This window comes from Haliotis asinina, unplaced genomic scaffold, assembly GCF_037392515.1.
Source record: "Haliotis asinina isolate JCU_RB_2024 unplaced genomic scaffold, JCU_Hal_asi_v2 scaffold_17, whole genome shotgun sequence".
Lineage (NCBI taxonomy): Eukaryota > Metazoa > Mollusca > Gastropoda > Lepetellida > Haliotidae > Haliotis > Haliotis asinina.
The window spans coordinates 3,384,769-3,673,126 of record NW_027133889.1 but is presented as its reverse complement, the minus strand read 5'-3'; the positions used below and the strand labels follow the sequence as shown (position 1 = coordinate 3,673,126).

Below are 288,358 nucleotides of genomic sequence, written 5' to 3'. Positions count from 1 at the left end.
CATCCCTTAAGCCGTTGGTCACTGAGGACATATTTAGCCATAAATTAAAAGAAAATAGATACTCCGATTAAATATAATAGCTGTCTTTTACCTTGATGGTTTGGGGACTTACATACCCTCTAAGGAGAACAATAATTTTACAACACTTTAACTCCCTTTGAGGGTACAGTCTCTAACAATCTTAGTTATTAATTTTAACTACCAATCATTAAAGTATTTATCTATTCCAGCTATATGGCGGCGGTCTGTAAATAATCGAGTCTGGACCAGACAATCCAGTGATCAAGAACATGAGCATCGGTCTGCGCAATTGGGAACCGATGACATGTGTCAACCAAGTCAGTGAGTCTGACCACCCGATCCCGTCAGTCGCCTCTTACGAAAAGCACAGTCACCTTTTATTGCAAGCATTGGTTGCTGAAGGTCTGTTCTACCCTGGACCTTCACGGGTCTCTCATTAAGTATAATAAACAAATTGTGTACTGCTTTATCAAACATGAGGTAAATTCAGAGGTTTATCTGTTGTGTATACTTGTAAAAGTTTACTGCATTGTCCTTTCATCTCTCCGCTGCTCCAGTCATAAATTATTTGAAGAAGGTAGGAAAATGGATTTAGCTAGGAAAGACAGGTTATGCCCTTTGTGCGTAGTTAAAACACTGAAACAGAGTATCACTTATTATGATAGACTTAGACGCGCTATTATTCCTGTTTATTATTATACATTTCCCTCAGAAAACAAAGTTCAACAGTTGATAGCATCTAAAAATGCCCATGTAGAAATGCATCATCATCACTTACTAAGTGTGTGTTCTTAGCATTCACATTACAAGCACGTGTTTTCTGTCATCATATGATATGTGTTTCATATGACGCTTAGTGGTATAATGCGCTACATCCTGTCTATGTATAATGGGCAAGTGCCCACCCCCACCCTCACCACCCGAGTGACACTAACCAGCCTAAACCCTAAAATGCATTGCTTCGGCGGTCAGAACTGTCAACGTTTATCACCGAGATAAAGAAATTACAATTCCTTGCTTAAGAGAATACTCCTTCCCTCGGACACTGGTTCGAGCATGGAAGCAAATGGGTGAGTGAGTGAGTTAATATTCAGTCACATCGGCAATATTTCAGCCATATCGTGACGGGAACATAACACTGAAGATGACTTTAAGTATATGCTACAAGACCTGTCGACGAAGGACAGTAAAACAACTAGAAAATCACAAATAGCATCAACACTAGCGTGGGAAGTTAAAACTGATACCAGTATATGGACACTACAACATAAAACAGGCTATAGATCGCCAACAACCGAAGGTAGATCACCAGACTAGGGACCACGGGGATTTACAGTACCTTTATTACCTGCATGGACCGAATGGACTCGGGTGGTGTGATGATCCTCACTTCTGCTTCTGGAAATCTTAATTATTTGATTGACATGACGTTGAGCTATCTATCCCCAAACATTTACGAACTTTATTTATCTGAATCATAAACCCTTAGCGAATGTTTATTCTGACAGTGCTGATTTGTGTTGAAACTTTAGGTGAAAAATTCCCGGCATCCATCAAAGTCTTTAAGAGGTCTTTAAGGGGCAGGGAATCACCGCTGCTTTGATAAAAACTGCTTTCTTTTTATGGGACGACAATGAATGTCTCATCAGATCAGTTGCTCAAAATGTAAGAATCTCTCATTCTTTCATAGAACTCACATCAGAGTATTAATACTTAATTCTCATCATACGTGTAGTTGACACATCTGAGTGAAAACTGAAATGATTTTGAGGTGATATACCTTTCATTTTCCTGCTGATTCCATGGAACCAGACTGTGCCGTTTTTTGTTCATTTTATTGATATTATTAAACAGATTTACAGTCAAACATATATGCCAAGTTCCCTCTATGAGAAACATCGCCTTAGCTTCAGAGTATATGTCACCACGACATATACCAATTCATTTTCCTTCTTTTATTAATTTGTTGAGGAATTTCCTCTTCTACCTATGCAAATCAGCCTCCTCTTCGTGACAGAATCCACGAGCTGCCTTCAACAGATGAATCCACGCGTGTATCACGGTGGAGAATTTATTAGCGAGAATGGCCCCCAAAATCAATACACATTATACGTTAAACATCAAAGAGTGTTCTTTCATGACGCCAAAAGATAATCTTTATATATGCTTTGATTTAGGATGGTCTGTTCGATAATTCCAGCAATGAAATCCTTTCACCGTGTCATTAAGTTGCATCGTGGTGAGACGACCTTCTTCGTTTTATCAACTGGTTCCGTTTACTGACAAATCAAACGCATTTGACGACCGCGGGATTCCTGGGAATAATTTCCCTTCTGCGCGACACTGATTTTCCTGAGATGTAAAAACATCTACTTTTTATAGTAGTGTACACAGTTGAGAAGAGCTATATTTCCAACCTTTGTGTGTTTCATTTTCTAATCAAGTCTGTATTCTGTTGTCTTGGCTTTACTACGATTAAAACAACGATTAAGCAACTATAGTGCCTGTAGGTATGAAACAATTGTAGGGCACTTTGAACATTTTCCAGTTATAATACTTCGACATATCAGATTAATATCTGTTTTACCTCCAAGTGAAGCAAACCGAAGCCCACAAAAGGAGACATGCAAAACAAAGTACCAGCATATCATGGCATGTCAAAGGACCAAGATTTGCGGGCACGCTTCAAACACTCCACATAGCATGTGACTGCATCGGTCAAGGATGTTTACATTCGGCGGATGTATCACTTTTTTTTATCATAATACATATTACATTATCTAAACCTTCAGTAGAAACAATAACGAACCCATCATTACATCAGTCGCTTCATTACTCACCAATACAGCTCACGTGTATCCGAGTTACAGACATTATTCGACACTAAACATTCACGCAATGGTCACGGAAACTTGACCATCTACTTTGTGTTTTGTAAGGACCTAGATGTGATCTTGATGATCGTTGCATTAATTTCCACTGATTGTGTTAAGTTGCTGTTTATCATGATGGTCCTGAGGACTTTGATGTCATTATACTCGTTGATGCTGGTAATGTTGCCAATGATTGTATTTATGAAATTACATCAAGTTGTTTTGATTATAGCGCTTTGATAGTGCGTACCTTGATGCTTTTTGAGCCCATACCGTTGATTTCATTGATATTATTCAACTCGCTGATATTTATTACGTCAACATACAGTACGTTCATGTAATCACGTCACATTATATACCGCCTACGTGGATGACGTTGATGTAAAATACGTTGATGTCCAAGACGTTCATCACGGTCAAGATGGTGATAACTTCAATGTTTAGTTATTAATTCCTGGTTCACAATTTGCTTAGTGTCAATATTATCGTAATGAGGACATGCTGCGTTTACCAATTGCATATATCTCTTTGCAAATCTTGGTCCATTATGGCAAAGCAGTAAACAGAGTTTTTTTTCTATCTAGTTTGTTATCATCCTTCACTATGGTCCCTGGTTTGTGAGGTAACCACATTCGCAAGCCACATTTACCCGCAAGCTTGTTTAATACACGTGTGAGTTTCACGTAACGTGTGCAGAAAGTTAACGATCTCTTTCATATCTCATGTAGCAAAAGGATCGAGTCAGCAATTAACCCAGGTCATGGTCACCGTTACTTCCGGATCAAGGAACTTTGTACGAGGTATGGGGCAATCTGATACCGGGTCAGAAACAAATTTGGTGCAGTGTTCAAGGTCAACTTTGGCATCAAGTCTGGTCTGACAGAAAGAGCGAAATGCTATGGAATTCACTGTCCACAACTATTAAATGTTTATACTGATTGTTGTCGGGGACACTATGGTTAGCAAATGGCCTTTGAAAGTCGTTTAGACAGGTAGATGGATGAGCATTATGACCAAAGTCACATGACGTCTGGTTACGATGGCACATTATCATGCAATTCATATCAAATCTGTTTGACCTTTCAGTCCCCATTTCTGTAATGTTGAGATAAAGTGGAAGTGGGTCGATGGGGTCTCTCCTTACGCTGAAATACCAGACTCGATTGCCCCCATGGGAACAATGCCTGAAGTCTGTTTCTGGTGTTCCCTGTCGTGTTGTTGCTGAAAGATTGCTAAGCGGGGCGAAAATAACTTACTCACTAACACTCACCACAGACACGACGTACTGATCACCAGTCCCACATCTGAGTTATTACAGTACAGTTATTACATTTTTTCCGAAAATACGTTGTGATGTGATTCGGTTTAGCACATTTCCATTAAATATGTCAACCTTGTTTTAAACATCCATTTCAGCTAATCAATAACACCTACTCTTATCAAAGTCAACACTTATTAATCTACTCTTGCTAAAGTCTGTTACAAAACGATCATGTTGACATGTGCTTGACACAATATGCCGTTAGTTCAACCAGAACCCCCCCCACCCCCACCAAAGAAAGAAAAAACAAAAACAAAAAAAACAAAAAAAACCCCAAAAACACAATAACAGTTGTAACATCCCTCCGTGAGCCAAGACACCCCAATCAATAGCACCTCAAGGGAGAAGAGACGTTATGTAATTGAAAAATTGAAAAGAGGATATATAAAAACCTATTTCTAAATGTGCACACTGACTTCAAGGTGCATCATAAGCCAACAAAACGCTCTAACTGACTGTAACTCTCCACAAACATTGAAAACATTCCTTAGTGCACAAAGAGGTCTTTGATTAAAATGGAAACTAACGCGAGCCATCTGTGTCAGTTTAACGAGCAGGCCGTAGCGCCGACAGGTACATAACATTGATGTGTGTCAAAGGGTTACAGGAGTTATTTTCCTTTCTTTCAAACAAAATATACACCACCCTGTAATAACCATAAAACCCAGGGTACTAGCCAAAATAATAGATTGATTTTCACACTGATATTCGGCAATATAACTTGAGAGTGAATTAAACTTATGTCACTCCATCAGAAGAAGTGATTACATCACTAGCGATGTCCACACGTTTATATGACTTTAAACGAGAGATTTTTTATTTCTTCCCTCTATTCCGTTGATGGGTTCGAATCGTTACTCTATATAATGCTCAATTTGAAAATTAATATTCAGCATCTAACATTCATAGGATAGTTATGCAAAAAACGGCATAACTCATTTCATCCATCTGAAATGTGGCAGATGGTCAGGAGATCACCATCAATACAGTCTGCTTCCACACTTGACGTAAATTACTTTAGTAGCCATATTTTCCTTCTTTTGATCTGTTGCAGTTCAGAAAAGACAGTTCTTTATTAACAAAGGGACCAGTATTTAATGAAATGATTATCTTTATTATTAGCCATTGTTTTTCAGTCAGTACTTGGCAAAAATTATATTGCCAAGGGAGGCATGCTTGAAGCAGAAACATGCTTGAAATGAGGCGCATTTACCCATATTAAAGGCTCAAAGTGTTCTTAACATACACCACGTTTCAGCTACTTATGAAACACCAATAATACTATTATCAAAGTCAAAGCTTTTTCTTCTCCAAAATTAGTGTCAGTCGAAATTTCAGAGTTACTGTCCCTAGTTGCTTGAACTCACGTTCAGTACTGTTTACAAATATAAAACATGTTGATCAAAGAAAAATACGAGGAGAATATGATAATGACTTTTCCTGGTCTTTTTCAACTACTCTGGTTAGTTCACAGCAAAAGGTGATATCTGGGCTGTGTCGACGTCTGTCAATTCTCATTCCTTTGTACTAATATTTACATGTTGGCTTGTATTGCATGGTTGCTGAACGTCAGCAGTATGCCTGTAATTAAAAATAGTGAGAAAACGTCCCTTAAAGTCAGGTTATGACACCAGTGAAAGCAAGGTGAACACTGACCCGTCCAGATCCAGATGGGGATTTCAGTGATGTACAGTCCCCAAACTGCTACGCTCAAACACTACACAGTGCACTGTAATTCCCCAACTCACACATTCTGATGAACACTGGAGTAACGATGTGGCTGTTCTGTTACTTATCTCCAGCTAAACTGCCTCCTCGCTAAAATAATACAGTGTTTGCCACCCAGCGTTTTCACCGCCTGTATGTACATAGGTCTCTCTGGAAAAAGTAATGAATTTCCTGTTTCAAAAATTTAAAAAAAAACAACATAAAAAAACAGCACATAAACAGCAAAAAAAACAAAAAAAACAAAAACAAAAAAACCCAACAAAAACATAAAAAAACAGCAAATAAACAACAACAACAAAAAACAAAAAAAAAAAAAAAAAAAAAAAAAACAACAACAAAAAACAAGCAAACAAACCGAATCATTTGCATTATCAGGAGGATCCTTCATGAAGAAACTATGGCTAATTGGGGCCACAGCCATAACGCCCTGGAATTTGTCCAGACCACACGTGTGCATGCTGCTCTCCTCTTAGTGAAGTCAGTGTTGAAAGTAAAGTAACCATAGGTCCGAACAATTCAGTTTGTCAACTGGATATTGGCACCTGTCTTCAGCGATGTATTTGTTGTGACCTTGTAAATAATCATAATTTCCCAGCAAATAATAATTTGTGCAACCCTGTTTCCCACTGCAGACTGTTGCATGATATCACACATAATCACCAAATGAATAACACAAAAATCCAGTATTCATTCTTCATGTCATTCTCATTAATGTTTCTGATGATTTGACATCAGTGTCCGGATGGCATTTGGCTTTGTATAGTAATTCTTGAGCACTAAACTAAAGGGCAGAAGAAAGCAAAAGCCCTTACCATTTATCGATAATCTGATGATATGACATCAGTGTCCGGATGGCATTTGGCTTTGTATAGTAATTCTTGAGCACTAAACTAAAGGGCAGAAGAAAGCAAAAGCCCTTACCATTTATCGATAATCTGATGATTTGACATCAGTGTCCGGATGGCATTTGGCTTTGTATAGTAATTCTTGAGCACTAAACTAAAGGGCAGAAGAAAGCAAAAGCCCTTACCATTTATCGATAATCTGATGATATGACATCAGTGTCCGGATGGCATTTGGCTTTGTATAGTAATTCTTGAGCACTAAACTAAAGGGCAGAAGAAAGCAAAAGCCCTTACCATTTATCGATAAAATGAAAGCAAAACATACAATGTTTTTTCAGTTATAATACATTTAATGAAGCGAGCATTTGGGATAATGCACCAAGACCAGGAGAAACTCATCACAGATGAAGGGCACGTGTCATGTAGTGGACATACAGGTAGGGGTAGCTCAGTTCACACATAAAACAAGAGTCAATCATGGAATGTCACGGTTTCCTCCATAGTGTATCCCAGTTATTCAAGACATCGTATTCGTGCCTGATTATAGTTTACCTGTAAGCTTGGGTAAAACTGACCTGGTAGGTTTCATGCACACAGGTATTGAATTTGGGACATGATTCTGGGACCACGTTGGTACAGGGTTTATGGACATATTTTTCCAGGTCTGGGGTATAAAGTATAAATGAGACTACACATCCTTAGTAACGTGTGTGACCAGTAAGTCAAAGTAAATGATATTTATTGTACTTAAGGCCTCCGGCCCATATACAAGCAATACAAGTATATTATTAGCACATGTTACATTTCGCGAAAGAATTAGAGTCCAGATAGGATATTGCTTCTAAGGATAACAGCATGGTTTATTACGTATGCATGCACGTATTACGTTTTCATTTTGAGGTGCATAGAATGGAAACAAAGGCAGCTGAGGGATATTTTGATAGGTAGTTATTTGGGATATATTTTTGTTCCTCAAATTGACATAATATGGGCATACAAAAGTGAATACGGAGTGAATTTCCTCTTCTATGGCCGAGTTACACAGTGGACATATCCTTAACCGTCTCTCTATTGAAAGTCGTCTGCCCTTGTTTACCGATAAGTCTAAGCCCAATCGAACAAACATGCGTCTGAAATTCTAGATGTCAATACATGTAGATACAGTTCAGGTTGAATCAAGCTCTTATGCGATCTGTACACCTGATATCTTGAACTAGTTTGTAATGCCATTCTTGGTGATACATGCTAACAGATTGTTCTCAAACTTGCTTAAGATATAGATTAATATTACCAGCTGTTTGATTTAACCACACAAATCCAAACACATGAGAAAACAAAGGGTTTCTAATATGGGACGTCCATATTGTCTTACCCCTATCATCTAAAAATACAAGAATGTTTTAAGCTAGATTCGGGATTCTTTGCTCGTGCATTCCAAGGATCTTTAGCCAATATGTTAGACATCTGATTTGTGAATGTATATATATCGAATACCCGCCGCATTCTCCATAGACCATACCACTTGGCATTTACAAATCTTTTACACGCGTAAAGGTGTAATTCCTCTAAACATTCATAGCGTTGGCATCCCCAAATTTCAGAGCCATAGAGCATAATCGATTGGATTTGTGCATCAAACAATTTGAAAAAAAATTTTCGGGGTTAACATTCCAAAGTTCTGAGAAAATGACATAACATTAATAAGAGCCTTCCTAGCACGAGATTTTAGATCTACAAAACTTTTTATAAAGTCTATGGTACAGGATAACACAAGTCCAAGATAGGTATATTGATTAACAATAGACACAGTTTTGCCATTCAAAAGTCATATTCTTTGCAGGCGACAGGCCCACCTCTTTCAAAGATAACTATGTTTGTTTTGCCAAAATTAACAAATAATGTCTATTCATTTGTATAACGTTCAGTTGGTTTAGTAGGCCAGCAAAAGTATCTGACACTAAAATTATATCATCTCATGCAGTAATACACGACCAGACTGGGCGTCTCAACGATGTCGTCATCCGATGAATGACGTCATTCGGAATACTATTCCACTTATTCCTGAGAGCGTCTGCAAGTTTTGGCGGTTTGCTCGGGGTCGTGGTCGTCATCTCACCTGGCGGTTCAGGTGATCCTAAAAGTTATGTATGGGGTTAAGTCCGGTGAGAGTGCTGGCCATGGAAAAACTTCCATATGCTGGGCATTCAAGGCGTTTTGGACAATTCGCACTGTGTAGGTGGGCCTGGCGTTGTTGTGCTTTAAACATGTTGCTGCTGACATAAACGTGGTATTGCCACTGGTTGAACTCTCTGAGCGTTTACGACCATATATGTACGTTGATTCCCACAAATTCCTCCCCATACCATCACACCGCCCAATGCTAAAGGATGCACTTCTTGGACGGAGTTCGGCGCCAGTTTTTCTCCCCTACGACGATATACTCCAAACCGGCCATCATTATGGAACACGGTGAATTGACTTTCGTCTGTAAAAACGCCCGATGCCAATTTCGTACCCCGCAGCGACGTTCCTTCCTTGCCCACTGAAATCTACGACGACGAAGTAGCTGGGTCAGTGCCAATCCTCCATGTCCTAGAGCCTCCGTTTCCCTTGCTGTGATGACCTTGATGCGCATATGAAAAGTATGCAGATGGCGGTCTTCTTGTGGAGTCGTCACTCATGGTCTGCCTGATCGTGGTCTGTCTTTGGTGCTGCCAGTCTGCCAGTGACGCTGGAAAAGTCTGATGATGGTACCACGTGTACCAGTCCTTGCCATATACCTGTTGTTGGCTCCCATCTGCCTCATACCTGTGGCCCTCTCCTTCTCTTGCGCTATTAGTAGTGGCATGATGTCCATGGTTTTCTGTCAGCTGAGATGTATGGCCACCGATTTGCTGACTTTCTGTACCACTTCCTGACAAGCGCTTTGCACAATCTCCGAGATGCCATTGTTTGGCCATTTTTTGCAAATTCACGTGCTTCTATACAGCCACCTTGCCAGTATGGGCGCATGATTAAACACAGTGTGAGCAAACCGTTTCGGCCTCAAAGGATGTTAGTAACATGAACATCTTTGAACAAAAAATAAAAAAAAAAAATAAATAAATAAAAAGTGTTCACTTTCGTCATCCCATGTGTTTACTTATGACATCACTGCTTTAATGTGTCATAACTCTCCTGTGAATATTCAGATACTGTGAAGTTATTGGTCCAGGCTAACACAAATGCGATCTTATCTAACCATCATGTTGAAACCCATTTTACAGGATGCCTCGAGCTGCAGCATCCAACGTGAACTAATACAGTATAAATCAGTTGCAGGATCACCTAAACGGAAGTCATTCATCAGCGTGTCATTTTATCCCTGACAAGAGTGAATAGAATCAGCAGGTGAATATACCACCCACCCACATATGCTTACCCAGACACTCACCTACTCACCCTGCATACATGGAAAACGTATTTGTTGGACACCAGTACCTTATAACAAGTAAGTCGGGCATGCTGGTCTGGTAATGTACTGGTCGATTTTCTGAATAAACTGTGTCAAAATAACGAATCATACATTATGGCTTTCTGCTATCTTACCAATCTTGGAGAAGGCATATGAACACACAAATGAACTGGTTCTCGAACTCAATCTTCCTCACGTAAAGTAATTACGACTCTGGACACTGCAATCAGTGTGGTATCACTAAAGCAACCACAATGTGCTAGACATCCTGAAAATGTGTTTACGATTAATACGTGACTTATAGGCAATGTAACATCCATCTGACATGACCTTCTCCAAGACAACCAATACCAGTTATCATCAAACTGGTTTGCACTTTCAGTGAATTAGTATACAAACCTACATGGACTGGCGGGACAACTTAGGAATGGACAGTGAGTCCTAACTTGACACACAGAAGTGAGCAAGCTACAAAGACATATTTGATATCATTGGAAAGGTCTCGAGGAGATGAACACGAAAAGTTCATGTGTTAATGAACTCACATAAGTGCTCTGAAAATGCATTTCTGCAGAAATTTCCGGCAGAATTATTTTTCCTGCAGATGTTTCCGGCAGAATGTTTTTCCTGCAAACATTTCTGGCAGAATAGTTTATTTCACTTCCAGAAGTATCTTAATTATCTTAATTGAACAGCATTACCCTTAATCACACCATTCACAAAAATATAGATTACATGACAGTGTTATGACAAGTAATACTGCCATGCTCACAAGATCAGTCTTTCAATGGTACATTCATCTGTCATGAAAATACAATTTCGACCTATGTGAAAACATTCAATTTATGTAAGAAACACCAATTATCGTTGGACAAACATGTATACAAGTTTCATTAAAAGCATCATTTAGAAATCCACAACACCATGCAACAGCCAAAATAGCAATCACAAAGCAAACTGTAGGACTTTAAAGGCCTGTTTGGCAAAAAATATATTCATTTCGCTTTAACATCAATGAAACCAGTTAGGACATAAAATGCAACGATTCAAAGTGGGGTTTCTCAAGCAGGCTATTGTCTTTCTACTGAATTTAACGCTATTTGAATTTGTGCGCGAATTAGGACTAATATTGATGCATGATCTCCACAAAGCATCAAAGGCCCTATTTGTATAGAGTTTTGCTGTTCAATTCATTTAGCTCCGAGGCCGAAAAATGTCTGTGAAAATTGATTGGAGGCTTGACTTTTTTCTTTGCCAGATAAAATCTTTTATTCACCTCTAGAGAGCCTCTGAAGCCCAGAGCATATTATAGTTTTCGAGTCGGTGGCGGGAAAGCTAGTATTGGGTTTTTGTTATAGGTAGAATTTATTGCCATTTCCGTTGCAACAGACAATACTAAGATGACGATTTGAGGAACTTCGGGTATATTGGAAGAATGGAATTTTCTGTCATTTTTGCCGATGTTGAATGAAGATATCTATCGATTTCTTAGATTTTTCCATCACATTACCTAACACAATTCTGAATTCTTCGACATTAATCACCTTGACAATGATTCAGGCACCGTGTCAACACGAGACAGGTGAGCTGAATTCACCTAACTCTGACCATTAGAATAACAGAGTATATCGACTTAATATCGACCGGGGTCGATTTTTCGCACATAACTGAACAGATTGTGCGTTTGTGCGTTTGTTTATCAACAGGACAAAGAAATAAAGTACTGCGCAAAGAAAGTTATCACCAACTTCACTTGAGCAAAGGGACACCACAAAGACGTATGTGAGATTTTTAATATATGTTTAGAAACAGAACTGTCTTTTTTCCAGTTATGACACTGAACATTCATTGTGTATTATGATGCCCTTGCATATGTCACATTTCATTCAGAAAAAATAGAGGGGTCAAATAACAAATGAGACAAATCAGAGTTCAGTCAAAAGTCTCATTATGAGATAGTGAGGGAACACGTGATGAATAGTGAGTGTGAACTCCCTCGGCATCCATATCGGATTTCTTCCACTTGTGAAAACTTGCACTGACCTGACATTTAGTTGTTTATCTGTTGAAATACGAAATGTGCAAAAAAGACTTTATACAAGGCATTCAGTAATGAATGTTAATTATTTGTTTCTCATACGATGTCGAATCGATATTACTGCATAAATTGGTTCGTTTAAATATGAAGATTCATCATCCATGGGATCGCCTATGAAAGACGGTGTAAGCTGTTTGGGATCCATCTGAAACGCAGCAGGTTATCGGGAAATCACCTTCAATGCAATCCGCTTCTTCAACCGACGTAAACTACTTTTGAACATGTTCTTTTTCTGTTTGATCCCTCCAGGTTTAGAAAAAAGGTTCTTCGTTAACAAACAGATCAATCATCGCAAACGATTTCCTTTATTATCAGCTAGTGTTCATTATGTGGCAACACTATAATCGCCAAGGATAATTCATACGGAAGACTTTTCTCAGACACATACTTGAAAAGGGGAATATTTACTCATATTAAAAGGCTCCAAGTGTTTTTCACATACATCACGTTTCAGCTAATTCTGAAACACTCAATACCTTTACTCGAAATTTCTCGGTGGACAATTACAAGAGTTATTGTAGGTTTGATATATAATAATTGTTTGCCGGTACCCTAACCGTTCAGCTGATATTGGAGAGTTATTGCCCTTTGTTGCTTGAACGGGGATGTCACGTGAGCAATCATTTAATCAGTCTTGTTAGTCACAGTGTACTGTCCTCTTGTAGTTGGTTAGCATGTGCGTTGGACTCTCTATAATAATTAGCAAACGCCTGACAAAAAAGGCTTTGACACCACTGAAGTCAAGGTGCCCGTTGAGGCGTCAAGACCTTAATGAAGGTTTCAGAGATGCACAGATCCCATTTTGAACCTGAAACATGTAAATGTAGCTCTAAAGCCTTTCTCGATACACTAATTTCAAACAAACATCAACACGAATTGTTCCCACATGAATGTGATCAATACAGACTTAAAGATATATGTACAACCGTTTTGAAAGAACCATTGCTATCTATTATAGATACTCTGCCTTTTGAAAACCAACTCATTTGAATGTAAAACATACGCAGTAATATCATATTTCACTAACTCACAAATTCGGACTGACATGCGGGTAGCAGCGTGTGACTGTCCTAAATCCCTTGCTAATATAATAGTGTATTTTTGTATCCCATTCATTCAACTCCCTGAATATACATTAGGTTGTTCTGGAACAAACAACGGATTTCCTATTCCATACGAAAGGAGATGTTCAGCTTGGAGAATGACAACTACATGAGTGGCGTGTGTGAACAATAATTAATCATATGAGTGATTACGCAGTGCCATTTTTTAAAAAGTGGTCCGATCTAGCATATGCTATATTTGGGATTGCACTTTGTCAGTAAAGTACGTATGTTAGAATGTTTATTGGGTCCACCTGGGATTCGAGCCCACACCCTAAGAGTCAGGCACATAATCGCTAGTATACAAAATAAGCCACCCTACCTGCTCAGTAACAAAATGACAGTCGGACAGCTGTGAATTATGTATATGCCTCTGATGAGTACATGTGCCAATTCACACTCATCAGAGATGTAGAAACTACAACACTCACAGGACCATTCTTCCAATTTGTCATGAAAATACAATATCAACTAATGTGAAACGTTTATGCAAGAAGTACTAATCGTCATTGGACGAGCATGTTTACATAAAATATTAAAAGCATCATTCAGAAATTCACAAAACCATGCAAACCATTAGAGTGAGTGAGTAAAAATATATCACCTCAGATCGGTAATATTTCAGCCATATCGTGACGAGAACGATGAATTACAAAATTACATATTAATTAATGACACATTGTAAAAACCTGCCAACGAAGGACAGTAAAAATAACTAGAACATCACAGCGAAAAATGTAAAATTAGTGATTAGATCTAAAACAGTTTAACTATAGAGGACACCACAATGTAAAAATGGGCTATAGATGACCAACAAGCGACGGTACATCACCATACGTTGCTTTGTAATTAGTGCGGTATCACTAAAGTCACCACAATATCCTACATATCCTGTAAATACACTGTACACAAGCAAAAGCGGAGAAACGCAAAGCCCAAATATCAATGAAAATTTTGTGTTATTCAAGGACGTGTAGATCACTGGAAAACAAAGATACATGAATGGAAGTTTGTGAAGCAATGCATTGCTATCTTGTCCATAGTTCATGAGTGTGATCCAGCAACATGAACACTGCAAAAAGGGCAAGCGAACCCATGATCGGTTTCTGGGACGCTGAAGGCACACAACTCAGCCCGCCATCAGATTTAACCAGGAACCGGTATGATCATTACCAATATCATTGCTATGTGTCCTGACTAATTCTAATGCAGGCATTGTACTACCCGAGTGACACTAGAAAGCCTAAACCCAAAATGCATTACTTTCTCGGATAAGAACTGAAAACGTTTATCCTTGAGAAAGAGAAATGACACTGCATTGCTTGAACGAAGACTCACTCACTCACCCACCAGTTTCAGCATGAAGGACAGCACGATCTCAGTGAATGATTTTGATCCCCACCTTTGCCTCTGGAAATCTGATTTGGTTGACAGAAACTTGAACAATCTGTGTTCCAGCAAACATTTACGAACTTCATGTCTAAATTATAATTCCTTGAAGAATGTTTATTCTGACGGTGCTATTTTATGTCAAAATTTTAGGTGAAATTTTCCGACATCCATCAAAATCAAAGTTCAGGGGTTTTAAAGAGGCAAGGACGCACAACTGCTTTGATAAAATTTCCTCGCTTGTCATAGAGCGGTGTTGAATGTTGCCATTTCGAAAGATCAATAATACAAAATGTAATATTCTCTCATAGCATTTACATCAGAGTGATATTACTGAGTGTTTTCTCATCATACATGTGGTTGATACATCATAACGAAGATTGCCTTTCAAATAATGTAAATCTTCTTTGGCGATTCCATAGAACCAGAACGTGTCAGTCGTTCCTTTATAGTTTCATTGATATGACGAAAATGAATTTACAATAAAAATGTGTACCAACATCCTGCTGTGAGAAAAATCAACTGTATGGCAAAGGCAATGTCACCGCGACACATGGGAATTTATTTTTATTTCTTTTATTAATTTGTTGAGGGATGTCCTCTTCTTCCTATATAAATCAACCTCCTCTACGTGAGAGAATCCACGGGCAGCCTTCGGCAGATGAATCCACTCGTGTGTCACGGTCGAGAATTTATTAACGAGAATGGCGACGAAAATCAATACACATTATACGTTAAAATCAAAGAGTATTCTTTCATGATGCCAAAAGATAATCTTTATATATGCTTTGTATTTACAATTTTCTGTTCGATAATTCCAGCAATGAAATCCTTTCATCATGTCATTAAGTTGCCTCGTGGTGAGACAACCTTCTTTCGTTTTATCAACTAGTTCCTGTTTCTATCAAAATCAAACGCAATTGACGACAGCGGGAGTTTTGAGAACACATTTTTCTGACACATAAAACATCCGTATTTTCTAATACTGTACACAGTTCAATACAGAGATATTCCCTTCAAACTCTGTGTGTTTCATGTTCTAATTAGGTGTCCATTCTGTTGCGACACTTTCATTATGGTGAAAAACGTGTCAGCACATGTAAGGGCAAATTAAAGGACTCTTTGAACATTTTTCAGTTAATATCCTTCAATGTATCAGATTAATATGAGTGCTTACTCCCAAGTGATGTCAAAGAAGACATGAGATGCCTACAAACAGTGGAGTATAAGCATTGCCGATCAATGATTCGAAACAAGTATAAGACGTATACTTTCTAGATTTCTGAACACAAATCATTCACCCACTGACCACGAAACTAAATTCTTGGTGGTAACTTATCTCTTCACTATATGCCTGGAACAAAGCCTATTTGACGTAAATCCAAACTTAACTCCTAACTCTTGAAGTGAGTCTGGGAGTGAGCGAACACATCATCAGTAGTGAGTGTGACCACCCTGGGCATCCATACACGTCAACACACGTGTCCTTTCTGATGTCATCAGTCGGTGGATGACGTCAGGATTTGTCCCACGGCATGGGTCATATTGTTTAGACCTCCATTGATGACAAAACCCATCAACTGCTGCGTTATTCACCAATACTGCTTACGTGTATCCGAGTTAGAATAAAAAAGTTCACTCTAAACAATCATTCATCCACCACGGAACTAACTTCTTGAGAAGCAACATCTGGATAATGTTGACATTTTAAAACCCCTTAATACCGTTAAAGACATTGAGTCCCTTATGTTAAAAACGTTCCTCAGACTGTCATAGTAAATTCTCTTGACTGTGCAGATGACACCTATTCTGTTATTAGTCAGTATTTTGATGTTTATTACGTCACACTAATGGAATTTGTTGATTGTGTCAAATATGTATTACGTTTATGTAAAAACATCACATTATGTTGATTACGTAGATTGTGTTCATCCCGTTGATGTAAATTACGTTCATGGTCAACACGCTGATGACGTTGAGGATGGTTTAATTTTATTCCCGAGTTATTCGTAGTTCATGCCATACGTGGTGTCAGTATTAGAATACCCTGCATTTTGGACTACGTGCATCTGAACGTTGTAATGCCTAGTCAGGAAATGTTGAATTTATCCACTGCATATGTTGCAAATATCGCTCCAGTAATTGTACATGTAAAGTGGTAAACATATTCTATTCAATCCAGTATGTTATTTCCCTCCATTGCGTCACCCGGCCTTTCAAGAGACCATGTTCGTGCCTGATTATACTTAACCTATAAACGTGGGTAATACCGGCCAGGTAGGTTGTACACAGGTTTCAAGGACCACACTGGTACAGGGTTCATGGACATTAATTACCACATCTGGTGCATGAAGTGTATATGAGAGCAGTTGTTACCAAATACTTTCACACAATGCAGTACATTGATGATAACATGAGATGATGATGGATGAGCTTAATATTATGCCTTCTTGTGAACGCTTAAATTTTATGCCATGAATTAAATCAAACGTATTCGAACAACGAAGTCAAAAGGATACAAATACAACAGTCTAACTATAAATTCAAATTTCGGCAACGGCGCGAATGTCATTTGCCGCTGCATACAATAACTGCTTTCTAGCTCTTACTGAGGACAAAGAAAAGAGTGGCGTCTTCAGTATGACCATCTCAAGGTCACTGTCCAGACACTGGTCTCATCATCGCCCTTGTAATTATGCACAGCCCACGGTCACGTATATTCATTACAACTTCGGCAATCAATGGTGTACCAGACCCTAGTTTAACCGGAGATGAAGTCAATCGAGTCTTAAATTAGTCTCAGTCAAATACCCATCTCATATCCTTGCCATCACTTAACTAAATGTGCTTGTAATTATACCTTGTTGCCTTCAGATATATATCGCTGTAAAGACACAATGAATGACTCAACGTTGTTGGAGCGTTCATAGGCTAGCATTCGATTATTAGAGTGTATGTGGATTCTATTCTTGTTGTTCAGCAATCCCGTGTTGTAACAAACGTATGAATATGTACATTGCAGCGGAAGGTTGTACCGAAGTTAAGGGCCTAATTATTTAAATGAAGGTAAATGGTCCTATGTTATGAAACACGCTGGCCACAACCTTCCGAATGCTTGTTCTCCTTGTAATAGTATGTTTAAAAATATATAAAACAATAGCAGAGTGGATTATCAGACAGTTTGATTTATTTTGAGACCGATGAATTGCTCCCTAGTACAAAAACTAATAACTGCAAAAGAACAAATTCATTATAGTCAATAGACCATTTTCCTCATAGTTTATGACACGAGAATAAGCACAATTGTTTGGCAGAAGATCATTAGTTTGTTTTCACTTTTCACTGTTTTTCGGTATGTTTTACAGCGGGGATGAAAACTTGTTAGTAGAACAGCCGCGAAATCAACAAGCACGTACCGTAAAAGTTTAGTCGAACAACCTGCACATCAGCAACATAATCGTATTTTTAATGAGATTGTAGGTCTTAATAGTAGCCCTTATTCCAAAGGTAAACGGTTGCTACACTGTAATCCTTTTTATTGCCAGATTGCCCCGAATATACTGGATTACACACCTGGCTTGGAGCTCGATCATTTGAGCTCTACTCCGGAAAACACCACACGAAAACGCTTTCTCATGCCTCTATACAATTTGTGAACAAAAATGCTCATCACTCCCGAATCTGAGCTAAACTGCCAATGTGTGAAGGTGCAAATTGTGTGGTACTTTACGCAGTCAACATATATATTTGCTCACCCTAACAACCATTGGTTTACCAGGTCCATATACTTAATGACTTAAAGATCTCCATGTTTACAAACCGCAATGGCTACCTGATCGATACATTCATCGATTTCCAAGGAAGCATCCCAAATGCAATAGGTAACGTTCCATCTCAGTCAAACTCTGTCATCTTAAAAAAATATTTACTCACACACTCAATCACGACTCTGTGTGACCTCCCCTATATTAAACGATAATGGTGATATGCCCGGATTATCTGAGATGATCTTCCGTTAATTCACCACAAATAACAACAATAATGATAAGATTAAAAGAAACATCTGTGGCAATGTAGTGCTGCCAGGGTCATAACACTGGAGCGTGTCAATGCATCCCTTTCTCTTGTTACAATCATACACCACCCTAAAAAGCAATAAAACCCATGGCGCAAGCCAGCAGCATAGAATAGCTGGCTATTCACATTCGCATACTTGCTGTCCACTTGGGTTACAAGATCAGAAATATAACCCGAGAGCGATTCCAACTTACACCATTCCATCAGAGGAGTTGATTTGTCCTTTTCTTCTCTTCTCTCAAATCAATTCCTCTCCCGAAGTTATACCATCTTTTCAGCTCATTACCTAATCCATCAGGCGAAATTTCAGAAAAAAACTGTTTTCAGTTTATTTGGAAAGGTAAAAGAGACAAAGATAAAAGAAATGTTAGGGTAGCACAACCCACAATTGGTGGTATAAATGTCCCAGATAACAGCTCCAAACCATAGTTGGAAAAGAAGATTATATACAAGCCGAAAAATTGTTTACATACATATCAGATAACATTTTTATCTTTAGAAATCTGTGGTTAGCTGTCCAGATTATTTTAGAAAAATAGTGTTACTATGTATCTCAAACATTATTTGTCTTGATGTAATTAATATATGGGCAGATTTCTTGTGAAAAAATAAAAGAAAGTTGATAATTTTTTCAGATATGTTGGTACAACAACAACAGATATGTTGATGGAAAACCTATGTATATTCAGATCTGTTTGATAAGGGAATGATCTTTATCAGTGACTTGCAATTGGATGACTGGTAGTATCTTCAGCTTGGACGAATTGCAAATTGAAGTTTTGCTATGTCAAGGGCTAAAATCATCAATTTTAAAATACACAGAAAGACAAGTCAGAAAAACGGATGTGCCCTTCATTCACTTTCCATTTGAAATGGTTGTAAATCCTTTTATGTAACATCGAGTGTCATACAATCTACAAAATCACCAAGTCAAAAAAGATGGGACAATATGTGTAATAAGCCATATAATGAAGATAAACGTATGCCTCGTAGATGTACAAAAGGTGTTAATTTACAATGGTTTCAATTTAAGATATTAAACAATATCCTAGCTACAAATAAATATCTCTGTCAGATATAATATACTGATACTCCATTGGGTACTTTTTGCGCTAAGGAACCTGAAACAATTATTCATTTACTTTGTGAATAAGGACTTGTCAATGGAATATAGAAAAAAAGATGATTGGCTGGATCTATTTTTTTGCAAACGAAAACGTAATATTTTGTATATTGGGGAAAATAATAACCCCTTAAATGCACTATGCTTGATTGTAAAACTCATTTTACGGATGTAGTATACAAATATTGAATTACATTGAATGTTTATGCTGAAAAGTCGAGGTACAGCTGACCCCTCACCAGTCGCTGGAAATGTATTTGCTATACATTCGCAAGCTCGTAGAAGATGGCCAAATATTGGATTTCGTCTACATCTACCCGCTCAACTAATTTCGACCCGTAGTCCGTTCTACGACATTATTCTATGCCTGTTTACCCGCATGTTTCTAATTGGAGTGCACCCTTGTCTTGGGTTTTGGCCCAACAGTATCTGCATCCGAAGAGTGTCTCTAAGATATTCTCAAATGCGAATCCTTCATATTTTGTGATTACTATTTTTGATTACATTACTGAAGCCTTTACTCTGACACATACTAAAACAAAGGCGCATTTATACTGTTATTTCTTTGTATTAATGTCACTCGGAATGTCTCGGTGCGCACTCACATTAGTTAGTTTGGTTTTGATGTATAGATATTTCTTGCCGGTAAGACAAACCACTCAACTGGCAGTGCAGCTACTGTCCTTTCTTGTTTGAACTGGGCTGTCAATGAGCATTCATTTGATCAGTCCTGCTTCCAAATATTAAATATGCTCATCAACGGAGAACTAAGGAAGAATATGCTAACACCTTTTCCTGTTATTTTAATTAACTTGTTTAGTTGACATGGAAAACTGATATGTAATAGGGGATATGTCAGTTTATTACTCACGTAATCAACGTATAAGGAGATGAATTCTAATCTCTACGTCACACGGGCATCGTATTGCATTTACCTGTGTCGTAACATCTTGACTTGGGAATGTAACAATTTGTTGGGATAACGGATGATCTCTCAATTACGTCGCATTGTGACAGAACTCCGTTTCCACTTGTAGTGAGTGAGTGAGTTAATATTTATCGTCACATCGGCAATCTTGCAGCCATACCGTGACGAGAACAAGTAATACTGTTATTGTAGAATGAATGAATATAAGAAAATAAAACCCTGTTGACAACGAACAGTAAACACACTAGTAAATATCACAGATATCCATTTAAGACTAGTTATTAAATCTAAAACAGTTTAACTATAGTGAACAATACAATATAAAAATGAACTATGGATTGCCAACAACTGAAGGTAGATCACCATACTAGGGACCATGGGGACTTACATTACTTTTGCTACCTGCATGGACCCAGCTGGATTTACACCATCCCCTCCGTCGTTAGCAATTGAGGCACATATAGCCATACATTTAAAAGAACACATATACTACGATTAAAATAGCGGAGTGTTTGAATTTACTTTGAACGTTTGTGGACTTACGTACGCTCTCAGGAGGACAATAATTTTACAGTACCTTAACTCCCCTCGAGGATACAGCCACTAACAATCTTAGTTACTAATTCAAAATTCCAATCATAAAATATGTATCTATGTACAACTCATTTAACATATCTAATTCTTTTTAAAATGCAATAATTAAATGACCACTGTTATTGTTAAAAAGATCCTTCATAATTCTTGATTTAAAATAGTTATCCCTTGTGATGGAATATTCAACACAGTCAAGCAAAACATGCTTGACCGTGATTATTTCATCACAAGGGATGCAGAACGGAGGATCCTCACCTTTCAATAAGTATTCATGAGTATATCTCGTATGGCCAATACGACATCGTCGCAAGATGACCTCTAAAAACCTGGACTGACAACCCAAGTAGGTAAAACCAATATAAGGTTTTATTGCATGTAATTTATTAATGCCCACTTGGGTGTCCCACTTCTTCTGCATCAGGTAACGGACATAAGATCTAATTGTAGCTTTATAGTCAGTGTATGGAATAAGAAGTGGTGTCACAGATTTGTTGAGTGCTGCCTTGCAAGATCGGCCAGTGTGTTCCCAGAAATGCCTACGTGGCTGGGTAACCAACAAAAGACGATGTCGTATTGGCCAGTTGCAAGATCATTATACAATTCAATAATTTCAATTAAAAGTGGATGTTTACAAGACAAATTTTTAATAGCCTGAAGGCAAGAAAGAGAGTCGGAATAGATTACATACTGCTTATGTTTAGGGTGTCTTTGAATATATTTAAGAGCAGTTAATATGGCATTAGCTTCAGCTGTAAATATGGAACTGCTATTCGGTAACCTAGAAGATATTGTTCTGGATCCAATGACAGTGGCACAAGCCACTGAGCCACCGTCCTTGGACCCATCTGTAAATAAGGATTTATAATTGCTATATTGAAGTTTTAATTGATTATATTCTTGTTTATATTGTTATTCATTAGTTTCTGATTTTTTAAATGTGGTTAATGTTAGGTCCACTTGTGGCCTAACCAACTGCCAAGGAGGAGAAGAAAGAAGACGGGAGGGAGCTATGTTTTCCAGCTCAATGCCGGCCGAAGAGAGAAATGGTTTAATTCTATGTCCTAGAGGCGGCACAAGAGAAGATTTCTTATTGTATAAATCCTCATACAGGGGATTGAAAACACAGTTATAGGCAGGGTTTGACTCGTTTGAATATAGTTTTGTTATATACTGTAAAGCTAATTTTATACGGCGCTGGTCAAGAGATGGTTCATCAGCCTCGATGCACAGGCTGTCAACAGGTGAAGTTCTAAAGGAGCCAAGACAAAGTCTTAGACCTTGATGATGGACTGAATCTAATAGTTTTAAGTTGCTCGTGCAAGCTCCTCCATATATAATTGAGCCATAATCAAGTTTGGAACGAACAAGTGATCTATATAGGTGTAGGAGGGTAGCTTGATCACCTCCCCATTTTGTATTAGAAACGACTTTCAATAAATCGAGTGCCTTCAGGCATTTAGTCTTTAGGGATTTGATATGCGGAAGAAAGGTTAGATGAGAGTCGAAAATCAGACCTAAAAACTTGGCCTCCTTAACAACTTTGATAGGAACGCCATTTAAAAACAGTTCTGGGTCCTTATGTGGTTTGTATTTTCTACAGAAATGGATGCAATTAGTTTTCGACTTGGAAAATTTAAAGCCGTTTTCAAGACACCACTTATTTATTTTGTTTAAACACAACTGCAGTTGCCGTTCAATGGTATGCATATTTCTACCGCGACAAGAAATGTTAAAATCATCCACGAAAAGTGATCCAGCAATTGAAGCATTTAAAACCTTTGCTAAACTATTGATCTTGATGCTAAATAAAGTAACAGACAAAATGCTGCCCTGTGGCACACCCTGATCTTGAATGTAATAATCCGAAAGGGTAGAACCTACTCGGACTTGAAATTGCCTGTCGTTTAAAAATGCGGATATAAATTGAGGCAAACGGCCTCGTAATCCAAAATCATGTAGATCTCTTAAGATACCGTGTTTCCATGTAGTGTCATATGCTTTTTCCAAATCGAAAAAGATTGACACTGCATGCTGTTTGTTTACTATGGCATTCTTCACGAATGACTCCAGTCGCACTAAATGGTCAATGGTACTGCGATTTTTAAGGAAACCACATTGAATATTGGTGAGTAAATTATTGGATTCCAGGTACCAAGTTAATCTATTATTGACCATGCGTTCCATGGTTTTGCAAACGCAGCTAGTCAGAGAAATAGGTCTATAATTTGAAGGATCAGTATGATCACGTCCCGGCTTAGGTATGGGTACAATTATCGCAACACGCCAGGATGAAGGGAAGTTACCAGAGGTCCAAATGTCATCAAAGATACTTAATAATGTTTCTAAACACGGTTCTGGTAAATGTTTCAGGAGTTGATAATGGATATTGTCACTTCCTGAAGCAGTATCATGAGCTTGTTCAAGTGCAGTGTGGAGCTCAGAAATAGAGAAGATTTCATTGTAATCTTCCCCGTTATCTGAATGAAAATTAATAGTTTTCTTTTCCTTCTGTTTTTGGTATTTTTGAAATTGGGGTGTATAGTTTGATGAGAAAGAATGCTTTGCAAGTGTTTCACCCAATGTATTAGCAATATCCAATTGATCAGTTAACATCTGATCTCCATGTTTTAGATGGCGTATGCTTGATTTAGTACCCTTACCTCTATTTTCTGTATCATGTTCCATACTTTAGACATTGGGGTTCGTGAATTTATCTTGGAGACATAATTTTGCCAAGACTGACGTTTATTTTGTTTAAATGTACGCCGTGCTTTAGCATTTAGAATTTTGAATTTATTCAAATTATGAACCATTGGATGGCGGCGAAAGTATTGTTCTGCCTTTTTACGCGCCTTCCTAGCTTGCTTGCAAGCACCGTTGAACACTGGCTTACAGGTGTGAGGATGTGTAGAGGACTTCGGGATACATTCATCTGCTATTTTGTGAAGTTCTTCTGAGAAAACATTTATGGCATCGGGAACATCTAAAAACTGAACAGGTTGCAGCTTGTTAAGGCAAAGAGTTTCAAACAACGCCCAGTTAGCTTTAGTAAAATTCCATCGTGACAACGGGGGAACGTCAGATGGTGTCACAGATTTTAGAATGGTAGGAAAATGATCACTTCCACAGAGGTCATCGTGGACTGACCATTCGAATTCTGTAAGCAAATTAGAATCAACTAGTGATAAATCAAGGCATGAATACGTGCCAGTGGCAGGATGTAAATACGTGTGAGAACCATCATTAAAAATGCACAAATCATTATTCAAGAAAAACTCTTCAAGTACTTTGCCCTTGGTATTTGTATCATGAGAACCCCAAATTGGGTTATGACCATTTAAATCACCCATGAAAACACATGGCTTAGGGAGCTGGACATATAGAACCTGGAGTTCAGACTGATGAAGTGAACAGGACGGCGGTATATACAAAGAACAAAGAGTAAACACTATGTTTAATGTAACTCGGACTGCAAAAGCTTGAAGGGGCGTAGCTAGAGGAACAGGACTGTGAATCACACCCTGTCGCACTAGTACTGACGATCCACCAGTAGCTTTATCTCCCGTGGGAGAATAGTGATGATATGAATTGTAAAGCCGTAAATCAAATTTATCTGTTGTCTTAAGGACAGTTTCTTGTAAACAAATTACCGATGGTTTGTAGTCTTGAATTAATAACTGCAGATCATTGAAATTATTCTGAAGTCCCCTACAATTCCACTGTATAATGTGACTTACACTCATGGTGGGTTAATGGGTGAACGAGAACGTGAAGGAAGAACATTCCTTTTGGTTTGAAACGGAGCAGTAACCTCCATTTCCAGCGGTTCAAAAGAATTTTGAACCTCTACAGGTGGTTGCGAAGAAAGTGGTGCCTCCAAGTGTTGAAGCACCTTCGTCTTTTTTTTTCTTGTGCTTTTTTTCTTTCCTTGTTTGATGAAGAACATTATTCTCAGTGTCTGAAAGTTCTGGAGATTCTGGTTCTGTGATCTTCAATGGTGGGGTTTCGGTTTGAGAGGCCGAAGTATTTGTCGTTTGACTTGAGAGAATACTTTCACTTACAGATATTTGTTTATCATGAATCCATGAAATGTCAGTCTGGCACGACGTAGCCACTGTAGTAACATTTTTCATAGGGGCAGGAGAAGATGCTACAGCTGAAAAGGATAATGTACTTGGAACTGAAAACGGATCTGGCACCAACTTTTTGGCTTCAGAATAAGAAAGATTATTTGTGCATTTCACTTTCATAATTTTTGAGTGATACACGAAGATGGGACAGGACCTGGACGAGACCAAATGCTCACCATCACAGTTTGCACACTTAATTGCATTGTTGCATCAGAATTGGCATGAGTACCACCGCAGCGAGAACACGTCTGAGTGCGAGTACAAGTTCTGGCACCATGACCAAATCTTTGGCAATGGTAACACCGGAGAGGATTTGGAACATAAACATCAACTCCGATGTTGAAGTATCCGGCTTTTATTGATTTTGGGATAGTTGGCAGGGTAAACGTGAAAAGATAAGTGTTTGTTTTTATCACAGTGTCATTTTGTTTTCTTGTAAATCGCTTAACAGCAATGACTCCTTGGTTTTTGAATTCGACTAGAAGCTCCTCCTCGCTCATGTCAGAAAGACAACGAGCACGATCTCGAATTATTCCACGGCAGGAAGTAAGTGTATTGTGTACTGAGACAACAACAGGGACATTTACAAACTGCTTTAATCCAAGCAGATTGACGGACCGTTGTTTCCGTATACGCTCTGGCTCACAAGAAGTGAGCCAGAGCGAAGTCGAGTGACGTTTTTCAGTTCTCCACAGGTACCTTTGATGCCCAAGGATATGGCAAACGGATTCAACTTGAGCGGGTTACCATCGGAAGATGAAATGACAATAAATCTCGGCCAGTAATCATTAACTTCAGGTGTAAGTTCCTCATCAGATGACACAGAATCAACATGACGGCGTTTGTTCTTCGACGAACCAGAGTGTTGGTTGAGAGACATGGTGAGAGAATTATATTCGGCAAACTTGCTCCCCACCCGCCATCGAGTGTCAACAAAGGACGATGTTGCAGAGGAATCCAGTCTGCATCATCAGGGCTACAAGTCTGCTATACTCCAGCAAATGTAACACGAATAGCTATATTTGTCTACCAAAGTGACTGCCCAGCTGGTTCTGCACATGACAGAAATTTGGAGACCTACAGAATTCGGAGGTTGACATTAACCAGATTGGCCCATGAGCCACCGCCTTCTGACGTAGGACTCTAGGCAAAAACTCTTAATATTTTTAACAAATGTGAAGCCCAAACATAAAGAATAGGATATTAGACTTTAAACATGGTATGTCCAACACAGGGCTTGACATGACCAGCCGATTGATAGAATCGGGCCCATTCTACCTCCCGTCTAGGTGAAGTCAGGGCCAAAGTGGTGTGTTGAGCAGTAGGAACACGGTTCCAAGAACCCACTGCCCTCAACCACCAGGATCCCCTCCTCCACCGACACAGGGCCGCAACCCACGGCTAACGGGTTGGTGGACCAAATATCCCCCCGGGTCCACTACGGGGGTGTCGGCGAGCTCTTGGCGTTATCCAGCACCCACCACGAGGAGGTGGCTCGCCACGGGTGCCTTCCACTTGTAACTAACACGTGAACCCATTCGTCCTACAACTTGTACCCATTGTGGGTAGGTTAACATTTAGAACGTTGCCGTGTCGCTGCTTAATTGTGAGCCAAACGTAGACAGTATATCCGTTGAAAAACATAAATACAATGTTTCCACCATTGATGTTACCTGAGTAAAGCAACTGTGGGAGGATGTTAGAGGAGACGACTACTGACATGCATCGTGTCAAATATAACAAATCAGTTGTATTCTCAGCAAAAGAAGATATATTTTGCTCCTATTGTCCTAGCTCATCTAGGACATGAGAACTGCACGAGTGGTGCGCAGGAGCAATTCATGTCAGTGTAATTACCATTGTAGTGTTAGTATTGCGAAAGCTGGTAAACTCTCTCATTTCGCCAACGTCTAAATTAGTTTTGATTTTAGACAAGCAGTCATTCTCACAATACACCTGAAGTCGATAACTTTCCTTGTCTCTCGTGTTAGGGCCATTGGGATACTGAGATATATATGACCCTGAGATATTGTTTTCAATGTACCAGGGACTCAAGGGGGGTACATCAATCATTTGTCAATACATGAATGAAAATGAAAGTCCTAAATGAAACCCCGTCATTAAAACTACTCATTCCGACATTTTATTGCCTTATATCGACCTTTTGGTCAAAAGTGCACAATTCTCTCCCGCGAATAAAATTTCAACCAGTCAGAGGGGCGCGCTTCCGTGACGTAATGTGATGATAACTTATGTGGGTTGCTGTAGGTCATGATTCAAAACCATATTTAGCTACGAGTAGGACGTCGTTTTGATCTTAAACTTGATGAAAACAAGTCATAATCTAACTGCTTCTCAAACTGACTTTAGTCCATGACGCCACGATTTAAAAAAATGGTGGCGCCCTGCCGCAAACATCCGCCACTTTCAGAATAAATGGATTTAGGATTGTTTTCAGCGGGTTTCAAAGCAACAACGCTTTGCATGATTGCGATTTTAACATAACACTTTCACTCTTGGAAGCAAGGTGGATGTCAGTATGTTACTATTTAAAATACTATTGTCACTTCGACCCCAACCACCCTTCCGAGGAAGAAGTCGTTAGGTTACAAGTGTGTCACGCAAAATCCTGTTGGGCATCAGTCAAGTACTACAACCAGGAAATAGTTTTTTTTAACTCAGTGAAAACAAATCTAAATAGCGTCTTCCATCTTGGAAGTGTAGAACCACCCGACTAACAAGTACAGGCTTTCAAAACGATTGCTTAGCACCCACAAACAACACATTTAGCACGAACTGAGGGGTCCAGAGGAAATATGTTCATAGTGACAACATCACCCGTCACCTGGGAGTATTTGACGGCAACACGATTCGCCATGTCTCTGTAGACGTCAGGAAATCAGTAAAATGACGAGCTTGTTACACATTTTATATAAAACTTACTGAAAATCTTTCCTCACATGACGTCACTGCAGGGCTCTGGCGACATACAGAGTTACATAACCTGTCCGTGGTTTCGTTGGCGGGCGACAATGAAGCATTTGGCAACCTTGAATCGCCCAGTATTAGTAAGCCACACGTGTTTGAAGAATGACTTTGGTGTTCCAGTCGCCAGTAGCAAATCACCTTCCAGAACGGCAACAACTGGGACGGTTTGTCAAAAGTACACATGTAAGGGCACTTTCCCCTTTCTCAAATATACACTGAATGCAGTGCTAAAAGGCAACGTAAACATAGGTCCAAGGAAACTAGTTGAGTCAATGACCCGTGAAGGTCCCGGGGTAGAATAGGCCTTCAGCAACCCATGCTTGCCATAAACGGCGACCCAGCTTGTCGTAAGAGGCGACTAACGGGATCGGGTGGTCAGGCTCGCTGACTTGGTTGACACATGTCATCGGTTCCCAATTGCGCAGATCGATGCTCATGTTGTTGATCACTGGATTGTCTGGTCCAGACTCGATTATTTACAGACCGCCGCCATATAGCTGTAATATTGCTGAGTGCGGTGTAAAACTGCACTCACTCACTAGTTGTGTCAATTGGATATCGACCCATGTCGCCTGCATTTTTTGTTGTTATGTCCTTGTTATATTTTTTTACGAAAGGTGATTATAATTTCCCTGGTAATAATCATTTGTGAAATATTGTGGTTTTATTACAATCGCATAATCAATAACACATAATTCCATCATTGGGATCGGACCATATTCCGTTCTTCATAATATTTAAGAGGATTTGACCGGAGTTTCCATTTGGCTTAGCCCCTGTCTGAGGTTCAAGTCCCGATTGAGAAAAAAATACAAACTAAACCACCAGTCACACCACTGCGTAATGTACACAACACGGAACTATTAGTTCTTGGAAGTTATTTGTTGCCGGTAACGCCAAACAAACTCATATGGCCACCCCTCTGAAACCTATGTTTCATATAACCGGTAGCATCATTTGTAAACTGCACATTATCAGTCATTTGTAGCAGGATCAACAGTGTTCTAGTTAGTTACCAGTATGTGACTTTATTCTTTGAGTATGAGTAGAAGTAATCACCTGCAGATGAACACGTCTGCCACCCATATATACTTATCCAGCCACCCACGTTCCCGCCCATCTACCCACCCTTTAGACATACATGGGATACCAGTCCCTTATGAGAAGCCTATAAGCCATACCCACAAATGTATTGACTGATGTTATGAATGAACTGCGCCTAACCAATGAATTATTCATTGCGGCTTTGTGCTATCTGACCAATCTCTGGCGAAGCATATCCACACAAATGAACTGACCAGCGAACTCAATCTTCTCCACTTTAAGTAATTACGACTCGTGGTCATTGTAATTAGGGTGGTATCAAGAAAACCACCTCAGTGTCCTACAAATGCTGAAAATATGTTTATGATTAATGCATGACTTAAACGTTATGCAACGTTCATCAGTCTTGACCTTCTGCAAGGTTACCAACAATTTATTGATATCACTTTAATATAATTTCATGTAAACAGTTCGTTGTGTTATACTATGGCAAGCTCTAACCAGGTAGAACATAAAATACAACGATTCGAAGTGGGGGTTCCAAAGCAAATATTGTCTTTCTACGGAATTTAACGCCATTTGAATTTGCGTGCGAATTAGGACGAATACTGGTGCATTTTCTCCACAACGCACAAAGGCTGTATTTCTATAGATTTGTGTTATTTAATTCATTTAGTTTCTAAACCGTCAAACTGTCCATGAAAATCGATTGGAGGCTTGAATTTTCTTTTGCCCGATATAATCTTTTATCCAGCTCCAGAGAGACCTTGAAAAATCATGCTGGGGACTTCTCTAAAGCCCAGAGCAAATTATAGTTTTCGGGACGGTGACGAGAAAACAGTATTGGTTTTTGTTAGACGAAGAATTTATTGCCATTTGCGTTGAAATAGTGTCGATTACGATTTGAGGCGCCTTTGGTATATAGGAAGAATGGAATTATCCTGTAAGTCTTGCTATGAGTGGAAACAAGATTTTTGTTGATTTTGTAGGTTAACCCATCATATTATCTTGTAAAATATAAGTGGCATAAGTTCATTTCTATAGTATTAAGCCGCTTGAAAATGGTCCACCACTGAGACAGGTGGGTTACGTTTCCATACAGTGCATTGGTTGGACATGATGTTCAGACCGGGACGACATACTTTTGATACATAATTGACTAGATTGTTTATCAACTTGGCAAACAAATAAACAAAAGAAAGTATCACTAATTTCAAAACGTATTTCACATTTTTGATAAATATTCATAAACGGAATTTTCCATTTTCCAATAATTTGCTGGTCATGCATTTGCTCTAGTTCATCAAGAAGAGGCAGGGGGTCAAATTAAAAAGGAGAAAAGTCTGTGGCTATTCAGCAAAGTCCTTTTACTGGCGCCGCCAGTCGGCCGATTGAAGTTTGTTTATCAGTTTTTAAATGAACTTATTGTGATAAGACTCCCAAATACCTTAAACAGATACTAGCGATATAGTCGAAATTTAAAACGGAGCACAGCCATATATGGTGCTGTAAGAACTTCCAACATGATCACTGAGAAAAGTGGAATTGAACCCATGATGGGTTTCTGAAATGCCAAAGGCACTTGAAACGGAACTACATTCGATCTGCTCGGATTGTGATGTACTTTCGCTGCAATAAAACGGATCACGACATTAAACACACATTACTCACTGATTCATTAATGATATTTTTGCTGACATGAGAACAATATCTGGATCTCGATTCATCAACTCCTCAAACAGCAACCGTTGTGCTTATCATTGCTATGTATGACCTAACGTAACTTAAGAAGGCAATACGCATTTAGGGCAGGCGATTTGTTACCCAAGAGACATTAAAATGCCTAACCCCACAACCCTGCCCTCTCTGGTCAGATCTGTTAACGTTTATCCTCCAGAGAGATATAACAATGCATTACTTAAATGAAGACTCCCTCTCTTACCCATCCAGTATGACGGGCAGTGCGATGTCAACAAATCTTACAGTATGGTTTGATCCCCATTTTTGCTCCTGGAAATCTGATTTGTTTGACATAAACGGGATACATCTGTGTTCCAGTGTACAATTTGCGTAAAACTTTATGTCTCAATTACAAACCTTTGGAGAATGTTTATTCTGAGAGTGCTGTTTTACTTCGAAACTTTAGGTGACAACATCCCGACATACACCAAAATCAACGCCCGGGTTTTTTCCGAGGCAGAAAAACACCGCCGTTTTGAAATAAAATTGCTTGTCCTTCATAGGACGGTGTTGAACGTTGCCGACTCATCATATGAATAGTGCAAACTGTAATATTCTTTCATTCTCTCACAACATTGTTATCAGAGAGATACTACAAAACATCATACGTGTTGTTGATACATGTGAACGAAATTTGATTCTGAAATGATAAAGTTTTCTTTTCTGATTCCATGGAACCAGAGAGTGTCGTTCTTTTTAAATGTTATTGATAGTTGCCAAATGAATTTAGGGGAAATACATGTACAGAGATCCCACTGTGAAATGAACTGTGAGGTAGTTTCCATGCCATCGCGACATATGCCATGTTGTAGAATTAATTGTTCCTTCCTTCACTAATTTGTTGAGGAATTTCCTCTTCTACCTATACTAATCAACCTCCTCTTTGTGAGAGAATCCACGGGCAGTCTTCAGCAGATGAATCCACGCGTGTGTCACGATCGAGAATTTATTTGCAAGATTTGCCTGCAAAATCAATACACATTATACGTGAAACATCAAAGGGTGTTCTTTCATGATGCCAAAAGATAATCTTTATATATGATTTGATTTAGGGTGGTCTGTTCGATAATTCCAGCAATGAAATCCTTTCACCGTGTCATTAAGTTGCATCGCAGTGAGACAAGCTTCTTTCGTGTTATCAACTGGTTCCGTTTACTGACAAATCAAACGCAACTGATGACCGCGTGAGTCTTGGGAATAAATTCCCTTCTGCGCGACACTGATTTTCCTTACGTGTAACAACATCTGTTTTATAACAGGGTACATAGCTGAGTGCGGAGTAATCCTTATCAACGCCTGTGTGTTTCATTTTCAAATAAAGGTTGCATTCTGTTGCTTTCGCTTTGTTACGATGAAGACCGCGTAAGAGACTGCAGGACCGCGTAAGAGACTGTCGACATGAACAAATTAGAAGACGCTTTGAAGTTTTTTTCAGGTATAATATTTCGACGTATCAGATTAATGAGTGAGTGAGTGGGTGAGTTTAGTTTTACGCCGCACTCACCTACATTCCAGCTATATGGCGGCGGTCTGTAATCGAATAATCGAGTCTGGACCAGACAATCCAGTGATCAGCAACATGAGCATCGATCTACGCAATTGGGAACCGATGACATGTGTCAACCAAGTCAGCAAGTCTGCTCACACAATCCCGATAGTCGCCTCTTACGACAAGCTGAGTCGCCTTTTATGGCAAGCATGGCTGAAGGCCGATCCTGCCCCGGGACCTTCACGGGTCTAGCAGACTAATATGAGGGTTTACTCGCAAGTGAAGCAAAACGAAGACTATAGGACGTGAGATGCTTGCAGACTATGGGCCATAACAATCAGGGGGTTGAAAATAGTGAATGGCACCTCGTAGAGTTTTGTCATTTGTTGAGGAGACGAGTAGAGAAACGGCGCAAACAGAAATAAAGATGAGAATCCAGCGAGAGAAAACAAGGACCAGCGCACCCTGGCATGGCAAAACGACCTAAGTTGGTAGAAAGGCCTTTACACTCTTAGTCACCACTCTACATAGTAAAATAATGAATGCTATTGCGATTGTTTATTTTCTTCATCAGTCCAAAATAATTACAATTATATTCGGCAAATGTAGACCATCAGTTGAAATCATAAGACTAATTATAACAAAAAAAACAACATCATTTCATCGCCCGTCTCGTTAACCTCCAACACAGTCCACATATATCTCCTGTACAGTGCACACTAAATAGTCACACAAACGTCATGGGAATAAATTCGTGTAAGGTAACATGATCACCTACCATGTACTTTAAAGTCACTGAGATGCCATATCGATGATGTTTGATCACGTTGATGTTGGTCACCATTGATTACCTTTGACTCACGTTGATGTTGGCACTGAGAATGTTGATTTCGTTAGACTCGTTGATGCTGACAACATTAACAATGACTGTATTCACGAAACCACACTAACAATGATTATATTAATGAAATCACATCAGATTCTTTTCAAAACGTGGACAACATATAGCGTGTTGATAGTGAGTACGTTGATGTGTATTACGTCCTTGCCAGTGGATACTGTTGAACGCACAGAATGCTGCGACGTTCTATAGCCAGGAAATGTTGAGTTTACTCACTGCGTATGTCTCTTTGCAAGCATTCATACATTAATTGCAGAGTTGTCTAGGTAAAGCAGTAAACAGAGTTTATTGATCCATCCCTTATTTATCCCTCATTATGTTACCTGGTCTGTAGGGTAACCTGTAAACGCGTTTAATACTGGTAAGTTAGGTTCTATGTAGCTATTGTACATACGGCTGGAGCATGACAAAAATTCCACTAAAATGATGCATATTCTCCCCTACGGACTCAATCGTAGGCACAATGTTTAGGAAATTTAGAACCAAGTCAAGGCCAACTTTTGTTCCAGATCCAGTGACAAGTTGGTATCAGGTTTGGGGAAACTGATACCGTATCAGGGACAACTTTGGTACATTGTTCAAGGACAACTTTGGCACAGTGTTCAAGGACAACTTTGGTACCAAGGTCTGGTCTGGCCAAAAGAGCGATGTTCCTATTGTGTGCATATAGGTTTGCACGGGATGTCTTTACTTAATCTTAAGTGCACTAGAATAGTAGCAGATCATACACATCCTTATGAACTTTCAAATTCGGCCGTGAATGGAATCACACATTGTATTCACTGGGGAACCACGAATGTGTTTTCGATTATAGCATGCCAATTATCGCTTTTAACGTGTGTTTTCCCACCACCTCGACAGTCAAAGTGATAACGGTTGACGTCACGTGTTACTGCATAACATAATTGTTTTATGGATTGACTGATGACAAGGTTGACTATTCTTTCTTCTTATGACCAGGACCTTTGGTCACTGTCCAGAAAGCAGTCCAACCGCCGTCCTTGTAATTATGCACAGGCCACAGTTACGAATAGTCATTATTAATATAGCTACTGATGACATACCAGATCCTAGTTTAACTACAGATGTTGTCAGTCGGGTCTTAAATTGGATCCAATTACTCATCTCATATCCTTAACTAAATGTGCTTGCGATTATGCTTTGTTGCCTTGAGGCATCTGTTGCTGTAAAGACACATTCAATGACTCAACGTTATCGGAGCATCATAAGCATGATTAGACTGTAAGTGGATACCACTGTCATTGTTCATCAATCTCGTGTTGTAACAAAAACAGGAATATGGGTATTATAGTGGAAGGTTGTACAGAAATTAGAATTCTGTGTTGTGTGTTATGAAAATCACAGGTCATAACTTTACACATATTTCTTCTGATTGTTGTTTATGTAGGAGACTGTAATGTTTACAAATGACCTTTGAAAATTGGATTCTAGCTCGTTTGAATAGACAGGCAAATAGGCGGAAGGGATAACCAAGGTTACACGACATCTAATTACGATGACACAATACCATCCACGTCTTGTCAAATGTGACCTTTTGAGTCCGCATTTCTGGGATATTACCATAAAATAGAGGTTATGTAGATGTTTCCCTCATCATGCCGAAAACCCGGGCTGGACTGCTCCATGGACACAATGTCTCAAGCACATTTCTGGCGTCCTTGTCCGTGCTGTTGGAATATTGCTAAACGCGGCGTAAAACTCGACTCTGTTACTTTCACCACAAAAATGATGTACTCATCACTATTTCCGATCTGAGTTACAACAGTCTTCATAATTTTCCCCAAACACCTTGTGATGTGTTTCTGTTCAGCATATGTCTATAAAGTACATAAACCATGTTTACAACATCCATTTCAGCTGATTAAATAACAGCTACTCTTACTAAAGTAAACACCTGCCTAATTGAAATGATAAACCTCATACGCTGACATTCCAGACATAATGACTCGGTTTGTTTCTTAGGGACAAAAGTAGGCTTTCAGAATGACTTCAAACAAGAAATCGCCACAACTCAGTTTATATATAAAGTGATGATAAACATCTTCCGTTTTCAATACGCCGCTTCACTTGCATGTTTCGTGCTAATTCAATAAGGAGAGATAAAAGCATTCCGTTTCTGGTCGCCGTGACGAAAACCTCATGCACTCTTCCTGTCGGATAATGTTCCTTCCGTTTTTGGGAAAAAGTCCAAACAATTTCCACTGCATTAAGGGGTACCTTAATTAATAAGAACCTTACGATCACTTACGGAGACGTCAGCGGAAATGAGGAAATGGTTTCAAACGAGTCTGTCCAATGCATAATACGTATTTTTAACAAGATCTGAAGGATCATGTGCTTGTGATAAAACGCTGTCTTCCTTTCAAATGTCATTATGTGGACGGATATAGTTTAGTCGTTGTTAAATAACAATGGTTAAAAGTATGAATATGACCAACAACGATGTGTGGAAAAGAATGGGGTTAGCTCGGGTAGGGACATAAAGGTGGAATGGGGCAGGTCTGGACAAGATGCTACTGAAACGCAGTGGCTACAAACAACTGTTTGTTTAGGATAGAAAAAGAACCTGAGAGGACTGGCAGCGTTTAACGTTTGGTACCGTTTGGTAGGATGGAATCAGACGAACGTGTGACACGTCGGAACGGTGCAGGTGAGAGTAGACGTCAATGACGACGTTGGGAAACGGCTGTGTGGGAATCCCTCGCAACGAATTTCTGTCACTACGTGACTCCATTTGACAGTTACGTTATATAAAGAAGGATGACAATATATGGATGAACTTTATTGCTATGAGAGCGACATTAATTTGGTGTTGGTCCTAACACAGTTATTAAGCAGGTGATGATCTGTATAAGGATAGAGGAGAATATATACAAGTTAAAGGACATGCCTGTAGATTATCATTGCTGAGGATCTTTGACGAGTTGATAGTATGCTGGAGGTATGTGACAACATCGGTCACGGTTGACTGAGGACTGGAGTCTTTTGATGTAAATGGCTTCTTCGAGTTTCCTCGAGTTTGAGACTGGTTGCTGGGGTTTGGGTTCTTTCCAAATGCATACTGTAGTTGGGGTTGTCTTTGATGTGGTATGATCGGGCACATTTTGATTCAAGTTTGGATGCCGAGGTCTGATGCTCTTTGATTCGGGTTTGGGAGGTATCGATGTCTTACCTACGTACGTCTGTCCACAATCGAATGGAACGTGGTAAACTGTTCGCAGTGGTTCTTGTTTCTGGGTGGTAGGTTTGCGAGTCGCTTTGGTGGTGTTAAGGATGCGGTTGTTGTTTCATTTGAAAAACACATCTATATTGGCCTGTTTCAGGAGTCGCTGGACATTGTGGCTGTGGAAGGCTGATAACAGACTTATTTACTGTTTAAACAGTGCAGACTGTTTTCCGGTGGATTTATGTGTCTTGTTGATGAGGTTCTGTATGGTTTGTATTCGGATTAGTTGTTGTACTGTGTGAAGACTTGTTTCAGATGGTGGAGGTCAGTGGCGAGGTGTTGCCTGGTGGGGAAGGTGTTGTAGACTCGAGGTACTAGGGTGAAGATGATTCCTTTCTTGACTTTGGGTGGATTCCTAGAAGCGTAGTGAAGGTACTAGTCTGTGTGGGTTGGTTTGTTGGTAAACTTTAGTACCAAGGGTATTGTTGGTGCCCTTCAGAATGAGTACATCAAGGAAAAGCAATTGATAAATGTTGTACTTTCCAGGCTTCGTCTGTTGCTTTTTTTGTTTGGCTTCCCATTCCCTGTTGTTCTGTAGAAACATCTACTCTCTATATAGTCCTCTATCCTTATGCTATTGATAAGCCCCAACCTCTAAATGCCTATCAAAGAAGTCACGATGGACTTTTGTTCTTGTTCCAGGCCCACACCTTCGGAATGATAAATAATGAATTATACTTCTGTTCCACTTCTGTTCATGTTCCGGTGCCTGTTCCCCAGGGAGAGGTGAACATGAGGATTCATACCAGTGTTCCACTTTTGTTCTCGTCTAAACACATGTGTTTCGTACATTCAGTCGCATACCTCGGATCTAGTTTTGTTTTTCCCGCGATGCATATTCTCTAAGAAGTGTTGAAGGAGAGGGTTCACTGCAGTAGTTGGAGAGTTAGACCGAACTCGTCCCCGACTTGGGAGCATCTCACACTTTTCGATCTTTAGGTTCTTCTCTTCAAATATCGAAGCAGTAAACGGCTATGTCTACATTGGCCGGCAGTCGCCTCCTTTCACAGATAAACATCCCCAGCACTTTATGCGTCGTTCTACAACCGTTATCATCCGTATCTGGTACAAGGTTTATGCGATATCTTTGAAGTTAAAAGATGGTAAATACCATCTTGTCAGTCGCCTGTCTGCAAAATGGGGAAACGACGGACGTTCTATCTACTTTCCCGAGGCAACGGAAAAGCTTCTCCTAAGTCTTGAAATGTTGATCAAATGTCGGCATTTGTCTATCATGAATTTCGAGAGTGGTGATCACAGACCTTCATCCTGACATAAAGGGTTGTTACACAATGTTGATATTATTTGTTTTAGATTTATTTTTATCTACATGCCAGGCGGAGTAATGGGTTTCTAATATATATACACATATACATTAACCGTCTATGATGAAGGCGCCTGTTGCCATTCCGATGAGCAGATATTACTGTGCATACATGAGTACTCCACAGCAGTGACTGACTACTATGTTGTGTTCCGAACTTGAGTGACACGGGCTAATGGGGCATCAATGTTGTGGATTTCATCAACATAAAATCACAAGACTGTTGCATATATGTCGGGTCCTGTGGTTTTCAAGTATTTTATTGTATGAAACACCACTGCCAGAAACCTGGTCTCGATACAGTCTAAAGGCTACAGCGAGGTTCTGTACAATTTAAGTAACACAATTAACAGATTACTGATCCACACGCACCTATATACATTGATACACATCATTTCCTTAATGCAAGGTGTTAATACTCCATTCATGTAGACGTAGGGTAGTTGTTCTAGATGTATTAAATGGATATTGTTTTAGAAACCCGGCTCTGCAATCTATTGCCGCTGAGAACTGCCAATATATTACAGCCGTATGTATATTCTTTAGTCTGATTGAAAATTATACACGAGGGATGGCTGAACAAGATTACGTCTAACTCTGATGTGTTGCGGTGAAGGAGTTTTGTATCCTCACTGACATCCACTTTTGTTACAAGTATTGGACTGAGTGGACCCTGATGGTGATGGTTGGCTGTAGCATTTCTCCAGCAGACGTGATGCATGCTTGACAGTTTGGTTATTTTGAACTTAGGAATTGGTGGAAAATGAAACCTTGAAAAATGTGTTGAGTAAGGATGTTCGATCAGTTTTAGGATACTCCTGTGCATTACAGCTTGATTTCCATTGATTGTTGGCATGATTTTGGTGAAGGAAAATACTTATAAATTATCAAGTGGTTTAATGAATGAGGAGATGTTTTGATATCCCAATCAAAGCCATGAACGTGCACACTGATGGAACAAATGTTTCCTTTTGTGGATGACTAGACATGTGTCTTCTGATTTACATGTTGCTCATCGGTGATAGTGGTGACCTCCATTCAACCGCTGAACACAGTCAGATGGGTGTGCCCTCAACACAACGGAAATTCTCACGAGAATTTAGGCATCTACAGTAATTATGGGGTGCTGGAAACTTTGTCACGCCAAGTTCCACGGCAGAATGGTCTTAACTCTCTCAAGAGAGAAACTTACTGCACTGGCTCTGAAACGCGTGTCTAGTCATCGATAATCCATAATCAGATCCCATGTGCCATATAAATCATCCATTGCGGTGGTAACTCTATCTTTTCCTTCCAAAACTCCAGAGTCCAGCTGCATGGACAGTAATGTATGCCACAGTGTACTTTTAGTATCATTTTAATAACTACTTGCTCATTGTACGATTTGGTTTCTTGTAATGATCATTATTATCATGCTCACTGTCATGGAAGCTAAGCCACTAGTATGGTAATCTACCTTCAGTTGTTGTTGACCAATAGCTAATTTGTACATGGCCTTGTCTAACATACCTGAATAAACAAACAAATAATAATAATAGTAATAACAAAGACAAAAACATTAGGCGACCAATGCAAAAGATGTCAACCCTGAAACAATTGAATGTATGAGTCCTACAGTATGATTTACCAGCGTGCTTTTGTCAATCACTATGAAATATCGACAGATGATAATGCAACAGCCGGCTATCTTTCCCCACCTCTGGCATTCATGTAAAAGCAATGGTTTCTTACCATAAGTGGCGAGATAGTTGTCACGATCCCATGTACATCACTGTGGTACAATAATCCACCATACAGTGAGTGAGTGAGTTTTGTCTTACTCTGATATTCCAGCTATATGGCGGGGGTCTGTATGCACAATCAATCTGGAACCAGCTTGACCACCCGATCCCGACAGTTGTCTCTTAGACAGGCATGGGTTACTGAAAAACATTATCCTAACCCGGACTTTCATCGTGATCCAGCTTATGATCCGCTCTTATAAGTCATGATGATCTAGTGTGATTAGTTCATCTTGAACATCAAGAACTACGAACTCATAACGCATTTCGTTTAACTGGAAACAATCACAAAATATAAATTGAGGATTTTTTATTTTTCTCGAAGCTCCTCGTGTAGCTTTAGAAAAAATGATTTGTCACATCACCTATTTCATCCAATGCTTTTGATTTAGCTCAACGTAACATCTTAAAATAAAACTATTTGTTTCATTAATGATACGGAACTTATTGCAACATATATTGTAACAGACATTTGTAATACATATTTGTATCAGATTTTTTTTCAAGGTGATGGTCGTATAAATTTACGAATGTGAAACAGTTATACCTATATAATATCGATCCAGGGTGTTGTGGAATAAGGAAGTGCCCTTGCCCCAGTATTTTTGTACTATATAACCAGTATCGCGTCCACTAGGTTTGCAATTCAGACACCCGTATTGAGATACGTATCGCGATATATTGGGAACTTACGTGTTTGACAGTAAGTGCCACTAATTGTGCATGTCGAGCCTATTTTCTACATTACAAGCCCATAAACGTATGTTTTGGTTCTGATGAAAACATTATCAAAATGAAGTTGCATAGTCAGTGATTCTGATTTTTTCCCATACAATTCATAGTAGAATATGTCACTTTGTCATTGACTAACGGAGGAAAAAATGGAAATGAGATTTTAATTCAATACAAAGATAATCACAATAAATAATAAGTTCTATGACCAAAATATACAATACGTAACGTTTTAAAAGCGTTTTTGCGATATACCGGTATACCGTTAATACCCTAAAGTCCACAGACAAAAGAGTGAATGAGGGAGGGAGTTGTTTTATGCCGCACTCAGCACTATTCTACCTATGTGGTGGCGGTTAGTCGCCTCTTACGCCAAGCATAGCTCCCTTTTGTGGCAAACATGGGTTGCTGAAGGCATGTTCGACCCATTATTTTCACGGACCCTCAGACGAAAGAACCCATTCATAAATAATGTTAAATATCATGTATAAATGCTCAGACAAAAATAATATCACAACCTGCTTTCTTTTGTTCGTGTAAAGAGCGGTTGGTGGGGTAGCTCTGTAGTCGAAGTGTTTCCATATCACGCCGATCACCCTGTTTCGAGTCCCTATGTGGGTATACAATGCATGAAGCCCATTTCTGGTGTCACTTCAGTGACATTACTGGACTGCTGCAAAAAGCGTCAAAGCAATATTCTTAATTATGGAAATTGTTCTGATGTTTCAGAACCGTGTTCACTATTATTAAAACATTGCTGCTGAGTTGGTCTATAGACTCGGCATCCACGGTTTCAGTCATGAACAGGATGATAATTCATATCATGTTAAACTTTTCCGTGAATTGTATTTCAGCTCGAAGATCTGTGTTATGGTGGTGATCGATATTGAAACATGCTGATGGGGATCATGACTTATTTCACCAGCACTCATGCCTTTAAATCAAATAAATGCCAGCAATTACGTGGTAATTTCGAACTCAATTAAATTGGTTTATCATGTCGTTCAAGATTTTATGTGAGGGATTACTTCCGGCTTTTAAAGATTTGAACCATCGACGTTTTTTCCAATCTGTTTGTACAATACACACGTTTTTGAGGTTCGCATAGTATTTTAGAGCATATTTCTGGAATCGTAAAGTGTAAAATATCCTTTTTAACCTCTGTTGGTTGTATCGGGTCACTATTTATGCGTGTCGCTGACATAATGAAGGTGACCAAATACATTGTAGCCGGTGTGGAGTCCAGGGGAGAAACCCCGAAGGAACCGAGTTAGAATTCGTCTTCGGCAACCCTTCCTTGAGGCGACAAATGGGATCAGGTGTACAGGTTCGTTGACTTGACCGACACGCCTCATCGTATAACCAAATGGGTTGACTGATGCTCATTCTATTGATCACTGCTATTATGAATGCTACTGATTGCAACAAAATGTTTTTTTCCAGTCTCAAATATTCCTCGAGAAAGCTGATGTTATGAGAAAATATAATGTCTCCTGTGAAAATTCAAGCTAAACAACAGGTCAGCTTGACCATTTGTCCTTTTAATATTTTCTGTAAATATTTGTTATCTCCTTCCCGCTCTGCAACTGTTTGAGAATGGAGATGAGAAACTAATACCACGGATGGAACTGACCAGCGTCATGTACATGTAGAACTGTCGTAGGTGTGACGTCAAGTTCATGAAACGCTCTTCACTTCTTTGTTGGGTGACGGCTGAAAATATGACGGTTTCCTCTTGTGTGACAATAACCCGTCATATCAATACATACATGCTGATGCCTCATTCACTGTGACCAGGTGCACCCTCTGTATGACGTCTCATTTAACAACACGAGGATTGCTTGCGTTTCAGATGCCATTACATCGTGTTCTTTGTTGAAGCCTTTTCTTACAGTTCAGGGTCTCAACATTCTGAGTCTAAAAATCATTGTTTGGAAATTCAGTTGTGTCGTGATCAGATTAAAGATGTTGAGACAAGTGCGATCAAGGATCGGCGTGCATCAAGGCTCCAATGAAAGAGATGTGCCCGATAATTAACAATTAGATGTTAGAATTCTGTGACTGTTTTCTTAGTTTTTAATGACCAAAATCGATATGATCTCCTATTTTCCTATCCCGTGGGACTGTTATGGGACAGCTTTGGGTATGACTCCGTAAATAGAATTTTCTCTCTTATAAACGTGTGTCCATGTTTCTGATGGTGAGGCTCTACGGTGTTCAAACAAGGAACAGAGGAATGATTTTGTGTCGTTGTTTTGTAAGTGATGATTTGAATGTACCGATTCATCGTTGTATATTCCACCGTTGTATACTCTATCAATTGACAACGGTGTCTTGGATGGATTAAATAGGGCTGCGAATGGTATGCCAGGTCTGTCACTAAGTTTCAGACCAGTGGAGTTGGTAAATACGGTAAGGTTTGTGATATGACCATGGTGTCAAGCATGCTCACTTAAGTCACAAGTTCTGTTGACCGAAATAAAAGGGCATCACCAGGGAATGCATCTTACATTAACCCATGGAACCCGAGGGACCCGTGAACAACGTATTTGTCTTACCGGCCACTTCAACGTTAATTTTGAATTGTTTGAAGCTTGGGTATTGGATCGCACTCTTCAGCCAACCTTTGTGAATCAAACGATTCGGGTTCGTTTAGTTATTTCTTCAGGCATTGTATTGTGTTCTTCAGAAGGGGAATTACACCGCGTTAACATTCACATGGACTACATTTGAACGTTTTGTCATAATTTATTTAGTGAAATGCGAGTTATAAGTTCCGAATACACTTTGCTCAGAGACCTTACTGCTCGCTGATAACACTGTATGGTTGTTTGTTAAGTGTCACTACACTTGCTGTTAGGAAAGCTGCTTTGGGGAAGTCATTACCAGTGTCTTTAAGTAATACTGTCGATGGTTCTCAACCGCATCATCTGCAGATATCTTTGAACATCGTTCCCGAAAACTACGTGGAGTAACTATATATGTACAGACAGTAGATTAAAGACTCTGTCATGGAACGGATGTTCTGCAGTTATGACAAAGTTCAGTGCATTGGATGTGTATGGATTCAGTTATAGTTGAAAATACTGAGTCTGAAGATACCCAATAACCTAATCTTTTAGAACTGGTTTCAAAATAAACGTCAAACCCTGACTCATAAGAGATGTCAAACTAAATGATTATATCAACTTGCCTCAGAAAACGCCACATTTCCTTCCTTTAGGGCAAATAAATGATACAAACTTTAATAAATCAATCATCTTTCAACAAAGACACTTGGTTCTGCATAACAAGAGAACGATGTATCGCCACGAGATGGCTATTTGTTTCTTGACACCACACGGAGCAACACTTAGCTGTGTGCTTCTGGACTAGACACTCTAGTGATTGGCTCAATGAACATCGATCTACACAACCAGTGATCATTGCCTCTGTCATCGTATACTCACAACAAAAAATGTCTTCTTTTTTCGGTCCAAACTGAATGAACTTTGTATCCTAAAAGTCACCTAGTTCCCAGTTTGTTGAACCTTTGTTGTCACGTAATACCGCCATAAAGTATTCAGCTTGGTGTGCATCAGCATGACTGTGACAAAAATCGACAACAAAATCGCAATGGCAACATCGGCATCAAAATTTGTAACATCGATGAAATCATGCTTAACTAACTTACCACGATACTTGCTTTCGATAAATTACCATATTATTAATATCGATGAAGGGGTGAAAACGCAAAACATGATATCTGTTCATGATGATGGTTTGGATCATTATGCTGTGTATCCTGTCATAATGCATATATTATACACGAATATCTGTTTCTGTGCAATCTGTAATTAGTATGGGCCACACATGTCAGTGATTTTAGAGTAACACCGCACTCCACCGCAATATTCCAACATTATGTTTGTTGTCTGAAATATTCGAATCTAGACCTGACAATCTGATGATCAACGGGTACGTTCAGAGTGAGGATATGTCATCATTATGTCATGCTTGTTGTAAGATGCGTCCAAAGGGATCGGGTGGTCTGGATCAGTGGCTTGGTTGACACATGTCATCATCGTATCCCAGTTGCTTAGATCGATGAAACATGCTCTCAGCCATGGGTTTACATGGTTCAGAATGGATTGCTTAAAGGCCATAGCTATATAGACTGAGCATTGCTGAATGTGGCGTTAAATAGCGAACAAACAGAACATTTCTGCTTGTGGTTCATGGTATGCGCAATACACTAAAGGTACAAATATTTCTGTGTTTTTGGATAACTAGTTCTATCAGAACTATCAGAGTTGATGAGCGGATTTAGTCTCACTGTGCCAGAATTACTTGAACCCGTTTACTAGAAGTGATATCTGTTGAAGAATCTTAATACTAAGGAACAGAAATTATATACTTCAATGAAACGACCTGACTGCACGATGCGCGCTACAAATAGAATTCGACGGTGAATGAGTAATTAATATTATGAGATTAAAACGTATTATTCATAATACCACATTCAAGATATATTTTAGGAAAGGAAGCGATTTCAAATTCTCGAGATATATAACGGTGACAGGAGATTTTTTCCCAAGATGTTGTCTGTCTGTGTTCCAGAAGCTCGACTGGAGTTGCTTTCTCCATCCAATCTGAGAAAGATCGCTCATCAGAAGAATCTCCGCGTTGTTGTCACCAAGAGCTGAAAGGTTTCCCCAGTCGGTCTGATTAAGCATGTAGCATTGTTTGTACTGAATACATGGCTCGACTTAGCTCTTCAAGTCGGCACTTTAGATGGAAATAAAATACGAAGATTTATTTATTGAGATACAGGTGGAAATAGCGGACAAAGCCACATGCATTCTACTGCCACACAACCATTTCATTTCGGCTCGACTGCAGTTGCTGGATGGCAGAAAAGTACGATGAGACCAGTAATGAACAGGAGAAAAATATGAATATCTTTAGATGGTGACTTACTTCATGTGACCTGTTGTCTGGGTACTGCTGAACCTGTGACAGTTTATTCTATCAATGTCATACGACGAGAAGTCTGATTTTTTTTATGTATTGGATTCACATACTTTGGGTAGAATGCGTGGTCCCGATAGTGGTTACTTGTTACTTTAACTGGCCTTAGGTAAATACAGGATAGTACGCTATTGATCAGTTTGATGTCACACACACACACACAAACTCTCACGTGTACATTGCACGCGTATATTATGCGTTGCATAAAAGAAGGAGGCAGTGACAGACATTGTTCAATGGTCACTGTAGAAATGAAAACAAAGGCTGGTAAATCACTTTGAGTGTCACCTAGTTAAAGGTGAGTGAGTGAGTTAATATTTAACATCACATCGGCGATCATGGTTAAAAGTAGAAACTGTCAGGGCAGCATAGGGTTTATTTCCCGTCAGATATTTCAACTACTGAGTTGATGTTTGACAATATTTATTATTTTATTATTATTCTTTTGAATTGTTAAAGCACAGAGGACAGATTAATTCATAAACTGATGTATAGAATCTCAAAACCGACGAGCACTCCGAGATACTCTGAGTTTTGGCATGACCTGCCGCAGTAATCATGTTACAATGTATCGCTGGATTCTCAAAAACAAAGACGCTTTAGAATTTCAGGCTATGAAATCTATGGCGTTTTCTTTCAGTTGAAAAGTAGCTTCAACTGAAAAAGTAGGTGTGTCGAAAATTAAAACAGATACTCAGCATGTAATGAAATATGGCGTTAAAACAGTGACACCATGACAAAGATCATTTGTTTATATCGTTTATTCAAACATGCAGAATGTGCTCTTGCGCTGACATGAACTAGTACTAAAGCCAAACCAGTAAACGTGTACACCAAGGATACTAAATAGGTAAGATATTTGGAAATATATTATTCATTTTAAATAATATATGGAAGATTTTTAAGGAGCATTTTGCAGGCTCGACTAGATCAGCTACACAATTAGTGACAAAATTCAGAAGGTTTCTTTAGGTGCAATATCTTGGGTGCCCTTCCACAAGAGTTCCTAGTGCAAAATGTTGAAATACCGCTAATAGTTTTAACTTCCCATGCTAGTTTTAAATTCTAACTGTGATATTCTACTTGTTTTACTGTCCTTTGCTGACTGCTTATTTTCATAATATACATATATTCCGTTTCTTTAACAAGTATGTTGCTATGGTTGCAATATTACCGATGTGACGTTAAATTTTAAGTCAATCACTATCTTAGTGCAAAGATAGTGATTGACTATGGAATCTATTATATGGTAGTGTTAATTTCGTGCAAGGAGGGTCGTATGTCTATGAAGTCTATTAATCTTAGTTATAAATTCGTGCTATGATCGCTTATGGTGCTACCTAGATCATTTGTTTCCAAAACACGAGTTACAGGAAGTTTACTGTTAAGTCCACCAATCTTTTGATACTACACCCCCAAACATCATCGCAGGTGTATCTCATGTGGTACGATTGGTAAACCCTGTCTGCATGTTGGTACTTCCTGATTTCACCTTAGCACTACATAGGACGTTGAGGGTATATACATTATCACTGGGTGTGTACACGTGGGATGGTTCGCATTTTCAGTAAGTCTCTGAAGGAACAGTCAAGTCTCTGGAGAAATTTATCAAGCCGTCACTCTGTTAGTCGACTTCCTGATGAAACTCAGGAAGGTCAGTGAGACTTTAGATCTCCAGGGTCGTTCCTGGCGCGGCGTGCTATTGACTTAGCTGAAAGCTGTCGGAACGAGCTGAATGAAAACACACGTGCATACACTTGGCAGGATGGTCGACAGATTGATATTTGATGGATTAAGGTACATCGGAGGGACTCTGACGTGTGCTCCCTGATTGTAAGTCACTTCACTTCAAAGTAGACCTTCTTTAGTGTTTTCCACACATGCCTGAGCCAAATACAAAACTCATACGTATACATTACATACGCATGACCCACAAGTAGCAAACTTCATTGTTCAGTATACCGGAATAACATACATTAGCAAACAAACGCCAGCTACCAAAGACCATCTATTTTTGACAAGTCACGACGTTTGATGTTCAGTTGTGTTCCACCTCCAACTGATGCTTCTTTTGTTTCCACAGCTTTTTTCATAGCTTTTCAAATTTCGAAGGAAGAATGACAATCATTACGTTTTATAGAATTGTAACGCAATGGTGATTTTATGAAGCAGTTTGCAGCTTATATTAAAGGTATGCCGTTTGATGTGACTCAAAACGGAAGCACACTTGGCATCCCTCCTTCATTCCGTATTAGTAGTTAGTTGCGAGCACATCAAATTCAGTGGCAATCCAATCACTGAAATAGATTCTTGTGATTCTTTTCCTTCACGAAACTGCGATGGGTTCCATTGTAAGATATGACACAGTTACTACAGCAAGATAAGTTACTGGACCAGAATTTGTACTGGAGCTCGAAGTTTCCAATCATAAGGATTTCTTCAGATCTTAAAACACCCGTACCAAGACAGGGATCATGTGATTGAATGTTGTAAGGTCACAAGCTAGACTGGTTTGTCACAACGGTATCTGTACAGACTGACGTTAGTTAGTCTGTCTTACTGCAAGACTTGACAGAGTATGGCCTCATTATTCCATCCTGGATTCATAAGCCTGCTACATTCAGGTGCCGCACTACTCCCCTTTGAAATAAAACTTGTGATATGAGAACCTTTCTTTCCATCAATGTTCATACAATAGCAGCATGATTGAAAACGAAATTCATATTCATATTTTATAGAATGAACTTGTCATTGATGACTTGCGAGTATATTGCTATTTATTAGTTCACTAAAACGCATAAAAAGAGCAATTTTGTTTTCATCATTTTTACTGTGACAATTTACCGAATTTAACAAAAACATGCATTTTGTGCTAAGATGTCCTTTCACTGATATTACATTGTAGTGTGTGTATAGATGTACTACAAGACCTTCGATCGGTACATCAGCGTGACACTGTCATGAATAATCTGTATATATAGCTTTGCCTCAATTGCCCTGTTTCATTGAAACGTGTAAGAAACAGAAACATCGTTAGCAAACATTTGCTCTTACCGTAAATATCATATTTCATTAATATTACTCTTATTTCAATACTAATACGCCATATTTGTGACACACACATATACACACACATACACACACAAAATTCATGCAATAATCTGTTTCAGAGTTAATTCCATTCGACGAAGAGACTTCATTGTTTGCAGAGAGATTCGTCTCCAGAAATATGCTGACACATTAGGAAACCCTCTCCTATCAATGCGAAATCTACACGTAGTTAGTAGTACACTGACAATGAAATCAAAGCAACGATTTATAGAGTTTCTATTTGGAGATATTTTTTCTTAACATCACTAAATGGAATTGCAGTTCTATGTTTATTGCAGTAATCCTGTGACTTGGTTTGGCCAACACTAAAAAGTACAAAAGCTTTTTTTTTTCTTCATGCGACCATGTTGAACGGAGAGAATGCAGTTGCAGAGACGAATGCCATTGTGTTGGTGAGGGGTCATCTCCAAACTCCATTCAGATTGGAGTTTATGTAACTTATATTACCTTCAAACATTGTCTCTCATCATTGAGTGAGCTCCATATCATAATGTTGATTACTGATTGAACCAAGACTGCATATGTGTGTGAGACTATGATTAATAATATGCATGCCTGAACTTTGCTTGAAATGTCTTTTATTATTTGAGGCTTGTAAGAAAGAAGGATTAGTAGCCAAACATGGCTCGTATGGAAAATATCATTAGTGAGTCATGTCTATAACAGCAGGTATTTCCTCATTCTTATTAATTGCTTTAATCACATTAAGTTGCCCCGTAACATTTAAGTTCAAAATTTCTGTCAACAAAATACTGACCTCCTCAGATAAATTCAAAGGCTCAATTAATCTCTACACGTAAAGAAGAAAGTTTGTGTTTGCTCGTAGGTACCTGAAATAGCCATTGTCCGCCTTGATATAGCTGGACTATTGCCTTCGTAGTACAAATGCCGGGTTTGTGGAATATGAGATGTTTATGAACAGTCGTCTGCTCGAAAGGACATTTTCGATTGCCATGGCAATGGACTCTCATTGCTTAAAATAGTACTGCCAGCAGATGCCTATTTCAATTGCACACTTTCAAAGGAAACACGCATCGGACTGGGGAAAGACTATATATCGGCGCCAAAGTGAAAATCTGTTTGTAAACCTATTCGAAATGCATAGGCGCGCTATACAGGCATGATATTATGATGTAACAGATCACTCTTAAGGACAATGACCAGTCATTCACATCGCTCATAGATATACTGTCGTCCGTCTCCCAGAACTCGTCAACCCAAATAAATAAATAAATATATAAATGAATGAATGAATGAATGTGAATGAATTGAATACTTACTATCCAAAGATTAGACTCACTGGAGTAAATAGCCGTTTACAACTTCATTTTGCAAAAATATTAAATGTTACATCGTAGAACAAATTCGTAGTAACTTTGAAAAGATTGTAGTCAGGAGTTCAGTGAGAACAATAAGTGGAAATTGGCGAATTCTTTACAAAGCTTTACAAAGCAGCTGCACACATGCACGATATTTGCACATGCTTTCCAGCAATATGATCAGTAAGTCATCCGCATATGGTATCCAGCTAGTTATAACACGCACGCTCGCACACACGTACATCATCTTCGTAACATATAGAGAGCCTTAATAACACACACGCACGCGCACACATACAACAACAACAACAGAAGCAGCAGCAGAAACAACGGAGGAATAACAAACAAACAACACCGTAATTCGATATGATTTCGTTTGCATTGTTACCAAATTCATTTCGGAATTCAAGGCCAGGTTTGAGCCCCCATAGTCCTACCATATGTGGCGACTGTTTATTATCGTACGTGGCGGATAATTGCCAGCAGAAGCCAAGGTTTTCAGCAACCTCACAGATATCTTTCTTTACTCATTCATATTGCAAAAATAATTGAGTCATAAATCATTTTAACACCTACAAGCAACAAGTCAGTACATCAGCCAATGCCAGCTGAATATTTCGCCAATTCTGACCCCAGTCAAACAACCATGACACCGATTTACCTTTCTTTTCCCCAACCCAGTTCACTGCCATCCGGTCTTAGATGAAGGACTCGATATCTTTGATGTTAGAATGAGTAAATACTGATCTTTTCCAATCTGTCTGATGGGAAGGGAGAGAACATTCGTCTTGATGTATGGCTAGGGACATGCGAAAAAGCCTGACACCGTGGTGCTAGCTCGGATGGGAGATACGCCTCGATTTTCGCCATGTTGATCATCATACGTACGTTTCTTCTCTGGAGTCAAGATTATATCCATAACGATGGTTCGTTGACAATAAAGCGTTTTCTTTTGTTTACATTGTTCTTCTCCATTAAAATTTTTATATTGTTTTCCCTTTTATTCAATTTATTCATTTATTAGAGAGATGCAGGCACCATTTTATACTGACCCTACAAGATATCGTGGCAATTATCCCGTCAATTGCTAACACTTTGGGACTGAGATAGATCTGATGGAGTGAAGCAGGCATTTCCGCAGACTTTGGAGTTGTGCTGAGGAGGCTTATTGTCGGACGAGGGGAAAATGATCCCTGGATTCTGATAACAGATAGAGTGTATTCGTGTACTGTAGCCAAGTATATTTACTCAGGATGTCGTCTCTTTGAAGGAAAGACATCACAACGGGCACCCGTGATGAACTCGTTACTCTGTCCAGGAAAGCAGGATGTCAGAAAAAGAGCTATTATTATAATCGGTATTGTCTGGCGTGTTCAGCCCATCATCGTCATATGTGTCAGTGTGATGAACACCTATCTGGTCTATAGGGTCACTCAGGAAGCAGTGTGGTGTTTCTGAAATGGTGCTGGTGTTCATGTGGAGACTTAGATATATGTCAAACGGAGACAGAATTATATTGTCCGGATATGATGCATGTGTGTGTTTCAAAACTACGTCCGCAATGTGAAACAAATTCATTTTCCAGTCATTACCTCAAAAAAAACCAGCCGTGCAAATATATGTCAAAATGACGACATCAGTACGTTTTGTATGACTAACCCGTCAAGGTTTGTGACCTTGGCTAAGGTCGAGTAGTAGTGGGCAAGGTGGCGCTAATTCGCTCGGTACAGTTCTGAACATTTTATGCATGAGAGGTTGACATACAGTTTCCGAGATCATTTGTTAAAGAGACACATTCGAATGAGTACGTGATCCATGCATGGATATCAAACCGAAAGTTTCAAATTCCGACCTTACATGTTGAACTGTTGTGGCCTTCATCCTGCACTGGGAATACTGTCATCCTATACTTTAAACTCTCCAATATACGCCAAATCTTTGAGGACTGCGAGAAGAATAAAACTGCGTCACTTTGGCAAATATTTAGCGTAACGTAAGAATAAATTCAAAGTTTTGCTGTATGTTGCGCTCAATATCCATATCAATTTCCACTTCGAACAAATGATAACTCGTCACATTCGAGACAAATGGACAAATATATCAGTGTTAAAACTAAATGTCTTCAATGAATTATTACTTAATGTTACAAATACAACTAAACCACAAATTAGAATAAATCTGATTCTAATTTCCATTTGCACTAAAATAATCCATTGTGATAATTTTGGTATACGCCCTAAAAAAGCATTATCCATCACAACCATCATCACAACTGGGAGACTTCGTGACAGACGACACAAATAGTGAGAATATTATGGAGTATGCGCTGAGCTTTTTTCTTGCTGAAAACCTACTTGCACCATCGGCAAGACTGCTGCGAATCCTTTGTCGACATTGATTTATTAAGATTGCATGGGCTTGTCACCTTACCCTGGTTGCAGAACCTCTTCCTTTTAGAAGACAGTTGTCTGCTGATACCAAGTCTGCATTTGTTTAGGAACCACATGACAGGTGGGAACAGTGAATACAGACCTAATCCGTTTTCTAGATGGCTTTGGTTGTTTTTATAGTCTGCACAGGCACAATCTGTCAGCGGTAGATTGAAGTAAAAAATCAATTACGGCCGTGATCTATGATTCACAGAACTGTGCCTCACACATGAAAATTAAAGAATGAAGACGTTGTACTACAATTTCGGATTTAATACAAACAAAGCGTGACTGGGTCTGTGTCACAGGAAATGATTGGATGAGCGGAATTTTATTCAAGCCTTATGAAAAAACATTCAAGGTCAGCAGGCCCTTTGCATTCCCAATATCAAATCTACTTAATCAACATGGGATACATGTGACTTCTTTTCCCAGATGCCAGAAGGTAAACGATTGTACAATCAGTTCCTTTACAAACACTTCAAGAGCCTAGGTCTCTCTTGGGAACAGACACAGTATTGCCATGGGTAAGCCATGTTTGTGACTGTAAATAGAGAGGCAACTGATCATCTTAAACCCCATCGAACAGATTGTCCTCGTGTTCTGTTCTTAGCTTCAAGCAGATATAATTTTCAGGAAGATGAACGGTTTGAAATTGCAGAAGACAGATGCATTGTCATGCAACTACACTGAGCAATTCCTTTACGTTCTCCTTTGTGAGGTTTGAGCATCTGTACGTATATCATTCCTCATGGTAATTTCTCAAGCACGATATAATGTGCCGAAATGCTTAAAATCAAACTTCATTGTCGAAAGAAAACACAGTCGATCCATTTAAGTGCCTATCCCCAGGGCAATATCCAAATGACGTTGGAAAAACACATCAAAAAATGTTCCAGCGCCTAAAACATTTATTTTACGAGCAGCTGCAACGAAAGGGGATTTATCAAAATGTCACGATAGCGGTTGGATGAAGTCAGCATGGACATGAAATGAAGTTGGCGAGAAAACGGTTGCCTTGGTGTGCAGGTTTACACAATATAGACGTAAACATAATGTGAAAAAAAGAGAAGACGTAATATAATATGAAACCGATGCGCTATACCGTGTGGAAGTCTCAGGTAAATATTGCTTGGGAACAAGAACACCGAGACTTACTGAATACCAAACAAGCAGGAAGTATTCATTTTTGAGTCAATTAACCTGGTGCCAAAAAACATGATGGAAACATTTGAAATATTATTTTATCGATGTGTTATTGCGAGTCCTGTCATTAACAGTGAAATTTCCCGTGAAGCTTGAAGCTATTGTAACCGTTTTGTGTGAAACAACATTCTCCCTTATCGTTTGAAGAGAACTAACGTCCTATAGGTTGCAAGACACGTCCACTGTCATGGCTTTTGTAAGAGACCATACCATTTGTGACGTATGATTTCTATGAAAGGAATATATTATCAGCCACTGGAAGAAGTTTTATTTCACAGAAACGTGGGCTGGTTATTCTCAGTGGCTGACTATTTACATCGCGCTATATTTTTCGTTCTAAATGATTGGGAGATACACGATCTTATGTGTTTTATAATGGAATCCAAATGTAGATTAGATACTTCATATTTAAAACAAGTCGGAACCAAGATATTTATCTACATTGTACCTTGACGGTAACAGCTCTTTGAAAACGACGACCTCATGGAACGCCTTATTATACACTACACATTAGCACTTAATAAATCGTACATGATTTCTGGAAAAGTTCACAAGTATTTATCAAAGTGACTATTATTATGTACGTTCAAGGTAACAAAATTCATGATCTTGACATGTTCAAATAACAGTTGAAGAGGCTGGGTGTTTTCAAAGTGAACGTGTGGTATAACATTCCAGAGTTGAATAGTTTCTTTTCCTAACAAACTCCAAAGTTATTCTTGGACATCGACATTCATGTGGAAATCGTCAACAATTTCTTTCCTCGAACAAACCCCATCGTGTAAACGGAGGTATTCGTATTATTTTGATTTGTATTATGAATTAATTTCTCAGCAATGACAAATATCTCAAATGACGAACTCTCCACCTCGAACTTGGACTTGGCAGGACGTTGCTCGTTCCCGTTCTGGTTTTGTAATTACATTTGTAATGACTATACTGGCACACAGAGATTTCTCATTTTTAACACTCCTGTGATTACACGATGCCATTTAGATGGTGCGGGTTCGAATCCCGGATGCGACTCAACCAAAAAGTACTAGAATTTTTACCTTAGTAAGAAAGTCAAATTCCAAATTTGACACATGTTGCATTTAATCCTCCTGGTTAGGCGTCCGTATTGCGGACACGTGTGTGTCCGTATTTACGTATTTGATAGGGTTATGAAAAGGCATGTATCATCATGTTGATTATATGCTATAGAAATAAATCTCTATATGTTTTCAAACACAAGCAATCTTCCTTATGGTGGAGGCACCCGTGAATAGCCACCACCTCGCGGTGGGTCCTGAGTAACGCCTACAGCTCTCCAACATCCCCGTAGTGGACCTGGGGTGATTTTTGGTTCACCAACCCGTTTGCTGTGGGTTGTGGCCCTGTCGGTGGAGGAAGGGATCCTGGTGGTTGGGGGCAATAGGGGTCTGCGACCGTGTTCCTGTTGCTCAAAACACCACTTTGGCCCTGACGTCACCTAGACGGGTGGTTGAATGGGCCCGGTCCAACCAATCGGCTGGTCACGCCAAGCCCTGTGCTACATTCAGGTACAATTGCCTAGAGTCGTATGCCAGAAGGCGGTGGCTCATGGACCCATCTGGTAGAATCATTAACCTTTTAATTTTTCTTTTGGAGTATATGATCCGGGTATCCTTGGTGCTGCAAGTTGGAGGTCCGCTTGCTTTTAGCATTGTCCTTGTGATACTCCGTGGTGGGTGGGGAGGTCGGATGATGAAATCTCAACTCAAAATTTGGCTTATAAATCCCCACAAAAAAACCAAAAAAACCCAAAAAAAACACGAAAAACCAAACGTCCTCTTGAAAATGATGTTGATGACGATGACCTTCGACTGTCCAGATCAAATGGCTTTTGGCCACACTTTATTGTGACTGAAAACACCATTAAAATTGAACCCGTTCGCAGTTGCCAAGGGTGTTCCAAGGTATTGCCAGAGAACATTGGACGGTTACGTTCATGTGCACTTCAGCTTGAGTGCGGGAATCGGCAGCAATCAGTCGATTTGATGAGTACAGAATATGTTGGCATTCCGGTTATTGTTTCTGCTCACAAGACGTTAAACACGTGCAAAGGTATCATCAGAGACCGTGGTCGGTTGTTTTCTGACATGTCAGAACTTGACATCGTGAAATGAACGACCAAGGAGTGCTCTATGTAAAACGCGTTTCATCACGTAAAAACAATGAAACCGTTCTAACAAATACTTACCCGTTTTCATTTTTTGTCACCAACTGCTCCCAAGTTCGGGAAGCCTCTTGAAGACAGGTTACTGTAATATCACTTTTGATACCTACATTCCCAGTCTGCTGAGATGCTTTAAATGTCAGAAGTATGGCCATGGTGTAAATACTTGCACATTGTCTGTGTGTGCTCACTGTGTTGAGAAGACACACACACGAATGAGGATTGTACAAGTATGTTTAAGAAATGTACCAACTGTTCAGGTGATCATTCATCTTTCTCTAAAGAATGTTCATTTGGAAAGAACAAATGCCGATCAACAAGATCAAGTTTACCCAGAACATCAGTTTTTCTGATGCCAAGAACATAGAGAGTTATGCTTCAGTAACCAAAACACCAATCGAGTCAATCCCTAAAGTATCTAAATCAACCACAAGCTGCCAAACAAACTTGACATGGGTAAAAGGCAACTCTCCACAGCATTTATATCCCGCTAGAAAAATAGAATTCAGATATATAACAAATATGGATCACTCGAGGACATGGACATCTCTGAAAACGTCCATTCTAGGGTCCACAGCTTGTCACCCTCAAAACAAGTACGGAGTAGATCCCCAAGAAACGCACTTAAACAGTACAGTGGACTTGTAGAGGATGAAGGACAAATTTTAATGAGTTACAATTATTAGTTCAGGATGGGTGATCGTAATGGCTATAATCCACTCTAGTGTGGTACAAATACCAACACCAAAGGTAAAACACTGCAAGATTTTATCTCCAATAACGATTTGTGTATATGCAACGGTGTTTTGAGTACTTACCTGCATCCGGCACCTACTCTTCTCTGGATTTGTCTCTTGCAGACTCTACTGTACTTAATGAATTTGAATGGTCAGTCCACAATGACCTTTGTGGAAGTGATCACTTTCCAACGATACTATCAGGAACCTCTCCAACTGAATCTTCATCTCACGCACGTTGGAATTTTTCCAAAGCAGATTAGTCCTTATTTCAAACCTTATGCACATCTAGACTAAGACGCGAATGTTTCTTCGATATTGCTGATCCTAGTCAGATGTTTACTGATGCCTTAAGTATAATATAAGCTAAACAAACGGCAATCCTGGAGGAACTATATTTCCAAAATTAATTCACGGACGCCTATGTCCAAAGTGTGGAAAATGATTCAGAGAATAGAAGGCAAATGCTCAAAATCGGCAGTTCACCATCTTAAAGATGGTGATAATTTAATTACGGATAATGTAAAATTGCAAATAGAATTGGCGAAACTCTTGCCAAAAAGTTTTCATCAGCAAATTATCTCCCCGAGTTTCAGAGATATCAGAAACAACAGGAAAAGACAAAGCTTAATTTTGAATCAAATAATGGTGAAGATTATAATGAAGTGTCTTCGTTACATAAGCTACATACTGCTCTTGAGCAAGCTCATGACACTGCAACCGGTGATGACAATATATATTACCAGTTACTGAAACAGTTACCTGAGCCATGCCTGGTCACACTTTTAGACATATTTGATAAAATATGGACGTCTGGAAAATTTACTCCATCATGGCTTAATGCCATTATAGTCCCAATCCCCAAACCTGGCAGGGATCACACACATCCGTCGAATTACAGACCGATATCTCTCACTAGCTGTGTCTGTAAAACCATGGAACGTATTGTGAACAACAGATTAACTTGATATCTTGAAAACAATAACCTGATCACAAATATTAATTGTTGTTTCAGGAAAAATCGTAGTACCATTGATCAATTGGTACGTTTAAAATTCTTCGTTAAAAATGCTATAGTAAATAAACAACATGCTGTATCGATTTTCTCTGATCTCGAGAACGCTTATGGCACGACCTGGAAGCATGGCATTTTGAACGATTTACATGACTTTGGATTGAGAGGCCATATGTATCGTTTTATATCAGAGTTTTTAAAAGTCAGAGTGGGTTCAACCCTGTCCGATCGTTACAATCAGGATCAGGGTGTCCCTCAAGGCTGTATTTTGTCTCTCACTTTATTTAGCATTACTATCATCAGTATATCTGAGGTTTTAAATGATTCAATTGATGGATCACTTTTTGTGGATGATTTGAATATTTCCTGTCGTGGTAAAAATATGCATACTATTGAACGGCAGTTATATTTGTGTTTAAACAAAATAAATAAATAGTGTCTTGACAACGGTTTTAAATTTTCCAAAACTAACTGTATCCGCTTTTTGTAGGAAATATAAGCCGCAAAAGAACCCATGAACTATCTTTAAATGACCACTCCCATCAAAGTTGTAAAGGAGGCCAAGTTCTTGGGGATAATTTTCGATTCCCATTTAAACGTTATACTACACATTAAATCCCTTAAAAGCTAAGTGCCTAAATGCACTAGATTTGTTGAAAGTTGTTTAAAACTCAAGTGGGGAGGGGACCAAATTACTCTCTTACACCTATATCGATCACTATATATTCATTTAAAAAACTAAAATTCAGAAACTAATGAATTACAATATGAACAAGAATATAATCAATTAAAAAGTAAATATAGCAATTACAAACCCTTATTTACAGATGGGTTCAAGGATGGAGGTGCAGTAGTTTGTGCCACTGTCATTGGAGATATACTTGACCGTAAAAACACTTTCGGATCTTTTTAACACAGTTAATACTCATTTAGTTATTGGATTTGTAAAGGAAATTCGTTTCCTTATTGAATTGTAATTGATGTGTTCTGTAGATAGTTGTATTTTAATGATTGGTAATATAAATTAGGAACAATGATTATTAGTGGCTGTATCCTCAAAGGGGGTTTTGTAAAATTATTGTCCTCCTGAGAGGGTACGTAAGTCCCAAAATTGTCAAAGTAAATATATAGTTGCTAGGACTTCTAAGCGTAGTATTTTTGTTATTTTAATTTGGCTAAAATTTCTTACAATCACCAGCGGCTGAGGGGATGGTGTAAATCCAACTAGGGTCCATGCAGGTAGCAAAAGTACTGTAAGTCTCCATGGTCCCTAGTGTGGTGATCTGCCTTCAGTTGTTGGCGATCTGTAGCCTGTTTATATACTGTATTGTCCATATAATGATACCAGTTTGAACTTTCCACACTAGTTTTAATGCTAATTATGATGTTCTAGTTGTTTTATAATGCACACATAGTCATTTTCATTGTTGAATGTTCTCGTCACGATATGGCTGAAATATTGCCGATGTGACGTTAAATATCAACTCCCTCACTCACTCATGGTGGAGGGGTGGTGAATTAGCAAAGTGGTTAGAGCGTTTGCCTGATTTAATGTGTGAAGCCCCTTTTCAGAGTGCTGAACACAGCATAAAAGCCCATTCACTCACTGCCGTGGTAGAAAGTGTGTTAGCTGCATCGACTAACGACACAAATCTACTGCTCCATTTAAGATCTGATTTCCGAGAGCTGCATACTCATTGTTGTCGTCCTCAAGGTAATATGTCAGGTTTAAATCCGAACAGCGTGACAAGATAGAGTAGTCATTAGTCAAAATGACAGATGCCAAGCAGCAATGTCATACACCTCATCACTGTAGTCATTCCTCACATAACAAGATGTGATGCAACTGGATTCCTATCCATGCACTAAAGACGTAATTTTGTGTGCAGTTATAACATAAACTCGTCTGTTTTCCATGTTCGTCTCCCGTGCTAATGTTACTTGCTTCGCTATTTTTAGTATTACGAATAATGTTCCAACACTGGTGATTTTGTTATATTCACTTATCCATTTCATGAATGTATTTAAATAACTATGCATATTTCATCTCTCTAACAATATACTGTTACCAAACTGTCATCCGCGAAACACTCTCCTCTGAATTTGAAACTCTAAAAACAGTCTCATATGCAGCATTTCTTTAACGAAGTCGTACCTGTCAGAATTTTGATCAAGCCATTAGTATGCCCATGCCCTGATGTTCTAGAGACGGTTTTTATTTTTGATTCAGCAATTAGTCATGTCTGGGATGTAGGTAATGACTCCAGCTATCTGCAGCTGCTCCCGTCTCTCCCAGCCAGATTGTCTTTGTTTCCAGTCCATGCCATGTTGCTACAGAAAGCCTGGCTTTCTTTCAAGGGCCGGGTCTATTGTCGTTAAACATTCTCGTCACCAAAAGACACCTAAAACGCGCTAGAGATGCGGTTGTGACTCAGTAACCGCTTTTACAAGACTTTAATTCTTAATCTGGAAAATATATATTTAAACAGACGATTGTCTTTCCCCTGTTCTTTCAGGTCGGCAGCAATATCTTTACGTTTAACTTTATTTTTGCCTATGCTTAACGTTTTTCTTTTAAATAACATCAACGGGCACATGTGTGGTGGAGGTGAAGCTATGATTGCACACAGGTAATATTTATGTTAGCACAGCTTTATCCTTCCATAGCATAGAGAGTATGTCGTTGAGAATGATTACAAAATGCCGTTTAGAAAGTGGTCAAAATAAATATTGTTATATTTGGTATTACAATTTCTTAGTAAAGGCTTGGTTGCCTTTGATTTATTTAACTAAAAGTTACAGAAAATATATATTATCACACATCACCTTGCCAGTGATTCTAGTAAATCGTTATAGTCGAATACTAGAGGAAAACAGAGATATTTCCAATGTAAACGGGCTCGTTGAACACCTTCACGTTGTGAGTATGCGAAATTTAGAATAATGCTTCAACAGCTACATTCATTTGTACCTGTTGTCTCGAACTCTGGTGTGCCTAAACCAATTTTGTGTATCACACATGTAACCAACAAGGTAAATACTGGTTGTTTCGAATTCCAAATCGTAGACAGTATGTCAAAACAGAGGTATTACCTCTACATGAACTTGCAAAAGACACTGGTGGCATTTACTTGAGAATTCGTATCACGCATAAAGGAATATATGAAACGTCAAAGATAAAACATTATTCCTATTGTAGCATGTTTACATTATTCGTCTAATGGTTCCATTGAACGAAAGGGAGGATGTCTCAGATCCCTTTTGAGAAATCTTCAAGTGTGTGTTGTGTGAATATCTGACTGAGAAGCCGTAAGGCCGCATGCCCTGGAGATACGTGTATAAACTAGTTCTTCCCTCATTTGTCCGTAGCGAAAAGTTCAAATCATCTCTCATCAAAATGCCACATATGTATTTATGTCACTTTGCACACTGACCCCCTGACACAGTTTAACTAAGCACTAACATACCTAGCACGCAATGTTTTCAGTCGGTTCAATGATTTACAAAATAGGAAACATAATTGTAATATTGCATAACGCATTCTGATTAGGGAGTTTTTAAATGAATCAAGATGAACTTTGATATAATGTTAATCAGTACGTATTACTGTACGTATGCAGTAACTGCTTGACAATTATACTCTCAGCATCCATTGTATCGCGTTAATATCTATTAAACGCGCAAGAACGTGCAGCTCGTAAATGAAGATGCTGCATGCAGTGTACATGTATATCTGCTGTTTGGTAAGACATTTGACTTAACTGAATTGTAAATAAATAAGATATTTTATTATTGGAAGTTGAAATTCATAACTATGCTTGTTAGTGGTTGTATCCTCAAAGGGGCTTGAAGTACTGTAAAACTATTGTCCTCCTGAGAGGGTACGTAAGTCCACAAACATTCAAAGTAAATTCAAACTTTCCACGTTTTTAATCGTAGAATAAGTGTCTTATCATTGTATGGCTAGATTTCCCAAATTGTTGACGGCTGAGGGGATGATGTAAATCCTGCTAGGGTCCATGCAGGTAGCAAAAGTATTGTAAGTCCCCATGGACCCTAGTATAGTGATCTACCTTCAGTTGCAATCTATAGCCCATTTTCGTTGTGTATTGTCCTCTATAGACAAACTGTTTTAGGTATAATTACTAGTGTTACATTCTTTCCTGTGATATTCTACTTGTTTTACTTTCCTTTCTGGGCAGTTTTTTTATAATACACCTATGTTCCATTTCAGTGTTATGTTCCCGTCACGATATGGCTGAAATATTGCCGATGTCACGTTAAATATTAATTCACTCACTCACTTAAACATTGCTGCGCTGAGTCTAGAGACGCTACATTCACGTTTCAGTCACGAACAAGATAAGAAATGAAAACACATCAAAGTTTTCAATCAGAGGGCTGTGTTATGGTGGTGATCGATTTTGAAACATGCCCGATGGAGATCATCAATTATCTCACCGGTACCCATGCCTTTAAATCAAATAAATTCCAGCATTTGAGTGGTAATTTCAAACTCAATTAGATCGGTTTATTATGTCGTTCAGGAGTTTACGTAAGGGATTACTTTCCGCTTTTAAAGATTTGAACCATCAACGTTTGTTCCAATCTGTTTGTACCAATACACAAGCGTTTGTATCAGGATCACAATTTATACATGTACCTGACATAACGAACGTGACCGAGTACACCGCAGCCGGTTGGGAGTCCAGGGGAGAAACCCTGAAGGAACCGAGTTAGAATTCGTCTTCGGCAACCCTTGCTTGAGGCGAGTAGTGGGATCAGGTGTTCAGGTTCGTTGACTTGACCGACACGCCTCATCGTAAAACCAAATGGGTTGACTGATGCTCATTCTGTTGATCACAGCTGCTACAAATGGTACCGATAGTAACAAAATGTTGGGTTTTTGTTGTACGGTTGTTCCTCGATATAGCTGATGTGGTAAAAAGTATAAAGTCTCCTGTGAACATTCAGGTTAAACAACAGTCAGCTTGACCTTTTTCCATTTTAAAAAAGAATTAACAAAATATTTTTACTGAATCCAAGCGAGTCAAACCACATCAAAATTAACAATTTCTTCCAGATACAATCCACAATAGACAAATACCTTAGTACTAATTCATTTAATATTTTCTGAAAATAATGTTTTCCCGTCCGCACTGTTACTGGTTGGGGATGGAGATGACAAATTAATACCATGGATGGAACTGATCATGATCGGTTTCATATACGTATAGATCTAGTGTAGCTGTGACGTCAAACCCATGAAACGCTACTCACTGCGTTGGCCGACGCCTGGGAATATGACGGTTTCTTCTTTTTTGTCAATATCCCGCCAAGCTCTGTCTCATATCAACACATTTCATCCCTGATTCATGCTAATGCCAGATTCACTGTGACCAGGTGCACCTTCTGCCTGACATTTTGTTTAGCAATAGGAGGATTGCGTGCGTTTCAGATACCATTACATCTTGTTCCTTTGGAGAAGCCTTTTCTCACAATTCAGAATCTCAACATTGTGAGCATAAAAAGAATCATTGTTTGAAAATTCACTTGTGTCGTGATCAGATTAAAGATGTTGAGACAGGTTTGATCAAGGATCGGCGTGTATCAAATGTTACAATGAAAGAGATGTGCCCGATAATTACACTTAGATGTTGGAATTCTGTGACTGTTTTCATAGCTGTTAATGACAAAAATCGATAGGATCTCCTGTTTTCTTATCCCGTGGGATTGTTATGGGACAGCTTTGGTTAGGACACCGTAAAAAGAATTTTTTTTCTTATAATTATGTGTCAATGATTTTTTTATGGTTAGCCTCAACTGTGTCCATACTTTCTGTGCCGGAGCGAAGTTGACAAGGAAACACTTGATTGATCTTATGTCGTTGTTTTGTATGTGATGATTTGACTGTATCGATTCATCTCTACCATGAATATAGTTAATGAAATGTTTCAACTGACAATGGTGTCAAGTGTGGATTAAATGGGACTGTTACAATGTACAGTCTGTCCGGTCTATCACACTGTTTCATTACAATGCAGGAGGTAAGCCCAAAGTGATGCCGATCCCAGAGCACAGGTGTGGAGTTGGCAAATATGGTAAGGTTTCTGCTATCGCCATTGGACACAACTCTGCACTCAGTATGAGATGGCTGGTGTCAAGCATGCTCACACAAGTGACAATAACGTCTGCTGACTTGGCCATCACTGGGGATTGCATTTCACAATGGTTCATGTTTATCATTGCAAGTACGACTTGAGTACTTGTTGCAACTATTATATTCAAATCTTTTTTCAATTTTTTTTCAGTATTCAGGGACCACAGTGAATCATCAAACGACAGTGTGACATCAAATCACTTGCACTACAATGAACTCTAATTTTAAGTTCCGAATGCACTTTGCCCAGAGACCTTACTGTTTGCTGATAACACTGTATGGTTGTTTGTGAAGTGTCACTACACATGCTGTTAGGAACGCTGCGTTGGGGAAGTCTTTACCAGTGTCTTTAGGTAATAGTGTGGATGATCCTCAACTGCAGACTTCTTTTAACATCGTTCCCTTAAACTTTGTGGAATGAACGCATTTTGCTTTCCATCATGAGCGCGGTGGGCGAGCTGTCTCAGGCGCCAGGCTACTAATCCAGAGAGCTTGGAGCTGCCGGGGTCGTACCCACCTGTGACCGAGTGTAAAAAAGTCGTGGAGTCAACTTTGCGTGCAGACTCTTTCAGTGTTTTCATAACCTCTAGCTATAGTGTGCAGTACATAACCCTGTGCACTTAAATGAACCCACGAATACGTTGGTATATGACCAGATGGTGGCCACACGAATACATGCAAACACCTAGTTGCGGGTACAGCAATGTGCTGTAAACAAGTACTGTGACTATCTGTTCTAGTCTACCCAGCTGTGAATAGGTACCGCGGAAGGATGGGAAAGCCATATTACGTCGGTGCGCATGGACTCACTAGACAGGTCAAACTAAATGATTATATCAACATGCCTCCTTCCTTTAGGGCAAATAAATGATCTACGCAGTTGGGGATCATTGTCCAGGTCATCGTAAACATGTATTCTGTTCTTTCCAAACTAAATGAACTTTGTATCCTTAAAGTCACTTAATTCCCATTTGTTGAACCTGACGGTTACGATCATAAATCTGAGAGAAGTTAAAATTCCATGCGCTGTCTAATCAGAAGCGATGCAGCTCATTTTTTGATAAACCGATGTGAGATACACTTAGTCTGACACACAGGCTGTGGCTACTGACATAGTAGGTTCTAATGAACTGCGACATCAGTTTTGTCAGTGTCCCAGATTTTGACTGAATGAGGAAAGCGTCATGATCAGTTCTCCAAATTACGGAAACCTCCACAATGGATTCAGCCACATAATACCGCTGTTACTGCTGAAAAAAAAGTTGCCGTGACAAAAGGTGTAAGAAATCCCCTCAGAACCAGCAAAATATAACACTGGCAAGTTTGATATTTTCAAGAATACTTTATGCTGAGCAATCAAAGGGGAAAATATTCAGATTCACAAGAGATGTTTCATGAGCAATACAACTTACTTCTAAAGTAATCGGTCACAAATATTATGTCGACTCACCGACGTCTTGGTGTAAGAGTGAGAAACAGTTATGCTAAATGTAACACAGAGGCAGGCAGCGGTTGTGTAGGCCAAACGTTGACAGAGATTGGCAGACAGGTATGGTCTCCAGTAAGTCTCCGTGTGTGTCCGAGTTTCAACACGACAACTAACCTTTATATATGTAGCCATTGATTGAAGCACTTGCAACCACTGCCACTAACGTAAAAATCTCTCGGCCAGGCTCGTGTTTACTTCAAAACATCATCAAAGGAAGGCAACTACCTTAAAGGCCTGCCGATAAATTACTTAAAGCACTGAACATTTCTGATACGAAATGCGACCCATAATAATTGTCATTCAAAAAACTACATGTTTTTACCCAATAATAATTACAACTTATTTAATAATACAGTTTACAGAAAATTCACTCTCGTAACACCGCCATTAAGTATTCCACTTAGTGAGCTTTAACGTGACTATGAAAAGCATCTCCAACAAAATCTCATGGGCATCATATTGGTCAAACAATACATTATTTACATCAAGATTAGTAACATCGATACAATTATGCGCAGCGAAATTAACGCATTACTAAATATCGATAAAGGTGTGAAAATGTTACGTCTGAGAGCAATACATTATATTTGTTCATGATGGTGATTTGGAGATTTGGGACATAATGCATATTTCGTACTCGGATATCTCTTCCAATGCGACCTGTAATTAGTATGGACCACATGTCTGAGAGCAATACATTATATTTGTTCATGATGGTGATTTGGAGATTTCGGACATAATGCATATTTCGTACTCGGATATCTCTTCCAATGCGACCTGTAATTAGTATGGACCACATGTCTGAGAGCAATACATTATATTTGTTCATGATGGTGATTTGGAGATTTCGGACATAATGCATATTTCGTACTCGGATATCTCTTCCAATGCGACCTGTAATTAGTATGGACCACATGTCTGAGAGCAATACATTATATTTGTTCATGATGGTGATTTGGAGATTTCGGACATAATGCATATTTCGTACTCGGATATCTCTTCCAATGCGACCTGTAATTAGTATGGACCACATGTCTGAGAGCAATACATTATATTTGTTCATGATGGTGATTTGGAGATTTCGGACATAATGCATATTTCGTACTCGGATATCTCTTCCAATGCGACCTGTAATTAGTATGGACCACATGTCTGAGAGCAATACATTATATTTGTTCATGATGGTGATTTGGAGATTTCGGACATAATGCATATTTCGTACTCGGATATCTCTTCCAATGCGACCTGTAATTAGTATGGACCACATGTCTGAGAGCAATACATTATATTTGTTCATGATGGTGATTTGGAGATTTCGGACATAATGCATATTTCGTACTCAGATATCTCTTCCAATGCGACCTGTAATTAGTATGGACCACATGTCTGAGAGCAATACATTATATTTGTTCATGATGGTGATTTGGAGATTTCGGACATAATGCATATTTCGTACTCAGATATCTCTTCCAATGCGACCTGTAATTAGTATGGACCACATATGTGAGCGAGCTTAATTTTACACGTCGCTCAGCTACATTTCAGCTATATGGCGTCGGTCGACAGTAATCGAGTCTGGACCTGACAACAGATTAGGGCACACGTGGTGGGTGCTGGGTAACGCTAAGAGCTCGCCGACACCCCCGTAGTGGACCCGGGGGGATATTTGGTCCACCAACCCGTTTGCCGTGGGTTGCGGCCCTGTGTCGGCGGAGGAAGGGATCCTGATGGTTGAGGGCAATAGGGGCTTGCAACCGTGTTCCTGTTGGTCAATACACCACTTCGGCCCTAACTTCACCTAGACGGGTGGTTGAATGGGCCCGGTTCAACCAATCGGCTGGTCACGCCCAGCTCTGAGCATTACTATGTAATGTTGCAAATTGTATTTGTGTATTATTAGGTCTTGATCGATTTATGGACCTTCTGAATTTCAATTTTACAAAGTAAGTTACGGTCAGGCGCGCTGGTGGTTGAATGCGCTAAAAGGCAGCAATCAGCCAACCTTATGAGTACTGAATCGTTCCTTCGGCGTTCCAGTTACTGTCTCTGCCCACAAGACCTTAAATACAAGCAAAGACATCGTCAGAGACAGCGATCGAGTATTTGCTGAAATGTCAGAGCTTGATGTTGTGTACAAAATGAAAGATCAAGGTGTGCTCCACATCAAACGTTTATCAACCCGTAAAAACAATGATACCAACACTTATCTGTTCTGGCAACTGTGAACAGCCACTTCTTCGTGGTGGGTGCTTGGTAACGCTAAGAGCTGTTCAACCACGGGTAAACTTGGTCCATAGCACCCTATTGCTGGTTGCAAGGAGCAGCCGAATTGGGCAACCTGTTAGCCGTGGGTTGCGTCCCGTGTCGATGGAGGACGGTAGTCTGGTGGCTGAGGGCACTGGGAGCCTGGGACGTGTTCCGTTTGCTCAACACACCACTTTGGCCCTTACTTCACCTAGTCGGGTGGTAGAATCGGCCCGATTCTATCAATCGGTGGGTCTCGCCGTGCACTGAGCATGGACACAGTCATCTTAAAATTGACTAATGTGAAAATTATTGTGAATGATTTGAATGAATATGATCCATATCCTTTTCTCTTCAATTTTGCCTAGAGTCCTATGCCAGTAGGTTGTGGATCATGGGCCAATCTGGCAATAAAGACCTCTGGTTTCTGTGTTTCTCGAGAAAGGTTTCAAGGGCGAACCAGCCTGGCATTCTTCTGTTCGATTCCATAGCTTTTCAAGTTTGTATTAGCTGGAGTATAACATCCCTGTAGCCCTGGTGGTACATACTGGTTTCCGCTGTTTCACCGTCCTCGTTGACGCTCCATGGTGGGTGGGGAGAAGGGATGTCGAACACTTTTCCTACACCATGGCTCTTTCTGTTCCATCTGGTTCATGCAAACATAATCGTAGATATGCCTACATCGTCTGATGAAGGATCTTCTGATATTGTTGACTCGTGGGCGAGGTTCATAGTTATCTCATCTCCAAACGATATTCCGTTGAAACTTAACCCCTTTGCAATATCTAAAGGCATTCAAGGTGTCTGTGGAGGAGTGAAGGACGTTTCAAGTGTCCGAAATGGTTCGCTCTTGGTGGAATGTGCACGGAGACTAAAATCGGACAATCTGTTGAAACTAAAACAGTTTGTGAATACACCCGTTCTTGTCTCAGTGCACAGAATTCTGAATTCCTGTAGAGATATAGTCAGAGACAGGGTACATTGCCTTTATGACATGAATGAGGATGACATTGCCAATGATCTGAAAAGCCAGGAAGTAACCGGAGTAAAGCGTTTTACTAAAATGAAAGATGATGGCACGATCATGAAGTTGAACACGTACTTGTTTACGTTTTCACTTTCATTTCCAAAATACTTTAAAGCTGGATACTTTAATATCGGAGTTGAAGCGTATGTACCATCTCCACGCCGATGCCTTAAATGCCAAAAGTTTGGTCATGGGGTCAAGTTCTGCCGTAAGAAGACGATATGTTCTCGTTGTAGTGATGCACACGAACTCTCAGTGCACAAATGCCATCAAGTGTGCAACTATTCTCTGAGCTAAACAAAATTGCCGATGAATGTAGTCCTAAGTCCTCTGCCAGTCCACACATATGTAAATCGTGGTTTAATAATGACTGCAAACAACCTCGATAAGCACGGAAAAAAGCTGAACACTATTTCCGTCGCCACCCAATGGTACATAATTTGAATAAATATAAAATTCCAAATGCTAAACCACGGCGTACCTTCAAACACACTAAGCGCCAGTCGTCGCAAAATTACATTTCGAAAATCAATTCATGTACGCCAATGTCTAAAGTATGGAACATGATCCAGAGAATTAAAGGTAAGGGTAACAAATCAAGCATACATCATCTCAAAACTGGAGATCAGTTATTAACAGATAAATCTGCTATCGCAAATAAACTGGGTGAAACACTTGCTAGATATTCTTATTCATCAGACTACGTTCCTCAATTTAAGAAATACCGAAAACTGCAGAAAAAGAAACAAATTACTTTTCATTCTGATAATGGGGAAGACTGTAAGGGAATCTTTTCCATCCATGAGCTTAATACTGCCCTTGAACAAGCTCACGATACAGCAACAGGAGCTCATAACATACAACTCCTGAAACACGTACATAACTCCTGCTTTGAGACACTATTGAATAATTTCGATGAAATTTGGATATCTCGTACATATCCTTCCTCTTGGCGTGATGCTGTAGTTGTACCCATACCTAAACCTGGACGTGATCATACAGATCCATCCAACTATAGACCAATTTCGTTGACTAGCTGCGCTTGTAAAACCGTGGAGTGCATGGTCAACATATGAACTTGGTACCTAGAATCTAACAATTTAATCACAAATATTTAATGTGGTGTTCGTAAAAATCGCAGTACCATTGACCATTTAGTCCGACTGGAGTCATTTGTTTAAAATACCCTTCTTAACAAAGGGGATTCTGTGTCAATATTTTTTTATTTAGAAAAAGTTTATGACACAACATGGAAGTACGGTATTTTAAGAGATTTACATGATTTTGGTTTACTGGGCCGTTTCCCTGAGTTTATATCTGAGTTTTTAACTGATAGGCAATTTCAAGTCCGAGTACTTGAAATTGCCTGTTTATTAAAAGCTCTGATATAGAAAGAGGCAAACGGCCTCTCAAACCAAACCCATGTGAATCCTTTAAAATACTATGCTTCCAGGTTTTATCATAAGCTTTCTCAAGATCAAAGAAAATTGATACAGCATGTTGCTTATTGACTATAGCATTTTTAACGAAGGATTCAAAACGTACCAAATGATCAATGGTATTACGATTTTTTTCTGAAACAACATTGAATATTTGTTATAGGTTATTGGTTTCAAGATACCAAACTAATCTATTATTCACCATACGTTCCATGGTTTTGCAGACACAGCTAGTCAGCGATATCGGTCTGTAATTTGATGGACCTGTATGACCCGTAACAGGTTTTGGTATTGGAACTACAATGGCATTACGCCATGAAGGAGGAAATTCTCCAGACGTCCATATTTGGTCAAATATATCTAAAAGTGTCAATAGACATGGTTCAGGTAAGTGTTTCAGTAGCTGATAATGGATATTTATCATCACCCGCTGCTGTGTCATGGGCTTGCTCAAGAGCTGTATGTAGCTCATGTAAGGAAAACACTTCACTAAAATCTTTACCATTATTTGATTCAAAATTAAGGTTTTTCTTTTCCTGTAACTTCTTGTATCTCTGAAATTTAGGAACATACTTTTCTGAGGAAGAATTTTGGGCAAGCGTTTCACCAAGTTTATTTGCAATTTGAGATGTGTCAGTAATCAAACTATCACCATCTTTAAGATGGTGAACAGCAGATTTCGAACCTTTGCCTTTTATTCTCTGAACCATGTTCCATACCTTGGACACTGGTGTGCGTGAATTAATCCTGGAGACATAGTTCCTCCAGGGCTGCCGTTTGTTTTGTTTGAACGTACGATAAACTTATTTAAGTTACGGACAGTTGGATGATTTCGAAAATAATTCTCTGCTCTTTTCCTTGCTTTTCTAGTCTGATTAGTCTGTATTAAACCATGACTTCCGTACATGTGGATTTGTGGAGGATTGTGGTATATACACTGCAGCTATCTCAATTAAAACGTCAGGAAAACGCTGAATTTTATCACGTATTTGACTGAAGCATGAAGGTTGGAGTTTAGATGAGCACAATCTTTTAAATAAGGACCAATCTGCCTTAGAAAAATTCCAACTTGTGTAAGATGGAGTTTCAGATGGTGAATTTTTTTATAAAATAGTTGGAAAGTGGTCACTTCCACAGAGGTCATTGTGGACTGTCCGATCAAATTAATGAAGTAGATTAGAGTCTGCTTGAGACAAATCCAGAGAAGAGTAGGTTCCGGTGTTATGTAAACATATCCCATCACCTGTGATGTATTACCATTGGCTTCTATCATTGTTATCATAACTGTCGGGTTCCAATCAGCGCTTGTTTATACTGGCTTCCAGCTTTCGTTAATTCATTCCACTTGTTACTTTGTTATTGTTTTACCTGTACATATAAATATAGCTCTGTACCCCATTCTCAATCACCTGATGAAGGAGTAAGCATTAACTCCGGAACGTTGTGTTCTCATTTAAAGAAGCTGATATCCATAAAATCTTCATTCTTATGCATTTCACTTCTAAATGCCCTTCGAAGACTTGATTTGTACAGTCTTCTGTAACATGAGATTGCTCCCCACAATGGGAACAAGTAATACGGTTGGAACAAGTATTTATCCCATGACCAAATTTCTGGCATTTAAAGCACCTCAGTGGATTTGGCATATACACTTCAACTGCCAGATTGTAACACCCAGCATTGATTAACTTTGGTGCCGTTGGAGAGACAAATGACAATAAATATGTGTTTGTGATAACCACTTCAGAATTTTGACGCCTCGTAAAACGCTTCACGTGCGTGACCCCTTGGTCTTTCAGCTCAGCCATGATGTCAAGCTCCGTCATGTCCTCTAAAAGATGGTCTCGATCCCTGACAATGCTTTTACTTGAATCCAGTGTACGAAGGCTTGACACTGAAACAGGGCATCCGGCCAAAGTATCAATTGACAGCAGGTTGGTTGCTTGTTGTCGTTTACTACATTCTATAAGTAACGACCCAGATCTCGGTCTCCTGATATTTTTCTCCTGTCTCCTGCAATACCATACACTGCTTTGGAAACAGCATACAGATTGAGTTTAATTGTTTTTTTTTTATATATCCACAGATTCTATCACTAGAAATATCGGCCAATAGTCTACCTGTTTCAATGGTCGATAACTGTCATTTGTGCTTTGGTCATTATCAAGCTGACGTTTTTGTTTTTGTTTTTCTCAGGGGGGTTTCAGGTTCCATGTTAATGTATGTATATAAGATTCATCATTCCAGCTCCCCACCCACCACCGAGTATCATAAAGACAATGCTATCTACAAGTGGCTCTCCGACCTGCAGCACCAAGGATACTGGGATGATATACTCCAGCAGAAGGATTCAGTCTACCAGATTGGCCCATGAGCCATCGCCTTCTGGCACCAGCATCTAGGCAAATTTCATCAAATTTGAAAATTCATATATACTTAGAACCAATTATGTCAACATTTTGTCCAAGCCAAATAATTATAGAGCAACGAAATTTAGTGCTCAGGGCTCGGCATGACCTACCGATTGGTTGAACGGGGCCAATTCAACCACCCGTCTAGGTGAAGTAAGAGTCGAAGGGGTGTGTTGAGCAAAGGGAACACGATTACAGGCCCCCAGTGCCCTCAACCCCCAGACTCCCGTCCTCCACCGACACAGGGCCGCAATCCACGGCAAACGGGTTGGTGGACCAAATATGCCCCCGGGTCCACTACGGGGATGTCGGCGAGCTCTTAGCGTTACCCAGCACCCACCACGAGGAGGTGGGTTGCCACGGGTGGATGACGGCTCCACTGTCTGTGGTGGAGCCTGTTAAAGCAACCACAAAATACTTGATTCTATCCATCATCAAAGACTAAGACTTTGTCTCGGATCATTCCGAACTTCCCCTGTTGACAGCCTATACGTTGAAGCAGATGAACCTTCCCTTGATCAACGCCGTATTACATTATCGTTGCAGTATCTCACTAAACTGTATTCAAATAAGTCCAACCCTGCATATTATTGTGTCGTCAATCCCCCGTATGGGGATTTATACAATAAATATATTCTGAAAACGTCCATTCAAGGCAGGCTTATCGCCCTCCAAAAGAGTGCGGGATAGATCCCCAATAAATCCCCCCAAAGGATAGTTTATTCCAATAATAGTGTACAGTGGAACTACAGAGGATTGAGGACTAATTTACATGAATTACAGCTATTAGTCCAAGATTTTACACCTTCAGCGATCTGTCTGCAGATACTTTTGACCTTCGTCATTACAAAGCGTATCAATGCTTTCACCTCCAGGTGATAAGGCCATTGGAGGATCATCCATTCTAGTGAAGGAGAACATTATCCATTGCCCTGTTTCACTTACTACTAGTCTTCAGGCCGTTGCAGTGCGACTAACTTTGCACGTTGCATTTACATTATGTTATCTCTATATATCTCCATCTTTGACGTTTCACAAAACTGATCTTCAAGCTCTGTATGACCAACTCCCGAAACCCCGTATTATAATGGGAGATCTGAATGGGCACAACCCACAGTGGGAAAGTGTAACCACAAACGCTAAAGGTAAATTACTAGAGGACTTTTGTTCTGATAATGATTCATGTATATAATGATGGTCCCAACACATACTTACACCCTGGTACAGGGACCTATTCTGCTCTCGACTTGTCACTCACAAAGTCACAACTACTAAATGAATTGGAATGGTCAGTTCGCGATGACCTCTGTGGAAGTGACCATTTTCCTACTATACTAAAATCTATAACTCCATCTAATGTTCTTCCATCATCAACGCGGAATTTTAAAAAAGCTAACTTGTCTTTATATGAAACACTATGTGCTGCAAACGTAAACCTCAACGTTTGACGTTCCTGATGCTATTAAATGCTTTTCTGATGAATTGAATTCCATAGCTGATGAGTGTATACCAAATTCCTCAGCAGTTCCACATATTTGATAACCATGGTTCGACGATGATAAGCTAGGAAGGCAAGGAAAAAAACAGAGCATTATTTCCTTCGCCAACGTATTGTGCATAATTTAAATAAATTTTAAATTTTAAATGCTAAAGCACGGCGTACCTTTAAACATAATAAACGCTAATCTTGGCAAAATTATGTACCCGAAATAAATACTCAGACACCCATGTCCAAGGTATGGAACATGGTCCAGAAAATTAAAGGTAAAGGTACTAAATCTAGTGTCCATCATCTTAAACATGGAGATCAATTGCTTACAGATAAATCATATATTGTGAACAAACTGCTTGAAACTCTCGCTAAACATTCTTCCTCTTATGTACCTAAATTCCAGCAGTATCAAAGACAAGAAAAGAAAACTATTAATTTCAATTCTGATGATGGGGAAGACTATAATGAAGTATTTTCTATTCATGAGCTCTATACCGCTCTTGACAAGCCCATGATACTGCTACAGGAGCTGATAACATACATTATCAACTACTGAAGCACTTACCAGAATCCTGTCTCCAAACTCTGTTGACTATTTTTGATGATATTTGGACATCGGGTATCTTTCCTCCCTCATGGCGTGACGCTATAGTTGTACCATTACCTAAACCTGGAAGTGATCATACATATGGATCCGTCAAATTATCGATCAATTTCACTAACCAGCTGTATTTGCAAAACCATGGAACGCATGATAAATAATTGACTTGTTTGGTACTTGGAAACAAATGACCTTGTAACAGATATACAATGTGGTTTCCGTAAAAATAGAAGTACTGTCGATCACTTGGTGCGTTTAGAATCATTTGTTAAAAACGCTTTAATCAATAAACAACACGCTGTCTCTATCTGTTTTGATCTTGAGAAGGCATATCATACAACCTGGAAAATTTAATATGGCATTTAAAGACATGTACATGACTTCGGCTTGGTCGTTTGCCTGAGTTTATAACTAACTTTTTAAATGACAGACAATTCCAGGTCCGTGTGGGTTCTACCATGTCTGATCATTACAATCAGGATCAGCGTCTTTGAAGGGCATTTACAAGTGAAGTACACAAGAATGAAGGTTTTTATGGATATCAACTTCTTTATAATGAGAACACAACGTTTCGGAGTTAATGCTTACTCCTTCATCAGGTGATTGAGAATGGGGTACAGAGCTATATTTACATGTACCAGGTAAAACAATAACAAAGTAACAAGTGGAAGGAATTAACGAAAGCTGGAGGCCAGTATAAACAAGCACTGATTGGAAGACGACAGTTATGATAACAATGATAGAAGCCAATGGTAATACATTACTGATGATAGACATGCTTACATAAGACAGATAGGGGGTAAAGACGATGTACATGATTGGGGATAAGGATGCAAGCCATTGGTGATACATTATGCATGATCGGATGATGTTTACATAACACATGATTGGGGATTAAGCTGGGGATAAACCTGATGAAGGAGTAAGCACTAACTCCGAAACATTGTGTTCTCATGATAAAGAAGTTGATATCCATAAAAATCTTCATTCTTAGGATCAGGGTGTTCCACAAGGCAGTATTTTGTCTGTCACTCTTTTTAGCATCAAGATCAACACTTTAGCTAAAGTTTTAAACGATTTAATCGATGGATCGTTATTTGTGGATGATTTTAATATTACTTGTCGTGTGAAAACTATGCATACTATTGAAAAGCAAATACAGTTATGTTTAAACAAAATAGATAAATGGTTCTTGCTGCTTCTAGCACTGAGCTGGAAAATATAGCTCCTTCCCGACTTCTTTCTTCTCCACCTTGGCAAGTAGTTAGGCCCCAAGTGGACCTAACATTAACTACATTTAAAAAATCAGAAACCAATGAATTACAATACAAACAAGAAATTAATCAATTTAAACATAAATATAGCAATTATAAATCCTTATTTAAAGATGGATCCAAGGATGGTGGCGCAGTGGCTTGTGCCACTGTCATTGGATCCAGAACAATATCTTCTAGATTACCAGACAACAGTTCTATTCTTACAGCTGAAGCTAACACCACTAACGGCTCTTTAAAAAAAACATTCAAAGACACCCTTTAACATAAACAGTATATAATCTATTCCGACTCCCTTTCTTGCCTTCAGGCTATTAAAAATATTTCCTGTAAACATCCACTTTAAATTGATATTATTGAATTGTATAATAATTTTGCTATTGGCCAATACGACATCGTCTTTTGTTGGTTACCCAGCCACGTAGGCATTTCTGGTAACACAATGGCCGATCTTGCTGCCAAGGCAGCACTCAGCAAATCAGTGACACCACTTCTTATTCCATACTCTGATTACAAAGCTAGCATTAGAACTTACATCCGTGATATGATGCAAAAGAAGTGGGACAAATAAATTACATGAAATAAAACCGTATATTGGTTATACCTGCTTCGCCTGTCAGTCCAGATTTGAAGAGGTTATTTTCCGACGATGTCGTATTGGCCATACTAGATATACACATGCATACCTTTTAAAAGGTGAGGATCCTCCATTTTGTATCCCTTGTGAGTCACGGTCAAACATATCCTGCTTGACTGTGTTGAATTCTCTATCCCAATGGATAAATATTTCGATGTCAAAACTATCAAGGATCTTTTTATCAGCTTTAGTTCTCATTTAATCGTTGTTTTTTTAAAGGAAATTGATTTCATTGCTGAATTTTGAGAAATATGTTTCTGTAGATAGATCTATTTTAATTATTGGTAGTTTAGATTAGTAACTAGCTATAGAATTGCTAGTGGCTGTACCCTCAAAGGGGGTTGAAGTATTGTAAAATTATTGTCCTCCTGAGAGGGTACGTCCCAAAACATTTGATGTAAATTGTAAGATTACCAGGTTTTTAATCGTAGTATTCATGTTATCTCTCCAGCAGGTAAAGGGATGATGTAAATACAACTAGGGTCTATGGAGGTAGAAAGGGTACTGTAAGTCCCAATGGTCCCTAGTATGGTGATCTACCTTCAGTTGTTGGAGATCTATAGCCTGTTTTTATATTGTTTTGTCCAGATAGTGATATTAATTTTAACTTTCCACGCTAGTCTTAATGATAATTGTGATATTCTAGTTTTTTTACTATCCTTCGTTGACAGGTTTTATGATGTACATATGGTCGTTTTAATTGTTGAATGTTCTCGTCCCGATATGGCTGAAATATGGCTGTGACGTTAAATATTAACTCACTCACTAGAATCGGTCTTCAGCAACTCATGCTTGTTCTATGATGAAACAGGATCGGGTTGTCAGGCTGAGTGACGTGGTTGACACATGTCCCAGTTTCTTCGATCAATGATTACGCTCTTAATCATGGGCTTTATTGGTCCAGAGTCGACTGCTTACAGGCCATAGCTATATAGCCTGAACATTGCTGACACACACACACACAGAACATATGTAGACTCTGAGCGCCACAGATGTATTCACATTTCGGCTTGTCGTTTATGGTATAAATACTTCTATGGTTTTGTAAAGACGCGATACCAGGGAAGACTAGTATTATGGTTATTATTGGTTTGTGTTTACTCTGAGTAGATGTCTCGCTGTGCCAAAATTACCTTAACCGATTTACTTGAAGTGAAATCTGTTGAACAATCTTAATACCAAAGAAAAGAAATTATATACTTGAGGACTTAATTAAACCATCCGTGTGTTCGAGGCACATTGCAAATAGAATTTGACCATGAATAAGCAAATAATATAATGATAATCAAATGGATTATACTTAAATACGTAATACCACTAGATGTTGGCGTACGCATGCATTGAAGAAATAACTTAGGAAAGAAAGTGACTTCGAATTCTCGAACCCGTGAAGGTCCCGGGGTAGAATAGACCCCAAGCAACCCATGCTTGACATTAAATGCGAATATGCTTGTCGTAAGAGGCGGCTAACGGGATCGGGTTGTCAGGCTGGCTGACTTGGTTGACACATGTCATCGGTTCCCAATTGCGCAGATCGATGCTCACTGGATTGCCTGTTCCAGACTCGATTAGTTGCTGATCGCCGCTATATAGCTGCAATATTGACGAGTGCTGCGTAAAACTATACTCACTAACTCGAATGCTCGAGATATATGAAGATGTCTGTCTGTGTTCCAGGAGCTCGACTGGAGTTGCTTTCTCCATCCAATCTGAGCAGGATCGGTCACCAAAAGATTCTCCAAGTTGTTGTCATCAGCAGCTGAAAGGTTTCCCCAGTCGGTCTGATTAAGCATGTAGCATTGTTTGCATGGAATCAATGGCTCGGCTTAGCTCTCCAAGTCTGCAGAAATAACATACGAATATTCATTTGTTGAGATATACATGGAAATAGCGGACAAAGTCACATGCATCGTACTATCACACAAGCATTTTAGTTCTGTTCGTCTGCAGCTACTGGATGGGAAAAATGCACGATGGGTCCAGTCAAAAACAGGGAAATGCATGAACATCTTTAGATGGTGACCTGCTGTCTGGCCTGTGGGTACTACTGAACTAGTGACAACCTAATCTATGGATGTCATACGACAAGAAGTCGTGGATTATGTATGTATTGGATTCACATACCTTTGGTAGAATACGCGGTCTCTCAAGAGGTTGCCCCCCAACGTGCACGTGAGCGTATTTGGAATTCCAAATTACCTTTTCACTTATATATCCTTACCATGGTGTCAAACCGGTTGTCGTTGAAACAACGTGCTGATTTTCTGCCTGGCTTTGGCAAATACGGGGTAGCAAACTACTGGTCAGCTCTTTGACACACACGCAAACAGAGAGAGAAAGAGAGAGAGAGAGAGGGGGGGTGGGGGAGAAAGAGAGAGAAACACACACACAAGTGTATATTGCACACATACATATAAAAGAAGTCATACATTTTGTGATGCATAAAGATGTGAAACAGAGGCAGTGACGTACATTGTACACTGGTTAACATTTTCTAGAACCGAACACAAAGGTTGGTTATTGTCACCTAGTTAAAAGCAAAAACTCCCAAGGCAGCATAGTGTTTATTTCCCTTAGTGATTCCTTTTAACTACACAGTTTGGTGTTTGACGAAGGTGTAGGATTGGTTTGTGCTAAATTCTGATGGACGTAAAAAGATAAGAATTATAAAAATTTACATCCGACGAGAGTAAAGCAATCTGGATTTGTAAACCATTTCATAAAATTAAGAAATTTGTGTTAGCATTATCAAAACACCGAGAATTAACTAATGCAAGAAATGATGTATTGAATCCCATGACCAACGAGCAATCCGAGATGCTTCAAGGTCTGGCAGTAATGCGGTAATCATTTCACGATTTATCGCTTAATTCTCTAGAATAAAATATAAAGAAAAGGAAAAAAAAAAAGAAAACTCTTTAGAATTTCATGTCATTAAATCATCTAAAAAGTTGCTTCGACTGAAAATATAGGTTTGTGGACAGTTAGCACAGATAGTCAGCTTATAATGAAATAATGAAATATGAAATTGAAAACACAGTGGCACTAAGGCACAAATCAGTTGTTTACAGTGTTTATTCAAACAAGCATAATGTGTCCGTGCACTGACATTAACTGTGACGAATGCCAAACCAGAAAAAAGTGAAAAAGTGTACAGCAAGAATACTTAACAGATAACATACTAGGAAATGTATTATTAATTTGAAGTAATAGATTAAGGTGCAATTCGAAGGGTCTACTAAACCATCTACACAACTGGGGACAAATTTCAGAAGATTTCTTAAAGTGCATTCTAAAATATATCCGGCCTTGCCACAAAGAGTTCCTAGTGCAAAGACTGTCGTGTGTGTATGAAATCTATTAGATTTTATAGTGTTAAGTTCACTTTATGGTAGGACCTAGATCATTTGTTTCCAAAACACGATTTACACGAAGTTTACTGTTAGGTCCACCAATCTGTTGATACTACACCCCCAAACATCATCGCAGGTGTATCTCATGTGGTACGATTGGTAAACCCTGTCCGCATGTTGGCACTTACAGAATTCACCTTAGCACTACAAAGGAAGTTGAGGGTATATACATTATCACTGGGTGTGTAAACACGGGATGGTTCGCATTTTCAGCAAGTCTCAGAAGGAATAGCTAACTCTCTGGAGAAGTTCATCAAGCCGTCACTCTGCTAGTCGACTTCCTGATGAAACTCGTGAAAGACAGGAAGGTCAGTGAGACTTTAGATCTCTAGGGTCGTTCCTGGCGCGGCGTGCTATTGACTTAGCTGAAAGCTGTCGGCATATACGGCGTTGTTTTGCGGGAGCGACCTGGCGCGAGCTGAATGAAAACATCGCACACGTGGAACTACTTGGCAGATGGTCCGACAGATTGATATTTGATGGATTAAGGTACACCGGAGAGATTGTGACGAGTGCTTCCTGATTGTAGGTCTGACGACTCCCTTGTGCCTTCACTGTTTGTGCCATAAAGCAGAATTATCTGTGTAAGTGTGAAGTTGACAGTGATACGAGAACTGTTGCATTCATCAAATATGTTTTGTCCTTAGCTAACACACTTTCCCAGACGATCCACTGTTATGTGTTCAAGATAAGCGCGATGTGTTCGTACATGTACCAAAACGTCACACGAAATTGCAATATGGAAGTTGATTATCCATAGAACTTGGCGTGCGTCCCGTAATCTACAAGTTTCACATATGTATACTATATCTTAATGCGAATCTAAATGTGCTATTTAATTTCTGGGATTAATTGCTAGGAATAAACTTTTGAAAGCAAATCTCCGCTGGTACCTGAATCTTCTGTTACAGAAGGGTCTCACCACAAAATCCTGAGTAAATAAAAATGTGGTTCCCCTATAATGGATATTGGTTGATTTACACGTCCTAAAACTCCCTTGGCGATTGGATATTTAAGTTCCCTGACACTGACTCCATTGAAGACAAAGTACGTTTTCTGATAAGTCCAGTTTAGTATTTTACCTAATGAAGAATTGATGAAAAGATGTATTTTCCATAACTCTTTTGTTTGAACTCTGTGGGCCATGGCACATTCTTTCTGGCTAATACCAGACTTGCAAAATACTTCGAAGCATTAGTGTTTACAAATATTTAATGTATCTATTATACAGTTAAAATGTGTTTAAAAGAGCTGCACTATGTTATTTGTAATTATTTTTACATTTTACTCTTGAATGGTTTTTATATGTGTTGGACATAATTTTGTCACGGATGGTCAAGTAAACGTATATAGTATGCCCATTGTTGTGTCTTTAGTCTGATGTTCTAGTACACTAGTGCCATGTTATGTCAATTTATAGCATATGTGCCATAATAAGAAATCAGTTTTTTTCTTCACGTTCCAATTCAAAATTTGCTTTGAATACCCCCTTTGTTTCACCCGTAATACTGCAATCCCTAGGATGTGTTGCTCAATGATACTTTAATTCAATTTTGACCTGTCATTACCCAAAACCATTACTTCATCTAGTGTAACTGATGATTTAACATAACGTTTTGAGCATTGTATGCACTTATAGTTAGGCCTTCTGTTGTGTTTTCCATGCATGTCTGCGCTAAGTTAAAAGCGACACGTATACACTGCATACGCATTAATCGCAATTATCCAACTTTATTTTCAGTATACCGAAAAAAACATGCATTAGCTATCAAACGCATGCTATCGAACACTATCAGTTTGAGACAAACCACGACGTTTAATGTTCAGTTTTGTTCCACCTCCAACTGATGCTTCTTTTGTTTCTATAACTTCTTTGACAGCTTTTCAAATTTCGGAAAAAAGAAATACAATCATTACGTTTTAGAGAATTGTAACATTATGGTGATTTTATGTACCAGTTTGTTGCTCATAATGAAGGGATGTCGTTTGATGTGACTCGAGGCGGAAACGCACTTGGCATCCCTCCTTCGTTCCATATTAGTAGTTAGATCGGAGCACATCGAATTCAGTGACAATGTGATCATAAAAATAGATTCTTGTGATGAGAGTTCACGGTCGGTAAGTCCATTGTGAAACTGCGGTGGGTTCCACTGTAATATATGTCACCACTGTTGCAACGAGGTAAGTTTTGGGAGCAGAACATGCACAGGAGTTCGACGTTTCATATCATTAGGTGTCTTCAGATCATGAAACACCTAGACAGGGGTCTTGTGATTGAATGTTGTGAAGTTACAAGCTAAACCGGTGTGTCAAAACAGCTTCTGTACAGACTAGCGCTGGATAGCCCGCGTTATTGCAAGACTTGACACAGTATGGTCTCATTATCCCATCCTGGATTCATAAACCTGATACATTCAGATGCAGCATTACTGCCTTTCGAATTAAAGCCTGGTGATATAATAACCTTTCTTTCCATCAATGTTTACATAACAGTATGATTGAAGACAATATTTTGTAGAATCAACTTGTCAATGATATAGCTTGCGAGTCAGTTTTGCTCCAGTTTTGCTTTCATTGTTTTCACAGTGACAGTTTACCACCATCTAGCGAACATCTGCGTTTATGTTTTATCACTGATGTTATCCTGGAGTGTGTATGTAGGTACACAGGTACTACAATACCTTTGACCTGTACATCGGCAAGACACTCTAATAAATAATCTGTGTCTCTGCCTTTGCCTCAAGTGTCCTCTTTCACTGAAACTTGTAAGGAGGGTATAATATTTCACACGTCATTCATGCTATCATCTATGTTTCAGGCACATTCGTCTCCAGAAATATGCTGATACACCCCTGTCCTATACATGGGGAACATATTTAGTAGGATAATGACAATAAAACCAGTGCAACGATTCATGTAGTTTATGGCAATATGTTTGCAAAAATGTGACACCAAGATTATCTTAACGTGACTATACAGACCGTTCAGTTCTATGTTTATAGCGGTAACCCATTCGATTGTTTTGGACGAAAACAAACAAGTAAAGGAAGGTTTCTTCCATGCGGCCATGTTAAACGGTGCGAACGCAGCTGCAGAGACGAATGTCATTGTCTTGGTGAGGGTTTTTTCCAAACTCAATTCAGATTGAAACGTATATTACCTTCAAACACAATATCTTATAACTAAGCGAGCTGCATACCATGATGATTATTGATTGTACTAAGATTGTGCGTCTGTGTGGGCTATGATAAATAATTTGCATATAGGGATTTTGCCTAAAACGCCTTACATAAATTGAAACTTGTAACATAAAAAAAAGATTAAAAGCCAAACACGATTCGTATGGGAAATATCATGAGTGAATAATTGTAGTTGCAATAGTATGGTGCAATAGTCCCGTCATTTGGCTTTGGTCTGCAATTGATCGAGCCTGGGGCAGACAACCGAGTGGTCAACAGCATGAGCATTGGCCTACTCATTCGGGATACGATGACTAAGAGTGTCAGCTAAGCCAGCGAGCCTGACCATCAAATCCCGGTAGTCACTTCTTACGACACGCATTGGTAACAGGAGATCTGTCCTAACCCGAGCCTGCAAAAATATCATACTTCATGAATTATAGACATATATTGATTCCAACCTGCAATATTACTCATACGAAGTAGAACACATGGCTGTAAGAAAGGTATTACGCTTTCATGTGTTTTTCTAACATGTACTTAAATCTTTGTTGAAGATTTCATTGCATTCTACGAAGAGGCTTTCCTGCTTCGCTGCTTGGACTTCGTCTCCAGAAACAGTGGCAGATTAAAAAGCCCTGCACTCTAATCAAGGATATAGGTGGGTATTTATTGAGAAAATCAGTGCAGTGAATGTTTAGAGCCAGGAAGTAGTTTTTGCTTGAATATATTTTAGCATAATTATCAGATATCATATTGTCGGGCTGTCTATCACGTGATTATACTGAAATATCAGAAACAGGCTCTTGCCCGTGTTTATGAATACGTGGTACACCAGTCAGATATTAGGTTAAGTAGGTCAAACAACAGTCGATGGAAATCGTTGTATCTCGAGTTTGTTTTTGCTGTTAGGTTGACTTAGGAATACCTGAAATAGCCATTGTCCGCCGTGATATAGCTGGACTATTGCCTTCTTGGTAGGGATTACGGTGCCTCACTCCAACCTGATCTTTTCCTGTTGACTGGGTTCCGTCCTATTGTGCAATAACCAGCCCTACTTTGTGCAATAACCAGTCCAGAAGTTTTAGACATTCATTTAACAAAATGCATAAATATCAATCAGTATTATTTGATGCATCGAAGCACTTGTATGCTGCAACACTACACTCCTCCTAATCCTTGCAAAACCGGAGTCAGTGAGTTAATATTTAACGTCACATCGGCAATATTTCAACCATATCGTGACGAGAACGGATTTGAAATTGAAATGGGATATGGGTATATTATACAAAACCTGTCGTCAAATGACAGTAAATAAGTAGAATATCACAGTTACGGTTAAAACTACTGTGTGGAACGTTAAAACTGATAGCACTATTTGGACAAAACAAGATAAAATCCGGGCTATATACATCAAGCTGAAGGTAGATCACCATGCGAGGGTCCATGGGGACTTACATTTCTTTTGCTATCTGCATGGACCCTGTCTGGATTTGCACCATCGGTTCCGACACCAGTGATGATAGGAAGATTTAGCCATAATTTAAAAGAACAAAAATACTACGATTAAAAAGTATGCTTGAGTAAAATTGACTTTGAATGTTGTTGCAACTTACATGCCTCCTCGGGAAGACAGTAACTTTACGCTACTTCATTCCTCTTTGAGGGGTAAAACCGGAGTACAGCATGCTCTGTCGAACAGCGAGGTGTCACAAACAGAAACCAGGAAATCGTAGAAATCTCCAAAGAAAGGCTTGGAAGGATTGGCGCTCTGATACGGAACTGATAGTATATCAATCTCGTCCGTTGCACAACTACACTGAATAAGTGCCCCAAAAAGCTTACAAAAATAAATAATAAGCGCCAAAATACATGTCTAACCAGTGACACAGATGCAATGGTAATCAAACAGGGACTGTCGGAGACGTCTTAGTTAAGGTCATACTGTCGACACCTCAGTAAAATACAGAAATGCGATCTTAAGGAATTGACATTCACACACATCCCCACCCTCAACAAATTAATTAAATCGAACAAGTTGTAGTCATGATTTCAGTAAGTGATGAAAATAAGTGAAAATGTCGAAGCCTTAAGAAAACTTACACCACAACGCAGCTGTTCACATGCACATGCTTTCCAGCAATTTGATCAGCAATTTGATCAGCAATTCATCTGCATAAGGTTTTGCAGCTATTTCCCCAACGTAGTGGTGATATCAATTATTGTAACATATAGTGTGTTTTAGAAACACGCATGCACACGCACACATATAAAAACAACAACAACAACCACAGAGGAACAGTAAACACCGCACTTCCATATGGTTTCCTTTGTTTTGCTACCACATGTATTTCGAAATTCCAGCTTCGACTCCCCATATTTGAATTCCTTACATATATGCCATCGAACATGGTGGATATTTGCCAACAGAATCCTCATTGGATAACAGGATAATAATATATGAAATAGATCACTTCCAAGGTCAGTCGATACCTCACAAATTCCAGGCCAGGTTTGAGCCCCCATAGCCCTAATATATGTGGCGACTGTTTATTATCGTACGTGGCGGATAATTGCCAGCAGAAGCCGCTTTGGCCAACAGCAGGGAATGTAATAATATATGAAATAGATCACTTCCAAGGTTTTCAGCAACCTCACAGATATCTTTCTTTACTCATTCATCTTGCAAAAATAATTGAGTCATAAATCATTTTAACACCCACAAGCAACAAGTTAGTACATCAACCAATGCCAACTGAATATTTCGCCACTTCTGACCCCAGTCAAACAATCACGACACCGATTTACCTTTCTTTTGCCCAACCCAGTTCACTGCCATCCAGTCTTAGATGAAGGACTCGATATCTTTGATGTTAGAATGAGTAAATACCGATCTTTTCCAATCTGTCTGATGGGAAGAGAGAGAACATTCATCTTGATGTATGGCTAGGAACAAGTGAAAAAGTCTGGCACAGTGGTGCAAATACCGATTGGAGATTTTCTCAAGACGCCATTTTGATTATCAAACGTACTTTTCATCTGCAGAGTCAAGATGACATCCATGACGACGGTTCATGAACAATAAAGCATTTTCTTTTGTTTACATTGTTATTCTCCATTAAAATTTGAATATTGTTCGGTTAGTTGTGATTTGTGTTGGTTTTCATTTTTGTTCAATTTATTCGAGAGAGGTGAAGGCACCATAACACACTGACCCCACAAGTTACCGTGGCAATTGTCCCGTCAATTGCTGGCACTTTGGGATCGAAGTAGATCTGATGGAGTGAAGCAGGCATTTCCGTGGACTTTGGAGTTATGCTGAGGAGGCTCATTGTCGGACGAGGGGAAAATGATCCCTGGATTCTGATAACAGATAGAGTGTATTTGTGTACTGTAGACAAGTATATTTTCTCAGGATGTCGTCTCTTGTTAACAGAAAAGACATCACAACGGGCACCTTCGATGAACTCGTTACTCAGTCCAGGAAAGCAAGTCGACAGATAAGGAGCTGTCATTATAATCGGCATTGTCTGAAGTGTTCACCCCATCATCGTCATATGTGTCAGGGTGATGAACACTTATCTGGTCTGCAGGGTCACTCAGGAAGCAGTGTGGTGTTTCTGAAATGGTACTGGTGTTCATGTGAAGACTTAGATATATGTCAAACGGAGACAGAATTATATTGTCCGTACATGATGCATGCGTGTGTTTCAAAACTACGTCGGCCATGTGAAACAAATTCGTTTTCCAGTCATTACCTAAAAAAACAGCCGTGCAAATATATGTCAAAATGGCAACATCAGTACGTTTTGTATTTCTAACCCGTCAAAAGGTTTGTGAACTTGTCTTAGGTCGAGTAGTAGTAGGCAACGTGGCGCTAAGTCGCTCGGTACCGTTGTGCACATTTAATGCATGGGAGGTTGACATACAGCTTCCGAGCACAAAGATCATTTGTTAAAGAGACACATTCGAATGAGTCACTAGCCATGTACCTGATCCATGCATGGATATCCAACCGAACGTTTCAAAGTCTGACCTTACATGTTGAACTGTTGTAGCCATTTATCCTATACTGGGAATACTGTAATCCCATAATGCAAGCGTCTCAGTGTATGATTTGAGGTCTATATGAACGATAAAGCTCTGCTGCCTTGGTGAATACTTAGCGTAACGTAAGAAGAGCCTCGAGGTTTTGTTGTACGTTGTGCTGAACCACAAGATATTGTTTATGTTTCAATTTCAGATTAGTTGTTCATTTTGACATTTAATCACCGCTTCGTACAAATGATAACTCGCCACATTTGATGCAAATGGACACATATATCAATGTTAACACAAAATGTCTTTAGTGAATTATTACTTGTCACAAATAAAACTGAAACACAATAATAGAATAAATCTGATTGTAATTATCATGTGTAACAGAGTAATTTGTTGTGATAATTCTGGTATACCAGAAAAGTACACACACCACCAATACTGTGAGACTTTATGGTAGAAGTCACAAACAGATTATTATCGAGTATGTTTAAGATTGTTTCCTTGCAAAAAAAATCCCGTTTTCGGCCTTTGACTTCAACATTGATTTATTTAGATTACATGGGCCTGTCGCATTCCCCTAGTTGCAGAAACTCGTCCTATTAGAAGACAACTGTCTGCTGATAGCAAGTCTGTGCTTGTTCAGGAACCTCATGACAGGTGGAAACAGTGAATACAGACCTAATCCATTTTCTAACTGACTTTGGTTCTGTTTATAATCCATACAGGCACATTCTGTTGGCTGCAGACTGAAGTACAAAAATCAATTATAGCCTTGTGATCTCTCCGATACACAGAATTGACTCACACGTGTAAAATATAGAATGAAGACCTTGAAAGTACAGTTTCGTCAGCAAGAGAATTAACGCTGATGTTAATGCGTGAAGGTTTAAATTCTAGTTTGTTCTGCAAATAAGTCATCACTGAGTCTACTCCACAGGACATCGTCGACATTTTAGTCAATCTATATGAAAACACGTAGTCAGCATGCCCTCTTATTTCCCAATCTCAAATCTCTGTTATCTACGCATTAAATGGGATACAGGTGACTTGCCGAATCAGTTCGCTAACAAACGTCTCAAAAGCTTTGTTTCCTCTTGGGAACAGACACAATATTGTCACTGGTAAGCCATGTTCTGACCGTAAATACAAAGGCAACTGATCATCGAAAGCCACATAGAACAGAGCTCGTGCTGTGTCCTTAGCTGCCCACAGATACCATTTCCCAGGAGATGAAACGTTTCGAATTTCAGAGGACAGATCCATGGTCACACAACTACATTGAAAAAATCCTTTACGTTCCCCTTTGTCAGGTTTGAGCATCAGTACGTATATCATTCCACAATGTCATTTCTCAAGCACGATATAATATACCGAAATACTTACAATCAAAGTGACTTCACAGCCGAAAGAAATCACCATCGATCACTTTAAGAGCCAATCCCCAGGGCAATATCCAAATGACGTTGGAAAAACACGTTGAAAAAATGTTCCAGCGCCTAAGAAATACATTTTACGTGCAGCTGCGACGAAAAGGGATTTATCAAAATGTCATGATTGCGCTTGGATGAAATCAGCATGGACATCAAATGAATTGGACGAGAAAATGACTGCCTTCATGTGCATGTTTACTCAACACGGACGTAAACACAATGTGAAAAAGAGAAAATGCAATATAATACAAAACAGATGCACTAAAGTATCGGGTAAATATTGCTTGCAAGCACGAATATCGAGACTTACTGAATACCAGAAAGACAGGACCTATTCGTTCTTGGGACAATTAACCAGGCGCAAAAACATGTTGGAAGTAATTGATGCATTATTAGAGCGATGATTTATTGCGAGTCCTGTCATTAACGGTGAAATTTCCTGTGAAGCTTCCTACTGATGTAACCGTTTTGTTCTATCTTTAAAAACAACAGTTTCTCTTGTTGCTTGCAAAGAACTAACTTCACGTAGGCTGCAAGACGTGTCCACGGTGTCATTGCATTTCTTAGAGACCATGCCATTGGCAACATAAACAATATGTTTTCTGAGTGAAATATATTACTAACAAGAAGCTGTATTTCACAGAACGGGTTGTATAATGTGAGCTGGTTATTCTTATGGTTGATGGTCTATATACGTATTTTCCGTTATAAATAATTAGGAGATACATCGAAATTGTGTGTTTTAAAATTTTATGGAATCCCGATGGAGGTTAGATACTTCTTATTTAAAACAAGTCGGAGACAAGAGATTTATCCCCATTGTACCTAGACGGTATGAGCTCTTTGAAAACGGCGTCGTCATGAAAAAGGTCACAGTGACTTTTGTTATTTCAGTTCAAGGTAACATTGCCATGAAAGGCATCTCACGTCCTATAGTCTTCGTTTTGCTTCACTTGCGAGTAAACCCTCATATTAGTCTGCTAGACCCGTGAAGGTCCCGGGGCAGGATAGGCCTTCAGCCATGCTTGCCATAAAAGGCGACTCAGCTTGTCGTAAAAGGCGACTAACGGGATCGGTTGGTCAGGCTCGCTGACTTGGTTGGCACATGTCATCGGTTCCCAATTGCGCAGATCGATGCTCATGTTGCTGATCACTGGATTGTCTGGTCCAGACTCGATTATTTACAGACCGCCACCATATAGCTGGAATATTGCTGAGTGCGGCGTAAAACTAAACTCCCTCCCTCGCTCCCTCAAGGTAACAATGTTCATGGTCTTGTCATGTTTAAGTAACAGCTGAGGAAACAGGAGGGGGGGGGGGGGGGGGGTAAAATGAAATTCGTTTTATTTTGAGCATGTACGTCAGAGCAGTTAACTTCTCACCAGTGACAAATATTTCGAATGACGAACTCTCCACGTTGCACTTCAACCTGGCTGAAGGCTGACCGTTGCCAAAATAGCTGTCCACTGTTTTTGCCAACTGTCATCAACCAAATAAACAATCTGGACTTACAGTTTTCATGAGTATAGTGGCACGCAGAGACTGTATTGTGGTGGAGGGGGCAGTGAGGTAGCATGGTGGTTAAGTGTTCGCTTGTCACGCCAAGGACACGGATTCGACTCTCCACATGGGTAAAATGTGTTGAGGGTGTTTCATGGTGTGCCACGCCATGATATTGCTGGAATATATCTAAACGAGGTGTGAAACTAAACTCACTCACTCACTGCAGTGGTAGAAAGTTTGTTAACTGAATCCCTTAACGATATGAAGAAATCAGAAACTCATATTTTCTTCTCCCCCAGTCAAGTTTTCAATCCTTTCTCCGGGAGCTGCATGCTCATGTGTTGTCGTCCTCAAATTAATATGGCCGCTGGTGTTGCTTGTATGAGGTAGAATTGTGTATGGTCTGTGGACGTTCTGTAAAGCGGATTCAAATCCGTATCCGAATGCAGTCTTGCAGTCAGTAGTTCAAATGGCAGATCGCATCGTTCTGTCAAGGAGACTTGTCACCTTTCCAGTCTTTCCTCACATAACAAGATGTGATACAACTGGAATACTATCCATTCACTAAAGACGTATTTTTTGTTTTGGAATAATGACCCCTACACTCATCAGTTGGAAATGTTCGTCTCTCGTGCTAATGTTACTTCTATCGGTCGTTCTACAATTACAAATAATGTTACAGCTCTGTTTTTACATATTACGTTAACCTATCGATTTCAAAAATGTATTTAATTAAATATGTCTATTTCATCTTTCTGATAATATTCCGTTACCACACTGTAATCAGCGAAACATTACCCTCCGAACTTGAAACTCTGAAAACAGTCTCATATGCAGCATTTCTTTAACGAAGTCGTACCTGTCAGAATTTTGATCTGGCCATTAGTATCCCCATGCCCTGATGTTCTAGAGACGGTTTTTATTTTTGATTCAGCAATTAGTCATGTCTGGGAGGTAGGTAATGACTCCAGCTATCTGCAGCTGCTCCCGTCTCTCCCAGCCAGATTGTCTTTGTATCCAGTCCCTACCATGTTGTTACAGAACACCTTGCTTTCTTTCAAAGCCCGGATCTGTTGTCGTTGAACATTCTCGTCGCTAACACACACTCAAGCGCGCTGGAGATGCGACTTTGCCACGACTTGAAGTCCTAATGTGGAAAACATATATTTCAATAGACAATTGTCTTTAACCATTCTTTCAGGTTGACAGCATTATCTCTACGATTCACCTTAGTGTGTACAGATCGAAGAATTTTTTTCGGGTTTTCTATCCTAAACGTTTTCTTTAACATAAAATGAACGAGCACATATGGGGTGCAGACAAGCCAAAACTCTATGTGGGGAATGGAACCTTTGACAACCTGCAAGTAATAGTTATGCCAGCATAGCTTCGTCCTGCCATAGTGTGGAGAATATAAGCTTGTGTGTTGTTGAGAACGATCACACAATGCCATTTAGAAAGTGGTCAAATGTAACATATGTTATATTTGGTACTACGCTTTCTTAGTAACGAACTGGTTGCCTGGAAGGTATGCCCCTAAAGGTTATAGAAAAGACTCATTTTTCCTTCAAATGTGTTTGTGTGTACAACTGACTAGAAACCATAAGGCCTTAGGGATGCGTGTATAAAATGTTTCATCCCTCATTTTTCCGTAACGAAAAGTTCAAATAATCTCTCATCAGAATTTCACACATGGATTCTATGTGACGATGTACACTGACACCCTGGCACAGTTTAACCAAGCACTAACATACCTGACATACAATGTAACCAGACGATCAAATGATTTTACAAAATAGGAAACTGGTTTGCATAACGCATTCAGACTAAAGATTATTTAAATGAATTAAGATGAACTTTCATATATTCTTAATCAGTTCTTATTACTTTACGTATGCAATAACTGTTTGCCAACGTTGCTTGCAACAGCCATTGTCGGGCTGTATGTCAACACTGTAGAATATATGTCGTTAATTCCCATTAAACGTGGAAGAACATGCGACTCATAGATGAAGATGATGTATGCAGTGTACATGCATATCTGGTGCTTGTTAAGACAACTGACTATCGATTTGTCATTTATAGACCTATATATACTTTATGAGGACGCGTGATGGCAATCGTTTTGGACATGTTTTGTGCTTCACATACTTTGAAGCGTTTAACTGTCTTGCACAATAGTCAATATGACATTCTGCGTATCTATAAGCGGGGTTGTGATTAAACGGATATACACGTTTTAATATGCCTATTGCATGTCTTGATGCAACTAAAGAAATCATTGTGCGTCTTGACGCTGTGAGTGAAAACATAGTATGTTTTGAAACACTTAAATTGAGAAACCATTGTCTGACTCTGACGTGAAAAAAAAAGAATATCTCTTCACGAATGAACAGGAAACGTGCCCTAAATCTGAAGCAAAATGACGACGTATATCATAAAGGAGTGGAAGAAACATTGCATTGCCTTGGAGCAGAATCAGAAAACACAATATGTTCTAAAACAGTGAAAACATTCTGTCTTCATTCAGTTGACCTAAAGATTATATATCCAGCAGATGTTTCTTCTTCTTGTTGTTTCACGCTGCACTGAGTAATACTTACGATATATACAAGCTGCAGCACTTACGGAAAACATTGTCTATGTTGAAACCGTGAAGGAGAACATTGCCACGATGGATTAAGATGTATATCTTGACGCAGTTAAAATGTATTGAGAGAAAGAACATAGTGCATATAACGTCATTGTAACGTTGCCTTGTAGCTGTAAGCAATGAAGAAAACTATCCATGGTCTATCCTTTTCTGGAGTGACCTGCGTGACAAACTTACCTTAATATCATTGACTCGTCGCTTCAGAGAACATTGTGTCTGAGGAATATACATTTCCCCCAAAAGACATTGATCTCAGCCGGGATAATTTACACATCCAATAAGATAGGACAAGATCCATGGAAGATTGATGTTGATTAACATCGGACAAATGAAACGAATTTGAACGCTAACTCGAAATCTATAATTGTCTTTTTATTTCCATTATATTACTTAATGATATTTTACAGTCAATATTTACATCGGTGGTGGATTTCTAATGTCGGACATGCTAAGTACATTTCAAAGTTCTAGTGACGTTCACGCACTATGAAAACAGCGAACAGACACACTCATGGAAATTCAAATCATACAAAATATACATAATATTAGCTTTTTTCTACTGCCAAACCATTTGGCGGAAAGAGACTACTTCATTCACATAGTCACAGAATATTCATTATGCTATATTCCCTGATGGGATGTCAAGGATTTGTAAGAAACGCTTCACTGAATCATAGCTTGAAATCTTGTTAGAAAGTCTACGTCAACTACCCACCCACCCACAACAAATGATCATATGAAAACGGAACATAGATTCCTTACCAATTCAGTGTGCTTGTGTAATTTCAAAATTCGATGGGTCTTCTCAAATATCGCTCGAACGTCTTGAAAACCACATATATACAGACATTGCATGGTCCAGCAGTAATTAGTCAAATATTATTTTTTTTCTATGATTTCATCAGCAAACGGCGAAAGAATGAATTTGGATGTGTTGTTAATACAAATAATAATAGACATAAATTAGAAAACAAAGAAAAGTGGCTAGAAACAGCATTAATATTGAGCACCTGCAACATATTACTTTTAATAACAAGAAAACGACGCCACTCTGTAAACCTTTGCAAAAACCAAAACGACGTTACTCACTAAAACAAAAGGGTTATAATACAAACGACAAAATGAAATCAGAGAATGAGAAATGGAATATGATATGATGAATATAATTCTCACCAAAATTTTGTGCGTTACGCCTGAGAGCCATTAATATTAAGGGGAACCAAGTTCTATGGATGATCGGCTTCTTTATTGCAGTGGGTGCGACGTTTCGATGTAGGTACTAACACCGGTATCAAGCAATTGATACATATAGTTGTAACACGGAGAATATATACATAGCTGCAAGAGTGTACACACAGTTAACAGGACTGATACATATAGGCTGCTGATTAGTGATTTGTGCAGATTAGGTTGATGTACAGAGTAATAGTGATTAAAACAATATGTTGAATGAGCTTATACAATAGATAATTTGTTGTAAGCTGAAATGGTTGAAGAGTGTAGGTCCATGTACATACTGATTGGCTGTGATTACAACACACAAATGGGACCATAGAAGCCAGTGGACGAGGTATGGGTGGGTTACTGGTGATCTTTCATTACGTAGTGATAGGCTGATGCGATTAAAATAACCTTGATCCATGTTTATGGTGGGGTTGAAGTGTTGGTTTTTTATGGTGTCTAGAAGACAACAAGATTAGGAAACGTCTAGAGACCATAAAAGTACATTGGCTTCTGTGGCCCCTTTTGTGTATTGTAGTCAGAACCAGTCAATATATACACCTACCTACTCTCTTCAACCATCCCAGTATACATGAACTTATCTAGTGTATAAACATTTTGTTTTAGCCACTATTACTCTGCACATCAACAGATTGTGCTCAAATCACTTATCAGCAATCGAATGTATATCAACCTTATCAATTGTACATACGCACTTGCCGCTATGTACATATTCTCCATGTTGCAAATGTATGTATCACTTGCTTGATGACGGTGTTAGCACCTAAATCGAAACGTCATACCAACTGCAATAAAGAGGTTGACCAGAACTTGGCTTTCCTTCATCTATACAACTCCTAAAATGCCTTTCAAAGAAACACTCACTATTAAAACAAACAAAAAACAGATATACTCATTAATAACTAGAAATGACTAGCGGCAATTATATATCCAAGACGTCTTAGCAAAACGCTGATCATACGCCACCTTAAACAGTGAGGGTAGAACCAAACAATGGATGAAGATGCAAAATACATGTATCTTCCCTTTTTCGTGCCGACCTTTTTTCTAGACGGAACATAATATGGTGGTGAGGAAAATGGCTTGATAAACATTTGAGCAGGTAAACAAGGGAGAAACGTGAATTCTAACACCACAGGCTATGTACATGTAAACAGTAACAACACGCTTAACAACACATGCAACAACCTCCCTGATTTTGTACATTTCATTTCAGTGTGATCAATATCAAACACAACACAGTTGCCATCCATTTTGAACAGTTTGTAATGAAAGTTTATGACAACGTGAACATGAATTCGAGGTCATCAAAGAAGTGCTTAATAAAGAGGTCGGACATAAAATGAATGAATACATTGGGAAACATTACTGACTATGATGGCGTACGTTAACTGGACAGCTATGGCGGAGTAGTATGTAGAAATGCCTAACAAAACTGGAAAGGGAGTTCTCACCTATGCTGTGGTATGTTAATGTTGAATAGAACATGTGTGACATGTGCAAAAGAATGTTTCATTACGCCCGTACGAGATCCACATTTCATAAACATTCGGAATACTATACATGAATGGTAGGTATTCAGTGCATCTCGCTCAATATAAAACACTTTTTCGACATGTTCGATGTTAGTCGAAATAAATTCTTGATTTCATTTTAAATAGGTGTGGTATCAAACACTTGATGCTATTTTACACGTGAATTAGGATGTGACAAATTCATCCCTTTTCAATTTCATCCGGAACATATCCGAAATATGCGAGGTCGTGCTGTGGCAAGAGAAGTTTGTCATCTCACACTATATAAGTTCTTAAAAGAGTAACGATGAAATTTCTCAATGTATTTTGTACATGAAGGCACAAGTTTGGATCATCCTCTGGTCTCATTCATTGTCAGTATCAACCCTTTTGATAACACTCATCCTGAGCAATGCACACTTAAGCAGCTGTCAGTATCACAAGTTGACATCTTGTCAGGTTATGTTCTTCTCTTCTTTGCTAATATATAACAGTCTCAGCATTCCGACATCATTAAACGATATGTAAGAAATCTTGTCATATTCAAATGTCTGGGGACTGGTTCATTCGCCTTCAAAGCTTAAAGGGTATATAAACATTATAAACATGTCTCTGCACATTGCGCATAAACTGAGCACTGCAAATACATTCACACTGATCAAATGCTCGTGTCCATTACAAATTTACCACACTTATTCGATTAACATTAAAAAAAATCCACAGAAATGGGAAGACATTAATCATAGCTACTGAACGTTAATGATGATGAATATTTCTGAAAACCAGTAAAGATCCATTTGTATGGCTTCTATATGCATTATCAATTCCGCAGACAAGCTAAGGTCCCTGCAAAAATAAATAACTTCAAATATACCGGGCTTTCCTTAGTATTAAAGATGATACATTAGTAGTGTGCATTTACTAATTTGTGCCTTGGCAAATGAACCTGTATGAATGGCTAAAACATAATATGACAGAGAAATGCACAATGGCACTTTTCAAACACAACGTAAGGTCTCTGTGAAAGTAAAAATGAAGGAAACATCAACTTTAATATTGCTTTCCATTGTTGGGTGACGGTACAAATTCCATAAGACATCAAATATCACAATAGCATCATCTGATCTTTGTAAGCAGTGTGGAGGCGCAACCAAGTATCTCGACTGAACAAGACCAGGCTCATCTGAAGTGTATTCTTTTACATTCCAAATGTAATCTAAGCATTATGTACGTGTCTTGAAACATTGAAAGCTGTACAATTGCAACAGAACATAGTTGCACCTGCTTGTTTCCTATCTCGGCGTTGGAGGAACTAACGTTTTTAAAAACTCGTGCTACTTTATCCTGGGGCAATGACGTTTCCTGTTCTTATAGAAATAGGAACAAAAAATACAAGTGACTAAAACAGCGAAACCATTAAACCATGTTACGTGATGGGGTTGGTGCAATTATTGCCACCTTCTTCTGATATTTTAGTGTGCACATACTATATATGATGATATCTTTTGTTCCTTTGGGAATGCAGAGTCAGACGTATCTGAACAGAATGAGATAGCTTTTCCACTGATATTTTTGATGGTTTGGTTTGTAGGTAACAGTGTGGAGTTGGTAATGTTGTGGTAGGGAACATATCTATTTGGGTGCATGGCACATGTTTGCATTTGTGACGTTCCACATAAATACCTCTGAGTCTTGGAAAGGAAATGGTTTGGGCATTTTCGGGTGTAAATGGAATTAATGATGTCCTGTCCTTTGTTTGTGATTGTCACACGAATTTGCATGCTCTCGCCTCATTGTAGAAATTAGCACCTGTTCCAACAAACCATCGGACCAGCCACACCCTTCCCTGGCATTGTCCCCAACAGATAATCTCAAAACAATTCCGCTGGCTGACACATACGACGCCCATTCATCCTTGTCAATCACACTTGAGGCCAGCCACTGGCCTGTGTCTTTTGACACGTGTCCAATCAATTGCTTTACGTTCTTATATCTACACGATCACTAAACTATAGTAATGGCATTGTTCGAATCATTCATATCCCTCGAATTTGGTTTATTTATCTTTTTATAAATGTGACCATCATTTTCAGACCTTTGCAGGTGGTCTGGAGTCTTTCCTTTGCCGAACGTGTTCATCGGTATTGGGTGGCCATGAGGCATGGCATTGCGGTGCATAGGTGATGTCGACTGAGTGGGGATGGCTGTGTACGTGTAGCCCGACCCTGGGGGCGGTGGTGGTTTGGATGCTATTGCTGTTTTCTGGTTATTCTGTGGGCTTGGTGGAGGATGAGCATTCTTGGCAGGAGATTGATGATTAGAAGGATTTGACATGAGACTTACAGTCTCAGGACCCGTGGCATTTCGCACAGTCTTTTCTAATTTCCGGGCCAGTTTAACTTCCTCCTGTTCTTCCTCTTCCTCCTCTTGCCTCCTTTTTAACTTTTTTATTCGTTCCCTCTGATAAAACACTCCAGCGAATATTAGAATGTTAAGAAACAAAAGTGAGCATCCAACCGCAACGGTAATGCTTAAAGGGACGGAGCTGTGAGAAGGATCTGGCTGTCCAGCTGTAGCAGGAACAGCAGTAACACCATCTGGAGTGCTGTGGAGCACTGTGGCGGATTCAGTGGAACCATGACGCACTCTTGTGTGAAGGTTATCTGGATCCTCATCTGTATAACTGTTGTAGTAACTTGTAGTTGACCAGGTGCCATCATTGTGAGGTCCCCAGGTTGGCGAGATTGGTGGCATCGGTGGAGGAGATGGGAAAACCTTATTGAATGGTGGGACCAGCCGTGGGAATTCGTCAAAAGTAGACATGTTGTTGGAATCCTTCAGAAGGTGTTGAGTTGGATCTGTGCCGCTTTTTGTTGGTTTGTTGATCTTTGGTATGAGATCAAGCCAAAGGGCCAACTTCTGAGCTCGATAGTGATGCCGAACTGTTGGGCGACGCGCTGGAACAAATGCCATACAGTCAAGGGGGATACAATACAAGCATGGTTCTAGTATTATGCATGTTAGGGAACTAGTGGACTAATTTCTACATCACGCCAGATGGTGCAAACCAACGCTTTTCACTCAACACCTTTCGGAAGTGGGGAAGAGTCAATTTGGGAACACTATCCTCAAGGACAACTAGGAAGAGAAACACGGCAAACAGACCAACCCTAAAACAAATTTCTAAGTTAGCCAGGCAGGAATACCAGGAAAAACTTACTTTTTAATTAATGGAAAATACCATCTTAGAAAACGGATACGGGAAGGTATGCTTAGAGATTTCCTTTGCTGTTTTGTTTTATTACTTCAACATTTTGTCCAGTAAAACGCTGGTTGACAGTACGTTGATGCGCGCCGTTCTTTTGCTGGTTATATCTATCCCTGTTAGGATGTTAATGTTCGTAATGGGTGGTAATGTTCAGGTATGAAAATGTTGCTAAAGCAGATTCACGTATTCAGTACATTTCGGTTCTATCCAGTACACTAGTTATCCCTGTCAAACTTAGCAATAAACCGAGTAGGTGAGGGAGTGAGTTTAGTTTTACGCTGCATTCAGCAATATTTCAGCTAACTGGCGGCGTCCTGTAAATAATCGAGTGTGGACCAGACAATCCAGTGATCAACATCATGAGCATCGATCTGCATTATTGGGAAGGGAAGACCACGTCAGCGAGCCTAACCACCCGATCCCGATCCCGATCCCGATTACGACAAGCACAGTCACCCTTTGTGGCAAGCATGGGTTACTAAAGACCTATTCTACCATGGGATATCCTTTTAAAAAAATATCGGAACATCTGTAGGTCAAGCTGATCACTCGACGGTAGTTTTTGTGGGTGTAAATTCCATATCCTGAAATATAACTTGCATATTAAAAAGGTTTCTACTTAACATTTTGCGACAGAACGGCTTGACACCGATTTGACAATCTGTCAATGACATAAACATATCAGAGAGATGCAGGAATCAATTACGAATCAAATATGTCTAATGAGATGCTACTCTGACTGGTCCTTGAAGTACTGAAAGCGGTAAGTCTTCATTCTCAACCCAACTAGCAGAAGGTATACGTATATACTGACCACAATCATTGAAATAATAGTATCGCCAGAATATGTGTCACTCATCTTGAGATTTCTGAACTGATTATTTAACCTGCATGTACAAAGAGAGCACAACGTGTATAATAATCGGTGATAATGACTGAAAGCATTTTGACCTTATTTCGACAAGTTTGAACTAAGAAAATATACTATTTATATGTTGTATGTCGAGTTGGATTAACATCACACCTCACTTTCACAAAACCCGTTAAGGTCTCGGGGGTAGAGTAGGTCTTCAGCAACCCATACTTGCCATAAAAGGCGACAATGCTTGTCGTAAGAGGCGACTAACGGGATCGGGTGGTCAGGCTTGCTGACTTGGTTGACAATTGTCATCGGTTCCCGATTGTGCAGATCGATGCTCATGCTGTTGACTGTTCACTGGATTGTCTGGTCCAGACTCAATTATTTACAGACAGCCGCCATATAGCTGGAATATTGCTGAGTGTGACGTAAAACTAAACTCACTCACTCACTTTCACAAATGGCCAAATTCTGTTATTTTTTGTCAGTTGTTTCAAAAATGAAAAACTTGGTTAACTACAAAAAACTATATTTTCATAACACTGTCATGTGTCATGCACAGGTTACAAGGAATGTGATTTATCATCGCTGTTTACGGAAACGTTTATATAATCATCGTAATCTCCACATGCCGTTATCTTAAAAAATATAGTTCTATTCCACGTTTACCGTTTGGTGAAGCTCATGAACACTGACATGTGTTGAAAGATCTGGACATATAACTGACTCGAACTTTTTTCGATCCAACGATCATAGTCTAGAGTCGTGCCAAAGAAACGCAACCTTCAAAACGAATTGTCGCGGCACCAAACCCTCCTGTATCACATGAATCTCTTTAGCAGGCCCCAGGGCATATATGTTTGAAACATTCAACCCCAGTCAACTCCCGTCACAGCTCCTTTCACGCTTTTAACTTTGGGAACGAGTATGTTTGTAGCCAAATGGTTCAATGTGAATGATTTGTATTGACCTTATACATCATTTGACTTCAAGGAAACTGATTTCGTATTTACCTTCACCAACATTAGGCTGACAAATGGTAAGAGATTAATGTTATTGTTGTTACTGCAACATTCTCAAACTCAGAGGTGCCAAACAAGGTCGAAACAATCAATGGATGAAAATGTACCTCGGGAAAATCGGAATAATTATCAACATTACGTTCATAATTCTGAACAAAACGATCACAATATTTACCCGAGAAACATTTCTCAAGAGTTATAGTTACAGGGCGGATCGATTGTTTGTTAACATCTTCTCATCACAGTTATTAATGGGTTTAATAACAGTTGTTATGGCAGTGATGGCAATAACTGACGTGAATGTAAAACGTTGTTACCAACATTACCAGGATGGTAGTAGAGATAAACTTCCAAACGTTCACTGCCATACTTCAACACGAATATATATATATATATATATATATATATATATATATATATATATATATATATATATATATATATATATATATATATATATATATATATATACACGTCTGGTACAATAATTTCATACTACATATCAAAAATAGATTTAATTAGAGACAAGGAAATAATTAATCAGTCTGTCTGTCAGCTGAACTAGATAAATATGTAAGGAACATTTAATTGACATGATAGGTGATACTAAGACCTGATATTTACGTTCTGTTACATTACCTCACGTTCAGTTAGTTATCCATTTGGATGACGTTTTCATTATTATACAGAGATAACACATTTTCTTTGTCCTTTGAGAAAACTAAAGCAGAAATGGGTTGTTAGCACACAGGAGTACGACCTTATGCGTGTGCAGATTTTACATTTCTAATGAAATGTAGACGAATGTGTTTCCTGAGGAAACGTACAAAATATTAGCATTGCAAATCAGTCAATGTGACGGTGTTTTCATAATAAACTTGTTTAGTTTCGGTGCAGGAGCTTTATCCTTATATATACATGACATAAACCTGCAGCGATTTCATCTTATGTTCACAAAAGTAAAATCCTTAAATAATCACAAGTTTAAGTTCAAGAGCTTTAAAAATACTTACAATTTCATGACACCTTTTTAAGAGGGACACCCTCTTGCTTGTGAAGGTGCTACAGTCATAGAATCATTTCACCCAAAGGAAGATGGAAATACCTTAATGACAGATACATTGATCTTAAAGAACTGTGCAAACAATTCAAATGCTCCCCATGCAAACAAGGGCCTATGTGAAACCCATGCGTAATCGATTAGTACAACTGGGTCCAATACTATGTTAAGATCAATCAAAATAGACTTTAATTATGCTAACCCTGGTCGCTTCCTTCGTTAATGTCGAACCCACCTATTTGGAGGTAATTTTGATCGCCAAGCTCAAATTTTGGCCAATCGATGTTTACGAAGCGGTTACGTACACGACCGCCGTGAACGGATGTCTGGTTGCGAGGTTCATTCGGGTTGCTGAAACATACAATAAATAGAATTACAAATGAGTTACACACCATGACTAGAAATATATACGTTACACAAAATGTGTGAAACCAATGATTTCATGTATGCCATACAAGAGTCCATGAATAAATCATTGTGGATTTCATGTATTAACTAAAATGTCAAGGTATGTCATGAAATTACTGAAGTATTAACTCGGGGATTTCACGAAATCCCTGTAAGCCCTTTATCGAACAACAGAAAAGCAAACATATAATACGAGTACAGAGTATAGTCGGAAAAAGAAATCAGACTCAACAGTAAATTAAAGTTTTAAGCTAAACAGATTAATTGCAGACATTCACTGATATCCTAACAGGGAAGGATGTGATGGAACACTATGAAAATCAGTAATTTCATGAAATCCCTTGAACGTTTTGGGAAATATGAAATATGAATGGTTTTACACATTCTCCGTGACACATGCATGTACTGCACAAGACGGTGAAACACTTATTTCAAAATCGAGAGAAGTCATAATGGCAAATGTACGGTGACTCAAGCACATCTCCATGATATTTGCCATCTTCTTGGCAGTCGTGAAGGAACACAATGCTATATTTGCACAGAGATATGTCTACATTACTGCGAAAAGTACCCAGTATCTGGTGAGATGTCTGTCACATGGATACATGTACAGTGCTGGAGATATGTATTTCAGGTGTTTGGCAATTTACAAGAAGTGGCAATCCTGGGTTACATTGTATGCTGCACGAGTCGTTGATTGATTTATTTCATTACATGACAAGATAACGTGTACCCCACCCTGATGAAGAAATTTATAAATGAATTGAATAGAAAAAATGAAAAATAAAGAAAAGACACTGGCAAATTATTCATACATTACTGAACTGAATTTCGACATAGATTCAAATGTTGTTGTCAAGCATGTGATGCAAGTCTGTTATTGTCAAGCATGTGATGCGAGTCTGTTTTTGTCAAGCATCTGATGTGAGTCTGTTGTCAAGCATGTGATGCGAGTCTGTTGTCAAGCATGTGATGGGAGTCTGTTTTTGTCAAGCATGTGATGCGATTCTGTTGTCAAGCATGCGATACATTTCTATGTATGATGTAAATCATACATAATTAACTTTAAAGGATACCTACCATGGACTAGAAAACCAAAGACGAAAGTGAAGTCCCTGGACATTATCAATGAAAAGGAAATGACACTGGAATACAAGGGAACAAGAAGGAAAAACAACTCACTTGCATATTCAAGCTTACAAAAATATGCGAGCAATGTTTTCCACAGTTCAAACTGAAATTTAAAGATCATGTGTCATCCTATCCCATATGTCACTCTTTTGTAAAAAAAACTTGTAATCTGAAGTATTTCAAGGGATTCATCAATTTACTTCGGACTCAGAGAATTATTTGTTGTATCCCCGCCTGTCCGAGGGAAAGTCTTCAACAACAATTACACAACTGGGCCATAAAAGGAAGAACTCTTGAAAGGTTTCAATCCCCACAGACCATATCCAAAACACAAATCTACTCTGAGAACCGGCGAGCGATAATTACGCAGTCTCGTTTCCTGATCAGAGAGGAACATCGAACACATAATAATGATTCTCAATAAAGGGGAAAATGATATAAATCAAACTGTTTGTGTGCATTAGCCGTTATCCCCATCCTAAATGTCAGACTGAAGGACACGATACAGACACTGTCATGTCAAGCCAGGAGGTAGCGCATTTGTCAATGACATTATGTTTGCGGCATTATCAAGACACACAAGCAGCTTCAGGAATCTTTGGCATGACTAGATTAATCATATCGGCGCAAGATTTACGGCAAGCAATCAGTCAGGTGCAAAGAGGGTTACCATAATGCGTGTGTGGTTACAAGTGTTCAAGGACAAAACATGGTCGATAATACATCGATGAGACTATCCAAATTAGTCTGTTTCTAACAACCTTGCATGCACATGTACTATCCAGTAGCAACCAATGAATAGCCGCGGTTTATTATGGCTGTTGCTCATTCTTTTACAGTCTGTGACCTTTACGACACAAGACATTTCAATTGTGCGTGGTCGTGAACTGGTTTCGAGCACTACACTTTATAAGGCCAAATAATCTGGACACATATGTCAACTGCGCATCCTCCATCAGAAAACTGGGCTGAAAAGAGTCCTCAAGAGATCACAAATGTTCACAAATGTTTGTGTTCACGCATATATGACAATTGTTTAATGACCCATCACATAGTATCTTCTCTTCACCTGAAACATTGAAACTTATATATGCCGGTGGTATGAAAATAAATACTGACATAAAGTATTTCCTTTCTGTTCCTTGGGATACCTTTACTGGTGACTAACCATCCAGACATACAAGACTCTAGGATGACAGTTCGGAGTGTGTAGATTCACAGGTAGTTCTGTGAGACAATGGCAGTGATAATTTGAAGAATTCATTGCAGTTTTGGATATTAAGACAACACATCTCTGAGTCAATGGCAAGAGGAAATTTCTTTTTCTAAAAACATCCCCGAAAAGAAATCACACTAACATGATCAATCTGTGTGCAAAGTATGTGATTATGTGCTTAGCGGTTTTATGTGATCTGATCGAGAAAACTACTATTAGAAGAGTCGACGTCAAACATGGGGTAAATCTAGAAATCCCTAAACAGCACCATGCTAACAGCCTGTGCCCTCTGTGTGCAATTTTCGAGGATGTGTTCATGTATGTTTCAGAGAAATGTGCCGGACAGGAAATTATTACAGAGGAATGGACAAGGTGATTGCTATATCTACCCGTCTTGTCAAGAGGCGGGTCGGAGATAAAAAAAACCCAGGTATATGACATATTGGCTTGTGAACAAATAAAGTCTAGCATGTTACAAACTGGACATTAGTTGGGATTTATACACTGTCTTGTTTTTTTCTAGTTAAAATGTGTCAGATTTAATTGCTACTTTTAAATGGATACCTGTGGTATGCTAGTAGTTTCACTGTTCTTCATCAACGGGCGTTTTTATTTACAATATATTGATCCATAATGTAATTATTAATTGTTGTCACGATATGGTTGGAATATTACTAGTGTGACGATAAGTATTAACTCACTCACTCACTCAGTCTCTCAAACTAAATGTTCACCTAACATGAATTCAGGTCAAAGTACCTTTACGTCAGAAGCTAAAGGTGGCGGCGTATGTATAGAGAGTCATCCATTCCAGTAGATGCAGCTCACCACAATCACGGACTGGGAGATAAAATAGATCTCTTAAATCCTGAAAGACAGCTAACCTAGTTCCATTCGGGAGTGAAATCGTCGGATAACTACCTTCTACAAGAAAAGGACGATTATAGTCTGGGCAGTTTGTAGTCACTTAACGCTGCAGCTATGTATCTATTAGGATAAATCAGAACTGGGCCAGTTAACTTACATCACAAAGTCCCTTCTGTAATCGATCCCCGTAGTCTACAGTTAGATGCCATTCTAATGTATATTGATTGTTGCTGATGATGGCAAGGAATGAGTCTTTAGAAATGGGATACTAAAGGGTGCTTTTATCTGACGTCCCACATACATTCTATTAAACATAATTGTAAATAGATGATCAACAGATGAATGTTTACTGTAATAAATATGATCTATTTAGGAAGTTTGCATTTTTACAAATACATGTTACCAATTATATCCTTGTTAGAGGCAAATGGACATTATTGGCATTGCAGGATGAATTCACTTTCACTTACACTTTTCCATGTAAACAAGGAAGATAAGACCTTTTTCATTTACGCAAACATGGCATGAAAGAACTGACGTATCCTGTTATGTTGATAAATGTGATTATACGACTTCATTTTTTTCAGATTCTGGCATACAGTCCCCCAGAGATGACAGGAATACTCATTACCAATATGTCATTAGCTGAGATAACTTCACCTACCGTGTCCGGTAGGACACATCCGCAATTAAGGACCGTTATGTTGGGCAAACGAAGATGTGGAAAACGTTCTGTTTTAAGACACCACATTGCCATGACCGAATTTTGGGATTGTAAGACGTGTCATTTTCTCCCTAGTAGTTGCCGTGCATGGTCCGATTGAACATTGAAGGTTTTTAACTTCATTCTGTCCAATCGGCTGACAGTCGATGGATGACAACCAAAATACAAGGCAGTTGCCCTTCATGAAATGCCAATATTCCGTACACCAAGAAGTTGTCATCTCATCACCTGTCCATAATCTCCGAACGCGTGAGAGGCTTTGAATATGTCAAACTCTTAAAGCTCCTTAAATTGCCACACAACTGGTCTGCCATACAGAACTCGAAAACAATAATCTAATACAAGTTGATGTTTGTCAGATTTTCAATACTTGTGTTTAATGTGTTTGTTGCGTAACGCTGACTTGAATAATCGAGTCTGCACCACACAAACCAGTGATTTACATCATGAGAAATTTAGACACAGTGACATGCATCCACTAAGACAGCGAAACCGGGTTAGAATAAGTTCAGAATATGTCCTCTGCAATCCATGCTTGCCACAGAAGGCGACTATGGTTGTCGTAAGAGGCGATCGATGGGATAGGGTGGTCCGATTGACTGACTTGGTTGACACATGTCATCGGTTTCCAATTGCCCAGGTCGATGTTCATGTTGTCGATCATTGGACTGTCTGCTTTAGACTAGATTGTTTACAGAACGCCGCCATATAGTTGGACTATTGCTGAGCGTGGCGTAAGCCTAGACTCCCTCATCGACTAGGTCGGAGAACCCGACAAACCCTACAACTCGATGGACTGCTGAAGTCCAGGTATAACCAGGATCATATGGATATGTTCATTTTTGAGACAAGAAGCTAGTCATCTACGAGACTGAACGGAGCCTAGAATGTGCTTCATACGTCATCTCTCGGATGTCTGAGTTCCTAGCAATATGTGCTGTAACATTTGATCTCTCACTACACGCGTCCATTACACCAGTCGACTAAGCAAACAATGCAATCGATCCGAGTGAAATAAAACACGGTTACGCCAAACATCCTGGTTCGGTTCCGGAATGGACATTAACACAAAGAATACACATTCTCTACCTGATGTACGGGAATGGAGTGTTCTTCCACTAACTGTCATCAATAGGCCTGGAATTTGAATGATACGGCCTCGATCGTCGCAGCCAACTTGAGGCTAGTAGCAGTGTATACTATTGGCGTCACACAATCGCCTTCCCTATTTCTGTTACACAGTATTAATCGGCATATACCACAATTACAAAATATTTACAATTACAATTACAAATATTGTCATCATTGGGTACCTACCGGGTGAAAGAAGCGACGTTAAAACGTAGTCAAGCGTTGAAACTATTCATTCACAATTGTAAAACATACAATGCCACTGTTAAATACACGAAAGATGTGATAAAATCTAGAAGTGCATGTAGCTCATGAGAAAAGGAAATCTTACGATATATTCTAATACAGTGAAGGTGTATTTCGTGTACAATCCTCCAAAGTGTCTAAATTTATTGCCCTGCTGTATCAACTAGAACGCGTTATTCGTTTTTTCCACGTCACTTACAGACATCCAAAACATTAGGCGTCATTGGATGTTATTTGCTGTTGTTGCAAAAATGCAAATAAACATGTCAGTCTTGCTAAGGTGGCAACAGAGGGGTAAAAAGTATGATTCCGTAAACAAGATAAACAATGTTCCTGTCTGTTTCCATGACAACGTTGTATCAATACGTAGATAGCGGAAGAACAAAAACCGATCAAAAGTGCCATCAGCAAGACACTATTTTATTACATCGTGATGGTGGCTGGTATTTCTTTTTACGCGTGGCAATTCGCCATGTCCTCGGGCAGAAGGTGTTGACCCGGAAGGAAATTAATTGCGGGGTCACCGGTAGAGGTCGTTTGGTCGATGCCCGCTGTAGAATACTGATGAAATTTGTGGTGCCATCGAACTCGAGTCACAATGTGGACTGATTAACATTAAACCTCTACACGGTCTTCTATTTGGCTTCTTCTCCAATAAGCAGTTTATTTCTTTAACTTTCGCGTTGCTTTGTGGTTCGTTTCACAGCAGTAAATGTTGGTAGTAAGTGCATACATTTTCCCATTCTGTCAGGCATTCATTCGTATACACCTATCTGTTTTGCACAAAGCATGCCCTTTCAGGTTTCTCAAGTAATTGCATATATATTTCCATCTATGATATTGCTAAAAATACTGACTTCTCACAAGGGTGTTATAAGTATATCATATCCAACCTTCAGGGAAAAATAATTTAAGAAAAATGCAGGTTCCTTGCAGCAAAAATCAATGTAACGTATCACTCTAAAATCGTCTAACCCTTTACATTTTATATCTGGTATCTAAAACTGTATACAATAGTGCAGACGAAACCCCTAGTGGATATTAAACTTGCAAAATGCTGATCAGAAACATTACTGAAGACGTTTATCATATAAAGCCTCTCTTTTCAAGTCTTTAATTATTATTCATCCACGCCGTCCTCATTTTATCGCTATCCTGTTCAGAGAAAACCGGAAAATGCGAGAAAAGAACATAGAGTGCGCCTCGTAAACATCTTTTATGGATTATGATACACAATGGAGAAAGAATCATACCGATGGTGCCAAGTATGTTTCAACGCATCTCACGTCTATGGTAACATTTTTACATCCAAGCCCAATCAAAGCGATTATCACGCTGGGACAAAGACCATTAACTGGGAATGAAGAAATGCGCATGGGAGAGAAGAAGAAATAAAAACACTCAGAAGATGGCATTTAAGACTCTTTTGAGAAAGTGTGGAATAGCGGAGCTATTAAAATTGATCACGTTTTTCGAGCTCTTTCTTTGAAGGCATTTGAAGTGGGCCAACAAAAACAACAATTTCCTTTTAATTCTTTTCCATTTCTATCCGATGGATATTTAGGAACAGTAATCTCCAGCGCCGAAATCTATGAACTGAAATTGAACTGAAATTAACATGGACAGCGGAACGAAGATCAATTCTTTCCAGAAGTCGGCTTCAAATTCTGCTCTTTTCACAATATTTTGAAATTATTATTCAATGTGATGTTTTGGTAGCAGGGAAGCGATCGTGAAGAAATTGATAACAAGGATGTTGTACTTTTTGCATTGGTTTCAACCGGTTTGATCTTTTCCAATCGCGATGAATGTAAACAAGGTGCACGATTTACATGCTACATCCAAATTCTGGTAACATTCTAATAACATTAATTCTAAAGCTTTTTTCGCATTCTCTTCAGGTTTGTAATTGTGTTGGACACGCTTTCAGAATGGTTGCTATTGAATGTTTATAGTCGGAAAGGTTGGTGAAGGAGAGGAGGCAAAGTTTTCAATAACCATTTCCACTGTGGCCTCTGTTGAACGCTGGGAATGAAAATCTATCGATTGTCGCCATGTAGGGACATTTATAGAAAATAGCATGATGCCCTCTGCTAATAGACACATGAGCATTGAGTGAGGCCGGTATCATGTCACCCGACCCGTGTTTCAAATACTTCACACAGTGATAAAATCATACAAGAAATGGTTTCATCAAAAGCAAATGTTGACTGTACTACACATACTATTTTATTGTTCTGATTATGAAAGGATATTATGTTCACTTTGTCTAAATCTGAATTGGGATAATAAAGCGAAGTTCAGTGAGGTACGTTTTACATATATGTTATTTGCATTATCCTGTTCATCCGCATTTGGAATGACATGTAACAGAACTGTACGCCCGTCATGTTCTACGGGACCTTGACGATGAAGGTTGGAATTTGTCTTCAGCGTCCTCTGCTTGTGAGGACATGCATGCGACTGAAGAGATCGGACAGCCAAACTCGCTTACGCCTGCAATTGCATTTGACGTAGTCGATGCCTGCCACTGCGTTTCAAACTGCATAAGTGTTCATTATGTCAGTCGCAGGATTGTCTGTTACAGAACCTATAGCTTACAATTGTCGTCATATAACTAGGACATTACTGAGTGCGGTATTCAAAATGAAAAACATAAATAAATAAGAACATACAAACAAAACTGCAGCAACTCCTTCTGGGCCTTTGTACTCTGCTATTGTCAACACGTATAAAACAGAAACCCATGCTTGACGTATGAGGCGACTAACGGGATCGGGTGGTCAGGCTAGCTGACTTGGTTGACACATGTCATCGGTTCCCAATTGTGCAGATCGATGCTCATGTTGTTGATCACTGGATTGTCTGGTCCAGACTCGATTATTTACAGACCGCCGCCATATAGCTGGAATATTGCTGAGTGTGGCGTAAAACTAAAGTCACTCACTCACTCACTTACTTGTATATGTATATACAGCTGCGTATTGTCTAATTTCATAAATAACAAAGAAATGATTACAACAGATAAAATAAAACCAAGAAAGAAAACAAAACGAACACTAACCAGTCGCAATAAGATGTACATTATTATATATATACATCTACCATGCTTTTCTGTGACACGCCTTCTTCCACTTAACTTGCCACTTTTCTTATGCATGAGTTTCTTTGAAGCAAAGATGTGTTTATAAATGTCAGATCGTTCCGTTCGATCAATGTTCAGAACAGGCTCAAAGTCATCACAAGCTATTAATCATATGTCTGTACATCCAACTTGTCGCCTTCAATGCCATTACAATCGCTTCTTCTGTTTACACATGAGAAAAAAATTAATGCTTGGCTCCTCTTTTTGGACATATCGCACGATAAAATCAATAACAGTGTAATGACAAAACACCAGTGATTTCAGCTTTGAACTTGTAAGTAGTTTGTCAAGTTAGCATATTACAATATCCTCAAAAATGTAAATGTACTTAGTCTAGTATAGTCTTATATATTATTGACAAACGTTTTTGTCCTTTCTGTTCGCAAAGAAATCCGAAAAGGTCGATTAGACCCACTTTGCCGCTGAACACAATACTATAATCATGGCACATATATTAATATATTGTCGGTTTCAAAGGCCTTTAAATCTTTTTATGATGTGGACATGCTGTAACCGGGACTGTGGTAATCTTTAGCATCGCGAAACAGATGAAAACATTAATCTACCGTTGCAATACTTGTCTTTTCATGTGTACATTCTCTTTTATCAAAAACCAAAAGGTCCTGGGAAGGGAAGGCTAGAATAACCATGAATGCGTTTTTTATCGAAGGTTTTCCGTGTGTAATCTAATACAAATAATAACTTACTTCCATAAGAAAGACGCTCTTTTACCAACGCGAATGAATATCGATCCATGCTGGCGCCAAGTTTGGGCCTTTTTTGAATCAGAAAAAAATCACCGTAAATACGATTGCAGTACTCGGTTCAGCATGGTGAAGCTAGCATTATATTCTCAGCGAACAGCTGATAAGGAGTTGAGTTATTGCTGTGCTCCGATAAGGGAAATGTCAAATATGGTCTGTTAGTACTCAATGCCCAGCACAATTGGTACTATAGTAAGTAAATTCAAGCGTCATTTGTGATGTATTACAAAGTTATGGTTTACACAATGTCAAAATTGAGGAAGTGGAAATGTCCCTTCTATAGGATCTGTATGTTAGAGAAGTAATGAGTTTCAACGGGTTGCAGCGAAGCGCCGTTATCAGAGGATAACTTTATGGTTCTCAAATACGCCCGACGTGCCTGTTTCAGATCTGAATCTCTGTTCATTATTTCAGTATCTTCAATCTGCATGTTTAATTTTTCATGATGGGATTTTCTAAATTGAGTTGATAAAATATATCACGTCACTCAGTAATACCTCGTTCGAACATTGCTTATTTATTGGAATGTTGTTTTTTTCTGGAGGTAACTCTAACTCCTGAAGATATACTTTAAATGTCACCAGACTAGGGTTAGCCATATTCGCATAGCTTTTTATAAGCTTTATAGCCGGCCACGATGGTTACACCAGGTTTCCCCCACTGAGACCGGCGTCATTTCGGGTTTCTACCCAAACCTGACTGATACACTGGGATGTGTTTGAAATACTGTTCACCTCACTCTTCCACTCAAACAGTTTAGAAATTCTTTCCACATATAAACCAAGACTAGCGTATGCTCTCAAGTCTTGACGTCAGTTGGTATGATTTTGTTGTGCTCAGTGGTAATTTATTTAGATAAAATATATCTTATCCTTTTTCTCACCAGGCGCAAACGTCTTCCCCTTTAGATTTATGAATACCTATTTAGACTTAACACTTATATCGACGAAAAGGAAACAAAGGCAATAGGGTTAGGTATATACAGTAAAATCACTCACCCATACCGTTTTTTTTTCGAACCATCTACAGGTGTTTCCTTTCATAAGACTAAGTAAAACTGCACTGTACGCAAGAGTCAAGTTGACATTATACCATCACATTATCTCTCTCGATTAACAATAGAAAGAACATCAATTCGTTCCTAGATGATTCTAAATAAATGAACAGGAGTGAATGAGTGTGGTTTTACGCCGTTTCGAGCTAGATGACTTTAAATAAATGAACAAAGAGTAGTTGAGTATAGTTTTGCTCCGTTTCGAGCTAGATGACTTTAAATAAATGAACAAAGAGTAGTTGAGTATAGTTTTGCTCCGTTTCGAGGTAGATGACTTTAAATAAATGAACAAAGAGTGAGTGTAGTTTTACGCCGTTTGAGCTAGATGATTTTAAATAAATAAACAAAGAGTAAATGAGTATAGTTTACGCCGTTTAGTGCCATATTGCTGCAACATTAAGATGAGGGACACCAGAAACAGGCTTCACACATTGTGTGATTGAGGAATCGAACCTGGGCGTTCGTCGTGACGAGGGAATGGTTTAACCACTAGGCTATACCGCTGCCCAAATAGACAAAGAACACTGAATGATGGGTTGCCACACCGACGCTATATATGCTCGTGTACGTCTTTATCAACTACATCATGTTTCTATTCACTGAAACCATCTATTAATCCTGTATTTATTATCTTCATTTTTTCATAGTGGAAATACAAACCACGTTGGGACTGTACATATCCCAGCTGTTAGACTGTCCTTAAATCTATTGAGATTTCAATAGACCAGTGTTGAATGGATTATGTTCATTTACGTGGACAATGGCCGTGTTTCTTTCAGCTTCAGTATCACGCATAATCCATAGAGTGACCGAATGTAGTTTTACGTCGCTTTTAGCAAAATTCCAGCAATATCACTGTGTGTAGGGGTGGGGGACACTGGAAATGGGTTTCTCACACAGTACCCATGTGAGGGATCAACGGAGTCCTCGGCATGATGAGCGAACACCTTAACCACTACGCTACACAATCGCCCATGAATGCATAGACTACACACAAACAAAACAATACCGTCAAACATTAAACAAACACATCATGACACTGAAGGTACAGCTCTGTGCTCGGGTGTTGGATGATCTAATGACTGAGGACGGGCATCGTTACCCATAATCCATAAACATTTGATCCTGGAAACGGTTTGAAATAACGCAGTCAATAACAGGACTCGCACGACACACTAGTAAATCAATAAGGTCAATTTAGCAACACAGTGTAGACAGGAGTCTCGTAAAGGCAATCTCCATAAGTGAAAGTATGTAGAAAAGTCAATGGAATTACCTATCTCTTACATAAAGACAGGATGAACAGTGGATCAGAAGCGTATGAATACTTATAGCCTCCTTGTATTCTCCATCGTCTAATAACTACATCATGATGGAAGACTTCACGCGAGTCAATAAACAGAGCGTCTACATAGAGACGAATATCAAATAAGAATAACTAAGAATGTGTTAAACCCGTTAGGTGATGTCTTCACCAGGCTGCAAATATACGACCAGTATCACGGGTTTATTCCTGACTGAGATATGAATATGCATATACGCCCATGAAAGTGTGAGCATAGTATGAGTTCCACACATGACGGGTACCTATTCGTAACTTTAATTGCAATACTACATAGACAGTAGGGGCTCTAGACGCCCCCTTGTATACATGCTTGTGCATGACGTCACTACTCTCTATGTGGTCAATAATTCGGTTACTATTACGACGGGTGTTTGCGGTGCAAATGACTGTGCAGAACAAAACCTACGTGTATATTTCTAAACATTTTAACATGAAATATTCGTTTTTAAACAAACAACAGCCATTAAGTCATCCTTTGCAAGCGTTGCTTTTTTACATACAAATGGGTTGAGCTGATTTCGTAACACTGTGCTAAATGAACTTTGTTCAATGGCAAATATAGGAAGCGATTAAATGGGATGGTGGGTTAGCTTAATGGTACAAGCGTCCGCTTGTCACCGGGTTCAATCCCTCTTATGCTTTCAAAGTGTGAAGCCCATTTCTGGTGTCCCCCACATATTACTGGACTATTGCTAACAGCGGCGTAAAACCATATTTATAAGCGATTAAAACTAAAGAACGCCTAGTTCACATAAACTCAGCACTTACTGTAGAAACATTTGTTCCTTTACTTCAAAAGCACATCCACATATGGCTTTTACGGAGCTTGACAACACAAGTGGATGATTGTGGAAAGACAGATCATTAGACCAAAGGCGTCCTGAACGTTGTTGGAGTTAATTTTAGTAGTGTCAGTTCAATGAAATCACTTCATGAACAAATGACCCATAGCTTCTACAGACAGACACATACATCAAACTGACCAAGACTTGAAAGACAATTGACTTTGGTGCGGCCAGAGTCAATGGTCACTGCGACATGTTGACCATGGGGTTCCTAGCTAATAAGACTCTAAAGGGAAGTGGCAGCTAATATTACACGGGTTGTGATGTGGAAAGAGCAACTTGCAGTGGCATTATGGTGTATAGTCACATATAAATGGATGGCGTCTCCTGCAATTAATATAGATATGCGAGTTGATGGCATTGCATATACGGTGTTAATTTCCCATTTGTAAGGATTCGTGAAAGCGATATGACCGTTGGTTCCATGATGATTCTTCTTGACTGTTTCTCCGTTTATCAGCACGGTCGGTGTTCACTGGTGTCATTAACGCGGTAAAAAGACGTACATAAATGCGTTTTTATCAGGCCCACACGTATGTCTTTATCTGAAACACAGTTTTTATAATTTAACTTCATTATTGTAGGATATCCTCACAGTACACACGCCTCTAGGATATGCTCAAAACGCTGGTATATGTTTTCATTGGATGTCAATGTCAGCGGCACATCGTATTATCAATCGCAACTCCCCGGGGATGATACAACATTTCGAGCCACTAAACGCACCGAGTTCTTACGGCATTTTGATCTTCAGGAGGAATCCATTCACAGCTGAGTGGACTGGGAAACATACTCACAGTTTGGCCAAGTTTACGGCACGTTGTTGTACCATCAACTAGGTGTTTGTAAGTACTCAAGTCGCTACCATCTGGTCATATAACAACGGATTCGTGGGCCCTTATACATGCATAGGATAGCGTACTGTACACAATGGGGTGTGACAACACTGAAAGAGTGTGCACACAAAGGGTTTTTTAAACACCCGGTCACTGGTGGGCTCGATCCCGACACCTGAAGCTCGCTGGATCACCTAGCCCGGCGCCTTAACCAGGTCCCCCACCATGGGAACTACCATACACTATTAGATACTAAGCGTTCAATTATACTCAACAGACACCCTCCGCAGCTATAGAAAATATCTGTGCTGATTTACAATCGACACGATTCATCTTTCATTCACGCGTAATGTAAGGTGAGCTAAGAAATGGCAAGCAACTCAAACACCTTGACGAAAGGGCAACTTATTCCTGTACCATCAACTTTATTTCATCGATTTCCAGACAGAACCATCAAACACTGTAACATGAACTTTGAATGTGATCCCATATTTCTTGGTTTTGTGTTGGAGATGAGTTTTCACAAGCACTGTTGAAATGTGTAGAGGACCCAGCATGCGCAGACAGTGTCTGAAACTTGGAGTTACACGTTGGGCAAGTCATCCATTTTGTATTTCTTTGTCTATAATCATCTAAAGTCCAGAGAAAGTCGGTAACAGGCTGGTTTAATGCACTTATCGTGGTCAATAAGAGACTTTCGGGTGTTTTTTGGTAATAAGTCACTTTTTACCCCATGCCTGTCTCCTACAAAGAATTATTTAGAAAGGTTTAATTCTTAAAGAACATCAAGCTAACGACCCCCAGGGTCAGACGCTTTGAGGATAAAACAGTCCTTAACCTTCTCGAGGTTAATGGGTGTTTTCGAGTGGAGTCTGACAAATTTTCTTTCACGTTTCCATTAGATGCAGAAACCTACAGAGAATTTGATATCTAAGGAGACGTAAATTTTTTTCGTTACATCAGACCTATGTAGACCCAAATCAAAGTTAACTCTTTTATTTCAGCGTTATGCGCGGGTTCACTGGGAAGGCATACTCAGGTTTTTTTAAACGAGGTAATTAATTCTGCAGGTGTGCCAATTTTGATTGGACAGGCTTCTAAATAACTCACCTGTACAACGTGGCTGAGAACAGTTAGAAACACGCAGACCCGTGACGATTTGGGTTAGAGTTGCTCTTCAGTGACCTATGCTTGTCGAAAGAGGCGACTAATGGGATCGGTGGTCAGACTCACTGGCTTGCTTTACGCATGTCATCGTATCCCAATTGAGTAGAAGGATCCTCATGCTGTTGGTAATTGGAGTGTCTATTCCAGACTCAATTATTTACAGACCGTCGCCATGCAGCTGGAATACTGCCGAGTGCAGCGTAAAATTAAACTCACTTACTACACACAAGGCCCCTTATTCTCGATACGTTCGTAGCCCTAAGAATTTGTAACTTTGATCGTAGATAACGTCTTAAGAACGGGCTTAAGCATTTCGCAGGGCTACAAAAGTTTCGGGAATAGTTAGCCAGCATGCCATCTTCTAAAATTGTAATACTGTACCATGTGACGTTCATCCCGAACTCACGCCGATTTTAATATGCATCTCTGTTAAATAAATGAATGTCTCCGCTGCCTTAGTCAGGGCTAAAGTTATATGCCGGCGTGTTTTTAAAGTGATAGGACACAGGTGTAGTGCTGACAAACAAAAATATATTAAAAGTCAAGGAGATTCAGAACTGGGAAACTCGAGCATGGGTTCCTGTGCAGGGGACGTATGAAACTGCAGTAGAAAATTAAGACATACAATAATCTCAGCTGATTTCTGTATTGATAACTGGGGTCCATGCAGCTAGCAAAGGTACTGTAATTCCCCTGGACCCAATATGGTGGTGATCTTTAACCCGTTTTTATTTTGTAGTGACTTTCGTGATATTTGTCATTTTATTTCATGATGCCGTACTAGTTTAAAAGTCATATACGTGATACTCTCGTATATTTACTGTCCTTCGATACAGGTTTTTACGTTGTAAATGCTGTCATATTCATATTGATATCAATACAATAGACTTCTTCTCGTCATAATATGGCTGAAATATTTCCGATGTGATGCTTAATATTTACTCACTCACTCTGTGTTTTTTTTAAAAATGAGACAAAAACCCTAAAGTAAAACGAAGAAACCAACCGTGAGTACCTCAAAGAAGAATAGAGCATACCATTATGATAATGATCACAGGGTCATCATAGATCTGTTGAGGTATTAGACATATTTGATGAAACAAAGGTGAAAACTTAAAGCAGAATAATGGGACCATATTTTGCAACAAAGACAGCATCGGATAAAACGGCAACGATATCACTGACATACGTGTCTCAATATTGTCTAAACACTTTCCATGTGTAATGAATGTTTGTCTTCAAATTTACTGCAAATTGTTGTGACAGTTCTGCAGACCAATTATAAGATATCCATACTGAAGGATGTGTGACACTCGGGTTTGAATGATGCCCGATTTTAGGAAGGTAGTGTCAAAATGTATGTGTTTGCTCAGCACTCAGAACCAACGTTTCGGGAATCTTATGGTTAATTAGACTGACGCACAGAACATAAAAACAGAGGGTCATAACAGGTGCATCATATAATGTAATTCATGGCGATATATCTGAACGGCTTCAACAAGAAGGTGGTGCTAGTCGCCCTGCCCCGTCTACAGAAGATAACGACCGTAACAGACTCCCGATGGCTCCATGCCGCCATACTCTCTCTAACCGAGTTAGCGTTATTGGCGCCGCATACCACCCCTCACTGTAGTCCTCAAATAAGGGAAAATATCGATCTCATGTTATTTTAAGTCTGATAGCAATACCCCGCTCGGAAAACTAGTTTGATTACCAAAATAATATTAGCATTGCCGTGAAGAGAGTATTAAATCTGTTAGAACAAGCCCTAATAAATGTCTCTTTCTAAACACAGCCAACATCTCATTGACTGAGCATAGCTTTATAGGTAGCCAATAATTGACCATGTCTTCGACAAAGATCCTTCAGAAGATTAGAGTAACTGCTTACAATCAATGCATGGGAACAGCGTTGTTGAGGCGCCTAGTTCCGAGATGGTCAAACGTTTCAACAAACTGCAATCATTTCTTGAGTGCCACCTCGTCAGGCTGAGATTAAATTGGCCTGCGCCGTACGCTATACTGTTGGGAAACAGGTCGCATCTAAGTAGACGTAATGATTTACGACATTGCCTAATGTTCTCGCGCCTTGGCACAGACAGGACCGCCTCCAAGTGTGCCATAAATTAAGATCCTAATAATGGTAATTGAATCGTTAAGTGGCTTTCTAAATCACTGGATAAAATCAAATTGAAACTGATGTGAGCTATTGTTTTTTTTCCCTTTTTGTCAATGAGAACTAATAAGCGACAAGCACCGTCTCAAGTTGCTCACATTAGGAGGAACTTTCAGCTTTCGTGACACCGGTCATTTGCGGATTATTCTTCGATGATTGACTTCATAAAGACTTTCGGCAAACAAAAGCCTGACTCAAATGGCTCAACTCCTCAATGCCTTGTGGACTCGGTGACCGGAGCATGCATGAGGTGAAGACCATACACACAGTGGAAGGAATTCAAAGTCGGATCGGGCATCACAGACCGACGGTACTGGGCAACCCTGGGAACCTTTTAAGTCAGCAACTGCTTTCCGGGCGTCTGCTTTTTCCAACGGGGTTCTAAATGGGTTTCCTCATCTCAATATTCGTTGAAAAGGGGAAGCGCAGTTTGGTTGTTAATCGGAACTGCCTGGGTCTCTGTATTTCAGTCTAAGAGTGCAAGGTTTTAAATGAATGAAGTATGTATAACATGTACCCAAATGGCATGAAGCAAATAGCTTTCACAGTGTTGCCGGTTGGACAACTGCATTAAACGTTGTATCGAATTGAGGCTTGTCGGAATGACATGCATGGTCATGCCTAAAGATTAAAGTAAAGTTTATGAAACATGCGCAGTCCGGAAGGGTGAATCTGGGCGAAATTCAATTATAGTAGAATCAATGTTAAGCAGAATTTAATGGACCCATTTCTCGTCTGAGAAATTGCAGTAAATAGAGAAACAGGTTTATCAGAACGGCCACATCAAAACTAACTCTCTCTCTCTCTCTCTCTCTCTCTCTCTCTCTCTCTCTCTCTCTCATGTGTCATTTTGCATACTGACGGGAATCGAGATGTTATTACTTAAACTAGTAGCGGTTCCACATCATTTTTATTGATGACAACATTTTTACAAATCCTTCAACATTTGCGTCTATTACTTCAATTCTGAAGCTATTACAATTGTTCCCAATGCGATTGCTAATTTTCCTAAAGTAATAATCCTCTTTAGACTCTTTGCGAAAATACTTTTTCTAAAAGGCCCATGATTGGGGCACTAATCAGTTTTTTCGTCACAATCAAATTATCTCGTATGTTTGAAAAGAAGCCCATGACGCCAACCGGGCATCAGTTTCCATGACAACGGAATGCTGCATAGAGTTCATGTGTTGTTAAACATCAGTTTCGAGTCAATTATTGAAAATACGATATTCATTCAGGACATTAAGTTGACAGTTTTATTCGATTCAGAATTAAAGCATCTGGGTAACAGTTACCATTCTTCAGCCAATGAAGAATTTACATGGAATAAAAGATCGCAAGCTTACTTGCTAAGACACATCATGATTGACAGCTATGCAATGTTCCAATTAGGCATATCTAATGCCACGGAATTTCCTTAAGCTGTCATAAGCCTATGAGCTATGACCAGAGATCTGAGCAAAACCAATCATTTCATATTCCTCTGAAGACAAGTATTCCGAACTCTGGGCATCTCTAAATACGCATGGATTCGGTGTTTCAGTGGATTTTCTCCGCGCAACGCTAACGGACATGCTGTCCTGAAAATGAGACGGCAACCGGTGGCCGAAAAAATGAAAACCAACTGCCGCCATCGAGGATCACGCCGGCAATCAGCCAAGCCACTGAACTATTCTAAACATCACCTTTGAGTCGACGTTTACATCAAGAATTAAGTACTGAGGGACTATCCTGAGACAACATTCCCAACACTTGTAACAAAAAGCATGTACCGACCGCCGCAATAATCTCTTTGTGCAACCAATCTAATTTCAGATGGCATTTACATTTAGAGCCAAAATGAGTGTTAGCACCTGCTCTTTATTGAACATCTGTTTTAACACGAAAACAGCTTTCTTCAGCACTGTATCCGATTTAGGAGAGAACAGCTATACGTACGCTGAGTGAGTAAAGATTTGTGGATCTCATCTTTCGTAAGGATGAAAACATTCTATGTCATTTATGTTTCTATACGAGAACACCACCGCCACCAACAACACCCACAACAACAAGACTTGACCCTCGGTTATTATATTATTCCGTACAGAATTCATCTGGACAGTGAATTGGTCAATGTGCAACGGAAGGTTTTCCCAGTGGTCATTTTGACATTTAGCCCGGCCAGACATTTTCAAACCAAGCCTTATTTCACAAATGGATCAGGCTCAATCATGCTTCTACATAATGGTATCATGCACTTTCTTTATCTTTAGCAGTTACGCAAAGAAATTACTTTAATCAAAATATAGCTCGTTGGTGGCAATAAACAGATTTATTAACATCTGCCAAGTCAACAGGCCCGGCGAAAATCTGAGTCCTGGCTTTAGAATGAAGCCGTTTAATGAGGATCAGATGGGAGTGCTGACTGTTATGGATGAACATCATCTGCTGGGACGGAAGACCATCATTCATATGTGGCCTAGTTAAATTTTGCCATTAATTCATCGATGGTCTAGACTGTTGTTTACAGGTTCTGACCACTGATTTGTCTGGCCTCACAGATCGATATCATATTCCAGTGTTGTTGATAGGGTGATGCTCAATGGACCTAAGAGGACTAGCCTCTCCGATGTAAAACTTATGCAGTTGGTCCCAGACATTTAAACGTAAATATTGATGATAGACTTCATATTTACAAATTGCGATGGATTCATAGAAAGGGTAATTGGACTGACAAGCTAAACTGACAGGATATTCCGAGGTATGAAATGGCTTCGAAGTAATCACAAATTTTATCTTACATCTTCTCAGTTATATCTGTAAATAGCTGAGTTGTATATTTGGTCCAAACGCTTTACCAGATGTCCGACTGCAAATTACTTACTGAGAAGAGCTTACGCTAGAATTACAAATGTCTCTTAGCTAAATATAATAGCTTAATTTGAACTTTCTAAATGAATATGAACACAAAGAATACATTATTCCTCTATCTGATTCGCGTCCGTGCGCTGTGAATAGATTTTCGCTTGAGATGACAAAAGAAGATAGATCTAGATATAATTCACTTTCCATTTTCACCAGTATCAGAGTCTTGGTCACATTGCATGCATCATGTGTTAGTTGTTTTGTTTGTTGTTTAATGCCGCACTCAGCAACATACCAGGCATATATTTGCGACCTGTAAATACTCGACTAGACCAGTGATCAATCCAGTGATCAACAGCATGAGCAGTGATCTACGTATTGGGATCCGATGACTTGTGTCAAACAAGTCAGCGAGTCTGACCACCTGATCCCTTTAGTCGCCTGTTACAACAAACAGTGGTTACTGAAGATCAGTTCTAACCCGAATCTTCACTGTCTGCATCATGTGTGTAGTGTGTTGCATTATCTATAAAAAACATGTTGTCGGAACCGTCTGTGTCAAACTGTCACTCTAATGTTAATGTCCAGTTATACCTGACCGTCCCTCACAATGTCGATATTTCACGAATACGGCGAATATTCAATTTATTTTTCCCTTGACTGAAGCTAAAGGTCGAATTATCTTAACGTGGAATTCACATCGAGAAAATCAATTTATTTTGACATTGGAAATTGAATTCATTCCCCAGCAGACAACTGATAATGTGCTCGCGGAACAAGTCTAGCGTTACAGCCTCAAAAGATAAGCTGATTATGGAATTGTAATTTATATTTTTAAAAATTTCAGACAGCCTATCGGTTTATTTTATCACGGTTTGTGTGTTATTGTTTCAGAGGAGGACCTCGAGGAGGTACATGTTCTCAATGGGATTTATTATTAAAGCAAGGGTTACGTTCATATGAAAATCAGACAGTATCTGTTCTGAAAAATGATCAGCGTGTTGCTAATATTTTATCTATCTTTGTGGATGACCAGTTGGTTAATTATTCCGTCAGTCCAACGTTTCGATACAGACACCGAGATGATAATAATAAGAACAATTTTCTTTGTTACACTGAGTATATATTCACCCTCTCAACATCCCTGCTTGACAATGGTACAAGGATCTGTATCGAGTCTCGGACCACGACGTGGATATCCATGATAAAATGTGCACATACTGTACTTCTAAGATGCAGATCTTCAGATAAGGCGCGCAATACAAATCACATTTACTCAATTAATTACAAATATGGGAGTACAAAAATTCACAAGAATCACTAAAAACCCAATAGGCCTATAATACCTTGCGTACATTAATCAATTAACTAAATTGACTTGTGTATGATTCGTCGTGGCGCCCAAACTCTACAACAACATTAGTTAATGTTAGGCGATGCCTATATATAGATATACTATTACAGCCGTAGCTACTGTCCGGGGTTTACACTAAAAGTCACATGACTTCCATGCTGAGTATTTCGAAATGGCTGTCAAATATATACATTTATATTTATATATTTAGCAGAGTTAAGTACCCAGTAAGGATAAGAAACACTGTGTAAAAGTACTCAATTCTTAAAAAGTAGTGGGAGTATACAAGATGCTAGTTACTTCTCAAAACATGGAAATTAATCATACATATTTAGACATGGGAGTAAATACCCAACTGCTTGAAACACTATCTGGAGCACCGAAAATGTCATGTAAACGTTAGTTGGTGAATTCAGAGCGCTACTCTAGCTAAATGCCAATCAGACCCATTTTCACTAATCAATCAAAATCAGATTAGTATCTCCTATGAGAAATGTTGTCTACAAGGGTTAAACAGTTTAACATGGTGAAAGAGCATTTAGACAATGAAAACGCATTCGGAATTTAGGTCAATCGATGATAAATTAAACTGTATATACATTCGCACATTGTTTACCACCAAGGACGAAAAAAGTGACTCCAGTTGCTTGGCAACATAGTGAAGTAATTCTCTTTCAAACCAAACAAACAAACAAATTTTTTTTAAAATGAAGAAAACAAAAAACAAACAAAAAAAACCCAAAAAATCAAAACAATAATACCCCCCCCCCCCTAAAAAAAACCCAAAACAAAAACAAAACAACTAAAATGAAAATAAACAATGAACATGTTAGAACATGTAAACCATATGCTTTCTAGCTCATAAAACAACATATTATAATTTCCTGATTGGTTATATTATTATTTCCATTTGAGAAAAGAATGAATTATAAATATCACATATTAGATCTATTAATAAAGCACGTAAAATAAGAAATGAGAAAATAATGTCGGTAGTCTATTTCGGGAAATGATTGAATATATAAGTTCAATACAATGTACATTAGTTCGATCGAACATCCATATGAGCTGAATATTTTTCCTGAAAAGAAACTGCCAAAACACGTTTACTTGTACAGCAATCCAAAGTCTACTATTGTAACACTCACCCAGTTTTGGCAAAATTCGTCCAGTACGTCATGACAGCCTCGCTAAGCATCTTCTCTGCGCTGGTGTAAGTGGAGGGAAAGGGAGACAATCCATCAACAATAGGAGCACCAAAAACATATGGCAGTTCATCACCATGGATACCATGTACATCCTGTGAATTCTCTGATTGGGTAGAGTACGTAAATGCATATAAATAAGTGTCGGCTGTTTCTGCATGTTTCTGGGCTGTTTCCATCAGAGGTGCAACATACTGCCCGTCACTTAGCAAATCCATGATGTTGTTTCTCTTGGAAATTTTATCTGATATCCGGTTCCAGTCTGTGTAATGGTGATCAAGAATCTCGAATATTTTCTGTCTGTGGTATCGGAAAACATTTTGTACGTACGTTCTGATTATTTGCGTTTTCCGAAATTCAGATATTCCCTTTTTGATCTCCTGTTGTTTTAGGTAGGAGTACGCTTCGTTCTTGGTAATGCCAAACATCACCTTGGCCGAAGCAAACTTCATCTTCTTCTCATTAATCATCTCCATTACCTTCTTTGGAAGCACCGACCATCCATCGACGGATGGCGCAAAACAAGAATAATACTTCGGTGCCTTGGGAACTGCATTTACAAGCTCTTCGTACGTACGTTCCCTGAGACATCTGATGAGCTTTTGGGAATCACTTATGAACCGGCTACAATTGACATTGATGGCAAGTTTTTGAGTACACCAAACAGGGTCGTAGGACACGGCCCAGGTGCTCAGTGCAGAACCACTTTGAATGATGGCTCTTTGGAAGAACGGACCACGACCTTCTGCAAACAGAAATAGTGAAGATAGACTGATAGTTCCATGGGTTGATGTGAAGGTACATATAAATATCCAGTGTTGGAATACGGCTAATCTGAACACGTTAGTGACAGAGTTTTAACATTCGATCTGTGAAAGAAAATGTTTAATGTGGGGACATGTGCATCACTTTAACGTTGTTATTGGACAAACATCGGTCAAAGGATATGTCAATTTGAGATCATAACCCATTACATATTACAACATGGTGTGAGCTGTACCATCATGTACGTCTAAAATCTTGTACTCGTTCTAAAGAGACGTCAGCGTGAAATCGTAACCGAATTCGATGTCCATATTACAAATGTTAGCCGTACCAATATTTACACGCTTACAGATGTGTAAATTAAATAATTTATTATGTTAGTGTTCCTTATATTACACACAGAGTGTGTCTGTATGTTTGCAGAGTGTGTCTGTATATTTGCAAAGCAATAACAAGATGCAGACTCTTCTGCCCTGGATTTAATAATGATCAATGTATTATTGATACAAAGGAAAGGAAAGGAAAACAACCGAACACAATGTGTGTATTGTACATTATTATCAAGACCAGCTCGCTTCAAAACATGGGGTGCTTCAGATACATTTACTTTGCTTCTGGCTGCTTCACAGCTTTTGTATGTCTGTACTACTTTTGGTTTAGAGCTAGTACTTGTTGCTGCTAAAGGATTATATAGCAGAAGCTTTGGCAACACTCCTGTTTTACTTATTAAAAACCCTGGCAAACGGTTTTAGCGAGGAACATATCAAAACGTTACTATTGTCGCACTCCCCCTGTTTTGGTGTCAGTAGTCCATCAGTTTAAGCCTAAGGTCTCATTGCTCGATACAATACGACATCATGAGATTAGATACAAAAATGAATTTGTAGATCACGGTATAACAATGCATATATTGCCATGTGATATCGCCCGTCTGTGCCAAAGCCAACACGGACGTGTCTTGAAGGAAAGGTGCAGCTCAGCACCTGCGAAATACAATAACGAGATTTTTTCGAGAATAATGGCCACGTATTAAACCAGGATTGACGTAAATCCATTGGTATAATGGCGTTATTTTCCTCAATGTGTGAAATGACAAACAGGCCAGACGTTTGAAAGTGACACACAAATAGATGAGATGCTGAAAATGTTCATTTACTTCGAAAGGAAACGGGCTAAGGGTGGTGGTAAACACTGGAGCCATGGCATTGTCCAGGATGTAGGCGAGAGGATGTCAGGAAGTTGGTTCTACCAAATATAAACTGTGTATTTAACTTGGTTTCTGATGGATCATAATGTAATAATACTCACATAACATGACATTACAAAGTGGATGATGTATTCATCAAGACATTAACTGCCAAAATATGCCATGTTATATAAACTGAGATATCAGTTAAAACTCACAAACACGCTGTTGTTTGATCCTTAAGGCGGATAATAATTATCTGCAGAGTATCATGTCTCCGAGTTCCAATTATAACTTCACCCAGATACACACTGATCATACGTAAAGGAAAACAGATCACGACAACCCCCTTTAGCCAAATACCTTTATGTAGACAGGATCAGTGTCCAGACGCACATGTATCAATGTTTTATCCATCCAGATCTGAATACGATGGCGTTCAGCACATATATCCTTCGCTTACAACGTTAATGGTTTGCACGTATATTGTTCGATTCAATTGTGGGGAATGTTTTGTGTCAGTGCAGGGGTTACGCATTGGCATTTTCAGGGAAGTAAGTACAGACATTGCAATTGAGTGTTTGTTAACAGATGTAGGGTTGATTATAGCTTGGCTTGGAATTTGATGGACTGTCGATGTGGAAAAAAGGTATAAATGTTGTCAATCGGACGCTTACAACTAAACAGGATTAACATCTTTTTCAGAATCATTATGCAAGTATCTACCTCATGCTATTGATTGGGAGTTCATATCATGTAATCGAATCTTCATATAGATCAGACCCGTGAAGGTCCCGGGGTAGAATAGGCCTTCAGCAACCCATGCTTGCCATAAAAGGTGACTATGCTTGTCGTAAGAGGTGACTAACGGGATCGGGTGGTCAGACTAGCTGACTTGATTGACACATGTCATCGGTTCCCCATTGCGCAGATCGATGCTCATGTTGTTGATCACTGGATTGTCTGGTCCAGACTCGATTATTTACAGACCGTCGCCATATAGCTGGAATATTGCTAAGTGCGACGTAAAACTAAACTCACTCACTCACTCACATAGATCAAATTGTTACCTAAACCAACTTATGATAATACAATGTGATTAAAAACAGATATTTCTATTTTTTTCGTATGTATGTATACATAGGGTAATTAACACGTGTAAGAACATACACTCTTCCTACTTCAAATACTGGTTCGTACGTGCGTGCGTGTGCGTGTGTGTTCGTGCGCTTGTGTGTGAAGTATCAGGTTAATTAGAGTTCGTTCCTTTTATTCAAAACCTAATTATTGTAACTTGATTCACGAAATCCCGTGATGGTAAGAGATGAATTAGAGAATTATTTCAATTTCCAAGATTCACTGTATTTGATCTCACATTAATTCCAGTTATGAACGTAATGTCCGTGTTTCTCAGTGTTGCTGATGTTCTAGCAGTGACCGGTATGACTCTGGGGGATTCTAGCAACATTAAACCTGACCACTTAGAAATGAAAATTGTTACAAGACTCGCTAGCTCATTGAAAACGGAAGGCAAGCGCGACTCGCCCAGAGTGACGTATTGCTTTGTGAAAGTCTGCTGCATCTCGGATGGACGTGTCACAGAAGTCAGGGATCCGAAACAAATTATGGGAGACTGGAGTCTATGAATACCGACGGCTTGTCATCATCCATTACTCTCATTACTTCTTCAACTGGGAAGGCCACGCACACGGCTAATATAGGAGGACTTCAATAAATGAACTATGTTGTCTCGTTTGGATTGATATAGATTGAACATGGCTGAAACGCATAGCTTTTGTCTCACTGTCCTAGGTCACGGATTGTCAATGGATCGGGTGCTTTTAGCAAATACAAAATGATATCATGCTAATCAAATTTTAAAAATGATTTTTGGGCATCGCGTCGGTATTATATATGAATCTTTATAATGATCTTTGCTTTGATGTGTACATGAAATTATTATATTTTACTATATTTTGTCTTGCGTTTGTTTGAGGCACGCAGCAACATTCCAGGAATATAATTCGCGTCTTCACCACGCAATCCAGTGGTGGACGTCATGAGTATCGATTTACCTAACTGGGTTATGATGACATCCATCAACCAGTCAGCCAGCATGTCCACCCGATTCCGGTAATCGCCTTCAACGGCAAGCACGACTTTATACAGATCAATTCTAATCCGGATCTTCACGGGGAGCGTAATACATAAACCGCTTATGTTAGGAACATTGCGATTTTTAAATGTCATGAGCGTTTCACTTTTCACTGTGTAACATCGATGAATGGTTTCATAGAACGAAACCATAATGATGCTTGATATGTTTACAATTTCGATTGGCAGCTGATAATGGTATTAATGTCACAACCGGAGTCATTATGCTCTCGTATCTAGAGTTATTGCGTATCCGCAGGCAAGTTACTATGATACTGATATGAGGTTACACATTAGCCTTAGGCAGATGAGCGGCGGTGAGGTTGTTAAAAAGCATCGCTCGTCATGCCGGAGACACGGTGTCCCTTGTAAATGATATCACTAAACGCGACATTACTCATTCACACACTCACTCACTTACACCAACCCACGTGCCCATCTATACACACTCACTCTCTCACTCACTCAACAAACAACCCACCTACTCACTCACTCATCCTCCCAATAACTAACTCACTCACTAACGAACTGGCATGGTTAAAGAAACAGTTTTTTTTAGTTTAGATTAACCCTCAGTTTCTGAATGTATAACTATTTTGACAGAAACAAATATTTCCATTTATATTGACAAAAAAACAAAACAAAAAAAAACAAACCAAAAAACAGTTACTTGGGAATTCCTGAACCTGGGGAAATCTCGGCTTGTTTCATCAGGGGAATTGGTATTAGAGAAGGCCTGGGCGGTAAAGGAAAATAATGTGATTTAGAAACTATTTCTATGTGTGAGCACAAATTAAAGAACCATTACATTCAGAACCCGACAAACCAAATCCCACCTGACGCAAATGGCGAGAGCATCAGCAGGTTGACAAGAGCGGCCCCATGGCCGTGACCAAACAGTGTCACCCGTTGCGGATCACCAGTAAAACTGGCGATGTTTTCTCTAAGCCAGTGCAAAGCCTGAGTGATATCCAGGAGAGCGTAGTTCCCCATGGCAGCCTGGTTCCCCGTCGTCAAGAAACCTGAAACATTAAAGGTTGACATTCGTATGACAAATAGTGCTGGTGTCTTGCTTAACGCCGCGCCCATCAACATTGCAGCTACACCAAGTAAACAATCGTCAATCCAGTGATTAACGTCATGAACATCTGTCAACGGTGTTGCGATTACATGTGTCAAACAGGTCAGCGAGGCCGTTGGTCCCATGTACTGAAGTTAGTTCTGTCAGCGTCCAACATGCACACTTTTCTAACTAAATATAATATGCAATCTTGCACCGCTGTTGCGAATGTTAAGAAGTCGAACCTACGGTTGTCTAGAAATGAAAGCTTGGCCCATGTGTATTCCGTATTTTATCCACTTAAGGCCTGGGTTTGAATCCCCACATGGGTACAATGTGTGAGGCCCATTTCTAGTCTACCCCGTCGTGACATTGCCGGAATATTCCTAAAAACGGCGTAAAAAACTTCTCACTACTCCGTGTTTTATAATCATTTTACGGATGTGTCGAATATTTGATAACAGGGCATATTTGCGCAGGTTCTTTCAAATTCGACACAACGGTGTTTCAATGTCATTCTGTGTTCAGCTTGTCACGTACACCAAATGCAGTGAGACATGTCATGAGGGACACATCAGAACTAGATATTTATTAAGAATGAATTTAATAGGACCGTGTCACATTAGTCTGAATATGTGTGAATCTATCGCACTGTGATATCATATAAATCAACAGCTTGAAGATGATCTTCAAGCCTTGGAGCTTTAAACATTCAACGACTCGTGCTCATATATATAATATGAAATATAACTGGGCAAAACTTTCTCAACCCTGAGACCTTTTACTTCCTGGAACGGGTATCCTATTTAAAACATGGCGGATCTACAAAGCATCGTCTTGAAGCGTGGCTAGCAAGCAAATATCAGTAAGAATCGTCGGAATATAAAGAATGCCACTTTGTGTACAGAATCCGAATATTATATTTTAAAGGCGATTGTAATCTGGAATTCCGCGCCGCGGGTTGACATTAAAGCAACATTTGATGTGACCAAAAGACTATGGATACCGCCAATGATTAAAACCTGGAGTAAAAAGACGTACAAACTGATTGGTCTAGTGACATATCGTGGTTACAGTATTAATTAGTCTACTGACATATAAACTGTAGCCTGGCGTCAGAAAGAATGTTCAGCTCATAAACAACACACAATAATATTTACTTCTGTTACGAGATTTCATTGAGCGAACAACTTATGAAAGACTGCACAAGGAGCTCTTAAGAACGCTACTTCATTGTATATTGTCCAGAAGGTGAATACTGTTTCATACTGTTATGAGTTGTTTGTTGGGTTTTTATAATATATTACGTTTATAATTTAATGCCGCGCGAAGCAACTTGACAGCTACAAGACGGTGGTCTCTATACACTCATCTCTGGAACAGACAGTCCGGAAAGCAACCATGCAGACAGTATATGATGACATGCATCTTATTTTCAACCAAATCATCGATTCGGTGGTTCCATCCTACAACAAACAAAGGTTCCTGAAAACCCAGTCTTCATAATACCGATATATAAGACTTGATTACGATAATCTCATACAGTACAAACTAGACAAGGACGCTGAGCGGTAAGGTTGTCTTGTGGTTAAGCGTTCGCAGGTCCCTCTGAAGACTCAAGTTCGATTTCCCAAAAGGGTAATATTTGTGAAGACCATAGTGTACCTCACAGTGATATTGCTGGAATTTGGCTACAAGCGGCGTAAAACTAAACTCACCTACTCATAAAGACGCTGTTTTACACAGGACATACTCCTGTGTAAAGGAAGCACAAAACTGAATGTTATGAACCTACTACCTAAAACCATTAACTCTATATGGACAGTAATGTTTACTGCAAAGCCAAGCAAAACGTTGCAATCAGACGTATACGTTATTTAGCACGTAATTAATGTCAGAGGTTTTACTTCTTACCTAATTAGTGTTTACTTTCACAGTTTGTCACGTTAAGTCTATAAAACCGTTTATGAAAGTTCTTCCTTGGTATTGTGCCAAGACGAGAACATTAACTCGGGCCGGCCTATAGATAATGACGATGTCATATATACTCATCAAGGCTACGCTAACGGAGCTATGCGTTTTCGTGTTATCAATAAGGAGTCGCATATAACATTAAATCGGGCCAGCCTATAGATAATGACGATGGCATATATACTCATCAAGGCTACGCTAACGGAGCTATGTGTTTTCGTGTTATCAATAAGGAGTCGCATATAACATTAAATCGGGCCGACCTATAGATAATGACGATGTCATATATACTCATCAAGGCTACGCTAACGGAGCTATGCGTTTTCGTGTTATCAATAAGGAGTCGCATATAACATTAACTCGGGCCAGCCTATAGATAATGACGATGGCATATATACTCATCAAGGCTACGCTAACGGAGCTATGTGTTTTCGTGTTATCAATAAGGAGTCGCATATAACATTAAATCGGGCCGACCTATAGATAATGACGATGTCATATATACTCATCAAGGCTACGCTAACGGAGCTATGTGTTTTCGTGTTATCAATAAGGAGTCGCATATAACAAACAATCGGCAATACAGAAACACATCTGTGGACTAAAACGTATTCTCTGACATGAACATAGTTGACCAAAACAAAAATGTTCGTAGATAATAACCATTAAATATAAAATAAAAAGTAGCCAGCGACTTTAAAAATCTAGACTTACATTACAACCCAAACGCATAGATACTGACCTTGAAACAAACTTAGCCAAGAAAGTCCATGGAGGTCTAGAATATGGGGCAAAATCTGGACTCATTTCATTTTACATTTTTGTTTTCTCTATTATGTATTCTATTTATTTCAGAACGTTCGTACACACCTCGAAATATGCATACCCAATCCCAGAGACTTTCAGCATGTACACTTATGACATATTCTAGACTCTCACGGTCTGGATATATTTGTTTTGTTCCAAGGTCTGTATGCCATACTATGCAACAGGGAGTTATTTCAGGATTTCTGTAATACAGATAATTGTCTGTAATAACTACATTTTTTGGCTCAGTTGAATGTCAAATATAGGCTTTCTCTAATTACAATTCAACCCCTAAACCCTTATCGGACATATCAAATTACATGCAAGACCGTGGTGATGGTGATAAGATTTAACCGCTTCCCAGGCATTACGCAAGTTCATTGTACACGGTTCAATTACACCCTGTTTGTCTTCACTGTTTCTAGTTTCTGCCCGATGTGAGTAATAAACAAAAAAAAAAAGACTGCGAAATATCTGCTGCTTCATCAAAAGAACTCGTCAAGATGTAGCTGCAACGCTGCCGATGTGACGTTAAATATTAACACACTCACTCATCAAAAGAAACAAATGCTTGCGAAATACTAGTTTCTTCCATTACAGAAAAGAACGTCACCACGAGTAATTCGACTTTTGATATCACTCAGTGCCTCCATACTTCAAATGTGCGAAGTTCCTTTCAAGCCCTGCCAATGCACATACTCCAGGGTCAGACATTCAACACAAAGTATCGGAAACGTACTTTAGAGTCTTCCCTCAGAGGTACTGCTATCACTTCTACCTTTCCCCAATAAAACTCGAACCTACACGAGTTTCGGAATCTATGAATAAAATTGCATCTGCAGGTCTAAGAGCCTTCGGCTGTGGACTTTGGTCCGCACTGCTCGTTTGGCCTTTTCGTTTCTTGACTTGGAACTTGCAAACGGTCCTGGGCACGTGCTCAATTGTTTGGCAACATCTTTCCAACCTATCTTTAATACTATTCTCCTTCTTATAACGACGTCTTCGCCCCGAGGGAAGAGGTTTTATATTCGTCGAGTTCTATCGATAGTTTTCTGGCCTGGACCTTTGTTCCCGAGGCGGAATTATGAAGATATTCTTGGCAATTGTCTCCTGAAGACGCCTGGTCTCAGCTCGGTTGCAAAGAAAGCACATGGATAATTCTGAACGGATATTTTTCTACCGCTCGAATTCACGAATTGCTCACAACGCTAAACTTTATCAATTATGACCGACTGCGCCAAAGGCCTCTCATAGAAATTGGCTAACCCAGCCCATTTGAACTGTAATCGTATTTCCTCTTGGTTCTGACATTGGCTATTATTCCCAGTAAATCATTATAACCATTTACGTAAACATTATTTCGGCATATTGTACAAACACTGTTCCAGCTATGCTGGTGAAATTACCTAAGTGGCATGCCAAGATCAAATCACTCTCGCGCAAGAGCAAAACAGGAAGGGCTTTAGGCACAAAACGCATATGATAAATTCATTCGCATTTCAGGATGAAAAGCAGAGCTTAATTCAACGAGCTGATTAGCGCTTCAGGCAAGGCTCTTTATGTGAATCATTTGTTAAAACATCATTCGTGCTGTGCAGCATGTTTTTGTTGATAAAATGCAGTTGTTATTTATTCTGCAATGGCATTCCGGATATACACCATTGAATGTTCTTGAGTGAATTAAATATCATGTAAATAGCTTCCAAAATATGTTCTTGGACACCAATTAATAATTTGACACTGGAAGCCTGCTTATCATCTCTTCATTAAATTCAGAATGCGTTTTATCATTTTTAAATGAATTTCTAGATCCCGTCCCAACCTTCTAGTACAAGGTTCACCCAAATCTAAGTTGGCAAGCCATGAGATAACTGGATCACTGTAAGAAATGGCGTTAGATGAACCCACAATCCCAGTCTCAACGCAAATTGTTGGTTACAATAGATCCACATAATGACTTTACAGTCATCTAAAGTAACCATTAGGTATTCAAAGGGATACCTCTCACCAGTAAATGGAAGGTCGATTGTTCGACCAAGAAGCAAACCCACATAAGTCATGGACCTTTAAGAAAAAGCATTTTCACTTAAACAAGATTACTACTTCAGGACGACTTGATATCGCAGTGGGAGCATTTGTAATGGTCTCATAATTGAAAATTAATAGATGAATGCTGATGAACTTGTGAAAATGCTGTAAGCGATATAATATATGTAGAACCGCAGCTACTGTGCTGTTTGTGATGTGACAGAGAGAGAGGTCAAAGCTTTTCATTCACATGTTACCGAATTCGTTGTTACTACAGCATTATATGACGTTATAATCTGTTTCCGGGCTACGAACACATACCGGGATCAGAAAAAAGGAACAGACTTTATTGCACACAAATTTATGTTCCTGATCCATAACATGCACAATCCCAAAGCAGAATACTCTATTCCAAATAATCTTTCTCTACTGCTGCAATTACCTAAGGATAATAAATATTATCCGGTGGTTTCAGACAAGACAATAAATATGAAGATAAACATTGTGTAGTGAAAATCACCTAATTCAACAATCGCATTATGTCAAGATAAAAAATCAAAATAACAAAATAATTTACCAAGAACTCCGAGTCTGTAATTGAGGGTGACGACTATGACGTCACCATAACTTGATAAAACACTTCCGTCATACGCATTTCCTGTTCCAGTTTCATATGACTCTCCGTGGACGAACACCATCACTGGCATGGGATCAGTGTCGTTCCATTCTGAAAGATACAGGTGCTCAATAAATACGTACGTTTTGCTTGTACAATTGGATCATATTCAACAAAATATATTGAACAGCAAAAGAAACGCAAGTTTCGAAAAAATAAAATCTCGAAAAACGATAGTGTGCGTTCGTGTTTATGTCTTTCATGTAAAAAAAAGATCATTCCGTTTCTTTTGCTGATCAGAATGATGATCAACTTGAAAAAGGTTGTTCATGTAGAAATAGCAAGGCAAGGGGGTCGTCATGTTGACTTAACCAGTGAAGAACCAATGTTTCAGTGAAGTAATGTGCCCGAAACAAGCATTAATATAGATTGTATTAATACAAATAGACCTCCAAGGGACGACTAGTTGCCAGATGGTACAACCATTCGCCCCTTACACTATCGGGCGATTAGGATACTCGAGCATACTGTTCAGGGCATGTGAAGCCAATTAATGAGGTCCATTACTGTCAAAATACTTAAAGAAAGGAAGATCAAAATGATAACTTGGGGCGATAACGCATACTGCTTGGGGTTAAAGTCTCAAAGTGAATCACTATAACACCTTCCTTATAAGAAAAGTCACTTTCCACACCCTGTTTTCGTGATGAATTTTCACGCAGATCTGAAGCCACGTGGGTTGGCAGTTCCATGCAAATGCTACGTCCTCTGTGTCTGTCAAAATCTCACATTTCTTAATACATTACGATTTAAATGTCAAAAGATGCAATAAATGAAGGTTCGTGTCATGTATCTGAAACTAGCGTGCTTACTACTGTTTGGTATTTCTGTTAAAATGAAACGTATAACATGAAAAGATATGATTAGATTCAATATGCTATGAATAATATCTAGCTATGATGACGCGAAATTGATTCATCACTATAATCAACGTCTGCAAAAGAAACAATCAACACAAAGGTTACCGTGATACATATTGTGTTAACAGAGACATTTGGCCAACACGCTGTTTATTAAAAATGAAACTGAGTAATAACATACGCCTGAGTGAATTTATGATGGAATCAAAGAGGTACTTCTACAGAGGAATCAATTCTCGTAATTCAGTAGAATGACATTGCAACTATTCAACTTTGTCTAAATGAAATCACTATCATAACTCACGGTGAAATCGACAGGGGATATTAGTTTACCCAAATCTTCTTTTCGAAGTGATTGAACAGCTTTTACATTTGAACAATATCTGACCATAAGCTAAGGTGCGTGTTGTGTTCTTTTGTTTAATTTGCGTATTCAGAATTGAAAATGTTATGAATCTGATACATGTATTGTTCATTACACTAAACTTCTAAACTAAACTTTTCGTGTAGTAAAGTTACTGAGTTCAAGTCTTACCTCGCATCGGCATTGTTGTAGCCGTAGCGACGAGGTCTGTGTAGAGAGGCATGCGTTAAAATGCGAGAACATATTACGTTGTTGCAGTTCATGACGGTCTTCAATGACGCGTTTGCAGTTCAGTGTAATCACTCGTGTCAGTGCGCTTGATTAAACATTCAACGGATTCAGCAGTTTATAATATTTTAAACGATGCTTTGAAACTTTCTGTAAGAGGGATTCGGGCATGCTTCATATATTGTCGATTAACTTGTGATTGTTGTTACTAGTGTCTTGCCATTGTAAGCCATTGTTAATTCTGATGACGTTTAAAGATGCTTGGTAATGAAACCATGAAATGTTTGACCATGAAAAATATCTACGAGATCTCGACTCGTTCTATCAAGCACGATATGCCGAAGCCCCTTGCTGTCAAAATTAGACATACCGCTTCAGTAGGGGAATGAGAACAAGTCATATAACAATTGGAAGAATTGAATGCGTTGCAGTCAGGAGCCCTAATGTCATCAGTTCTTTTTCACAGTAACCGCGACACCGTTCCAACAACACAAAAGCGGGGAACTTAGCGCATTCCGGGTCAGGATAAACAACCTGTGTCCATCAGTTGTCACCGCCTCGTGCGTTAGAACGTCACAGTCACGCAACGCAGAGATTTAGGTTTTCTGAATCAGTAAGCCATGTCTCGATATGCTATTTGTTTAAACGCTCTTCTCTGCCTTGAAATCATGAAATCAATACGCATACTTCGCTGAAAGCAGTATCTTTAAAATTAATGTAACATTTATTGAATATTGTATGGGTGTAATCATACTGAAATATGACTTTTTTCCTTTCCTTGACAATGAAACACTGACAATTAATTCATAAACGTCTTGTGAAGATGCAATTGTCGATTTTCTGTCTTTTCAAGCATTGCTCCAATCCACGTCAACGATGATCTTAAACATTTTTCTTGATAAAAGAATGTCCATACACGTCAAGATTCGATTTGTTGCTCGCTTTAAAAAAAACCCCAAATGAACCTTCCTGAAAAACGATCATGGAAATGCGCATCATTTTGTTAAATTATATGTGAATTCTTTTTTTATGAAAAATATTCATATTCGAATACATTTACGTAATCAGCTGTCCAGTGATCAGTGATCATGGATCAATACCCTTACGTCAATACAACACAAGCATCTAACATGAAGCTATGAACGAGTAAGACACTTATCAATGCTAGCATTTCAGTTTTGACAACCTCGTAATAAACCTCTCAGTGATCGGCTACTTTCACTCTAAACATAGCTTTCTATTTTATGCTATGATTGCTTCATATTAATTTCTCAAAAAGAGTGAGAGGCAAGTAATACGACGTATATTATACGCTGATGAAATCTGACACGTATAATAATAAGTCTCCTTGCTCAATTTCACTCAGAGGTTCCGCGTTTGAACTTAATCGAGTAAACTTAGTGATATAAGTGTAGCGCTGTTGCTTACTGACGTGCTGTAATGGTATTTTTTGCGTCGTCTAAAGGTCAAGCTCATATTCATTGTGGCTACAGGAAAGGGCATGGATGCAGTGTTAACTACGTGGAAAAGCTTACATTTTGAAATGTTAATGTCAATAACGTGTTAAGTTATACTTTAAATGTAATAGTATTTAAATGTAATAGTATTTTCAAAGACACTGTCGCTCCAACACAGAAACGAAAACCTCAGAAAACTGAGTCAAAATCAGATATAATGTTTATTGAAGCACGGCGTTTTAGGTTGTCGGTGTGATCACGTCGGTTACATTATAATGTCAGTATCATAATAATCATAATAATCATGTATCTGTTGTGGGAATTTGGCGTTTACCTACAAACATTGCCTTCAATTTTCACGTACGTCAGAACCAATCTTGACATTGTAGAATGAACAAAACAGATAGCACTTTACTTGTTCTGTTGAAATGCCAGGGATATGGAGGGGAATCTATTTAGCCCCTCCTTCATGAGGTACGTTTTTAACCATATATTTAGACACTTCACGACCATTAATCATATACCTTGCCCCAGGTGAGATGTTGCCTACTGGTTAATGCGTTCATTCGTCACCTCAAAAACCCGGGTTTGATTCTCCATACGGCTTCAATGCCTGAAGCAGGTTTCTGGCACCGCCCTGTCGTGTAAGTTAGTAAAACCATACTCACTGAGTTGTCATAATGTCGAAATTGGTATGATGAAAGAACATTATTGCATGAATGTATTTCTGGACGTGTTGTTGAATGTACGACTCTCAAAAATGGTGTTTCTTATTGCCCTGAAGTGACCACGACATGAAAATACTGGACAGCGTGGATTGGGGCTAACAAAATATGAAACATCGAAGACTGGACATAGTATATAAGTTTAGCACCCTCCCTATATATAGGAGACGTGACCCCACTGTATGCTCCTGGCGATGGGCATCTTTGTATAATTACATACTTACTTCATCATACCCTAATGTCATCATATTGGGTAACATCTAGTATTGAACAGAAAAAGGTTCGTGTCGCTCTTGCTAACTTGATGTATGGATCCATCACCAGCATTTGAAAACACTCGGATTCTTTCAATGCATGACCTGTCCACAAATTACATTGTGAGAAAGGTTATATGTAAACACCACTATACTAACTAGTTTAAGGACACATAATAGAGCTAAAGTATAAATATATTCATACAATCAGATTAGCAGACAATAATGGAGTGAACGTGTTGTCTCGATAGGCTAAGTAGTTTTGTTGCAGATGTGAGCACATCTATACACCTAATCAAGATACTTCTTGTTCGCGTAGTCAATATAATAGAGAGTTTTTACACTTCGTCTGAGACCCACTCTCACAAATTATATCATAAGCATCAGAGGGGGTATTGCACTATCGGGCTGATGAATGAGACTGAGCTTGTCAAGAATAGACGGGGTTTCACAACGTCGGTAAAGCATTCTCAACCATCACGGTTTTGACGCATTCACGTCTGAGTTACACCATCCGTCGACGAGATCTCGCACGTTAAGTAGGTCACATGCGAGACCGCAAGTTTCGTCGGTCAGCTGTTTACCAGAAAAGTAAATATTTCCTCTGATCGATGTAAACACTCGAAGACGAACATAACATCATAAATAGCAGCAAGTATGACATTTCAATCTGCAGCAATGATGAAATACAGGGCAATCCCTTGGCCGAAGTTTCGACATTGATTATCTTAAGTCTCGCGGAGTCTCGCACCATCTCACCGAGGGCAAACGTTAAGTAAAGCTCCCTAAAGCAACCAAACATCCCTGCTTAAAGAAGAGCCTGCCTGATCCGATCACAGACAAGATTAAATCGTGAGATGCGCTATTTTTTCTCCTTCACTTCTTGCATCAAAATCTACTTTAAGAATCGATACACCGTGTTAAGGAATCTCCTACGTGAGAAATAAATGTTGAGAAGGTCAAATAAAGAGCAATTAATAAATTAGATACCAGTCATCCGTAAGCCTGAAAGATAAAGATGAAATATGTCTGTTCAATTCCTTTTCTAGGACCAGTTCGAAGCACGTTTATCGTTGTATCAACTACTTTTGGACCACTTAATCATATTATTGATGGTGGACGCCCAAACCTTGAGCAAGTGCTCAAGCAAGAAGCAGTATTCAATGTCCTCTATTGGACGCTGGACAAAATTCTCACATCTCACTCCAAACAGTCGTAAAAGCCCCGTTCAAAGATATTGACTTTTTCAATGTAGCTTCTAGGCACAGAGAACTCCGGGATCGCGTCAAGCGCAAAATCATGGCACTGCCCATTAACCACAGAAAATCAGAACGAGGGGAATCTATGAGTGAAAATCTCAACTCGACGCTTGACTGAGTGACTGTCAGATGTTATCTCAAAAGCCATAGTGTTTTGTATAGCAAAGTGAATATTGATTGAAATATTTTGCAGTTCACAACTGGAAGAGCATATCTCATAAACCTCAATATAGTTAAGTCGCCACAGACAGCCAAACTCCACAGCTCGGACCATACAAGGATTTTTAGATGTGCCCAAATCGATACTATGGAGATGATAAACGGAAAAAATGCGGGACATTTCCTGCAAAGATTACTTTATTTTTGGACGCTTGCCCATACTGTCCCAAGTTCCAAGATTGTTTTCTCCCAGCAGACTAAATAACATGAATCCACACTGAATGATCAGACTATATGCTGTTAAAATAGACTTCTAATTCCCGAGCGACCGACACTATAAGCCTTGATACGTTTGTGGATGGCGTTCGATGCTTCAAGGGATACCCGTTTTGCCAAAAGAAATCTTCGTCCGATCTTTTTGGTAGCCTTCATTTGCAAGGATCCATTTCTTTTCGCAACATAAGAAATATGTGACATACTTGCTCAAAATAACATTATCTTGAACAATGCTTCTATAAAACTTTACCCGAAACTGCCAATGAATGATCAAGCGATAGTGAGAGAGGTGAACACCTATATACCTCGTTGTTGGAAGTAGAGGAGCTCCTTGGAGAGTGTAAGTATGGATACCGGTTTCATGAAACAGTCAAAAAAGTGATCAAGTAGGACATACGCTTCAGCAAATAAAGTACATTACATCACGCGTTGCAAGCAGAGTATGTGTTTTCACAAGCTTTCATTAATTACTGTATTTCTGTTTATAGTGGGTGTACCACGCATGTAGGAATAATACAGCAATATCATGCCTGTTGACATCGGAAACTGGTTTCGGTATCGAACTCGGTTCTTCGGTATGACGAGCGACCGCTTTAACCATTGGGCTACCCAACCACCGTTTCACTATACCGAAGGCGTGTAACAATGCGGTCAGGTGGTTGATTGCCAGTAGAAGTGGTTACAGATCACTGGAATATATATTCCTGAATGAGTTAATTCAATGTCAGAACGTACTGTGAAGGAATGTGCTTGTGCGTGTAGTTTTACGCCGCAGTTAACAATATTCCAGTTATATGGTGGCGGTCTGTAAATACTTGAGTCTGGATCTCACAATCCAGTGAATAACATGATGGGCATCGATTACGCAGAAAGGATACGATGACATGCGTCAGTCAAATCAGTGATCCTGACCATCCGATCCCGTTAGTCGACTCCTACGACAAGCTTGTGCGACTGAAGAACTCGTAGATTCACAGGTAGGTACTAAGTGAACCCATGAGATAATCATATTCTTACAAGAAAACATGATGTGCATCCTCAGCTGACATTTACCTTACGTCTTGAGAATAATAGGTTCTTAACTCAATATGGAGAAGGTTTATAGTTCACACATACATCACACGATAAACAACCACATGAAGACAGAGTGTGCGACTGTTAAAGGACCTATAGGATTCCACAACATTGTCAATTACGGCTAATTGAAGGCAATTGGGGTCTACTCTCCCATAACGATAGTTCCACTAGGTCATATTGCAGCTTCTTTCTGCTTTAACTCTGTCCATTCCCTTCAAATCGATGATAATATTTCACCAGGCGTTCCCTCGACGTCATGGGGATGGACTTCCCAGTTTGTTTGTTGCAGCGTTGATAAACTGATTCAGTAAATGACAAAGACAATCTTTTACCTCCACAGCAGCAAGGGACGGTTCATCATCTTGCTTCGAGGAAGCAAAAAAACCAAATTGATGGGATTAGAGTGGAGGAAGTTTGCTATTGGGCCAGACAACAGCGAGGCACGGACCGTAATATTTAAATGTTTGATTCATTGATTTCAAGGCTTTGTGTTAGAATGGAACAGGGCAGAGGCTCACAAGGAGCATTTACTTAAAAGGTGAAATTACACTAAAACCTTGAGTTGTCACGTGTTAATCCACAGCATTGAAAAATTGTCTTTATAGTATTTTGGATTAAGGAGAAAACTAGTCCTTTAACTTTGGTTCACATTTTAGTGTCTCAGTGTAAAAACATGTTGAAAGGTCTCTGCTGGCATTTCCTATTTGGCTAATGACAAATTAAAGTCTGTGGAAAACTGGATGATTAAGTATCGTCTTAAATACGCCTCAGTGATGATGACATTGTTTGAGCTGGCCTTTTCTTGCTTGCATGTACAATTCTTATTAAACTCAAAAATATAATGAGCTTGATGTCAAACGGTTTCCATTAACCATGATTAACTTGGTGACCTGGAAGAAAATATATCACTTGGAATATAGCTGAGTGTGGAGAACTTTTCAAAGTTGGTTCTGTCCAATCTGCGTATCACTTCCCACTAACTAGTACGATGCCTCTACCAAAACAGCATACCCTGCAGTGCAGTATATCAACTAATACGTCCCCAGAATAACCCCGAGTTCTGCAGCACAATATATCCTGTAATACAAAGACACAAGCAATACAATGCGTTCAGCAGTGCAACATAGCCGGTAATACAACGTTTCTAGCAGTACAATGTGGCCAGCAGTAAAACATCCCCAGTAATGCTTCTCTAGAAATACAATGCGCGCTGAAATACAACGTATACAATAATACGCCCCCAGCAATGCAAAGTGTCCTGCAGTACAACATATCCAGTAATGCGTCTCCAGCAATACAACATTCCCTGCAGTAAAACGTATCAAGAAATACAACATCTCCTGCAATACCACCTGCTCTATAGTACATATCCAATTATGCAACGTTTCCAGCAATAAAACCTGTCCTGCAGTATAACATGTCCAGTCATATAACGTCTGAAGCAATAGAACGTGCCCTCCAGTATAACACAACGTCCCTGTCAATGCTATTTGACCTGAAATACAAGGTATCCAGTAGTACAACATAGTTCCTTCACAACCACGTAGTGTGTAATACAAAATATCCAGTAATATAACCTAGCCACCAGCAATACAGCATGTCCAGTAATACAACGAACTCTCAGATACATAACAACAATGGACACAGCAAAGTCAAGGTCGTGTAACCGATTACTGTTCAATTGACTTCAACCACCATGGCCAAAGCAAACAAATTCTTGCTTCCTCGCCTATCCTCGTAGAACAAGGTTAATTTAAAGCAAAGTGAAAGGAAATTGGTTAAAATCTTATAACTAATTCATTGGCCTCGAACAAAACCCCACGAGAAGGCCTTTTGGACATATTATCTGCCTATCAATGTCTCATACGATAGGGGATCATACGATAACCACAAAATCGATCACCAACACTCCAAATGGATATTGGTCGATATGTCATCCCTTGCTGAAACCGCCTTCAAGCATTTGGCAGCATATTTCACTTAAGGGATTTCAGATTCAACGCAGAAATTTCAATCAAAGATGTATAGAACACAGAAGCAGGACGAGGCATTATAAAAACACCAGTTAGGGGAAATAGATAAACGAGAAACAGAAATGTAATCTCTCCGTGATTAATCGTTTTCTAAGAAATATGAAATAAATTACGTGAGCAATTGCAAAGTATCTGACTGGAAACAACACGCTGCTCTCTCATTGCAAAGTGAAGTGCCAATCCATCTAAGAGTTTTCTAGTACATTATCGGAATACCAATTAGAAGGTTATGCGATAATGTATGTGGAGACATCAATGTTCATTAACGTCTTCACGATAACAACTGCGCTGTCCCCCATACATACTGCTTGCATCCGTTTGTCTAAGATGGCCTTATATCGATCAAGACAGACATCTTGTTGGGTTGACAGAAACAAACGAGTATTACCAAGGTAGCTCTCAACTCTTACTTTCATGCAGTGGTAAATATTGGCCTCGTCTGAAAAAAACACTCAATAAGTGTTGCCCTTCTGAGCAATATTGACACAACACCTGACCTCTTTTGCTCTTCTTTTTTTCAAAATAGAGATTGAACAGTTTCTGTTCTTTTAGTTTTCCTTTTTATGCTGTCTGACGGATGTAATCGGGTTTGTTTCAAAGGAAATACTTTGCAGGACAAGAAGCATTCGAAAAATGTTGAAAAAACATCTATAATTTTGTTGACCCCTGCAATCGTTGTTCCGTCGTGTCAGCTTGGCCTTAAACTTTAATTCCAACACACTTTACTTTCGACCTCCATAACTGAATTTCCAGCGCTTTGTATGGAGTAAGTCAACAATATTACAAGACATAGTTTGAACATGCTTTGTACTTTTATTTATTTATTTATTTATTTATTTATTTATTTATTTATTTATTTATTTATTTATTATTCAATTATTTATTTATTTATTTATTCTTTTTTTTTTTGGGGGGGGGGGACAGCGCTAGAGGGGTCGGAGTTGGGACTTTTGGGAGCTCTCCGGCTTAAATGGGCACTGACACGATTGGTTATCCTTATCCTTATGTTACCCTCTGACTTGTCACCTTTTGTGTAGCACCACAGGCAGCCATATTTCTTCTATATGGCGACATTCTATTGATAATCGACTCTGGACTAGACAAACAGGTGATCAACAGCATGGGCACTGATCTACACACCTCCGTTATGATACAATATTGTCAACATATGTCAACCATGTCGGCCAGTTCGACCACCCGATCCCATTAGTCGCCTCTCAACACAAGCATGGATCCCGTTCCAAACTGGATCTTCACGAGATATTGCATTGAATGTGCACTGGTGTTTAGTGTAAGAGATCTTCAAATCGTCAGTCGTTTAACTTAACAAGGTAGTGCATGTTTCGTTACTGTACATCCAATCCCGACTTCAGGATTTCTGGATGAAGACTCATTTTCCATCTCTTTAATTGAAGATTTGAAGGTTTTTATGATATTTCTCAAACGAAAGAGGTCTTAGTGTGGAGGATTTATTGTTCGATCCACAAAGACCTGCACTTAAATTGGGATGTGGCTGTGAATTGCAGAAAGAAGTGACCTGAACTGGGTTTTAAAGTCTCGTTCACTGTTATCGCTCCATTACAGCGCTGTTGCTGCAAAATATATTAACGTACAAGATGCAGTTATCGCTCATTCCAAACCTAGAAAATAGCATATTAGAATCAGATCACTATATTATACTCGCTACTTTCAACGGCGTTCTGTATATTTAGAACTGTCTTGAATTTAGGTTGGAGAAGTTTGAGGATGTTAAAACCAATGTACCACTTGCTGTAGCACAAGGGACTTAGTGTTGTGTTCAGTGTTGTGCTAGCATAAGACGCGTCACCCCTACCTAACACCCGTCACCAATACCTCACACCCGTCACCACTGTCTGACACCCGTCTCCACTACCTCAACATTCACCACCAACTCAACCGTCACCACTACCTCAACAATCACCACCAACTCAACCGTCACCACTACCTCAACAAACACCGCCAACTCAAACGTCACCACTACCTTAACAGTCACCACCAACTCAACCGTCACCACTACCTCAACAACCACCACCAACTCAACCGTCATCACTACCACAACAGGCACCAACTCAACCGTCACCACTACCTCAACAATCACCACCAACTCTACCGTCACCACTACCACAACAATCACCACCAACTCAAACGTCACCACTACCTCAACAATCACCACCAACTCTACCGTCACCACTACCACAACAATCACCACCAACTCAACCGGTATCATAACTCAACCGTCACCACTACCTTAACAATCACCACTACCTCAAGTGTCGTATGGATGACACTGTTATTGGCTTCATAAACGTATTTTCTGAGTCAAAGCGCTTGTTAAAATTATTTCATACTATCACGAAACTCCGATAGGGCCATGTCTCCCAATGACTCCTCTCCCACAAAAGCCCACGACTTAACAGATTGTGGGAGTTTCGCGTTAAACTCCTGCTGTGAAAGTGCTCTTGTCGGGTTTGAATTATACTAACGCATAACGAAGGTTATCATACGATAACCCTACAGATTGATGATCTGATGTAATTCACTACACATTATAGCTAGTTAGATAGATACCAAGTGTGCATGTATCAGGAAGCATCACTTCACAGACATTATTACAACTGAGATCAATGCGACTATAACATGTAACCAGCGTTTTGGAAACATGATACGGATGGTTATATACATAATTACAAAAAGCTGAGATTATATTCAGATGCTTGAGTCAAAAGGACTTCCTTACCGGAAGATGTATATGGTCTTGAAACCACAAATCAAATCGAATTCTCAAATATAGCCAGTCACAAAGTACATCATTAAGGGCTAAGACGGCTCATTTGATTTTCGCCGACAATTATTGCAATTTGTTGTGGAGCTCATCTCACGCATTTATCAACCCCGTGCTTTAATGGGAAGTCGAAAACATGACATTTCGTGCAATAAATGCCAATTATTAAGAAACAGGGGATGATTTGGAGGTGCAAAAACTTTAAAATAACAATAAAATGTACCGAAGACACTCATTAACGGCCTCCTATTAAAGACAAACATGTCCCTTTAACAAAAGTGAACTACAGGCACTGATAAGAGCTGCAAATCATGCTAGATCCACACTAAAAGGATTGAGCGTATGTTAATGATTAAGATATTTTGTAGTAAAGATGAAAAACACGTGTGGTTCTAAGGAAGGCATTATATTCGACGGTAGTAATTTTAATCGTATTCCATGTGCATATTCCAGAGGCTTGGCATAAAAATTCGAAGATTTTGATGTGGTCAGGTGTTTTCTGTTAGTCATCCAGGAAGTAGGCGTCTGTGAGGGCGTAACAATACCCTTGTTAAATCGTTATTTATGTTGAAAATATCTCCCCTTGCAATTAGTTGTGATATATACATTACACTTCAATGAGTTTGATATGAGTAAGGTTTTAATTGATAGCATGTGCCACCAATGACGGTGATGTATTGCGGAAGCTTAGCGGGACTTCAAGATGCAACAGTTCGAGATTTTGAATATGATAACGCTAAATATGATAACGCCCTTGGCATTATTGCCGTTTTAAGTATGTAAACTTTGATTGTTGTAAGCTATTGACAAATATTACTGTTGAATGTTTATCATATACTCAAGTTATACATTTCAAAATAAAATCTCCCCAGCTGCAGAATCACAAGAGAAACGAAACCAAGAATGTTTCGTGGCACATCTTGATCGAATTCTTGAATTATAAATCCATATGTAAATCAAACTATGCCGCTGTTGAGTAGTGTTTCTAGTTTTAACTAAACGTAATATACAGTACCCGTGCTTGCCATAAAAGGCGACTATGCTTGTCGTAAGGGGCGACTGGTCAGATGGTCACATTGACACATGTCATTGGTTCCCAACTGCGTTGTTCGATGATCATGCTGTTGATCACTGGATTGTCTAGTTCAGACTCGATATTTACAGACCGCAGCCATATAGCTAAAATATTGCGGCGTAAACTAAACTCACCGACTCCCTCATTAGTGTGTTTATCCATGCGGTGCTTGAGATAATATGACAATGAATTACTGGGGTGTTGTAGTTTTAAAGATAAATACTGTTGACGAAATAATAATAACGTATGTTCTACGCCAGTTGACAGGGTTCCAGGACATCCTGCTTCCGCTTTCAGTAATATAAGGCTCTTGGAACGCTTTCTTGATCTATTACGATGACGTGTGTCCACCTAATGGTCAAACCGTTGTCTGGCCGATCTGACTGTTTGAATCAATTATGAATCCATGCAGGTAACTTACAAGCCCATTCTTCACTCAACTCTTCACCACGGGTCAATTCATTCTAAGCAGGTGTTAACTTTTTCATTGGGAGTAAACTGTTGTTTCGTGTTTTTTTCCCTTAATTTTCCAAGGGCATATATCATATTGATATTATTATGTGAGCACGCGATGTTATGGTTACTAATGTTGTTCCTCTAAAATCGCAAGCCATAGGACAGAGCGTCATTACAAACAGTGTAATCATGTTCTCCACGCTCTGCCGGATCACATTTCACACTTTCTTCATCAGTTTGGTAAACGTCGGTAAGGCATTAAGAAATGTCCGAATAATTACTAATTTGCAACTAACGTTGTGAATGAAGTATTCTGTGCTTGTCATTTCCTGAACCGCCACGTCGTGTTATTCAGTCTCCAGTTGTTGCAATGATGGTGTTCCATTCGTCACATCAAAATCACTCTCAAATTAGACATGAAACTGCTTCAGTAGAGTGCTAGGCAATTGCAAGCAGTGCTTTCTTCGACACCTTTCGTTGTATAAAACTCTAAATCTGATGATCACTCATATCATATTCCTCCTCAACCACTCGCAATGTCATGCTCTCAAGTGGTCATTCTGAGTAAAATGGACGAGAGAACCTACCGACGATGCCTGTGTTAGAGGCATCGACATGTTTATCTGTGATCAGACTGCTCATCTGTCAAAGTGTCCATTTATATGGCACATTAATCTAACCATATGACAAGCCACGTAGACCGTCTAGTACTGGAGCCGCAGTCTAACCATATTGAACCAGCGCGGTCTGATGGAAACACCGCTTTAAGGACACGTCTAGATGAGTGTGCACCAATGTCTGATTACAGTCTGCAAGGAAATCAGATAATCAAAATAAACATACCATCATACGTTACAAGCTGCACCCTGGGTCTCGTCATCATCTTATCATTTGCCTGAAGATTCAATAGATTGCTTAATATGGTGTGTGGTGCTGAATACTGACATAGTACTGGCTTCACCTGCTAAACACATGGTAAAGTTCATTAACTCCACAATTAACACTTCGTGTCTTAGTGATCAGTTTACTTATGTCGTAAGAGACGACTAACGGGATCGGGTGGTCAGGCTCTCGTTGACTTGGTTGACACATGTCATCGGTTCCCAAATGTGCAGATTGATGCTCATGTTGTTGTTCACTGGATTGTATGGTCCAGACTGGATTATTTACAGACCGCCACCATATAGCTGGAATATTGGTGAGTGTGGCGTAAAACAAAAATCACTCACTCACTAATTATGTTGATATCTTCACCCTTGTCGGAACCGTGGTGATCTGGGTTAGAATTGAGAGCAATCAAATCGTGTACAGGGAGTAACTTATGGCATCGAAGTGTTGATATGTCTTCTAAATTGTGTAGTTTTGTTGCACACCAGCTCCCTAGACCTGGAATATTGCTGAGTGTGGGGTTATAGAACAACTCAACAAATCTTATAGTCAGTTATAGAGGTACTTCCCAATATGCACCCAAGTGGCCATTCTTACAAACATAACCGGAATGTAATATCTTAAAAATCTGAAATACATCTGTAACTAGTTTCCTATAGATTGTCCCATTGACGTGCAAACTATGATCACACTTGGTACAACACCTTTCAGCGTGTAGAAGTTCCGTGTCTTCTTCACACGAAATAACTACTTCGGAAATAATGTGGGCTAAAAGCTAATTCTTATTCAAATGCATACTCTCTAATAGCATTGCGTTGGAAACTGCCATCAGAAATGAGGGACTGTCGAGTGCTGATGGAGACCATCATGAAGGCCTCAGACGCCTGAATGTGTTGAAGTAATGTTGCAGTCTTGCTGAAAGAATTAATAGATGCAAACGCTGTAACACCATGGCTCCAACAACATCGAACATTTACATAAGTGTGTTTGGAAGGGTAAAACAAGATTTCAGCAGCTTCATGATCAGACTTTATCGAATTTGCATAGCAATGTGGTTCTGGATTTAGGATAAACTTCTACATTTCTGTCCACCTCCTTACTGTTCTGTGTCTTGAGGATACAGAGGCGATCATTCATCGACTCAATGTTTTATATTACCGTCTGAACGTACTTGTAATCTACAGTATGAGTAGCCATGAAATTTACCAGCGAAGTGTATTTGACTTCCTTATTTGACTTCCCTAATAGAAACGACTATAACACCATAACGAAAGTACGTTCCGGCAAGATGTACACGCATTGATACAGATATTGGAACAAAGTACCAACAGGTCAGCCATAATATCTTGCCTTACTTAGATGCATGTCTGGTACTCCATTATGGACTGGTGATGAAACGCTAAGCAATACTCACTCACTCGGTGTACTGCACCGTATTTGTGGACAAGACATTTTGAACAGGGGTTGTGCACGTATGCTTGGTGTTGGTGTCTGGTAGCATCTTTTAACACCATAGAATCACAGACACCAGCAGTGTTTTGTAATGGGAATACATGTCCCCTGGGACATATACCTTGTGTTCATTTCCAAGAACGTCTCAGCTTTGGACGTTGTAAAATGACATCTGTCCTGTTTGTATTGATTTATCAAAACCGACTTACCCTATTTTGTCTTATTGACATTACAAAACGATACTAACAGTTAATCACCCTTTACCTGGATAGCAGTACTGGCAGGAGCAACAAAGCAACGGTACAAGATATGGATGCTTGTGAGTGTTGTCGTATGTCAAACCGTCATGGATGTTTGGGCGTGTTTATCAACATCCTCTGTTACGCTTGAAATCAATTATCGGAACTGAAGAGTCTGCTTAGCATATAAAATGTCTGATGTCTCCAAGATAGTGACCATATGTGTTAGACGGCAGTTAAATGCATTTATCCTGTGCAATGTTTGGAATCGACTGTGCTAAATGCCCCTTCAGAAACTCGTAATATGTATGTGGGAGATTAGACCAACACCAGCTCTACCGCAATCCCTGCCTCTGCTTCAGACGCAAGGAATAAACTCTCTTTCGAGACATCTGTTGTTCAGATAATTGACATTCAAAGTGCATAAATACCCGCTTACATCAGGCCTTAAACTACATCTGAGTTGTACTTAGTGAGTATTACATGGTCAGACAATCACGCATGAAACCAGATGGAGACGCATGCTCCCGGTATAGACCTCGTCTGTCATGGAGTCAAAACGAACATTGCAAAACAATAAACTTTGCCCTCTGATTGGAGGACGCAGGTGGGTTGAGAGGGGAGCCGTCATTATGAACATTTCTACGAACGCACTGACGCTGGGGAATCATAAATGACGGTTCTGCAGGATATAATTTGATCGGGAATTGAGGACACGTCCCTGGCATTGCCTTTACTGCTGGAACCATTGGACAGTCCTTGGGGAAGGGAAACAGTTTTGTAACTGTTAATAAATGGGGCAAGGAAAACCCTAAGCCATAACAGATATGTTGTGCATCTGTCAAGGGAGCGTCAGGGAATAATAAACAGAAATAATACGAGCAATTACAACCTCTGTAAAAAAATAAAGTTTCACTCACATTCACATAATGTTGATTATGGTGAAATGGTCATGCGATATATGTCAGAAAGTTCGTTACACCAACTTGTCAACAGAGTATCTTTTAAAGTACGGGCGTTATGAATCGGGAGCATGTAGATTGGTTTTAATATCAGATCTGTAGCAATTACTCAAGTTGCATGTAGGATTCAGGACGAAATGAGAGAAAGTGATTGAAGACAATTGGATCCTTGGTGGATTACGAATCACTCTGCAGTGCAGGGAAAATAAAAATGTGATGACAGATGAGCCTTTACTGAGTTCCATTCTCAAATTAAATTTGCTCAAAATATTCTCATGTAACGGGCTGGAAGTGGGATAATCCCTGGAAATGAAGCTATCTGAGCTCATGGCACTCACACGGGACATCAATTATACTGCGATTTACAGGACACACTTGTACCCCTAGGTACGAGAGCTCCAAATTGCTGTTGCCATAACCTCTGCGAAATGTTTAACAGTTCAAGCAAGAGTAATCGACCCTGTCCTTGTAGGTGAACAGGACCTGATGAAGATATCAAGGAATTTCATCCAATCAATGCAAAGACAGGATTCAGCACGCAAATGCTTCCGAGCGGTATAATCCATATTGACTGGCTGTGGATTTGCTGACATCACAGAAGTAAACACAGTTTCTTGTGGCGCCAAAGATTGTTAATGAAAAGCCATGACTAGGAGCAAATTTAGTCGCTGATCTTTAATTTCCGTGGCGTAGATAACGACATTCAATTTAGGATTTTTTCTCTTTAAGAGGCCGATGGTCTAAAGACCTCTAGACATCCTTTATTGATTCGACAATTCAGTCTAGCTCTAGGTGTACATGAAGCATGCAACAGGCTCGCTGAGAGAAAGCTGTGGGTGTGCATTTTAAGAGGCTTCGTGGAAAAAAGAACATGTCTGTCTGGTATTCATAAGCAGTTGGGTATGCTTAAATTCATAAAGGCATCAACTGTACTGGTAGCATGATAAGTACAATCAGGGAAACTCATCGTCTAAAATGTTTTAATCTCTGATAATATGTGGGCCCTTAACACAGCTTTGTGGTCTGGTCTTGTTTAGAAATACAACCGACAACTATCTGGATAACCTTGAGCATGAATCATGCAATCACGCTGACATACATAGAACGTGTGGTATGACCAGTTTAAATGTACATGTACACCACTCACATGTAGATACTATTCAACCAAAATGTCCAATATGTGAAATCAGACCTTAGTGTTTACATTTTCACGAGTGCATTATTGGCGAATGCATTGTTTTTCATCTGAATAACGAAGGTCATTGCAAATTATTTGTATTTGAAAACAAGGTCATTCAAAGACACAATCGATCTCAACAACAAAACCCAATGATTTGTATGGAAGGTGACTTCAATCGGTTTTATTGATTCCATGTAAGGCCGGTGTGGGAGTCCAATAATCAGGCTGAATCAAACTATTCATTTCAAGCAAGGTGATGTAAAAGTGTGTTCGGAAAATACATGAGTTTGAGTAATGGTTTAATTTAGGACGCATACAAGATGACGTTTATTGGCAGGGGGACTTTGAAAGGCCATGTGGACTCTAAACTCAACTCAAGTACAAACCAGATGGCTTTCATTAAACCGAAAATAAGACTGGTGTCTCATAAATTTGATAACATAACAGCATCTTGGGAAAGAGTAAGCTTTAAACAGTTATTATCTGAATTCATATCAAGATATGCAGAATAATCAATGATTACATGAGAGAATATAGATTCTGTGGAGTGTGAAACTTGGGTTAACGGCTGGAACAAATTTGACTGCATTCATCTCACACTTGGAAACGCTAGATGCTTGAGATGGCAGCAATATCCTTTTTAGGTATGTTCCATAGCCCCGAATTTCGTTAACCACGTCTGATGTGATAGTTTGGCTCACTGTCCCTTAACCACATTATGTTCCCAGCTGCTTCCACTCCCAAGCAATGGTAAAGTCATAAATGAAGCAAGTCTAGATTTCCTAATGTTCTGAATCTCATTCAGGCTCCATTTAAATGTTTAAAGGTGATTATTTCTAACTTTCAAAATTATATCTACACTGTCGGATTGTTTATAAGATGAGGACCCGATGGAAGATTTTTGTGAAAGTGAAAACAACACTGTGAAATAATACTCTCGAAATGTGTTGAAGAGTTGCCTGCACATGGGTAAATATTTAATTGCGCTTAACGGCAGTGAGGAACTAATCACGAAGATATATGAAGCCATCCCTTCAAAAGATTTTCCCTACATTCCCAAGACGAAATTAAAGGAGAACACACTGGTGTAAGCAATGGTTTTGAGTGAGTTGCCGATCTAAATGAAGGACGATCGAGACGAATCTTTAAACTACATGGTTCTATAGAAGCTCCACATAACCTGGCAGATGATACACAACAGCAAGATCAGTTTCATTGGTGACACATTTATTCCAAACGTATCAACAACAAAACAAACAAGCAAACACAAAAATAAAATAAAACAACAACAAAAAACAAAAACAAAACAAAGAAAAAAAAGAAGAAAAAACAAAACAAAACAAAAACCTTCTATGTGAGAGTTGTCCATAAATTCTGAATGAGGCGTACAGGTTTTCAGGTCTGGCTAGCTATTCTCGAAACGTTCGTAGCCCTACGAAGTTCGTAGGCCCATTCTTAACACATTGACTACGACTATTAAAGTTTCGAGAATAAAGGCCCTGGCTTCTATCAAATAAGTATGGCCAGTAGTATTTACAACGCTACAGAGACAGTAAACGTAAGTTTTCAAACTAATACATTGGAAAGCGGGAAAGAAACATATTTCTCCAAATATTAGCTTCCACTGTGTTGCGACCAAAGTATCGGCTGAAGAAACGAGAGGTGATGATGGTGATTTGAAACGTCTAGTCTAGTCACAAATTGAAAATCTGAAGAGTTCAAGGTAGAATATCCAGCAATCACAAAGTGAAGATCGAGATAATGCGACACCAGCTCATCTGCTGTCCAATGTGTTCAGACAACGTCTAATCAGTTACAATGGATCACTATAAGAGAGATACTTCATAGTTTCAAAATTGTGTTAGATCAAAAGTGAAATCGACATCAACTTAAGAGGTCAATGACACATTTCGTGACAATTTGTCCCTCATGTAGGATGTGTTCTCAAACATAAAATATCAGTCGTGGTGCTTCGACGTTCTGTATTGTGGTTGCCATGGAAGTTGCATCGTTGTTGTCGAAGATGAAGCATATCGTCAAGTCTATGGGAGAACAAAGGTGAAAAACCTCACCCCAGTTGTAAACAGGTCCCTCTCCATAACGCTCCAGACGTCTGTGGAGAATACCACATTTCCAGAAGAGAACGAGTCAATAAAGGCATGTTTCCCTAATGGTCTCAACTTTCTTTACAAGCTAAATGGAATAAATCCTGGAACATTAGCGAGAAATACCACCTCAATCCCCAAACTCTGTCAAGCCCAATCTACGACTGCTAGGTTAGCTCTTGAATCCAATTTGCTGGAGAACCCTCCGCAGTCACCAACTATCAATAGAAAGATAGCCAGCTCCAGAGAAACAAAGCTTGGACAATTGCCCTATGGGACACAGCGATAGCTGAAGCCAAATATTTGCTGTTGAAATAGATTCTCAACAGAAACGTAAATGTTTTGGCTGGAGGAATACATCAAAGCACACGCAGCCGACAAAGTATATTAGCAAAAGCACACTGAACAAACTTATAATAATTAACAGAGGATGGAATGGGAATAGGTAATACTAACCATTTGACCGACACGGTAATCTTATTGACTTCCTGACTTTGTGCGTTGCTAAATGTTAGCATTTCCGATGCAGCTTTGCTGTTGAGGCTCGACGATGAGGCGCATCTGTGTACTAAATCTCTTTTTGTGAGACATACAGATTATAGCTGAACACAGCTGGTTTTATAAATGCCACAGGTATAGAGATAGGATTTCTATGTGATTGATCAAGCTCTTAAGTCAACCGTAATCGATTACTACAGATTGTGGTGATCGGATAAAGGCCAATTCAACGAGAACAAGCATATCACTATATAATATCAGGTATGTTATTGTGGCAGCGAATGCGAGGTTTTGAATAAAGAGATTTCTTAAGTCAGCGTTGTCTATGATTTGCAGGGTGGACGATATAATGGAAAGTGATGGAATCAAGGTAATGTTTAGGCACTGAAACATACTTTACAAAGAAAACATATTAGGTGATATGAGTGAAATACCGCAATAATGAACCAAGATCCAGATCATCCAGATCAAAAGGCATCGTTGAAGGTGTTTAAATGCATGTGTGTGTGTGTGTGTGTCTGTGTGTGTGTCTGTGAGTGCGTGACAATGATATGTTGCCAGACAATAATGTATATTTGCTATGCTCATTGATCTGACCTTACCTCTAAATCGCGTCAAGTGTGTTAAGGGGATCATTGCAACCTATACCGATCAATTACCCCAACCAGCTAAAGACCAATACTAAATAGGCAAAGGACAGTATTTGAGTGGACATGATTCTGGTGAATGTAAGCAAGTAGAGGTAAGTTTCCCACTTAGCTGCTGTCCAGACATACTCCCTTTATTTGCCTAATTTACGTGCTTCACAAGAGCACATCCCAGTAAACATCTCCATCTGTAGAGATGTTGCTGACACTTAAGGTGCAAGAAGCTTCCCAAAGTGTGGCGTCCATGTGTACACAATAATCTTGAAAGAAGAGTCGAACTTGAAGCCTTTCAAAGAGAAGGATCTTCCGCTGACTGATGGCGCCAAATCAGAACTAATAGCTGCTGGGCGCGTGTTGTCTAGCGAGCAGAGCTGTTTCACCACCGTAAGAGCTTAACAGCTCGGGTTAAAATGATTGGGCAACCCTTGACAAATTTGAGGGAAGGTGGCTCCGAGGTTATGTTTTGACTTTGAAAATAGCGGACGTTGATGAATTCTGGATTGTTTTGTTCATGTTTACACGGAACATCGCCGGTTTGCAGATTAAGAATAGACAACCACAGAAAACGTACGATAGTGAAAGAGACATTACGTGCCAATACTCAAGTACTACTTGAATCTAACGTACCGTCAGGCTTATAATTACCAATTCCGCCTTGACTGAAGCTTCATTTCTCTAATCTATAGGACTGGAACTATTTTACTTTCATCTTTAAAATTAATGTAGCCGTACAATGTCACCCATAACCTAGTCCTTTCTTGATATCTCGATGGTTGCAAATATGACTGCTACTCAACCAGAAAGGTTCATCTATCTAAATATTTTAGTCCAATATATATTGATAGCTATCGCCCCCACACCCACTGTCGTTGTCTAATATGCAATGCTAATCTCTGTATGACAAATATATCCAAAGTGTTCTGACATATATAAAATGTTAGGTTCAGTGATAGCTTCAAGATGTATCAGACTGCAAATAGGCACCATACCATTTATGAAGAATATGTGTTCTTTCTCAGGCATGCACTGTGCATACACACCGCTTGAAGTGTTACTTCCATCGTCTCAAACGTGTTAAAGCAATATAAGTATTAACATGTATTGGGATTCAGAAGTAGATGCCAAAACACGCATTTAAAATGATGCTTCCTGCTTTAGTCTTCTCAATATTAGCATTAGGTTTTAGACAACAGTTCTATCAGTGGAATTAAGAGCCCCAGCTTAGTTCCTTGTCGTGTTCTCGGAGCCAGTCATTAACTGTCAGTGTCAATTTGCCTGTTTGTGTCAAGGAAGTAATGCGCTAGTACACATACAGATATTCAAGCTATCTTCTTCTACAATGTACTCGTTGCCAAGGTGCTGATTTCAATTTATGCTCTGCTGCCATGACGAGGATGTTTGTCTGGGAATAAATATATTTCACAGGGGGACTATCCTAAATTAGCTTATCTCCTACAATAATAACATCGCTCCGGGGGGAACGAGAGATATAACCTATGCGGTATTCGATTTCTTGTGGTGCTAATATTCTCCACATCAGGCATGTACGTATCAAAACGGAAATACGTATCACCGGTCTACGTATATATACGTATGTCCACAGTTTACCCGGAGGAATCTGAAGTCACGGAGTGTCCTCTTGCCTTAGGATGAACACCGACTCAAACAAGAAAACAAAGTGATCAATATGCTCCCAATGAATCTGTCAGTTCCAACTATGTCAAATGCTTTGGTGTGTGTACAGCAGGGTTTTAGGTCACACAAAGCAATATTGTAGCTGTCTGTAAATAATAGAATCAGGACCAGATATTCCAGTGATCATCAGCATGAGTATTGCTCTACAGAAATGGCATACAACGAGATTGATGTTACGGGGATAATAATACATGTTTAAAAGCCAATCGTTTGTGATCTTGCCTCTTCATCGTCGAAGGTTTCTCGTTTACCCAAGCAATGGCGTAAAACAGCATTCACTGACAAACTCAACAATTCCAAACATTAGGAACATCAGCTATCCTTCAGAAATACGATGCTTAAATTGCTATCTGAAACTAATACATATTTCATTATGTCTTAACATACACACCAAGAAACATTCACTAACTACCTATGCAATTGTAAATGTTTGAAATGTCACCAACCGTTCAGTAATCCATTTTTAAATCACTACTCGCCCATTGGAATTTGAGGCTTCATTAATTTTGAACATAGAGATGATGCAGAATGTTCAAGGTCTCCAAGTTAAGTAGTTTCAAAACACATCATGAAATGTACACGTAACCATCTGTTCAAGTTCCAAATGATTTCCTGCACTTCATATTATTTATTCTGTCGCCTAAATGTGTCGTTGATGACAGTTTACACATGGCACCCGACACTGATGCAAATGTTGAGCTCGTTAGTGGACGGATGCCAAGTCCTCTTATACATTATTGTCTTCTAAATTGCCACTTTAAAATGTCACAGCAGCCTATGAAACGTATTAAAAATGAAAGAGTTAATTCAAGCATCCAGTGTTGCGGTTTGAAAAAGAGAAAAAAGCTTCACGTGCAGATACTTGTACAGTGTTTTGATAGAGCAATTGGTTGTTTGTTTTTGTTTAACAATATTACAGAAATAAAGCAGCGGTCGGTAAATAATCGAGACTGGTCAATACAATCCAGTGATCGACAACATGAGCATCGATCTACGTAATTGGGTTGCGATCACACGTGTCAACCAAGTCAGACCACCCGATCCCGTTAGACGAGACAAGAATGGGTTGCACAAGGCCAATTCTATCCTGATCTTCACGGACTCGATAGAGCATAGCGTATGACCAAACACGATTCCATCTCGAATGTCTGTGCTTGAAACTAGCATGGATGAGTGAAAGTGTTTAGTTTTACGCCGCTTTTAGCAATACTTCAGCAATATCACGACGGAGAACATCAGATATGGGCTATACACATTGTGCCCATCAGCGGACTTGAACCCGCATGACGAGTGAACGCCAAGGTGTCCTACGATCCCGAAACAAGCCGTACAAAAACTTGTTCAGAATTGAATAAACTATCTCTGTACCAAAGATCTTCGGGCTTTAAACTTGCGTGAGTAAGAGTGTGAATGTGTTATTCTGGGTTTTTTTTCTAGCATATTCCTGACGCCAGACACATATCGCTTGAGTGGAACATTTTATTGTTATACAAACTGATTTTGTCTGTGAGGTTCATACTAGACGCAGGATATTATGTATTCATACACTTATTTAATTCAGTATTAACACAGACAATCATTCACGCGTAGATCTACTACTATAAACCATAAATAAATGTTTGATATGTACCCTTTGAAGCATAGATTTAAGCAATCAAGAATTGTACCTTTTCAATCAAGGTCACAAGCTTTAGAAATCGACATATATACCTTCGCTACTTCACAGCATCAACATGGTATAAAAGTCAGCTTCATATATCATTGAAAGCACGGAGACTTATATACAATGTTTTTCATATATATTTAAAAATATTTACCATTAAAAAGTAGGGCATACTCGATTTACAAAATTGATGAAATTCAAATGATGAAGTCAGGGAGGAAAGAGATGATGAAGAGAAATTGAAGGAATAAGTGACAGTTTATTCTATTCCTTTCGAAATGTTTCCTCTGTATGGGTGCTTATTACTTCTGATCAAATACATTGGCATTGGCTAGTGGTATGTTGGGATATTCCCTACAGTTTGCAATGGTATATATTGTGTATATGAGCAATACGTACAGAAGAGGATGTGACTTGTATACAAAATATGTCTTACGCCAAACTGACTGCATTTTAAGGGAAACGCGAAGAATCGTGTGGGACATGTATACGGGATCTTGAATATAACTGACCCATGCTGTCATCTTCTGGCTATGGTATGAGTGAGTGAGTTTAGTTTTACGCCGCACACACCAATATTCCAGCGATATGGCGGTGGTCGGTAACTAATCTAGACCAGATAATCCAGTGATCAACAGCATCCCCCAGCCCATTTGGAAACCGATGACATGTGTCAACCACTTCAGCGAGTCTGACCACCCGATCCTGTTAGTCGCCTCTTACAACAAGCATAGTTGCCTTTTATGGCAAGTATGGGTTGCTGAAGGCCTGTTCTACCCGGACCTTCACGGGTCGGGTGTCGACATTAACACAGGATCACATATTGTGGCAACCGATTCCATTCATAACCAACACTGTCCAGAAGGAGGGGACATACTTAGGATGCCAATCAGGCAGTGAGTGTGGTTTTACTGTGCCTTTCGGTGTTCGGTGTGACGGCCGAACGGTTTACCAACATGGCTCTACCACAAAATGATATCCCTCACATGCGGTTTCAAGACGTCTCCTGTAATTGTCATGCTCCCATGCATGGACCCTACGGTATATATAAACCGCATCTACAGGCCCTCTCAGAAGCCCCCTTGGGTTGCGTTTAAAACTGTTTATTGTCTTAAGTGAAGTTTGGTGTCTGTATAGAAATGTTATTATCAAGACCCTACCGGCAAAAATCCATTTCATATTCACGTCAACTAGAATTATTAGGAGTATCAGCTTTCGTTGAAGATCGTTTTGGCTCACCTTATGCGATAATGCACTGCAACAGAACTTCTTAAGGGGAGCTAGAATATGAATGTCAATAGCGTCTTCGTGGCATGATATGTCATAAAAGAAAGATTGCTTATCTCGCTTCATGTGGCGGCTGAAGCAGAAAGGGTCACCTTTTGTGATCATCGACGCTCGGATTTGGGCAGCGCCAGTCTAGGAATCTTAGTAATATGGACCAAAATCAATACCTAATTCTGTTCGGGTAGAAATATGCATTAATCACTGTTGTGGGAATATAAGACACTGTAATACACTGTTAGGGACACGAGACATGGTTCACACATTCTGGAAACAATCCACCGCCGATGCTTCCAGCGGCTCGTAATTTCAAGACAATACTACTGTGGAATTGCGCGCTTCCTGCAATTACCGAACACAAGAAGTGAGAAAGGAACAAGCTACGAGTCCAAACAATGAATAAATTTGTCCCAAAATTGATCATAGGTGATGATTTATCAGGCAAGCCCTCTCTAATCGAGAAAGCAGCCAAGGTGACAGGCACCATTAGCTTCGACTGTGTATATGCTAGCTTGAGACTTAGGCCAAAGATTCAATCCTGTATAAATTGTTTTAAATCGAAGCTAGACGTTCTAAATCACCCTAATTGGACATCCAAACATATCTTCTCCATTCCTGCCATGTCCATTATCATTGCTGGACGGACAGCCACCGGCAAAGAGATAGCATCATACCCCAAGGTCATTTACCGTCTTGCGTAGTGTCCTCGTCTTGCTGTCATTACAAACAATGAGCTGACCGGTGGGGCGCTGGAATTAAGTAGCCGACACAATGGTAAAATACTAGCTCTCACACCAATACCTGTAGAGCTGTATGATATTGGTAAACCGACCTATATCTGGACACAATGACATGATTGATGTCTGTGATAATGTATCAAATATGTATGATAGTGTAGCTGGTCGTCCGTCTGTGAATGATAAACCATGGTTGTGTGTACATATTACGAATACAAATCTCCAAAGGCAAACAGTTCATCTTATGGGTTCCAACAATGACTTTCAGGTTGACCTCGTGATCACATCAGTGTTTCTCCTATGCACCATCGAGTATCCATTAACTATTGTTCTGTATCCTGACATGATGAGGTAGAAAGCAGCTCATATTCATGTGCCGATGTATTTGTGACAGAGTGTTTACTAGAAATGACTCCGGGAAGATCTGAGTTAGAATTGATCTGCAGTAGCCATGCTTATAGTAAGAGGCGACTACCGGAATCGGGTTGTCAGTCCCGCTGACTTGGTTGACGTATGTCTAGATCGGTGCTCATTGTGTTTATCACTGGATTATCTGGTCCAGATTAGAATATTTATAGGCCGACGTCATAAAGATAGAATACTGGTCAGTGCGGCGTAAAACTAAATTCACTCCTTTACTGGAATAGAACTAGAACTAGAGTACTGCATTTGGCACCTGGGATTTACAGGTAAGTCCATATAATGATACAGTATGTAGTGGGTAATGTAGCCTTATAGTGTCCCCCTTTATGACACGATATCCTCGTAAATACGGGTTAGGTGTCTACATAGTCATTGAAGGATGTATTTAGTACGATCATTCATCTTAAGAATATGTCGTGTTGATGACGCGTCTTGAAGTATCTTGCTATATGGCATCGTATTAACATAGAGCTGGGACCATTAGGTAGGCTGTTGCGAATACATTATTTAATTAGCAATGATTCTGATTGTAAATATAATGTTTCTGAATATTGAAAATACAGTGCGATATTTAACTTTTGTTACTGTCAGCTGCTGATGCTGTTTTTTGAAGTTGCTGATGTATTCATCTAGCATCGTTGTGTTGAGGAAGGAAGTAAAGAAACATATAGTAACCCTACACCTTAGTTGAGAACTAACAGCTAGGCATACATTATTCATGTTGTCAGTTAAATATAATCGAAATTTCATGGGCATGCAGGTTCAGTCTGAATCACTCTATAACTCAGTTCATTAATTAAGCATGAATGTAAGTTTAAAGGCGTTTCTGTACACATATGCGAATGTGCATGTACGGATGGGAATATGTACATATGATATAAATCAGTGCAATCTATCTATCTACGTATCTACCTGTCTATCTATCACCTCCCTCTTTTTCTCTATGTATGTATGTATGTATGTATGTATGTATGTATGTATGTATACACACACGTATATACAGGGTGTGTGTGTATGTGTATATATATATACACACACAAACACGCACAAACACACACACACTTGTATATCTATATCTGTACGTTTTGTCTGATGTTTTCTCGATTTGCTCATTACCTCTGTGTATATATTTTCAGCTACTGCAAATCCACATGAATATATGAAATTTATATTACTCATTCGAAATCGTATATTCTGAGATACAGCAACGGTCAAAGACTTAGTTTCGTGATGGAATGCTGAGCATGTATCAATCCTAAGCCACGAAAAACCTGCTCTGTTACGCTGCTGAGGAGTGAATTAACACCCTTCCCGTGAGTTGTAGACATGTGTTCAGCTCTCAAGGCACCTGTTGTTCATCGCGCGTGCGTGCTGCACCACTAACGTGCAACCCGAAACCGGTTACATGTCAAGATAATGGAACCGGATCACAGTCTTTCGGTACGTGTGTGTTTCCGTTGGATCGAAAATAACATTCCTTCCACAGAAGTCTGTCTTTGCAGCTCCGAAAATAACATGTTTTCACCTCTGATGGCCTTACAAACACATCATTTGAGATTTCAGGTCAGCCGTCTTGTTAGAGGGTTTTCAGCCGTGAAGCAGACGAGAACTGCCGCCATTTTGTGCATAAACCCTAGTCTCGCTGCGTGGTTTTTCAATGTTTCAAACTCGCTCTCCTGTTCTTTCTTCACCGAGCTCTACCGAGTACTAAGTGAGCATGTTGCGTCGATACGTTGACAATATCCAGTATGAATTACCTCTATGTATAATTCATACAACACTTCGTTCTAAAGTATACTCTTTCTCCGTTTACACAGAACCAAACACGCCCGAAGCGGTACATTTAGCATACATGTAAATATTTTGGGAGATCCATACAAATACTTGATATGGAAATAGTCTTCTGAAGGAACGAGACAAAGAAATCGGTGACTTGTCAGATGTCTTCCTCAAATACTGAAATATTTCAATAAAGGTGTTATTATGTATATTTCATGCTGGAACGAAGGAAAGGGGAATCCCGAGGGTGCATTCTTTCTTACAAGTGGAGGTCATGGTACTGCATTTATGTACACTTCCCTATTGTCATATGAAGCAGACAGGGCACAAATGAATCTATAGTGAGTGAATGAACATTATCGACTTTTAGATGTCTAGTTTAAGTCAATAAGAAACACTGTTTGAACTCAACCTTTTCCCAACATTTCATATTTTGAAAATCAGTTCCCGAACATGCTCTAAAAGATTAGCGTCCTCCAAGATTTAACACACAGACACAAATCGTACCCTGGACAGTTGGAAGATGGGAGAAAGTGTGTGTTATGACGTAGTGACACGTAACATGTAGTCGCATCAAATTGTAGCCCACCCACCTTCTCCATCAAGCCGTATAACATCCGACTTTTCAAACTTTCATACTAGTTTTTAACGCTTTTTATCGAATTGCAGCTTGTAAGCCGCAGGGATAATAACTTTTAAATGATGTTTGACTTTGCGTGACCAAAATATATGACCAATGGAACGAAAACATTTCGCGAAGTGTTATGTCAAAATTTAAGTCCATCGCAGAAATTCCTGCCAGGAAAGCCGAGGGGAAATGAATATTCGATAGCTCATTTTGAAAGAAATGTCTTCAATTGAATTTAATGACTGTATGATAGCCCAAGGTGGTTAGTGTAATATTGTCCAAACACTTATCGTATGTCATTATTTGTGCATAGACAGAGAAATACCAATAAAGCATGTTCCCAAATCAATGCACTAAAGAAACCTCATGTCTCTGAGGATCAGCTGTAAACAGCTGCTGGGAATTACTATTGTACAACTGCCGGGAAGGAATGTTGAAACACCCTGACCACACTGCTTAAATAGTTGGTACTGCGTGGAAATTATTGTGTTTCCACCTAAACAAAGATTTATTGATAATCCCAATGGTCTACGGTGTAGTGTTTCGTTGTAAATTGGTCTGAGGATGTAGTGACACTAGTTTCAATGAGTAATATCGAATATCAATGCCAGGATCGATGGCGGCTTGAACACAGCAGTCAATATGAATGTATGATATTGTAACTTTTGGCAAACATCCGAGGGAATCGACGTGTGACTTGGCAATTGATGCCCTGGAAAATCCATAGCAATAATGAGCCTCGAATTCAGAAAGAAATCCTGTTGAGGCTGGATGCCATCTTGGCTGTCCACTCTCATGTCCAGTGGTCAATGGCTTGCCTGTAGTACTTGTGTGAGTCTAGTACTATTGACAAACTTGTAAATACGCCCGTCACTAACGTTTCAGCGATGTTAAACGTTCAACGCAGACTCTAAAGAATTTACAGCCTTTGAGAGATGATTAAAGATTATTGACCAAGTTGAAAGGTAGGGAGCTTGATTGAGACCCACTGGGTTCAACAAGGTGCTTGATTTTCGAGCATGAATACGGCAAATGACAACTGATGTGATGGAAAATATTTAGATTCAAACGCAAAGGAAATGAAACATTTTGGATCAAATGGTGAAATACTAGATGCGTTTTACAACACGGTGCAAATAAAACATTAATACATGTCTTCAGTTTTGAAAGATGGCGTTATTTAAGAGCTTGGGGTTAACTTTTAACTAAAACACTTGCTACTCAGATAAGTAGTGGAATATCTGTTCAGGCCATGGTGCTTATGAGTGAAGAAGGCGGTCGTGTAAGAAATTCTTCAAATTCCAATAACATAGAGAGGATAGAGATGTCGAACGGCATTTGGCCCTGTCTCTGGCTTCGAAGTTGAACGGTGTCGGGAGTGAAGGAAAACATGGTAATCAATATCTGATCTTTACACTGTTGCTGTATTTTGACAAAACTTTATGATTGTTGGTAACCCCGTATCCCCATGAATTCATTTAACATTTTACAACCCAGGAATAAAATCATTGGGGAAATACAACGCAGCAGACATGTTTCCCAGATGTGAGCTAGAGGCAATTCTAGTATTAACACATTATTATAAAGCAGACATTGAAACCTGCGAGTGGAAAAACTCGTTTCACCGAAAACAATGCCAACAGGATGTTTACATTAAACTCAAAAACTGACATACACGTAACTCCAAACACTTGGAGATATCGCTAAATGCGAGATATCTACATATTGTGATCATAAGAAGGTAGAAGGTATCATAAGTTCACGTGCTCAGACAATTGCAGCTGTCAACTCCATAAACTAATCCTGATTGCCATGTCGACCATGTTATGAATATCTCCAGTAGACTAACGTCTAGTCTCTGAAAAGAACATACTTTACAGAAGACAATGTTTCATATAGGATGATCATTGTTCATTTTCAGAAATTGTTGCAATCTTGACTCAAAACACATTCTAAACTTGCATGGGCTTATAATTGTTTCAGAGTGTGTATGACAGACTACATTCCCACCTCATCATTGTTATATATCATGAACAGTTTATGAACACATGTTACTAGTTAAACTGCCATGCACGTCAGGAAGGTGACATTCGAAATTTATACAACAATTGTAACTCCTTATGAGTGTCATTTCTCTAAAAGTCAGCAGAGATAAATTAACGAGGCTGCAAGGACTAAATTATAAAGAACAGATGCAACACGCTTAATAACCGACAGTCAAACCGTGTTTACAATTCCCCGTCACATTTCCCCCTTTCAAATAGAGTTTTGACAGTTACAAAATACAAACCATCTGTTTAAGTATCTTGAAAAATAAGCACTAACGATTCTCTTTGCTGAGGAGTTATTTCCCTCGCAGCTGGAGAAGAACACCTTATGTTTCTCCAATGCTGTGAAAGGGGGAGCATCTGCAACAGCACGCCTTAACTCTGTAGAATGGAATATATGTGTACGTAAATAGACCGCTGTGCTTCGCACGTGATAAAGGTTTATATGTGCGGTCTGCGGATTGCATTCTATCAAAGAGCGTAAATGAAAACATCCATTTTCTTCCACGATGCCTGTTGTTGTTTTCGCTTCTGCCCTGGTTAGAGTTTTCAAAGACTGTTGCATCCACTCATCCCTCACTATTTGTGAACTGAAGTGCGTATTGAGCATTATGTTTAGCAGTACAATACCGTGAAGTATAACAGAAAAAGCCAAAAGAAACAACGTTTAGTGGAAATATTCAGTACATGCATGATAATCTTGGGCAGCTCTTGGATCGTCCGTGCAAAACATCACACATAGCGTTTTCGTTATCTTCATGAAATACAAAGACGTTCCAAAATATTGCTTAGTTTCAGCACAACGCGTGTGTCCCATGAGCATCGGCCAATGAGAGGTAACAGTTGTTTTTTTCAAGTCTCACTAATGGTTCTCTCTAGACGATACTGAGCGATATTTTACGAGAGGACGCGTGCGTCCCCTTCGCAACATAAACTACAGTGAACGTGCACTAGATGTTATAGATAGCTGGAGCAGTCTCGCTTTAAAAACTGCACGCTCAGGATTTCGGTTACTTTGAGGTAAACAGCATTTGGTAAGCCATCTGTCGTTGTCAGTATGTGGTGTAATAGATAAGGGACATATTGTGTTGTCAGGATGACAGACAATTTTGTATGACCTTAACCAGTGTTTATGTTGCTCATAGAAAATGGTTCCACGAGTTCCAAATTTCATCAGAAAGCCGTTAGAACATTCAGCACCATCAACAATATGTATGGCGCAAATTATCCATATAATCAGAGATGAAACTTATCTGAATGTTTTAATAACCGTCATTGTGAAGTTTACGGAACCCATTCACTATCTAAAAGAATACACAGGTTGTATAACAAACACAGGAGAACACATAGATTTAACAGTTACTGGGTATTATAAACATCTCATTTAACCTCTAGATACACGATACATCAGGAGAAATAAAATACATCCAATGTGAAACCACGTTGGGAAAGGTTGTTTACACTTCAAAAGAAAACTGAAAAATACTTCAACAGCTATTGCACCGGATCAACCATCTGCCGTCAAATTCAAGATGTCTGCCGATTGCAACCGTGGAGAAAAAGATCCGTCAAAGAGGAGCGGATTGCATCCTCGATAAGATGCGAGCGCATCTTCACGATGATAGCATCAGGGCTCCTGGACGTGTCTCGTATACAAACAGTCTGCACCAAACCTGGAATGCATGGGCGTAAGGTAAAACCTAGTTATGTCTAGTGCTATAGGAACGTCGGTTGCTTGTGCTAGTAGTATTGAACAGGACCGATGACATAGACAGTAGACTATATATCCTGTACGTGCTTAAGGAAGGTATAGTTCATGGTAACGCGGGCTCTCCACGTCGTACAAAATGACTTTTTCAGAATATATATTTTCTTGACATTACCGATTAACGATCCCATTAGACAGACTACTGATGTAAATTACATCCAGGGTAGCTGCATTTTCTGCATTTTTTCTGATGTTCATGACAGTCTGTAGGCTTGATTACATTCTTTTTGTTTCGCCTTGGATCATAACAAAGTCTCAAGTATTTGTTTTGAGTCAGAACAGTAACGGCTATTTGTAGATATTAACGAACAGTAAGTATCAGTTAACCATGATTCGGATTCGGATACTGATGTGTTAACACATGTGTTCTCATTTTCATAAATTATTTGCAAAGGCCAAGACAGTTATAATTTATTATTCAATGTTTATTAATATATCCTGATTTATCAAGATATATAAACGGGAGGATTTAGACTACACAAAGAGTCGTTAGTCGACCTCATAACACATTTAGTTATTCAAACGATAATTCAGTTATATCATGACACACTGCGATGAATAAATAATGTTGTAACTCAGTATCTGCTTCAATGATCTACAAACTGTTGTTAGAACATATTTCTCGGGGCAGCTAGGGCCTTGATTAGGAACCATTGCCAGAAATAACATTATCATTTCAGAGAATTGCAACCCCTGAAAATAAAACATAGGAAGAAAGGGACCTAGAAAAACTCATCAGTGTAAACTTTCATTTATCGATTTTCGAAGGTCTCTGTGACAGACTGAAAGGGTATCCGGTTCTACAGCGTTAGAATTTCAGTTCGCCATTATATACATTCTAGGTTCATCAGCACCTTTTGTGGGTGTCACTGTGGTGGCTGACATGGCTCCACCAATGACGAGACCAAATACCGTGATACATCTACAATGTAATTCAGAGTGAAATCGCTGACGCAATGATCGGCGTACTTGTTGCTGCCAAGGGTTCGTCCCGTCCAGAATACACCGTTACTTAAACTTATGCACCCTAATCAACCAAAGACGATCCCATATGTTTCAGTCGTAATGCAAGAAGTAAGGATACAATGTGTCCATTGAAACCAAAGATTGCGACAGAGAACAAGACGAAATTATCCTTCCCGGTAAGAAAAAGTAATTTTTAAATTCATTTATCTGATATCTTGAAATCGAATTTCTACCTGATGGCACACAAAAATCTCCACTGATCTAAGAGGTGGCACATACCAAAGGATCAGCCCCCCAGGGGCCTACATAAAACTTCAAATCAAACAACCACACAATAATCAATAAGCAAATCGAAAATGGATTCCAACATCAAACAACAGTTAATAAAAAATGTTCCGTTGTCTGTAAAAACGAAACGAACAAAAGGTCTTTTCAGCATATGCAATAAACGTATTGGGGCGTGATCTAACACTGTTACGGTATTAGCAACGGATGTTGAAATCCAATGCCGAACTGTCATTTCATAGATCTCAGTTCTATTCATATCACCGTTTTCGCGGAAATTAGATATTTGATTACAACCAGTCAGAAACCGCTATGGCATTCCGGGAGATTGAACATAACCATATAATATTGAATAATCCTTTCAAAATTAGCCAGTCGAATAACAAGCCCCTGGAATTAGAGACGCCTTTATAAAGAAAAACAAGGCGTATTGGTAGCCTCTCATCGTTTCCAAAATATTGCTTTCAGGAATATGTTTACAAACTAGAAAGATCCAGAGGAAAATCCAATTTGAAAAATTACTACAACAGTTTCAATAATGAATAACTTAGGCAAACAGTTTCAAAAGTTCAATATTAAAGGACAGAAGAAGAAATATTTAGATGACATGTAAATTACTTCAGTTGCATCAAGAAATATTGTATTTTTGGATATAAATTAAAGACAGATTTTTACCAATTCCTAAGTGCATTATTCTGTTACCGTCGGACCTAAATCAGTTTCCCAGAATTCATCCCCTTTGTCATGACATCTGGAAAATTCAAGAAGGAAAAGAAAGGGTTCAATCCGCACTGAAAATGCTTCTGTGCAGAATCTGTTTATAAACACTGCTTGACACATTTAGTGTTGATATATTAACACGTATTCGTAACAACAGATGGAGAAGAACACTTGGCAGTGTGATCATCAGGGTATCATTTCATATGAAATATGATCATATTTTATATCGATCCATCACTCACAACAACATCAAATCTCTGGGCCGCAGGGAATATCGCCTCTATACTGTATAACTTCATCTGTTCTGTGTCTTTTAATATGTTTTGATTCATGCACAAAGAGTGTTTAGTAAGTGGGGTAATACTTAATTGTCACATCATATATGATGTTTATAAAAACACCCATCTGTCTTTCTCTCCCTGTCTCTTAAATCATACCAGTTGCATCTGTAATTAAATTTGTGGTCGCATTGCAACCGCTATTATGTTCTAATATGGTAACATGACATAACAGGAAATTTGATTGAGAGTCATTACGTCATGTGTTGAACAATTCCCCTCTTCTTTGATCTCCAATATCTCCATATTCCTTTATACGAATTTGAAAAAAAACACACAGCTACTTCGGAAATGTCTGCGTATATGTTCCAACCTATCCTTAAAAATGACCTTAGCCTGAATCACAACAAACATCGAAAAAAGCACCTAACACATCTTCAAAAGGTTGAAAGAATCATTCTGATCTGATATTGTTATCAAAAGAGCCCGAGAAATGACTTCATCTAAACCGTATGAGCTTTGTTATTATCTCATAGGTTTTTTTAAAACAAATTTTCCCTCAAAGAGTTATCAGTTTCAAGCCCCGGGTGAAACATGCACTCCGCAATTATGACTGCACTGATCCGTCGGCTACAACGCCGAACAACGTTTGACGTGACGTCAGTTATAGATTCTCCCACGGTATATTCACCCAGAGTCACCGGGAAACCAACACTGAATAATAGGAGAGCAGACTGTTCCATTCAGCCAGCGTTTGGAACAACAATTTTGACGCCATGAGCCATTACTATGCGATCGCTTGTCGGACTTTTTAGTACTAATCGAAGATTGTCAACGTTAGACTTGATACAAACCAGGCAAAACTAATCGATCATTATATAATTTTGTCTCACTCTACCACCACAAGTTCGATAAATGCAAAAAAAGAGCTCGGTCCCATTGCTCTGATAACGAAGATTAATTGTCGCTGCAAATAACGGGAAAATCGTTACCATGTTGGAAGAGCAAGCGATACTGAGGGAACCCGGCAGACAAAGTCAATTTCTGTTTGGCGTTTGCTTTCTTGACATAAGGAGATGAGACACTCTGACAGTATGTTTGAGCGTTGTGAGAGAACAGGGTCGTGATTACAGTATCCTGCACAGAGCATAGCTCGACGTCTTAGCTGTGTGCTGCTTGTCATGTCTTTGACATTTCTGTGCATGAGAGTTTAGACACCCAGTACTTTATGGCTGTGAAACTGCAGGCTGAACTCCCAAGGTAATGTTACAATCACGTTTGATATAAGTGGAGCTGTATGACTATTTGACTGTAGAAGGCAGCTTGTGCCTCGAGGCTGTATGTCAGAAGGCTGTACTCTCAGTGTAATGTAACGATCCGTTTTGGTATACATGACACATACGTCTCACTGTAAGATTCCAATCCATTTGGGTGTAAATAGAGTTGTATGGTCGGCCATTCCGGGCTTGACGACACCTAGTAGTTTGAGGCGGTGTGACAGAGGGCTGAAGTCTCACTGTAAAGGTGAAATCTAGTTTGGTTTAAGAGGAGTTGTATGACTGTTTGACTGAGAAAGGCAGCTGGTACTTTGAGGTTGTATGACAGAAGGCTGAAGTCTCAATGTAATGTAATAATCTGCTTTGGTGTACATATGGTTGTTGGCGGTAGATGGCATCTGGTACTTTGAGGCTGTGTGACAGGAGGCTGACGTCTCAAAGTAATGAAACAATACACACACACGTGTGTGTGTGTGCGTGCGCGTGTGGGAAGGACACCGGCGCTGAAGATGCTCCGACACTTTGTGACCCTTATATGAAGAGTTGACATAGAATCCACTATCTGCTTGGAAGTACAATCAACAATGTGACCCACATGGCGAGCAACGAGCACTATACTGCTACTCAGCTCGGTATTAATATTCAGGAATGTTACCCGTTCTGTACTTTTCTCAGTTGATTGCATTTACATAATTACATATAAATAGTACAAGTAGACTCCCCAGTTACAACCACGAACACACACTAATTCTCATGCACATACCTTTGTGGCAGTTGTCTAAAAAGACAGGTTTGGCCCTTGCGAATACTTTATGACGTCATCATTACGGTTTTGTGAAACCTCTCGATGTGTTGAGGTGGATCCCTATCATTTGTCTCTTAGTCCAGTGGTTGTTCCCTTCAACTTCAACAATATCGTTTGGGAACATAAAAAAATCGTTCTGCGCAGCACTTCACGTAAAGCCACTCCCATTCTGCTGCTAACCAACTAGAAACATTAGTCGTTAGTAAGCGTGGCCGTTTTTCAGGCTCATGAAACATACATTCCCCAAATTGCTCCATGAGTCAAATATGATGGAAATGTATCAGTGTCATTTCATGTATCACCACGTGATATTATGTGCTAAGAAATACATTAAGTCTTTTAGGTAGGAGAATGCTGTGTTCTGACCCTGTTTTCAAATAGAACATTCAACATATTCCGAGACTGTTTTCGGCAACATTTGATAATGTTAAAGGCAACGTCTTCCGACACTGTTTCAAACAACATCCTCAAACACTCTTTAAGGCAGCATCTTCAGACACTGTTTTAGACAACATCCTCAAACACTCTTTAAGGCGGCATCTTCAGACACTGTTTTAGACAACATCCTCAAACACTCTTTAAGGCAGCATCTTCAGACACTGTTTTAGACAACATCCTCAAATACTCTTTAAGGCAGCATCTTCAGACACTGTTTTAGACAACATCCTCAAACACTCTTTAAGGCAGCATCTTCAGACACTGTTTTAGACAACATCCTCAAACACTCTTTAAGGCGGCATCTTCCAACACTGCTTGAGATAACTTCCGACACTGGTTTTAGGCAACATCTTCAAACACTGCTGAAAGCAACATCCTCTAACAACATCCTCTAACAATGTTTTAGGCAACATCTTCTGATACTGGTTAAGAAAACATTTTCCGACAAAGCGTTGAGCAATATCAAAACCGATACGTATTTAACCAGTGTTACAGAACCAATCCTTTTAGTTCTACTTCGGTGAATGCTTTCCCTACCGTGCTATACATTCACCAGTTTGCCTGTTAAGATAACACTCCAAAATGTAAAGCAGTCTATATGCAATACAGTACAACTCATCAAAAACGGAAAAGTGATTAAACAAGATCACAAGCATAATATGGCTGTATTTCCATTACCGAATAGTGCTGGAGTTTATACATGCACACGCATGAGCGGCCCTATTGTACTTGGAAACGAACCAGCCAGAGTAACTGAGTGTTACGAGCCCAAAGGTCAGAAAAGACAACTGAAGTAGACAGTCAGGGGAATAAGATGATATTTTGAATACTGATGTACATAATAATTGGCGAGGCATGGTATTGTACTCGCAACAGAATAGCAGCCATTTGTGTATAAACAACATCTCTAATCCCATCACATTATTGAAATACCAGTGGGTTTAAATTGTTGAAATGATTGCATCATAATGCATTAATTTACAAAAGGGCTTGTCAGAACAAATAAGAACTTCCAAATCGATTTTTATCCGTGGTTACGAGGCGTGCAATTGGTAAATCATTTATCAAAATACTCAGTTTTTTTTATTTCCAACAAAGCATTCGTTTGAAGTCAGAATATCTGGAGGATGTCTGCGGGTGTTGGCTTTTTTAGGTTTGACAAAGAGAACAGTTTAATCATCTTTTATTAGCAACTTGTTATCAAGACGAAAAGTTAATTGAGGGCATATTCAGAGTTGGGATCCGAGGCTTACAATTATTCTCGAGCAGTGATTGATGTCATTTCGGTTGTATACGGGCACGAAAATGGCTTGAAATCTGTCTGCTATATTGCCCCAATCTTTGATCAATTTACCGTTAGTTTTCAGTCGGGTGTTATCAATGTGTCGTTGTCTGACATACATGTCAAAGGTCCTGAGAACGTCAACTCGATCACTGTGCTGGAAAACGTCTTAATTGTATGTTGAATTCAGCAAAACTACGTGTCATTTATTATCTGTGATTTTCGAAACCTCTGAAGACGCCGAACTGGTACACTGGTGTTACCATACCGTAAAATCGAACATCAACCCCCGAGTAAGCTATTTATATTATTTTGACTTGCAATCCTGAACAGGAGGACATAGTATTAGTATTTTGGTTACCATAACAATCGCCCCAAACCTCCTTGTAAATTGTGGGGAAAATAACACGTCATCACGCTTGAATACAGTAAGGTAAATAAACTATTTGCCCCTTGTTTGAACTGGGTAATCTTGCCTCCTCATATAAACATGGCACGGTGTCTATTCTGTGTATGACCTTCAGTTGTTTGGACGTGTGAAGATCTTCAGTAACCCACGCTTGTCGTAAGTGACGACTGGATCGGGTGGTCAGGCAAGCTGACTTGGTTGATTTGACGTCGGTTCCCAATCGCTCATATCGATGTTCGTGATGTTGCCCACTTGATTGTCTGGTCCAGACTCAATTATTCACAGACAGTCGCCATATAGTTTGAATAATGATGAGTGCGGATACAACTGTACTCATTAACTCACTTCGTGCGACTGTTTAAAATGTGCGGTTTGTATGAAGATTTGTTGATTGCCCATCAAACCTTTAATGACCTGGATAGGAAGACAGTTGTATTGTCATCAGTATTAAAACTGGGGTGCGGCACCGTATAAGAACGCCACTCGCCACTGATCAATACTGAGTGAGTGAGGTTTAACGCAACTTTTAACACTACAAAAAAATAGCAGCTTAATAGGGGAGGAATGACCGATGCATCATGTACATGACTACAAGTACAAGCATGGTACTGAATCCGGTCGAATCGGGATTCGGAGCCACGGTGGTATGGTTTCTGGCCTGCAATGGGTTGCAATTTCTGCAAAGTGAATCTTAGAGACACCAACCGTGTCTGTCATCAATAGTGACACCGTATCTGCCATCAACAGTGCCACATGACACTGTAAAACATGTCTGTCATGTCAATAAACACCGATGACAGGCGTCACCATGCGTCATCATTCAGACATCTGCTATAAACATGTAATACTGGAAACACATTTTAAGCACTGAAGTCTCTTGAAGCATCTGATGGTGTGATGTAAACCACACAGAACACAAATAATCGATTGTATTTGTCAGAAACTGCAATATAGCAAACATGCAGCGTGGTAAATCTTGAATTACGAGATAATATGCCAGATTAAATATACATGATCTATATGGAAATTCTTGTAAGAAAAGATTAATTCGATCAGAAAGTTATTACGTTAGTTTGGTGCAGTCGCCAGTGGGGCTTCAGTTATACCGTGACAAGTCGTGCATATTAACAATCGTAAAACCAGGCAGCATAATTCGAAACCAGTTCGAATCCTGTGACAAATGCTATGGGCTACTGTGCTACCTGAACCCCGTTGTGATATTTCCTTCAGCCATTGTTCGGGAACATAGTCTACTATGCTAAAATACAATCATAGAAGTCTAGAGAATCAAACCATCAGAGTTTTGAATGTTCAATAGTGCCATGAATAGACTTTTACCGTTCCTTAAAACAGATAATTTGTGTCGTCGCAGCAACTGTGAACAGTCAGCTCCCTTCGAACTCAATAACACATCATTAGTTTCCAATACCCCGTAGGATGAGGTCAGTGATTGGTATGGTCTACGACATCAAAGCAACAGGGAGAGAGGTGTGTGACAAGTATCGCCAAATCGCTACTTTCGTTGGACAAGACGTATCAACGTTACTAACCCGTGCCTTCCCGATCCATCACATGTGCAGGACACGAAATTGCGATTTAAAGTCTAAATAGTGAGACAGATACAACGAGACATAAGATTGATCACCAAATAAGGAGACTGAAAGCCCCTAAGGAGCGATTAAACAGGATTGCTGCCCGGTGTTGGTGATGGCACGTTGGAACGCTATGATATTCAGCACATGAGTAAATATCACATTTGCATGGGATATTGCAGTGTAGGGTTTACCAAGGCAGTCTCGTTCAATGGTACTGCTTGCTGGCTTCACAATGACAATCCAGAGGGACAAAGTAATACAATAACTCACATTCATGAGAATCCATCTCTTTCAAGTCCAAATTATCTTACACGACGGCAATGAATGTTTGATATCTTAGCATGTGATTACCATAATTCCCCAGGAAGACGTTGAGGATTATGTCCGATTATTCCCAATTGCAGTGACATTTCCGGGTATTTAGAGATTATATAAATTAATGTCTTCTATTATAGAAGTTGTACTATAATAGTTGTGGGAAAAGCGGATAATAAAGTGTCGTTTCGTTCTTTACACGATGTATTAAGGAAACTATCTCTGATCTGGACACTACCATTCTTACTGCAAGGGTTCGGATGAATTAATATCCGGTCTGATAAGTCATGGAGCAGGTTGCTGGAAACAAACCTGTGTAAAGGGCGAGAGGCTTCCAGACTGATTAGGTTATTGACCAGATATGCATATTCCCTTTTCACTGTTATCGTTGATTTATTGACTTTAGACTTACGCCGCTCACAGCAATATTACAGCTGTATGGCGTCAGTCTGTAAGAATCAAATTTACAATCAAGTGGTCGACAGCATGAGCATCGATTCACGCAATTGGGAAACGGTGACACGAGAGAGCCTGACCACTCGATGCCGTTAGTCGCCTCTTACGACATGCACGGTTAATCAAGATCACGTCTAAGCCGGATCTTCACGGGCCTGCCTGTTACCGGAGCAGATGATGCCAAATGACCAAAATGTTCTTTCGTCACTCCGGGTTCGATCCTCACATGGATAAAATGTCGGCAGCCCATTTCAGTTGTGTCCTGTGATATTTCTGGAGTATTATTAAGCTGCTTAAAACCATATGCATTCACATAATCCCCAAGTGACTGTTTGCGGTATCTGAACACCATACCCTCCGCAATAACCACAAAGAAGTACATGGAGATTAACAACTAAGTATTGCAGTGGACAAACACTTGCTCATTCCCAACCTAAGCAGCTAACGTGAATGCTTCTCTATACACTTAATACTATCCCTCTGCTTTTTCCAGACATTCATAACAACATGGCTACAGTGACTGCTACTAATGTACTACACATGCGACCACTTAGAACACAAAACCAGATCGCGAAAGAGCAGAGTTGATTTAAATATCTTGAAGTCAATCAAACAATCTCCTTTCTCCAATATCCGCCCTGAATTATCCAAACATTAACTTCACACTAAGATTCAAAAGGCGTTTCAGATTACATCAAAACGCATGACAAAACTACAGCCATCCATACTATAAAAAGATCCTGAAAGAACTCCTTCGTGAGCTCTGTAATGATTACTTAAATTGTAAAAAACAAAGACGCCTGTTTGATTCTGTTGCCTTTAAGCGATTGAAGCTATGGAGAAGAACTGGATCAATACATTGCCTATTCGCCATGCCAAATTCAGGCACTTTGCTTTCCAAGAATTGTTCTTATGTTGTAAAAGTTTTTTTTATCGGGGTAACACGAATTGCGACAGCTCAAGGAAGGGTCTCTCCTCTTTGAAATATCTCTTTCAGGGAGAGAACTTTGTATTTGGATATTTGAAGAAGAAGCCTGTTATCAAACAATGACATTCAAGCACATCAATCACCCTTGTATGAGGGCTAAACTAGTGCTTTTATCTTTGAATAATTAAAGGATGTTTTCTCAATAAATTGCATCGTAGCAAAACATACATGCCTGCAGTGAGGTTTTAACATGAGTTAGAAATTTTAACCCGCTGTGTCTTTCACAACAAAGTTGAACCCGTCATTGAAGAATTGGCCAAAGACGGCCCAACAAAGATGACTGAAGTGTTCACGCATTTCCGTATCTGATGCTCTCTCTTTTTAATATCGTTAGACGTTCTTTTGATAATGGAATATATTAATCAATATATTTATGCCTCGTTATTGCAGTTTGATCAAATGCAATATATATCCATGCGTCGTTCCACGAAACGACCGTGGCACCGCGAATGTCAGAACATTTGAGCACGGGAGTTACGATCGTTTTAACGTTGAGATCCCTTTGGACATTTGGGAGAGCGTGCTTTTTTCGGTTGGTTTATTTTGAATTTTATCATTGTTTATTTATTTTTTTATTTTATTTTGCAAGTATCAAAATCTCAGCTTTGCAGTTGATGTGTGGGTGGTGAACGCTTCTGGGCAAGGCAGGCCACGCTGTGAAGTCAAGTAGGTCGTCAACTAGACTTGCACAAATCTCTAAGGTTGAAATTATTTCTTTATATGATAATTTCTAAAACAATAATAAATAACAGACCAAGGCCCTTGGCTTCCGCTTACGTAGACTTTCCTCTTCGAAAGATAGAATATACACCCATGGGGTCAGGATCCAGATTATCCTTGGAGCAAGGTTAGTCGCCAACCGCCGATCCATTGAGCCTCTTCTCACTAGCATGGGCTACGCGACCATATTGAATCCCAGAATCCCCAGTAGAGTAATATATACTGCGAAGTGTTGAAAACGTGTAGAAGAACGTGAGGTTGTAAAATGACAAAGAAGGTCAAAACAGCTTCCCGATGTATTTTGCGACCTTACAACGATTTTACAAATGAACCGGTAATGACAAACGAACATGCATCACACTGCAAAATACGTTACTATCATCGCCTCTGTGACGAAGTACAGGCGCTTTAGTGTCAGCTCTTAGTAACAGGTTTTCTCCTCCAAATTCCCCCCGTAACGATCGTGATAGTTATTGATCCCTAATTGACACTTAATCTGACTGTTGATGCAATGATCCAAATGACGTCTCTCTCGTGTCACTCGTTAAACTTGCATTTCAAAAACTTGAATTTGCAAAATGGAATTATGATGGTTTTTCTGTTTGGAAATTAGCGCACCATTAGCGTAAACTCAGCGTAAAGGTTGTAACAGCTCCCTTCTCAATTAAAAGGGGGAGCATGTAACGAAGGAGACAAGATAAGGACCACCGAATTCAATTCCCGTGAGACTTTATCCTATAAACTATTTTTACAACACACCGTTTCAAGAAGGCCTGTGCTGACCCGACAAGGCTCATGCCGCGTTTCACATGTCTCTCAGGGCCATCACGTAATAACCTGTGCTCAAGAAATGCTATCTGAAACCCTTCGAAACTGTCATCTAAAATATATGTAAATATCGCCTCTGATGTGAACAAGTGAAATTTAAATTCATTTCAGGCGCGTTTATCAACACAATGGAAATTTGGATCTTGACAACCTTATTCAGTTTGAATATCTAAGCAGGGAGAAAACATTACCCATAGTAGAACAGCTTCAATTACGAAATATTTAATTGTGGTATGTTGGCTTGTTTGTTTGAACATGTTTGAATTACATGAGAACATAAAGGATTTGTTTCCGTGTAAGGGAGAGAATGATAATATTTCACTCCCCGTGATGTTGCTGGCTTCCGTGACAATGAAACCGTCACTCACAACGACTATCCCCACGCTGACTACACTACAGAGACTATTGAGTTTCGCCATGGTGATTTTAGCAATATTCCAGCAATATCAGTAATAGACGTCACATATTGTACCCATGTGGGGAATAGAACCCGGATCTTCGGCGTGACGAGCTATAGGCTACTCCACAGTCCCAGGGGAATACAAAGAAGGCGTCTATTAAATTATCCTGACATATTTCTTTATAGAGGAAGAGCAAAACAAACACCTAGCGCATATTGTGCTGTCACTCCGGACAATATTTTGCAAGCTGCCACTGGCCCGTATGGGCCCGGATCAGTTATACTGGTATTTGTCGTGCCCAACAGTTGATAGGATACCCTCATATCTTTACAATGACCAGATCCAATTTGAATTCCTAACAACACGAAGAAGTCCCTTTACAAACCATGTCATGTACCTCGGTCGAGCTCATTTCTATTACCAGACTGTCTCTGGATTCATGTCATGTCACAAGGGTTGTATCAGGCACAAGAGAGGTTGGTAATCAAGTTTGAGCTGCCCTTCGTATTGGAAAAAGTTACACAGATCAGATGCATGCTCAGTGTCCAACATACTGATGTTTATGGCCGGCCGGAACCCCTGTTCCCACATGCGAACACTGTTGTGTGTATAGAATCAGCCATACAATATGTGGGCCGGGAGGTTAGGCGAACAGAAGTTTGACGTTGTGTTCAACACTATTGCTCTCAGCACATTAGGTAGATTTACACAGGTCTATAAGGTCAAAAAAATACCTTAAATGATAAGTTCTAAAAACTAAATAACAGACCGGGGTCACTGCTGTCCACTTATGTAGACTTGCCTCTTCGAAGGGCTCAGCATTCAGCGCAGTATTGGAGCAATGCTACACAGCATGGGTGTGGGAGTGCTAATGATTGCGTGCGTATGTGTGAGTGTGTGTGATTGTGGTAGTCCGGTCTAATGGGGGCTGGCTGACCCAACAGACTAGAGAGGTGTTCCCTGATTGCCAGCTTCAACTGATTCGACTTTAGTATTCAGCACATCATCCCTATCCACACACGCAACAGACTATTAATATAACAACTGAATGAGAAAGGCAATGAACGACCAAGTAGATACAATTGTAAACCAAAAGTTACTGTGTTCTGTAATCTTATTGGTTGAAAAACATGATTAAATGGTATTAGATTCCCGGAAACTGAAAGACTATTCACCGCGTATTGACACGTAAACAATTGTTTTGTTGTGTCATCAACAGTGGTGACGTCATTCAAATCATGTTGTGACGTAAAGTCAGAATGACGTCACAAATGAGCAACTCCAGATGCTACCATGAGAACCAGCTGAAACGGCCAGCTGATGACACTTCACTGCTGTGTCCGCATTCGATGTAAACGAGTGCAGACACTAAAACCCCTTTGGTTTACTTTTGTGTTTACAATGTCGATAAACACCATGTGTTGGGCAATTTCCGGGTGAATATTTCCGGGGGAATATTTCATTTGAAACCTCCGGCTGACGCCGTCGGTTCCAAATGCATTCACGTGCTTCAAATACTCAATAACACCCGGAAATTGCCCAACACATGGTGTTTATCTCCTAATTGAGATACTGTTCATGCAGTCGGATGGTGCTATCAGCATTTGCATCCATCACTGCTAACTCAGCTAAACACCAGGAACAAGGCTGTACAAACACGTCGTGGTATTATCTGATCTGAAAGCTTCGGTCAGAAACCATAAGATAAAGACCACCCAAATGAGAAAAAAATATTCGTAATAATCATCGATAAGAGACTTTAAAAGTCGCTTGAATTAAACTAAAAATGGTTCTTCGGAAAAAGTATATTGTCGTCCCGACCTTTTTGTCTTCTCGTAATGCGCCCTGACATTAATGTTCTCGGGAGCTCCGCATGACCCGAAAGTTAGGGAGCAGGCTCCCTGTGTTCCGGCTCGTCCAGTGTAAATTTGATCGCGGGAGCCAGGCTGAATACAACGAGAAAGTTAACTCCCAATATGCCTTTGTGGTCTTCGCTGTCACTTGTAGATTGATTGAATACATATGGACGTTGGCAGACATCTGTGTACCTGGAACAACGTTGGTCTTTGTAGAAACTTCAACACTGGAAAGAGTAAGTTTCGAGTCGTGAAGTCAAACTTTTTCTATCTCTCTTGTGTTTTGACATTATGTTATTTTTGTTTCCAAGCGCCTCCGCCTCTTCATTTTTGATACTATCCTATGACAGCTTGTTTATAAAACATGCCACTTTATGCAATTTTACTAAGATATTATTAATTTAAAGTAATGTCCGATAGCTTCATGCACTTAATAGGGTTTCTTTATGTTATGTGGCAGAGGTATATGTTTTAATACTGTTATCAAAATATTACAATAGCTGAAGGTTGTTTTAAGTCGCCATCAGTTGTACCAGCGAGGAATAATATTAACAGACCACATTTGACACACTGTACACGTGTGGGGAATCGAACCTGAGATATCAGGGTGGCAAGTGAACACCTTCAGCATTGTACTAACTGTCTGCCCCATCCCCTATACCCCGGCACTACACGCACAGCTCTCACAATCGTTTGAGCGAGGCGTTAAACGACCGATATATAAACAGTATGAAAGCGCCTCGTCCATTCAAGTAACGAGTATTCAATAAGCAGTTACTTACAGTACTTAACGTAATAGCTTCCTCATACGCGATGCGTTTGTCCCGGGCTTTGTAGAGAGCTGTTTGTATGTATATAATCCACTCTAACAGATACACGCATTGAAACTTGAACGGCGTTAATGCACTCAGTCTAAAACAACACTCGTAAATACCCCAAGTCTATCTAATCTTTCAAAATTCACAGAGCACACATACCCACAGAGAAACTTAAGGCGCGTTTCAGTTATCAAAGCAACTGAAGTCAATTCAAACAAGGACGATGTCAACACGCCAAGTGATGTCCATTCATCTTACAGTTTCAATAACATGATCGTCATTGTTGCACAATACCTAACTTGATCAGATCGGTATTGCTATTCTACCGACGTCTTGCTACATAATGCAGTTTCTCACTCCGAACTGAAAAAGGCCATAATGAATAGACGCTTTCTAATAAGCAATATTGCTCTAAGGCAATGGAAAACAACATCAAAGGAGTCTCCTGGAACAGGCGCTTCATCCCCCATCACAACCATCAACGATAACCCAAATGAAAGAATCCATTGAAATCCCAATTCTCTGATCGATGGTGGTGACATAGAACAGATTATTCCATTGGATGATGTGAGATGGTAGCATGTTTCTATGATCAATAAGCTTTAATCTGATTGGACAAGCAAACATCACAAGGGAGAGAACATCATCGATGCCATAGTTAGATGTATCCCATGGTGCACTCGGAGAGAATCCTGTAGACAGGTCTCGAGACAAGGGACTGTTCTTGAATGTCCAAAAATACTTAGGTGATGAATTGTTCCAATACCTATCTTGTTGGTCCGACGTATTTTTCCCAAAAGAATACAAGTGGAATATTTGTTGTCTGAAGGTCGTTGGTTTGACAGGTATTGAATGTTAAGTGTATTTGTAACGTGTTTGGACCAAATAATGCGTCAGATATTAAACTGGTTCAAGATTTATGTCACAGCTTACACCACTTACGCCTTTCTTACTAACCTTCCCTGCCAATACATCGTTCACAAATAACTACCATTTTCATACAGTTTCACTGATTACAATCCATAAACATCGAAATACCGTGTTAGTCTCATTTGTTATGTGGACATTACCATATCCTGGTGTCATGTATGAAATATGTCTTTATTTCATTGCAGCGTCTTCCTTACTGCGAGATATGCTCCAAGGAAAAAATACATTATTTTTTTCAGTCATACATTGTGGTGGTTGGAACATATTCCATGGTGCACTGTTTGATGGAAATAAGGCCTGTGCTACTTTGATTGCTAAAGTGGAAAAAAGGGCTCGCTGCCTTCTCTTTGATAGGGTTAATATCGGTATAGTTTGGCATTTGTTGATTGGTTGTCGTAGGAAAAGGGAAAGCTATTTCTTCACGTTCAAGTAACGACATTTGTCACAATTGCCTTGGGCGAAATTACGACTTTAAAATTTAGTTGATTATATGTATATATATATATGGCGTGAAGCGGGAAAATTGATCGAATCAATATGTATTACTAAGATAGTGAACGAATCAAAATTGTAAGAAATAACGCCATAGGCATACATGAAGTTATTATGGCTGTTCAGTGCCCCATGAAACATCTGCAGGATATCGGCAACCTGGTTTACAAGCATACACGATCTTCCCTAGATCCTATATGTCTACATTACTACAACATGCCACGATCCCTACATCCGGGTGCTTCACCTTCGAAAAAGGACGCTTTCAGCAACATACACTGAAAGACAAATTTCTGGTTTCGGGACAAATTGTCTGTAACCGTTTCCAGCTGCCCTTTTGCCAGCACGATGACGTCACGTTAGCGTTGTACCTGTTGTACACGATCCTAAATCTACTATAACTGCCGCACTGATGTCGATTAATGTAACTGAGAAGGTTCTGAGATGAATCAGCACAACAGGAACACAACGGCCTTGATTATAGATTTGTGTAGTTAAAGTAGTTGCCAGAAAGGGAAAAAAACTGTTGACTTCAGGGTCATCCTTAGCACTAGCATAACTGGTTCAAAGAAAGTGACAACTGGAAACATATATTAGCAGTCATGGTGTAACCAAACACTAAATTTAAATTTAAATTTAAACACTAAATTCTTCAGATTTAACTGATTTGAAAGGAAGAGAAACAGAACGTATCCTTGTGAGAGACCCTATTTTGATGCAGGGTGAATATGGTTTTACGTCGCATTTAGCAACATTCTTGCAATATCATGGCCGGGAACCCCAGAAAATCTATGTGGGGAATCGAACCTGTGATGAGCGGAAGCGTTAGCCACTGTACTACCCCTTTTGATGAAGACACATAGCATATTAAAAAGACGTAAAAGCACATGACAAAGATGGCTTGGTGCAATGAACAACAGATTGTAAGGTAACACGATAGATCTGCGAAGGCTGCACTGAGTGGACGGCAGTGAGTTACACGAGGAGAGACACACACTGAGGATGGTGTACCAGGTAGGTATGCCGTCACGTACGCCCCCCTGTGGGGATTGGGGGTGGGTAGGGGAATGTTAGATTTACATTTCCTGGTGTATGAACGAAGGCACATTTGAAAAAATTCACTTGCTTGAAGCTGTGGACGTTTAGAATTGCCACATTTTCTAGACTTGCCGTGTGCGTGTTGTTGTTTTTTTTTGTTCCCTCTCTCTATCTATCGATAAACTGATGCTTCGTGGTCTGTGTGACCATCTATTGCCTCAAGGGAGACCTCGCCCTTGTATCACATGTGCTTCGTTGTGGGGGAGGACTGAAGTTCTGGAGTGAAGCTGCCAAACACAGTCACCCATCCAAGATTTCTCCGCGCTCAAGGTTGCTTAACTTCAACAGATTTGTGGAGAGAGCTCTGTGCACAGGGTCACACGTTCATATTAACACATACAAACTAATTTCTGTTACGAGCTTTGGTGGCTCAGTTACTAGTAGGTACTGGTGGCTATGGCATAGATGTCAGTGATGTTAAACAAAAACATTCTATAGTAAGACAGCTACTACCAATTATTTCACAGCTTGTCCAATTGAAAACTGATAATGGGCTCATAAAGGGGTAATATGTGTACGTTTTGTTATGGAACTGCCAAGAATAAACTTTTCAATGGTAAGAGGATATTAAAGCTGTAATGTATATTCTCGTATTCAACCATGTACATACGTAAGCAGTATATGACTCATCGAAATCCACTTACGTATAGATAAGAAATATTGTGTGTATATATAAGTACCCCGGAATCGTTTGTGACTGATCGCCACGCAGTTATCGACCCAGTTCTCTGCGGGCCTTAATACAATGTTGTAAACAGCTACCTAATTCCCAGACTATACACGCTACAGGGCGACGCCAGCTAATTTGGGCAAGAGTAAATTGAGCAACTGAAATACATACATGAATATATTCGACACACAAACTGCATCAGCAATTTCATGAAGGATTGATTTATTAACAAACAGCCATACGGTACACCCGTACTATATATGGCGAGCTGGTTCCAAAATTAAACCACAGCAGATGACCATTTTCTGGTCTTCGTTACTAAAGACAGAATGACCTTAGAACTGAAATTACGGTGCATACCATATGCGGACAGACAGTATTATGCAGAAAGCATAGCACCATCTATTCTAGCCGCGTCGCTATCCACCATCAGTGTCTGTTAAGCATCAATGCCTTGAATAGAAATACTAGGGTGCGAATGGGTATCAGACGTTGAGAAAACTGACTTCTCCATCGCCTGTCTTGGATGTGATGGATGATGAAGCTGGAGCCAAGCAACATGTATCTCCCTGCTTCCTAGGAAAAGACGATTGTGATTCAGACTATAAGAGATCCTACTCTGGAGATCGAATAAGTCATTACAGATAAGGACATTTTTTTTTCAGACAGACTTCCGCGTTGCTGTATATTTCTGTATTAGCCGATACACCTCTTAACGCTCTTGCGGTGAAATCCGACAGTGCTTACTGCGTACTATCGGGAGGGGTCTTAAGTGCACACTATCGGGATTACAAGTGCAATATGTCACTTTTTTCGTAATGAGACCGAAAAAAAACGTCTAGACCGAAAGCCATTACAGGGATGATGATTGTATTTTGTGTTAAAAGCAATGCTTTTCAAATGATTGCTGAAGAAATCGGTCTATATAAGAAAAACAGCACAACACAAGGCAGCTGTATTAACACAATATGAATGTTTTGGAATGGATCTAAACACTTAATGTCTCAATTACATTGTATATTTAAGAACCCTTCGTTGACGTCAGTAACGACTAGTGGGAGGAGTAACATCCGGTGGGAATACGTCTTTGAAGTTTATTGCTCTACTGAAACACGAGCACTGGTATAGTGCTGAGAAACCAATATACATAATCTGACCGAACTAGCATTCCACCCAAGATCACAGGATACAGGCACGAGTAAGGGACATAACTCTGTTTAGGAAATTGTGGCGGTATGGTATGGCTCCCATATAATTAATGAAACAATTAAAAAATCTGATCAACTATATATAGAGTTTTGATATTTTGTACATTTATCAACTTACATTCAAATTTAGAGTGTTTGTGACCGACAGAAGAACGGTACCGACACACCGCCATTTTAATCAATCAAAACTGTTACCACTGTAGGGTATTTTTTTCACGGACATAAATAATAAACGTTACTGTCAGAGGTGGAAAGATGGATTACACATTTCGCAAGAAAAGATCTAGATGGAAATATTCATTTACATCTAATAATTCACACTTAGGAACATTATACAAGCATTATACATGACAGAGAAGTAATTACCACCAACACATGGCCTAGGCTCCCCGATGACTAATGACCAAACCATGTTATATGGTTAAAGTGATGCATGTATGAACGTCATGAGACACATCACGGTGATAGGTGAGGAATCCTGTACCACGGTTACTTAGCTCAGAATAATTGCCGAAGTGGGATTTACCGTGACAGTAACACGAGTGATTAATCAGCGCTGAAACTGATTACTCGATGGACGTCTCAGAAGTGATCATATCGTTCTTCGGCGGTCACACATTTGCATCTAATTTTCACATGTTCACATATATTGGACATAACCTTGTGCATACTGAACAGCTACAAGATTGCACGTTTCGAAAAATGAACTCTGAAAAAAGTTTTCATGTTTATGACTTCTGTTCAACAAGAAATGCGTTTCTTCTGCTCTTTAGTATATGTCGTACGGCAGTATGGTATGCACTGCATGTGCCCTATATTTGCGTGTGGTTAATCCGCTTCCCTCTCTCCGTGATATCATTGGTAGTTTAATGCGTGTGGTATCAATTTGTCTGTTTGAGAATTACCCCAGCTGGCCCGTTATGCTTCCCTTGGCGACATTCACAGAACGCAATGTAACGGCATGGTTGGATTAAATCCCTGCACAGTGTCTCTACAAAGAGTATAAAGTGGTTATTGATCAACAGCGCAAAGATCTCGCAATAATGTGACCATCAGCAAAGTTTCGTGTCATATTAAATCCTTGACATATGGACTGACAAAAGAATGAAGCTGACCCTAACACTGTCTTTGTGAAATCTCACACTCCATTGTGTTCCACATGTCCATCTCAGATACTACGCTTATGACGAAAATGCTCACAAGGAGCTGACGGATGTCACGAACTGTCATGCTTGTCCCGTTAACTTGCTGTCATTCGTAACTAACCATTCGTGTCATATTCGTCTCGTACCCCTTTCATGGCCATATTTACGGCTGGGTCCTGTCGAAGCGCAAACGGGCATGGACATGGAAAAGAAAACAGCCTAGTACCAATATCAAGAAAATATAGGTCTGATTTTCCATAACGGCTCTAAGAGCATCCTACATCCCGTAGGCAAAACAGCAATAAAGCCATTCCCTTTGCAAATATGTCTCTGTGTTGAAAGTTGTTCATCCCTTAAATCAAAGTTTATGTTTAAATTGTTCTTCTTTGAGAAGTCTCAAAGTTCAACGGTTCCGCCATTTTCATGCTCTGAAAAGCGTTTTACTATCCGCGATTTGATTGGTTTGCCACGATTCTTGGAAATAGAGGCGCACGAGAGGGGTACGAGTCTTCTTGTAGGTCACGAAGGAGTTATTACGAATGAACTTGTTTGATATGTTTTAGACTAACAGTTAGTCTCTGAAATGAACATATTTTACTGAAAAACGTTCATAGTGAAAAAAAAATAATATAATGAAATGGAGTCCTGAGACTTTCTTCATTTTCAGAAGCTATGGAAATCTTGACTTGCCACATTTTCTAGACTTGCGTGGGCTTTCGTGGATATAGATACTTCATGGTCTGTACGACAGACTAGATATGTTTCACTTATTTGATGGCTGTTTAACGGCGCGGTTTGCAAATTCCAGTTGTATGATGGCGGTCTGTAAATAGTCGAGGCTTGATCAGACAATCCAGTGATCAGTAAAAATGTGGTTTCTAGAATAACAGGTGATCGGAGTTCGAGATAACAGTACTTTATTGTATATAGATATGTATATTTTCTCCTCATCACACTGCCACCCCACGAAACTCCAGACGTTGAATGAGCGTCTACTGCAACTCAGCAATGCGGTTCGTAAATAATCCATTCTTGACTAGAAAAATCTGAGTTTGAATACTATTGCGGTGATACGTGCCGTCGAGAGTGATAACACAATCAGACATTGTAACCATCCGATACTCATTAGCAGTAAGTGCTAGTAAATTATTTCGCCATCTTGATAATCGCCAAAAAGAAGTGATGTGCACAGACTGAATATGAATTACTTTTTCACCTTTGTTGATATGAATCAGTGATGTGATACACAGTATGAATCAATGATGAGTACTTTCCACTCACACCTACATATATTTTCATTGTGACATGAGATCCGCCATTCCGTTGTTTGATACATTTGTCATTGACGAGACAGACCAACCAAAACAACAGAATTAAACAAAATGAAAACTGACTGTGACATCGATACGCAAAACTCCAAATCTGGTGACGTAATTATTATTTTTTTCCATTCTCAATATTCAAGGGATTTTATCATAGATCAACACACTGCGTCAGTTCCACTCCAAGACACACATGACGCAAATATACGACCCTCGTGACGCAAATTTACGATTCACATGACGCACATTAATGCAGAACAGATGCTCAGTAAGAACTGGTGGCACAGAACCCGGGATTGACGAGGATGAGATCAAACCAGAATCAGAACTAGCAAATATATAATGTATCGAGCTTGCCATTGACCAGCATTGAAATAATATAGAATACTACTTTAAATTTTCGACAAACACTTTTTAGACGAGAACTTGTTTTGAACAAACACTAAAGCTGTTACACTGAATTAAGGTTCAAAACTTGAACATGAATATTAGTGTCGATCAGAGGGAAAACGTCTTCGAATAATCGATAATGTATTTTATGAACACACTGCAAAATGCATATCGACCACTTCCAATCCTCCTTAAGATCATCGGCCACCGACAACACCCCTGCGTTAAAGGGGAAGCATGGAATTATGTGTTTATAATATATGGAAACTAATCATATGATCTTTCATCACACACAGTTCGGGAGTCAAACACGATTGAGTTTGTAGTCCTAAATGCAGTTACCGCGATGGCGAATTGGCGTGAAGGCAAGATTCCCGCAGTAAGCCAGGGCGTAATTATAGACAAATTTAATTAAGCAACAGCCAAGCTTTGGAATCACAGACGGGCTGGACAAACATGTTTCACGCATGGGATGAAAACGTCATTGATTGCTGGCGATTGTTGCATTATTTGAGCAAATATCACTTTTGATAAGATCATCAAGCTAAACCCATTGATCGAGGGCTGCGTTCATTCCCCACTTCCAGTAGTCACGAGATTTAATATGACTTCCAGTTATCGCTAACGAGCTGTCGATGAAATTGTCAGCTGTATTCACTGTTCTGGGGAAAGTCTTTTCCTTTGAAACGGTATCTCTGAGTATAAGAGTTACCGGTTGTACCTGGAACGGACGCACACATTCCTGTTTTGTTACCTGCAGAAGAAATTAGCTGAATACACGTGTCCCTTTCAAAGGAGGCAATACGGATGTAGGTGATTACTGTTTCAGGTAAAGACGGATGTTTCTGGGAGGGCATTCTTATCCTAATATGAAGAATGATTTGGTTATCGACATGTGCAAATTCTAATATGGTAAGCCTGATTTGCAGCGCCGCTCTGGATGAACCCAATTGAATGTCAGCAACCGCTTGTGTTCGAAAGCGAAATTTCTGTAGAAATCTCTCCGATGGCAACTTTAAAACTCCCCGGATGCTATGACTTTTTTCTGAAGTACGCAGTTCGTATTTAAATGGAATTGCGATGCGAAAAAATACACTAATCACTACAAATGCATTTACCCAGGGGCATTTCTCGTGTATTAAAGCAAAACCCAATAATAGTCATTTTAAAAAACTTGTTGGAGCAGCAGTAGTTAAAAAAATAAATCCTCGCCGATAAGACATCCATATAAAGCGCCGAGGGTCAGTCGGGAATTCAGTGTAGATCGTACCAAAGACAGTCGAGCATTAGAGAAGCACTTATTGCTTGAATGATTTGCAAAGATATGTATGGGATCTGTCTGTACAGAACCGATGTATTTACCATACCATTCGTCCTTTAATCAATTCGTACCCAGACCAGAAACATGCGCTAAGAAACACTTCGAAACACTAAGATTTAATTTATCGACGTTTTACGACATCCGCAAAGCAATCTCTGCTTTGGTTGCCACCAGTGGCGGCGTGAATGTCTCTCATAGTGACTCGAAGCCTACAGGATGGCAGGCGAACTGAGATAAACACACATTTTCAGCTGTTTTTGTCATTAGGACAGAAAACAATTCCTGCTGACATTTCTAGCATCTGTCAGTTCATTATGCTCCGCGTATCGGCTGCAGGAATTCCTGTCTACACTACGGCTCCGTCGGAAATGTGTGTAAGGCAAAACGTGAATGTGTAACTTGTGCATGCTTTTTTTCGAACCCGCACTTTTTACCTCTGGTTCTTTCCTCCATTTAAATTCACAACAATTAAATCTAAAAACATCTTTGGACTATAGAGAACTTGTTGTTTACACAGAGTTGCACCGAATACAATGCCCACGGTATTGGGGTAAGTGTGTTAATATCTTTATTTGGAAAACACGCGCGCGCGCATACGCACACACACAAACACAAGCACACACAGATGCACATGAACACATGTCTTTCCAACTAAATGACGATAAATAAATAAGGCAATCAATAAATTCACTTAAGTCCAGTAAAGACAACGTATCGTCCAAGCCAGAGCAAGGTTTTAGAAATCTATCCTTAGATCGGTGTAACGCTCACGTTTTTGTATCCTTCCATCAACATACGTAGTTCCATCGAATGTAAAGTGCTTATTGTGCATCGGAACCACATCTTTTTGCACTCAAAACAACGCGATACTTCTCGAGAGCTCCATGGACTTCGAGATATGAGGGAGCTGTTGTTGATAAATACCAACACATTGTGCCCTAGACTACGCACGTTCTGGACGCATTACCGAGTCTTTACGGTCGAAACCGTAGCAGAATAATGAGATAAGTATAGCGCTGATGGCATAGACAGACTCTCACAGGGTTCGCTGCGAGCGATGTTCAGATAAAACGTTTTTTGTATGTTTTGTCTGTATTTTTGGAAACCTGTGTGCGGTTCTTTAAGACATGAGACTACGTTTGTAAATATTTACTGCTGAAAGGCGTCGGCAAGTTTAATGATCAACGCCAAAAATCAACATTGTCATTACAGACGTGAACACAATTGGAAGGTTAGCATGCTCTGAGAGGTTATTCATTCTGCCATACTTCTTTAGTGTATTGTTGAGTGTGATTATTATCTTGTGAGAAGGCCTCGTTCAACTTACACTTGGCGAGTGAGGAATTGAAAAACAAATGTCGCAAGTTATTCCGATAGTTCCGAGGCAGTGTAGGTCACAAACCCATGCTTGACGATAGAGCCAACTTTCTAATCGCTGCTCATGCAATCATCCACTGGCCTGCTGACGCGTAAACCGTTTACTTATGGCCTTAGGCCTTGTGTGATATGGTTTAGACATCATTCACTGAAAGATCAAGAAGAATCCAGTCTGCTTCCTGAAACATGAAGTGAGATGTTGATGCCAAGACACTCTTCCTCGGAATACATGCCTTTCAGGACTTAATGACGCATACCTCTCAGGATTGTAAGTAAGGACGCATGCCTTTCAGGACTGATTGTAAGGATACAAACCTTTCAGAACTGATTGTAAGGACGCATACCTTTCGGGACTGATTCTAAGGATTCCTTGCCTTTTTAGGACGCATTTTACAGGGCACAAGTTTATTGGAGCTGACTTTAGACTCTGTAGGAATGTCTGTCAGGCGTAATTCTCAGAACACAAGCCGTTCAGAGCTGATTTCAAAGTGCAGACGCCTCTGGAAACTGACCGCAAAGGACACATACCTTTCTCATCTTAGAGGACACATGTATATTATGTCAGGGCTGATTTTAAAGACACATGCCTAACGGGAGTGATATTTAAGGAGACATACCTTTCATGAAATGACTGAATTTAAGGACACATACCGTTAAGGACTGATTTCAACATACCTTTCAGTATGAGAACGTGCGCATCGGAGAGACTTTAAAGCTGCATCTGCAGACTATTAGTGCATCTGGCGTCTCTCAGTGGCCATCACTATAGCACATCTGCCATAAACAAGGCATTATCGCCTGGTAAATATCATTTCATTAAGATGGCAGCTACAACGGTGGAAGCTGACAAGTGACTGACATGTCCGGGTAAATTGATAATACCATTCTGACGTATGTAACTAGCCATCCAATAAACCGCTGAGCGGATTTGATGCTTATTGAATTTTGTCAGATTCAGAATATTCTATTGCACCGGTAATTTATCAGACTTTATTCTGACTCCACATCTATTCCATGTCCAGATTCGTTCATTTCCGACGAACCAATCAGTTTGGATAACCGGACCTGAAAAGAACATGCAGAAAGACACCAGTTCGAGAGAATGGGAGATGTTCTGTATAATTAATTCGAGATAAAAAGGAGAACTAATTACAGTTTCAAAACGAGACCAATAGGCGATCTTCATAAAATGATTTTCACACCTGAGTCATATGTGTTCCTGGCAAATGCGTTTAACAGAGTCACTTCAGGCAAGGTTGTTATATAGTTATGCTTGTAATTGGGTAACCTTAAGGTGACAGTTTCTACCACTGCGATGGAAGAAAATATCCATGACACGATCCTTGTATTAATACCTCCAGCACTACTGACGCCAGAGTTATGCATGCTTAACGTGACAATCAACACAAGACGCCGCTACAAGACACTAAGTCTTGTGGCTAAGTGTGACGACACGTGTTGAATTGATTTAAATGACACGCAAGGGTAAGTTATGCCGCACAATCTGTTAAATGGACACTAAGGCACAAGTGCCAGCTTTTGAAAAGCCAGCCTCTGAAGTGACTTCGATATGTTTTGTAAGAGCTGTTAGCCCTTCTCGGTGTTATCTTGGGACACAATACAAAATTATTTTAGCTCCATCTGTAAATGTTGCTGCAGATGCTAGCAAGAAGGGACATACAGTTTATGCGGTCTATAAAACAGTCATATCAAAGAAATATCTGCCACAAGTCGAAAGGCATCAGGCATTTTCGACATGTTTTATGTCCAGAAGATGTTCAAATTGTCTTTCCTGTACCTGTATGAATAGAAATGGTTCATTATTACAACATTATAAGGACGTTTCTGAGTGGGGAAGAGGTACTTCATACTATTTCATGCTTCTATTAATAACTGCAACACATGAAAATAGAAGACATTTTTGACAAATGGCATCATAAGCGTACTGAAATTGGCAACCGAGCCACATTAGGCTGGATGTGAATGGTTGTCCGACCTGGGGCCTTATCTGGAGGCGTTTGGTTCTATAGGGAATCCAAAACAACGGGCACACATCTACTTACTTAATAAACGTCTATATAATAGCGGAATCCCATTTGATCATGCGGGTTGACTGAACACAAAGCTCCAACTAGGGCTTTTGTTAGAAGCTTCTCTCCTAAATAGTATAATCCATACGTTGTTTCGTTTCAGACAGATAACTTTTTCTGATTGGGCACTATTCGGCAGTGAATTAAGAGATGGGTTTTGAAATGCGTTTCTTATTTAGTTCCGCCGCCGTCCATTTATGAAATAACTTGTTGGTGAGTGGTAGCGAGAAGCAAGGTCAAGGTCAAAGGCAGTAAATAAACCGTAATCACAAACTGAATTATATTGTAAATCCTCGTGGCGTTTTATGGTAGAACTTGCGCTGTGGCGTGGTAATTCAATACTTAACCTTTAAATTACATCAAACAGAAACAGGCGTGTATCAGAGTAGACGCACACATGAAAGGATACCGGTAAGCGTTGGATATTCTTCTAGTTACAGATTAACGCTTACTCGAAGACGTTTATTTTTAGATTTTTTTTTTTTTTGTATGCACATTTTACCCAACTTTGTGATTGTTTTACAATATCGTCAGTTTGCTTAAGTGAAGCGGTCGGGGGAATGGTGGTGGCCAAAGTGTTCGTCAGGGTTTATGTCTCAGTGCGGGTGTAATGTGTGGCCTTTGCTTCGAGATTAATTACCTTTCCTTTAGTATGGTCGTTTTGGTTGGTATTGGTTACTGAGAAAAAGGAAAGCGGACGTATGGATGATTTTTGACACTTAACGTCTGACAAGAACGCTGTTTCTGTAAAGGCGTTTAGTGAAGAATGCGTTACAAATGTCCCCGTCACCTGGCGGTTTTCTTCATTGCCTTTCCATTTTCCATCGAAGAACACGTCACCTTACATCGTCACAATACAGGGAATGGTACATCAGCATCATCATCAGCATCATCATCATCATCATCATCATCATCATGAGAAGCAGCAGCAGAAGAAGCAGCAGCAGAAGCAGCAGCAGAAGCAGCAGCAGTATCCCCATCACATGTGATTAACATGGATGTAGTCAGTCCAGGATGTAGTCACCGTCACATGTCATCTCTGACTGTCGTTTCATTGACGTTTTTGATGATTGTGACGTACGGAGCATCACCCAACTCAGCTAGAGAAATGACCATACCTGTTGACACCTGATGACTGCCGTGTCACACTCCTGCCGGATGATATTCAGCAGGGCTTATGGTAGGCAGATTTCCTCAGCGTCACCTTGTGGAATATCTGTTCGTAATATGTGGATTGTGCATGTTGGAGCATGTCTCGAAAGGACTCAGTACACCATGTATTTATCATCTACATGCATGGCACACACAATTTTTATGTCCATATCCACTTATATATGTAGGTTTTACCTGTACTACCATTCAATACTTTAGACCCACTAGTTCTAAAGTAGATTTTGCAAAATATTCCATACAGTGTAAAGGTACTGTTCACATATGAACTGGCGTATGGTAAAACAAATTTGTAAAGTTGAAAATAGTTTTGTCATGAGTTCAATAAAAGACAAACTTCCTCATCAAAACTTAACACCAAAACGGACCCGTTCACATGCAAGCTATTTGCATGTTCTTTTCAGCAATGTGATGCATGATCCTTGTGCAATTCAAGTGTGGAAGGTTTGGTTGAGTGACGTCGCACAACACAATACATATTCCAGCTGCATGATGATGGTTTTACATAGCCGAGTCCACTTAGTTTCACAACATACAGTGTTCCCAGAAATTATTGAGAAAATCTTTGATTTTTTTCTAATGATGCTAAGATTGGAAAAAAAGGGCTTTCACTATGCACTAAGCATACTAAATAAGAGTGACAACTCTTGAAGGCTTAGAAGGCAGCTCATTACGTCAATAGTTATCTCCCTTGTCTGAGCAGACGGCTTCCTGTGTTGACATGGCAGAATTTACAGCAAGAGAGGAAAGAAAGCTCGTTCTAGATGATTTTGAAAGGGGTGAGGCTGATGCTAAAGTGTTAGCTTGTAGACATGGTATTCCTCTGTCTACAGTTTACAGAACTTTGAAGAATATTCAAACAGGAACCGGGATAGAGCACAAAGCAGGGGCAGGTCGGCCTAGGAAATTCAGTGTTGTGGATCGCCGAGTCCACTTAGTTTCACAACATACACGTCTCCATCTAGCCACCTGGGATACAACATGCATCCGCTTAGTCAGCGTCTGGGTATAACGTCACAAAAACAATGACGGCCTTCTTGCAGGTCTCCCTTCTTTTGACAATTGGACCTTTCTTTAATGGGTCGCGGGCAATAACGTTCAAGACTGTACGTGCAGTGCCACGTTGAGATGATGCAACAAAATTTATTCACCTTCAAAGCTTGAGCTATGAACCGAAAAGAAAAAAAGGAGAACACGGGAGTATCATACAGCATGACGTGTGCCACTCATCCGAAGGCTTGGATCGAATACACTGCAATCAAAATCAGACTTAGCTGTGCTGGACTCAATCATTTATAGGTGTACTTGGCAGAGAGGAGTGACTGCGTCGTATAGAACACTCACTCTATCAATATGATAGAAAGCAGTTGGCGGATCCTGGCACATCCGATCACTGATACATTCACACATGAATTAAATGAGAAACAAAGAATTCAGGGCAGACCTATTAAAATTTCCAAGTCTCATTTCGGAAGTGACGAACCATACTCGTTAAAATATATGTTTGGTATGCATAAGTCCAGTGTTCGATTTATCAATAAAAGTGTGCATAGCCGATTTCCGGTATCGCCACCTTGTGTTGTTGAATAACGCTTAAAACGGCATCAAACCATACTCGCTCAACACGGCATCGGGAATACTGATGTGTGGTTAGTTGACAAAGTCAAACATGTAAACATTCTACTGGCGTCGGTTCAGGCTGGGCACATTTCAAACAAATAATCAATACCGAGACATAGTTACTGCCTGTGAACAAACGTTGGGAACGAAACAGTCTTCAGATCGAAACATCCAACGAACAATTCCTTTACGTACGGGGAGGTAAACCTACTGATTGGACCACGTGAACGGTCACAATTGTGTTATTTAAAAAACATTACGAAAACAATTCAACGTTTTTTTGCAAAATTAAGCAGCGACAATAACTAGGTTTTACTCTTTGCGATGATCGCGCAGTGTCTCTGTATTGGCTTAGTGATACTGTCTATTGTGGTGTCGATGCCGTATTGTCAAGTGCACAGCAAATGGATTGATCCCGCAGACCTAGCGCACCAAGGGAGGTAATGATCTTGGTTTCTTTTGGTCATTTGTGGATGGAAGCATTTCTAGGTCAAATGTGTTCAAACAACCATAAACAACGATAACACCGTGTCAGCAAATCAAGGCGAGGGCATCTAGAAAGGTCATCCAAGTCATAAAACATCCTTGATCTCATTTTACTCATCTGATTAAGTGCAAACATTTGGTCGTATGTCCGACTTCTTTGTTTACGCTTATCATGAGTTCATATGTGTGTTGTGTTGACGTCCAAATACCCGAATAAACTACACAACGTTCATCCTGTACTAAATAATAGAAAAGAAATTCAGTTTACAAAATAGTGCGGAGTTTGCTCGGTGAATAAGCCGACATTATTAATTCCCCGAAAATGGCTTTATTATACTTTTGGAAGAAATAGGGCTAGGTTTTTCCCAACCAATATGATAATACCCCTTCGCCAATTTCCTTTTGATTTTGATAAATATTCTCTTTGCTGTGTGATCGATTTCCATAAAGAAACTATCAATATAATAATCATAGCAAACGGATGATCTCTGCCTTTCCTTTCAGCTGAGGGTCTTAGGTCTCAGCAGTTGCGTTGTTGTCACGCATCAACCGATCAATTGTAGGATTTCCAATTGCAAAAATCAGCTACGCTACCACGGTTGAACACTGAGAAGGATTCATTCATTTCTGATAAAAACCACACATCAAAATTATACAGACTGTTTCTCTATAAGAGTAGAAAACACTTTTGCCACTCTTGCAAATCTATAGGTTTTACAGGACCCGTTATTTGCGTGAGTCTGACAGGCTGGATCCAATCTCAACCAGTGGATACTTCTTCGCAACATTTAAAGGGTTAATCGACTTTGGAAAACCAAGTTGATGGATTGCAGAGGGCAATCATTACCAACAACCTACGTCCATTAGTATGGAGTCTGATGATATAAAAAATGCCTTGGGAAAATAGGAAACGAAAGGTCGCCCAAACGGGGGAACCATTGGGTAATTTATAAAAAAATAAAATCGATTATTTGTACAAACCGATTATCGGTATAGAGAAGCACTGGTCTATGGACCAGTCTATCTGAGAGGAGTTTAGTTCGGATCGTAATCTGTGATGCCCAGTTAGATGGTACGAACAGATACGTAAATGAAAAGCTAATGGGTTTTTGCCAGAAATTTGCCAGCGCAGAGCAGATGGAATTTCGATAGCTCAGTGCAAGGAGAAACTAGGTGCCGTTGTAAAGATGCCTTTCTGGAAACAGCGTGCGGAGGGCGAAAGTAACATATGATGGTGTTTTCCTGGAAACTAGTGCCAGAACACATTTGGCAACCGTCGGTAAAACCGTGTTCCTGCACACGACAAGCGTCCATGGATACGTTTCCAGGATGTGGATGTATTGATGAGATTTGCATTCCGTTCCGTTCCGTTCCGTTCCGTTCCGTTCATCTACAGCATCAGGTGCTTGTCTGACAAGTTTGAGATGAGCAATATATTCAAAAGTTCAGCCACGAAACAGTTAGCATAGTGACTGTGATGAACAATATTTTGAATAATAATAATTGTCCTACTCGTGATGCTAACAGAATTGAATTATTTGTTGACCCAGTTGAATGGAGAATACACATCATGAATGCAACATAAACAAGAGCACATTTCCAATGTCAAGACTTGACGTTTCATTTAATATTATCTTACTGTGTAAAAGGACAGTCTGGCTGGGCACCAGTGTCAAACCTACAGCTGTTTTGTCCCCTATGACGTATAATGTTGAACATCATGGTTCCAGCAGAAACATGGTCGGTGTCGTTCGGTACAATTATGCGCTCGGCAAGGTTCCAGCTTTGGGGAGCAAACATGTAAAAAAGGTACAGCTAGAATGTTTTTGTTGCAGAAATCGGTGTGTACGAGTCTATGACATGCTACAATCAGATTAACTGAATTAATCGCAGATATTACTTTTATGATGGTGTATATCTGACATAAATATACACCTATTATTTGATTTGTCAATACATACGCCGTGTCGTCTACACTGCCATCCTCCAAGTAACCTTGAAACCTTTGTGTATGTAATCGAAGTGTTGTTGCTATCCACGGGTTGGAATTGTTATCACGCAATGACAAAACTGTACATACTGATATCATCTTTCAATCACGCAATCACTAGAAGCGGATTCGCGGTTAGGGCTGTTACAAGCATGCTAATAATAGCGGGTTAGGCACCGGGTGTTTAACAGAACATTTCCTTCCCGGTATTTTTATTATTACATCTAGATTAAAAGATACTACTAACCATTCACATGTTTTCACTGTTTTGAGGACAGGCGGTTGTACCGCTCGCACTTCTTCAAGTTCGAAAGGTTCATACAGATGATCAGAAGAAATCCAGTTACACTGGCTGTCACTCAGAATATATTTCAGAACCAGTTCCTCTGAGGATGATGCCCCAAGGTTTGGTTCATGGTATGCTGATGAGGAGTGCCACGTGGGAATGCGGACTCGGGGGTATCAATTTCAGCTAAATGGCATCTGAGTTATCAAAATATGAAATAATATTTGAAAAACGCCACAAGGCTATTGTATTAGTTCTGGACACGGCTCCCAGTCCCGCACGGACGGTTCGCTGACGTTCATCTGTCGGCTCTCATCAGCTGCAATCGCCAACACCGTTACAATCAGAACAACACGTCGCGATCGATACCAATAATTGACCTTTAATTTGACCCGTTTAATGACAACAACGTGCCCAGAATTAACTTGGGGCCTCACTGAAAGATGGTAGTGGTTTGTGGTCAGATACGTACTGTGGATGGGAATTGCTGTCAGTCATCACTGATATGTAATATGATTTATTTACATATTTTCTCCTGTTTTCCAAAACGCCGTCCTAGAAACATTCCACCACATGAAAACAACCTGTAAATAAACAACTTTGATCCCGACCAAGGGTTAGTACTGTCAGCATAGTCCTCGCGGTCTGGGGCAAGATGACATATGATGGGGCAAACAGCCGAGTATCACCTATTTATCCACATAATGGTTTTATGCCGCTTTATCAATATTCCAGCGAATTCACAAGAAGGGACAACAGAAATTGGATTCAAACAGTGTACCCATGTGGGTAATCGAACTGGGTCTTCTGAGTGATGAGCAAACGCTTTATCCACTAGGCTACGCCATCTTACTTGAAACGTATCTTATTGAGGACGCGTAAGAACTAATCCTAAACCACGTAATCCTATGACTACTTGGCTACAACTATGACATTTGAAATTGCAACCCAGCGGTGTTCGGTGTTCAGCGTCAGCAATATTCCAACTATATGGTAGCGGTGTGTAAATAATCGAATCTGGACCAAATCATAAAGTAAGAAACAAATGATGAAACGATGATATGCATTCATTAGGCATATATGCACTGCGACTTAAGACTAGTTACCCTACCGTCACGACATCAGTACAGACAGGGACTGTGCACATTGAAGATGATCCTGCAGTGTATTTTCATCTTCCGTAAATTTAAAACACAGGTAAACCAATCGAATAACGTACAGGGGTCATGGGGACACGCAGAAATCATGGGAAAATTAAGCAGATTTTTTCACCCAAAATGGAATTTTAATAACCATGAAACTCTTCTAGTTTTCCTTTTTTAAATAAGTAGTAGCTGTTGAGGGAAAAGAATACTTAATTCAGGGAAACATATTCAATTAGTAAATCACACGTTCCATTACGTGGATGTAGTAAGTTCGAATCCCCGATTTGATCGTACATTTTAACGCTTAATCTGTACGTAACATTCTCGTTCTTGTGGATTGTTTGTGTCTTGGTCACATTGAGTTTCTCCCAAATATTAACCAACATGCCTCAGTGGAACTTTTCAGAAAAAATCCCAGAATTCACTAAGCCAATTAAAGTAGACAAAAGTAGTTAGCTACAAGATAAAGGCAAGTCGGCAGCTGTATTTGGGAGTTTACACGGCCACTGGAACTGCAGCTTAAAACAATTCATGCAGACAGTTTGTGCAAAAGTTTACCGTTAAACGTCGACTTCTTGGATAGTTTTATCTACACAGTCTTGGATCACTCTTTGTCGGTTCCTAATTTCAACCAATCATCTTGATTCTATCCAAGATAGAAACAATTCATCTCGGTAGAGTCCATCAAACTGTATAATACATGAACTTTTTGTACCAGTGAAGGACAGATAATGATGCATGTGATATAACACATGGACGGATAACTGGGTTTCTCCATCACCAGGAGGCACATCTCCGGGAAAACAATGTCACCGAAATATCACGTGAGTGTTTTTAGTCTACTGTTGTGAGCGTTTGGACAAAACAGTGTCTTCGTTACAGATCCACCTGACGTTGATGCGTCCTGACCCAATCAAGCTGGTGTTGTTTTTGAAACGTGGCTCGAAAGGAGATTTGCGTATATTTGAATGTAAGGCTGATAAAAGAAGTCGCAAGGGAAAAGAAGACGCCACAGATCTACGTCATTGGAAAATGGTGGAATGTACAAGGTGGACGCCAGGACACATGGAATGGGGTTGCAGTCATATCATTAAACACTAGGATCCATATTCAATGGGTCTCGGACAAATCATCGACGTGTTTCAATGAAGCCAACGATCACTGTAGTGTTGCTAACAAACTTAATGTCACAATAAACGCAAATCCGGATTTTGCATCAGTGTCAAGGGAAACAAAAGAACTACCGGATTATCAGCTTTAAACCTGAGGAAACCACAAATGATGCAGAGTGTAGACGATAACGTTAATAAAACCCATGGGGATGACGCTGACAATAACGACTATAATCAAGTGATCGAACGGACGATCAGCAGATCCTTGAAAAACGAAGGGATGTAACAACATCTCACAATAAATGGTAAGTCGATATTATACATATGTTCGGGACTCGTTCAAAGAAGTTCATATTAATAAAACGTATATTAAAATAGTCAACATTTGACGTCAAAGATTTTCTGTGAACGCCGTAATAATTAAAAACATCTATGATTTATGGCTGTTCTTTTCAAATATCAAGGGTTAATTAATCAAAGAAATTGTTTACAATATTACAAATAGTATCTGGTTCTATGATTTGCAGTAAAATCAAATAAAATCTCCACGAAATGCAATTATATTTAGCAAACAAAAATGAATTCAGCTGATTGAAAGGAAAGATGAAAGGCGTCTCGTTTATAAACATTACGAGCTGCGGCCATTGTGCTTCGACGATTCGGTCAACTCGAGAAGAAACGTAGGTCGCCATTGTCATGCGGTTGGTGTTGCCATTTGTTTTCAAAGACACTCCAGAGATTTGGAAGAGGCTGCCATGTCGGGGAGCCTCATACATTCTTGATAACTATTTATCGGCTCATCAGAATTCATTGAATTTCCATTGGGCAATAGCCATAAAATACAGCCAAAGACTTCACATCGATGAGCGATTTGAGTGTCTTTGCAAAACAATGCGTGTTATTTCCATGTCAGATTGATGAATGAGAACAGGAAAAGAACAAATAATATCAATTAATATGCGAAAATACAAAAAGCACCCATGATGGATATGTGATATTTATTTTAAATATTTGAAAGTCTTCTAATTCTAAATTATTCCTTTCAAAATTCTTTTATTACGTCACAGCATTATGAATGAATCATCGCCAGTGTGGTTTCTGGGTCAATCATAGGGAAACATCATCCTGGGTAGAGATGCTTATGTACAGTAACATATAGCTTGGTTTATTATGGTTGCATATTTTCGAGAAGATATCATCGACTGGCAAGACCTCTGGCGCCAGTACAATGTCTCCCAGAGGGGAGGATTCAATATCGAAAGTTGTAGTACAACAGAACTGGAGGCGATGGAGGAACCGCGTCATTCATCCGTGACGTTTGTTCTGCTTTCAATCACGTCCCATCTATAGTTCAAATTGATTTAAAGTTCTCGAAGCCTCCAAACACGGGTTTCACTCGGAACATACCAAAGCAAGATTCCAACTCGGACAGAGAAATCCGCAACGTTAAGGATTCCAGACGGAATCATCTCAATGGATTACCGGAGCCGGCAAGAGGGCTACATGGAATACGAGCAAATTCAATTACATGAAGGGAAGGCCTCTCTGGTTCTGCTTGTGGAATTCGTGACCAAACATACCGTAAACCACTGTCGGTGAACGTGCGAGAGAGGTCACCTCATCCCATTTCCTTGTGAAGGATGTAGCTTCCCTAAACAATCTGGATACTATCATAAACTGAAGTCTTTTTTCTCCTGTTACAACGCAACGTGAAAGCGACATGGACTCAAAGAACTTAAGGCTGAAAATTATTTCTTTTCAGTCGTTAACTCTTTTTTTATAAAAATCTCCCGGAGATGACTGCGTTTAAGTTGGCTTGCAAATTTCTGTGATATTGATTGGTCTATCTGTCGGAATGACCTGGCATGATCTTCCTTGATGTTCTGCACCCACATGTGAATACACCAGACGCTGAGACGGACAATAGGCACGGAGAGTTATAAGGTTATACGATCAAACAATTCTCTACTTTCGCCCACTACCAGTGTTTGTCTTACGTAGGTGTAATTTACATTGTGTTGATCGAACACTATTGCAGTGGAATAAAATGGACATGTCAAACGTGGTTTTCAAAATGTCAGTGCGGCTGGCACTCTGACTGATGTCTGTTTTTAACTACTGCGATTCTAATTAAAACACATCTTCTGCATGTAAGATTACAAAGTCGTACATATAAATATGTGCACGTTTGTGTGTACGGTGAACTTCTTCTATCGAAGCATCTACATATGCTGACAACATGTCTACTACAAAAATGGATTTGTGTGACCTGATAAAGTGAGTGAGCTTTTCGCCGCTTCTGGCAATATTCCAGCAATATCACGGCTGGAGACACACTTTGGATTCGAACCCGCTCCTTCATCGTCATCGTGGCAAGCGAACACTGTAAACTATAGACTACCCAACCGCCTCCCATGATAAAGTGATGCATTACAGCTTGTTATTGTGCTGTGGAGACAAGCGGGATGTAATGTAGATTTGAAAGCCTAGACAGGTAATAAGCATAAAACGTACTTGTGGATTTACGCTTGCATATTCTTTAAGCTAGGATTATGCTAGCGTCGCTCATTATCAATAACATTAAGTTGTTGGTGTGTTCTTTTTGGTTTTTTTGTATTTTGTTATTCTTGTTTAACGCTGCATTCAGCAATATTCAAGTTACATGGCCACGGTCTGTAAATAATCGCGTCTGCACCAGACAATCCAGTGGTCAACAAGATGAACATCGATCTACACAACTTGGATTCGATGTGTCAAATCATCAAGTACATGACCATCCGACCCTTTTAGTTGTTTTTTACGACGAACACGGTTAGCTGAAGACCAAATCTAACCCAGATCTTCAAGGGAAAACATAAGGTAGACCATATTAGACTGTTCCATGTATTTTCTGCCGTTCCAATCTCTTCGATTATTATCCCCAAGCCCCGAATTATGCTGAAGTGACAAAATGTTTTCCCAACTAAAATTATCCTCAACTGTGAAACTCTATACTATCATGTGATAAAAAGTACCTTTACCTTCGTACGCACTTAACAAAGCCATGTCAGCTTGACCTTTTCTTATCTATATTTATTATTTAAAGACTGTTATCAAGTAGTACATGTTTTTTAGATTTCATAAAATGAATTATACAAATAGTGAACCTATGTCTTCTTGTGTACGCGTGCTCTGTCGCCCTTGTGCTATCTCCCTCGTTGAGACACGAGATATGGAACACATACAGATGGCATTACCATGGGACTACGACAAAAGCAGTTAATCAAGATAGCCGCACTTCGAAACAAAGGGAGAAACGAGACAGTCGAAGGGATAAGGCCTGGGGTCATGGAAGTACTGAGTTTATTTTTTTTAAATTCCGATCGAAAATACTTGTATTTACGATACATGAAGTTTCGTGAGTGACACCCGAAGTTCGTTTTGTTTCATTGACATGTGGAGTGAAAGGCAACTTAATTGTTTTTTCAAACAAATATATAGAGATATACAAGAGTCTTTCATTCCATTCAAACGACGATATATGTGGAATGTAGCGTTAATGTTGATGACAGATGTGTAAAATGCAATCAATATCAGGTGTAACAGTTACCATGACCGCATACACTGGTTACAAAGTGATGTTAATTGCTCCTGACGTGGAAGTTGCATGCGGAAATGGCTGTGCCTATGTGACAAACAATAATTGATTCTTCGTGTCCCCAAGGCTTGTTATACATGGACGTTGACTAAGAATGAACACGTATTGATTAAGGCAACATAACCAGACACAAAAAACGACGTTTCTCAGATGACGCAACTGTTTCTGAGCTTTATGCACTCTGGGAAAATAAGTCTTTATTGCGTCCTGGAGAAGAGTCGACAGTTTGTGTAGTGAGTGGGCGACTGATAGTGGTAAGCTGATAAAGTAAGACGATGAGGGAGTGAGTGAGCGAAAGAGATGGACTGAAGAGTCGACAGTTTGTGTAGTGAGTGGGCGAGTGATGGTGGTGAGCTGATGAAGTATGACGGTGCATGAATTGAGTGGGTGAGAGAGATGGAGTGAAGAGCCGACAGGATATGAAGTGAGTGGGCGAGTAAATGTGGTGAGTTGATAAAGTATGACGGTGCGTGAGTGAGCGGGTGAGAGAGATGGGGTGAAGAGCCGACAGTTTGTGAAGTGAGTGGGCGAGTGATGATGGTGAGCTGATGAAGTATGACGGTGCGTGAATTGAGCGAGTGAGAGAGATGGGGTGAAGAGCCGACAGTATATGAAGTGAGTGTGTGTGTGTGTGTGGGGGGGGGGGGGCGTTGGTGGCGAGCTGATGAAGTAAGACTGTGTGTGAATGAGCGGGTGAGAGAGATGATGTGAAGAGTCGACAGTTTGTGTAATGAGTGTGCGAGTAAATGTGGTGAGCTGATGAAGTATGACGCTGTATGTGAGAGTGAGTGACAGACATGCAGTGAGGAGCCGACAGTATGTGTCTTGTGTCGTGAGTGGTCGGTGGTAAGTTGATGAAGAGAGTGAGTGAGTGAGTGAGTGTCATTGGCTGAGTGGGCAGATAATGAAGTGAGTTAAAAGAATAAGAAGATGAATGAATGGCTGTTTGTTGATTTACATCGCTACCAGTAACATGCCGAGAATGATCAAATCTTGACAAGACACTCCAGAGATTAAACATAGAGAAACGTTCCAAATGATTATGGACTGACACGCAATCAATCGAGTCCACCAAGGTCACCATCTGCATTTCCATCGGAGAATATGATGTCAACACTACATGGAGTAAGTGAGGTAGCAAGAAAGCAGGATAGCGAATAAACACGTTAGAGCTAATATATCAGAGTACTCCCTTTAGCAACACAGTGCTTCAAATGGTCGCAGGGTGTTTCTTTTGCAAATAATTGCGTACGTAACGTAAAAATAAACTCACTCACATCAATCACTCACTCACATCAATCCGTCACTCACCCGCATTACACGTCGCATAAGCATTAGGGGTGAACCAGTCTCTGCAATGAACATATTTCTCAGAAAAAAAGTTAAAAAAGAAACAAACCCACATAACATAATGAAAAGGAGCCCTCGGACTTGCTGCATTTTGTAGACATATGTGGGCTTTCTTGGATATATTTGCTTCGGGGTCTGTATGTCAGACTATATACATCGAGGGACAATCCCTTGTTTTTTCCAATTCAAAGATTAAAATGCCAGTAGTAACTACAATAAATGTGCGGCTGCATCCAGCTTCCACATAAGACCCATAAATTGCCATTGCCACAATCGGGATTCCGGATAAGCGGACGATTGGCAGTCGACAACACATACATGCCATGAAAGAGCGCCCTCGATCAAAGAATTACCTTCAACGTTAATGCTATAATCAACATACGATGCCTTAGTAACGATGTATATCTCAGAAGCACAATGCTTTCAGATCACGTCACGGTTACGTGCTTTATGGACACCCTTGCTTAACGATACGTCATAAAACATAATGAACAAGACTCAATAGATCTGAACGCGTCTGTTTCTCGAGGGATGTCATCAGACCTCAGCTCGACTTTATTTCAAGGAACAGACAGCAACATGTCTACAACGCTCGTTTCCATCCTCGTTTGAAGTCTCATCTCGGGGAGCAGTAGCCAGCCATGGTTCTTGTATCTCTCGGGCCATCAACACTATAACCTTTTTAGCCTGTCCACTGACAGATGAACGGGAAGAGAACCAGACAGACAGATCAGAAGACATGGAGACAAAAACACAATGGGTGATAATGTTGAAAGTACAGGATGGAGAAACCTGATGGACAGCCGGTAACATCCGAGGTCTGAGCATGTATCGTGTTTAAGACCTCTGCATCACTGGCTGAGAAAAAAGTCAATAATGAGTTTGCGAATGTAGGTTTTTTCAACCTTTATTCCTCGGTCGGCACCATTTGAGCTGAATCGCGTTGGCATGAAGATAAACGAGTCTGCGCCAGTCAAAAATGTGGTTGACAGTCTGAGTAGCTGTCGTTGTCTTTGGAGTACTGTGATACACAGTTCGTTTAGAGAAATATTCTACTTTCCGATCTCTAGGTTTACTTACATTGTGTTGCGCTTCGAATGTCATGCAATTCATGATTAGAGAAGGGCCGAGATGTTCGTGTGTGACATTCACTGACCTCAAGAAGGGCATTGACGTTCGTGTGTGAGAGGCTTTGACCACGGAGAATGGTTCACATGCTGGTGTGTGACAGTCAGTGACATGGGAGAAGTTCCACGTGCCGGTGTGTGAAAATCAGTGATCTCAGAGAAGGGTTCACATAACCGTGTGTGGCATGCATTGTCGTCAGAGAAAGGTTCTAATGTCCCTCTGTGACAAGTAGTGACCTCAGAGAAGGGTCCACACAGTCGTGTGTGACAGTTACCTCTGAGGAGGGTCCACGTACCCGTGTGTGACAGGCAGTGACTGCAGAGAAGGGTCCACACGCCCGTGTGTGACAGTCACTGTCCTCAGAGTAGGGCCCAGGCAATAGCGAAAGTGTTCCAAGTAAGCATTCACTGACATCAGAGGAGCATATCATGGAATGACTTCACACGTTGATCCGGATGGTAGTGGCTAGCACTTCATACCGTACCAGACAAAGACTTCAGAGAATGACCTCAATACTAAATGTGTGACAGACAGAGATTTCAGAGGAAGAAACCGATGCTTATAATGTGACAGTCACTCACCTGAGAGTAGGTCTTAAGTGTTCATAGTGTATCAATCCGTGCACACAGAAGAGCTAAATTACTCTTATTAATCTTATCGTAGCGGTAAGACAATTCCAATTGGTAATTGGTCCAGTGATTGTCACCTAAATAGCGTTACACATCACCTATTGGGGAGAACACATACAATGTGACAGTAAGATCTAGTCTGGCAACGCTTTTAATGCCTGCCATAATTTCCACATTGGTATTTCGTCAGATTCTCAAATTCTTCAGAATTTAAATAGTAACCACAGGTTGGTTTTAATACGTCAATGAACTGACACTGAACCCAAAATGCATTTACATACAGGCTAGGTTTGTGCTAAAGGGTGACGTTTTAACGTTTATTCAATGTTTGATGGGGTCGGTTGATGTTTTATGCAATGGGCGGTAATACTTTCTTCGCGGAGGCAAACATAAAAATATCGATTGGAAGCTGGAATCAGACAAACGAGTTGTCGATAGTGTGAGTAAACGGCCAGAGTCATAGGGTAAGCATCATTTACAACAGGTCACAACATGGGTCAGACGTATAGATTCTCAACTGTCCAAGCATTAGTAACCCTAACGATCAAACGACCTCGTTGGAGTCGGCTTTTTATTTTTATTGTTATGTTTTACAACCAAAATAGCATGAGAGGGGACGAGTGGTATCACTATTATTACTATCATGATAATTGTGATTGGCATATTTAAATATATGAACGCAGAAAGGAGGAGTGTTCGGGTGACAAAGACTTCATTCTGCTACTAATATTTCAGGCGGTGGCGTAGCCTAATGGTTGAAATGTTAGCTCGACCAGACAAAGACCCAGGTGGACCCACATGGGTTTTGGTTTCACCCGCCGTGATATTGATGGAATATTGCTAAAAGTGGAGTAAAACCCAACTCACTCACTACAAATACTATTTCATGTCATGCTAGAAATTTTATGATTATTGCTGTATAAAAGCTGAAGGTATTTAGGCAGGATCCGGGTGATGCTGAGACAAGCTTGCTAACCTCATCAGCAACTCAGGGTCATTGCCCTTTTCACACGCAGCCCGTAATAGGACTCCAAGTCGATGCAAACAAGGACGTTTCTTATAGAAGACTCTCCAGACGCCGTGGGCAGTACCTGTCTTGAATTAAAGGCACCAAGCATAGCAGGGAGACGGACTGTTTGATTCTTTACCATACTTCTTATTCATATGTACAATAAGACAGTCAAACGTGTCAGGATCGACCCAGATGACAAGAGGTCTGGACAAGAAACCAATCTGATACCCAAGGCTTCACTATGATCGGGTTCATTCAGTTCAGACTTCAATATTGGCATAAGCTGGAATCTACAACATAATCGCATCTAAATCCAATAAAATAGTGTCAGGAAAACTAATGGACAATGCGTGTGTTCATTATTGAAAATACGCGCATTAGTCTCATATAATATTATTACAGGCTGTCAAGGCTGGCCTTATTGTTTTTGGACGGCAACTGGAAATCTCCAAGGGGCATGGAAAGGCGGATGCACGATACCAAAGCTTGTAAACTGGTCTTCATAGATCCCCCGACGCACCTCGCAATATCGCCACTAGACGCATTACTGAATAACATTGATTGAATTGAGGTAATAGCGGGTCTGATCAAACTAATCGACGCGGTCTTTGATAAACCCTTTCTCCGTAAGATGCTCAAATCTAGGCATTACCAGTACAAAGGCCGTAGTAACCTGAATGTAAAGCAATGTTGATTTAGCCGACTGTTGTTTCAATTACCACGTCGGGTTTAGAGATCCGAGTTGCAACAGTAACCGACTCTTCCGCTTAGAGACTATTGTGCATAACTGATTGAAACTGGTGCAGAACTTATACCTGGATTTCAGAAGGTGTTTATAATGCCACTTACAAGTGACTTCAAAACACAGTGCCAGTGAACCTTCAAACGCCACAAACTGCAAATGAAATATGGAAATCGGAACCGTGTGAGAAAGACATTGGATTGGCACTCGTCCTTTGGTGTCTGCGATGGTGCCCAGAGCGTCTACAAACATCCCCATGGCCTTGGTAGTGCAAAATTGGGGGATTACTGCTCGGGCTAACTATATCACTTTGTCTTCAAGACAATGAAATCAAATCCAATAGCGCTGATCGAAAGCCATGGCCAAGCGCGTTGGTTTCATGCAGAACACCGTAACAGTGTTTGCTTAATTCTATCTAGGCTATTCACTAGGCAGTGTTCTACTTTCCAGAAGCGTGTGTCAGTTTGCTACCCTAGAGGGGCGGCCGACCTCGGAAAGATGTAATTCTATCGAATGTATATTAGATGGAGAATAATACGGAATACCGCTCAAGGCAGCAAGGTTTAAAGCCTAGACATGATGATGCCATTTGCTTAATACTGTACAGTCTCCATTCATGAGGAACATTGGCCTTGAAATAAACAACGTTAATATCTATTTTCAGTTTATTCCCAAAATTGCAATGTAAAGAAAATTTGCACGCTTTCAAGATAACTTTTATGCACGTGCGATTAGGATCAAATTAAATTTAATGCGTGTCAGAATAAAAACGTGATCATGAGAATTAATTCTACCCTTGTCGACAGGAGGGAAAACTGCCTATATTTAGTAACTAGCCGTATACCGTGTAGTCAAAATATAGTTCTCTTCCTTGAGACCTTGGTTATCGGATAATGAACCTTTAGAACTTTTCCCATAGTTCTGCGAGTAGCCAGTTCTTTCTGTAACAAGCCACTTTCAAATTCCAGATGTTTGTTATGAGTGAAAACAATCACAGCTTCCAGCTCTACCCTTGACCTCAGCGAAAGCTCGGGCAGATCTCGTGCCTCTTGTGAAGCACGTGCCCGCATGGTAATCATGCTACTTCAGACAGCACGTGTTTTCTGTTCTTGTCTCGAGCGACAAGCTTGATCTGGCTTATAATTCCCGGTGTACTTATCGCGACCTCGTAATCATGTATCTGTCAAGAGCCTCGCAGAAAAGAAACCGGAGAGATTACTCGTGAAACTGAACACGTGAAGTTTCCATTTTGTTACCGTGCGTACGATAAGTACTTTTGTTGCGTGTTGTCAACGGTGCCGCTGATTACGAGACACGTATGTTCAGCCTATGTTCGTTCAAGCATACATCAAGCTGATGGCGCAACAGGTCCTTAGGGAACTCGCTGTGATATGACCGAGTGGGAAGTGAAGTAGCCTAGTGGTTCATGCGTTCGCATGCTAACACCGAAGACGCGGGTTCGATTCCACACATGGGTTATTTGAGCGAAGACTATTTCTGGTGTCCCCCACCATGATATTGCTGGAATACTTTGAAGGTTTATCATCTTGAAGTGGAGGTTTGAAGGGAGAGACATGAGTAAGTCGAGTCTAGTGCAGCCTTGTAAATACCCCGGATGAAGGAGATATGTAGTTGGTGTCATGAGCACCAACTGAATTACTGCAACACAAACAGACCCGATCATGCTAAAAGAAAAACAGGGGTTGGTTGCTGTTTGATATCCGCGCTTCACCGAAAGAATAGCATCCGTATCTACAAAATATAATACGACACACTTAAATCAATACTTCTGATGGTGTACAGATTCGGGTCCAGGGTCCGAAAACTGTCATGTCATCAGATTTATAACAGCAGGCCGAACAGATTAGCGCCTGATCTCATGTAAAAGGATGTGTGATTTCGACGATGGATGTTCAAATGTTATTTTAGATCCCTACGCTGTAGCTTCTCTCAGACCTGTCCCGCGGTAGACGTATCTCACCGGGAACGTTCATTAAACTCTCCGCCTTGGAAACATACTTCCATCTGGAATTGACAGAAGAATCCAATCAGCAGACAATGTCAGAAAAATGTGCGTTTCAGAATGTCCCCGCTCTGTCCCACAGCAGAAGCATTATCATGGAACTATTCCTATACTCCAAATGCATGACTGCCGCTGAAATACATTATGAAAATGACCATATCAGACAGTTTGAAAGATTACAAAGACACCTGGTTGCTGTCGGCGCGACATGCATATATCATCCATGTCAAGCGCCCTGACGTTGAGATTTTGCTCTGTGTATCCGACTTTTTTAGTTTCTTTAATCGCTGGCAAATCTGACAATTCACCAAAGCAATCTGCATCTTCATACTTGGAATGAACCTGTAGTGCCAGCACAGGCGTGAATGTCCTCATCAATCAAACATTCGCGACAATAACTGAAACAAAGTTCATCTCATCTGCGACTTCAACGACACTCGTAGAATCCGTGCAATCCCCCAACCAAAGTTCGCCTTAATTCCCGCTACCAAAGACCGAGGTTGTCAATTCTAGTTCTGCCGAGATTAGATACCCCGACCAACACGGAAAACAAGTTGTGATTACTGTGTTCTCGCAACACCACTGCAGAAGCAGAAAGCAATTGAAGACTTTCTAATCATAACAACAGTGCAAAAGCAAATAGGTGAAGATGGCCCCGTTCCAGAGGTCCTCAGTGGGATTTCCCTCGTTCTGTGTAGCAATCGATTCCCCATATCGCCCCATATCTTATTGAGCCGATGCCAAGTGTATGGTTTAGCTGTTGCGAGGAGAGCTATCGACCAACCTAGGATCGTAACTAAATACTTTATCAATACTCAAAGTGGGGATGTCTTTGTCAGTTTACACTTACCGGGATTATAAAGTTTGTAACGGTATATGTGGAGTTCGACCAAGGTGCACGTTGAGGGCTATATGTGGAGTTATTGATTTGTTTTCTACTAATTTTCAGAAGTTTGGTTAAGCTTTCAAACCATCCCCGTCTCCTTCTAATGGTGAAATTATTTTTGCAAGCCTTTTTAGTCTTGTAATAGAACGGTTGAATACAAGGTCTGGGAGGTTAGAGAGGGAAAACAAACTGATTTGAATTTTATAGGAAAATCTATCTATTAGTGAAAAGCTGTTAGAGAATATGATCAATATGATTAATATGTTGCAACCGTGAAAAAGTCCAAGGTCGTGTACATTAGGAGAAGGTCATCCTAAAGACGTTAATACGAAGAGATATTCTGAGAGGATTGGTTTTCGCTTTTGATGATCTTTATATGTGTATAACGGACGTCTGAGATATTTCTTTTAAGAGACATTTCAAGTAGAGTGTACTCTCATGTACTCTCCTTTCAAACGTGATCTTCGTCAAAGTAAGCAACCACATAAATCATTCATACAAGTAAGACCCCAGTTGGAACAATAAAATTAATTCAATTTCTCTAACACTAGGAATATGGGGCCAGATAGATGTCGGACCATGGAGAGAATTATAATCACAAAATGTTGTCATACATTTATGATTGGGACACGACTGCCTTGACCTAACAGCTATCCTGTAAGTTAATAGTATCAACTCTTTATGGGAAACAGTCGACTGAAATGTGAGTCTGGCGGATGAAATGTGACTAGCCGACCACGTTACATGGTACACTAGCCACGTAGGCCGAGGCTCCTTCGATTAATCATTTGTCGATATTACATCATTAAGCTTTTTAAGAGGAGGGAGTCATTTGCAGAAGTTTTAACGCTGGATATAACGATATATACTGAATAGCAAAAGAAACGCAGTAAAAGTAAGCGTTCATGTTTATGTCTTCTGTTTAAAAACGTGACAAACACAGAGTTGGGATTCTTTTATTGTTAGGTAGACACCCTTCAAACTTAACATGGACCAATCTAAAGGAATAACTGATCACCATAATTATGATTAGTTGAGCGTATTTTACACCGCGTTAACACAAGCTACATGGCGAGAAGGAGCACCATGAATGATCTTCACAAATAGAACCACGAGAACTACCATTCCCATGCAGATACTCAAAGCATTAAGCACCACTACGAGCACGTTCAACCACAAAGCCCGACATTATGACATATGCTTAAGTGTGATTTTACGTCATTACTCTGCCCCTGGAGATGCTGACCTGTCAAAGGATGCCAAGTGCAAGCAGAACTGGGCAACATCGTACAGCACATTCATACAGGGCTATAGTATTCTCTCCAGAAAATAAGGTCCCTCACTTTTTTATTTACAATTGAATAAACGGGGTGTCATATAGCGCTCATGCAAAAGTGACATGATTGTAATATACTGTTTTGAGAGTGTATCACAATTTGCATTTCTTTATGGCCATGGTTGTTTTCAAACCGAAATGCGACATGACTGTCATATTTAATGGAGTACAGTAATCTTCTTGAAAACCGCCAAAATAAAGCATGACACCTCAAGCACATGTACGGGACTACGCAATTGTATAGGTACATCCCATCTGTTGTGTTCAGGGAAATGGCGGTGCGTTCTTTAGATGCCTGTCCCTTAAACGTTCGCTGACGCTAAAACTTCCTATCCTAACTGAAAGCTCATTTTCCCCTTTTCAAAGAGTACATTAAGATTGATTTTATGAAATTACATTTTCACTGTCCCCTCGAAACGTTGGTCTGTCAACAGATGCCAAATGCCAGTTATGTAATATGGCAACATCGCGCAACACATTCATAAAATCATGTATTGTGATCTTTGTAACGGTATCTGGTAAGACATTCTCCTCCGGCTCCACCGGTTTCTGCAACTCCGGGACGTCTTTCAACAATTACCTGGCGACACTGGGGCCCATCAGTCGTGACTGGTTGGGGAAGGAAATGGGTAATTAGGATAATAAAACAGATGACGGGATGATTTGACGTTGATGCTATTACTCCGTGGTAACTCTACACCGAAGTAAATGATTGGAGAAGAACAGCGTACAGTGGTGTCGGAATGCCAAGTATCTCGGTTGTGTATAGCTGATCTGCTGAACAGGTTAACGAAGTGTTGGATTTGTAATATCAATAATGTACTTTTTTCATGACATTCAAGCTATGGTTAATGCATGGACGATATCTGTATGTATTTTGCATTATCAATGATGGTTTTTAACAGGGCGATATTCTTCTGTACGCCGTTCGTTCGCTTTACTACTTTTGCATACTGGCCCTAGTGACGACCCGTAGCAACGTGACGCCAGTCTCGGTGATGACGTTAGCTAATGACGTCATTCAACGCCTCAATATCTGAACCGGAAACATCGCCCACCTGTTAACCAAAACACCACAGTAAACCATTTACTCACTTCTCCTAATAAATAATGAATATAACTTTGCTAAAGTCATGAAATACTGGGTCCATCCAGAGTGAGTGAGTGAGTTTTACACCGCATTTAGCAAAATTTCAGCTTTGTGGCGACGGTCTGTGAGTAATAGAATCTGGACCTCTGGACAGCATTAACCTCAGCCTGCTCAACTGTGGACCTGTGCCAACCAAGTCAGCGAGATTGACCACCCGATTCCGTTTGTCGTGTCTTACAAGCATGGGTTGCAGAAGACTAATTCTAACCTGGGTCTCCTCGAGTCATATGATCTACAAGAAATACCTGGGATCACTCACTGATCAGATAATATGACCAAATCGATGAAACTGTGTGAGTTGCTTCCTGCATCATCCAGTGTTGTGATGAAAACATCCACGGCACCATGTTTTTGCAGTTTTTTTTAAGCTGAATATTCTCTAATCCACTCATTGTTTTGGGTTGTCTTCTCAATTTACTTGTAGATACGTGGTTAGGTCAGCAAAGTGTATGTATGTTATTTCCATTTACGAAGAACACTTGCGCCCTGTTTGCCGTCGGTAACTGTGTCTGGAAAGTATCTGATCTGTTAACCATGACCAACTGGGTAATGTTCAAGAGAGTCCCGCTTCACAGAACTCTCGTACATTGTTTCCCATCCTACCGATAAGTCTGTAGCATTACCTGCTCTGATCAAAACTATCGATAACACAGTCGAGACGCACACTCTGTAATCATGGCTTTGTAATCTCCAGGAAAAAGGGATAGTTTACTTTCAATGCGGTAAATAAATGACACAACTTCACCTGTCCTGGTCTGATAAGTCAGGTTTGCTTCTCAGCGGTAGTGAGGTTATATGGTACTGCTGATTATATATTGATTATCATCTAACTACCTTATCATCTTTCTTGCGCGCACGCACGCACACACGCACACACACACAAACATATATATATATACATACATACATATATATATATATATATATATATATATATATATATATATATATATATATATATATATATATATATATATACATACATACACACATACACACAGAGAGAGAGAGAGTGTTTCAATCTTTCCTTACAAATATTAGTGATATTATGAAGAATATGAAGAGCCCCCCGCCATGGTATATCAGTGAGCTAACATAAAGTCAAGCAGCCACACACACACACGCATGTACGTGGTCTCATGATCAAAATCTTCTTAAATACAATATTAAGCCCCATTTCACCTCACCTTCAACAGAATAGTGATGAGACCATTAATACACCAACTTTAGCACCTGCGATCTGAAATCTGCAAGTGCTTATGTATCACCACTCGACCACCCACACATGCAACCATTTCGAATTCATATAGACCAGTACCCATCTACCCAATGGAAACACAATTATTTTAATTTTCAGCTTCATTGATCACCAACTTCACAAACTATCTGCCAAAGAGGCGTACAGAAAATAACAACGGTTATCGACGTTTCATAAACATCACGGCACAAATACCAGGATGTAAGGGTCCAACACAGTGCATTCCTGGTGTTTGTTTGGGAAGCCAGGTCCTCGCACCGGTATGTTCTGTGACTGTCAGTAGGTAAAACGAAACTAGCTTGACTATCGCGGCTAATCGGCAGGACTGGTAACTAACACGCCTTCCTACGCTCATCGATTACCAACAAGGAACACTTGCCAAGGAAATACTTGCCCAAGCAATTGCAGTGTTTCATCGCCCACTTGTCTTCGTACATGAACATAAATGGCGCAGCAGAGCTGATCGTGGTTGATAGTATGGCCATATAGGTGTGCATTTCATCATGGTCAAATGAAAACTTATAGGCAAACCGACAACTTGCTCACATATCTTGAGATGAAGAACGCCAGACCAGTCTGTTATGAGAAAGGATGGACTCAAATGGTTTGGACAAATCTATCTTGAGCATCGGTTTCAAGCTTAAAGTCATTACAAGAAAGGTCACCCACTTTGATAGGATCTTTACAGTCTGTATTAAGGAAACGGTGGCGGGGACCATGTAGGTTGGGAAAACACTCTGGAAGACTTTGGTCACAGGAAGAACCGTTAGCGTGCAAGTGGAATTCATGTCTTCAAATCATGTCAACAGACTTCATTTATCTGAGCTGGAATTTCGTCTGCAGAAACAAAGACGTCGATAGTAGAACATTTCATCTGCAGAAACAAAGAAGTCGATAGTGGGACATACAAGGTAGTCTGCAAATAATCAGCTTCATCACCAAAATGATGTAGCTATTTAGTTGATAATGAGATGGCCATAAGAGAATAAATGATCGATTCGTGCTGATTTGTACCGTTAAATGCCAACATGACTAGAAAGGGAGGGAGGGGGAGGTTTCATCATTTGTAAATGTGATTTCCTTAAGATAGATACCTACTCGTGTAAGTACATATTTAGCTACAGACGACATTCCGAAAAACACATTACGTTTGCTAAATTACATACAACAGCATACCTGATGCAGTGCACTTTTTCTAGACATCTTCAAGAAACAGCCTGGGTTTCACTTTGTCCCAAGTAACTCATCTTTGGAAAAACCTACAAATAGCTGTCAGGGGGTGGTTTCTTTTGTTTGTGACCACCAGGATAGACTGCCCGACATTTTAGATCAACTGCCAACTGTCCAATGACAAAAGATAGAAGAAAATATCAAATTACTCTTCAAACCTCCACCTCTCTATACAGAGTGTGTACATTTCCAAAGGTAACGCTCCATTCTTGTATCTTGTTTGTTACAAGTGGTCTGATGAAAGGCAAGGAATAGCCCAGAAACGCGATATACAATAAAGAAGAAGTTATCATTCATAATATTTGTCTTTAACTGGAATACCAACGTCGAAATGCTTCTCAAGAACCTGGTAATATTTTTTATTTGCAATCATACATGAACAGAATATTTTGGAATGACCATCTGATATACATACTTCATTGTATATTGTTATTATATTATACGTACAACGATTTCCGAATACTGATGATTTCATATAGATCAACAAGCTACGTCCACAAGTCCAGAAACGTTTCAGCTCTGCAACTATACGTCTACGAGTGAATATGAGAGACACTATCCATATGCTGATCTCATTGTGTGCATGTGTTCTATGGTAGCAGCGTCTGAGATCAGATACATACAAGATTTAATGTCAAGTCTGCTACAGTCGAGACAGGTTGACATATTATTGAACGGACGCACATATTCCATATTAGATTACAGGGCTTGCGGACAATCACGTCATATAGTAGAGGACAGACATTCTATGCCGCTTGTCATCATTCATCTATTTAGACACCAGTGGCCAGCATGAAACCTCAATGGACAACTGAAATTGGATACCACTGATCCTTTGTTACACCATGGTCTGTCACACATTAGATTATTGTCTACGTACTTCAACTGACCGTTCGGTCGTAGCGGTTGCCAGAGGCTGTAACGGAAACAGATACCACTATAGTGTGAAACTGTCGGCAGGCAGAAGTTGGGAGTTGACCATAACGATGATTATCTTCACCATCAACAAGGGTTACAATTGTAGAGTGATTGGATAAGCAATATAAGAGCTGTGTAAGGGGTTATCATCACATAAACTGGGGTCCCACAGGGACAAATGTCAGAACAGATTTCCAGCATTCTCCTGCTTATCCTACGAGAAGACCAAATTGGATTGGGAGGTTATGCTCTGCCATCACGTCGTCGTACGGGGAGACAGGGGAGGATGCTCGTGTCAGTCTGAGAGCTGTCCAAGAGAGGTTCACATATTGACCGTGCATCGTGGTGTGGGTAGATAATACTGCATCGTGGTGTGAGTAGATAAAGCTGACTATGGTAGAACAACCCTAGGTAAAATTAGTCAAAAGATACTGTTGTCGGGAGACTATCCTGAGATGGTATACCATGCTTCCGCTTTTACTCCAGCAAACCAACGGCAAGAGACGAACGTTGGACCTAATGCAACTACTTAGGAAATCGAAACTGTGTCTATGATGAGCTAATGTTTTAACCACAGATCCAGTTAAAGAATACGCAAAGCTTATTCTATGAATGAAACACTCACAAACACCCAGACTGCAATGACAAAACCAAGTAACTCCACCTAAATTGAAAAAGGTGCATCAGTGAGCTTGATGATTCCTTAGGAAAAGCTAGACGTGTTTCGTGAAGCTTTCACTGCAGACAGTGCTGGACGGGAGGGACAGTAATTTGGTTCAGGGACTGTGACACAGACTACAGCCAATCCAAACCCTATTAAGATCCCTTTGTGATATTCTTCTAGCACGGGTTAAATAATAACATTTCATGCTCCGTGTTGTAATCAGATCCCCTTTTCGTTGGTGGCTAAAATCAACTGTGCATTGAGGAGCTGATACGAGTTTTCAAAGCACAAATTATTTAAACATAAACAAAAACATTTTTCATGTTTCACTAAAACAATATCCAAAATTTCGTTTAAACAAATTCAGTTCTGTGTTTATATTTAGACGGTTCAACGGAGTGGGGGTGGGGGCTGTTGTAGTTGATTTTGACATCATCCTGTAGACGCAAGCACGAGTGGAATGCATGGTTCAAGCAACCATGCATGAAACACCTACTTACACGGAGGAAGAAAAGAAGTAAAATCGAGAAAACCATGAACCTAATACGTTTAAAAAAGAAAACACTATTGATTCTATCTGTGCTTACGCCTAGTGCATCCTCTAACAAGCAAATATGTGAATATCGGTTTCATATGAGTGGAGAGCACATTCTCGGCATTCTGTAGAAGAAGAAAACCAGGGAACATAGAGACAGGAATGTCACGTTCCTGGAGACTGATTCTAACGCAACGTCTTCTTGCCACGTACGGTATTGTCGATGCCTTATTGGCGTCACAAGGTGCGTGTGATATTCGTCATATTTCAGCTTAAATATAAGACCATTATATCTCAAATATATCCTTCAGTTTAAGGAATGATTAGATTCAAGACAGGTTCCATGGCATAATAAATTAAAGTTTCATTTCTTTGTGAAATCGTGGAAATATACACGGTGATTTCTTGGTTAAATAAACGAGACAGGACCAAACTGAAAAGAAATGTAACCCCCGCTTAAAATTTAGGTTTACTTAAAGAAAATAACAGTTTACTGTAAGAGTATATCCTGAGAACAAATGTGTTTATACTGAAACGCCATTCGCCTTTTCCCAGGGGAGACAAATATGCAAGTCGGGCGAATGATATAAACACAAGGATACCTCACCATCCCTCCTGAAAATGTACTAATTTATTCACTTAAGCAATACATGTGACCTCCAAATTATAAATAACATCGCGACCTTACTCAGTGAACTGGTTTTGTAATAGATCCTTCTGACTCAGTTCATTCAGTATCTTCAGCTATGTATACTTGATACACACATGGATTATATCAGCTCAAACAGAATTAAACTACAATCATCTCGCCATATTGGAATCATCCGGGGACGATCTATCGTGACAATGCAGACGAAGTACGTGTTATATATAACTGTCTGTTTCTTTGGAGTTCGTGAAAACGTTCCACCATTTCAGGAACAGAAACAGAAAAAATATCGCATTACTGACGTTTGCGTCAGAACATTGAATTACCCAAAATGAATTCCAAGACGTATCAAATCCTCAATTTACATAAATGATACACATATACAAAGTGAACGTGTATAATGTTTAAAGTGAACGGGTACAACGTATATACGCTTATAGTGAAAGTGGCAAAATAGAAAGTGAAAGTGGACAACGCTTATAGTGAAGACGTACAACATACATAGTGAGGGTGTACAATATATATATATCGAAAATGTATAAATTATATAGTAAATATTCATGTGTAACGTATGTTCTAAACGGGTACAATGTGTATGGTGAACGTATGCACGTCTATAGTGAAAGTGATCAACGTTTGTAGTGAAAATGCATAACGTATGTAATGAAAACTACTTGCCTTTCTTAGGGACGTAAATGTTCAGAGTAAGACAGTCCTCGACTTGGTCGTGTAAAAAAGTTGAAATGTTTCTCAGACGCCCTGCCCTGTCTTCGGGTACTCCTAAATCCTTGTCCACTGGTCTGGGTTGGGGACAGGCTGTCTGGTTCCCTACTGCCGAGGCAGTTCCTGACCATCGTGCCATTGGACTTTTCGGAGGCATGAACCTCATACTGAGGTCGGCATAACGGAGACCGAGGTAAGCAATAGCGGGGCGAAGGTTGTTCGGAAACTCAACAACCATTCCTCGAACTTTTCCGTACCTTGTGTTAATTACACGGGAGCTCAACTGATTCTTGTAAACATCTCCTCTACAGCTGTCAAGAAGACACACCAAACACAACAGGACGCGGATCACACCCTTTAAAACCAGGGGACACATGGTGATGAAAACTTAAGTAGTTCTTTGTCAGTGTATCATGTCATGAGCAGTAGAGATCCCAGCCACAACTGACACAGCCCATACATGCTTGCATCTGCTGCGCTTGCTACCCACTTTATAAAGAGATAGCAATTTTCAGCCTCAGCGAGAAGAACAGCGAAGATTGCCAGGTAGCGGCGTTGGCAAACGTTGGCTTGTTAGGTAACACACCGGTACATCCCAGCTTGCAAGAAAACACGTATTTAAGGCATCCACTAACAAGAATACTTTAATGTTTCAACCACGAGATATGCTCGCGTCTATGGAGCTGCTGACTTATGTCTGACTGGGAACACATGTGTTGCAGGAAAGGAGAAAGCTGGTGCCGAGGTCAAAGGTGGAATGAGAACATAAGGGATTTCCATAACGCATTTGGGTGAATCGGAGCCTTGGATACCATTCTTCCCTCGGGATGAGAGGTGCGTGTAGCGGTAGTGAGGTGAGAGAAGATTCGACAGACTGAATGTCAAAACCTAATTTTGGGGGTTAGCAACATCGGACTCGTCATGCGAGGGACTGATTGATTGATGTGAACATCAAAGAGACTGGGTGTATTCAGGATGTACGTTATCATGAACGACAATTATGTGAGGAATTTTACTGAAAGAACTACACGACTTCCTGTATTCGCCCGTGAAGAGAAAATTGAGCGCGCGGTTGAAACTTTTTAGATGTGTGCTCCTGAAGAAATATATCGGTGGTTTCATCTTAAATGGATTTAAGATACGAATCGATAAATATCTTTTCATGCTTGAATGCGAGCAAATTGCTGCTTTCTTATCTCCTGGTTGGTGTAAAATGCATCTTATACAATCTCATTCACAGTTTCTTCATATATTTAAGACATACTTGGCTGTGAGGTGTTGTTTTTCCCTGACAGCAACAATGAAGATATCCATAATTTCTTTGTGTACTGGCCTTTTGAGGCTCAATGAATGTGAAGTAATGTTTTGCTAATGTATTCACAATGTGATTTAATTTTCTAAAGTCATGTGAAACACGTTTCCTTTATAGTGCCTCTATCTTAACGATCCAAAGCATGCTTTCCGTTACTACAGATTGAAAAGCTTACACAGCATTAGACTGTAACACTATGAGGAAGACATCTCACAGAAGCTGGTTGGTTGCTTTAAATACCGTCATATATAATCACACTTTACACGGGTATCCGAGTTACCTGTAACAAGGGTAGGTCATCTTCAGAGTCTCCCGTAAAGTAAATGACTGCACTTCCCAAGCATTTCGGTCGGCGTAATACAACTCAACTGATGAAACCAGAAAGGAACACGAATAATAAGCGTTTTTCTACATCATTACGATCATGATTTGAAGCCTTATCTTGACGGTATTAGTTTGTTTAAATGATCAACCGCTGGGTGTGCAGTGTTAACAGTAAGTGGCCATGACCGATTCTGAAGATGACCCTGGTCGGTGTCGAAACCGATTAATCGGGACGTAAAGGCTAAAATGACGGTCACAATCATAAAAAATGTATCTCTGAAAGTGATGCCACTAGGTATTTAGACAAGTGCAATAAAATCAGCATTCGCCTGTTTCGGTAGTTATTTCCGCTCACAAAATATGCATTCACAAGGAGCTGACTGTTTGTTGCCCAAAGCCGTACACCAATTCTCTAGCAGTACGACGACGTGTAATACGTAACCTTGCCCGTGTCGATTACATATACTAATCCCTAATGTGTTCTCGTTGCTCTGTGGCTGGGAAATTGATCATTTTACTCGCCCACTCATCTGCTTGTGCTTCTACGTCAGTTGCAGCAACATAGTGTACGTCGAGAGTAGTCAGGTCGCTTGCACCGTCACCTCCTGTCAACTGCACGGAAATACATCATGCACTGTGACGTCGAACGTCAGTTCGTGAGGAAGATTTGAGGTGACTGTTATCACATTGTGTTCGCTTCTGAGCATGGGCACGCTGTCTCAAGTCTAATAGTCACCCATGATGCTGCAGTAATGCGGCATAAAACTAGATTCAATCACAACTGACGTCACACATGAGTCATCATAAGACGCGATGACATCATCATCTGGCATTACATCTTCAAGTATGTCAGCAACTTTACCGAGTTCTGTGAATGTCAATACACCGTGACAACACGCTATAGAAGCGGGATATGATCCTATCCAGTCAAACACCTTCACTGTTTGATCGAGATAAAAAGACTGCTTACGCATTGAATTACATCGCTCAAGCACACAGTCCTTTAAATTCTTGAGTGATTTATGTTGATGACAGGTTGAAAGCAGCTATCCGTCCAAACAGGCAATTTGCATTTCAAACAAGCAAAACAGTTAAATGCATTCAGTATGTTTGCGGCGACAACTCAATTGAATCTGTCTTTCATCAAACAAGGTATTTGACACCCCCTTAATTAAGATCAACCAGCAAATGGGTCTTGGCACGTCCTTTGATTACATACGATTAATTCGCAGTCGTTGCGAGTCAATACGCTTTTCCAAAGGTAATTGTTATGGGATTGTGATCGTGTTGAAAATAAATAGATACAATACAGAGTTACTCCTGCGACATTGACGACAAGATATTACACATTAATCAGCTCCGTGTCACTAGCAATTTAGAAACCATTACACTTAGAGGGGCTTGTTTGGTATTACGTTAATCACACATGGTCTATCCCGGATATGGACATATTCAAAGTGGTTATCTGAGAGAGTGGAATTTACATCAGTTTACACAGTATTTCAGCTGGTGGTGTGGTAGCCTAGAGATTAAATACAAGGTTAGATCGTCAAGCTGAAAACCTTGGGTTGATTCCCCAAATGCATACGACGAATGAAGCCCATTTCAGATGGTGTGATGCTGTTGGGGTACTGCTAAATCATACTCACTCACTCTCTCAGTATTTAAGTTATACCACGCACAGCGCATCTGCTTGATGTGGGATAGCAACCCGAAATGGTGCAGATCTCTCTCAGACTTTTCCTATTTTGTTTCTACCTATGGATATGGTTTGAACCCACCACGAATACAACCTCCAGGGTTGACTGGGCATTCGATTAGCAGATCCTAATAGCACAGCTAATATGCACAACTTTGTGGTGTATTTTCAACGTCCAGTGAGAGCTGACTGTGTGGTGCAAACCCAACTCAGGAACCGGCTGTTTCGATATACCTACCTCACTGGGACTTTTATATGACCGTGTCTATCTATATCTATGCTACTCTTTACCATTTCACCATGGCAACGGTCAAAACACGACGCGTGATAAGTACAAGTAGAGTAAACATTGTCTTGTTTCAACCATGATGTGAAAGTAACGTGTTACTCCACTGAGCATAGCAAGGTCAAGGATGAGACGAGATGTTTACACATAAACACACGAGACCATTATATAAACCGGATCGTCTTATTACACTGGGTCTAACCTGGGAACGTTGAAGATACGGACTGAATTTATAAACATGACCATATACCCATGCATAATGCTAGGTTTGCAGCACCTTTGTCCTCTTCTTGTTGCGTTTTTTTTCTTTTTTCTTTTTTTTAATTCCCACAATTCCAACTGAATGAGTGAGATTTCCCGTTTTCCCGCCACTCTCAGCAACACTCACACGATACCATTGTTGTTACTACCCTCTCACGCTGGTCTAGATCCATATTTTGGGTGTTGGGGTAGCCGAGTGGTCAAAGCGTTCGCTCGTCATGCTTAATTCAACGCACTCATTCACTGTCCAGAGCCGGAATCGAGATAATGATAACCCACACCTTTCAACCTCTAGAACTTGAAAACAAAGTGGAGAAGCTCAGCTATCTCCTTGCTTCCATTCCAACCGATAACGACGGTATAAATGGACAGTAGTGGGCTACACTGACAAAGGGCAAACGTTAGCTATCTCAATTGCCAAGTCACCTCATCTACCAAATATGCGCTACAGTTCCACCAAGTTTACAAACGACTCTGTTCAAATATTTGCAAATATTACAAAAACCCTCATAAATTCATGTATACAAACAACCCATACTTGTCAAACACTTGGAAATATCATATATAAATACGTGTATTAAAGATCAATAATATATTTGACAAAAGTAAAGTATTGAGCAAGGACACTTTGCATAGTTCAGTGGTTCCGCACTCGTCCTTTAATTAGCTAGTTTCGTATCAGCTATATCGATCTTATCAATGAAGCATCGACACCATTTTAGGCTAGAATACCTGACTGGCGTAAATTCAGCTGGAAATACACCATATCAGTGTAATGAAGATGTGACGTACATCCAATACGCACGATGTTTGAAAAAAGTAACGATCGCGATGTACACCATGTCAGTGTAATGAAGATGTAATGTACACCCAATACAGACGGTGTCTCGAAAATGTAATGATTGCTATGTACATGAAATTTACACCATGTCACTATAAGGAAAGATTACATTAACATCCAATAAACACAATGTCTAGGGAAAGTACCGATTGCTATTTACATGAAATATACATCATGTCAGTGTAATGTCATAACGCCATACGGAGAAGCTGACAAGACACCATCAGAACAATGCAGATGAAATACACAATCGACGGTGACAATTCATCAATGCCATTGAGCTGGGGAATCTACTGGCATTATACTCAGACAAGGATATCTCATTTACCCGTCCATCGTTTCACAGGGACCTCGTCTCAAATTGTCACTCTGAAATCGACATGGTTTCTTGTAGCAAGGCATAGCGTCGATAACCAAGCCCGATTGGGGTTAGTTAATCTCTTTCATAGTTCTGTTAGCCTACACATCTGACACCTTGAATTCCAACCCAAATCAATATAGCTCTTTATGATAGTTGGACCACCAGTTGTATTCCGCGATGAATTATTAACGGGTTGCTATCAATATTCATTGTGTCATACTAAGAATGATACACTCAGAGGACATACACCCTAACCAGTTTTTGATGAAACAGATCATGAAACTGATTTTTAAAATGTGCAATCAACGGATCCCCGCATTCGTGGTTATTATGTAACAGCGTAGTGCAGATAAACCGAACGCGTTGTTTTGCACAAATTCATCACTTTAAGAGTATTGCTTTCGAAGACCAACACGTATTCATTTGCTATGTCGAAATAAAGCATATTGATTTGTTTTAGATAATGCACCTCACCATGTTGAATAGGCATTTTTGTCAGCACATAATTAAATAATGTAGTTCAATTTCTATGAAATGCGCTGCTGGTGTAATTTACTGATGTGTGTAACAGTAAATCAGCTGTGCATGATTAATGTCAGCATTTGTACACAAAAATATATATCTATACCGTCAGCGTTGGTTGGAGCACGTGCTTCATCTCATGGGCTGTCACCACCGTTGAAATAACATGTGTTTTTCACTATAACAATCATAAAAAACACGACGATCAGGTTATCAATAATGTCAACCAACGAACCTCACTAGTACATCTCACATGCAGAAATACGTGCTTAATCAGTTTCGTATTAACAAATGTTTGTTAAATGAAATGCTAGATTGGTTGAGATCTCGTTGCAGTATTTTTCGCAAGATTTAGTTTTCCCCTGTCGTTTGATTCACATCAAACCCGGCATCGGTTTGTCAAAACACGTCATTGACACACATAGTCGCCAGTCCGTGACATTAATGAGAAACTAGTAAATTTCCGTAAAAGGATATGCAATGGTCAGTGAAAAAGCCATGATTCAAACCCCGTAGGAATAATGAAAATGGGAAAATTCACGAGTCTAAACAAAAAGTCGGCAAATTCTATTGATTCCGTTCTCGATGGAATAAATTCCAGTTAAGTTTTTTCCTAAAAGACTTGCTCTTTCGTATCGTGTGATTGCATACAGCTAACGGGAGAGACGTTGTTGGAGTTTCTCCAGCTGTGACACTGCACTGTGAAGCGGCAGCATCCATAAGAGATGATATCACTGTGTCAGTCCGCCTAACGAAACACTCATGGTGTAGGTATCTAGCTCCAAACCACAAGCATCCTTGTTTGATTAAGCCCAGCTGGTGCTTTGGATCTCCCTCGGTTGTGATGCGAATTCAAAATCTGAACACTAATGTATTAATTACATATATGTATATACATGCGTCCCTGAGTATTCAGTACTGAGTGTTACATTTGCTGCTGGTAGGAAGGGTACGGTATCGTTCAATATAGAGATTTGGATCCTGATGTGAAAAAGAGTGTTTGATCCTAATCACGTAATGAAGATTCGTGATAGAGGACGATGCATTGACACGTAATGTGTCTGAAGAAATGTGACGCGTCCCCTTTTCATCCCTCATATCAGATTTTTTAAACAACTGAGAACAGTCTTTGAATTTCAGTTGTCATAAAGAGACTTAATACGCCATGCTGAAAAAGAACCTCATACAGGTATCACTTCAATCTGGAACAATGCAGATTAATGTATACGTGCAGGTACAAATCACTTACCTTTTGTGGGAACGTATAGATTCAGAGTGAGACAATCCTCCCCTTGTTCGCTTAAGAACGGGGTAATGTTTCTCAGGTGTGCCACCCGACCTTCAGGTAAGCTCAGACTTAAATCCCTTTCGTGATGTGTGACTTGTGGACAGACAGGTTGGTTTTTAACAGCTACTCGAATTCCCGTCCATTTTTCAACAGGGTTTTTGGGAGGCATAAATCGCATATTCCCTTGGTCAAGATCAGCGTAGCGGAGGCCTAAGTAAGCCTCGACCGGCCGTAGATACCGGTTAGGAAACTCAACAAGAATTCCTCGAACTTTTCCATACCTGGTATTAATAACACGGGAACTCAACTGTTTCATGATCACTCGTCCCCTGCTCTGTTCCAGGTGTATACTAAACACAAACACGAGAACAAGGATGACAATGCACTCTACCCCCAGGCCGCCCATAGTAACGAAAACTTAGATAACACACTGCCAACTTTTTCACTGCTTTTCATGACATGAACTGTAGAAGCCGCCTGTGCCACTGCCACCAGACAAAGTATCCCTTTGAACAGCGATATCGATGCTCAGCCTGGCCGCTACCCACTTTATAAAGAGATCGCAATTTTCAGCCTCAGCGAGAGGAACAGCGAAGCATGGTCGGATTCGAGCGGCGAGCGATTCTGGCTTGTTTGAAAACATCACTTCGGATCCTCCGCGGGTGTCAAATTTAACTGGAGAGTTCGTGTGCTGTGGAGGCAGACGTGTGCCCCAATAGAGTGCGCATGCGCAGATGTGGCAGTTCGTCTCACGGCTGAATGAGACGGGGGAAGTACTGTGTTTGAGTGAAGAAGATGATGAATTAGAGCTGGTTTAGAGGTGTAAAGCCGCGAATATTCCCACACCTCGCCACAGGTGGGCAAACGTACAGACCAACTGCACAGGGAGATATATCAAGGCTGTATTCGCGAGGGAAGTAGGCGGAGAATGCATAGGGAAGATCTGTATTTTTCAACTCCCCAGCTTAGGGAACGTATTTATTTGACCGTTGGACTCAATGAATTTTATTTCCACTCGATCGAAGATGCCTTGTGCTGTTTTCGTCACACTTTCAACGGGTCGTTCCTTTGGTAATGAGCGGAGTCCGATTTCTGATTGTCTTTTACGTTATCGGAGCATCGGGTTTACGCTGCATTTGGAGGCACAGCTCGATATTTGGCCATTCCTTCTGCTTGGATTGTGAAACTCAAGGGCAATCTCCCTCTCGGGGATGTCCCCTTTGGTAAAAAAAGTTATTATTAAAACTGCAAAATCTGCAGCTTTCCGCTGGCAATGAGGTTTATTGTTATCTCTTGGGACGAGATGAGATAACTGTTTAATAACATGACAAATCCCTCTTAGCTGACACCGTAGGTCATTTGTGGTTCTGTGAGTGATCGTGTGACATGACAATTCACAAATATGCATCGGAAGACGTCACTTCAAATTATACTCAAAGTCCTAAAAACGTTAGTTCACTTCTTAAATTTAAAGAAGATTGACCCAGTAGTTCAATTTGTGGTAACCTACTTGAACCGGCATACAGTTGACAGTGTATCCGAGTCCTCCCTCCCCCTCTCTGACTCTCTCTCTCTCTCTCTCTCTCTCTCCATCGAGGCCTGTTACCTTTCTTGAGATATCGATTTTTCCGCATTTACCATAGACATCATTGTCACAGGCCCACATCTCTCTTGTTTTATAGTGGCACGGCCTTGTATCTCCCTAATTGTAACAGTGGAGACCAGGCTAGAACTAGTCTTCAGCAACCCATACTGTTAGTAAAACGTGAGATCTGATGACCAGGCTAGCAGACATAGTTGGCACGTGTCATCTTTACCAGCTGCGGGAAATGGATCCCCATGCTGTTGATCACTAGATTGTCTCGTCCACGCTCGGTTATTTACAGACCTCCACCATACAGCTGAAATATCAAACATCCAACAAGCAACATTCATAGTCTGTAATGGGTCGATAACTAGCTTGAGGAATATGGTGCTTGCCTCGACAGCAACATTACCGATGCGATGCAACACTGTACCTAGCAGTTCTTGTTTAACTCGTTTAACTATTTTATTTTTACTTTCGATCTATGATCTATCACTTTCTGTCTCTTTTTCTTTACATGTTTACTCTGTTCTCGCTCTGGCATTACATACGTTTCTTCATGATGTGTTTCGCTGGACTTCTGCGCCCTCCCCTGCGTTGTTTTCATCCGTATTATCTCCAGGTTTCATTATCTAACGATTTTTTTCTAATCCATTAACAATGTGGGTTGATTTTTGTACTTTCCCCTCTACAACCTCGTATCTCCCATTCCCAATCGGATCAGTGGTCAAGATCATTATGAAAACAGTTATCATTATCTGGACCCCGGTGCCTTTTAATATACGGCTAACGAGATTCCCGTACGTGTACGTACTCATTAACCCATTATGGATTTCACACAATCAATATTTGTATTGCTCTCCAAGGCAAAACATGTCCCCGTCGTTTATTTGCGGTGCTGTTCTTCTGCGATGCGACACGACATCCGCACATACAATCCGGGCACGTCCGAAATGCACGGGTGGGTATGTATGACACTGCACAATGCTCGTACATTAGTAGGTACATTTACACAATAATAACCACTGTGCCTATCATCAGTAAATATGGAGGGGTGAAAGAGCACGCGAGTCCCGGTTCAAGGGAGGTAACTCAGTGCGATAGAGCGCCACTCTTTCGTCGAATGAATCAGAGAGCAAAGGGATAGTGTAACCTTGTCGTTGTCGGGTGATTTTCGTAACAATTGTGAACCGTTTGGGCACTGTGTGACAGCGTATTACGTGAAATGATAACAGTCTTATTTATACTTCCTTGCCTGGTTTGTCATCACACGGAGTGATTGAATAGTGAATAGTGGAACAGAGGAAAAATCGGTCCAAGAGAAGAAAATAATGTTTCAAAGCTGAAGTGTTAATGGCTAAGGTGTTCTGTAAAACCAATTATTGACAATTATAGCAATCAACAACCTTGTTTATTATCAATGTTCTTTGTAAGCTGACAAAGGTAGAATCACTCCTGTCAAATATTTCATGTAACGTGTAGAGAGTCAGGGCTGTATTATATTGTCCTATTGAACCTGCATAGTTAAGCCACAGAGCCCATCACTACCGGAATGGACATGTGTAATGCTAGATGTGCATCACTGATGTTGTGGTTTGTCATATTAAATTCCCAACTCCAGTGAGTGAGTGAGATTTCAAGCTACTCTGAGCAACAATGACGTCATACCTCTCGCACTGTCATCGAACTATATTAAGGACGGCGGGATAGTTCAATGATTGAAGAGTTTGCTCTTCACTCTTCCAGGTTCGATTCTACACGATGTGTGAAGTACAATGTGTGAAGCATAATGTGTGAAGTACAATGTGTGAAGCACATGACTGGTGTCTTACGCGGTGATATTGCTGAAATATTGCAAAAGGGGTGTACAACCATACTAACTATATGTGTGTGTGTGTGTGTGTGTGTGTGTGTGTGTGTGTGTGTGTGTGGCGGGATAGGTATGTAAAATCAAAGTCATAACTATTTTATTTAACTGTGAATTTAAGACAGCATCAAATGGTGCTGTTTTATATCTAACTTCATTTTGTGTCTATATGTTTTGAACCAAGTCAAATGACCTTTCACAAACTAATTTCCTTTATCTTGTCCAGTACCCCATGTAGCTAACGCAAGTCCGGCATGTGTGACAAGTGCGAATTACCAAAATTTCAGTAGCCTAAAAGAACCAACCACAGTATGTTTGGATCTCAAGATAGAGGTCCTGTATGTGGTGTTCACAGTCGGGTTCACTTGTTTGAGCTGCCTCGGTCACCAGATGAACAGCCGGTCAGTGCTGTTCTATTAGTGCGATCATATATATATGATATATATGTGTGTGTGTGTGTGAGTGTGTGTGTGGGGTGTTCACTCTAGCTTTAGCTTAAATGTATGTATGTGTGTGTGTGTGTGTGTGTGTGTGTGTGTGTGTATGGGTATCCAACCACCGCTATTCCGGGCTGGCGGATATTGTCATCTAGGTAACGAAAAACAGTCACGAAAAGAGAGAAAAGAACCCAGCGTGTTTACAAAGCATCATAGATGCACCCATGCTTTGTTACAAAAGGATTTCGAAAATTAGCTTTTCTTGTAATATAATTAAGTAAGTATTTTTATATGACTGAGTGACCCAGTGGAGCTACAAGCGTTTAAAGGTATCTACGTTATTACTGAATGAATCTATGCGTTAAAGCATGGTAGGACTCGTGGCCCATGTACCCTCAGCACTTCAATTATGAAGGAAGCGTGGCCAACAGTAATCTAAGTAGGTCCCCAGTGGCCTATATGTTATTACGCAGCATTTCACAACTGCAAGCAAAATGAAACATGCAACACTCATGATAGCTTAAAACTGATGTATGCATAATCAGTTCCAGGACAGTTACCAGGTATAATACGTGTAATGACAGATGACTCGCGAGTCCAACAATAGCTAGGATTGGAGCACGTTCAATAGTATGTTCATCCTTCAGGACGCGGTTTCAAACGTAAGCAATTTAAAAATAATGACTTAGTGTATCTTTCGGAATGGTGACACTTTGTTGGCTGCTGTCCACCCGGAACACGTGTAAAATCGATAAGACCGACTTTTTTTCCTAGTTCCAAGACACTCTGATCTTTCCTAGAATCCGCCAGCATGTGTGAGCCCGTATCTGTAGTTGCTACTGGCTATGATTTGCGTCAGTTTGGTGTGACAACGTGTTATATGTTGTATATACACTGCCTCAATGAACCCGACTAGCTGTAAGACTGTGGGACTCGCACTGCGTCAGTGACTGAAGATGTGTCAGAAGGTGCGACATATTTCAGCAGCCCCAACATTGCCGTAGCTACTATTCTGGTTACTATTGATGAGAACATGCTGTTGATCAATGGATTGTCTTGTTTCGATATATATATATATATAAATAAACTCTCTCAAAAAAGAAACGCAACCCTCGTGTTTTGACAATTTTATTTCTAACATTTGGGACAACACAGCTTTTTTATTTGTGAAGACTCAGGTCTGATATTTGGCAAACTGATAACTGATATAATCATGCTTGAAATGTTCAAATCAAATGCCATTTCATAGACCCCAGTTTGTCACCAGGGGGCGTTTTCCTCAGTATCTCGTATGGGCCCCACGAGCTTCAATCACTGCACGGCATCTCCTTGGACAGGAACGAAAAAGTCGGCGGATGTTTTCTTGTGGAATAGCTCTCCACTCCTCCTGCAATGCAACAGAGAGCTGCTGTAGCGTCTGCGGCGCAGGCTAACGTTGACGTACGCGTCGATCGAGGGTGTCCCATAGGTGTTCGATCGGGTTGAGATCGGGAGATTTAGATGGCCATGGCAGGACATTTACGTTAGAATTCTGCAGAAAGTTCACTGTTGCATGTGCGGTATGAGGTCGGGCGTTGTCATGTTGAAAAATCTGTCTCTGTCGATCAATAACTGGGAGAAGGTGAGGCTGCAACACGTCGTTGATATAGCGCTGGGCTGTCAGGTTGCCTTGAACGATCACTAAGTTCGATTTCTGGTTATAGGAGATGGCTCCCCATACCATTATGCCTACCCTACCAAATTTGTCCACTTGTCTTATGCAGACAGGCGCAAAACGTTCTTGACGTCTCCTATACACACGCTGTCTTCCGTCGTGGCGTTGCAAAAGGAAACGGGATTCATCTGAAAACCAGATGCGCCTTCAGTTTTGTAAGGTCCATATCTCTACGTTTCGGCACCATCTGAGTCGTTGGCGTCGATGTAGGGGGCGCAGTACAGGTCGAAGAACTGGTCTACGAGCACGTAAACCCATTTCCGTCAGACGGTTCCTGACTGTTTGAGCTGACACCCTCCTCAATCCAGGTATCTGTGTGGCTGTCACCGTTGGTAGGGCATGACGATTGCGTAGATGATGGACCCGGATGTACCGATCTTGAGCATGGGTCGTGATTCTTGGTCTACCACTTCTGGGGCGATCGTTTGTCGAATTAAAGTTAGTGTAGCGGTTCCAAAGTCGAGATATCGTTGTTTTATGAACGTTAAAGTGACGTGCAACAGTTCCAAAACTTTCGCCAGCTTGAAGACGACCAATGGCGATATTTCTGTCAGCATTGCTCAATCGTGGCATTTTTAACGCTGCTTCTAGGCGACAAGTCAATGAATAAGATACGAAATCACACGAGCTTTTATACTCCCTTACATCAACTGCCATTTTCATGTATTGCACGTGCATTTGTCTTTTTGTGCAAAGTCAGATATGCCATTTCATGCGTTTTTCCCGAAATAAGCATTAAACTACACTTCTGTGTGAAAATGGGGTTGTTTGGATGATAATCCTCATTAATAATGTGAAGTATTTGAATACATTTCCATAAAAGTTAGTTTGGTAAAAATATAACATACATAAAACCTATTTTGAAAATCTGAATACAGGGGTTGCGTTTCTTTTTTGACAGAGTTTATATCTGATATATTATATATATATATATATATATATATATATATATTACTCATATATTTTGTAAACATCAATTTGAAACTTACAATTAAACTTACATTAATATAACATTGTTTACTAGTATGTTCGTAGTGTTATTTCATATCAAGTGTACCTTTGAAAAAGTCCTTATCTCGGACAGGTAACATATTGTGTTACACCTGCACACATACAGGTGTCCAAGAGAATAGGCGTGAGTGTTATCTACTGCCATACTCGGCAATATTTGAGCATGTATTCATTCTAAATGTTTGAGTCTTGACCATTGACGAGTAGCATGAGTAATGGTCAACTCAAACATGATTCGATGCCACTAGTACTGAAGTAGCAGATCCGGACCTCCAAACGAGAAGTTAGTCGTGCAAGAAGTGTAAGATGTAACAATCCCTCGTTTACCCTGAACAGAGTCCAACTTATGAAGATCCTGGTTAGTTAGTGACCCATGCTTGTCGTAAAGGACGACCCAGGGGATCGGGTGGTCAGTTTCGTTAACTTGGTTCACACTTGTCATCGTATCCTAATTACGTTGATCGATAATTATGCGCTTGATCACTCTATTGTACAGAATGGATGAGTTAAAGACCGCCGCCATATAGCTGGAATATTGCTGAGTGCGGCATAAAACTAAACTGGCTCTCTGAACAGGGTCCCATGTATTGCGACCCTAACGTTCACCTCAACAATGAAAAGACATGAGTACATTTATGTAGGTATTTTACTCCTCAGATATGATCATGTTTTACAGGTTAAGATTAACATGCAGCCGAGGGTTCGTGTGATCCAGACACAGACAGGCTTGTAAGGCTCATCATCAGCACAGGTACGCGTGAAACGCCCACATGCAACCCAGGTGTACGTAGCGAATGGGACTTCTACCAGGACGCACTGCCTATTCAAACCCACCCAAAACGTTTGTGAGAATTTGGAGACGCCCAAACACTGCAGCCTTCTGAGTCAGAAGGGCTGTGTTCCCACTGGAGAACCCAGGCACCATGTTTTCTTAGCGCTAAGACAGCCGTGAGTGCCATACATTAACACACGACAACAACGAACAATCCGTCCAAATTACTTGTCGACAGTCCGGGGAAATGGAGATGGTGTTCCACATGAGTGACCACGCCCTGGGTGCTCGCAATTAACAAACCAATAAAAAAACATAGTGTGATATCAACAGTGCACCATATGTTTATTATACCCCCGCTACGTAACGGGGGTATGTAACGTTCATTCTGACCGTATACATTCGCACAATATATTTTGATATAGATATATATTACATAAGTGGAAAAAGGTATTAACATTTGAGAATTGTGATGATAAAGTCCATTTCAGTAATCTGAATGTTCAGGCAAGACGAAGCAACTCTGACACGTGGTCTGTGTAGTTCAAGTCAGTAAGTCTGTCGGCAAGAAAGTCGGCCTTCAAGGATCGAATCCTAGCGTCGATGATTCGGTAGCGACGTCTACGGGCGGTTTACAAATGAATATGCTTTTTTTTTTGTTTTGTGGCATGCCAAACTCCAAAATGGTAATCCTTCCACTTGCATAACGTAAAATAATACTATCGGTAGTCGTACGACCAAAGCGGAAGTTAGCCAGTAGATATTTTTACACGCTCTGTGCATACGCTCAGAGAGTCTTAAATTAATGTGAAACCAACGAATGTCGACATTCCGGGTTTTTACTCTGTCGACGTATAGCAACATCATAATTTTCATTTGTTGACAGATCACACCCTGACACCCTAAAAAGCCGTCTGCTTCTCTCTCTCCCGCAAACCACAGACAGGTTACGTAACTCTGTCGCCAGAGCCCTGCAGTGACGTCATAGAATTAACGATTTTCAGTTGGTTGTATAGAAAATGTGTAGGGAGCCCGTCATTTTGCTGATATCTCGACGTCACCAAAAACATGCCGACTTGTTGTGATGCCGTCAGTTGCTCCTTGGGGTCGGGTGATGGCGTCACTATGCACAGATTTCCACCGGATCCCGTAGTTTGTGCTTAAATTAGTTGTTTGTGTGTGCGATGCGTGCGTGGTCGAAGTGACTAAATTATTCCTAAGTAACATTATATCGACCCCTGCCTCGCTTCCAAGAGTGAATTTGTTATGTTATAAGGAATATCATGTAAAATCCTAATGTTCATCTATAAAATATATATTTTACTACCAGTAGAAAGTAATTTTGAGTTTGTAAGTCGGTGAAAACAAACGTAAACAGCATTCATCCTCAGACAGGGCACCGCCATTTTTGAAAATCGAAAGTCCGTTTGAATTAATGAGATTATAGTTTGCTTTCATCGAGTTAGAAAATCAAAACTACTTTCTACTAGTAGTTAAATATGTATTCGAATCATGACCATAAGGAGTTTGCATGGCACAACCTCTAACATAACATAAGCGAGGTCGGGGTCGAAGAGAAAATACTGCGCGATATATTTCTTCACTTGCTAAATTTACATGGTTTGTAAACGTTCATTCACCAGTATGTAGACACTTGTCAATATTATATATTTATAGTTGGCCTCACAATCCTTATTACTTTATAATTATCCTCCTGTGCATTTTGAAACTTAATGAAAAGAAGCGATCTGCGAATGTATAACAGGAATGTAACATCTAGACAGTTTATAGTTTGCCTATGAATCATAATTCGCACGCACGCCCTAGTGTATGTCGTCTGTATCATTACACTTCTCGACGAAAACAATGGCTCTGTTGAAAGCTACGACAGCTCAATAAAAACAAAATGTAAATATTAAAATTAAAACAAATTAAAGTTATAGGAGCAATGTCAGGCTATTACCTTGTTCGAGGAATGTATCCATCAATATCCACAAAAACGATTGAGATATAATTCATCCGCAGATTTCCCAAGTGATGTGTCTTTTAACAGTCTAATATACAAAAACGTAATGTATCGTTTCAGGTTTTTCACATTGCTGTACAGTCTCATTGGTCACCCAAGATAGCACACCTGGCAACTAATTGCATAATGTGCGTCATTTTTTTTTTAAAAAGGCAATTTAGTTAGCCAATAATGAGCAATCAATCAATGTATTGGCGGTAAATCTTTTGAAAGAAGGGTGTTGTTTTGACATAGACACAGACACGACAGAGTGTATGCAGTATAGATTAGTAAATGTACATACATAAACACTACCTTTTGACAAATCCCCATTTAAATCCGCATAAAACTATTTTTTTTAAAAATCAGCGTGTTATCGGTTAATCCTTTGATCGATCCAGACACAAGAAATGCCAAATGGGGACTTTTATCGGGTAACCTAAGTGGCGCTACCACTAATTATACCTGTTATAAACTCATTAACTGAGCATCAAGTGAATGACGACAAATAACGTGTAGGTTTATACCACCTAACACGGATCGATTACAACCTAGCGACACCAAGCGATTTTGACAGAATCGTCTATGAAAAGAAGGGTTGTAACTTGGAAACTAGGCAAAGCAGGAGACAAAGTTAAGTGATAGTACATTGCGAGAAAATATAGCTTTTATTTTTCACAACTGCTGTCGCGATTTCACCTCCTGAAATGTAGATGAATTCTGCATAGACCCTCATATATATCTATACCTACTATTACCTCACGGAAATGTGCCGCTCTGATTGGTTGAAATTTCGTTTGCAGCTGAGAATTGTGCACTGTTGTCAAAAAGGTCAATGTAAGGCAATTAAATATCGAAATAAGAAGTTTTTATGACGGGGTTTCATTTATAACAATGTCAATGAGTGATTTATGCATTTGAACCCCCTGGAGTATATGTGATCTTTAAGCGCTAACACGGACTGACTGGTTTCAACATTATATGGCCACGCATTGTGGAAATTGAGTTTGGAAGCTCCATGTAAAATTTCACCGTGATATGTAGCATCAAAAGGGTTTTACATTCTCCTATCCCCACAAAATAACAAATTGTAGTTCCGAAGTATTCCAATTGGTTACTGGACCAATTGATCTTGGTTATCCCTCAGGATGGGATTCCGCGCGTCACGCCGAAGACTCGTGTTCGATTCCCCATGTGTGAAGTTCATTTTGGTGTCCCTCGACGTGTTATTAGTACTAAAAGCCGCTGAAAAACGTACTCCGTCACACATCTTGAGGACGTCTCGCCGTATGAACCAGACCAGAGATTCTTTCATCCTGAAATGTGTTTCTTTGGTCAATTTCCCGTAGTAATGTACTGCTTGTCTGAACCTGATCTGTTGCTCTTTATCTTGTGGAATTATAGCATCATAGGTAATACGTTTCTCGGGGAACTTTGTTTGGAAGTAGCAGCCCATCGTCTGACCAAAATGACGACGAAAATAGACCGCATGTTAATGCACCAGCTAGGCTGCGCGTGTAAGTACTCGTTTCTGGGCGAAACAAGCCAGTGATTTATTTGAATGTTGGCGTGTCAGCAAAGCATAGATCATTGTTCATAATAGCACTTGTTTCATTTTTCCAAACTCTGGTATTTGAGAGCCGCCGTTGTACATTTGAAATATTGTTCACTCTGACGCAAGATAAGAAACAAAACAAACATAAACAACAACAAAACAAATGAAAAGAACAAGTGGAACTCTCTGATAAAAATTCTCGTAGACTGTGCAGTGAATAGGTTCGCGGAACTCGAAACAGCATACAAGCCCCGAGAATGAGCAGTAGTCTAATCTTGGTTGTGTACACAAATAAGTAAATAATCTACTCGTTACATAAAAAGCAGCCTCTGTCACGGAGAAAGCTCAATGTCTGGTCTCTTGACACCGCTATGTCTGCCTGCCTGTCTGCTTAAGACAGTATGCAATACACAGCTTCAATCATTGACCACATGCAATTTGAACTTAACACCTCTCAAGCTATATGCCATAAACAAACTAAACTGATTTATGACTCGTGCACCCGAGTCCTGTCTCTGCCACATTATGTAATTAGGCAGGTGTGATACTTGTACACATAACATGTTTTTATGTCTGTGGACTGCAAAACGCAACATATCCATATACATTCTCAATGGATAATAATTTCCTCTAGTGTTTATGATTTTCTTTGACAACTGTATATGATGGATGATCCATACTCAAACGACGCATCAAGTACAATAAAAGAAGTTGTTATCCATATAGAATCTTACATTTTTGTGACTCGCCACACTTCTAAAATGCCCATCAAACAGATCATCTTTCTGTACACACAATGAGCCATCTGCGTATCAGCAAATGAACCAGCCAATCGGAAGCCGTCGTTACACTTGAGTGCACGTGCACCCGCTATAACTGGGCTCAGTCTCCTGAGGGCTTCGTTTCGAGCCCAAGTACAAAATACTGCATTTTTGAATCGCGACCGTACGCTTAAAATTTTGTTTATTTGCTTTTTTACAAGCAGAAACGGATATGATATGTCGTGAATTGTCATAGCTTTGTTTTAATTATGTTTGATGTTTTGGTTGCATGTGACCTTTAAAGTTAATGACGTGAACTCATTCTAATCACTGGATTTTCCGGCCCAGTCACAGATCTTTACAGACCGCCATCATTTGGCAGGAATACTGGGGGCGGTAAACAATAAACGATACAAATAAACGTCAAGGAATTGCCCCGTGGTTTACTTTTTGCAGTATCTGAAAATGCAAAATAACGTTGCTCGGCGTGAAATTCTTGGATTTGAAACAGTCGGAGACACAGTATGCATGCACGCCAAGAGACAGACAGACAGACACACACATGCACACACATACAAACACGTACACATGCATGCATGCATGTACACTTCAGTATGGTCCAATAAAGCTACTTTATATTTAGTTTCAGGTCGCGTTTATTTCACGCGTTCTGAACTGATTCAGTTGACGTTCTTTAACTTTGGCTTACCGCACGTGGAAACACCATTTTACAACCAAATAATCGGAGAACAGTGGAACCCGTAAACTAAAGCAGGCTCTGCACAGCATAATATTCCAGCCTCCATTGATTCCCAAGAGTCAATGTAACCCATTTTCCTAATCAGTGTAACTCCATACACCACCTTCCATGCAAATGAAGGGCCTGCGGAATTAAAACATTCAGCGTCAAATCAGCCTGTCTTTCCAGATTCATCTAACACACAGCAATTCCAAGTTCAGTATAAACTCAAATGGCAGGCCAATAGGCTGTTGAAACTGGCACGTTATACTGGTGAAATTTAGAAATAGACATTTAATTCCAGAGTTGCCCCGACCGTTCCAGCAATGATAAGTTGCCTGTTTCAACCTTGTAGTGGATAAGATGTGGAATACGATTATGCCGCAAGACTTGCCCGCAAAACATCACAAGGAGGAGATCTAGATGGAACATCACACAGTTCATAGCAGTTAGAAGACTTTATCACATGAGCTAACTTGTAGCTTGTTCTGATTACGGATTACTAACCGAGACTGATTTTAGGATTATTCAGTTTCAAATCAGTTTTAGGTTTGTTATTGTAAGGTAGTGGATACCTTAACACGCCATTTAGATTAAGTCAGGGCTTGCGGGAAGGATTTTTATGGAACAAGTATTTAATAATCAAATATTCCAGCCTGATCCTGTATTTTAGTGTCAGACAATTTACTTCTTCGATCACAGCTTCAAGACATACAATACTTTTGTTTCGTAAATGTGCTTTTCCACTGTAAGGCGGAAGGTATTCCTGGATTCAAATAATCCTTGTGCTTGCTCATTGTGAACACAAAGAAGTAAATTTTGTATGTTATCTACACTGATAGGTATATTAGCTCTGTTTCACCAGGATTCAAATATTTTTTTTTCGTTTTGGTTTAACATATCTAATAGCATTTTACAGTCATTTCACAGTTATTTTACAGTCCTTTTACAAAACGAAGTCAAAGCTGGGTTATATAAGTTGTGCAGTGCATCCTCTTACCTACTATGTCTCGTTTAAAAATATGGCAATGTTTGAGAAAGGGTGACATTTACAGTACAATCTATGAAGTGGTTGACTTGCTGAATAAAACCACCCAGACTGCAACCAAGAGCGACCATGTTAGACTTGTCTATCACAAAAACATACTTACTATGGAGAGAAATTTTAATGCAGCCTTTAAGGTAAAAGCTTCTCAGGACAACATTTTAGCGCGAGGGTGATTTGTAAATCCCATGCATAAACATTGACTCATGATCGTCACAACTCAAAGGTCATGTTAAAGGACTCGTTTCCCTCCTCGGTTGAGATTGTGTCTGACGCCCTGCACCGTGCACATGGCCTTTTGCATTGCTGGTGATCGTGAGTATCATACAGGTCCTAAGAAATAACAACGGCCCGAAACCTGATCACGTTTTCAAAGGTGGATTATGCTGAATACCCAGGGTAAGAATGATCCCCACACAATTGCACGTCTACTTGCAGCCTTGCTCAAAGGCTGTGCTGAAGGCTATGCCAATGCCTTTATCGAGGCCAGTCTAGATAAGCGGACAGTACACGCCAGTCTATTATGGGGATACTTACATTTTAAGTGAAATCTTCCTTTAATTAATCAGTTATTACATTAGAGAATTGTGCATGTCTAGTGAACCTGAAACTTTCTCTGTAATGTGTTATGAGAGGAAATAGTTAGCTTCCACCATATATCCAGACAAAAAGAAGACTTGTGATCCAGAATATTCTCTTACTCACTGGTTTAGAATATACCGGAAACCTCTTTCAGTTGTAGTACTGTGTAGTACTTTCTGGAATTATGCATGAACAGAGCACGCCACTGCCATTGTTACACGATGAACATAACTGCCACACAACATCGTTTAAATGTAACTTTCCTGAACATCAAACGGAGTCTTACGGGTGGAGAGAAACGAGAACAAAAGAAACGTTTGCATCTTGACGACACAATGTCCATGATCACAAATCACCAGAAGACTGTCTAGAATAAGAGAGTTTATTTCCACGTGGGAGTCTGTTATCGTTGACTTCATTATCATGAATATGATATCATTTAATGTCTACAAATTTGAAATATTGGTACCTCTTTGCAATCTTTGGGTTTTACGTGAAGGAACTATTGTCTTTAAGTGCAAGAAGGGAAGTATGTGGTAGATCGTAATTTGTGATTTATCAGTGAGAAAAGTACGAGGTACAATATTAAGTGTTCATTATTCATGGCTTGGCAGCTGAAACTTTAAAATGAAGGCCTGGTACTTTGTTATTCATGTATAAACTCATTGTAAAGGCAGATGTTTTTTACATAAATGAAGATAAATGTCAGAAAGTAAGTTTCTGAATATTGTGCTGATGCTTCACTTCACTTATCTGTTGAGGCGAAAGAAGTCGTTGGATATAAATATGTTCAGCAGAAGTGACAGTAGAGAGCGTGTGGTGTGGTGTGTTTCAAGCTGATGTGTGTGACATTCAAATAATCATTGGACACAATCACAATCTGCTGGAACGAATGGATAGATGAATGGACAAATGACTGGATGGATGGGTGAATGGATGAATGACTGGATGGGTTGATGACTGGATGAATGACTGAATGGATGGGTGAATGGAATGGATGAATGGGTGAATGTATGAATGACTGAATGGATGGGTGAATGGAATGGATGAATGGGTGAATGTATGAATGACTGGATGGATGGGTGAATGGAATGGATGAATGGGTGAATGGATGAATGACTGGATGGATGGGTGAATGGAATGGATGAATGGGTGAATGGATGAATGACTGGATTGAGGGATGAGACACTCAGTGACTGACTGGCTGACAGGCAGGCAGGCAGGCAGGCAGACAGACAGACAGGCAGACTGAATGGATTGGTGAAAGGTATGATGGATACACGATAGTTCGTGAATGAACAAACTGATGAATGAATGCGTGTTCCTCCAAACACTCTTATGTCCGCAGCACACACCCTAACATCTACGGTGTGACTCGAGGATGAAGTCCCTGGCGCATGCAAAACTCGTTGTCTGTTCTCCTGTCAGCTCGTCCTAGGAAAAACAGACACGTGAACATCGATACCTGAACCTGGGTCCTGAGGAACTATCTTATGATTCACCTCACGTCGGCGATATACACATAAGGATACATCTCCAGTAGATGAGCTGAAACATTTTTTGCTACACTAGCCAAAAAACCATTTCGGTGACAAGTTTTTAAAAACTAACATTCTGCTTTTATCGAGCTGATTTCCACGATCTCTAGCCTCCAGGATCTACTGGTACAAAGGAACGTTCTCTTTCTTTGACGACTTCAAAGTGCGTCGTACGACTTTTGCTTAAAAGTTTAAGCGAGGTGCACTATTTAGGGTCTGAGGAAAGCTCAAAAGGGGATTCATGCAAAACATGTAGGAAATTTCGAAATGTCTTAGGATACAAAACAGATTCCTGATACTATTTTCCTGTTTGACCTACATCATAGGAAGCAGGTCGGTGTGGGACGAAGTACTGCCCGACATGTTCAAATAAATGTCGAGCACTGACAACAGAGACTGTAACATGTACTGGCCACTTAATGATATGGCACTTCAATACTCCCAGCCAATGTAAGACAAGATACTCTAAAATATTCCATACCACTTGTAACGCTAAAAACCGCCATCAAGGTATGTACCATGAGTAATGGGGTCTTAGAACTATATAACAGGGTGTAACGAGGACAACACACACGAGGAGTTTGTTTGAGGGAGATTTCAACAATGCGTGCATTTATTCATCGCAAACAGGATTGTGTCACGCCTGTTCACCGTTGACGACCTTGGCCTTGATCGGCGATTTGATGTGACATATTTCATTTATAGCCAATGAGTCCCCTGGCTCTCAGTGCGGGGCAAGTCAAGGCCGAGTTCGTCAGTGGCAAAGGGTCAAGACACAATCGTATTTTCAATGAGTAAATGTACGAACACGCATTCAATTTATGACTAAAGTGTAAGTGTCTCCGAAAGAAGGGAGATTAACGCTCTTATATGTGCCATTAATTCAACACGTTTTGGTGCTCTTCATTTGTGTATACTGTGAAATATACAAGAAAATAGGTGAGTCACCGATACAAATTCAAACCAGCGGTTTGGGCTGGAAATCATGATGTTTCGATCATAACAAGACCCCAGTTCTCAAAGTGCTGTATGTGTCATTTTTAATGTTATAGATCATTGCTGAAGCCGCCCTGAAACAATGACACTTTACAGTGTCACAAGCCCCTGGATTCCATTCATAAATAGCTTCACAAGCTCTGCAATGTTCAGAACAGAAACATGGGAGAAAATCTCAAGCAATATCAAGTTCTTCCTGATTCGAATCATGGCGTGCGGGTAAGAAAATATTTTGTTAATCTGGCCTGATACATGGTAAGAAAGGCTGTCAAGATCCAAGACAGAACCATGGTACTTGAATTATGCTAGATCTCACACTTAAGCAGTGTAACAATTTGAAAGGACTAAAGCGTGGTAACAAAGGGCCTCAAGATCACAGACTGAATCATGGTAACAATGGACCTCGGGATCCCTAATCTACGATCAGAAATTTGAGCGACGTAACAAATCATTGCACGATGCCAGGTTAATGTCGAATTCTGTATGACCCTAGGTTGAAGGATGGTAACAAAAACAGTTTCCATTTTGAAACATGGTGACAAAACTCTTCACGATCATATATCGAAGCATGGATAATTAAAACTTGTAGGATGATTGCATAAAAGTTATAAGTTCCAAGACACCCCACCCCGAAACCTAGAGTATACCGTGACATCGTTGATAGAAGTGGGGTAACAGTCTAGAATGAAGCATGTGAACAACGGCCTGCAATATCCCAGTATGAAACAAGGTTAAAAACCCTGCAACAACCCACGTTGAATCACGGTATGAAAGCCTTGCAACATCCCAGGATGAAGCATGGTAACAAAGCCCTGTCTCGTTCTAGAATGAAGCACGATAACAAAGCCCAGCAACATCCCAGAATAAAACAAGGTAACTAACATTGCTACATCCTAAAGTGGAGCATGCGAACATGCTCTAACTGTAAGATCACACACTTGAGCATGATAACAAGGCTATGCGACATCCTTGAATGTGTCTTTGACTGACGGACTGTAGACGATTCAGGGCGCAGTGACATTAAAGGTCACAGTGGTACAAGCTGCAGGGCTGACAAGGCTGACATATTATCGTACTTTTATCTGAACGTTTCAGCTTATTTATGGAATTCCTCCTAACACGTCTTTTCTTGGAATTCATGTGTCTAATGTTTGAGAATTAGCGTGAATTACGTTCACGATCGTAGATCTTTTGTAGCTGGGCATTAAAATAAGGGTACACACGGCATACATCAAAGTTCCTTTGACCGACAAGAAGGAGCATTTGTGCCGCTCAACATAATATCTTTCTGCTTCCAGTTCTTGCAGGTTTACAATTTCATCAGCGATACCAGTCACACTGTGAACCTGGTAAACATCACACACTCTTGCTGTAACCCTTTGTTCACGACATAATGGGTGTACATCAGTCGACGGCAAAAGTCGTTACTGTTGGTGACTTGTTTGTGTGGAGATTTAAGTGGTATAACTCTTAATAAACGTCCACTTCTAACGGTAAAAGAGACAGAAGATATGTTCATCAGGGAGATCCCACGGCGAGGGAGTGAGTCAGGTATTTGATGTATACAACAGTCAGCGCTACTAAGTCTTCGTGTATGAAATACCTTTGATGATTTGATTTAGAGGTGGTATTCTGCAACCAATGCTTGAATAGACTGACGGCATCGTGTTGTAAGGCTCGCTGATTTTGTTGACACATGTCATCGCATCCCAAATGCGTAAACCGATGTTCATGGTGTTGATCACTAGGTTGTCTAGTACAAACCTGATTATTTACAGCGCGCCTCCATATAGCTGGAATATTGCCGACTGCAGTGTAAAACAACATTCATGTAACGACGAGGAATTAACCAAGGCTGGTCCCGTAAAGGCAGTGGTTGACTGTGTGAACTACGTTCAGCCTCGGCCCTGTGACACCCTGACCTGCCTTCTAGTCGGTTCTTGCTGATAACCAAGGATGCGTCCACGGCTCATTACGGCAAAGTTATATTGGATCCGTTTTCTCCAGACATTTACATGTAGGGCTTGGCTCAGTAGCTGAAACGTGTAAGCAATGAATAAAAGACATTTTAGGGAAATAAATTCCCTGCAATATATACCCTTTAGCAGGACATCATCTCTTTTATTGCTTCACTTGTTTTCAGTGATCCAAATTTTTCACGACGTTTTGCCATTTATGCCAGCCGAAATTTGATTATACGTATAGCCACTGACGGCATACATTCAGTAAGTCAGGTTGTGTTTGGACATGTAATCAGATCCAACAGGAATACTTTTAACTCCTGGAACCACATTCCGCTCAGCATGCACTTCCAACATCGATTGAATGCGTTGCACTGAAATAGCGCACAATATGTTCGTGACAGCCACTGCGTTGTCGATGCGCTATCATCTAGATCATTTATTCACGGTCACTGAGTTCCAATTTTCTAACAAATATTCACGTGCTTACAGTGGCTACCCGCTATGACATAACAATGCTTCGAGGGCCGCACGCCATTAGATAAATCGGATAAAGCTCCTCACCTGAAAACTTAATTTACCTCCTAGCCTAGCGAGCAATTGCTTCACGCGTGCGCAGTACGAGCTCAGTGGTTTCTCAAATTTCCCGTGATGCTCTCGCTGATTTGGACAACGGGACAAAAAAAAATCACAGCAGTTTGATTTGTCCGATATTCTCCTCAAATCTTCTGCTGTAAAATCAGTATCGAATTGCGGGCAAGGTTCTACCACCAGCGAGTGATTTAACGTAGAATTAATTGAACATGAGAAGTACTCGATTGCGGCTGTTTTTTCTTGATTATTAACAAAACAAGATGGATGATGGTACAGCAAATGGCACGTTATTGATATTTGTAGCGGATTAAATACAAATGTGCGACCATATTGTTATAGACACCGGGTTTATGCTTTTAACAGTATGAAGCGACCCTCGTATTGAACACTGGACGTTTTAAGTGGAAAGTAGCAAAACATGCATCATCCGTTAACGAGACCGGGCGGCCTACTCTCCCCATGAGTCCTGCTGGGTCCGCAAATATCGCGTAGTTGGGTGGTGGGATTGGATGCACAGGCCATCGCACAGCCGTGAATATTTTGCTGGAGTGCCATCACGGCACTCCAGCAATGAACTGATGGTAGTCGATGCTAACATGGATTACTTGTTTGATCAAAGGAGTGGTTGTCACAAACTATACTGTATTTCATCAGTCAGTACGTTAGAATATAAACCTACACACGTTATAAATAACCGATTTGATTGTCCACAGAACCCTGCTGTTTCTTTGAAGTGGTTTAGAGGGAGTATTGATAACGAATTTTATTGCTTGGTCTTGGGGTGAATATTTCATGACATTGCTGAAAGGGCATATTGGCGACTGGGTAATGGTATAAGCGGAATTGGGTTGCAGAGGTTTGTGCGAAGTAGGATGGGTTCATCCATAGTACCTACGCTCAGAACGACCTGAACACTGAACAGACCTGCGGATTTACAAGAAGTTCTTTGTCAGGTCTATCCACGCGTTCTGTTCACAGCAGCGGACACCATCTGATCTCGATAGAATCATGTTTACGTTTTAACAGTAAAAAAAACCCAGTTATATGAATTTCCAACAAAAACCGAGCCAAAAAGTTGGTTTGAGTTTCATCTTACAAGGCGAATTAAATTCAATATCTGTCCTTGAAAATTCAAGGGACATAATTCAAAACTGAAAACAGGAGACAACTACAAAAAAAACCCCAAAAACCCAACGAATCTAACTAAATCTGATCACCTAATTTTCAGGATGCTAAAGGAAGTGTTTTTGCCTCCGGCTGAATAGCGTCTAGATTATTATCCGTATTACGGGAATCGATCAAATGTTTGCTAAATCACAGAACCATATATTATTGCAAGAGTGGGGTTTAGCTGTATGGCATTAGATAATACCGGTGCCCGTGGCTACGTAGGGAGGTATTCCTGAACTCAATAGATGACATTACAAAAATACTAACGTGGAATTCAACCTTACACCAAGAGGATTAACAACGGGGAAAAACCAAGAACAAAAAATAACCCCTCCAAACACGAGTATGAACTGAATGAGCGTTGATCGTGAAATACGATAGCATCTGTGTATTGGTACCGTCTTTCATGGTCTCCCATGGTATCTATTGTTAAACATCGTAAAAGTCCCTGGAGACAGTGTCAACGGGGATCCTATGTCAACGCGTAGTATGTGATTGACGTGATTACATACATGGAATACTTTGACGAAATGATGAATGAATACGTTGATGAAAACGAAGGCATAGTTTAGTTCGAACTTCTTTAGTTGCTTTCACAAGACATGACAAACGAGTATACATGAATGAGGTGAGCGGACTTCCAGCTCAACCCCAGGGCCTTTCCTGCGAGCGGCATAATCCTGCTCGCGGTCGTCCCCACAAAGACTGTCGGCAAGCCGGTCTCCATACTCACATCTAACTTCTCATCTCTCACGTACAGTATAGATGTGAGCATACATATATATAGTTTTTAACACCAATAGACAGGCAAAGATTCAACAATGGACAGATAGAGAAGCTAATAGCACTTCCTTCTACAGCTGATGTGGTGACAGACACAGCCAAGGGGGATGACCAATAAAGGCCATAAATGTCATATACAGTAATTAATGGAAGTGACAAAGAGGAACAAGGTAGCTGACAAAACAATGTACTCTGCGGTAGTGATAAAGGTCAAGATTGCAGAATAATAATAATAACTAAATATCATATAGCCTGGCTACATAGTTTTTGGTCTGTAGAAATATTTGGACATGGCTGTCCTGAAGTAGACACTATAACAACAGTATGAACTAGACAGCCTGGTCATTAATTCCAGGACGGTACGCTGTCACCTAAGTTCACCATCAGTTCATTTAAATAGCCCTTCACGACCAGGTTGGTGTGTACCACTTCAAACCCGGATTCCAACGGGGCACTGTCGATTGAGAGGAAGCATCTCTCCGCAACGATATAGACTAAGCAGCAAGTTCTAGTTTTGTTGTAAGAGGCGACATTCCTCACATTAATCTGCACACCTTAGATGATTTGGGATATCCATTACGATATTAGGTTCTGACCGACTGGATTAGCGTTGCTTTTGGTATACAAGCGACGCGATAAATCACGATACTGAAATCGTAGTCATGACGATATTTTGTCAAAGTATGTTGTGCACGTTTAGCTGCCATACAATATTAACCCCGATACAAGTGTGGCGATACGATACGTATTTCAGTACGAAGATCTTTAATTCTACCACCAACTATTAAACACCTTAAGATCAAAATCAAAAATCAGTTTTAAAGTGTTTCGACAAATTCCGCCAGAGTTGTTCTATGTTCTTTCGAAAACGAGATTATTAAGTTTATACATGGACTTTGTGAATGTGCATAACATCCAACCTGTGCGTTTGGAACAGATCTTGACGAAAGAATTTCCGAGAAATCGTTTACTTATGAAGGGTAAATAAGAAAGAAAATATAACGAAACAAGATCACCATTCGGGATAACTGTAAGTTAAATGATCATGCATGTCGTATCGGGATATTCAACAAAGTACAACTTTGTATCGATTCATTGTATCGGAGGCCCATGCTTTGATGCGTGTCAATGAATCGTCACACCATTAAACGTCACTATATAGCTAGAATATAGCTGAACGCGGCGTAAAATTAAACTCACTCAATAACCTGGATACGTTGATCAGCCTAGCTGAACGGTTTGGTGTCATCTTTTCGTAGACAGACGCTCATCATGTTGATCACTGAATTGTCTGGTCCAGTCTCGATAACGTCATACAGGTGGATTATTGCTGATTGCGACTTTGAACAACAAACAAATGAGTGCCTCCTGTCTCGATAGCTTGAATTATCGACGACGCCGTGTTAGATTCATGTGCCATTCGTAAGCAGCATTGCTACGCCCACTTAAACTGAGTTTGTTTCGAGTAAAATCCTCTAAAACAAATGACTTGAAATAACATGTTACTTCCAGCTCGTAAGGTCTCAACTCAGTCAATCACTTACAGCTTCCCGTCAACAGCAATAGTTAATCTAGTGATAATATCATGGGAAAAAAGAAGCTACCATGGCGAACATTCTTCTCAATATAGCACATCTAATAAAAATAATCTATGTCCCACTGAAAAAAAATATTATCGCATGTAACTGAAATGTGTCTTCGTTGTTTTTGTTGCGTTAATTTTCTTCATCTGTCAAAGGTAACAAAATAATAAGTAAAGATAGAAATCGTAAACACATTTATTAGCCTTGTAGTAAGAATGTGGATCTGAAAGTTTTTTTAAGCAGATTAATGAGTGACGGGATGGTAGATATGCCTTATACGTCTCGTTATCTTTATGTATAGCTGCATGTGTGGGAGATCTGATTTCACAACGCAGAACACATACTTTTATCTAACCTTGAACATGTCACTTTAATGTAAGAGGGAAACCCACTTTGTTGAGGCTTGGGTCAAACTCTCTTTCCGAGTCTTTCTCTCACGCACAATCATAAACTCTCCCTTACTTTCTCTCTCTCTTTAACGCTCCTCTCTCTCTGTGTCGCTTCATCGCTCTATCACATTCACACGCACACCCGCACACACACACACACGCACGTAACGTCGGACGCAGGCACGCACGCTCAGTATCAAATATACTAAGTGTATATACATCGACTTTGCTCGTGCATACACGTCACATGTATTTGCAGAAGTGCATATATCGCATTCAGCTACACGCTATGTCTCAGATCTTGGCCCAAGATCCAAGTAACTGTACTAGTCAGGACCGTCGGAATTGCGACTATACATCCCTCAACGTTCGCGTGATCTAATTCTTGCACCTGTCTCATCGAATCAAGCACGCATTATTGGAGAAATCGACAACCTTCGCTCAGCTGCACTTGTGAGAAAAACGACGTAAATTTCCACGACAAGTTTATACAGTTGTGATGGTGTGATATTTCATAGCACGAGGCCGTATTTGTTTCCTCACTAGCAATCATCGATAGCTGTTCGCAACGCATGCAGTAGCAAATTTTTCCTTGATTTTGAAAATCAATAAAAAGGTGTTCAAACACAGATCGTTTGCCGAGGGCTTTAAGCTGCTAATGATAAAGTTTCGCAGCGAACACCAAGACGAAGAAACACCGGACGAGAACTAATTCCTTCGAACCCGATCGCTACTGCAGGTGGAATTTGACCAAAAACATCATATTTTGTAATTTTGTTTTTGAAGTTTGCAATTTAAACGATAATTGTTGCAGAATAATGAAAGAAGAATATTGCTCTCGGAACATGGTTCACAGTTAACCCTTCATGCTCTCTGGAATCAGATACTTTGGATGTAAGGAAAACGATTTTGTGTTGGATTAAGTTACAGTCAATCGAACGCCCTGTCTATATCAGCAGAGGTACAGTATGTCTGTAACAGATCGCTACTGTAACAGAAAGTGTTTGGAAGTTCATGAGGACGTACTGCGCTGTGGTTTCAAACAAAAGGGTTAATGTGTGCAACATACACAACTTTCAGCACGTCAACTTTAAACCAATATCCGTTATATACGTCAGTAATATCTGTACCAGTATAAACCACATTGATTCTCTTACATACTGTACTGTTTTAACATTTATCGTGAAATTTCTTTACAGTCAAATTTAACCTGGAAACATCTGCAAGACCTGTTGAGGACATAAAGGTCGAGCACTGGAAGCAAGTGGTAGCTGATGACGCTACAGCAGTGGTTTCTCCGATGGACACAGGTACAACTATCTGCCCTGAGTGTAGTCCGTCTAGCCACCCTCTTCCCTGGCGGCCACAATAACACCATCCTGACGGCTGTTCTTCAACTGCAGCCAAATATCTAGCGACGGTGTCGAATCTTATTCCAGACCACAAGTCTCCATGTGCCCGTTCGGTATGCGTTGTGTATCTACAATGACACACAAGTAAGCAGTTTAGAACCACTGTTCGTTACCAGTTTAATTATTCACTGGGAATTTAACTATTTGTTATCAGATTATCTATGCGTTATGAATCCATTAACTGGTTACGATCAATGAATGTGAGCAGTTGTAACTAAAGTGCTATAGTGAAACGAGTATAAATCACATGTGTCAGAATCCAGCACGGATAAACGTAACACATACGATCATTTTATTGTCGAGGCAATAGTGAATTTGACATTCCTAGAAAACAGTTACTTAATCCTAACTTTCCTTTTTAACTGACTCAACCTGCATTTGACGTCCATTGTCATACGCCTTGGTTCGTGTTACATGCTGTAGTTTTTCTATTATAAAAAAGAACCCAACTTTATATAGATCTCTCTTAATGTTTGTCATTTTTACCACTTCTAAAATAATTAATCATATGAAAAGCAAAGACACACACATTTTCTAAATAGGCGGAAGATCACATTTTTGTGTCTTTATATTTCAAACATGGCGGAGATTTTTTTTCTTGACATGCTAAATATTGATGAACAGATGGATAGATAGGTGCATGATACTCAGTCGTTTATTCATGACATACTATACGTTTCCGATTACGAAATAACAAATAAAACATTATGGGCGCACAATCGCAAAATCAAAAGTGCAAAAGTTCGCGCTTGGATTTACTACCCTCGAAATTAAACAGCCGGGACATCGAGCCCAGTCAGAGGTAGTGGGCGTGCACTCTAGCGTAAGGACTTTTCATTGACTGGTTCATTTGCCGATACGCTCAGGTATATAAAGAGATGGTGAACCACTGCGTGTCGGGAAACTGTCATTCGTCCGAGTACAAAGAAGGACTTGAAACTGACAATCTGAGTTTGGACCGTTTTCCTACTGATCCTGTGACCCGAGCAAAATGGATGCAGTTTGTTTGCAATCAACAGACATTGCAAAATGTCATCTGTACAAGCATCACATCGGCCTGTTTTGTGTGATTACAGAAAGTGATAGAGACAGAGCTCAGGTGCAAAAGCCATTTATGGTGTATAGCCTTATAGGTAATCAGTTAGTTGCATGTGGTCAGTGATTAAAGTTGTGTATTCCATATTGGCATTAGCAGACAGGGGAACACGTAAGTCTTAATACAACGGACATTGAATTTTGTCTGTGACAGAGGCTGCTTTTCATGATCAACATATTTTATGCTTCCACAGACATGAATAATTATTAAAATATTTCAGTTTTCAAGATGAGCATTTTTAACAATGATATTAGTATTTCTAAAACTACACTTTCTTGAAACTTGGTTTGCGAATTGTCCACCCAAAAAAGCAGGATGTGAAAATAAATACGAAAACGTATATTTGTTTTCACTACAGACTCAGATACTTATAGTGCACACCGTAAGGTATCATAATCTGCAAAGTTGGGTTTTGCGCTGCCTGTGATCTTCAACTCAAGGACGAGTTGAATCTATTACCCCGGCAGTAATCGAAACCATCAGTAGAAATTGTTGACCAAAACCTGCTGACGCTACGCTACAACCGTTTTACAGTATGAGTTTCATGTTTTCTGTTCTCATTGAGAAACATGGTCTGATACTTGCATCCGAAAATGGTAATTTTAATCACACGGGCAGTCCGATAAGAATTACCCTAAGCACCTCATACTTGTCACAACGCCTCAAAATACACATTTCCCCAGTCGCCGTATTAGCCGCCTGGGCATGCATATCTAGACTGTTACCAAATTAAAGCAGTACCAATACAGTATGCGTGTGTTTAGTATATACTGAAACCATTGGATGTAAAGAAATGCTGCACTTCTGAACAAAACTGTTCCATTGTAGATGAAAGCAAAGCAAAGAATGACTGTTTCCACAACACATCACCCTGTAATTCTTTGGGTCGAAGAACGAAAACTCAATGTAGAGTTTGTAAATGGTTGCTCTGAAAAAGTTGAAAGAAAAGCTCAGTCAAATCCAGAGAATACACTGTCTCACAAAACCAATTTTGATATGGCACACGCAACAGGTTTCTATTTAAAGTGTTTAAGATGAAGTTAGGTGGATTTAATTTAAAATAAGATCTTTTCGATTTTCGAGACGTAAATCCAAGTTCAATAAAAACATTAATTGTACGATACAACCCAAAAGGCGAACAGTCCCATGTGAAGGGTTGCGGCACAGACCGTTCAGTTCAAAGGCCTCTGCCAACAAAACGCTGCACAGGGAAGATTGATTCGTATTTGGCGAGACAACATTGACTTGAGCTTCATATGTCATATATTAAAAACCTGCTGATGGTGTCAAAACAAGACGACAGAATATGTCTGTAAAACATTAATTACATATACTTTTTGCTGTTTTATCTGCAACACATCATGTACATCAATACACGTGCAAGAATCTAACTTGAAACTCATTTTTGTGAGATGAACATCTGGTAGTAAATCTATTCTCGAGATCATGCAAAAAATCACGTTTCATCGTTACTTCCTGATGATCACAAATTATGACATTCGTCCATCCTGTATTTACATCCTGTTTTTCGATATCCATAACCACCAACGTGTGTAGAGCAAAGCAGGCCTGCTGGGAAGGACTTGCATCTGGTTGAATGAATTTTGTGGCATAAACGCGAGAAAACAGTAAAACAGAAAACATGAGATTGTCAAATGCAATTTGATATTAGACATTAATTTCTCAATCCGTTTGCATCAATTTCTCAAATGTAGTTTATCTTTGGACGTGGATTAGGAGTGAGTGCCAAGGTAATTCAGTTAAGTCCTCAATATTGATACTCTGAAATACAGTGACGCAATAATTTCGGTCGATGTCCTTGCTTGTAAATTATATATGATTTGCACATGACTTTGGAAGACACAACACTAAATGTCTTCAGATCATTTCCACTTGTATATTCCGTTCGTACTATCTTAAACTTCACTCATAGATAACCTATTAAGGAGCAAGTATACACGAAAGCACTAACCTTTTACTCTTTCTCTTTTCGCCCTCAAAAAGTGTTTGTGAAGTAGCTGAATAGCCAGAACGGTACAGACATCAGATGTACCTCATGTATTTTGGTGTTATATTGATTCAAATTTTTCACATCAACTGAGAGTTCTGAGTCGTGTCCATAATAAACACACAATGGCTTACGTCCCTTGGAAATGACGTCAATCGTACCCGACTGACAAACGAATAGGGTATAGATGTGAAATATGTGTCTCGATGCGCAGGCTACTGTTTTAATCCTGCTGTTGCCTGGCCGTCAGCTGGCTATGCGGTTGCAGTTTAAAGAAAATATATACATTGTACAAACATTGTTACCATTTAAACAAATTGTATAAAATTCAACCTTTCCAACAGTATCTTCTTTCACCGAAACTAAGACGTCTATATGCACTACATCCATCATGTCTTCAGTTTGCTACTTAATTCCAACATAAATCACATATTTTTTGTCACTCCTGCTCCACCTTCCCTTTGATGTCAAAACCATATCCAAATACACCACGAAGAATAAAACATGCAATTTGCCATTTTGAATTCTTTGAAATTCGTTTGTCTATAATATCGCTCATTCATTGTTGGGGAAATAAAATGAAAATTACATATATCGTAAATCTTGCCAGTTTTGACACATTACAATATCGCTGTGTTTTGAGTAAGTCATAATATGTCTTAATTCAATCGTCACACTTTAAATGAGAAAATTCAATTGACAGATAAAAATGCGTATTAAGTATACTGCTATCAGCGGTATTTCTGTGTGTTTGATCGAATCACTAATACACGTCCTTAGACATTGCCGATGAACCGAGAATCCCTGAGAATGTTTGGGAAAATACTCGAGCACAGTTAACATCAAAATGGATTTGTTGCCATATTGTATGGTGTTTAAAAATCATGTCACACGTATACACGTCGATTATGCTTGGCCCATAAAATAAATTGTATAATTCAGCACTATTTACCCTGTATGAATTCCTGCGTCCCTCATATAGTTCAACATAAAAAAACAAATGGTCTTTGTCACCAAAACCAAGTGTTTCAGTGAAGTGTAACGAATTCATCAGATGCCGAACTGTGGTAGGACAATTTCTTTGAAATGTAACAAAGCTTATCTCAGATTTCACAGTGTGTATCCGTTCGCCTACTTTTGTTGCATACAATTGCTCATTATTTTTGCACCATGCATGGAAAAGGTGTCTTACAGGTGTTAAATAACATCGGAGTATTCCGATGATTTCCTTCATTCATCATAACCTACTCTAGCTTCTGAAAGTGTGACGCCACGACTGACACAAATTCAAGCACACCGACGCTGATATTTTCCTCATTTCTGACAATTTACCCTTGTCTCAATGGAAACGAAACGAAAATGACAACCAGCAGATCGTCATAATGTTTCTGACTACTTTCATGTCACTTTTATGCATATACGTTGCTTGAAACAACGAAAGTTTTGCTTTTGGATATCCGACGTACTCGTGTCAATGAACACGAGAAAGTCGCTTCGAGATAGTGACATCATAAGTACGTCATTTTCATTAAGGTGAGGTTTTGAATGGAAGTACACACGATCAGTCTTGTCCTACTGTTTACATTATAAGTTCTTATGTTTGTTTCTCATTTTCACAAAATTTCACGAGCTCGATGTCAGTATTATTATTTAGTGACTTTGGATTAGACAGGAGATCAGTCTAAAATCTCCACTTACGTCATAATCAAAGGGCGGTAACTCCGGCCTGTTTAGCTCGACTTAAGGTTGTTATACCTTCATTGTAAGGAAAATGAGTGCATATTTTCAAACCTTCATATTAACTAGTGAAAATATTTCACTTTATTTCACATTAGTGTAATGTCTTTAGTGTACACTTCCCCTTTAAGTAAAGCTGAGATTAAATGCTCTGCACCCTTCTTATCACACACGTTAATTAGTATGTTTTTCAGCAACATTCCAGCTATAAGGTGTCGGTCAGTGAATAATTCCGTCTGGTCAAGACATTTCAATGATTGACTTCCTCAGCAGCGATCTTCATAAGCAAGGTACGATGACGTGTCAACCAAATCAGCGAGCCTGACCATCTATTCCAATCAGTCGCATGCCTTGCTGAAGACCAGTTGTAACGGGATATTCACGCATGCTGTCATTAGTAAATTGACAAAACAAAAGTGATCAGGTATGTCTGGCATACTCAATAGAACGTGAGTATTTTATGAAAGCGAATTACCAACAGACATTCAAGCATTTTAAAAGCCTCAGTTGTATGTACCTGTCCCTATCAGGAGGAGGCACGTTGTCAAGTATGATGTTATGCAGTTTGACTTTACCTGTAAAAATGCGTTAACTGCATTTTAAAAGCCTCAGTTGTATGTAACTGTCCCTATCAGGAGGAGGCACGTTGTCAAGTATGATGTTATGCAGTTTGACTTCACCTGTAAAAATGCGTTAACTGCATTTTAAAAGCCTCAGTTGTATGTAACTGTCCCTATCAGGAGGAGGCACGTTGTCAAGTATGATGTTATGCAGTTTGACTTTTCCTGTAAAAGTGCGTTAACTGCATTTTCATACATATCTGCGGATATAGAGAACAACTTACCTGTAAACACTCGAGGGATAAATGATCTTCAGCAACCTTTGCCAGCTACCTTTCCTAGAGAGAGAACCTGTGCTTGTATCTCAATTGCGAGGATCAATGTACATGATGTGAATCACTGGGTTGTCTGGTCGAGTGTCGGTTATAACTGATTTTACATAAGATCGGAACATGTTTTAGAACCTTATGAGAGTGTCACTATACATACAATATACTCTCGTATGAAGGAACAGACATAGCGTACAATTTTGCCATGAAGCGAATTTACCTACTGCTTACGAATCTATATGTCCGTTTCAAATTTACCTATACGTTTGTTGTGGCGAAAATCAAGTAGTTAGAGAATAGAGAATCATTTTATGTTCTATTGGGTTCCCAAATTTTATAATTCTCATTTCGCTTAAGTTCAAAATTTACATTCATATTTCATTTAAGATTCAAAGTATTTTGAGCCACTGTGTCTTAAGTTATCCTTGTATATGTGTTAAAGGGAGGTAAATGCTTTGGGTCAAGAATATCGTGCCATGTGCTGTCACCATGCACTTGGTTAAGTCACCACGCTATAGAGGTCAAAAACAATGATAGGCCACTTACACCCTTTCATCAGACATAAAGTGGTTACGTTAAATGCAAAATTACTTTACATATGTATGTATTTAGTGTATTGATGTGAGAGTACTTTTGTGTTATCTATTCTCTTATCTATTCTCGTATGTGAGTATGTGGGCTGTTAGCTCACCTTACAATATTTATCCTTTATGTTCAACTGCTGCGAAGAACCATTTAAATGAAACTACTTACCATTGAAGTTTTCTTATGGTTAAATAGGAAGAGATTTTCATCTCTTTCAGTCAAACCGTGTTTGCAACTTAAATTTAGCAAGAAATAAGAAGACAAGAATAACGTTTTAAGAAACAAGCCACTTGCCTGTTACAACTGTCATTACTAATCTATTCGTTACGACGAATGAACGAATGTATGAATCAATGAATACATGGATGTGAGGACTCATGGATAAAGTATTGTGGTGAAAATCCTGCCTGTCCGAATCCAGCATGGGGAAAAGTAGCACGTGCGATCACCATATTGTCAAGGCAATAGTTAAGTTGGCATACTTAGGTAACATATATTTAATCCTTACTTTCCTTTTTAAGTGGCTCCACCTGCTTTGCAACGTCCATTGTCATAAACCTTGGTTCATGTTACAATGGATTTATTTTTATTTAAAAAAAGAACCATAATTTAAGTTAATATTTCTTACGGTATTTCATTTTATTGTACTTCCAGAATGATTGCTTTTATGTAGAGCAAAGACAAATTCATATCGCTGCATAAGCAGTAACAAAAAACACCCAGCAAAATATGACGATGCTTGTTTTCTTGGCACGCAACATATTGATGAAGAGGTGGATGGATGGGTGTATTGCAGTCGGACACATCTCGTCTTCCCTTCATATATTTCTTTCATTTTGCAATGTTACCGGAGTGTGTCTGTTTCAGCTCTTTGTTTAACAAACGACACCACGTGCATCTGCCCACCAGTTAAGAGTTTGATCTTTTGAACCTCAACAACACTGGGTAGCATTATCACATTATGCACAAGCATCTCATGTCTTTTCACATTCACATTCATATTCAGCAAAATATTCAAAGAAACGCACTGTCTGCATCTTGACTCACAGGTGTTTTTATAGTATCATTTACATGCAGCTTTTGATAAGCGAAAATTTAATTACGAATGAAAATGGTGTATTCAGCTGCCTTGTTCTTCTCTCAGTCCGACGATACACTGACTAATTTAATTTTGTAGCCTGGGTTACCTGCCACACCATGTCATAAGGAGGAGACAGCAATAGTGAAGCATTATTTAGTTTAAAGTTTGGGAATGATGCTTTCAAACAGTGTGGACGTACCGGTGCTAGCACGAGATTATGGATATGAAAATGATGGCTTCAGTTCTCCTATAATTAAGCTATATGTGACATGTGCTTTTAATTGCATTGAAAGAAGCAAATCAATAGTTAATTACTTTCATGTATTGATTCAGAAAGTAGAGACAAACAACAAAATATTTTATTCCCCCATCTAAGCACATGTCCTTGATCCTCCTTCACTAACACTCTGAAATCCATTTATAAGTTTAGTGTCCGTCCTAGTAATTAGATTAGTGACTAGGTTCCGTACATGTATGATTTGAGCAAACGAGTATTATTATTCTATGATAGGTTGCAGCATTGCTTGCAATAATTGTTAAAGGGTTAAGGGATGAAGAATGAGCTTCATGTTTTGCAACCATCAGTACCCAGTGTCGACCAACCGTTGTGTACACCAAAATACACCCTTTTTACAGTCTTCATTTCACAATGTATTTTTTCTTCTGGAGAAATATGTTCTGATACTTTTGGTTTGATAACGGTGTTAACGTTTCATTCGGTGTTTTCAGATCCGAATAACCATCAGCACCTTTGACTTGAAACACTTTTCCAAACTATTATACATTTCCTCAGTCGCAATATTTGGCAGTGTGGCCACTGGCCCCTCGAACATCCCGTTCGAGACTAGTACTGTAACCAGCCTACTGCACTCTGAACCACAATGACTATGTCATTTTGTATATACTGAAACCACCACAAAGAAACGGCTACAAACATTCTCCATAGTAGATGAAAGCAAAGCAAATAATGACTGTTTCCACAATATATCAAACTGTAATTCTTTGGGTCGAAGAAAGAAAACTCAGTGTAGAGTTTGTAAATGGTTGCTCTGAAAAAGTTGAAAGAAAAGCTCAGTCAAATCCAGAGAATACACTGTCTCACAAAACCAATTTTGATATGGCACACGCAACAGGTTTCTATTTAAAGAGTTTAAGACGAAGTTGGGTGGATTTAATTTAAAATAAGATCTTTTCGATTTTCGAGACGTAAATCCAAGTTCAATAAAAACATTAATTGTACGATATAACCCAAAAGGCGAACAGTCCCATGTGAAGGGTTGCGGCACAGACCGTTCAGTTCAAAGGCCTCTGCCAACAAAACGCTGCACAGGGAAGATTGATTCGTATTTGGCGAGACAACATTGACTTAAGCTTCATATGTCATAGTGATTGGGAACGCCGCTGAGGTACCTCTCATGCATGTATTATGGAATTAAAGTATTAAACTGACTGAGGTCGTAGGAATCTAAATTTCAGAACAGGTTACCGTCCACTTAGCCGATTGAAGCATTTGGTGCGGTATTCAGTTCCTATTTTTAAAACACAGGTTTGTGTATATTTCTTTTAATATATCTCATCGGACTGGAGACTGGGGCTCTTGATAGACCACGATTTGATTAAAGATTAAACTATGCACGTTAGGATGGGATCAGCAGTCAATGTCAGAACGTTTGATGATCTGAGGGATTTCACGTCCAATTGTGACGACGTTTTCTGTGTAGGTAAGTGGATCAAAATGGAAGTACTGCTTAGGTTCTAAATGAAGAAAATCGTGTTTCAGGATGATCAATGATTCTGTCTTTGATCGTTGGATGCATAGACAGCATCACTGCAGGTACTTGAATGATTACAACTGCAAATAGTTTTCATGCCCAAATACTTGTTGATCAATTGGCGAATTTGTCTGGAATAGTAATCGAAACCCCGATGGTTTAAATGAACTTTGCTTGGCCTCTATACGCATCATAGAGGGTTGAAATGAATAGCCATCTCAAGATAGTCACGCACCTCACGACACATGAACATGTGATATACAGTTGATGTGTACACGATAGGGTAAAGACGTTCTGTCAGTGATTTGAGTTGTTGCATGCAAAATAATGGTTCAGTTACGGAATAGTAACATACTTGCTCTCCAATGAATAATGAGGTACATATAGTATCAGCCATTCTCTTATAGCTTTTGCATGTATAACTAGTGAATACTTAGAGTGTGTAGTATGTGCTTTCTTGTTTCTAACAGAAGAAGCACGTATGTTTCTTTTCTTTTACCACACAGAATGTTGTGTACAGCTGCACCATCGTCGCTGCTACAACAGCAATAGTAATAAATGACATTAAATGGAGCACCTGAGATATATCTAGCTATTTTATAATCTTGATGTTTTCTGGTACAGAAGACAAGGTTATGTGCGCTCGACAGGCTAGGCAAAGTGCACCGGACAACCCTTGTAATACACCTGTTGCATACTGTACCGAAGAGCTTGTCTAACTCACGAAAAAATGTTACTCTACTGTCTGGTTGTAACGTCCCGAGTATCACGTTTGGTGTCTTTGTAGCTTATGTGTATACATTTGTTGATCATATTGACATAACAGTGCAAGGACATCTGATCTTGTGCTTCTTAATACTGAGTGTATTTTAGCTCACGCATTTAGTGACACATGACTGTTAGTACATGAAGAATGAATGAATATACAACTTCTTTGTTTTGTACAGGCAGCATTTCGACATTGACTATAATGTTGTTGTCAAGCAAGTGCAGCAACATTAGATTCTGTGTCGAAACGTCACCTGCACAGACTAAAGAATTTTAATATCCATAAACATTGTCTTCATTCTTCATGTCCTCAGTTACTAGAATATTAGTGCATGTTAATAAAATAAAAGGGTTATTACAGAAAAGATTACCGAGAAATGTTTATGCTAATGAATGAACACGTATCCGATGTTTTCGGAAACAAACGTACCCTTTTCCATTTAGTATGTCTGTTTCATATTGCTGTTTCACGAACTCGCGTCCTGCAACATATGAGTATCGCAGATCAACAATCTCTCTTTCAAGACCTCTTTCCTCGGGGTCTAAACCATGCATTCGACACGGATAATCTAAACGTACTAAACTGAAAGTCTTATCAACAATCTTAAATTTTAATGTCTGAGACCTGTGATGGTCAAGCTACAGATGGTATCGAAACATGAGGACAAAATGTGTCTCCAAAACATTAATTAGATACTTTACGATTCATTGCTATAAGCATTGCTTCCTAAATCATTATTCATTTTTGTAACAACAGACTTAGTTAACTGCAGGATCTGTTTATACTAACAGACGTCAAAGAATCTAAAATGAAAACTTAAACCTTTAGCTTCATACATGGTTTGATGCAATAACACAATTTGTGAGATAATCGTCTTGCAAAACCTGTATTATTGGGATCATGCAAAACAATCGCATTTCCTGTTAACATCACAAATTGTGAAACTTTGGCATGTTGTTTTCGTATCCTACTTAACGATATCCGCAACTTGTGAAGAACAAACAGACCTGCTTCGTAATCACTGGGAAGGACTTGCGTCTGGTTCAATGACAAAAGATGTTGCTCTTTTAGGGAAAAACGCAGGGTGAATTACGAGACTGCATTTAGAAGATGAAAAACCACACTATCACATTCAGTTCGAATTGCCTCAGAAGAAAACTAATTCATGCCCTGCGAATACTTGTCTCATTTGTTTGTTTCCAATGACGATTTTTGCACTGGACTAAACAAATCATCTCAAACGCAGTTTCTAAACGTGCACTATAATTGCAAATGTGAGCGTTTTCGGACCGATGATATCTTAAACAGGCAATGATCCATACTGAGCAGCGCCTTAGTGCGATATATGCATTGATTTTATGGCATAAAAGTCAGCCAGAATTATGATCCAGATGCCATAGAAAACAGGAGATTGTCAAATACAATTTAATCTTCGACATTATTTCTCAATTTATTTTCATCCTTTTCTCAAATGTAGTTCCACTCTGGACTTGGATTAGGAGTGAGTGCCAAGGAAATTCAGTTAAGCCCTCAACATTGATGCTCCAAAATACAGTCACGCAATATTTTCGGTCGATGTTCATGCTCGTAAATTATATATGATTTGCACATTTTTTTAGTAGACACAACACAAAATGTCATTTGAGCATCGATCTACACAAGTGGGGTACGATGACCATTAACTCCCGTCAGTCGCACTGGTTGCTGAACTCAAACAAATAATAGTATCGGGATATTCACGCATATTAACGTTAGTAAACGGACAGACAAATTTGGTAAGGTATACCTGAAACATTCAACGTATCAAACATAAATCGCGAGCATTTTATGGCACCGAATTACCGACGACACATACCGGAAGCATCCCTGAAGTTTTGGTTGTTTGTATTCCATGTGTAAATGTAAACCATAGTCTAACATTTCAGTATTATTGCATACCTGTCTAACAGCTTAACTCGACTAGTATCTAGTCATTGACTTCTGAAGAACACAGACAGAATAGCTGTCACTCATTCTGTGAAAGGCACATTACTGCAGTCAACGAGACCTGTATTTAAGTCCTTTGATGTCACGAAAACTAAGGACTAGTAGCTCATCAGTCTTAAAGAAGACAGGAAGGAGGCTAAAGACATACTGGTTTTAAGATTTAGTACTATTCACTGGCTGCTCCAATACAATATATATGTACTTCTAATAGATTTGGCCTCTTTCTTCACCTGTTTGATGATATATTGTGAAAAGTTTTCCCTGCCATTGCTGTTTTCTTCTTGAAATGATATGAAATGATAGCTAGCTGACATGATGTGACGAGAATGATATTTATTGGTGCGCTGTGTTACGTGATTGTCATAATTGCCATTTTCTGCAAATGCTCTGACCCTGATTCTGGATGGAACTCAAGTATTTCAAAATTAAATACTTCTGCTTAAATTAATCACAGGAATGAGTGAGTGAGTGAGTTTAGTTTTACGTCGCACTCAGCAATATTCCAGTTATATGGCGGCGATCTGTAAATAATCGAGTCTGGACCAGACAGTCCAGTGATCAACAACATGAGCATCGATCTGCGCAATTGGGAACCGATGACATGTGTGAACCAAGTCAGCGAGCCTGACCACCCGATCCCGTTAGACGCCTCTTACGACAAGCTTAGTCGCCTGTTATGGCACGCATGGGTTGGTAAAGGCCTGTTATACCCCGGGACTTTCGCGGGTCACAGGAATGAAGAACCTTGTACCTAAAGATAATGTGACTTACTAGGCAGTGTAGCATTTCATGTTTAGTCTTACTGTATGTTATGTTTTTTTAGTAATTTATGTAACATGCGATAATTTCCTCCCAACTATGCATTTCTAAACAAGGACCTAGGTTCATGTATTATATTTCGTTTTGATGGATTATCGTAAAGCGTTTAAGAAATTATACGTTGACATACAGTTGCGTATACATGTGTGTATGTACGGACTCACACATACACGTGCCCTGCTGCTGTAGCTGTTGTTTCCGCAATATTTTTTTTTCAGCAGATGAGTTCGTTTTTAGTTAATGTGAGTGCATGAGTGGGTGATAGAGTAAGTTTAGTTTCCATCCGATGCCGTTGGTTGCCTCTTACGACAAGGAAAGTTTGTTGAAGATCAATTCTAACCAGGATATTCACAGGTTGATATTTAGAGGACAATCCCAATGTAGGGTAGACATCGAGACTAGTGACTGGATTACTAAATCGGTGATTGTGTCACGATCCTGCCACCGTTTCATTGCCCTCTACAAGTGACTCATTACACATATACAACGCCCATATCCAAATGGTAGCATATATTACGACATGTTAGAATTGTCCACGTAAACAAGATTCTTGAACTGCAAATCATTCTTAGAGTTTACGTGTGAAGGAGGGCGATTTTACGCTGTTAAAAGCAATATCCCAGCAAACACACTGCTGGTTGCATTGCACACATACTGAAAAACAGAAAACAGTGTGATGAGGGAACAATTTAACTACCTAACCACCCAACAACCCAGTTAAGTGTCGCGAATAATGTGCCGTTGTATAAAGTGAGTCAACACGGTCCCAATTTGTTTCGTTTATTATTTGTACAAGCAACCCTAGATTTATCATACGCAATTGTTTGTTTTTTTCACACTTCAAGGAACAATCATGCCATCGTGGTTAACTCGACGCCTTGTGATGTGTAATGACTGAATAACACCTTTTAGTTTCAGAGACAAATGAGTTTTACAGTCTTTTCGGATGCGTTTGACATTTAATTGTCAGAACAAGACATCAACACCTATCCTTATGGTAACAGATTCTCAAATATCTGAAAATACACTCAGCAATAACATAGCACTAAATGGTAATAATGTTACGGTACATGACTCCAAACCTATTTACAATAGTTCATCGATGCTGTGCTGCTTTCAAAGAATATTTTGTCTTTTACACAAGTACTATGGACGGATCCCTGGCACCGTTGTGATGTGTCTATTGTCTCGAACAGTGTACATTCGTATCGATAATCGAGGATTTAATGTGTATGGCCTGTTAACCAAATAACGTGTTATACGAAATTATAATGCAAATACGCTTGAGAAGGTTCAGGTTAGTGTGAAGTATTGACATCATCTGAAGGCACTTCGGACAATATAGGTACAGTAACCAGAAATAATGGCCCAGTATGAGAAGATTATTCAAATTGTTAAAACACACAGCACTCAGAGCTCGTGCGTTATTGACATTAATTGATCTTTCGCTCAGTGTTTGCTTTTAAACGTTGAGAATATTACGTATGGGAAAAGAAGTCCAATTGTCTTTGAATTCAGTCCCCTTTCAGTGTGCCTTCCTTTTCGGGCAGATACAGGTTCAGTAGGGGTGTTAAGCAATTTGCCTTTAACCTACAGAAGAGTGTTACATGTCGTAAGCCCGCACACGTCCGTCAGTAGACCCCTTGTTTGTCGTAAAAGGCGAATAACAGGATCGGGTGGTCAGGCTCGCTAACTTCGTTGACACTTGTCATCGTATGACATGATGTGAATCACTGGATTATCTGGTCCGGTTTAGTTTACTATCAGACCTCGTTCTTGTAGCTTGAAAATTACGGATAGTTAAACAAGTGGCGTTGGTCACAATCCGTGCGCTTCTGCCGTTTCCCTCACTGGGCTTCCTGACTGGTCTCACCCATTCGTCTCCCTGAGTGACCATATCAGTCAGGTTTTATACACAAGGCCATTACGACACACTGTGCAAGGCCACTGACCCATGCACATATGTAAGATCAGTCGACGTAGGGAGAGGTTAATTGATTTCTATTGATGGCGTTGAGAATTAAGGGTCCGTAGGTGGGTATGATAAGAGGGGATACACCGAGTGTTTGCAGAATACATAAAACAGACAACGGAGATAGAGTTTAAGTGCAATTTGGAATATGTTGAAACAAATAGATCGTTTTAATAAATGAAGTTTTAAAGAAAACCATTGAAATGATTTTGTCTATGACTGTGGCAAATAATCCATGAGCGAGCAAATGAAAATACACAGGTGCATTTGTTGCTAATAATTCCAAATTTATGTTCAAACTAGAACAATTATTGAAGAACACTGATTGGATAGAGTGCAACCATCCTGTTTCATTTGCTAAATTGCAACCAATGTTCACCAATGTACGTGTTTTGCATGAACCTTTCCAAAATTGTAGTCATTGTCCCGTGCACGAGCAATTTTCGAACAGGGGTTATCAAACCTCTTTGCCGTGAAGACTCAACAATCACTTGACAAAGATCTCACTAGAGAATGCCAAGATTGACGTCGGCGCAAGAAGAATTGGCCACTGGAATGTCACGAATGGGCGCTTTCAAAAGTCATATTACAAACGCATTGAGGTTGACAAGATAAACCATGATTCGGCTAGTTATCCGACTGGCCAGAGATGTGCTCGAACCAGAATTTGTCGCCCTAGAATCACAGCATCCCAAGAGGAACGCTATCTGCGGCTTATTCACCAATGCAACCGGATCTTGACAGTGACGACATCGGCCGATTCACAATAACAAGGCGACTCTGTGCTGCTGGCATATGGCCCGAGCGACCACTGAGTTGAATGGCCTTGACCATCTAGCATTGTAAGAACCTGTGGTGGCCATAGAGCTACATCGCTGTTTATTGTTACAATGTTACCTTGCTGATAAAACACGTACATTTCCCGTTTCATCAAAGGTTTTGTTATTTTTATCCTACTGGAAGAAACATAACCTGTTTGCTTTGTTTTCCTCGTCAGTTTATTGTCTGTTTATTATACGCCAAAGTGGATAGTAAAATTGCAATCCGCTGTTATTTTCGAATGCCATAAACTTTGAGGTCCTCACTATCATTGTATCTAATGTCGCTAGTGATGTCTGCATCAATTAACAAGTTCTTGCATTTTATTTTTATAGTCTCCTTCAAACAAGACATATGTACTTGTATGTTGCCTATCAGATACTTAGGACAATAACTGTCTCATTCAGTGTCAGACTATTAACAGTAACCTCTAATCGACGTTAGCAAAACGAGGTGGTTCATAAACTTACACAGCCGGAAGTTTTGAGTGGTTTCTTTAGCCTTTACACACCGCTGCGCTACGCGATGATATAAACAACAATAAAGTACAATATTGTCCTGTTGGATTTGTTTATTACACTATCTCATATGCACTTGATCGAACAATAAGCCTATTGATGTGTAACCGTAGTAGTAAAACTGCACCTGGGGAAATGTCAAACGTTGATATTCTTGGTAAATTTTAACAAACGCAACTGCTTGAATTAGAAGATTATATTTAAAGGTTACCAACAACACTTCATGACATTCAGAAAGGTGTCACCCAGTAGAAAAACAATCCATGCTCTTCAAATGCTTGTCCCTTTTGCATGTTTCACTAAAAGGTTTGTTTCCGAGTAGAGTTTTGTTACTTCGGGAATGTGAATGTTCAGGCGGAAACGGTATTTGGGGCATGTAATAGCGAGCCGGTGTTAAACCAAGCACTTTCGAGCACCATGAGAATATGCTGGTATTAACAGCAAGCCAAATTCCGGTTCATATTTCTGATGATCAGATATCGTTGTCTGTCCCGCAGGACGGTGACCTTGACAGTGACAGTGAAAGTAATAGTCTCCTTGAAATGCTAAGGTTGGAAAACAAAATCTGATATGGACATTCTTGCCTTTGAAGTGTGCAGCTACAATTGTAGCAATACAAATATATTGTACTGCAGTTGTATGAGTGTCCACTTGTGAGAGGTTACTAATGGTTAGTTCAAAAAGCAGTCTGACTAATGTAGTATTGTCTTGTGAGTTCTGTAAGGAATTACTTTTTGCCTTTATTATATGTGTCACTCCCTTGTCACTGGCTAACATTTATAATTTACCAAATGCAGACATGTCCTTTTTAGCTATTAGAATATTATAATGATGTATTTAGCACATCCCAACATCTGTCTTATTTGGGGCGAGCTAACTTTATGCGGTGGGTTAGTAATCCAGTGAACATGAGATGCCAGATCGTGTGTTGCCGTAACCCCTAGTACAGAATACAAAAACCCTGTGCACTTGAAAGAACCCACGAATCCGTTGGTATATGACTAGAAAGTGGCCACATGAACACGTGCATACACCTAGTTGTAGATGCAATAACTTGGACAAAGTACTGTAACTATGTGTCCCAGTCCTCCTGGCTGTGACTGAGTACCTCGTGCGGATTGAAAAGCCGTAAGAGTTGTATGATACCCAAGGAATTGAGACGTTAGATGTGACGTTAAGGTTAACATACAAAGAGCGAGGGGACAAAACCATGCTGCAGTGCGTGGGCATGTGCATATTCCATAATAATGATAAAAATCACCAAACATAAAACGCAAGATCTTTTCGTTTTAACCATTAACACGTAGGATCGTCCTTGACTGAACATTATGTAGCAGTTTTGATATTATGTTTTCTGTTCGCTTTTCGAAATCCAAATAATGACATTGGTTTCGAACACGATCTCAACATGTTTCGTCCGCACTGAAGCAAAACATTTGTTGTTCCCCCTCCCCCACAGTTCCATTAGCAAGTACATACATTTATATCGCAATTATGTTTAGCCCAAAGACGAAAGGTAGAAGCAATTGCAAATATACCGATTTGCATTGCAAGGACATACAAAAATGTATATACGACATTTTTATTAAGCAATAGAAAATCATTGATACAGATGTATATATTTTCTCATTATGATGTATTAAGTAGAAATAAGGAGAATGAGAAAAGATGCCACCCGATATTATTTCTTTATTGCGTCCTTTCATCTGCTGCTAGCTTTAGTAGTATTTTACCTTTTAACTTTACCTTTTACACTGTAAAGAGATCAGAGCTCAGAGCCCTCTGTGTGGATATATTTTGTTTTCCTGGTAACATCTGTTCTCATGCATGTGGGATGTTTACTCTGTGGGATGTTCTAATGCATGTGGTATGTTTAGTGTGCATTGCTCCCTCCGAAGAAGAAGCTCGCTAATATCTCATCTTACTTAGGAGGAGACACGCTCATAAGCCACAGGGTCACCTTAGCCTCAAATCGGAACAGCTTTATACTCACGTACTCATGAGTACTACAACAATACACTGCAGCTCTGATAAATACCTGTCTGCAATAGAATCTGTAAGCTTTTGCTTCCATTAAATTTTCACAGGTAAAACACTTTCAAACATAAAAAAAACTAAAAATAAAGTACAAACAAAAAAACCCCCAAAACAACAAAGAGAAAAAAGAAAACAAAACATGAACGGTATGATTATGTTTGATATAACGGAAAACAGAACAAAATAACGTCCCCATTTCGAGGCACATCTAACTTCATATCACTGTCTCAACAAGATGAAGGCTCAAATTAGAAGTTCTAAATGTTTGCAGGTTAAACGTTTCGAGCAGCTTTGTCAACTTAGCAAAATGCATTGCCTAACAAAATTGATTTTGATATGACACATGCTGTAGGTTTCTATTTACGGACTCTAAGACGAATTTAGGTGGGTTTATCCTCAAAGAAGATCATTCTGATTGTCAAGACGTTCATTAATAACATTAACTGTGTAGAAAAAGCATAAAAGCGAGCAGTCCCAAGTGGAAGGTTACAGCTCAGACCGAGCAGTTCAAAGTCCTTTGCCAACAAAATTTGGAAGATAGATTCTCATCTGGCGAGACAACATTGACGTAGGCTTCATATGCCGTAGTGATAGATACCATCGCTGAGATACTTCTTTTGCATGTTTTATAGAATTAAAGTGTCACATCTACCGAGATCATGAACATTTCAGTTTCAAAAAGGTGCATCTTCATCACTGGGGTGAAGTATGAGTATGTGTATCATGAGTATGTGTATCATGAGTATGTGTATCATGAGTATGTGTATCATGAGTATGTGTATCATGAGTATGTGTATCATGAGTATGTGTATCATCTGTATGTGTATCATGAGTATGTGTATCATCAGTATGTGTATCATCAGTATGTGTATCATGAGTATGTGTATCATGAGTTTGTGTATCATGAGTATGTGTATCATGAGTATGTGTATCATGAGTATGTGTATCATCAGTATGTGTATCATGAGTTTGTGTATCATGAGTATGTGTATCATGAGTATGTGTATCATGAGTTTGTGTATCCTGAATATGTGTATCATGAGTATGTGTATCATGAGTTTGTGTATCATGAGTATGTGTATCATGAGTATGTGTATCATGAGTTTGTGTATCATCAGTATGTGTATCATGAGTTTGTGTATCATGAGTATGTGTATCATGAGTATGCGTATCATGAGTATGTGTATCATGAGTATGTGTATCATGAGTATGTGTATCATCAGTATGTGTATCATGAGTTTGTGTATCATGAGTATGTGTATCATGAGTTTGTGTATCATCAGTATGTGTATCATGAGTTTGTGTATCATGAGTATGTGTATCATCAGTGTGTGTATCATGAGTATGTGTATCATGAGTATGTGTATCATCAGTATGTGTATCATGAGTATGTGTATCATGAGTATGTGTATCATGAGTATGTGTATCATCAGTATGTGTATCATGAGTTTGTGTATCATGATTATGTGTATCATCAGTATGTGTATCATGAGTTTGTGTATCATGAGTATGTGTATCATCAGTATGTGCATCATGAGTTTGTGTATCATGAGTATGTGTATCATGAGTATGTGTATCATGAGTATGTGTATCATGAGTTTGTGTATCATCAGTATGTGTATCATGAGTTTGTGTATCATGAGTATGTGTATCATGAGTATGCGTATCATGAGTATGTGTATCATGAGTATGTGTATCATGAGTATGTGTATCATGAGTATGTGTATCATGAGTTTGTGTATCATGAGTATGTGTATCATGAGTTTGTGTATCATCAGTATGTGTATCATGAGTTTGTGTATCATGAGTATGTGTATCATCAGTGTGTGTATCATGAGTATGTGTATCATGAGTATGTGTATCATCAGTATGTGTATCATGAGTATGTGTATCATGAGTATGTGTATCATGAGTTTGTGTATCATGAGTATGTGTATCATCAGTATGTGTATCATGAGTATGTGTATCATGAGTATGTGTATCATGAGTATGTGTATCATGAGTATGTGTATCATCAGTATGTGTATCATGAGTATGTGTATCATCAGTATGTGTATCATCAGTATGTGTATCATGAGTTTCTGTATCATCAGTATGTGTATCATCTGTATGTGTATCATGAGTATGTGTATCATGAGTATGTGTATCATCAGTATGTGTATCATCAGTATGTGTATCATGAGTTTGTGTATCCTGAATATGTGTATCATGAGTATGTGTATCATGAGTTTGTGTATCATGAGTATGCGTATCATGAGTATGTGTATCATGAGTTTGTGTATCATCAGTATGTGTATCATGAGTATGTGTATCATCAGTATGTGTATCATGAGTATGTGTATCATGAGTATGTGTATCATCAGTATGTGTATCATCAGTATGTGTATCATGAGTATGTGTATCATCAGTATGTGTATCATGAGTTTGTGTATCATGAGTATGTGTATCATCAGTATGTGTATCATGAGTTTGTGTATCATGAGTTTGTGTATCATCAGTATGTGTATCATGAGTATGTGTATCATCAGTATGTGTATCATCAGTATGTGTATCATGAGTATGTATATCATGAGTATGTGTATCATGAGTATGTGTATCATCAGTATGTGTATCATGAGTATGTGTATCATGAGTATGTGTATCATGAATTTGTGTATCATGAGTATGTGTATCATCAGTATGTGTATCATGAGTATGTGTATCATCAGTATGTGTATCATGAGTATGTGTATCATGAGTATGTGTATCATCAGTATGTGTATCATGAGTTTGTGTATCATCAGTGTGTGTATCATGAGTATGTGTATCATGAGTATGTGTATCATGAGTATGTGTATCATCAGTATGTGTATCATGAGTATGTGTATCATGAGTTTGTGTATCATCAGTGTGTGTATCACGAGTATGTGTATCATCAGTATGTGTATGATCAGTATGTGTATGATCAGTATGTGTATCACGAGTATGTGTATCATGAGTATGTGTATCATCAGTATGTGTATGATCAGTATGTGTATCATCAGTATGTGTATCATGAGTATGTGTATCATGAGTATGTGTATCATCAGTATGTGTATCATGAGTATGTGTATCATCAGTATGTGTATCATGAGTTTGTGTATCATCAGTATGTGTATCATCAGTATGTGTGTCATGAGCATGTGTATCATCTGTATGTGTATCATCAGTATGTGTATCATGAGCATGTGTATCATCTGTATGTGTATCATGAGTATGTGTATCATGAGTATGTGTATCATCAGTATGTGTATCATGAGTATGTGTATCATGAGTATGTGTATCATGAGTTTGTGTATCATCAGTATGTGTATCATCAGTATGTGTATCATGAGTATGTGTATCATCTGTATGTGTATCATGAGTATGTGTATCATGAGTATGTGTATCATCAGTATGTGTATCATGAGTATGTGTATCATCAGTATGTGTGTCATGAGTATGTGTATCATCAGTATGTGTATCATGAGTATGTGTATCATCAGTATGTGTATCATCAGTGTGTGTATCATCAGTATGTGTATCATCAGTATGTGTATCATGAGTATGTGTATCATGAGTATGTGTATCATGAGTTTGTGTATCATCAGTATGTGTATCATGAGTATGTGTATCATGAGTATGTGTATCATCAGTATGTGTATCATGAGTTTGTGTATCATGAGTTTGTGTATCATCAGTATGTGTATCATGAGTATGTGTATCATGAGTATGAGTATCATGAGTATGTGTATCATGAGTATGTGTATCATGAGTATGTGTATCATCAGTATGTGTATCATGAGTATGTGTATCATGAGTATGTGTATCATGAGTATGTGTATCATCTGTATGTGTATTATCTGTATGTGTATCATGAGTATGTGTATCATCTGTATGTGTATCATCTGTATGTGTATCATGAGTTTGTGTATCATCAGTATGTGTATCATGAGTATGTGTATCATGAGTATGTGTATCATCAGTATGTGTATCATCAGTATGTGTATCATGAGTATGTGTATCATCAGTATGTGTATCATCAGTATGTGTATCATGAGTATGTGTATCATGAGTATGTGTATCATCAGTATGTGTATCATCAGTATGTGTATCATGAGTATGTGTATCATGAGTATGTCTATCATGAGTTTGTGTATCATCAGTATGTGTATCATGAGTATGTGTATCATGAGTATGTGTATCATCAGTATGTGTATCATGAGTTTGTGTATCATGAGTTTGTGTATCATGAGTATGTGTATCATGAGTATGTGTATCATGAGTATGTGTATCATGAGTATGTGTATCATGAGTATGTGTATCATGAGTATGTGTATCATCAGTATGTGTATCATGAGTATGTGTATCATGAGTATGTGTATCATCAGTATGTGTATCATGAGTATGTGTATCATGAGTATGTGTATCATCAGTATGTGTATCATCTGTATGTGTATCATGAGTTTGTGTATCATGAGTTTGTGTATCATGAGTATGTGTGTCATCTGTATGTGTATCATCTGTATGTGTATCATGAGTTTGTGTATCATGAGTATGTGTATCATCTGTATGTGTATCATCAGTGTGTGTATCATGAGTTTGTGTATCATGAGTTTGTGTATCATGAGTATGTGTATCATCTGTATGTGTATCATCTGTATGTGTATCATGAGTATGTGTATCATGAGTTTGTGTATCATCAGTATGTGTATCATGAGTATGTGTATCATCAGTATGTGTATCATCAGTATGTGTATCATCAGTATGTGTATCATGAGCATGTGTGTCATCTGTATGTGTATCATGAGTATGTGTATCATGAGTATGTGTATCATCAGTATGTGTATCATGAGTATGTGTATCATGAGTATGTGTATCATGAGTTTGTGTATCATCAGTATGTGTATCATCAGTATGTGTATCATGAGTATGTGTATCATCTGTATGTGTATCATGAGTATGTGTATCATGAGTATGTGTATCATCAGTATGTGTATCATCAGTATGTGTATCATCAGTATGTGTGTCATGAGTATGTGTATCATCAGTATGTGTATCATGAGTATGTGTATCATCAGTATGTGTATCATCAGTATGTGTATCATCAGTATGTGTATCATGAGTATGTGTATCATGAGTATGTGTATCATGAGTTTGTGTATCATCAGTATGTGTATCATGAGTATGTGTATCATGAGTATGTGTATCATCAGTATGTGTATCATGAGTTTGTGTATCATGAGTTTGTGTATCATCAGTATGTGTATCATGAGTATGTGTATCATGAGTATGAGTATCATGAGTATGTGTATCATGAGTATGTGTATCATGAGTATGTGTATCATGAGTATGTGTATCATGAGTATGTGTATCATCTGTATGTGTATTATCTGTATGTGTATCATGAGTATGTGTATCATCTGTATGTGTATCATCTGTATGTGTATCATGAGTTTGTGCATCATCAGTATGTGTATCATGAGTATGTGTATCATGAGTATGTGTATCATCAGTATGTGTATCATCAGTATGTGTATCATGAGTATGTGTATCATCAGTATGTGTATCATGAGTATGTGTATCATGAGTTTGTGTATCATCAGTATGTGTATCATCAGTATGTGTATCATCAGTATGTGTATCATGAGTATGTGTATCATGAGTTTGTGTATCATGAGTTTGTGTATCATCAGTATGTGTATCATGAGTATGTGTATCATGAGTTTGTGTATCATGAGTTTGTGTATCATGAGTATGTGTATCATGAGTATGTGTATCATGAGTATGTGTATCATGAGTATGTGTATCATCTGTATGTGTATTATCTGTATGTGTATCATGAGTATGTGTATCATCTGTATGTGTATCATCTGTATGTGTATCATGAGTTTGTGTATCATCAGTATGTGTATCATCAGTATGTGTATCATGAGTATGTGTATCATCAGTATGTGTATCATCTGTATGTGTATCATGAGTTTGTGTATCATGAGTTTGTGTATCATGAGTATGTGTGTCATCTGTATGTGTATCATCTGTATGTGTATCATGAGTTTGTGTATCATGAGTATGTGTATCATCTGTATGTGTATCATCAGTGTGTGTATCATGAGTTTGTGTATCATGAGTTTGTGTATCATGAGTATGTGTATCATCTGTATGTGTATCATCTGTATGTGTATCATGAGTATGTGTATCATGAGTTTGTGTATCATCAGTATGTGTATCATGAGTATGTGTATCATCAGTATGTGTATCATCAGTATGTGTATCATCAGTATGTGTATCATGAGTATGTGTATCATCTGTATGTGTATCCTCTGTATGTGTATCATCAGTATGTGTATCATGAGTATGTGTATCATGAGTATGTGTATCATGAGTATGTGTATCATGAGTTTGTGTATCATGAGTTTGTGTATCATGTGTATGTGTATCATCAGTGTGTGTATCATCAGTATGTGTATCATCAGTATGTGTATCATCAGTATGTGTATCATCAGTATGTGTATCATGAGTATGTGTATCATCAGTATGTGCTTTCATAGTTTAGTGAGGAAAAACTATGTTTATGATATATACCTCACAACCTTCACCATTCACAAAGTGTGACCTCAAGTCACCTGCAGTATGTTCTACGTGAGCTTTGTTGTGGGCAAGACGGATTTGTTACCAATACTTTACGTATGTGTCAACAATATTAAGAAGTCACGTAATACTGATCAGATTATTGACATATACTGAAAGCATTGGATTATATTTTCTAGGTAAGGTAGATATTCCAGTATTTCGGGGGTTGAGTCCCATCAAGGATTCGAACATTAACAATACGAAACAATCGCCACACATTTTCAAACACACAGCCCTTTATTACCTTCAGAAACCCAATAAGTCTGGTCAGTCAAGCAAACCATGGGGTTAATTAAACACAAAGGATCATTACATACCCTCTAAATAGTTATTCTAAGAAGGAAAACAGTATCTTACATAAACCTGTTCATTGCAAAGAAGATTTCGCACGCCTCAATATCACATTCTCGATCTGTGTTCCCTTCTGCAACAACTTGCAAGAGCAAACTCAATTGCAACTTAATTATTGGAGAGAGATTTGTAGGGACAAATGTCAAGATCTGGAGCTCTGTAAAATTTTAAGAAAACAACGGATGAATGTTAAGACAGCATGAGCATCTGGGGTTTGCAAAAGAAAATCACGCTGTCACATTCGGTATAAAGTCACTCAGAAAAAAAACTTGTTTACGCCCTCCAGAATACAGATGTCTCTTTTGTTTCAATTCAGGGATAGTTTCTAGCCTTTCTGAAAGTGTTCTTCCCTATCTGTGTGAGCTGTTATTTATTTATTTATTTATTTATTTATTTATTTATTTATTTATTTATTTATTTATTTATTTATTTATTTATTTTCAAATATATGTGTGGACGTCTGCAGTCGTCCACGGTGCGATACATGCATTGATTTTATGACATAATGTCAGCCTCACTTACCATCCAAATCAACACATTTCAACCTGAGTCACGCCTGGGGACCCGAAGATGGAGCAGTTTGCTGCCAAGGGTTGCTTCCGTTTTTCCTGATCGCGGTTTTTAATCCCAGATAAACTGTGATTTTGTTTCTTGTCTTTGATATTGTCAAATTGTTTTCACATTGATAATTTGCAACCCTAAGGTTATTCCAGTCCGATGTCGCACCATAAAACCCACTCACTCCCTCACTCTCTGTCGCATTCACACTTTCACCCACTACAGTTGAGCCATCAAAGGTCAAAGCGAAAGTTCTTTTTCGTTAACAACTCTGGTTTGTATAGTTTCTTTGTGTGTTTTTATTGTTAAATGCTTCAAGCATTTCATAAGGTCACAACACCATGTTCACGTCATATTTGGCCTCGGACCTCTGACATTTACACAAATCCTCCATATCGAATAGTTAACGGCCTACAGTAGCCTTAAAAATGCAAACATTTAGAAAGACAATACCGGTTTATACTAAATCTATATGTTTTTGCCCAAACCTGGCCATGCTCTGTGCAAAATGTGATACATGAGCAGTAAGGGTATTTACTTCAATCCGACGTATATATCAAAACAACCACTGAAATGCCACATGTGATATTCCATCAACATCCCGGACAGCGGGTAGGATACAACTGGAAGGTACCCCAGCACAGCCAAGACCGATTTTTCATTGTAACCCAATTGAAGCTCCGTTGCCCTCAAATTGACATGGCATGACAGGACTGGAATGCAAAATAGAAAAAATACGTGTCGGATCTTTGTACAGTAAAAAAGCGCTACGTCAAAATGTCAGGATGTGAAAACCCTCTGGTAAGAAATGCAGCAACTGCTGAAAGTCACGTTAAACGAAGATCTGATACATGGACGACTCATGTATATTTAGAAATATATGTGCAAATCATGATGACGTACTCATACAAGTCCTGTTGCAAGTATACATGTATCAGATACTCGCACACATGACTGCATCTCATCATGTTAAGGCTACAGGCTTTCTATGAATAACAATAGTCGATACCATGACAACCTAATTACCATTAACACCGTCTCGTTTTACGTTTGGCAACACACTGTCTGTTTGTTCTCAAGCACCCAATGTTTCAAATTACCGATGTTTATGGACGAGCTCAGGGCACGAAGCCATGACGATAGAGTTCCCAATTGTACGTCTTGTTTACTGTTAAGGTCTGGTTGTGCTTATGTTATAGCACGTTCAGAAATTAAGAAAACGAGGTTCTTCTCGTTTATCTTTAAAATCTTTGTAGTTGATATACGAAAGTGTGAAACATCTGAAAAAGTAAGTTCGGCCTAACTACAGTTTCAGTGCCCGGGAGGTAGGAAAGGTGAAAAAATGACTTCAGTGAGGGGAGATTAGCGCAGAAATGAGTAATGCAGATTTTTTCAAACTCCAGATGATATTGTAAAAGGACACCTTTTATTTGCCCATTTTGCATTTAGACTTTCATATGCATGCTGAAACTATTAAGGATGTAGCTATCACTGTATGTCAGCATCACTATGAAACAGGTAGGGGGGGGGTCGTCTCAAATGAAAACCACGACGGGTGAAGGTCACGATGGTTGGGGTCGGGCTGGGGTATAAACATATTAGCTTCGATTTGTCATCCCATAGGGGAATTAAAGTAGGGAAGTACACGGCATGTCCTAACATATAAAACAATATCCAGTCCTGACTATCTTCGGGTGCCATGCCACCAATATGTCTTGACATATTTAATATGATGTTTTTATGTGGGCATCAGGCATCATACTTTTTTACAGAAAGACACGTGGGGTGTTAATCGACAGAAGAAACATGTTCAACACAGATGAAGAAAACACAGTGTACCCTTAAGATGACCCCTTGGACCTATAGAGTCGACCAAAGCAAAAGCACTGTGGAGCTGATCCGATGAAGGCGATACCAGAGACCACTCATCTCTGTGTAGCTGTGGCACTAGGCGTGTGTTCGTTGTGCGTCTTCTGAAACACAAGTCATCACATTTGCTAATTAATTGTTTCGATATTGAGCGAGAATAGTTCTACTTAGTTTCAACAAGCAATGCGTACCTTAATTTTTGTGATAATTTGGAGGCATCTTTTCGTACAAGAAACTGACGTAGATCGCAATTGAGAATTCATAGTCATATTTATTCTGTCTGATATATAGGGATTTCATTGGCAATATATTGAGATTGCATTCTATATTTTTTTTCATATAAAGAAATGATTATATGTGAGTTCATGAATAAAATATATAAATATAATACAATCAGGTATCGTGCATGTCTGACTATGACTGCAGTGATAGTTTTACATGCGTGCACATATATAATCATCAATTGGTTTCAAGTTTCAGTGGCTGTATCCTGGAAGGAGTGAAAGTACTGTAAAATTATTGTCCTTCTGAGAGGGTACGTAAGTCCCAAAACATTCAAGATAACTTTATATCTTATTGCATTTTTAACTGTAGTATATGTGCCATGTACAATGTGTGGCTAACAACTAAATGCTTGAAGGCACTCGACTTTCTGAAAGTGGTATCCAACTCAAAATGGAGAGGGGATCAAGCTACTCTCCTACACCTATACAGATCGCTTGTCCGTTCAAAACTTGATTACGGCTCCATTGTATATGGTGGAGCCTGCAAAAGTAACCTTACACTTCTTGATTCTGTCCATCACGAAGGTATAAGACTTTGTCTTGGGTCTTTCCGAACTCCACCTATTGACAGTCTTTACGTTGAGGTACATGAACCATCTCTTGAGCTGCGCTGTATAAAGTTAGTTTTACAGGACATTACTAAATTATACGCTAATGAATCTAACCCTGTCTATAACTGTATTTTCAATCCCCTTTATGAGGATTTACACAACAAGAAATCTTCTCTTATTCTGCCTCTAGGACACAGAATTAAACCCTTTCTTTCTTCGGCCGGCATTGAGCTGGAAAACATAGCTCCCTAATGCCTTCTTTCTTCTCCTCCTTGGCAGTTGGTCAGGCCCCAAGTGGACCTAACATTGACCACATGTAGAAAATCAGAAACTAATGAATTACTATATAAACAAGAATACCATCAATTAAAACAAAAACATAGCAGTTATAAATCCATATTTACAGATGGGTTCAAGGACGGTGGCGCAGTGGCCATACTAACGGCTCTTAAATATATTCAAAGACACCCTAAACATCAACAATATATAATTTATTCCGACTCTCTTTCTTGCCTCAGGCTATTAAAAATATTTCTTGTAAACATCCACTTTTAATAGAAATAACTGAATTGTATAATGATCTTGCTACTAGCCAATACGACATCGTCTTTTGTTGGTTACCAAGCCATATGGGCATTTCTGGTAACACAATGGCCGCTGCTAAGGCAACACTCAACAAATCTGTGATACCACTTCTTATCCAGTACACTGATTACAAAGCTAGGATTAGAATTTACATCCGTGATCTGATGCAAAAGAAGTGGGACACCCAAGTGGGTTTAAATACATTACATGAAATTAAACCTTATATTAGTTATACCCACTTGGGTTCTCAGTCCAGATTTGAAGAGGTCATTTTGCGGCGATGTCGTATTGGCCATACGAGATATACTCATGAATATCTTTTGAAAGGTGAGGATCCTCCGTTCTGCATCCCTTGAGATGAAAGAATCATAGTGAAGCATAACCTGCTTGACTATGTTGAGTATTCCATCACAAGGAATCAGTATCTTAATTCACGGACCATGAAGGATACTAGTCCTCATTTAATTATTGCTTTTAAAGGAGTTAGATTTGTTAAATGAATTGTAAATAGGTAAATATTATATAATTGGAAGATTGAATTAGTAACTCAAATAACTGTAAAATAAATTGTCCCCCTGAGAGGGTACGTAAGTCACATTTGATGTAAATTTAAGTCTACCAGGTTTTTAATCGTAGTATTCGTGTTATTTTAATTTTGGCTAGCATTTCATACACTCTCCAGAGGCTAAAGGGATGTAAATCCAACTAGGGTCCATGCAGGTAGCAAAGGTACTGTAAATCCCCATGGTCCCCAGTATGGTGATCTACCTTCGGTTGTTGGAGATCTATAGCCAATTTTTATATTGTTTTGTCCAGATAGTGATGTTAATTTTAACTTTCCACACCAGGTTTAATTTAAATTGTGATATTCTAGTTGTTTTACTGTCCTTGGTTGACAGGTTTTACAATATACATTTAGTGCTTTTCATTGATGAATTTTCTCGTCAAGATATGGCTGAAATATTGCCGATTTGACGTTAAATATTAACTCACTCACTACAATGTGTGGCTAAATTTGTCTGAATTGATAACGACTACGGGGATGGGATTTTTACTCACCCGCTCACCATTAAAAAAAACAGTAACATTTTATTTAGTTATTTATTTTATTTTTTACCACCCCCCCCACACACACACTCCCACTGCCTCCCCCCCCCACACACCCCTCACTTCACGAAAACGAAAAAAAAAGACAACTTGTACCGCTCACAGTTTGCGTAGCTGCTCTCATTGCATGATGTGTGCAGTTAAAAATGTAATATTAAGTTAAATTAATGAGAAATAGATTGATTTCACAATTTGATATTTAAGGATTTTTCTTAGTTTACAATCTACTATCATCACACATCATATCAGTATCCTGAACGTCATAGCTGAACGCAATGCAGTATTTGCCATGGATGTTTACTTCTTCTCTTCAACTTTAAAATTCTACTTAAAAATGAAAATTCAATAAATAGTCGCGTTCTGCGGCCCCAAAGAGTTCCCTAAGAAAATGTTTTTCCATCTTTTTCAATAATGGATAAAGAAAAAAAATCGATTTTGATGCAAGAGAATGAACAGCAACTACACACTGGAGCCCTCAAGCCATTGATCAGCGAAACCAATTGACACATTTTCGTAAACAAGTGAGATATGGATTGAACGACGGGCAGGTTGAGAGAACCCTTGCTGTAATCAAGCATAAAGACAAACCAACACCTTTCAAATAAATTCTTTCCAGAATTTATCCGGTACTTCGTAATAGCTGATTGAAATAGATGACTGTATTGGTAATCATTGATGTTTTGTGAAAGAAGTGGCGTATCCATTTTATATAGGAGTGCCGATTGCTGCGAGTTACATTAACCGACTGTTGAAATTCATGTAAAGGTCGTCTATTCCAATCACTGAAAAGGCTGTCATTGGGAATCAGTGGATGTTTCTCAGTGCGTTGAGTTCTAGGTGTGAAAGTAGAGTGTGGAAGCTGTGGTAAACGGGTGGAGTTGTTCATGACTGCTTGCTTTATTGATCACCATATGGAATATGGTGATTATTGGCATTTCGAGGCAAAACATTGTTTAGGCTGTTCAACGATTAAATGAGTCTGCGAGTAACACAAACTGTAACGTTGCTTTGGTAATACCGCTAGCCAACAGCTACTGACATCAGGTCAATGGGTGATATGTCAATAGGAATTCCAAAGTCAGTGACTAGTGTCTGCACTTAGTTGGGATGCGATGGTGTTTTTTGTGTGTTGCATCTTTAATGGGTCACATCAGCATCTCACATCATGACATGCCATTTTCCTTGTAGTCTGTCTCACAGTCCCAGGATATTTCTATATATATTTCAGTATAAAGTATAATCATCATTCATCTAATATGAAACAGGATTCATATTGTCCTGGAAGCAATAAGGAATGTGGAAAAGTCATGGAAATAATACAGACTTCAAATTTAAAATGGCATTTTGTGTCAAATGACACTGGTATGGTTCTTCATGGATTACAGCTTCTTTGTTTTATTATGACATGTCATTTCGGTATCAATTCTTATAATGAAATATATACTGAAATGTTGAATCATGATGTAATATAGCCGTTTTCAGGGAGGTGTAACCGTGCTCAGTCTATCGCGGCGTCCTTGATATCCATGCTGCCATTCATTCAATAAATCATATGGTGTCGGTGGTATCAGAAACATGAAAATAATACACGTAAATCTAAGATAATGTGTCATGATAATGACAAACGTTTATGGTAGGCATTTCTATTATTATATAGTTACGTCATTTTGGAATCCTCAAGCATTGTGTATGTTGATGTTGGTTATTGTAATTACTTTTGATGTTATGCTAACGATGTGTTGTTTCTGGTGTATAGCAGGAACACAATCTTTTGGGAATTGATTTTGTAGTTTTATACAGCAATGTTTATCACACACAATAAAAATGTAATTGAAAGGAAATTCAAAGCATGTTCAAGTTACAGTCATGAGCAATGACAGTGACTTTTTTTATACGTTTGTCAGCTTTCTGAAAGTTGGAAAATGCGTAAATGAACGATGCCATCAGCAGCATTCGCACATGGCAATCTCGTCAATGGGATCGGCGTACCTGTCTCAATTAAATCCAAGAAGTGATATACTATGAGTCGCCAAAGTTGCACATCCGGGTCATCATTACATCCGGGCCTTTCCGATACAGGACTGACGTATGGGAACGGGCGATCTTTTTGAATTTATCTTCCCATTACTAATCCGCTAGGTGCGCTGATCCGGACGGTCCAACCTTAAACTGACAGCGCATGTCGTATGTGCGATGTGCGCCATACGTGTTACTATTACACTTAGAGACAGTTAACCAGTATAGCCTTCACCGTCACCGGGAACGTTCACGCTGGTGCATGGACAGCATATCTTTTACGATATGATCAAGTGTTATTTCCTGACATATTTATTCCATGATGCACCTGGGATAGTCATGACTGCTTACATTGCAAGTATGAATCGCAAAATGTCAGTTCGATGAGAGGCGGCGAAATCCGCTGATCGTTTTCATGTCATGTTTTGTCGTTTTGTTGACGTTTTGCAGTCGGTAATTTACGTCTGGCACTAGATGTCTCAGTATGACACATTTAAAACTGCAGTGTATTTTCATTGTATATGTACTCAAATCGTCTTAGTACGAGGGGATGTCAATACGTTTTGAGCCTTGAGCATTTTTCATACCCAGGTGTCACAGCCTATGGTACGACATTGAACCCTGGGGTGTAGCTGATGTGATATATAGGTTTTGGTATCCTACTCTCAGAAGTTATTGAACAGCTCACATTGACAGAAAGAGAGCCCCCTCACGGCAATGAAAATTAATAAAATTGAGTATAGAGCAGTAATTTTTAGTTCTTGAAGGAAACTCGGCGAAGAACATTGAAGAAAGGCTTTCAGCAGTTTATGGGAAGTCTCCCCCTTCATCTGCTACCATCAAACGATGGGTCAATGAATTTAAGCATGGGAGAGAGAGTCTTGAAGATGATCCCCGTCCAGGTCACCCCAAAACAAGCACTAGTCAGGAAAACATTGACAGAGTGCATAGACTTGTGCTGGAAAGTAGTCGAATCACACTCCACGAGTTAGAGGAGACCACAGGCATTTCACACGGATCCATCGAGACAGTTCTTCATGAACATCTCGCCATGTATAAGGTGTGCGCAAGATGGGTGCCAAGAATGCTTACAGATGAAATGAAGCAAACAAGGGTCACCATAAGCAACTCCATGCTAACCAGATACAACAAGAATCCAAGAGATTTTCACTTTAGCCTAGTAACCTGTGATGAAACCTGGATCCACCACTATGATCTTGAGAGCAAACAAGAATCCATGGAATGGAAACATGTCACTTCTCCCAGGACCAAAAAGTTCAAAGCCTCCAGATCAGTGCAGAAGGTAATGGCGACAGTCTTCTGGGATAGAAAAGGCGTCATCCACATAGATTACTTACCAAAAGGAAGAACAATGAATGGGGAATATTAAGCTAACTTGTTAAGGCAAGTGCGACAGTCAATCAAGGAGAAGCGCCGGGGCAAGATCAGACGTGGTATTCTTCTACATCAAGACAATGCTCAAGTACACACCTCTCGCGTTGCAGCCGCTGCTGTCCAGGAATGCGGGTACGAAATCTTGCCGCATCCCCCTACTCTCCAGACCTGGCACCAAGTGATAACCATCTGTTCCCAAATCTTAAGGAACATTTACGTGGTGGTAGATTTCAGGATGATAATGAGCTTATTGCTGCTACTGAGGCTTGGTTTTAGGACCAATATGGCACCTTCAACAGAGATGGCATCAGCGCCTGGCAGAAAAGATGAAACAAGTGTCTTGACTCACAAGGGGACTATGTTGAAAATGAATGTGGTTCATTCCAGTATTTTGTGTTTTTCTATGCAAGGCTCAAAACCTATTGACATCCCCTCGTATTAAGGCCGATATAGCTGCATTTATGGAATTCACTAAGGTGGGGAGTTGATGTGATGCGCAAAATGTGAAACACTGAAAGTTTTGTTATGTAAATTTTATTGGGTCGTTAATGATGGGATTGATATTTCTGACAATACAGATGCTTAGCGGGTACAGAGGAAAGTGAGAACCAATGGTGAAGTAATTGTAAAATAACAGTAACGGACGAATTATGGTAGTTATCGCCTACATGTACCCACTTTGCAAATGCGATAAACTGGGCATAATTAAAATCCCCACTGTACTGTTTTTGTTTTTGTTTGTAACGGTTTGTGATGCATGAAATATTAATTCACTGTATAGACAAATAATAAATAAACATACTCAAATTTCTAAAGTCACTGCATTTTAATTATCCTTAATTAAGTGTACAAATTTAAACGTTTTTCCTAAGCTTTAATAAAGGAAATAATATCACAATATTAATTTATTAAATATACCAAGCAAAACTACCATTAGGTTAAGTACACATTCAAGGGCACTTTCCAAATGTTATTTGTCATGACACAACTAAACAATACACATATTCATATTGATAATAAATTTCAGTCTCTCATATAAATGGTACTGTTAAGTGTTGTCAGCATCGAATGGATTACACTTTTCTGCAGTGTCTGCGTACATCTTGTCTTCACAATGATCAGATCACAGTCATATTTCAATTTTAAGACCTCGCTCTTTCTGTTTTGTTGCATTATATTGATTTTTTCAAATTCCAACTCATATATATCAATAAAGTCAATATCTTTTCCCACTTTACATTGTATTTGCACTGTACAATGGTGTAAATCTATCTGATTCTTTGTATGCTGGTGCATGTATACTTTAATATTACATTATATTCGATAATAAACAC

The 288,358-nt window shown here is 39.5% G+C and overlaps 1 protein-coding gene across 1 annotated transcript; it reads right to left on the bottom strand.

Moving 5' to 3' along the window:
* Positions 1–96,179: 96,179 nt before the first annotated feature.
* On the bottom strand, positions 96,180–229,621 carry LOC137269856 (neuroligin-4, X-linked-like). Its single transcript, XM_067803697.1, has 6 exons — positions 229,053–229,621; positions 134,918–135,067; positions 129,311–129,496; positions 124,313–125,114; positions 102,115–102,263; positions 96,180–98,660 (listed from the first exon to the last, which is right to left on the bottom strand). The coding sequence occupies exons 1-6, from the start codon at positions 229,495–229,497 to the stop codon at positions 97,708–97,710; spliced, it is 2,685 nt and encodes an 894-aa protein (XP_067659798.1). The 5' UTR covers positions 229,498–229,621; the 3' UTR covers positions 96,180–97,707.
* Between the last annotated feature and the right edge of the window lie 58,737 nt (positions 229,622–288,358).

Bases quoted from the DNA above. Each gene is read 5' to 3' on its own strand.
- LOC137269856 (XM_067803697.1), bottom strand. From the start codon at position 229,497: ATGGGCGGCCTGGGGGTAGAGTGCATTGTCATCCTTGTTCTCGTGTTT. The intron at 135,068-229,052 runs GTAAGTGATTTG...TGTATCTTTCAG, and splicing joins TCTATACGTTCCCACAAAAG to AATGGAACGACACTGATCCC. The intron at 98,661-102,114 runs GTTAGCATAATT...CATTTGTTCCAG, and splicing joins TAACGAAGGAAGCGACCAGG to CGCGTCGCCCAACAGTTCGG.